Raw genomic sequence first — 257,136 nt, 5'->3', positions numbered from 1 at the left:
TGAGGGACACAGCCAATCTACAAACAAGAATAGATTATACTGTCAGATAACAGTAAGTGCTATACAGAAAAGTAAAGAAGGGTAAGGAGATGGAGAGGGGGAGAGACTTTAGGAAACCTAACCATGTCTGTTAACTTTATCTCCTAAGTCTCTACACCACATCCTTTCTTTTCCACTGCCAGAATCAAGACACTTCATCATCCCTTGTCTGGATTGTTCCACCTGTCTCACCACCTTTACTGGTCATGAATCACTAGATCTGTGTCTGATCACATTATATCCCGGCTCAAAGTACTTCAGTGGGCCCCTATCCCGACAGAGAATAAAACCTAGGCGCTTACAAACTCTCAGCTGATAACCTTTCTTCCTATTTCACTGAACAAATTGAAGCGATCAGAAGAGAATTTTCATTCTCCCGTTGCAACTACACACATGCCTGAGTTTGTGTCCATATGCTCTGCCTGTCCCTGCATTTCTATGTGTGAACTACCCTCACTCCAGTCTAAGGCCATTATTTCCACTTATACACTAGATCCCATCCTCTCAACCACTCAAGGGCATTGCTCTATCAATCTTCCTCTTTCTCTTCGACATCATCAGCTTCCCCCTCTTTACTAGACCATTCTCATCATAAACATATTATTTCTGGCACTATAAAAAACTCTGTTGAATCACATCTCCCCTGGTTACAGACCCATTTCTCTTTAAAGAAAAAGTACTTAAAGAGTTGTCTGTGTTCATGGTCACTAAATCTGCTCTTTCCATTCTTTCTTGAATCCATTCCAATCATGCTTTTGACCTCAAAACTGCTTTAGTGAAGGTTACCAATGACCTCTGCAGTGCTAACTCTAGAGGACCGTTCCCAGTCCTCATCTTCATTGATTCAGAAGCATAGTTTGACACAATTAATCAGACTCAACTCCTTGAAGGATTTTCTCTACTTGTTTCAAGACATTGCAAGGTTTCTGATTTTCCTCCTACCTCACTGCCTTCTCTTGCTCAATTTCCTTGTTTTTATCCCAAAGAAGATTGAGCGTCTAATGCACACTCAATCTTTTGTTGATAACATTCAGTCTCATAGCTTAAAAACCCATCCGCCAGGATATACTTACATCTGCTAACTTCCTAGCCCCAGCCCAGAACTCCCTCTTGAACTACAGACTTGTACATCTAGCTGCTTTCCCAAACCCCATCCTCTCTCCTTTATATCTTAGTAAATGACAATGCCATTCTTCCAGATGCTCCAACCAAAAACCTTGGAGTCAGGTTCTTTCTTTCATACCAAGCCTTCACAGTCTCCAAGTCTTTGCTCAAATGTCTTTTCTTTGAGTTCTTTCCAGACTACCGTATTTTAAATTGCAACCTCCTTCCTTGATTTATTCTCCATAGCACTCATCGCAATCTGACATGGAGTGTTCACTAATTTGTGCCATTTTCCTAGGAATGAGATACTGTTTTTGACTTAGAATCTTGGCTGGGATTGAAGGCAGGGCGCTTTTAGGGGCTTCTACTAGGCTTTCCCCACTAACATAGTTCTTACCTCCCAGGACGAGGGCCCAGTATGGGTTTTTGCCAAGTGTGTCTATTCCAGTGATACATTTGGGGACTAGGGAAATGGACATGGGGGTGGGTCTGCAGAGCCAGTGGACCCACTGTGAGTTGAACTTACTTCTTACTTCATCCCCATATGCCTCCCTCTGCAAGGGGATCCATTCTATTGCTTCAGGTCTCTGAGTATCAGTTTCAAATCAGACCCAATGCCCAATGGTTCTTAAAATATCTGGCTATTCCCTTTCCCTGGTGCACAGCTACTGGTTTCTTGGGCTGGGGGAATCTCTTCATGTTCCATGGTATTTCAGGACCCTTCCTCCTGTGGATCTGCCCTCTTTTTTTTAGGTTCTAAGTTGGAAAACTGGTTCAGGTTCAGAAACTTGGCAAAGAATTGTGACTTTTTATTGAGCTAACTATCCTCAGCCTCCTGTTTATCCATCTTTTATTTCTTTTTTTCCTTTTTAAATAGCTTTATTGAGATATAATCCACATAGCATACAATTTACCTGTTTAAAATGTACAACTCAGTGGTTTTTAGTGTATTCACAAATATGTGCAACCATCTCTGCAATTTTAGAGCATTTCCCTCACCTCAAAAAGAAATGCTGTGCCCTTTAGGGATCACCACCTTATCTCCACCCCCCACCCCACCCCTGGTCCTGAGCAATCACTAATCTACTTTCTATATCTATATATTTGCCTATTCTGGACATTTCTTGTAAACTAAATCATATAATATGTGGCCTTTTGTGACCAGCTTCTCTCACTGAACCACATGTTTTCAAGGTTCATTCATCTGTGTTGTAGCATGTATCAATGCCTCATTCTTTTTTATGGCCAAATAATATTCCATTGTATGGATATACCACATTTTGTTTATCCATTCACCAGTTGATGAACATTTGAATAGTACTGCTATAGACATTTGTGTGCAAGTTTTTATGTGGACATATATTTACATTTCCATCATTTCCATTGATTTCTTTTGATTATACAGAATAGTACCCATGTTGGCCACCCATCTATGAGGCTGTGTTCTATTAACTATCTCCATAATTCTTTGTGGATCAGGCTTCCCTGGCTGCCCCTTCAATCTTACCACTCATGACAATAATTGCATCCACCTGCCTCTTCCACCTGGCCTCAGTTGTTTTTCAGGGTCCTAACATTCCCATGGCTGTTAGTGATCCCTGTTATTCAATGACATCTCCCACCATCAGCCCTGGCCTAGAGAGAAGAACCACAATTGACCTTTTTAGTGATGCTAGAGCCCCTCTCTCCAGTGCATCCCTCAGTGCTTTGGTAAATGATGTATCCTTTGGCTTTTCTATGGAATGTAGTGCTCCAATGGGTTTACCAGCCTTACATGGTATATCCTCACATCATACCCACTTCTCCGAGCCTTTTAATCTCTTCTTCCACTTTTTAGCATGTTAATCTCACTCAGTGTGGGCTACTCTTTTTTCATGCATCTAGAAGCCATCTTAGTAGCATATCTGCAACACCTCCTGGGGTCTTTTCCAGGGTGTTAAACCCTATATTTTGATTCAAGCTGATAAACTCTAAACTCTTTTTTTTTATCCATCTTTATGTTTCAGTCTCCTTAATTCATTCTCAAGCCTAGTCTCCTGGCTCCTACAAGTACATGCTGGCCAAGACCTGCAGCTTCTTTGTAATAGTTCCTTTTCTTCCTCATCAGCATGGCCCCATCTTAACCTGTGACTTAACCTAGTTATTATCCTTGAAGTCAGAGGTTAGGTGGGTACAGATCTTGGGGAGGGGGTAAGGGAGAAAGGGAAGAGCACAAGTTGTCTTCAGTGGGGAGACCTCTGCATTATCCTCAAGGAAGTAGGGAGTATAGCTCCTAATTGGATAGGTGGGTATTTTCTGCAGGCTCAGATCTGAGGAATCTGGGGATTTTGGAGCCATCAACTCTGATGAATCTTATTCCATATGAGAGTTCTATCCTTTCCCAAGCAGAGCCCTGATCTCGGCATAGCAGACCTGCCTCTTTTGGAGCTCAGTTCTTTTCATGATTAAGTCCTGGGTCTGGTCTCAGCTTTCTCTGCTTTCCTACTGCAGACAATGAGAGCCTCTTTATGTACTACCAAGGAGGCCATATGGCTTTCACAGTAAGCTTTCAGCCACTCTTGGTTTTTTGTTTTCTTTTTCCAAAGCATCACTCCAGCCTAACAAGAGCTGCCCATAAGTTACTATTTCCCTCCATATTTCTCAAACACCTGATACATTACACCTAGTACTGGTGCATATCCATCTACAAAATACCATTCCACTTTATTATTGGTGCCAGTTTTAATAATAGCACTGTGATCTGTGCTGGGGCTACCTGTGCTCCAATGCCACCAGTGATGGGGGTCCTCATTTCCAAGTGGGTGGTGGGTGATCCAGCTCCGAAACCCCATCCCAGGTTTGTGGGTACTTCTGGTACCAACTGCTTTGAGTTGGGTTCCCCAGGATGCAGACTCTGAGATGGAGATTGGTATACAGTAAGTTGACTGGTAAACTGGGCATCAATTCCTATAGAAGACAAGAGAAGGGCAGGAGAGGAAGAAGGTTTGGGCAGAGGGAGAGGTTGAAGAGCAATGCAGTTTCAATGGAGTCCTCAGTCAAACCTGTGGGCAGCCCTGAAGTTGGAATGACTCTTCTGAATTGTCCTAAGTTGGGGTGAGGGTGCTGGGCCCCACTTTGATCAGCCATGCAGTGTGGGCTCCTCTGGGAATGAGGTGCGGCCTTCTTTGTTCAGGCAGTCCCTTTACGGGCCTGAAAGCTGAAGGCTTTCTGCTAAGAGCACTTCCAGAGCTGGGGAATAAAAGTCCTTCATTCATGAATAGAGAGCAAGGTGGCACACTTGTGCCACTATGGATTCCTATTTGCATTTCCAAGGTTTTGTCCAGTGACTAGAGCACAATAAATACTCAAAAAATAGTTTCTAAATTAATAAATGTTGCCATTTGAGCTGAGCTCTGCTATGCTTTGTGTTTGGCTCTCTTTAAATATGGTTTCTCTAACTTAATGCCCAGAGACTGCCAACTCTGTGTCTTCAGGGTGATGAAGCCTCACTCACTTCAGCAGTCAGTTACTATCTGCAAACCCCTTTCCCCACCCAGTTCTCATCATAAGGCAACTTCTCTCTCCTGGACTTTCTTCAGTTGCTGCCTCCTCCAAGGCCCTGGTCTACCATGGGGCCGTTATGGCATCCGTCTGAACTTGCCCAGCACCCTGACTGAAAGCCCAGAATGGGCCTGACTTGACTTCCAATGTTCTGGGATCTGCTTCTGCCACTTGTGCTTCGCTTTCTCTCCAAGTCTCGATTTTAGCCTTTTGGTTAAAACTTCATTTGGACTGCTTAGTTCTAAACCTCAGTTTCTGGATGTTGCCTTTCTGGTATTTCCTGGCTCTAAGCTCTGTAGCTGATGAGCAAAACCAACCAGCCCCATACTCAGTCTAGCTCCTGCTTGCCTTAAAAGATAAGCTTTGACAATAAAGGGCTGAAAGAGTCAGGAGAAGCTCTGGATTCTGGCAATCATCTTGTGGAACCCAGCCGTCATTATTTCCATCCAGAGCACGTGCCCATTTCCAGCATTCCCGGAGGATGGATAAATGTAGAGGAACCTGTTCCTTTTGCAGTAAAGCACCCTAAGTATAAATTACCATACAATTAAGCCAAGATCTATTTTCCAGAGAACACTGAAGGGTTTAACTATAAACATTGTATATAATTATAGTTCCTTCTTCTGAAACTGTTTCGTGCAGTGATGACACATATCTTTTTTTTTTTTTTTTTAACCTAAAGGGGATGGAAGGCATTTCCTTCAGATTGTTACTTCTATATTTACCTGTTTACACCTGATTTTCATTTTCCATATCATCATTTATTTGTTCTCACAGTACAAATGCTGTGATTTCCTGTCATCCTATACTTTTCATCATTTACTAGAAATGGATAGCTTCTGGACTTATTGGCAGGCAAAGAAAGCACTGTGAAAGTTGATCTCTGCTCCTATTAACTAGCAAATTGGTAGCAATCACTTAATAGAAGTGGAAAAGTACAAATTTTATTTGATGCAGCAAAGTGGTAATTTCTCCAGATACACAACAGTGCTTGTTTATCCTTATTGTGAAGTTAACTCAGACTGGCACTCGAGTGGCTTCAAGCCCTGGCCCCCCTACCACATCCCTCAGAGCAGCCAGTCCCGAGCTACACACGGGCTGTGTTCCAAAGCTGTGTCTGAAAGTCAGTTTAGGACTCAGATAACTTTTCCCATGGAAGCAGTGTAATAAGTGAAAGTTGACTCAAGGGGCCGTCCCCCCAAGTCCTCCAAACCCGCAATGTAGCTGAGATTGGGCGGGCAGTGGTTCTATTCTATTCCCCCTCCCCCCACCGCCTACACCCCTAATCCCATCTGCTCTGCACACAGCCATGGCGAGTGATCTCCCTCATTTTATGACTCAGCGCTTAAAACCCTACTTCTACCCCAGGACCCCATATCAAATCAAGGTTCAATTCTATCCCCTAAATCTTTCTCTAATCTTAATGGGGTTTTTTTCCATCCTCATTGCTATGATCTCAGTCTAGGCTGTGGTCTGTTGCTACCCAGACTATGAGAACGGTGTCTCAGCGGTTCTCCGTCTCCCGTTCCACGTGCCCGCCACTGCGGCCAAACCCTGGAGCGTGGCGCGTCGGGTCTTTCAGTCTTGGCGCAAGCCCCGTTGAAAAGCCTCATCTGCTGCCTCACCAAGTCACGTGCTTCTGCACGTGCTCTTTTCTTTACTTGGAATTCCTGAGACATTTCTGGTCAAAGCCCAACGTCAGCTCCTCCGGGGAGTGTTCCCCAACATCCAGAAAGAGAAAGTCACTCATTCCTCCGTGCTTCCAACCCACTTTTATTATTGCGCACCACGCATCACTCAGGACGGATAGTCAATGGGAAAGTGAAGATGACAAATTCCCACTCCTCATTCTTCAGAAGAAGAATGAGACAGAGACAGAGACAGAAATCAGTAAACACAAAACATTCACTTTACCTAAGTGTGCTGAGGGTGCTGTGGATTCAAGGACAAAGGAGTAACCAAATTTTCCTTCCCCGGGGGCCTGGAAGTAATTAAAGAGGAGGTGATATTTGAGTTGATACTTGAAGGATGACTAGAACTTCATGAAGTGCTTCAAGGGGGAAAGGGCATTACAAGTAGAGAGATGAGTGTTTGCAAAGGCATAAAAGCATGGGAAAGGTTAGAGTGTTTGGAGAATTGTAAAGAGTTTCATATGGTTCCAGGGCAAGGCGTGTAAGAGAGCAATGGAAACCAGGCAAAGTCAGATCAGGAAAGGCCTTAGCAGCCAAAGTAGAAAGTTTCCATTTTATTAGATACGACTGTCTATTACAGAGTTAAGGCTATGTGGTTATTTATCTTCGTATCACTTCTGGAAGCTGGCACCAGGTGGGCACATTTTAGGCCTTATATATATATATGTATTTCTGTAATGATTTTTAACATAGTTTTTTGTTATCTCTTCCAGTGATAAAGTCTGGAAAAATATAGGCAAAACGAAGAGTTAAATCTAATCCAATGTGCAAACAAACTTCTTATTTCTATACATTTGCTTCTATTATTTTAATACTAAAAGAAATCAAGATACACAAGAAAGCGGGTATTACTTTTTCCCTTTAACTGTATATGTTTCTGTATAGTTTAAACATTTAGAAAATCTGGTTCATATGCTTTTCTAATTCAAAAAAGAGTTTACATTTTGTTAATTAAAAAAAGCAAATAGAGGCCTAAATATTGAAGGTCGAAAAATGATTCCCTCATTAACTTACTTTCCCTTTGAGATTTATTGCACAGTAAATTAGTTAATTGCAAACCTTCCAGCAATGTTTTACTCCATTATAGATTACTTTGGAAAAACAAATTTGAGTTTTCCCTCTTGAACAATGAGTGGTTTATTTTAAAGTAGGTGAAAGGTAATGTGAAAGGAAAAAAAAACCCAGCTTCACAGATGTATGGTTTAAAGTTTGCCAAGTACTTAGAGAAGGGTTACACTAACTTCAAACGGTTGGAAAGTATAATGTAATGTGAGAACGCGAAGGTCTTGTTTCTTTTTCAGCTCTTACTTTCACTCAGTTCCCCGCAAACCATCAACATAAAGAGCAGAGAGTTATCAAAATCACATCCCCTAGTGGAGAGCAAATGAACGTAATGGGAAAGAGAAATGCAATGCAATGCATGTCCTCCATTACATTTGCAATTGGGTTACGCTGTCCTTTGATAAGAATTTTATGTTCTCTGGTGAGTCTGAGAGCATCTGTGTTCTAAATTATTATGTTGTTCAATTCAAGCAATGATCCAAAGCCAATGACAGTGTGCAGAGCTGCCACTTCTCGGTAGGTTGACTCATTTATATATTTTATGTACTTTATAAAAGGCAAAGTAAATATTGGCACTATAAAAGTTGATATTCCACATGAGTTGTCATTTGCTAGCCAAGCATCTCAAGCCTTTCCCTTTAGGTGATGGGGCTTAAAATCTCAGCAGGAAGTCCTTGGGTTTGAAGTCTCTCCCATAAGCATTCCAGTAAGACACTCTTTTTTTCTAAGATAGACCTCAGTGTATTGGTGTGAAGGGGAGCAGAATATGCCACCCCAAGATATGCTTCTGAACAATCTTTCTTCTGCCTCAAAGACATTTTCTGAATATGATTTGCAACCACTTTTTTTTTTCCTTTTGGTCAAGATACCAGCACTGTGACTTTAAGTAGTACGTTGTTAGCATGCATTTAAAAAAATGTACCAGTTAAGGAAAAATTACGAAAATAGTACATCTCACTAAAGCAAGGGTTGACAAAGTACAGTCAAATCCAGGCCCCTGCCTGTTTTTTGTATGGCCAGTGAGTTAAGAATGCTTTTCACATTCTAAAATAGTTTTTTAAAAAGTCAAAAGAAGAATAACATTTCATGACATGTAAAAATTGCATTAAATCCAAATTCCAGTCTCCATAAACAAAGTTTTATTAGAACACAGCCACACCCATCCATTTACGTGTTGTCTATGGCTGCTTTCTAGCCAAAATGGCACAATCAAATAGTTGCAACAGACCATTTGGCCCACAGAGCCTAAAATATTTACTATTTGGTCCTTTAGAGAAAAAGTTTGCAAGCCGCTAGTTCCCAAAGTGTGTTCTAAGGAATAGTCTCCCCAGATGCTCTGCATAAAAAAGGCTTCTGTGGTCAAATAAATTAGGTAGATACTACAACTCACTTTGAGATAATCGTGTCGACGTTGGCATATTAAAGGATCTGAGAAGTCTTGAAGTAACTAAATCCTGTTTAACTATTTTAAACCAGTTTCCAAAGCTTGTTTGACCTCAGAACACTCTCTCGCCACTCCCTTCTCTTTTACATTACACCTATAAACTTCCCGTGGGACTGAGAGAAATTCTAGCCTAGGAGATTTGCTTGGGGACCTCCTTACAGGTGGGAAGTATTTTCAAGCAAGGTTCCTGCTGGTCCTTTGATTTCATATGCTCCCACATACTCAGCAGATTTCTAAGGAAGGTTTAAGATGGTTTTGTCCAGTTGCCTCATTTTACAGATTGGACCGGGGAAGGGGGTCATGACCCTGTGGCTTGCTGTTTCTTTTGCCTGGAGAGCTCTTCCCCTGGTCATCCATGTATCTCCATCTTTTGCCTCTTCCAGGTGTTGGCTCAGATGTCACTCACCTTCCCAGTGGGGGCTTCCCTAACCACCCTAATGGAAAGTGAAACTCTCTTCCCGACCCACCTTGACTGTGTTATTTTGTTTCACAGCGTTTATCACTATCATACCCGACATCGGCGTATTTTTTTAAAAGTTATGTGTCACCCCTCCTTAACATATAAACTCCCAGGGGTTTTTGTCTGTTTTGCTGTATCCCAGGGCCTAGAATAGCATATGACTCATTTGTATTGTATTCAATATGCATTGTCGTATGCAGTAGGCACAAAACCAGGGCTTGTTCCCAGACCTCCTGCAGGAAAGCAAGTGGGCTAATAGTATGTTCAGTTTCAAATCTTAATTTTGGCATTAGGTAGTGGTGGCAATTTGGACTAATTTTCACCCAGATAGCAGTGAGATAAAAAGGCATCGTTTTATTTTTAGTATATTCCTGTGATAGAAGTCAGGGCTGATATGGCAGCTCCCCAGCCATCAGGGACCCAAGCTCCCTCCACCTATTTGCCTTACCCTCCTTAGAGTATGGTTTCCCTCCCTAGCACGCCCCCAACCCCCTCCCCTCCGGGAGCTCCAGTCAGGACACCCGCATTGCTGGCAGGAGGAAGAATTCCGTTTCCTCTAAAGAATCATTCCAGTGACTTCCGGTTTTCTCTCATGGACCGTCCCTGGGCTGGGAAATGGGCATGTTGTCAACCTCAACAAAGCTTTCCTCTGTTGGCAAAGAAAAAGGAGAGAATGGACACTGGTATAGGTAACTATTAGTCACTGACATAGTAGCTGTGTAACTTTCGGCAAATTACTAAGTGATATCTATCTTGTAGAGGGTGTTCCTTTCCTAGGGCTGCCTTAACAAAATACCACAAACTGAGTGGCTTAAAACAACAGAATTCATTTTCTCGCAGTTCAGGAGAATAGAAATCTGAAATCAAGGCGTCAGGAGGATTATCAAGTAGGGTTGATTCCTTGCTGGAGACTCTGAGAGAGAAACCACCCCACGCCTCTCTCCCAGCTTCTGGGGTTCTGGTGAGGGGAGGAAAAGCTTTCTTCAACTCTTGTAGTGTTTCTGGATGGGTCTGAAAATTAAACTGATAAAGATACACAGGAGGAAAGCATACACATGTATTTAATATAAGTTTTATGTGACACAGGAGCATTCATAGGGAAATGAAGGCCTGAAGAAAAGGTTAAGCTTGTGTACTTTTATGCCAGGTTTGATGAAAAGTGGAAAGATATAATAGGGCAAGGAATATGAGGTATGTACAATAAACTGGGGGAAGCTTGGCAAAGCCTGCTTATTTGGATTCTTGGTGTCCCTTGTCTTTGGAGATAAGGATGTTCCTTCCCTTTGAGTATAGGAAAGACATCTCTTACGTGAAAGTTTTATGATTTGCTTCAGGAGAGAAGGGCAGGGTGGTCGGGGGAGGTCAGCGTGACCTTCCTGTTTCTGCTGTTTGCTCAGACTCCTTTAGTTTATGCCCACGTGCCATATTTTGGAGTAGTGTGTCATGGACCCCCTCACAGGCAATCTTTGGCCTTCCTTGGCTTGCAGACCCATTCCTCCAATCTCTGCCTCATCTTTTCTTCTTCTGTATCTTCAGTGTGTTTTTCTCTGTGCCTTGTAAGGACACTCTCATTGGATTTAGGGCCCACCCTACTCCAGTATAATCTCATCTTGATCCTTACATCTGCAAAGATCCTACTTCCAAATAAAGTCATAGTCTGAGGTTCCAGGAGGACATGACTTTTTGGGAGAACACTATTCAATACAATATATAGAGTTGTTGTGATAATTAAAGATTATGAATATGAAGTGCTGGCACAGCTTATCATATCAGGAAAAGAAATCTTTTTTACTGAGATGTGAGTATGAAACTACATACACATCCCAAAACACTTTTTGGAAGTTATAGCATGAAAAGGAATCTCTTTCCTGCATTTCTTATGATTATTTATAGGTAGTTTCATGTACATATCAGAGGCCTTTAGTTCTATAATGTGATGTTTAGTTCTGTAATCCTGAGGATTAAACCTGGGGAAAATTAAGCTGTTGGACATGAGAAATACCATTCATCCATATCATGTGAAGGAGTTTAAGGAAATTAGTGGAAGTGCCCACGGCAGGCAGGTGCCTCTTGGGTAGATGCCCTGCTCAGAATCATTCTTCCCTTTCTAGGAACTGCCAGCAGCTGGGTCAGTACTACAGGACGGCCTCAAGGCCAGAGCTGATTGGTCTAAGGATGAACCCTGATCCTGGCCTACAAGATTCTTTTTTTAAAGTATCTGGAACTTTAAACTACAGATGTAAATGTGGAGTGAGTGGAGCTGAGCCCTGTTGCTGCAGCCTTCTGGTCTTGCTTCCTGCTTGCTCCAGGGGCAACCCCAGATCTTTGCAATTCATCTGTGCTTTGGGGTTGTTTGAAGCTGGTGCAGGTCATTTTCTGCAACCCAGAGGACCTTAACTGATAAAATACTGACGTCTCAGGATACTAGATTCAATATACAAAGGACAGTACACAAATTACAGATTGTATCTACTTTCATAAGTTTTCTGTTTAAATAACCATATCTATTTAATTTTTCTGATCTTGAAATCATTTTTTTAAAGATTTTTTTTGATGTGAACCATTTTTTAAAAAGTCTTTATTGGATTTGTTACAATATTGCTTCTGTTTTATGTTTTGGGGGTTTTTTTGGCCATGAGACATGTGGGATCTTAGCTCCCCGACCAGGGATCAAACCTGCACCCCCTACATTGGAAGGTGAAGTCTTAACCACTGGACCGCCAGGGAAGTCCCCCTGATCTTGAAATTATTGATAAAGAATATGAACTTGATTTTAAAGCAATCTTCATTTTATGGATAAACATCAGCACATTAAAACCCTTAAGAGTGTCACTGGACCTTTCAGTGTCAAGCCGTCTATTTTTCTGAATTCTGGGAGGTGGAGCTAGATGAGCCAGGCAGATGCAAAAGGAACTGGCACAGATGCTGGGATTTCTACCCAGATCTGCACGTTCCTTTAACTTTCTATTATTCGGCTTGAAACTCTGTGGCCCAGAACATAAAGACAAAATAGAAGGGGAGCTAAAATGGCCAAGTTTTATAGTAAAAATCTATACCAAAGTGATGGTTTAACATTTCCTCTGTTTGGAACCAAGATATTAAAGAAGAAAAGGCCACACAAGGTATTTACTTCCTTAACATATGTATGTATTTAAAAATATTTGCCACTGCATTTTGACTTACTCAAATCATTTAACATAATGATATTTGTTGGTTGTATTTTTAGTAAAATAGAAATAAAGGTAATTTTTGCTTTGGCAGCGTATTTCCTTCTGGTATCTCTGAGAGTGAGGGGAAGGAAAGATGTAAAGGATCTAAGAAAATTCTGGCGTGGGGAGAGATGAAGAAATGCGGGTTCTCTTTAGCCTATCAGTGTCCTTGACAAGGCACCTGCTGTAAGGAACACTTTTCAGGTTTACGTGTGGTAGTCGGGGTTACGTGTGGTCTCTCTAACTTTATTTCCTTTCCAGTCAAATGTTTGTATTTTTAAAAATGTTCTTGGGCTTCCCTGGTGGCGCAGTGGTTGAGAATCTGCCTGCCAATGGCCCTGGTCTGGGAAGATCCCACATGCCGCAGAGCAGCTGGGCCCGTGAGCCACAATTACTGAGCCTGCGCGTCTGGAGCCTGTGCTCCGCAACAAGAGAGGCCGCGATGATGAGAGGCCCGCGCACCGCGATGAAGAGTGGCCCCCGCTTGCCACAACTAGAGAAAGCCCTCGCACAGAAACGAAGACCCAACACAGCCATAAAAAAAAAAAAAAAAAAAAAAAAAATGTTCTTTAGGTAGTGAGGATAAAGGTCCAAGTCATTCTGTCAGAAGCACGTTACAATCTTTTTAAACCTCGGACCTCGGACTTCCCTTGTGGCGGAGCGGTTAAGAATCCTCCTGCCGATGCAGGGGTCACGGGTTTGAGCCCTGATCCGGGAATATCCCACATACTGCGGAACAACTAAGCCCGTGCGCCACAACTACTGAGCCTGCGCTCTAGAGCCCGCGAGCCACAAGTACTCAGCCCGTGTGCCGCAACTAGAGAAGCCACCACAATGAGAAGCCCGCACATCACAACGAAGGCCCAACGCAGCCAAAACAAATAAATTTTAAAAAACCCAAAAACCTGGTTACCTTAATACTTTTAATGGATGCTTTTATTTAGATTATAAAATATACTCTATAGATTATGCTCAGATTAGTAGCTAATTATAATCATATATAACATGCTTTCATATTTCAAAAAATAGGATTGTTGTGACCACCACATAGAGGTGGGATGGACCCTTCCCTCCCCACAAACTTAGTTTGGGTGTGGAGACTGTTTATTTCATACCTCCACCGAGAGGGTATGAAAAGGTTTTTTTATTTGTTTTTTATCACTAGGTAGCTTGTTATTTGTTATTATTATTATTATTATTTTCATTGAGGTATAATTGACATTATACCTCAGGTGTACAACATAATGACTCCATATTTGTATACATTGTGAAATGATCACCACAACTAGTCTAGTTAACCTCTGTCACCATACATAGTTACAAATATTTTTTTTCTTATGATGAGAACTTTCAAGATCTACTCTCTTAGCAACTTTCAGATATGCAGTACAGTATTATTAACTATAGTCACCATGCTGTACATTACATCCCCATGACATGTTTTATTTTATAACTGGAAGTTTGTACACTTTGACCTCCTTTACCTACTTCCCGCATGGCCCACCCTCTTCCTCTAGCAATCACCAATCTGTTCTCTGTATCTAAGGGTTCAGTTTTTTTAAAGATTATACATATAAATGAGATCATATGATATTTGTTTTTGTCTGACTTATTTCACTGCATGATGCCCCCACAGTCCATCCATGTTGTCACAAATGGCAAGATTTCCTTCTTTTATATGGCTGAATAATACTCCATTATACACGACATCTTCTTTATCTGTTCATCTGTTGATGGATACTTAGGCTGTTTCCATCCATATCTTGGCTATTGTAAGTAATGTTGCAACAAACATGAGGGGTGCATATATATCTTTTTTGAGTTAGTGTATTCTTTTTCTTCAGATAAATAACCAGAAGTGGTGCTGCTGGATCATATGGTAGTTCTATTTTTAATTTTTAAAGGAAACTCCAGACTGTTTCCCATGGTGGCTGCACCAATTTACATTTCCACCAACAGTGTACTAGGGCTCCCTTTTCTCCACAACCTTGCCAACGTTTATTTCTTGTCTTTTTGATTATAGCCATTCTGACAGGAGCAAGGTGATATCTCATTGTGGTTTTGATTTGCATTTCTCTGATCATTAGTGATGATGACCACTTTTTCATGTGCCCATTGGCCACCTGTATGTTTTCTTTGGAAAAAATGTGTATTCAGATCTTCTGCCCATTTTTAAATCAGATTGTTTGTTTGTTTTTGTTTTTTGTTATTTTACTATTGAGTTGTATGGGTTCTTTATATATTTGCATATTGACCCCTTATCAGATATAAGATTTACAAATATTTTCCCCATTCAGTAGGTTGTCTTTTCATTTTGTTGATGGTTTCTTTTGTTGTGCAGAAGTTTCTTAGTTTGACATAGTCCCACTTTTATTTTTGCTTTTGTTGCTTTAGCTTTTGGTGTCAGATTCAAAATATCATAGCCAAGACTGCTCTTAAGGAGCTTACTGCTTACCTTTTCTTCTAGGAGTTTTATGATTTTAGGTCTTATGTTTGAGTCTTTCATTCATTTTGAGTTAATTTTTGTGTGTGGTGTAAGATATGGTTCAGCTTTATTCTTTTGCATGTGGTGGTCCAGTTTTCCCAAAACCATTTGTTGAAAAGAATGTCCATCCCCATTGTATATTCTTGGCTCCTTTGTCATAGATTAATTGCCCAGATAAGTGTGTGTTTATTTCTGGGCTCTCTATTCTGTTCCATTGATCTATGTGTCTGTTTTTATGCCGGTATCATACTGTTTCAATAACTATAGCTTTGTAATATAGTTTAAAATCAAGGAGTGTGATGCCTCCAGCTTTGTTCTTCTTTCTCGAGATTGCTTGTAAAGGTTTATTCAGCACATAATGAGGCTTTCTGGGGAGAACAGTGTGGTTTCTGAGCAGGTCCAAGAATGGCTATCTTGAGAGAGCAGGGATAGGAGACTGACTCTGTTTTCACCGTGATCAAGAGGTGGGGTCCTCATGTGGGCCAGGGCTTGCATGCTTTGAACTTCCCTTCAGTGCCAAAGGAGGAAGCACCCGGGACTTCTTATAACTTGCCCAGATGTGGGGTAAAAGGAGGAGGAAGTGGTGAGGCTTGAAAGCTGTCAGCAAACATCAAAAATGGAGTCAGATTGTTTATTATAAGAATAAAAGACTTAAAGTCTCATGTTCATTAATAATAAAATATTTAATTTGTAGTGTATTATACTTTCCCACAATGTTCCATAATATAAGAAAAGCATTTAAGCACATTTAAAAATTAGTATATGGTTTTAGAAAATTTAAGTATTGAGGAAGAAGAAAGTACTTGAGGTGGTATAAAATAGTTAAAAAAATATCATGCAAAAGGAACTTTCAAGCTGGCTCATTCAGAAGTCGTTTTACCCAACTTGTAATGTGTCCATCTTTTCTCTATTAACAGAAAAGTTTCACTTAAAACAAAAAAGTGAGCAAGTAGCGTATTATCTTTATTTTGGGCTTCCAAGTTTGTGACATCTGAACTAAATCAATTGCTGAGGGCTACACTACCACTGTGAGCCTTGGGACTAGTCTGTCCCCTGTTAGAATGTAAGTCTCACTAGGCTGAGACTTCAGAGTCTCTTCTGTTCACCATTTACCATTACACCAGGGGTCCCCAACCCCCCAGCCGTGGACCGGTACCAGTCTGTGGCCTGTTAGGAACTGGGTCACACAGCAGGAGGTGAGCAGCGGGCGAGTGAGCGAAGCTTCATCTGCTGCTCCCCATCGCTTGCATTACTGCCTGAACCATCATATCCCAATCCCCCCACCCCGGTCCGTGGAAAAATTGTCTTCCACAAAACCGGTCCATGGTGCCAAAAATGTTGGGGACCGCTGCATTGCACAGTACCTGACACGTAGTAGATAAGTGAAAAATATTGGATGGACGGTTGGTAAGTTCAAATGAATTGCCACTAGGTGGCAATGTTTTCTCGGGCCTGTGCTGCAAATCTTCACAGCATTAAAGCCGTCGATACCTGGTGGCTATGCCCAGGATCACATCAGTCACACATGTCCAAACCTCTGTGATCCAGCCCCCTCGTGGCTGAAACGTCATCCCCCACCAGGCTTCTAAAATGTTAGGGGTTGGAGAATCACACAAGAATTTCTCATTGTAAGTCATCTTAGATATTATCTGTTCTATTTCAACTCCCTGATATTTCAAGCCAACAAAATGGGGACAGCCAAGCCCTAAGCCTCAGAGTGGCAGTGTAGCCTTCAACAATTGATTTAGTTCAGGTACATCAAGTTCAGGAGCTCAAAATAAAGATAATACACTGCACTACTATAGATACATGATATATGATATATATATGATTTAGTACAGTTACTGGCCCACAGTAGGTGCTCAATAAATACTACTTCCTTTCCCCTTCTCTGTAATAGAGGCATAAACAAAATGTTGTGGGGACACAGAGTGAGAAGCAGTAACTGTAAGAGTTTCCTGAAAACTTTTTTAAGAACGTGACACTGGAGATTGGAAGGATGAATGGGAATTTGGAGGTGCAGAAGGAAGAGAAAGTTCCAGGCAGAGGACAAAGCAAATAGAGAGGAGCGTCAGTGGGTCCTCTGGGAAGCAGAGGCTGAGGCAGAGTTAGGAGTGCACTGCCCCAGGCCTCTCTGCCTGCTGTCCCTTGGCTCAGCCCCGTTCCCTCCCAACATGTCTCACTCTGTTATTTCAGGTCTCAGCTCAAATGTCAGACATCCTCAGAGGGGCTTGCCTGACTATCTCTCTAGAATAATCACTGCAGTCTACCTCCCCTCCTGTTCTCTTTTCTTTCTGAGCACGTCAACTACCTGTTTATTTGTGCATTGTCTGTCTCCCCAACTACAGTGTAAGCTCACTGAGGGCAGGATTTTCTCTGTCTTTTCATGGTGGCATCACCAGTCCTTAAAATAGAGCCCTTTGTAAACACTGTTGAATGAATAGATGAATATATGAGTTCCAGGACACAGAGAAAGGTACACAATACCAGTTATAAAAGTGAGCAACCTTTGCACAGCAACGACTGTCCTCTCTATCAAAAGCTCCTTCCAGAAAGGCAGGGGCAGATTGTACAGTCTCCTCCCATACATGTAGCTGCCATGTTCTCTGCTGTGAAGAGCAGGTGTTGAGGCAACCATAGATGAACTTCTTATGTGTCCCACGGTACCTCTCACTGCCTCCCTGTGTCAAGAAGAATGAGAGAGGTTGCTTGATCTTCTGGTGGGGAGGAATGTGCTGGAAACAGAAAGGACACAGCCAGAGACAGTTACAATTTATCTCATACTCAAATCACTCATGGTCATTGTCCTGCTATAGTCTCAGATCCAGTTCTCAGAACAATAAAACCCTCTTATGACATTTTTAATGTCCTAAGTAACTAAGAAAAACTTAGGAAAATTTCCCATACGAGGGAAACGTTGGATTAATTATGTCCAGAGTTCTGAACCACGTCAAAAAGAAAATCTTCATAAATGGCACTTAAACTGTCTCACCATAATGCAAGGACAGACCTGGAGAGCTGTCCAGTGCAGGAAATGCTGTTGGGAGAAGCAGGAGAATTCTTCTTCAGTGCTTTTCAGTGTTAATAAGGACAGATTTTCTTTCTTTTGTTACTAAATGTGCAATGCCACATCTTCTATTATTGTTGCCAGATGGATGTGGTTTAGCACAATACTATCCCATCAGCATTTCTTTTCAAACATAAGTCAGTATAATGCTGAGCTGGAGGCAGTATAAAAGTAATTAACCACAAAGACAAATACAGTTTAAGTAGCTGTTCAAAAATCTGAGACATTATGAAAAGGTATCATTTAAAAAACAAAAACATCTAAAATTTCCTGAAACATCTTGACCTTTTATACCTAACCTACAATACATGATTTCACACTTATGATGAAATTATGCCCTGAATTGACTTCACAGTATATTAGTTTCTTTTTTTGGAGATTCACAGTCTTTGCCGTTATATGAAGAAAAGGAAAGAAAAGTAAAAATACCACGAACCTATAGATTATGTTTGTGTGTGTGTGTGTGTGTGTGTGTGTTTTTACATTAAAAATAACCCCAAACCGTCTTGGCCAGGTTTTGCTTTTTTACCACTAGAAGGTGCTAACATTACCATTAAAAAAAAGTTCACTGTTTAATGTTTCAAGTGTGACAAACTTGTGAAGAAGCCTGATGAGCCCACAGAGAAATGTATTATTGTGTTTATTTTTGAAGAATTAACTAACAATAGTTTGATTTGAAAAGACAACATATAAAGGTTTGTTTTCTGGGTTCTTTTTTTTCTCAAATGGGAAAACACTTAATCATAAATGTTGTTATTAGTGTTCAATCTAAAAAATAATATAAAGAAGGAACACATACAATAAATAAATAAAATCATCTCTTAGTCTTTCAAATAAAGTAAACTGAAATGTATTCTTGGTATGTTGAGAGGACTTAGTAACAATGCTTCTTGAATTTTGTATCAAGGTAAAATATCAGACCAAGTGAACAGAAAATGAATGAATAAGATGTTCATCTCAGAGCAGAAGCAAGAAGAACTACAATCCTGCAGCCTGCAGAATGAAAACCACAATCACAGAAAGATAGACAAAATGAAAAGGCAGAGGACTATTTCCCAGATGAAGGAACAAGATAAAACCCCAGAAAAACAACTAAATGAAGTAGAGATAGGCAACCTTCCAGAAAAAGAATTCAGAATAATGATAGTGAAGATGATCCAGCACCTCGGGAAAAGAATGGAGGCAGGGATCAAGAAGATGCAAGAAATGTTTAACAAAGACCTAGAAGAATTGAAGAACAAACAAACAGAGATGAACAATATAATAACTGAAATGAAAAATACACTGGAAGGAATCAATAGCAGAATAACTGAGGCAGAGGAACGGTAAGTGACCTAGAAGAGAGAATGGTGGAAATCACTGCTGCGGAACAGAATAAAGAAAACAAGAATGAAAAGGAATGAAGACAGCCTAAGAGACCTCTGGGACAACATTAAATGCACCAACATTCGAGTTATAAGGGTCCCAGAAGGAGAAGAGAGAAAGAAAGGACCTGAGGAAATATTTGAAGAGATTATAATCGAAAACTTCCCTAACGTGGGAAAGGAAATGGCCACCCAAATCAAGGAAGCACAGAGAGTCCCAGGCAGGAAAAACCCAAGGAGAAACAGGCCAAGACACATAGTAATCAAATTGACAAAAATTAAAGACAAAGAGAAATTATTAAAAGCAGCAAGGGAAAAATGACAAATAACATGCAAGGGAACTCCCAGAAGCTTAACAGCTGATTTCTCAGCAGAAACTCTGCGAGCCAGAAGGGAGTGGCACAATATGTTTAAAGTGATGAAAGGGAAGAAGGTACAACCAAGAATACTCTACCCAACAAGGATCTCATTCAGATTCGATGGAGAAATCAAAACCTTTACAGACAAGCAAAAGCTAAGAGAATTCAGCACCACCAAACCAGCTCTACAACAAATGCTAAAGGAACTTCTCTAAGTGGGAAACACAAGAGAAGAAAAGGACCTACAAAAACAACACCCCCAAAATTAAAAAAATGGTAATAGGAACATACATACCGATAATTACCTTAAATGTAAATGGATTAAATGCTCTAACCAAAAGACACAGGCTTGCTGAATGGATACAAAAACAAGACCTGTATATATGCTGTCTACAAGAGACCCACTTCAGACCTAGGGACACATACAGATAGAAAGTGAGGGGATGGAAAAAGATATTCTGTACAAATGGAAATCAAAAGAAAGCTGGAGTAGCAATACTCATATCAGATAAAATAGACTTTAAAATAAAGAATGTTACAAGAGACAAGGAAGGACACTACATATCGATGAAGGGATCAATCCAAGAAGATATAACAGTTATAAATATATATGCACCCAACATAGGAGCACCTCAATACATAAGGCAAATGCTAACAGCTATAAAAGAGGAAATTGACAGTAACACAATAATAGTGGGGGACTTTAACACCTCACTTACAACAATGGACAGATCAACCACACAGAAAATTAATAAGGAAACACAAGCTTTAAATGACACAATAGACCAGATAGATTTAATTGATATTTATAGGACTTTCCATCTGAAAACAGCAGATTACACTTTCTTCTCAAGTGCACACTGAACATTCTCCCAGATAGAACACATCTTGGGTCACAAATCGAGCCTTGGAAAATTTAAGAAAATTGAAATCATATCAAGCATATTTTCTGACCACAATGCTATGAGATTAGAAATAAATTACAGGAAAAAAAGCTGTAAAACACACAAGCACATTTAAGCTAAACAATACGTTACTAAATAACCAAGAGAACACTGAAGAAATCAAACAGGAAATCAAAAAATACCTGGAGACAAATGACAATGAAAACACGCCAATCCAAAACCTATGGGATGCAGCAAAAGCAGATCTAAGAGAGAAGTTTATAGCTATACAAGCCTACTTCAAGAAGCAAGAAAAATCTCAAAAAAACAATCTAACCCTACACCTAAAGGAACTAGAGAAAGAAGAACAAACAAAACCCAAAGTTAGTAGAAGGAAAGAAATCATAAAAGAGCAGAAAGAAATGAAATAGAAACAAAGAAAACAATAGCAAAGATCAATAAAACTAAAAGCTGGTTCTTTGAGAAGATAAACAAAACTGATAAACCTTTAGCCAGACTCAACAAGAAAAAGAGAGAGAGGACTCAAAACAATTAGAAATGAAAAAGGAGAAGTTACAATGGACACCACAGAAATACAGAGCATCATAAGAGACTATTACAAGCAACTCTATGCCAATAAAATGGACAACTTGGAAGAAATGGACAAATTCTTAGAAAGGTATAAACTTCCAAGACTGAACCAGGAAGAACTAGAAAATATGAACAGACCAATCACAAGTAATGAAATTGAAACTGTGATTAAAAATCTTCCAACAAACAAAGTCCAGGACCAGATGGCTTCACAGGTGAATTCTATCAAACATTTAAGGAAGACCTGACACCCATCCTTCTCAAACTCTTCTAAAAAATTGCAGAAGAAGGAACACTCCCAAACTCATTCTGCGAGGCCACCATCACCCTGATACCAAAACCAGACAAAGATCCCACAAAAAAAGAAAATTACAGACCAATATCACTGATGAATATAGATACAAAAATCCTCAAAAAATACTAGCAAACAGAATCCAACAACACATTAAAAGGATCATACACCATGATCAAGTGGGATTTATCCCAGGGATGCAAGGATTCTTCAATATAAGCAAATCAGTCAATGTGATACACCATATTAACAAATTGAAGAATAAAAACCATATGATTGGGACTTCTCTAGTGGTGCAGTGGTTAAGAATCCGCCTGCCAAGGCAGGGGACACGAGTTTGAGCCCTAGTCCTGGAAGATCCCACATGCCACGGATCAATGAAGCCCATGCACCACAACTACTGGGCTTGCACTCTAGAGCCTGTGAGCCACAACTACTGAGCCCACGTGCCACGACTACTGAAGCCCACGTGCCTAGAGCCCATGCTCCACAACAAGAGAAGCCACCGCAATGAGAGGCCCACGTGCTACAACAAAGAGTAGTCCCTGCTCGCCACAACTAGAGAAAGCCCACACGCAGCAACAAAGACCCAACGCAGCCACAAATACATAAATAAATAAATTTATTTTAAAAAATTTAAAATAACCCATTTGATCATCTCCATAGATGCAGAAAAATCTTTTAACAAAATTCAACACCTATTTATGATAAAAAACTCCCCAGAAAGTGGGCATGAGGGAACTTACCTCAACATAATAAAGGCCATATACGACAAATCCACAGCAAACATCATTCTCAATGGTGAAAAACTGAAAGCATTTCCTCTAAGATCAGGAAGAAGACAAGGATGTCCACTCTTGCCACTATTATTCAACATAGTTTTGGAAGTCCTAGTCATGGCAATCAGAGAAGAAAAAGAAATAAAAGGAATCCAAATTGGAAAAGAAGTAAAACTGTCACTGTTTGCAGATGACATGATACTACACATATAAAATCCTAACAATGCCACCAGAAAACTACTAGTGATAAGCAATGAATTTGGTAAAGTTGCAGGATACAAAATTAATGCATAGAAATCTCTTACATTCCTATACACTAACAAGGAAAGATCAGAAAGAGAAATTAAGGACATGATCCCATACACCATTGCAATAAAAAGAATAAAATACCTAGGAATAAACCCACCTAAGGAGGTAAAAGACCTGTACTCAGAAAACTATAAGACACTGATGAAAGAAATCAAAGATGACACAAACAGATGAAGAGATATACCACTTTCTTGGACTGGAAGAATCAATATTGTGAAAATGACTATACTACCCAAAGCAATCTACAGATTCAATGCAATCCCTATCAAATTACCAATGGTATTTTTTACAGAACTTGAACAAAAAATCTTAAAATTTGTATGGAGACACAAAAGATCCTGAATAGCCAAAGCAAACTTGAGAGAGAAAAAAAAAAAACAGAGCTGGAGAAATCAGACTCCCTGACTTCAGACTATACTACAAAGCTACAGTAATCAAGACAATATGGTACTGGCACAAAAACAGAAATATAGATTAATGGAACAGGATAGAAAGCCCAGAAATAAACCCACACACCAATGGTCAGCTAAGCTCTGACAAAGGAGGCAAGGATATACAATGGAGAAAAGACAGCCTCTTCAATAAGTGGTGCTGGGAAAACTGGACAGCTACATGTAAAAGAATGAAATTAGAACACTACTTAACACCATACACAAAAATAAACTCAGAATGGATTAAAGACCTAAATGCAAGACCGGACACTATAAAACTCTTAGAGGAAAACATAGGCAGAGCACTCTTTGACATAAATCACAGCAAGATCTTTTTTGACCCACTTCCTAGAGTAATGGAAATATAAACAAAAATAAACAAAGGGGACCTAATGAAACTTAAAAACTTTTGCACAGCAAAGGAAACTATAAACAAGATGAAAAGACAACCCTCAGAATGGGAGAAAATATTTGCAAACAAATCAACGGACAAATAATTAATCTCCAAAATATATAAACAACTCATGCAGCTCAATATGAAAAAAAAAACAACCCAATCTAAAAATGAGCGAAAGACCTAAATAGACATTTCTCTAAAGAAGACATACAGATGGCCAAGAGGCACATGAAAAGCTGCTGAACATCACTAATTATTAGAGAAATGCAAATCAAAACTACAATAAGGTATCACCTCACACCTTTCTAGAATGGGCATCATCAGAAAATCTAAAAACAATAAATGCTGGAGAGGGTGTGGAGAAAAGAGAACCCTCTTGCACTGTTGGTGGGAATGTAAATTGATACAGCCACTATGGAGAACAGTATGGAGCTTCCTTGAAAACCTAAAGATAGAATTACCATGTGACCCAGCAATCCCACTACTGGGCATATACCCAGAGAAAACCATAATTCAAAAAGACTCATGCACCCCAATGTTCATTGCAGCACTATTTTCAATTGCAAGGTCATGGAATCAACCTAAATGTCCATCAACAGACAACTGAATAAAGAAGATATGGTACATATATACAATGGAATATTACTCAGCCATAAAAGGGAATGAAATTGGGTCATTTGTAGAGATATGGATGGACCTAGAGACTGTCATACAGAGTGAAGTAAGTCAGAAAGAGAAAAACAAATATCGTATATTAATGCATATATGTGGAATCTAGAAAAATGGTACAGATGAACTGGTTTGCAAGGCAGAAATAGAGACACAGATGTAGAGAACAAACGTATGGACACCAAGGGGGGACAACAGGGTGGGGGTGGGATGAACTGGGATATTGGGATTGACATATATACACTAATATGTATAAAATAGATAACTGATAAGAACCTGCTGTATAGCACAGAGACCTCTACTTCACTTCGCTGTACAGTAGAAACTAACACAACACTGTAAAACAACTATACCCCAATAAAAAAAAATTAAAGAAAAAATAAATTAAAGAAAATTAAAAATTAAAATTATGAGTTGGACAATTGTTAGAAAAAAAAAGATGTTCATCTCAACATTGTTTAAAATACTGTATAATGGCTATTTTATGGTATCTTCACATAGTGGACCTGTGTAATCATAAAAGTGGTTTGGATGTTTATTGTCATGGAAAGCTACCATGCAATTTATTAAGTTAAAAATGCATGTTATCACTAATCATTAGAGAAATGCAAATCAAAACCACAATGAGGTATCAGCTCACACCAGTCAGAATGGTCATCATCAAAAAATCTACAAACAATAAATGCTGGAGAGGGTGTGGAGAAAAGGGAACCCTCTTGCACTGTTGGTGGGAATGTAAATTGATACAGCCACTATGGAGAACAGTATGGAGGTTCCTTAAAATGCTAAAAATAGAACTACCATATGACCCAGCAATCCCACTACTGGGCATATACCTTGAGAAAACCATAATTCAAAAAGAGTCATGTGCCACAATGTTCATTGCAGCTCTATTTACAATATCCAGGACATGGAAGCAACCTAAGTGCCCATCGACAGATGAATGGATAAAGAAGATGTGGCACATATATACAGTGGAATATTACTCAGCCATAAAAAAGCAAAATTGAGTTATTTGTAGTGAGGTGGATGGACCTATAGTCTGTCATACAGAGTGAAGTAAGTCAGAAAGAGAAAAACAAATACCGTATGCTAACACATATATATGGAATCTAAAAAAAAGATGGTTCTGAAGAACCTAGGGGCAGGATAGGAAGAGATAGAGAATGGACTTGAGGACACGGGGAGGGGGAAGTGTAAGCTGGGACGAAGTGAAAGAGTGGCATGGACATATATACACTACCAAATGTAAAATAGATAGCTAGTGGGAAGCAGCTGCATAGCACAGGGAGATCAGCTCAGTGCCCTGTGACCACCTAGAGCAGTGGGATAGGGAGGATGGGAGGGAGACACAAGAGGGAGGAGATATTGGGATATATGTATATGTATAGCTGATTCACTTTGTTATACAGCAGAAACTAACACACCATTGTAAAGCAATTGTACTCCAATAAAGATATTAAAATGCATGTTACAAAATAGTGATTCAGTATATCATTTAAAGAATTTAACGATAGAAAAAGCATGGAAAATATTCACCAAAATGATGATTGTATCTAGATGACATGATTAATTGTTATTATTTTTTGGTTGTGTGATCTTGAGAAACAAATGTAACCACTCTGTACCTCTCGGTTTCTTCAGTAACAAATGGAGGCAATGATACTTCATAATAATATATGTAAAGCACTTAGAAGAGTGTTGAGCACACAATAAGTACTCAAAATATGTTAGCTGTCATAATCATTATCCTAACTGTCTGCGTTTTATAATTTTGTGAGTGCATATGTGTTAATGTTATAATCAGGGAAGATACTAAATTTTTTAAAAAGACGATTCACATGGGGGAGGAGGGAATTGGGTTTGTTCCCCTCTATAACAATAGTAAATCAGTTTCCATTTACCAAAAAAATTCAATGGTCAGATCTTTTTAATGTTTAATTTTCTGACTATTCTAAACAAGAATTCACTTAGCATTTATGGTTTAAGTCCAGTAATAGGTTTCTTAGCGTCAATTCAGGTTAAAGTGTAAAAATTAAACATTATTAAGTCTGACATATAAGAGTTCAAAATATGTTGCAGGTGTAACAAAAGGCAATTAAAAAATCGTATTGACACTTTGCACCACAGCTTTTGGTAGGTAAGGGATTGTTTTTGTTTGGAACAAAGACACTTAGGTAAATGTTTGGGTAAATGGTGGATACTGAAGCTTGGAGCTTGGATGTCGATTGGATCAGTGTTTTACAGAGGAAAGGAATTTGGTGCTCTTCAGTGTGAGGGGAAAGATGGGAAAAGGGGAAAGTTGAGGGCAGGAGAAGAGAAGAGGGAAAGAGAGTGGAGGGGAGATTGAGGGCCGTGAGAAGAAGGGAGGGAAGAGGAGGGAAGAGGTAGAAGAAAGAGGCTGGTTGGAGGACTGGAGGAAGGGAGTCCGCACAGGACTTCACAGAAAGTCGTTATGGGCAGTCGGTGATAGGATGGACCCCGGTGATTCTGTAAAGTCTGTGTATTTTGGTTGGTGGAAAATGATGAAAAGGATAGAGTTCACGTCTATGTAGATGCTGGTTGGACAGAGACAACATGTGTAGATGCAGAATTTTGGGGTCATAGGGGGTCATGAGATGGCATAAATTTCCAGAAATTAACAGAAATCTTGGATAACCCTGGGCCATGAAACTTGGCCTCAAGGCAATCTAGATCTCAAGGGACAAGGGAGGGAGGGCTCCAGGTAGCAGCATCCAGATTACATAAAGATGTGTGTGTGTGTGAGAGAGAGAGAGAGAGAGCGCACCTGCAAGTGAGAGCAAGAGAGGGAGAGAAATTCACATATGGGAAGAGAATTGGGAAATGGAGAGAGAAATCAGTTGTGCTTATGAAAAACCCAACTACAGTTATATCTGTAATCCTGTAATAGTCACATTTCATGCAAATATAGACTCTCTTCTGGTTTCCTCCCTGCTTCCGATTAGTTGAATGTATTGCCCAATATCCCTGACAAGTAGTTACCTCAAGTCGTAGGAAACTCAGTGCTTTTTGGGGTAGTCCTTTCCATTTTGAAAAACGTCTGTGATTAGGAAGTTCTTCATATTAAACTGAAATGTTCATTCATTCATTCATCTAACTAACGTTTATTAAGTGTGTACTACGTGCCAGGCATTGTTCTGTTTACTGGGGAGGCAGAGGAACTGCGGGGACAGTGCCCGGGCAGGAGTGGTGGCAACTGCAGCAACCTGCACCCACCAGCAGGGGCAGAGGCCACAGGGCAGCAATGCCAGATCAGTGCCAGCTACTGAGGAGACTTTTAGTGGCCACTGGGAGAAAGGGAAACCACCCAGAAGCTGCCCAGGGGAAGGGATTTGCAAGGGTCTAGAGTTCCAGCAACTACAATAACCGGAGGCTGCTGTTATCATGTCCCACTTTTCAGAAGCTATACACACTCCTTACATCCCATCCTATGCTGGTATGGTCAGGTTAACACAGGTTACACTACAAACCACATCTCTGCAATTCTATTCTTGCGCTATTTTATGCCATGGTGGGTCAATTTACATTACAAATCTCAACTGTCAAGATCTGAAGTTCTAAGACTCTTATCGTTTGCTGGTGTCAGTCCTAGATTTCTGCCGCTTTTAAAAGTGATGAGCAGTATCTTCATCCAATCTATTTTTCATTATATTCACTAAAATATTGCAAAAGAAGAATTTGAGATCAGATCCCGAGACATCATCAACATGTGCAGGGAGAAAAAAGATCTTTTTGACAAAATTTGGATTGAACATCAGATACAAATCAACACCACATATGCCATCATCCAGCCAGTTTCTGTTCATTTGCCACAAAGATATCATGAGAGACGTTGCCAAGGGCTTTGATGAAATTCAGACATTTGCAGTATTACCACCAGTCTCCAAAGCTTATCAAAACAGGAAGTGGGCGTGTCGGGCCCAGATCTTTCCTTGTGATTGCAGACTATCTCATGGTGATCATGTCTTCATTTTCTAAAAGCTTACACACCACTCTTTGACTAATTCATAATAGAATTTTGCTTAAGATGGTTATTACATTTATTTACCCTGAACTGTCTGCAGAAGTTTCTTTCTTTTATGAAAATTAGAAGTGTTAGCTCATTTTCAGTTCTTCCAGTATTCTGTGTGATTTTCAAAAATAATTATGTCAATGGTTAAGTGATGTTCTGCAAGTTTTTTAACGTCATATATCTAAGACAAGAAATAAGAATTTAGAGTTGCTACTTGCTTTTTATAGCCTCCTCATTATCTTGGCCTCTGTTTTCTTCTTACTAATGTTCAGCACATCCTATTCCCACCCTCCTCCATGGGATTCAGGCTTGACTGGGAGAAACACTAACCAAGTAGTTGCTGCCAGAGGATGGGACCAAAAAGCTGAAGCGAAGGCTTGATTGTCTGATTTAGATGAGAGCAGTGAAGGACAGTGAGATGAGGGCAAGCTAATTAATGTCCATCAGGAAAGACAGAGCTAATGCATAGCAAATAGAAGGTCAAAGTTGGGGTTCAAAAGCAAGCCAGGCCTGGACTTCCCTGGCAGTCCAGTGGTTAGGATTCGGCACTTTCACTGCCGTGGGCCCCAGTTCAATCCCTGGTCGGGGAACTAAGATCCCACAAACCGCACAGCACGGTCCCCCTCAAAAAAGCAAGCCAGGACCAGGAAAGAATGGTGTAAGGCTATTCTGTCAAATTCAGTGGCCACTAATCACATGGGCTCCTGAGCACTTGAAATGTGGCTAGCACCACTGAGGAACTGAATTGTTAATTTCAGTTTAGTTTAAACTAATTTATTTTGAAATTTAATAATTGAACCAATGTAAAAATTTTTTCATTAAATACAACTCCACTGTTCTGAGAAGATTACATTGCACCTTAACCATCGAATCATGTAAATGTTACTGTAATGTTGTAGTGTGCACGGTGGGCCTGTGTCTTTTCTAGCATTACACATAGACACATCACCAATCTAGTTGGTGTCAACAAAATGATTTAAATGTTTTTTCCTACACATTGATGTAACATTGTAACACAATTATTTGGATGTTTATACAGAAAGCACCAGTTACAGTGATACCTATGTAAATTGTAATTGGTAATCAAATGGAAATACTTATTACTTCAATTAAAACATAGTTATATTATTGTTCTAATTTAAAAATTAAGTATGGACAAAATTTTAAGTTTAGAACTAGGGCATACTAGTGATGTAGAATCAAATGGAGATGCAGAAGCCAGTCCTACAACTAGAGCAATAAAGGAGAAAAAAGACTAGGGGAAGATGTGTCCCAAATTTCACAAGTCATGGCAATTGCAGCTTTTTGTGGCCAAGCAAAACGAAAAAGTGGTTTGCTTGATGTATAAGTGTTCTTTAAGATAATAAAGCAGACAATATTAAAGACATTATCAGAAAATACATGGTGTATTTGATAAGTTTCCTCTCAACAGTCAAAAAGATTTGAAAAGAATAGACTAAATTAGTTGCCAGAAGTCAGAAATGAATATCCAACAGCAATTTAAAAAATCATGTCTAACAGGGTTTGAGCTTGTAACTTTAGCTAGATAATAAATGACTTAGATTCTTGCACAAAAGAGAAAATCATTTTTAGATGGAAACATGGTAAAAGAAATTATTATTTCACTTATGGAAATATTATAAAATTATTAGGAAAAGAGTAAAAATCATATTTCATAAAAAATAAACTATCTTCAATGAAGTCATCGAACAATTGCCCATGGAATACAAGCCCTTCTTAAGAATATCAAAGATCGATTGATTCAGAACTGGAAAGACTGCAAGTACTTTTCTTTAACACATTCCAAGTGCTTAGGATGTCATGCCTAATTAATACTTTGGTTATGTTTAGTCTCAGAGGACTTCCAAACTTATGAAGAAGTGTTGTCAACTCATAGACTAAAAAGCAAAATTTGTGGCATAGATATATTTGAAATTTTTATGACTGTCAAAGAAAAATTTCAGCTAAATATGAAAAAAATTTGTTTATATCATGATGGAGGTGCTTCAGCTCTTACGTCAAAAATCTGGATTTATAGGAATTTAAAAATAAGAGACTGATGTTTCCCTTATTGCTTTCTTCCACAAAATGATACATATTGAAAATATTTGTGCTCAGTTTTCTGAATCAGACTCATGGAAAGTGTCATGGATACAGTTATTAAAATTGTTCCATATATACATGCCAATGCTATGAATCAGCACCAGTTTATGGCACTGTTGAAAGAAGTAGAAGACCCTGAATTTAATGATCTTGTGTTGTTTACCAATGCTCATTGGTTGAGTTGTAAAAGAATTTTACCAAGATTTACTATGCTGTTAACCCCAATTCAAGATTTTCTTGAAACAAAAGAATATTTGCCACATTTTCAATAATGGCAGACAAAACTTGGCAGTTATGATTTACGTTTTCTCAGTCATATCACGCTGCATGTGAACAGGCAAAACTTGAAGCTCCAAGGAATAGAACAGCTTATTTGTAATCTAGATCTATAGATATAAGAATTAATGTTGATATTGAAGTTTTTCATAATACTAGTTAATAATGATTTTACACATTTTTCTAATATGAATTAATAGGCAGAATATTTTAATTATAACCAAGAGTGTTATATAAATTGTCTGAAAAAAAATCCAAAAAAATTTGAAGAACATTTTGTTTGCTAATGATAAATTTAGGGTTTCTTTGCCTCCTCCCCCTCCAACTTTATTGAGATATAATTGACGTATAACATTGTGTAAGTTTAAGGTGTACAATGTGAGGATTATGCAATGATTACCACAATAAGGTTAGTTAGCACATCTATCACTTGACATAATTACCTTTTTTTTTCTTTTTGAGGAGGTGGTGTTGAGAACATTTAAGATCTAGTCTCTTAGCAACTTGCAAGTATACAATACAGTATTGTTAATGATAGTCACCACACTGTACATCAGATCCTCAGAACTTGTTCATTTTATAAGTGGAAGTTTTTACACTTTGACCAAAAGAGTTGCTTTCAATTTACGCAATACCCCCTTTGAATTTGAAGTTAACACTGAATTGTCTTGTTAGTGAACTTACTAACCTTTGACATAGTTTTGAAATTGATATGCTTTTAAGGATGTCAAACCTTAGAGTTTGTTTTATTGCGTGATGTTTGTGTAAGAAAAATTATTGAAAACTGTAAGACATCATCAATCAGCTAATTATTAACTGTACACTTAAACTAGGTGGACATATAATCTAAAATTTAAAAACTAGTTTCAAAAAGTAGACAAAAATTTAAGATCATGAGCTTTTCAATATGGCTTATATTTGTAGTTTCATATTGTTAAAAAGTGCTTCAAATGTACAGCTGGAAAGTTGCTCTTTATACTGTAAATATTGCTTGGGGTAATATCAGATTGTAAACTGTAAAAACTAATTATTTTTATGGAATGATAAAGTTAACATTGTGATAACCAGTTTTCAATTCTCACTCGAACTGTTGATATAATTTTAATAATCTAAATAATCTGTTTTATAACCAACAACATTCTACTGAATTCAAGTTATGAATGTTGCATGATCATATCTCTGAGTGGGCCTGAATGGTGAGACCTGGAACCGATTCAGGTTGGTGTTAATGACCTGTACCTGCAGAGGACGTGTTCTCGGTAACCTAGTCTTTTGAGCATACTGCACATGAGAACTTAAAGGTTGGCATTCAGCTCTTTCCTGTTGTCTGATCGTGTAAACCAAACATCTCTCGTAACCTCTCTTCACTGATGGCTTCAGGTCTGTTGATCTTATTCCCAAGAATCGGTATAGACACATTAGAAATGGTTTCAACTGTCATTAGTGAATCAAGTTCTTCTTTTGATTCTAACAGCCTTTTATGATCTGCACAATCCACCAGAAGTGTAATGCCATTGATAGCAGGAAGGTAGTTTTTCCACACTCTTTGAGCTTGAACATGTTCACCCAGATCAAAAGTTGCAAAGCTCATGCCAGTAATCATTAGTTCTTTTGAAAGGGGAGGTAACGTTAGGACATGTGTCCAAGTCTGTCATCTTTTAGCATATATAGCAATGTTGTTTTTCCCACATTATCCAATCCAAGAAATACCAATTTGCCAGTTCTCTTATATAATCCTAAAAACTGTAGCATTCTGCTGAAACCACTGTATATCCAACCAAATATGAAGGACCTATCCATACCTTAGAGTCTGCAACTGAAGACAATGCTATTCCTTGCTTGGCATTGGCCCTACAGCCTCTGAGACTGAACTGCAAATTGTGATGATTGCTTGATGTGCTTTTGCTTCAAAGTCAAATCAATTCCTCTTGGAAAAGATGAACAAGTTTTGTCAATGTGGATGCAAATATTAAAAGAAAAGAACTTTTCATATTCAATTTAGTTATTTGAAAAATTTTAAGTATGTTTGGAACAACTTGGGTATGTGATACTACTTTCTCAACTTTGAATTTTTAAAAATCTTAAAATTAAAAAAAATTTTAAAATCAACTCAAGTATTTTGATGTAAATTTACATCTGAATTGAGATGTGCTCTATGTGTAAAATACATATGGACATTGAAAATGTAGTACAAAAACAGTAAAATATTTTTATATTGACTCCATGTTGAAATGTTAATATTCTGGATATATTGAGTTATATAAAATAAGTGACAATTTCACTGCTTTTCACTTTTTAAAAAGTGAAAAATTTTAAATTACATATATGGCTCACATTATATTTCCACTGGACAGCATGAGTCTAAGGCTCTTATCACGAACAGTGTAGGAGTGTCAAGAACTCACATTTTCATACATACATGGGGATGTGAAGCTACTTCAAAGGACTAGAAGCAGAGTAGACAATTTTACACCTTTCCAGGTCTGTTGGATTGTCAGCTCAAAAGTGGGGTGCAGTACTGTGCTGGCACGTGTTTAACAATTGGTTCTCTGGGGTAAAAAAGTCCCTGTTTTTTACTATTATCTACTTTCCATGGTATAAATACTCCCACCATGGCCCATTTCAAGCTACCAAGTGGACATCGCTGGGAGTTTGGAAGAAATACTGATAATTGGCTCTTGCCAGCAGGTAGCAGCCAGCTTCAGTACACCACTAGCTGGGACTATCTATTACTCTTCATCGTTTCTGCAGTATCTCGCATAGAGATCAACAAAGAGTAAGCCCATTTTAAGTATTTGTTGAATGAACAAATGCTTCTGCTAGCTACAAATCTCCTGTTGTTTCAGTTTTCCCCTGATCTTTTAACTTTTCTGAAATGTACATTCCTAAAGTTGAGGGTAGACGTATGACTACAATAAGCATTCTCTTATTGAATGTGTTGTACTGTCCAGATCTCCCTTAGCTCTGAGTCATTCATTATCCCGGCTGTTGGGAGTATTATGTGCTGATGTTGTTCAGCTGAAACTCTCCGAAGGAATTCTACGGCTCTGAAAGAAGCTGCCTCCCCCATGGTTTCCCAGGCAGCTCTCTGCATCTAATGACTTGTTAATGTGGGAGTCCAGCTCTGGCCCCTTCAGTTAGAGACATTTTTGAAGAACCATCCAAGTTTGAAAGTTTCCTGTGAGACCTGCTGCGACCTCTGTTGCAACTATATTATGACTCAATTTATACATCTGCTCAGCCCTGCTTCTTTCATTCCTTTGTGCGGGTGGTCTCTGAAAGCACTGCCCCATACCCCACCTGCACACCGTCTCCAACTCAGGGTCTGTTTGTCAGAGAATGCAACCTACAACAGTCGTAACAAAAAACATCAAAGACAACTTTGCTCCTTTCACTCAGGGTCAGTGTGATTTTTAGTCAACCAGTTCTGCCATGTTGGTTACAATGAGGGCCAGATCTTACCACTTCCTCTGTCTTATAGAGATGAAATTTACAAGCAAGGTAAGTTAAGAAGTTCTATTTGAGAAGATTCCTAAGAATTTTCATTGTGGATGAATTTAAAAGCATGAGTTAGCAGTGGGGGGGGGGAACCTTCAAGATGGCAGAGGAGTAACACATGGAGATCACCTTCCTCCCCACAAATACATCAAAAATACATCTACATGTGGAGCAACTCCTACAGAACACCTACTGAATGCTGGCAGAAGACCTCAGACTTCCCAAAAGGCAAGAAACTCCCCACATACCTGGGTAGGGCAAAAGAAAAAGAAAAACAGAGACAAAAGAATAGGGACGGGACCTGCACCTCTGGGAGGGAGCTGTGAAGGAGGAAAAGTTTCCACACCCTAGGAAGCCTCTTCACTGGCAGAGATGGTGAGTGGGCGGGGGGAAGCTTTGGAGCCACGGAGGAGAGCTCAGCAACAGGGGTGCAGAGGGCAAAACGGAGAGATTCCCACACACAGGTTAGGTGCCAACCAGCACTCACCAGCCTGAGAGGCTTGTCTGCTCACCTGCCAGGGTAGGTGGGGGCTGGGAGCTGAGGCTCGGGTTTCAGAGTTCAGATCCCAGGGAGAGGACTGGGGTTGGCTGCATGAACACAGCCTGAGGGGGCTAGTGTGCCACAGCTAGCTGGGAGGTAGTCCGGGGAAAAGTCTGGAACTGTCTAAGAGGCAAGAGACCATTGTTTTGGGGTGCACAAGGAGAGGGGATTCCCTCCCTGTGTGCCCACAGAAGGCAGAACACCACCTAAGCAAGCTCCAGAGACGGGCGTGAGCCGCGGCTGTCAGCTCGGAGCCCAGAGACAGGCATGAAATGCTAACGCTGCTGCTGCTGCCACCAAGAAGCCTGTGTGCAAGCACAGGTCGCTATCCACACCTCCCCTCCCAGGAGCCTGTGCAGCCCACCACTGCCAGGGTCCTGTGATCCAGGGACAACTTCGCTGGGAGAACACAAGGCGTGCCTCAGGCTGTTGCAATGTCACGCTGGCCTCTGCCACTGCAGGCTCACCCCGCATTCCAATTATGACTACCGTACCCCTCCCTCCCCTGGCCTGAGTGAGCAAGAGTGCCCTAACCAGCCACTGCCTTAACTCCCTCCTTTCTGGGCGGGGAACAGATGCGTGAGGGTGACCTACATGCAGAGGTGGGGCCAAAACCAAAGCTGAACCACAGGACCTGTGTGAACAAAGAAAAGAAATGGAAATTTCTCCATGCAGCATCAGGAGCAGCAGATTAAATCCCCACAATCAACTTGATGAACCCTGCATCTGTGGAATACCTGAACAGAAAATGAATCATCCCAAAATTGAGGCGGTGGACTTTGGGAGCAAATGTAGACTTGGGGTTTGCTGTCTGTGACTGATTTGTTTCTGATTTTTCTGTTTATCTTAGTTTAGTTTTTAGCGCTTGTTATCATTGGTGGATTTCTTTATTGGTTTGGTTGCTCTCTTCTTTTTATTATTATTATTATTATTTAAATAATTTTTTTCCTTTCTTTTTTCTCCTTTTCCTTCTGAGCCGTGTGGCTGACAGGGGCTTGGCGCTCCAGCCTGCTGTCAGGCCTGACCCTCCGAGGTGGGAGAACGAGTTCAGGATATTGGACCACCAGAGACCTCCCAGCCCCACATAATATCAATCGGCGAGAGCTCTACCAGAGATCTCTGTCTCAACACTAAGACCCAGCTCCACCTGACAGCCAGCAAGCTCCAGTGCTGGACGCCCCATGACAAACAACTAGCAAGACAGGAACACAACCCCACCCATTAGCACAGAGGCTGCCTAAAATCACATTAACTTCACAGACACCCCAAAACACACCACTGGACGTGGCCCTGCCCACCAGAAAGACAAGATGCAGCCCCACCCACCAGAAAACAGGCAGCAGTCCCCTCTACCAGGAAGCCTACACAAGCCACTGCACCAACCTCACCCACTGGGGGCAGACACCAAAAACAATGGGAACTACGAACCTGCAGCTTGTGAAAGTAGACCCCAAACACAGTCAGTTAAATGACATGAGAAGACAGAGAAATATGCAGCAGATGAAGGAGCAAGTTTAAAACCCACAGATCAAACACATGAAGAGGATTTAGGCAGTCTACCTGAAAAAGAATTCAGAGTAATGATAGTAAACATCATCCAAAATCTTGGAAACAGAATGGAGAAAATACAAGAAACATTTAACAGGGACCTAGAAGAACGAAAGAGCAAACAAACAATGATGAACAACACAATATATGAAATTAAAAATTTTCTAGAAGGAATCAATAGCAGAATAACTGAGGCAGAAGAACAGATAAGTGACCTGGAAGATAAAATAGTAGCAATAACTACCACAGAGCAGAATAAAGAAAAAAGAATGAAAGGAATTGAGGACAGTCTCAGAGACGTCTGGGACAACATTAAACCCACCAACATTTGAATCATAGGGGTCCCAGAAGAAGAAGAGAAAAAGAAAGGGACTGAGAAAATATTTGAAGAGATGATTAGAGTTGAAAACTTCCCTAATATGGGAAAGGCAATAGTTAATCAAGTCCAGGAAGCACAGAGAGTCCCATACAGGATAAATCCAAGGAGAAACATGAAAAGACACTTATTATTCAAAGTATCAAAAATTAAATACAAAGAAAAAATATTAAAAGCAGCAAGGGAAAAGCAACAAATAACATACAAGGGAATCCCCATATGATTAACTTTTGATCTTTCAGCAGAAACTGCAAGCCAGAAAGAAGTGGCAGTACATATTCAAAGTGATGAAAGGGGAAAAGCTACAACCAAGATTACTCTACCCAGCAAGGATCTCATTCAGATTTGATGGAGAAATTAAAACCTTTACAGATAAGCAAAAGTTAAGAAAATTCAGCACCACCAAACCAGCTTTACAACAAATCCTAAAGGAACTTCTCTAGGCAGGAAACACAAGAGAAGGAAAAGACCTACAAAAACAAACCCAAAACAATTAAGGAAGTGGTAATAGGAACATACATGTTGATAATTACCTTAAATGTAAATGGATTAAATTCTCCAACCAAAAGACACAGACTGGCTGAATGGATACAAAAACAAGATCCATATATATGCTGTCCACAAGAGACCCACTTCAGATCTAGGGACACATACAGATAGAAAGTGAGGGGATGGAAAAAGATATTCTGTACAAATGGAGATCAAAAGAAAGCTGGAGTAGCAATTCTCATATCAGGCAAAATAGACTTTAATAAAGACTAAAAATAAAGAGACAAAGGAGGACACTACACAGTGATCAAGGGATCAATCCAAGAAGATATATCAGTTGTAAATATTTATGCACCCAACATAGGAGCACCCCAATACATAAGGCAAAGGCTAACAGCCATAAAAGGGGAAATTGACAGGAACAAAATAATAGTAGGGGACTTTAACACCACACTTTTACCAATGGGTCAGATCATCCAAAATGAAAGTAAATAAGGAAACACAGCTTTAAATGACACATTAGACAAGACGGACTTAATTGATATTTATAGGATGTTCCATCCAAAAACAACAGAATACACTTTCTTCTCAAGTGCTCATGGAACATTCTCCAGGAGAGATCATATCTTGGGTCACAAATCAAGCCTCAGTAAATTTAAGAAAATTGAAATCATATCAAGTATATTTTCTGACCACAACACTATGAGACTACATATAAATCACAGCAAAAAAACTGTAAAAAATACAAACACATAAAGCTAAACAATACGCTACTAAATAACCAAGAGACCACTGAAGAAATCAAAGAGGAAATCAAAAAATACTTAGAAACAAATGACACTGAAAACACAACCACCCAAAACCTATGGGATGTAGCAAAAGCAGTTCTAAGAGGGAAGTTTATAGCAATACAATCCTACCTCAGGAAACAAAAAAAATCTCAAATAAACATCATAACCATACAGCTAAAACAACTAGAGAAAGAAGAACAACAATTTAAAAAAAAACCCAGAGTTAGCAGAAGGAAAGAAATCATAAAGGTTAGATCAGAAATAAATGAAAAAGAAATGAGGAAACGATAGCAAAGATCAATAAAACTAAAAGCTGGTACTTTGAGAAGATAAACAAAATTGATAAGCCATTAGCCAGACTCATCAAGAAAAAAAGGGAGAAGACTCAAATCAACAGAATTAGAAATGAAAAAGGAGAAGTAACAACTGACACTGCAGAAATACAAAGGATCATGGGACATTACTACAAGTAACTATATGCCAGTACAATGGACAACCTGGAGGAAATGGACAAATTCTTACAAAAGCACAACGTTCCAAGACTGAACCAGTAAGAAATAGAAAATATAAACAGACCAATCACAAGCACTGAAATTGAAACTGTGATTAAAAATCTTCCAACAAACAAAAGCCCAGGACCAGATGGCTTCACAGGCAAATTCTATCAAACATTTAGAGAAGAGCTAACACCTACTCTTCTAAAACTTTCTAAAATATAAGAGAGGGAGGAACACTCCCAAACTCATTCTACAAGGCCACTATCACCCTGACACCAAAACCAGACAAAGATGTCACAAAAAAAGGAAACTACAGGCCAATATCACTGATGAATATAGATGCAAAAGTCCTCAACAAATTACTAGCAAACAGAATTCAGCAGCACATTAAAAGGATTATACACCATGATCAAGTGGGGTTTATTCCAGGAATGCAAGGATTCTTCAGTATATGCAAATCAATCAATGTGATACACCATATAAACAAACTGAAGGATAAAAACCATATGATCTTCTTAATAGATGCAGAAAAAGATTTTGACAGAATTCAACACCTATTTATGATAAAAACTCTCCAGAAAGTAGGCATACAGGGAACCTACCTCAACATAATAAAGGCCATATATGACAAACCCACAGCCAGCATCATTCTCAATGGTGAAAAACTGAAAGCATTTCCTCTAAGATCAGGAACAAGACAAGGTTGCCCACTCTCACCACTATTATTCAAAATAGTTTTGGAATTTTTAGCCACGGCAATCAGAGAAGCAAAAGAAATAAACAGAATACATATCAGAAAAGAAGAAGTAAAACTGTCAATGTTTGCCAACGACATGATACTATATATAGAGAATCCTAAAGATGCTGCCAGTAAACTACTAGAGTTAATCAATTAATTTGGTAAAGTTGCAGGATACAAAATTAATGCACAGAAATCTCTTGCATTCCTATACACTAACGACAAAAAATCTGAATGAGAAATTAAGGAAACAATCCCATTCACCATTGAACCAAAAAGAATAAAATATCTAGGAATAAACCTACCTAAGGAGACAAAAGACCTGTATGCAGAAAACTATAAGACACTGATGAAAGAAATTAAAGACAATACAAACAGATGGAGAGATATACCATGTTCTAGGATTGTAAGAATCAGCACTGTGAAAATGACTATACTACTGAAAGCAATCTACAGATTCAATGCAATTCCTGTCAAACTACCAATGGCATTTTTCACAGAAATAGAAGAAAAAATTTTACAATTTGTATGGAAACACAAAAGACCCTGAATAGCCAAAGCAATCTTGAGAAAGAGAAATGGAGCTGGAGGAATCAGGCTCCCTGGCTTCAGGCTATACTACAAAGCTACAGTAACAAGACAGTATGGTACTGGCACAAAAACAGAAATATAGGTCAATGGAACAGGATAGACAGCCCAGAGATAAACCCACGCACCTATGGTCTCCTTATCTTTGATAAAGGAGGCAATAATATACAATGGAGAAAAGACATCCTCTTCAATAAGTGGTGCTGGGAAAACTAGACAGCTACATGTAAAAGAATGAAATTAGAACACTCCCTAACACCATACACAAAAATAAACTCAAAATGGATTAAAGACCTAAATGTAAGGCCAGACACTATAAAACTCTTAGAGCAAAACATAGGCAGAACACTGTATGACATAAATCACAGCAAGATCCTTTTTGACCCACCTCCTAGAGAAATGGGACCTAATGAAACTTAAAAGCTTTTGCACACCAAAGGAAACCATAAACAAGACGAAAAGACAACCCTCAGAATGGGAGAAAATATTTGTAAATGAAGCAACTGACAAAGGATTAATCTCCAAAATATACAAGCAGCTCATGCAGCTCAATATTAAAAAAACAAACAACCCAATCCAAAAATGGGCAGAAGACCTAAATAGACATTTCTCCAAAGAAGATACACAGATTGCTAACAAACACATGAAGGATGCTCAACATCACTAATCATTAGAGAAATGCAAATCAAAACCACAATAAGGTATTGCCTCACACTGGTGAGAATGGCCATAATCAAAAAATCTACAAACAATAAATGTTGGAGAGGGTGTGGAGAAAAGGGAACCCTCTTGCACTGTTGGTGGGAATGTAAATTGATACAGCCACTATGGAGAACAGTATGGAGGTTCCTTAAGAAACTAAAAATAGAACTACCATATGACCCAGCAATCCCACTACTGGGCATACACCCTGAGAAAACCATAATTCAAAAAGAGTCATGTGCCACAATGTTCATTGCAGCTCTATTTACAATAGCCAGGACATGGAAGCAACCTAAGTGTCTATTGACAGATGAATGGATAAAGAAGACGTGGCACATATATACAATGGAATATTACTCAGCCATTAAAAGAAACGAAACTGAGTTATTTGTAGTGAGGTGGATGGACCTAGAATCTGTCATACAGAGTGAAGTAAGTCAGAAAGAGAAAAGCAAATACCGTATGTTTACACATATATATGGAATCTTAAAAAAAAATTGTTCTGATGAACCTAGGGACAGGATAGGAATAAGCACGCAGATGTAGAGAATGGAGTTGAGGACACGGGGTTGGGGGAAGGGTAAGCTGGGACGAAGTGAGAGAGTGGCATTGACATATATACATCATCAAATGTAAAATAGATAGCTAGTGGGAAGCAGCCGCATAGCACAGGGAGATCAGCTCGGTGCTTTGTGACCACCTAGAGGGGTGGGATAGGGAGGGTGGGAGGGAGACGCCAGAGGGAGGGGATATGGGGATATATGTATACGTATAGCTGATTCACTTTGTTATACTGTAGCAACTAACACACCATTGTAAAGCAGTTATACTCCAATAAAGATGTTAAAAAGAAAAATAAATAAATAAATATAAGCATGAGTTTGCTGTCTGAATAGTTAGAATCCTCATAACTAATATGTCTTAAAATTTTTGATTTACTACTTGGAATGTTGTGATTTTTACTATGTCATTGTAGGAAATACCAACTTACTGCGATGATTGACCTCAGCCCCATTCAGCATTTTTGCACCTATCAGAACAACAGGAATAATTGCCCAACGTTGAAGCACTCCTAATCATATAAGAGGGGGGCTATTTTCAAAACTCCTTTATTGATAAAACCTGACACCTCAAGTATTCTCAGTTTCTGAGCCAACATATTGTACTTTAATTTAATGCTTTTCATTTTATGAGAAAATGTTTCTCAATCTACCCAAAAAGCAAATTTATCTACTTTTGCCTTTCCAAATTCATGTTTTTTCAAGTATAAAAATAGAATAACATAAAGTCAGGTAGTTCTATTCAATTATTGAATAAAATTCTATAGACCATTTTAGAGAAGTCCATTGCATGAGTCAGAATTTTTTTTCTTTAACAATGCCTTTTGCCATATATTAGATTAAATTGTGTTTTCCTAATTTGATCTGCAGACTAAAACAAAAGCAAGTTATATGAAATGAAATAATAAGAATTTGCTTTATCTTGTAATTTCTGATCTTAATTAATCATAAATGAATATTACCTTCTAAACACTTAAAAATCATTTTGTCAACATATTTGCCAAACATCCAGAAGAGTAGTCTCTTATTTAAGGTTTTTTCCTATAGTACCTGATATGCAAATACAGTCTAGTAAAATATGTCAAAATGTTCTTCATAAACTCACTTTATCATCACAATAGCTCCACATCTAACATTTATTCTCATTGTCATAATATACTTCTAGAGAAATCAAAATTTTTATTGGTAGTTGTAAATGACTTTTCAAGTATGTCTAAGGGATAATCTGTTATTGAATAATCACTGATGATTCCTATTTGGTTATGGGCACCTTAAATTACTGAATCTGAGGCTAGGTGTCTTTCAACATTTCTGGAAAAGTCTCAGCCACTACCTCTCTATTGGATTTTCCTGTCTCTTTATTATCTCTTTCTGGACCTTGAATTAGACAAACACAAGACCTGTCCTCCATGTTTAACAACATTTTCATTTTTCCACTTCTTCATCTCTCTATGCTACAATCTAGTAGTTTCTACAGGCTGCTTATCCAGTTCACTAATTATTTCTTCATTAGCAGTTTGAGTATTTCATCAAGGTTTTAATTTCAATGATTATTTTTCAGCTTCTAGAAGTTCTATTTTGTTCTTTTACAAATCTTCCTGTTTGTTTTTTTATAATCTCTTGCTCCTTACCCATGTTTTCAATTCCCTCTTTTATTTCTTTAAACATCTTAGATGTACTTCTTTTATATTTGGTGATTCTAATATGTCTTGTGACTTTTACGTGTAAGCTCATATTCGTTGGGGCTCCATCAATGGTTTTGTGAGACCTAGTATGAGGATGCATTCCTCCAGAGAGAAACTGAGTTTGCTCCTGCTTTGCAATTTATTGTTTTTAAAATAGATATGTAATGTTTCATGGTCTTGACATATAATTTATTCATCACTTCTCTACTGGCAGAGATCATGGGGTGGGGCACAAAAGTACTGTGTATTTCTTCTTCTTAGTATGGATTACATTTTGAGGTTTTTTTTTTCCTCAGTTGAAGTGTTAGATAACTGTGAAACACTGATACAACCTAACACATTCCTGTGACTAATGATGTAAGATACTATCTTAGCCTGAGAAGCATCATTCCCCAAACAACTGTACTAATTACCCATTCTGAAAATGTAAAGAACTGTCATATCTGTATATCAGACAGCATCAACCTCTCATAAGAGCTAAACTTACTGACTCTATGTGTCAGAAACTTTTTGAAGTACCCATAAGTAACAAATCATTTAATCTTCACAACACTCTTAAAAAGTGTGTACTATTATCCCAATTTTACAGCTGAGTTGTAATGGGTAATTTGCTCTAGACACTACTGTGTTAGGCTTTCCGGAAGCAGAAGCTAGCACAGGGATTCAGGAACATAGTCTCCTGAGAGTGTACTTACCACTCTTCAAGAAAGCCTGCAGCAAATGCGGGCAGGGGGAATGAGCTGAGTCTAAGCCTGACCCACAGGCGAAGGGCAGGGGATGGTAATGGTAGCAGCTGTGGTAGTGGTCTCAGAGTCACGTCAACCAAGGGTAATTGTCTAAACTGGGACGCAGGTGTAAGCTGTTAGCAGCTCTGAACCATCTGGGGTTTAGGTGCAGAGGGACATAAGGGGGATCTGGGTTGAGTACCAGCAGTGTCTGCTGCAGTCACATAGCTGGGAAGGGGAAAGTGGGGTTTAAAGCCAGATCATCTGGCTCCAGTTTTGCACTATTGCCGCTACAGGGCCTCCTGAAAACTCTGCTTCTGCTGCCTTCAAACACCTCAGCACTGTCTACCAAGAAGCCCCTGACTTGCCAAGCCAAGCACTGCCTCCAATTTCCTAGACAGATAAGAGCTTTTTGACAGGAGAAAATTTTGTGCCCATTTAATTCAGAGGTTTCAAGACCAATTCAACAAGAACTGTCTTGTTTCCATTGCTCCCAATTCAGAAAGGCCTATTAAATGCACATTTTGCACTTGCCCAGGGCCAGGACTAGGGTACACAAACCTGAGAGGAGTGCCTCCTGAAATTTTGTGTCCTACGTGCCTCTCTTGGCTTGCCCCAGTGCCATTGAGAGAGGAGCTATGATCCTACACCCTCTCTTCAGACAACAAAGAGTCTACTTGACCCTAAGTATCCTGGTACTTCCCTATGTTCCCTTCCTATACTTTATCCGTGGGGAAAATGGTAGAATGAGGGAGGTAGGCATCCTGATCACTTCAGTTTTTAAAGCTTCTGGGACTTAGGAACGTACTCAAACTTACATATGTATGGAGTCAGCCATGGAAGGCTGGAAAGAGCTGAGAGTGGGGAAACAAGGCAACACCAGAGTCCTCCTATATTATCTCTCTTTGGATATTATCTCTCTCCTGCAACCTCTTCTGGTCTTCTTAGCCTGGTTCCTTTGCACTAAACAAGCTCCCCCAGGTCTGAGAGTGCTATTCCTAGCTACCATAGGGAACTGTCCGTCCCAACATTTTCACCCTCGGAGGGATCGTGCATTCAGCTGGTTTGGCTCCTGTAAAAATTGGTCAGGTCCTAGGGCAGACACCTAGTGGTTTTCAGCCTTTGATCATGAATTGGCCTGCTTTATCTCTCCATGCACCAAACCCCAAATGCTATGGGAGCTGCGAAGTGCTTTTATCTGTGACCTACTCCAGAGCTTGGCTGATGTGAGTCTGGGCCCACTACCACAGCTGCTATGGCTCTAAAACTCTGCTAGTAAGTAATATTTACTTCATGGGGTCAAATGTAATGAGTATATATTATCATGTGTTTCTCTTCATTCAGCTACACAGTAATTAAAATAAATTGTTGACTTTTAATTAGTTCTTATCTTCTCTACCAAATTTAAATATTTTGTTGTAGTTATAGCCTATGTTCTCTTGGTATCTCAATTATCTTATTTCCATTTTTTCCCCCTCATTGCTCTTCTTTTCCAGCCTCAACTCAAAAATCCTAAACAAAATACTAGGAAATTAAATCCAGGAATATATAATAAGGATATAACACCATGGTCAAGTGGAGTTTATCTCAGCAGGGTAAGGCTTATGTAATACTTATAAGTTAATGTATTTCTCCATATGAATGGAATAAAGGACAAAAATATATGGTCATATCTATAGATACAGCTTCCATTTATGATTTTAAAAGACTCCTAGTAAACTAAGAATAGAAAAATACTTATCTATGAGAAATCTATGGTTAACATCACTTTTTCCCTAAGATCAGGAATAAGGCAAGGAGGTTGACTCTAATCAAGCCTATTCTCCATTGTACTAGAGGTCTCAACTTGTACAATAAAGCAAGAAAAAATAAATAAAAGGAATGAAAATAGGAAAGGAAGAAATATGATTGTTTCTATAGATGACATTATAATTTACTGAAGAAAATATAGAAGAATCTAAGAAATGACTACAGTATGTGAATTAAGCAAGGTAGATCCTGATACTAAAATCAATTTTATTTCTCCATACTGACAACAAATAACTGAACATGGAATTTTAAAATATTATTAACAATTAAAAATCTAAATTTAAAAAATAGTATTTAAAATAACATCAAAAATATGAAACACTTAGGAATAAACAACAAAAGATGAGAAGGACCTTTGTACTGAAAACAAAACAAAACAAAAAATTAAAGAAGACCAGATGGAGGGATATACCATGCTCATGGATTAGAAGACTCAATAACATTAAAATGTCACTAATTCTCAAACTGATCTATAGATTAAATATAATGCTAATCAAATTCCCAGGAACTTTAAAAAAGATATTCACAAAATAATTCTAAAAATTATACGAAAATTTAAAGGACTTAGAATAGCCAAGACAATTTTGAAGAACAAAGTTAGAGGACTATTCTATCTGATATCAATGTTTACTATAAAGATACAGTAATCAATACAGTATGTTATTAGCATAAGGACAGATGGATTAATAGACCAGAATAGAGAGTCCAGAAAGAAACCTCCACATGTAAGTTCAATTGATTTTTGATAAAGACATTAAAGCAATTCAATGAGGAAAGGTGTCTTTTCAATAAATTGTGTTGGGACAATATTTAGAGGAAAAGAATGAAACTTGCCCTCAGCTCACACCACATGCAAAAACTAACTCGAGATAAATCATACTCCCAAGTGTAAAAGCTAGTATCACAAAGCTTCTAAAAGAAAACACAGAAGAAAATCTTTATGATCTTGGGGTAGGTAAAGATTTCTTAAATGGGATATAAAATGCACTATACATAAAAGAAAAAATGTTAAATTAGATTTCATCAGACTTAAAATAGTCTACTCATTAAAAGAAACTGGTAAAAAAATGGCAAAAAGCAAGCCACCAGCTTGGAGAAAATATGCACAATGCACATATCAAAGGACTCATATTCAGAATATATAAAGTACTCCTTTAAATCAATAATAAAGTCAATTGATTCAATTTAAAAATATACAGAAGATTTGAACAGGCATTTCACAGATGATGATGTCTAAATCATCAAAAACATATGAAAATATATTCAAAATCATTAATCACCAGGGAAATGAAAATTAAAAGTAGAGTGAGATACCGCTACATACACAAAGAAGAGGTCAAATTTAAAAGGTTGGCAATAGTAAGTCTTAGAAAGGATGTTCAGCAACTAGAATTTTTTTTTTTTAATTAATTAATTTATTTATTTGTGGCTGTGTTGGGTCTTCGTTTCTGTGCGAGGGCTTTCTCTAGTTGTGGCGAGCGGGGACCCCTCTTCATCGCGGTGTGCGGGCCTCTCACTATCGCGGCCTCTCTTGTTGCGGAGCACAGGCTCCAGACGCGCAAGCTCAGTAATTGTGGCTCACGGGCCCAGTTGCTCCGTGGCATGTGGGATCTTCCCAGACCAGGGCTCAAACCCGTGTCCCCTGCATTGGCAGGCAGATTCTCAACCACTGCGCCACCAGTGATGCCCCCTAGAATTCTTTTTTTTTTTTTTTTTTTTAGAATTCTTATATATTGCTGGTGGGAGTGTAAAATGGTGCAAACACTTTGTAGAAGTTTTTGGCAGTTTCTAATAAAAATAAATATATGCCTGCTCAATGGCAATTACACGTCCAGATATTTATGCAACAGAAATGAATCCACAGGTTCACAAAAAGACTTGAACTGAAATCTTCATAACTTCACTCTTCATAAGGAATCAAACCAGGAAATAACCCAAATGTTTATCAGCAGGACAATGGATAAACAAACTATAGTATATTCAGCCAGTGGAATACTACTTGGCAATAAAAAGAACAAATTACTGGTACACGCTACAATGTGGATGAAACTAAAAACAGGTAAGTAAGCCACCATTTAAAAAGGGGCAAAATTCATCACACTGAGAACAGGCCTGTCTATATTAAATGATATTTCATTGTAAATTTCTTCATCAGGACTTGTTCAAGGCTGATCTAATTGTATTTTATTTGCAAGATACGAAGTTGTCAACAGTCTAAGAAATTCCCAGAATTTACAATGACTCTCATATCTACTTTGGAATTAGAATGGCATGTTCCCTTTGTTAGATTTCACTTTTACTTTCAGTTCTAGGTTCCTGGTTAGAAGCTTTATGTATTTCTTTAATTAAAAATGTAAAAACTTACAATAGCAGTAGGCTGGAACTGAAGTTGTTACAACCATAGTATTACGTGGAATTCCTTCCAGAGAAAGAATGTTTTTTATCATGATTACCCTCAAGGAAAAAATACTTTAAAGTTGATTATTTAACAATAGGATATTGAGAACACACCACTGTTAAGAATTATAAAGTTCCAAACCAGGAATGGGATGGAAAACTCTTTCACACACTTCTCATACCTTGCTTGCACATTGCAAATAGAAGAAAACTGGCAGACAAGAGATAGTAATAGCCATATGTCTGTCTACCTTGTCACTTTCCTCAAATATTTCCTTGCTTATTTCTGTCTCTGAAGAGTATTTGGAGAGAAAATATATTTAGGAAACTTGGATGTTGGGAGGAAAAGGGGAGTTTTTACATAAAATATTTGGGATAGTCAAAGGGTTACAGGGAAAAAGTAAGATATTAAAAATTTGGGTGCAGGTTTAGGCTAGAGAAGCCCCAAGCAGCTAGACTGACTGCATTTTTGTCAGTCGGTCAACAAAGATTTATTGAGCACCTTCTGTTTGCAGGTTCCCCACTAGTGCTAGAATAATGCGGTTAATGAAATACATACAGTCCTTGATCATATGCAGCTCAGAATTACTACAGGAAAACAATTACTTTTAAAAAATCAGGGACTTCCCTGGTGGCGCAGTGGTTAAGAATCCGCCTGCCGATGCAGGGGACACGGGTTCAATCCCTCGTCCGTGAAGATCCCACACGCTGTGGAGCAACTAAGCCCGTGCCCCACAACTACTGAAGCCTGCGCGCCTAGAGCACGTGCTCCGCAACAAGAGAAGCCACAACAATGAGAAGCCAGTGCACCGCAACGAAGAGTAGCCCTCACTCACGGCAACTAGAGAAAGCCCGGGAGCAGCAATGAAAACCCAACGCAGCCAAAAAAAAAAAAAAAAAAAAAAAAATCAATAATTAAAGTTGTGCAAAATTTTGCAGAGGAGACATATTGATCCACTTTAGGCCCTGACAGGTCTGATCCCAACTTTTATTACTAGTTTGAAGAATGTGGGAATCCTAGTTAGTTCAGGGTTTCTTAGGCCATGGTCTTTAAATTGGGATAAGTGATCCCTTGGGCAAACTTACCAAGTATTTACAAAAATTTAGCATTGGGTAAGCGGGAACTCAAATAGTTTTAAGGGAATTAACAACCTGATCCTCAATTTCTACAATGTAGTTTTTCCTAAAACTGATCTGATTGAAAACAAGAGCTGTCACGGCTGCCAGGCTTGTTCTGTCTTCTCACCAACCTTTTCACAATGGTTCTTTCTTCTTAAAAAAGACAAGCTCACCCCTCACCCATCTTGGGTTTTCAAATGGTATAGTATTGACCATGGATATAAAATATTCCTGGACAATTAGAAATAACTGGTGTTAATGTTGAGAAAATGAATGACTCTAATATCTGGGTATAGAGTTATCAGATAAAATATAGGTCACCCAGTTAAATTTGAATTCTAGCTAATCAATGATTAATGTATTCAATGAATAATATATTACATGGAACATACTTATACTAAAAAATTATTTGTTGTTTATCTCAAATTTAAATTTAACTAGGTATCCTGTATTTTAATTGCTAACTCTGGCTACCCTATCTGGGTAAAATTCCTGTGGTCTCCAAGTCACTGATTTCAACAAAATTGAGTTGTCTACTGATAACTAATTACATTTTAGGATTAAAGATCACTAAAGAATTTTTGGGCTATAAAACAGATGTTAAAAAATTGTGAAAAAATCGATATAATAACATTTCTTCTGGGCCTATCTACTTATTTATGTGAAAAAGATTTTTCAACACTTACAATCTTTAGAAACTAAAAAAAAGGAAGAGAATCTATGCTGAACCCTATAATATTCTAGTAATAGGTAATATTCATGAACACACACTTGAACAAATTGTTCAAATATAAGCTGCCCCACTGAGATTGCATTTGTAAAAGAATTTTACTTTCTATCTTGAGTAATCATTAACATTTATATTTAGATTGTTTTGATCAACTGACTTTCAATATACGTACTGAAAGTAATATATGATAATGCAATCAAGGAGAAATTTTTCTTTAAGTTACAGCCTTATGATCACAGGAAAAAAGTTAAATTTCAATTTATACATATGTTTGTTTCAGAAATATGTGCCAGAGGGATCATAAAGATGTCCATTATAAACATATATTAAAATTCTGTGGGAGAAGTAGAATGTTCAAGGACAAAAAGCATTGATATAATATTTCCGATTATTAAAGATAAGCTGATATATAATGACAGGGGGTATCAAATGGCTATGGTATTTGTAGTCCATTGAATACATTTAAAAGACTGCTGATCAATTTTATTCTAAAACATCTATGTCTACATTTTGTAGTTCCTTAGCAACTACAACTTTTTTGTTTTAATCTTAAATTAAAAATATGCAGAGGAATATAGTTTTTCAAAATTATTTTGGTAGGTACATGATCATAAGTATATAAGGATCACAAAATTTTTTCCACCATCTCAAGGGTGAGTTGCAAATGGCTTATAAGGTTTTGAACTAAGCAGGCTCCAAAATGAATTGAAATCTCCACATAAGTAAACTTAACCTTTTTGATATATTTCCAACTGGAACTCTAATTGCTATGGGCAGCCAAATCCACCTAATCCAGAAGATACGCCAGCTCATCCTGACTGTACTGCATTCTTGTTTCCATAGGATGTTGAAGTACTGAGTAATTTTATGGGTTCTGCCTTTAGTGCTTGACATCTTTGATTTACTGGAAGGCAGGAAAATCAGGTGAGCTCTCCCAAGCCACCTGTTACCCTGGCATGTTACACTGTCTTTAGATAAACGTGCTTAAATTTACTGCTTAGGCAGGAAATGTTGAGGAAAATATGGCAGTGCAGTTAGACTCTGACTTCAGGTTTCTATGAGACTGTCATGGTCATTTAGACGTCTCCCCTGTGAGACAAAAGGCTGAAAGGCGGAATTTGTTTTATAGCCAACTCCACCCTGGTTATAAAGACAACCAACGAACCAAAAAAAAAAAAAAAAGATTTCAATATAGCAAACTAAGATGGTAATCTCAATCTTTTAAAACGCTAAAAATAAACTGAAAAGGAGAATCTTGTGATTTTTTTTTTTTTTTTACAAACCCCTACATTTCCATTCATGCTTTACAATTATAACAGAATTAGAACAAAAAGTAAAAATTATCAGAAAGAGTTCACAAAGTTTCGCGGTTTTTTTTTTTTTATTATGTGGGAGACGGACCTTTTCCAGTCAGGCTGACCAATGCTCATCTTCCCCCTCACAGATTATCAAGATTTCCTCTGACCCACGAACAAAGAAGCAAAGGTATTTCAGTAAATGCCACGCCGATACGCCCCGGTTAAGAAACAGTCACGCTTTTCGGGTCATGGAAATCCCCGAGTGGGTCTGCCAGGCCACTGATTAAGGGGAAGTGTGTGTGGTTATTACCGCTGGAGTTCCCCTAAGTCTTAAGAGGAAAGCACCAGCGCACAAGCAAACCGCTGGGAGGAGTGCGGGACAAATGGAGCGGGGTGGGGGTGGGGAAGGGGAGGAGCGGGGTGGGGGGGAGGGAGACGTTTAAAAGGCAGCGTGAGACTCCAGCCCGCACCGAACAGCGGGGCGACGGCTGTCACCCGCCAAGACTCGGCCGGCACAACCCGACTGCCGCGCACCGGCCGGGGGCGGCAGGCCGGCCGGTAGACCTGAGGTGAGTGAGCGAGCGTGCGCGTGCGCGCGACCGTTTGTGTCTGTGCGCGTGTCCGTGCGCGCGACCCCCAACGTCTCCGCACTGCGTCCCGCGCGGGCGGGGGCTACGTCTGTCCCTCGCCTAGGGGCGCACGGTAATCAGACCTGCTGCAGGGCTCAGAGGTCGGCTCCAGGCCGGCTCTCGAGCCGACCAGGGACGGGAAGAGAGTGGGAACCCGGGCGGCCCTTCCCGGCGCGGCCGCTCTGGTCCGGCCAGTCCTCGCCGCCGCCCAGACTTGCCCTCCAGCCCGTGGGGCCGCCGGGTCCGGCGCTGCCTCGCCGACACTCACTTAACGTCCGCCTTCCTGCCGGGTGTGCAGTTTCTGTTTTCCTTTTGCAGTGAGTCAGTGGAATGGGGAAGCTTTGACAGCTGGTTTAACTCGATTGCCAAGAGATATCACCGGGCCTTAGACGGTGCCAGATGAGCTTCAGCACAGAGCCTAAAGCAGAGCTTGGGCATAGTAAGGACTCAGTAAAATCTTTTTTTTAATGGACAGATGGAGGAGTGTTCCCAAGTGGTGGCAGAAAGAGCAGATTTTTAGTGGTTTTCCTGGTGATCAGCATGGAAACCCTGTAGTGCTCTTAATCTAGTTAGTAAAGTGCCGGAGGTATTTACCCGATCCTAAACTAACAGTAATATTAACTTTGTTTGCCATTATTTGTTGCTAACATTAGGTGTTTCTAATACCCGCTATATTCAACGACTCCCTTAGAAGACTTTACATGTGTTTTCAGGTTTAATTCTCACAGTCCTAAGAAGCACTTGCCCAGGATCACACCCCTGGTATGCGGAGACTGAATGATATTGGAAACTCAAGATGTCTGACTCCAAAGCCTGGTATTAAACCATCACTGAGCAGACTTTGTAGTCATTAATGTAAAATTGATGTCCTTAACACCATGCAAATGAGGGTGCTGCAGTCCTGGGGGGCTCAGTCAAGTTAGCAAAATTCACTTCTCAGCAAAAAGTCTTAGTGTCTACATTATATGCCAGGCTGAATGGACGGTAGGAGTGGGAGGGCTGGTACAGAGCTGAAACACGGTTCTGCTGTGAAGGAGCTCACAGACTAGGGGGAGGCAGAGAGAAAAGGCACCCAGAGGATAGACACACCCAACATCGCTGGCATCAGGGAGGTTGCCCACTAGAAATGAGTAAGAAGAGATGAGGTTGGGGACTTGAGCCAATATGAGAAGGAGCCACAAGAAAGGAAAGAGGAATCCCAATAGAGTGGTATCAGAAGCCAAGGGACTAGAACATTTCTTAGAGGAAGTGGACCCCAGTGTCAGGTGTGAAAAATTCCACTGGTTTTGGGAAAGAAAAGATTGGTGTTGCTCATACTGGGAGTGGTTTTCCACAGACGTAGAAAACAAACATGGTTACCAAAGGGAAAGGCAGGGGATGGATAAATTAGGAGGATGGGATTGACATATACACACTACTATATATAAAATAGATAAACAAGGACCTACTGTACAGCACAGGAACTATACTCACTATTTTATAATAACCTATAAGGGAAAATAATCTGAAAAAGAATATATATATATATATAATTGAATCATTGTGCTGTACGCCTGAAGCTAACACAACATTGTAAATCAACTATACTTCAAATAAATAAAAGAAGAAGAGAGAGTGGTTTTAAGTGGTGCTGGCTAAAGCCAGTTGTATTGGGAGACCTTCACCGTAGACAGTTGTTCATTTCATTTGGTTGTGAAGTGAAGGTGAGATACAGGGTAAGTTGCTAGAGTGAAAAGTAGGGTTGAAAGAGGGTTTTTTGGTTTTGTTTTCATTTGAAAGCTGAGACAGAATTAAGCATGCTTGTTCTATTGAAGGAAAAGACCCAGTAGAGAGAGTTGAAGAAATGAAGAGGATGGGGTTAAGAGCAAGGTTTCTGAGGCCAGTGGGGGAGGATGGGATTCTTTTAAGTGAGGCAGTAAGTGGGTTGTGAGCAAAAAGGGCATGGATTTGAGAATGTGAAAGGAGTACTAAGAGTCAATGATGTCTCTTTTCTTTGAGAAATCGAAGGCAAAACAATCTACTGAAAGTGAGATTGGGAGTTGTGGAGGAGAAATTTGAGGAAGGTATTGAAGGGTTAGAAGAGTTGCATAGGCCAGTGGGCTAGGCTTAAGAAGAATTGCTGAGAGATAGTGAAGGGCCAGCCAAGGTGGAGTCTGACGTCATGCCGGTCTCTGTCTACAAGGTTGTAGATCTTCCCCAGTAGCATTTATAATTCTAGGTGTCGGAAATGGTTAAGACAGAGTTTGAATGGATCCAGGGTTGGCATCTTGGCATATTTTTGTATATTTATTGTATAACTGTTGCCTAAATGTCCACAGACATGCCTTGTTTCCACATCAAAGCTTCTTTAGGGTAAGATCTGTGTAAGGGGTTTGAAATCTCAACTGCATAGGGGCCAGACAGGTGATATAAATGAACAAAACTAGGGGTGTCTTTTTTAAACAAAAGCACACTTTGCTTACATATTTAACATGTAGGAATAGTCTTCCTTTCCACAAAGAAATATGTCACTCTCATTTTTCTCAAAAAATGTCCCTCTTTGTTTACCTTTCATTTTTGTTACTTTTGATAGACACAGGTATTAGAACAATTCCATTTTTTTCATATTTCTACTGTGAGAAAAACAACAGTGCCAGCCCAGTGACAAAAAGCAGCTGACAGTCTCCGTATCAGAGTGCCAGAGGGGAGAGCGTGTGCCTTCCCTAAAGGGTGCAGCCGCTGCTCGGCACTAGCTGATTGTTGCCATGCAGGAATATATGCCCGCTGTAGCCAGATTTTCTGACTTTTCAGGATAAGGTTGGGCTCTAGAATGTCATGGGAAATCTCTTACTTTTTTTTTTTTTGGTCTCTCCATGTGTGGCATGTGGGATCTTAGTTCACTGTCCAGGGATTGAACCCTCGCCCCCTGCAGTGGAAGCACAGAGTCTTAACCACTGGACCACCAGGGAAGTCCAGAAATCTCTTATTTATTACTTTTTTTTAAACAGAAATCCCTTTTTAAAAAAATTTATTTATTTTATTTTTATTTATTTTTGGCTGCGTTGGGTCTTTGTTGCAGTGCGCGGGCTTCTCCTTGCAGTGACTTCTCTTGCTGCAGAGCACAGGCTCTAGGCGCGCGGGCTTCAGTAGTTGTGGCTCGTGAGCTCTAGAGCACAGGCTCAGTAGTTGTGGCGCACAGGCTTAGTTGCTCCGCGGCATGTGGGACCTTCCTGGACTAGGGCTCAAACCCTTGTCCCCTGCATTGGCAGGCGGATTCTTAACCATTGAGCCACCAGGGAAGCCCAGAAATCTCTTACTTTTAAATAATGTTGGTAAGGGACTTCCCTGGTGGCACAGGTGTTAAGAATCCGCCTGCCAGTGCAGGGGACATGGGTTCGATCCCTGGTCCGGGAAGATCCCACATGCCGCGGAGCAACTAAGCCTGTACGCCACAACTACTGAGCCTGCGCTCTAGAGCCCACGAGCCACAACTACTGAAGCCCGAGCACCTAAAGCCCAAGCTCCGCAACAAGAGAAACCACTGCAATGAGAAGCCCGCTCACCGCAACAAAGAGTAGCCCGGCTCGATGCAACTAGAGAAAGCCCGTGTGCAGCAACGAAGACCCAATGCAACCAAATAAATAAATAAATAAAAATAAAATAAATTTTAAAAAAATGTTGGTAATTAACTAAAACATTTAAACGTACTGTGGTATTTTTCCAAGAAAAATCTTACTTGGAAAACTGGTGAAATTCAAATAAGGCCTATAGATTAATTAACAGCATTGTATCAGTGTTACTTTCCTGGTTTCTATGGTTATACGTGGATATGTAAGTGCAGGATATGTGGGAACTCTTATTTTTATAAGTTTTCTCTATGTATAAATTAATTGCAAAATAAAAAGTTAAAAAAATTAGTGAAATGCTGGAGTCCAATTCTGTACAAGCCAAGCATAATACCTCTGCTGGCCACCAGTTTGAGCCTTCTGGTTTTCATGTGGGATTTCTTGGCCTCTGCAGTACCTAATACAGCACCTTGTATGTCACAGACATTCAGTAAATACTAGTGCTCTGCTTTGGAAAAAATGTTTAAAAAGAGATCATGGTGTTACATCTATGAATTATTTGACTTTTAAAACTGTCTTTTTTTTTTTTTAACAGGTTTTACAAAAGAGACGAACTGTTCTACTTCTTCTAGGTTTATTCCAGTTTTTTCTATAAGTCAAAACATCTCAAAATGGAGGCCTAAAACTCTTAAAAGGGACTTAGTCTAATCTCCGGGAGGTAGTTTTGTGCATGAATAAACAAAGTAGTTAACAGGAGTTTTTGGTATCCAAAGAATGTTAATTTTAAAAATATGATCTGGTTATAAGAGGTATAACTATAAAGTAATAATAAGTTTGATTCTGAATTTGATTTGCGGATATAAAGAAATGATTGTAGCTGGGACATATTGTTGAACTACTTTTTTCCAAGTTGGCCAGGCAGTCTCCCACTGGCTGCTGTGTAGAATAGAAAAAAGTGCCTGTGTTTGGTAAAGATTTAAAAATGAGTGACAGTTATCTAGAACAAAGAGTTAATATTCAACCCTCTGCTAAATTAGAGAAACATGCATATAAAACCTTTGGCATGTTAAAAGATTTCTGCGATGACGAAGAAATGTCAAGAACAAAACTTTTTGATAGGTGCAACAAATTTAGAGCAAGTATGAAAGATAAACATGATGATTGGTAAAGAAATTAACCATTTATAAGACTGTTGATATTTTGAAAGTCAAAACTTTAGTTTGTTCAAATGGGCTGTTATTTCTGAGAATAATTAGAATGAGAATGATGACTGGATGGTTACATTTTGGTAAATGAACAAACTTATTCCAAAAAAAAATTCACACAGAGACAGTAGTAACACCAAGAATGAAAGGAATACTGAAGTTAGACATAATAATTCACCTTTGAGGGCAATTTTCACTGGTATTTAGATATGTTTCTTCTCCCACCTGGAAATAAAGCATTGAGGTCTGCAGTAAAAAGCCCCAACGTATGTGGGACCCAGGAAGCATGCTTGCAAAACACTTCTAGAAAATAAAACCATGGTGACTTGTTTATTGGTTATTACTGACATTATTGACACAGAACCTACTTACTAAAAGCTACTTATAATTGAGAAATTCTGAATTTTGAGATCTCTGCTGTTCAAAAGAAGTGGATTGTGACAAAATAAATTTATCATTTTTTGTCATGATAAATTCTGGTTCAAGGTATGCTACCTGTGAAATAATTTCTAACGAAAGCCAGATTTTTTTATCCATCTTTTTTTTTTTTTTTGATTATTTATCTTAGCTTGCAGACTCAGCACTCTGACTTTTGACTGTTTTTAAAAGTAAATCCATTATCAGGAGATTTGATATTGGTTCTCAACAGCATGAAACTGAGTCTAAAAGACCAAGTGAGCAAATATATTCATCTCTGATAATTTATTTGAAATGCAATGTTTAATTTGCTAAGATCTAGTGGTATTGCTATGACTAAGCAATCAGGTACCTATCTATGGGAAGTAATTATTATTTAATAAATCTTGAAACCAGGTCTTGAGATGTATGAACCAATTCTGATACTACTTAAGCTCTTTATTTGGAAGAAAATTTTGAATTGTTTTGTTCTCCCTAATAAGATGGTTGTAGGAAGAAAAATTAATTTGAGCAAGATTTTGGATAGACTGTATTTCATTGAATCTAAGATGTCATCATTTGTAAAGCACACCATTATTTTATGTACCTCTAAGAAATAAAAATGCTGTTAATTAAAATGTGACATGCCATTCATTAATTGTAAGATACCTCTCCATAGCAGAGATATTAAAACATGCATCTTAGAATCACTGAAATATGATAGTCCATTCTTTCCCTCTTTTGAGGTAGGTCTTATGCTTTTATTTTTTCTGGATACCAAATTTCACAATTTAAAAAAAGCAAAATAAACATAGTTTGAATATTTTTGTGTGTATGGAACACTTACACAGCATAGCTTTCCACCAAAACAAACTAGGTATGTGAGACATTTTACCTTCAGGCTGACTGGATGTCACTGAAGCATACTAGTGGAGAGGGTGACCTACCTGTGGAGATACCTGACACTAAATGGCATCTTGATAACCTAAAGCACTCTACACTTTTATGAAGGGTTTTAATTTTCATCACAAGGTACTGTGTAGCATCATGTTTACATTGTATGCAAGAGTATACAAAGGTGCAGGTACTTAATTAGCCCTTAGAATGTATCAATATAGGATTTAGAATCTTGCCATTCTGTAACCCTAAATGCATAGAAGAAAAAAGAATGAAAGATTTCCTGTTCTTAGTGTTCAATCTAGTACTAAAATTAATAAAAATCAAAACCCATGCACAAAACTACCTCCCCAGAGAAAGGCTAGTCCCTTTTCCTCCCCATCCATTTCATTATGAACATAGTAGAAAATAGCATATTCTTATCAAATTTGATGAAAAGTGCCAACATGTTTGAATTGAAGTATGACTTTTCATGTGAGCTGTACCGAATGTCTACCTATTCGGCTTTCCCCGCCGGTGTTCCTGTCTCAGAAAGGAGTCTCGCTCGTGCTGGTTTTTATTATACTGGTGTGAATGACAAGGTCAAATGCTTCTGTTGCGGCCTGATGCTGGATAACTGGAAACAAGGAGATAATCCTATTGAAAAGCATAAAAAGTTGTATCCTAGCTGTAGCTTTGTTCAAAATCTGAATTCAGCTAACATCTCGGGAGCCACTTCTCAGCCTACTTTTCCTTCTTCAGTAACAAATTCCACGCACTCATTACTTCCAAGTTTGGAAAACAGTGGCTATTTCAGTGGCTCTTATTCAAGCTTTCCATCAAATCTTTTGAACTCTGGACCAAATCAAGATTTTTCTGCCTTGAGGATAAGTCCCTACCGTTGTGCAATGAATACCGAAAAAGCCAGATTACTTACTTTCCAGATGTGGCCATTGACTTTTCTGTCACCAACAGATCTGGCAAAAGCAGGCTTTTACTACATAGGACCTGGAGATAGAGTGGCCTGCTTTGCCTGTGGTGGAAAATTGAGCAACTGGGAACCGAAGGATGATGCTGTGTCAGAACACCTGAGACATTTCCCCAACTGCCCATTTTTAGGAAATCAGCTTCAAGGCACTTCAAGATACACTGTTTCTAATCTGAGCATGCAGACATATGCAGCCCGCTTCAAAACATTCTGTAACTGGCCCTCTAGTGTTCCAGTTCATCCTGAGCAGCTTGCAAGTGCAGGTTTTTATTATATGGGTAAGAAAATCTGATAATAAAAAACAAATATTCAACATGTGTTATCTCATACATTTTAGTTGTTAAATTATATGTATTCATAAGTTTTGGTCCAAAATTAATTTTAGGTCACAGTGATGATGTGAAATGCTTTTGCTGTGATGGTGGGCTGAGGTGTTGGGAATCTGGAGATGATCCATGGGTGGAACATGCCAAGTGGTTTCCAAGGTAATTGTTTTGAAATTTTCTTTTCAAGTGTGTGTGATTATTGTGAGAGGAGTTATATGTGTTTACCTTATAACTTATAATCAACTCTTACTTTATTCTGTCTTTGTTTCAAAAATACTTTTATGAATAAACTTAGGAGGGATTACTTAGAAAAATAATTACTTAAAAGGTTTCGATGGAAATTTAAGATAAAGAGGAAATAATTTAGGGTTTCTTTGTGTGTGTAATTAATATATATACATGTATATTAAAATAACATATGCTCATTATAAAACCAAAGTTACACATTGTAGGAAAGTACAGAGACAAAAAAAATTTAAATGTCCAGAAATCTCACCACCTAAAACTGACCACAGTCACCATTTTAGTGAACATCCCTCCAGAGACATCTCTTTATGCATATGTACATATATAGATAAATGTATACAATTTTACATGAATTAGATATATTTACTGTTTTGAAACTTTTTTCAGTCAACATGCTTTGAACGTATTTTCATTTATTCAACACTCAATAATATTAACTGATTACCTATTATCAGGCACTATTGTAGATGCTTAATATACTCAGTTGAACAAAACCAAGACTCCTGGTCTCATATGCTAAACTTACAGCAGGAGAGGACAGACAATGAATAAAAACTTAATAAATAAGTTATATAGCATGTTGGAAGATAATATGTGCTATGGATAAAAAGAAAAAAGGGAGCTCGCTAAGGGAGATCAGAGGCACCAGTCTGGTTACAATGTTAAGTAGGGTCATCAGAGTAAATATAGACCCATCTCATCTGTTTTGATCACTACATAGCATTTTGTTGTCAACACTTCTGATTATTCTATACTTGTTTACACTCTCCCTTTTTTACTAAAATCAGGTAGCCTATAATTATATTTTTCATGGTCAACACTTTTAGTATTTTTAGTGTTGATTACTAAACTTAGTATCCTAACATTTGCATTATATAATTTTTTGTATATACTATGTCTTCATTTATAGCAACTTTGCACTCCCCAAATATTTCAGAGTTCAAAAATTATGAAGATTAAAAAGAACACCTTACATAGACATTTTTAAAAAGTGCTGCTAGCTTTCAATTGTGGTAATTTTGTGAATATATACAAAGAACAGTAAATTTGCTTTGGTAATGTCATGAATTCATTTTGTACTTAAATTTGACCATGGATGTATATTACCTAGAAACTACCAAACTTGTGAATGTCTGACTTCTTAGAAAATGTGTTCAGCTTCCTCATTCTTTCTATGTATATTTTCAGCTTTTAAACATACAAAGCTTATGTATGAACAGTATCATTTATTAGGGAACTTTCTACCTGTCTCCTTGGCTCGTTATGAATGTTCAGAATGTTTTTAGGAATCTTAGAATAGTTGAAGAGAGCAGCAAGGACCTCGGAGTGGAGACAGCCTTACTTATCTCAGTAGACTGAGAGCCTCACAACCCTTATCCACATCAGCCTTGGCCGATTACCAGTTACAGCCTTCCTCTTGCTTACATCATCTTGCCTTTGAGTGCAGTATCTCTTATCACTGCCTATATGCTAAATGAATAGTCAAGTGGTTACAATTATGTTTACGTTCATTTGAAATATTTAGTAGTCTACAAATGACCAGATTAAAATAACCCCCCAGATTTAATTTCGCTTACATTTTAGGTGTGAGTACTTGATACGAATTAAAGGACAAGAGTTCATCAGTCGAGTTCAAGCCAGTTACCCTCATCTACTTGAACAGGTAGGGACAGTTTTTTTGTTTTTTAAATCATTCATTAAATTGATTTTCTGATAATTACAGAGAGTAGTATTTTAGTGAAAAGACAAGTCAATTTAAAAATACATTTTCTTTTTTCAACGCCCAGCATGATCTTAGAGAGTGCTATTCTTTGGATAACAGCAGATCCAGAATTAGAAACCTTCTGAAAAATAATATTTAAGTTATGTTTCTGAGTATTTCTTCAACTAAGTTGCAATAAATTAAATTATTTGAGGAAAAAAATTGACTGGATAGTAGCATTTAATAGTTTTACTATATAAATTTTTCTTAAAAGGATTTGAGGAAGATAATTGTATTGCTCTTTCTAATCTTCCCAGAAAAGCAAGTAAGAACTTAGAGAATAGTTTGAGGGTCAAACACTTCCTAGCCACAGTCAATGGAAATAAAGGGTCCAGCTTATCCCAAAGGAGCACCCAGAAAATGGAAGATCTTTGGGATGATAGGCAAACAGTGATTGTCTTACAGGTCACTGAAAAGGTGTAGCCCTTTTCCTGCCTTAATGAAAATGGATTTTATTTGTTAATACACACATACACACGCACACACGAAGAAACTCTATTGGTTTATGGCCTACAGAAATGCTGTTGAATGTAAATGAAATTCTGCTTTTGACATAAAAAATTATGTTGCCAGTAAACAAGTCAGTTTGCAATAAATTGAATAAATTAGGTCTCTTGATTAATTTTTGTTGCAATGAACAAGATTTACATTTTAATTTATATACATTTTTTTGTAGCTGTTATCTACTTCAGACAATCCAGAAGATGAAAATGCAGAGTCACCAAGTATGTATACTAATACTAATTACTACATTTAAATATTAGAACCATTTGATACTGTTAAGATTGAAAGTTGATAATTATAATAATGTACATTTATATTATGATTTATAATTTACAATGAATTTTCAAATACATTATTGGTATTTTTCAAATTTTAGTGCATATCATAATTGCCTGAGGAACTCTAAAAAATATTACAGATTTCTAGTCTCCACTTTAACCCTACTAAGTTGAATCATAGTATCTGAAGGTGGGGCTTGAGCATCTATAGTTTTAACAAGCTTCAGACATCCAGCCTAACCCTTGTTCTCAGACCAGTGTGGGAACGGGTGCACTATGACATTAGATTGCATACATATTCTTTCTATGAAACGGAGAGAGTAGAAAATAATATTCTCATTTTTCAGTAGGTACTCAAAGGCTCAGAGAGGTTAAGTGACTTGTCCACCACCTTAAACTTGAAAGGTGATAGAGCCAATATTTGAACAAGCTCTTTTCCCTTATCTAGTGTTAAATTCAATTCAATAAATATTTGTTGTGCTTCTACTATTCTGGGGAAAGAATAGAGAACAGGATAAACATAACACCTGCTCTCATGAGCTAGTGGTCTAAGGAATACAGGCAAATACACAGATAGGAGAACAGTATGGAAAGTAAAGTGTGCTCTGAGAGCACATGCGGGAAAATTAGCCCAGACTTGGAAGATCAGAAAAGGCTTTCCAGAGGAAGTATTTGTCTTAGCACAGAATCAAAGGGAAGAATAGTAGTTAACCAAATAACAACGGGAGGAAAAGAATATTCTTGGCAGAGAGAACAGCACATGAAAGACTTAAGTGACAAAAGAGAACAGGCACACTTGAAGAACTGAACAAAATTCTGTATGGCTAGAAGTAGGATTTGCGAACAGATAAATGAATGAAGCAGGCTAGCTTAAGAGTGGTCAGCACTGTAGGCAGAATTTGACCCAAGAGCCGTCAGTTTGTGGCTTCTGGGATAGAAGGCGAATGAGTAAGTGGCAAGAGATGAGGCTGAAGGGGTAAACAGGGTCCAGATTGCATAAGATATTGTAAGGCACAGTTGAATGTTATCCTAAAAGCAAAGGAATTGTTGTTGGAATTTAAGAAGGAATGTGACACATTCAGATTTGTGTTTTTAAAAAGTCATTCTGGTTACAATGTTGAGAATGAATTAGACAGGAGCAATATTTTAGGAGGCCATTGCAGTAATAGACATGAGTGATTACAATTGGCCTCTTTCAAAATTATGTTAAACATATTTAATTTAGAAAGCTCATTTGTTCATTCAACATGGGGAAAAAGGAATCTCAGTGCTGGTGGGGATGATCCCAACATTCTGTTTCTTTCTCCCACTCATATTTATGCCAGATAATGCATATTTTGAATCTGAATGCAATATTCCATATTCCTATTTTAGTGACTGAACATGTATATCATTATTTTAAATTTAAGAAAGGTAATACAAAATAGTACCTACACATTTTCTGGGCCTTATGTTTTTGATATTGTAATAACTTGCAATTTAGAAAATATACAGACTATCCCAATATGTTTTAAATTCTTTATTCCGTATAGTTATTCATTTTGGATCTGGAGAAAACCATTCAGAAGATGCAGTCATGATGAATACACCTGTTGTTAAAGCTGCTTTGGAAATGGGCTTTAGTAGAAGGCTGGTAAAGCAGACAGTTCAGAGTAAAATCCTAACAACTGGAGAGAATTACAAAACTGTCAGTGATCTTGTATTAGATTTACTTAATGCAGAAGATGAAATAAGGGAAGAGGAGAAAGAAAGAGCAACTGAGGAAAAAGAATCAGGTACACATATTTACTTACAGTCTCCATTTCCGTAAGGATGTCACTGTACATAAGTTATTGAAAATATAGTCAATCCAGTGGATTTTAAGTTCAATATTCTGCATTTGAATTCTGAAAACTTTTTTCACATTAAAATATATTTGAGTTGCTTATTAGTAAATTGAAAATATAAGTAAATATATTGAGTGAAAAAGCATTGTTTCCTGCTTTTTCTTAATTTCTATTTTTATTCTGGGTAATTGACTGTGTATGTAATTATTCATGGCACATTTTTGATCCCAGACTAGTTGCTCACTCCTCTTTGCTATAAATTGGGGTGGGATCAGGGACAATTACTAATTTTAATATTAGCGTAACAGTGTATCTCAGCCTGTGACTATAAATTAATGTACAAATTATGATTAAGTTTCCTATTTGCCCACACAAGAACCGAGTTCCCCTTTGGAGTGCCCCTCTGTTATTTAGGGGAGCTCTAAGACACTGTTTCCCATTCTCCCAAGACAAGTTATCCATGCCCTTCCATGCTAGCCTTGTCTGCTCCCTGTTGCCTCTACTGTGTTGAGGCTCATCCCCTCCTCTGGATGAGCATGTTCATTCTCATCTGGTTGCTCCACTGCCATCATCACTCTGGCCTGGACAAAGAGAAATGTTGATCTCTCCTTTGCCACTCCTTCCGAAGCATGGACCAGATCCAAGAGTCCTTTCAACACAGCTGAAAACAGACTACAACTTTTAACAAGCTCTTACTGGAGATTTAGGGATAACAGAAGGGCATTACATCACAGATGGCAGTTGACAGCTATAACTGTATGTGGCCTCTCTTGGTGCCCCTAAGCCCGTCCTCATGAGTCTCTTTGCCTAGCTCCTGATTCATCTCTCTAGCTCTGGCCAGTTTTAACAAATGACTAGGAAAGTCCCAAGCAAAGCTCAGGCCCCCCAAATATCCACAAAGCCCAGAATGAGAAAGGTTTGCCCCATATCCTTGTCCAAGGCCATCTGGGACCTCTTTCTTCCCAGAATGGTTGACGGTGAGATTGTCCACTCCATTCCCGGAAAAATCTACCCCTGGCCAACCCAGACAAACATATCAGATCATAGGAATACAGCATCCTCTATTTACCAAAGTGTGAATTATTCAGTTCTACATGTCACCAGTACAGCAGCAACGTAGTCCAAGTTCATCTTTGCCCAGCCAAGTTCTCCTTTTCATTGTGAAGTGAAGATAGGGCTGCATGTCCTTGCTGTAGTCCTCTCAGTCTTACCACTGGTTGTCAGTGAACACCTGCTCAAAGAAGAGAACACCCATTTCCACAATTGTTTATAGACCCTTAGAAGTCTAAAGCCATCCAGCTATAAAATACTTATTTTTCATCCAAAAAAAAAATCAACAGTTTCCAGAGATGACTCCAAGTCAACAGTATACAATAACTTGGACTATCAAAAATACCCGTTAGCTTCTCAGCTCACTGTTATATCCATACTACCTAGCACAGTATCTGTATATAGTCTGTGCTCAAGAAATATTTTTTTGAATGACAATGAAAATACTTACGTTTACGTTACTGATTATAGTTTCCCAGAACAGTAAGTGAGTGATTTCTTGACAGATGAGTAAATAAAGAGGCAACTTAGGATATTTTTTCCAGGATAAAAGAATAATATGCTTCAAAGGTTTATTCAAGTCTTCACCTCTTATAAACCAGAATACAGTCTATGACTTTGAAGTGAGACTATTTTCTGCAGCTACTAGCAATCCAATTTTAGAAATCTTAAGAATTTCAGAGAACTTCTTACATTAGTTCAAGTAAAATGTAACTAAAAAATTAAAAAAATTAATGTACTTTAACATCAAGTATAAATTATATTTTAATTTTCTAAAATATCACTACTTCTTAACCATAGATTACTTAACAATATGTTAAGTTCTAATTCTTCCATCCCTCTGGCTGTTATTTCTTTGTTCCTACTACTGTTTAAATTGCCAAGGCCTGATTCATTTGTTCAACAGGTATTTGTGGAACATTGACTTTGTGCCAGACACTGTTCTAGGTCCTGATCCTTTTCTCATTTATTCTCAGAGCTTCAATTCTCTTCAGAATGTATATCTCGAGGCTGGACTTTCTGACTAAGCACTGTTTTTTATTCCTTACTAAACAGTTCTATTTATATGTCCTATTATTTGACAAAGTGAGAGTTTCTAAAATCTAATGATCATCTCCCCTCAAATAATTCTTCTTTAGACAGCCCAACTTCTCTTTTTATTTTATAGAAAAGCTTTATGGATCATGGTAAAACTATATGATAGTTAATTAATAAACTTGGAATCATAAGTCATATTCCAAAGAGATAATAAAATTGCAGAGTTTCAAATGTAAAATATTTTACCACTAGATACAAAATCTAGATTTGGAAGAAGAATACAGAGATCGTATAGGACAGGAAGGTATTGACAAGTAGGATTTATTTTTCAAAATGCTGTTAGTGCCTTTCCCCCCTTACTATAAAACATTGAGGTAATAGCAATATCATGTCTAATTTTGGGAAATAATAATTAATTAATAATTTCATCTTAAAATAGAATTTTAAAGAAGTTTTATGGGTGACTGATAATTTAAGAAAAAAATGTTCTATCATTTTAATTCCCTTGATTTTGCCTTTCCCCACTTTGACTAGATTGGATTAAAATTTCAATTTTATTTGGTTCTAAGTTTTATTTGGTTAAAGGATTGGCAGTATTGCAGAATGGTAGAGAGCATAGATTATGAAACCAAATTGCCTCAGTTTGACTTTTACTAGTTGTGCATCCTTGAGCAATTTACTTGCCTCACTGTACCTCTATTTTCTTATCTGCTAAATAAGGGTACTAGTACCTACCTCAAAGGGCTGTTGTGAAGATGAAATGAGTTAATACATGGAAAGTGCCTACCACAGTGCTCAGTGTTAGTTCTTATTATAATTAGAGTTATTATCAAGCACGGGGCATCAGGTACCCCCAAAGCTAGCAATCAACTTCAGTGCCAACTGATTATGAATTATGGTTTTTTCATTCAGTTATATGTGTATATGTGGAAGGAAGTTTGTGGACAGAGTTTGAACATGATTGTGTTTGTGTTCTTTTCTATAAAGATGACCTATCATTAATCCGGAAGAATAGAATGGCACTTTTTCAACATTTGACTTGTGCGCTTCCAATCCTGGATAGTCTACTAACTGCCAGAGTGATTAGCGAGCAAGAACGTGATGTTATTAAACAAAAAACACAGACATCCTTACAAGCAAGAGAACTGATTGATACTATCTTAGTAAAAGGAAATTTTGCAGCCACCATATTCAAAAACTCTCTACAAGAAATTGACCCCATGTTATACCAACATTTATTTGGTGAGTGCTGGAAAATTACTTTTGGAACTTCCTAGGTCAATTGAAAATACGCTTTTATTAATGATTTGTGATTATTGAAAATAATTCAACCTAATTTATAAACTATTAATTGTACAAAAAGATTGAAGGCTTTCATTGCCTTGACATTATGAAAATTATCTATAGTATTTGGCCAGAGTCTAAACTGTTAGTTTAAAAATATATATTCTGTGACTAAATATTGTTAATCTTATTTGTCATAGTAATGCTTTTGCTTTTTCTCCCTTAGTGCAACAAGACATAAAATACATTCCCACAGAAAATGTTTCAGGTAAAATAGTATTAATAATTTAAATCAGTAGAAAACATTGTTTTTTATTTTCTTGGCTTTTCATTGGAGGAGAAGCAGCAAATTGCCTTTTATTAAAATTTTTTTTCTCTTCTTAGATTTACCAATGGAAGAACAATTGAGGAGACTACAAGAAGAAAGAACATGTAAAGTGTGTATGGACAAAGAAGTGTCCATAGTGTTTATTCCTTGCGGTCATCTAGTAGTTTGCAAAGATTGTGCCCCTTCTCTAAGAAAATGCCCTATTTGTAGAGGTACAATCAAGGGTACAGTTCGTACATTTCTTTCATGAAGAAGATCTAAAACTTTGTCTAAACTTTAGAATTAGTAGATTACATGTATTGTAATTTTAACTTTGATACTGATTTGGTTTCTTTAAGATTTCTTATTTATTTACAACAATTTTGTTTTATATAAATATTTATGTAAAACATGAACATACATATTTTATGTAGCAAGGGAATGATAGGCTTTTGTTTTTGTGAACAAAAAACAGGGATAGCACTATAAGCACGATACTAAATGAAAATTTCAGCACTATTGAAATTGTAAGTGAAGTAAAATTTAAGATTTTGAACTGAACTTTCAGAATTTTAAATATTTTGGAGCTGTATTAAGGATCAGGAACATGGATTCTCTTGCTTTTTCCATCAATGTCCTATACATAGAAGGTCTTGATGTTTGTTGAATGACTTTTTCAGGACATGATGTTTTTGTAAAGAATTCTGTGAGGAACATTTTAATAAAGCAATCAAAATTACGCTTGTTCTTAATACCTTCATTTCTATGATAATCGGATAGTTTACTGACTCCCAGCCTCCTTCCATCCCTCCCTAAGACCTCTTGAATATTGAACTACAGTTTAGATCCCTTTCTGTAAGATGCTTCTTCATTTATACTTGTACAGCACAGGGGTCAACCACACCTGGCTTTAATCTATAGGATTTTATAGGATGTCTGAGTTAAAATCAAATAATCTTCCCAGTAAATTTCTTTATTCATTTGTCTGTTGATTCATTCAAGGAAGTCTCATGCCTGCCCTACCCATTGGGAAAAGCCCCTAGTTTTATTCTCTCCACTTTGGTATTAATTCTGGGACTTGAAAAGTACACTGGTTAGCAGTGTTTGGAACAAACAGCTTGTTCTCATAAATCAATTTGTTCTGTACTACCAGTGCAGAAAAATTTCCTTCTTTGCATTACTTTTTGATACTCAACATGTCCAATTCATAATTCTCTATCCTTTGCTTCCTGTAGAGTTTTTAGGGCTTTAAAACCAGAAGTGACACTATAGTTGGGAATAGTCTGGAGAGACAAGCAAAGGCCAATCATCTAAACCAGTTCTAGATGTCTGCTGGAGTTCTACAGAAAGATTAGGAACCAAGCAAGAGGGGGAGATTCCATCTCTTCATTCTGATGCTGGGAGACTACTTAGGATGCAACTGATTTTGCCTCTTTGTTAGAAGATTCAGTTGGCTAGCCTCATGCTAACCACAGTGTCCTGCTGGGGTGCAAGGCTGAATCCATTGTATTATTGCTTAGGTGATTTGTAACTCAGCTTGAAGATAAATATTTAGATAGTATATACCCTTCTTGCAGCAGCTATTTTTTATCTGGTTCTTAGTTCATACTACATTTAATATTTGAACTTTGCCATCTCCACTGTGAAACTCTTGCTCATTTCTCATTTTGGTAATATATGTATAGCTAACATAACCAACTTATTTATCCAAATATTTTGTTATCTGCCTAAGTGTTAGTTAAATTGAAATTTTGTTTTGGAAAAAAAAAGTCACTGTAGATAATAATGGTAGCTTCACTTGCTGATGGCATGTTTTTAGGTGCTTGACATTAGGCATGCTTTTAGGTGCTTGACATGCATTCATTCATTTGATTCTCTCCCAACTTCACCCACCATCCAACCTGGACTTCAGTCCCCAGAATTGGGTAGATAATTCAAACCTCAATATACAATATATAATAAGCGTTATAATTCAGAACTTTGCAATGGGCTTAATTTCATACTTAGGTTATGCTCCTTATAACTTCCATCCATTCTTTTTATCCATTTCCTTATATTACTTGATACTCTTAGCCATTAGATTCCTTTGCGGTCACAGGCAATGTCATTCAACCATCTTTACCTCTTTTTGACGTCTTGCACATCATAGTAGACAGTGTGGATGTTACCATGTAAGTTCCAGTCAAAACTATCAGATGGGATGTTTAAGAGATTCACTATTTTAGAAGCAACACTAGTACCCTTGAAACAAAGAGTATTAGTAGGTCAGGATTACTCATTCTTTTAAAAACTGTGCCGACCCCCACCCTTCTAGTAAAGAAGAGATAGGCAAGGTCCAATCTCTGGAGTTTGTACCGTGCAAATACAATAATAGGTATTTTGCTCTTTATCAGGTTCTGACATGGCCCCTGTATAGTTTTCAACCTCATTTTCTACCACTTTCCTCTTGTTCACTATATCTCAGCTACCTTGGCTTTCTTCAGTGTCTAAATAAATATGGCAAGCTCTTTTGCTTCAGGGCCTTTGACTGGACTGTTCTTTCATTCACTCTTTCCCTGACAAATTTCGGCTCATTCTTCAGGTCTTACTTAGCTTAGATGTTACTTCTTCAGAGAGGCCTTCTTTGACTTCCTCCATCTAAATTATACCCCTTAGACCATCTTTCTGATGGCCTATTTGTTCTTTCTCTTCATGACATTTATCACAATTTGTATTTATACATTTACTTGTTTAATGTCATGTTCTATTGTCAAAATTTACATGAGAAAAGGAACCATGTGTTTTGTTCACCAGTACGTGTCTAGCATCTAGCTCAAAGCCTGACATAGAATAGGCCCTTACTGAAAAAAATGAGTGAATAAATGACTTTCTATGAGTGGGGGTGGGATGTGAGAGGGAATTTCTTCCTCCTTAATTACCACTGTTGTTAAAGTAATAAGGCATAATCATTGGTGGAGAATCATGGGCCAAATTCTGCACTTCTTTAGATATCAAAGGGAATTTCTGGCGAAGAGCGATCAACTTAGTTAAAAAAAGATATATGTAGGAGGTGGGACTTGGAATTATTTTCAGAATGATGAAGCAAGGCATTTCCAGTTAGGGAAGAGCATTTTAAAAAGGTACAAATATGGGCATTAGAATCTTAAAAATAACAATAATAAACTGACACTGAACTTGCATGTACTAAGTGTCTGTGTGTATTATCTCATTCGAGAATCACTGTAACTTAAAGACAGTATATAGCACGGGGATTAAAATTGCAGGTTTTGGGTTCAAATTACAGCTGAGTAATCTTGGACAAATTATTTAACATCTCTGTGCCTCTGAGTGCATCTGTGTGGAATGGGGATAATATAGCAACATCTCATGGGATTGCGGTGAGGATTTAAAGAGCTGATGCATGTAAGATGCCTAGAGTGCTCAACAAATATTAAGTAGATACTGTTCTTGTTTTTTAAAGATGAAAAAACAAAGGTTTAGAAAGGTTTAGTATATTGCCTAAGGTCTTACAGCTGGTAAGTAAGAGAGTTGGGAGAAGAACCCATATTAAATACTACCATCAACTGGAAGAGACCTTAGGAATTCTTTAACAATCATCTTGCTACCAGGGTATTTGAATCATATCTATAAGGAACCTCTCAAAAAGTGCTCATCTGTCAGCTTTATTGATGTTACTGTAATAGGGGTGGATACAATAGAACTTAGGTGATGCCTAAAAATAGTGATCTACATGTTTTGTCAGGCCAAAATCCAATTCAAATTAGCTTAAGCACATTATGTGATATCATACTATGATATGGGATGATATATAATACCATATCTTAGGGTACCATTTTTCAAACACATGTAGACACTGTTACACAAAATCAACATACATGGAAAAGCATTGTTAAATTTGCTCAAAAGAGCTTTTTCAATATGATTTATCAATTGATGGATATTAAAAGTGTCAAACTATAATGTGGATATCCTCAAAGTATTTTGAGAGGTCTTCATACTTTAAGATATTGGGAAATATTAGTTCAAAATAGATCTGTGTTAGCTGATATGTTAGTCCCATGTCAGGCCATTGAGCACTTGAAATGTGGCTTAGTTTGAATTGAGATGTGTGGTAAGTATAAAATACAAAATAAATTTAGAAAACCTAGAATAATATAAAATATCTCAATAATTTATATTGATTACATGTTGAAATGATAATATTTTAGATATTTAGGTATGTTGGGTTATATAAATATATTATTAAAATAAATTTCACTTGTTTCTTTTTACTCTCAATATGGTTACTAGAAAATTTTAAATTAATTATGTATATCACATTACACTTCTGTTGGACAGTACTGATCTAGATAATATAATTGCTCTTAATTTTATCATTTCAAGACATTAGAGACTCATCAGAAATTATTAAAAGGTAATATGTAACTATAAAAATATCTTCTCTAGAAAGCTACTCTCTCCATGCACCATCCACCCCCTTTCCTCTGGGCTGAGTTAAAAGTTTTCTTCATGCTCCATATTTTAAAATTTTTAATTTTATTGAAGTATAGTTGATTTTCCTTCATGATCGTTTATTGCCCCTGTACTTGACTTTATGCTAGTGCTTATCACATTGTACAGGGTTCATTTATTGGTCTCTTTTGCTAGTTTGTGAGCTCTTGGGAAGGGACTGTTTTTTATTTGCACTGTCCTTAGAATTTGTGCACATGGTATGTACTCCACGATTCTTTCTTTTTCCAGGTTTATTGAGATATAATTGACATACAGTACTATATAAGTTTAAGATATCCAGCATAATGATTTGCTTTACATACATCATGAAGTGACTATGACAACTTTAATAAACATCCATCATCTCCCATAGGTGCAAAATTAAAGAAATAGAAAAAAAATTTTCTTCTTGTGATGAGAACTCCAGGAATTTACTCTAACTTTCATATATAACATACAACAGTGTTGATTATATTTACCATGTTGTATGTTACATCCCTAGTACTTAGGTATAATACATTTAATACATTTAATACCATGACTCATTTATTTTGCAACTAGAAATTTGTATTTCTCAACTTCCCTCGCCTAGTTCTTTCCTCCCCCTGCCCTCCTCCCCTCTGGCATATACCTCCTTGTTCTCTGTACTATAACTCTGTTTATGTTTTGTTATGTTTGTTCATTTGTTTTGTGTTTTTAGATTACACAGATAAGTGAAATCATATGGTATTTGTCTTTGTCTGTCTAAATTTTTTCACTTAGCATAATACCCTGTAGGTCCATCCATGTCACAAATAACAAGATTTCCTTCTTTTTTATGGCTTAGTAGTATTCCACTGTATGTATATATAGTACATCTTCTTTATCCAGTCATCTCCTGATGGACACTTAGGTTGCTTCCATATCTCGACTACTGTAAGTAATGCTGCAATGAACATAGGAGTGCATATATACTCTAGTGTTTTTGTTTTCTTCGGATAAATGTCCAGAAGTGCTGTTGCTGGATCATATGGTAGTTCTAGTCTTAATTTTTTGAGGAATCTCCATACTGTTTTCTATAGTAGCTGTACCAATTTACATTGCCACCAACAGTGTACAGGATTCCTTTTTCTCCAAATTCTCACCAACATTTATTTGTGGGTTTTTTTTTTTTATAAATTTATTTTTATTTATTTATTTTCGGCTGCATTGGGTCTTTGTTGCTGTGCGCGGGCTCTTCTCTAGTTGTGGGGAGCGGGGGTTGCTCAGCAGTTGTGGCGCAGGGCTTAGCCGCTCCGCAGCATGTGGGATCCTCCCGGGCCAGGGCTTGAACCCGTGTCTCCCACATTGGCAGGCAGATTCTTAACCACTGTGCCACCAGGAAGTCCCTATTTGTGGTTATTTTGATGATAGCTATTCTGACAGGTGTGAGGTGATATTTCATTGTTATTTTGATTTACATTTCACTAATAATTGGCAATGTTGAACATTTTTTCATATGCTTGTTGGCCATCTGTATATCTTCCTTGGAAAAATGTTTATTCAGATCCTCTGTCCATTTTTAAATGGATTGTTTGTGGGTTTTTTTTTTTGATGTTTAGTTGTATGAGTTATTTTCATATTTTGCATAGTAACTCCTTATCAGTATATCATTTGCAAATATTTTCTCCCATTCAGTAAGTGGCCTTTTTGTTTTCTTGATTGTTTCCTTTGCTGTGCAAAGACTTTTTAATTTGATGTAGTGCCATTTGTTTAATTTTGCCTTTGTTTCTTTTGCCCAAGGAGACAGAGCCAAAAAATATTACAAAGACTGCTGTCAAAGAGTGTACTGCCTATGTTTTCTTCTAGAAGTTTTACGATTTCAAGTCTTACATTTAAGTCTTTAGTCCATTTTGAATTTATTTTTGTGCATAGAGTGAGAGAGTAGTCCAGTTTGATTCTTTTGCATGTAGCAGTCCAGTTTTCACAAATGTATTGAAGAGGCTGTCTTTTCCCCATTGTATATTCTTGCCTCCTTTGTCATACATTAATTGCCCATATAAGTTTGGGTTCATTTCTGAGCTCTCTATTTTGTTCCATTGATCTATGTGTCTGTTTTTGTGCTAGTGCCATACTGTTTTGATAACTGTAGCTTTGTAGTGTAGTTTGAAATCTGGGCGCTTGATACCTGTAGCTTTGTTCTTCTTTCTTAAGATTGTTTTAGCTATTCGAAGTCTTTTGTGTTTTCATACAAATTTTAGATTTATTTGTTATAGTTCTGTGAAAATGCCATTGGTATTTTGATAGTGATTGCATTGAATCTGTAGATTGCCTTGAATAGTACGGGCACTTTAACAATATTAATTCTTCCTATCCATGAACATAGTATATCTTTCCATTTGGTGTCATTTTCAATTTCTCTCATCAGAGTCTTATAGTTTTCCAAGCACAGGTCTTTTATTTCCTTAGTTAGATTAGTTAGACTTATGCCTAGGTATTTTATTCTTTTTAATGTGATGGTAAATGGGATTGTTTTCTTAATTCCTCTTGTTCATTGTTAGTGTAAAGAAATGCAACAGATTTCTATTTGTTGATTTTGTATCCTACAATTTCACCAAATTGTTGATGAGCTCAAGTAGTTTTTGGGGGGTGTCTTTAGAATTTTCTATGTATAGTATCATATCATCTGCAAACAGTGACAGTTTCACTTCTTCCTTTCAAATTGGACTCCTTTTATTTATTTTTCTTCTCTGATTGCTGTGGCTAGGACTTCTATTGATAATACTATGTTGAATAAAAGTGGTGAGAGTGGGCATCCTTGTCATGTTCCTGTTCTTAGAGGAAATGCTTTCAGCTTTTCACCATTGAGTATGATGTTAGCTGTCAGTTTGTTATATATGGCCTTTATTATGTTGAGGTATATTCCATCTATACCCACTTTCTGGAGAGTTTTTTTTGTAAATGGATGTAGAACTTTGTCAAAAGCTTTTTCTGCATCTATTGAGATGATAATATGATTTTTTATTCTTCAGTTTGTTAATGTGATCTGTCACATTGATTTGTGGATATTGAATCATCCTTGCATCTGTGGTATAAATCCCACTTGATAATGATCCTTTTAATGTATTGTTAGATTTGGTTTGCTAGTATTTTGTTGAGGATTTTTGCACCTATGTTCATCAGTGATATTGGCCTGTAATTTTCTTTTTTTGTAATATCTTTGTCTGGTTTGATATCAGGGTGATGCTGGCCTCATAAATTAGTTGGGAAGTGTCCCTGCCTCTGCAAGTTTTTGGAATAGTTTGAGAAGGATAGGTGCTAATTCTTCTTTAAACGTTTGGTAGAATTCACATATGAAGTCACCTGGTCCTGGACTTTTGTTTGTTGGGAGCTTTTTTTTTCTTTAATTACTGATTCAATTTCATTACTAGTAATTGGTCTGTCCTTATTTTCTACTTTTTCCTGATTCAGTCTTGGGAGATTGTGCGTTTCTAGGAATTTGTCCATTTCTTCTAGGTTGTCCATTTTATTGGTGTATAATTCTTCATAGTAATCTCTTACAATCTTTTGTGATTTCTGTGGTATTATTTGTAACATCTCTTTTTTTTCTGATTTTATTGATTTGGGTCCTCTGTTTCTTGCAAGTCTGGCTAACAGTTTATCAATTTTGTTTATCTTTTCAAGGAACCAACTCTTAGTTTTACTGATCTTTTCTATTGTTTTTTCCGTCTCTATTTACTTTATTTATGCTCTGATCTTTATGATTTCTTTCCTTATATTAACTTTGGATTTTGTTTGTTCTTCTTTTTCTAGTTCTTTTAGGTGTAAGGTTAGGTAGTTTATTAGATTTTTCTTGTTTCCTGAGGTAGGCTTTTATCGCTATAAACTTCCCTCTTAGAAATGTTTTTCCTACATGCCATAGATTTTGGATCATCATGTTTTTTTCATTTGTCTCCTGGTATTAAAAATTTTTTTTCTCTTATCCTTTTTTTGTTTAGTAGCATGCTGTTTAATCTCCACATATTTGTGGGTTTTTTGCAGTTTTTTGTCTTGTAGTTGATTTCTAGTCTTATAGCATTGTGGTTGGAAAAGATGCTTGATATAATTTCAGTTTTTTAAAATTTATTGAGACTTGTTTTGTGGCCTGGCATATGATCTATCCTGGAGAATGTCCCATCTGTACTTGAAAAGAATGTATATTCTGCCATTGTTGGCTAGAATGTTCTATATCTATCTATTAAGTCAATTTGGTCTAATGTGTCATTTAAGGCCAGTGTTTCCTTATTGATTTTGTGTCTGGATGATCTGTTGATTGATGTAAATGGGTTGTTAAAGTCCCTTACTAATATTGTGTTACTGTCAGTTTCTCTCTTTATGTCTGTTAATATTTTCTTTATGTATTTAGGTGCTCCTATGTTGGATACATATATATTTACAATTGTTATATCTTCTTCTTGTATTGGTCCCTTGAACATTATGTAATGTCCTTCTTTGTCTCTTGTTACACTCTTTATTTTAAAGCCCACTTTGTCTGACATAAATATTGCTACCCCAGCTTTCTTTTCATTTCCATTTGCATGGAATACCTTTTTCCATGCTCTCATTTTCAGTCTGTGTGTACCTTTACATCTGAAATGTGTCTCTTGTAGACCACATAAATATAGGTTTTGTTTTTGTGTCTATTCAGCCACTCTATGTCTTTTGATTGAAGTATTTAGTCCATTTACATTTAATGTAATTATTGATAGGTATGTACTTCTTGCCATTTTGTTAATTTTGGGGGGTTGTTTTTGTAGTTTTTGTTGTTGTTCTTTCTTCTTCTTTTGTTCTCTTTCTTTGTGATTTGATGACTATCTTTAGTGCTATGTTTGGATTCCTTTCTTTTGTGTGTGTGTATCTATTATAGATTTTTGGTTTGTGGTTACCATGAGGTTTATATGTAGCAATCTATCTATCTATCTATCATCTACCTATACATATGTATATATATATAATAATATATGTGATTATATTAAGTTGTGATCTCTTAATTTCAAACGCATTTTAACAACCCTGCATTATTACTCCTCTTTCCCCCATTTACTCTTTTTGACATCATATTTTATATATTTTTATTTTGTGTATCCCTTAACCACTTATTACAGATATAGATGACTTTACTACTTTTGTCTTTTAGCCTTCCTACTAGCTTTATACATGGTTGATTTCCTACATTTACTGTATATTTGCCTTTACCAATGAGATTTTTTCTTTCATAATTTTCACGTTTCTAGTTGTGGCCTTTTCTTTTTCACTTAGAGAAGTCCTTTTAACATTTCTCTTACAGCTGGTTTGGTGGTGCTGAACTCTTAGCTTTTGCTTGTCTGTAAAGATTTTGATCTCGCCATCAAATCTGAATGAGAGCCTTGAGGGGTAGAGTATTCTTGGTTGTAGGTTTCTCCCTTTCATCACTTTAAATATATCATGCCAGGGACTTCCCTGATGGTCCAGTGGTTAAGAATCCATGCTTCCAATGCAGGGGGCATGGGTTTGATCCCTGGTTGGGCAACTAAGATCACACAAGCTGTGCAGCACAACCAAATAAATAAATGAATGAATAAATAAATAAATCATGCCACTTCATTCTGGCCTGCAGGGTTTCTGCTGAAAAGTCAGCTGATAGCCTTAGGGGAATTCCTTTGTATTTGTTGCTCTTCCCTTGCTACTTTTAATATTCTTTCTTTAATTTTTGACATTTTAATTATGTCTTGGTGTGGTCCTCTTTGGGTTAATCCTCTTTGTGACTATCTGTGCTTCTTGGATCTGTGTGCCTGTTTCCTTTCCCAGGTTGGGGAATTTTTCAGCTATTATGTCTTCAAATATGTTTTCTGCCCCTTTCTCTCTCTTTTCCTTCTGGGACCCCTGTAATGTGAATATTAGTGCACTTGATGTTGTCTCAGAGATCTCTTAAACTGTCCTCATTTCTTTTTATTGTTTTCTTTTTTCTTTTCAGCATCAGTGATTTCCATTATTCTGTCTTCCAGCTCACTGATTTGTTCCTCTATTGCATCTAATCTACTCTTGATTCCTTCTACTATATTTTTCATTTCAGTTTTTGTATTCATCTCTGGTTCTTCTTTATATTTTCTAACTAATTCTTTGTTAAGAACGTCTAACATCTCACTCTGTCCATTCTATCTTCTCCTGAGTTCTTTGATCATCTTTATGTTCCTCTGTCACCTCATTTTGCCTAATTTGCTATTTTTATTTCTGTGTATCTGATAGGTTGGTTATGTTTCCTAACCTTGGAGAAGTGGCCTTTTGTAGGAGTCATCTTACACATCCCAGCAGCACACTCCTCTCTGGTCACGAGAGCTATACGCTCTAGGGGTGCCCCCAATGTGGGCTGCATTCATCCTCTGTTGTGGTGGGCTGACTACTTTGTGTGGTCTAGTAGGTGTGGCTGGCCCACAGTTTGGTTGGTTGCCAAGTTCTTCCCAGTGTGTAGACTGCTGGCCACTGGTTGGTGGGGCTGGGTCATGGGGCGGCTGGCTGCAGAGCCTCATGGGGTTCCCAGGGCTAGTACAGGCTCACTGGTGGGTAGAACCAGGTTACAGGGCCAGGGTTCCTAGATCTAGTGTCAGCCTGCTGGTGGGTGAGGCCAGTTTCTGACGTGGCTTGCTGCGAGCTCTGTGGGCTGCTGGCCCACCTGTGAGTGGGACTGGATCCCAGGGTGGCTGGCTGAGGGGTTCAAAGTCTCTTGGAGCTGGTGTTGGCCTGCTGGTGGGCAGAGCCTGGGCTCAGGATGTCCTGGGGTTTGTGCTGGTCACTCTTAGTCAGAGCCATGTCCTGGGTTCTCTGGGTGCAAAACGCTGGGGTCCTGAAACTAGTGTCAGCCCCCTGGTAGCGGGGGCCAGATCCTGGGCCCACTGGCTGATAGGCCCAAGGTTCCCAGATTGGTGTTGACCTAATGGTGGGCAGGGCCAGGGCACATGGGGTCCTGGGGCTGAGGCAGGTCTGCTGGTGGGTTGGCTGGGTGCTGACAAGACAGTATGCATGTTGTTGTGTTCCTTGGACTAGTGCCGGCCGACTGGTGGGCAGAGCAGTGTCCTGGGATTATTGGCTGTAGGACCCTAAGGGTTCTGGAGCTTGTTTGGTCTGCTGGTGGGTGGGTGCTGCCTGTGGGGTCTGGGGTGCCCTGAAGGCTTGTGTCAGCCCACTGGTGGATGGGGCCAGATCCTGGGGCAGCTGGCTAATTGGCCCAATGTGTCTCAGAGCTGGTGTTGGCTTGTTGGTGGATGGGCTGGGTCCTGCTACGGCAGGCTGTGGGGCTGCAGTGGTCCTGGGGCTTGTGCCCACCTACTCGTGGGTAAGGCCAAGGCCAAGGGGTTCCTGGGGCTGGTTCTGGCCTGGTAGATGGAGCTTGGTCCTGACATCTCTGGCTGCAGGGCACTGGGGTTCTGAAGTTGGTGTATTGACCCACTGATGGGTGGAGCCGGGTCCCAGGGGGTCCTAGGGCTGGTGTCTGCTCGCTGGTGGGTGAGGCTGGTCCCAAGGCTAGTACAGGCCCACTGGTGGGTGGAGCTGTGTCCTGCGGTCTCTAGCTGCAGGGTCCTGGGGTTCTCGGGGTTAGTGCTGGCTCACTGGTGTGTGGAGCCAGATCCTGGACCCTCTGTTGGCTATGACCATATCTCAGGATGTCTGTGGGCTCAGTGGGTCTTAAGGCAGCCTGCCTTATTAGTCCTGATGCTAAGAAGCTAGAGCGAGGATTCCAAAATGGCACTTGCCAGCACCAGTGTCCTAGGGGTAGAATGAGCTGCCAAAAGTGGTTGTCTGTGTCTCAAGGGTGAGCTCCATTTGCCTCCTGCCTCTCCAGGAGGCTCTCCAAGATCATCAGGTGGCTCTGACCCAGGCTCCTTTCAAATTACTGCTTCTGCCCTGGGTCCTGGAACATGTAAGATTTTGTATGTGCCTTTCGAGTGTGGAGTCTCTATTTCCCACAACCCTCTGGCTCTCCCCAAAGTAAGCCCCACTAGCCTTCAAAGCCAAATATTCTGGAGGTTCATCTTCCAGGTATAGGACCCCATGGGATGGGGAGCCCTATGTGGGGTTCAGGCCCCTTGTTCCTTGGGGAGAACCTCTGTAATTGTAATCATCCTCCCATTTGTGGATCACCCACCAGGGGGTATGGGTCATGACTATACTGTGTCTCCTCCCATCCTACCCATCTCACTGTGGTTCCTTCTTTATAGCTTTAGTTGTAGACAATCTTTTCTTCTAGATTCCAGTCTTTCTTATCAATAGTTGCTCTGTAAATAGTTGTAATTTTGGTTTGCCCGTGGGACGAGATGAGCTCAGGGTCTTCCTACTCTGTTATCTTGGCCACTCACCTCCATGATTCTTAATGAAAGAGTTAAATAATTTGTTCAAAGGCATGTAACTCAAGGAGAAACAGCAGAGATTAAAGCAAAATCTGTTTCACTGTAATGCCCAAGTTTTTGTGACATATTGCACATATTTCAAAGATTAAAATGATTTTGCACTGTCATCTATAAAAGGGTATGTTTTCACTAACATAGTTTACCTATGTTGTGAAGAGAGCTCAAATTTCTAAGTCACCTAAAGTTTTATTTATTTATCGCACTTTACTAAGGCTTTCAAATAATTCTACTACAGATTCAACTTCTCAGTTTCTCTCACATGATTATTTTCAGGAAAACCACAGGAAAAACTTTCCCTAGATCTGCATCAGCTTTTTGGATCTTAGAAGTCTTTTATCTTCTCCTCCCTTGACAGGAAATATGCATAGAAAGAACAAGGTCCTCTATGCCTTGTGTTTGCCAACATGACTTCTTGTGACTATTTTTTCTCCAATCGTTAAGGCTTTTCCTTTTGTTATGAGTTCGAGGATTTCGGGACTTTAATTAAAGAAAAGACCACCAGGTGGCAGTAGCACACAACAAGCTTTATTTTGGTGTGCTTGGCAGGTTCAGGCAAGGGGAAATCCCTCACAGCAGGCGACCTTCCAGAGTCAGGTGGGGGCCCACCACCAGAAGGGGAAGAGGACAAGGGAACTCCCAGGCAAGAGGGGAACCAGAGAGGAGGCTTACATAGCTAGGTGATGTTGCAGACAGCTTAGTCATGGATCTCGGAAGGGTAGCAGTGACTTGCGTTCTTAGGCTGAGGTTTGTCTTGCGGATGCTGGGCATGCAAAACAGGCAGGCTCTAAATGGCTTAAAATATGGTTATTTAGGATATAGTTAAAGCAATTAGATGTGTAAAAATTTGAGTTTGGCAGAGGCAAGCTTTTGAGCTAGTGGTCCCAATCTGCTATGAAGTAAACAATATAGGGCCAATATGCAGGGGCCATTTTTAATCCATTTATGTAAACCTTTATCATCCTAACTTTTAACTCATTGATTTTTTGCAATTAGAGCTGCTGAGATTCTACTTTATATTAAATAAAGTTCACTAATTAAGCTTTTAAATATTTCTGATATTTAAAAATTTTGACTTTTGCTACAGACAACAAAATTTTAAAGCTGTCATGATTAAGACAGATATATAGTGATTTTTTTTCAACAGATAGAAAGGTAATGCTTGGGATGTTTTAAGTAACTAGACGTTGGGGAAGAAAATTGTGATGTGGCCAAAATTTCCAAGTTCTTAATGTGTTGGGTTTTGTTTATTGAATTTTTAAAATAAAATACTTCAAAAATTCAGGAAAGTATACATTTCATTCATGTACTGAGGGGTAACAGAGTATGCCACCCCAAAATGTACTTTTGGCAAATGGATTATTTTGAGCTAAAGGGTATTGAGATCTATCATGAAAAGCTCTAAAGTAAATTTTCATTTGTAGAGGTGTCTCCCTCTTCAGTATCTGAAAGAGGAGTACTATTAAAACTCTTATCAAAGGAGAAGGCAAGGACTCAAATCTGCATAACAAACCTTACTAAACAGCTCCTTTACCACGCTTTTCTTGGTCACCTTCCTATAACTTGCCTCGCTCACCCAGAAGCTCCAAACCTCTTTTCCTTTGTTGGTATTAAAACCCAAGTTCTAACCCTCTCTTTAAGGTTACTCATCACTGAGGGTTCTTATTCGTACATGTGCAATGCACATGTTAATTAGCTTGTTTTTCTCTTGCTAATCTATTTTTGGCCAGTCTAGTTTACAGGACCCCAGCTGGAGAACCTAAGTTGGGCATAGGAAGAGATTTTTCCTTTCCTACGGTATATACTAATGTAGGGGAGAAAAAAATAATTTTCCTTCTACCTTTCTGAGTTCTTGGCTGACACCCCTATAATAAAAGACTGATTAACAAGGGAAACAAACAGAAGTTTCATGTATATACCTCATGTATACATGGGAGATACCCAGGGAAAAATGAGTACCTCCCTGAGGTGGACTAAGCCACAGGCTTAAATACCATTTTCAGCTCAAGACAAAAGAGAGAAAGAAGGGTGTGAGGAAGCCAGTTATGCGGAAGTTACCAGGAAAGGCATGGTAAACCAGGGTAAAGTTTGTTATGTAGATTTAAGTCAGTGCCTTCTCCATTTGTCACCCCCCACCCCATCTTTGGCCTGTCTAGCCCAGTCTTAGCAAGAATCCTGCTAAGTCAGGTTAGTGAGAATGCTCCCACCCTTGATATCTGAGTAAATTCTTTATCTTCCACTTTTGATGTATCAGCCCTTGGCCAGTCTTCAGCAGGAATCCACCTGCCCTGATGTCTCCACTAAGTAATTTTTCTTCCACTGACCCCTTCATTCCATTGTTTGGCTACAAATCCTCAGCTATCTTTGCTGTATTCAGAGTTGAGCCTGATCTCTCTCCCCCACTGCAATGCTCTTATTGCAATAGTCTTGAATAAAGTCTTCCTTACTTGTAGTTCCTTACTTGTTAATGTTTTAACAAGTGTCAGAATAATTTTTCTTTAATAATACCACATAATCAATCCTAACATTCCTTTATACTTTTAAAAAAATAAACCATTACATATGCAATTGATACACTAAAAAGATTATCGATCTTACTCATAACACAGCAATGAAATTAAAACCACACTGAGATTCTATTTAACAGACTGGCAAAAATCCAAAAGTTTGACAACATATTCCCCTGATGAAGCTGTGTAGAAAAAAGGAATTTACATACATTGCTGACTGGGTTGCAAAATGCCAACAGTTCAATGGAGGGGGAGGGGTATTTGATCATACTTAGCAAAATTACGTATGAATTTGCTATTTGACCTAAGAACCCAACTTCTGGAACATATCCTAAAACAAGATATCCATAACTATTCATTACAGCATTATTTGTAATAGCAAAAGACTGGAAACCACCCAGATGTCCATCAATAGGGAAGTAGTTGAATACATTATGGTATATGAAATAAAATTACATTTTATGGCAAGACAAGAAAAATTTAAACATAAAAAAATTTTCTCTGCTCTTTTGTCCCCTCTTCCCACCTCTACTGTGCATTGTGTATCTGCATTATGCATCGACCAAGCCTCTCCATTGGCAGGAATACCTGCTCAACAATAAAGAGCAACATTCTCCTAGCACCAAGCCAACTCCTTACAAGATAACAGTCCTTCTTAATCTTGTATGGGGCCACAATGACCCATGACCCACTACACGCTAGATTACATTAACTGTCAATAATACATCATTTAACATACAGCCCTCTGTCTCAAAAACATGTAACTGTGCTTTGACCTGTAAAAGGCAGAACCGTTCTTGGAGCTTTCTGAGAGACTGTTCCTGGGTTATAACCCTCAATTTGGCACAAGTGGGCTTCCCTGGTGGCGCAGTGGTTAAGAGTCTGCCTGCCAATGCAGGGGACACGGGTTCGAGCCCTGGTCTGGGAAGATCCCACATTCCACGGAGCAACTAAGCCCGTGCGCTGCAACTACTGAGCCTGTGCTCTAGTGTCCACGTGCCACAACTACTGAAGCCCGCGTGCCCAGAGCCCGTGCTCCGCAACGAGAAGCCACCACAATGAGAAGCCCGTGCACCACAACGAAGAGTAGCCCCCCCACCACTCACCACAACCAGAGAAAGCCTGCACACAGCAATGAAGACCCAGTGCAGCCAAAAATAAATAAATAAATTTATTAAAAAAAAATTTGGCTCAAGTAAAATTTCCATTTCTTTCTTCCATCAACTGATCTTTTCATCAACAGGGACTAGTTGAATATATTGTGCTACATCTACACTGTGCAGAGTAGCACTGTGCTACACTGGAGTACTGTGCAGAAATGAGTAATCTCTCTCTATATATACTAGTATTGAGTGATCTCCATAATTTATTAGTAAGTAAAAAAAAGGTGGAAAAAAGTATGCTACCAGTTATCTAAGAAAAAGGGAGATATGGATAAATGTACATAAACTATATATTTAGAATAAAAAAAATTAACAAAATGTTTAAATCATTGCCTACAGGGCAGGAAGGGAGTACAGGTGACAATAAGGATTTTTCAGTGTGAAGAAAGGGAGTTGTACAATCAATGAGGATAAATAAAATCTTGAATTCCTGAATTTGAATTGGAAGTTAGAGTTCATGATGCTTTTTATTAAAAAAACCAGAAGGCCGTATTTACCCAACTGTGTCCACAGAACAGGTTATAAAAACAATACAACTCAATAACAATTAGTACCACAAACATTCAGATTATGGTCTTTAAATACCATTTCCCACTAAAGGAACCAGAGCACTTTGAATAAATGGCTAATTACAGGTATTGGGTAAGAAATGTACAAAGCCAGCCTCCAAAGCAATCAAAGACTACTATGGCCATGTCAAAAGGACTCAGGAGCCAACGTGAATAAGCTCCCATTGGCCTACTGACAATAACTGCAATGGATTATAACTCAAAAAATATGTTTAAAACCCTGGATTCACAATCATAGCTGTTCACTTTTAGGGTTTTTATCCATCAGGAATTTTTTTTAACAGTTAGGTGATTATCTAATTTTATTTTTCATTAGAATAACCATTCATTCAGTATTACTTATTGACCAGTTAATCCTTTTCTCACTGATATGTAATACCAATGTCATGTATCAAATTCACATATACATATATATCTTTTCTGGGCTATTTATCTTGTTCCTTTATTTGTCCATCCTTGTGTTAATACAATACTATCTGAATTACTATGACTTTACTATATAACTCATTATCTAGTGGACAAGCCCCTTCAGTCTTATATTCCTCCTCAAATTGTCTTGGATCCTGTAAATATTTTTCTACATAAATGTGAAAAATATTAGTATAGCAACCTCAGCAGAAAAACACAACTTATTTTTAAAAATCACCAGCAATTCTACACTGGAAATATGAAAAAGATTAACTGAATAAGTGGGTAACTGAATACATTTAACACTCAACTACAAGGTTATATAGGATTAAAAGTTATAAAGTAGTATTTATTACACCTGAATGTTATTACGTGGGTTCTTGGGGAAAATATATAAGGACTTTGAGTTTTTTGTTTTTTGTTTTTAAATTCATTTATTTATTTTACTTATTTTTGGCTGTGTTGAGTCTTCGTTTCTGTGAGAGGGCTTTCTCTAGTTGTGGCAAGTGGGGGCCACTCTTCATCGTGGTGCGCGGGCCTCTCACTGTCGTGGCCTTTCTTGGTGCGGAGCACAGGCTCCAGACGCGCAGGCTCAGTAGTTGTGGCTCACGGGCCTAGTTGCCCGTGATGTGGGATCTTCCCAGACCAGGGCTCGAACCCATGTCCCCTGCATTGGCAGGCAGATTCTCAACCACTGCGCCACCAGGGAAGCCCCGGACTTTGAGTTTTTGAAATATGAATTTTCCCCTATACTTTTTTGGTCAGGACAAGAACTGAAAAAGAGAAATAATCTTGAATAATCTTGAATCCAGAATGAACAATTCTTGCTAATGTATATTTTCCCGCACATAAAAAGAAAGTCCTGTAACTTTCCCAGAAATCGTAACTTGAACTACATACTGAACTACTATCTAAATTCATGTGCATATTTGGAAGTTTTTAGTCATTGGGAGCCATGGCATTTCGTTTCTCTGTATCACAAACTGTTACAAATTCTTTTTACTATTAACACTGGAACAGAAGCCCTCCTATTCTGTGACTGATTGGCAAGCAGAAATGACAGGGACAGGAAATGGGAAATGGTTCAGGGTCTTGGAATTCCCCCGGCTGCCTAATTAAGTGGCTTGTTATTTGGAAGTTTTTGAAATATTTGCCCCCTGGAGTTCCCCTGAAAGAAGAAAACATCTGATTTCATTGACAAAGAGTGTCTTCACAGAACATAAACTAAAAACATTCTCTCGCTGCAATGCAGCAAATATTTACTGTGTTCACAGCACTGCTAGAGAGGGGGGAGAAAAACGTCCCTGACTAGGAAAACCAAGATTTTGTATTTACAATTTTTCTATCAGTTAACTATTTAAACATGTCATCGATACAGGGCTCCTCTGTGGTTCACGTATGATTTATATATACACACGTATATGAATGTATACACTCCATCCTAGTCACATTCAGGGAAAAAAACGGGGAGCGAAGCCTGGCCTGAAGCACCGTTCCCGTTGCTAGTGATGAGCTTCTGAAATTAGGACACTTTCGTCAGTGCATTCGCCTCCAGAACAGAAAAACAAAAGTTTAAAAATAAAAGATACAGTGGTTGATTATAAAATAGATATACTACCCAAAAGATTATAAAATCAAAGCTTCAAAATTAATCCTCTGATGCTGTTCTGCTTTCCAACACTCGTCTTTTTTCCATTTACACGGCCAGCTGTTTAAGGTTGACATCACAGAGCTGCTGAGGAAAACGGTTACAACTGTTCACTTAATCGAAGTCGAAACGCCGCCGGGTTGACTCCACCCCCGGACGCGGTCACCCACGCCGAGGGGAGGCCCCACTAGAGGAATCCGGCTGGGGCTAGACCCCAACCGGGTGACGCGGGGGAGACGCTCACCGCCCGCGCTGGGGCGTTTCCGCAGGGCTTCCCGCGATTCAAAATCTACGGCTCACGCTTCGCCACGTCCCCCTCAGGAGAATGTCAGGGACGGCGAGGGAAGGAAACGTCAAAAGTGCTCACGCGGCGAAATTAAAGGTTGGAACGCCGAGGGGACGCCCAGCCCCGCCGCCCCCGCGGGCTGACCGACTGCGCACGGCCTAGCGCGCGCTTCGGGCCGCTCTCCGCCCGCAGACTCCCCGGCGCCCTCGCGCGGCGTGACGTGATCCCGGCCGGCGCGCTGTCGTCACTGTGCGTCGGCGTGGGCCCTGCGCGGGCGGGGGGGCTTTGGGAGCACAGGAGCCGAGCAGCCCGGCTCCCTATTCTGTTGGCGTAGCAGCTCTCGGGGCTGTGGAGGATCCAGACTGCCGCGCCGTTTCCGCGTTTGCTCCACCGGCCCAGCGGTGAGTGCAGCTCCTTCCGGGCCCCGGCCGCGCGAGGCGGGTAGGGGCGCGCGGGCCGCGGGGGCCCGCTTCCCTGAGGCTGAAGCTGGGTGAGGGAAGACAGGGCCGGGGGCCGAGGCTGGGGGTCGCAGTGAGCTGTCTGCTCTCTACTCTTCACTCTCGCCGAGGCTGTTTAATTCGGAAGCTCCAGCTCCAAGACTTGCGGTCGAAAATAATTTTTTTTCAATTGATCTGTTTGCAAGTCATCTTTGGGCGCCGCCCACTTCTCCGGCCCTTGGACTCTGACCAAGATGTTGGTCAAGTTTTTGCAGGGTTTTAAACTTAACCCTCGGTGTTCCTTTGTTTAGTATGTTCAAACAGAGACAGTTGTGTGGCGGCGAGATTTCCTATATCAGATAGTTCCAACCGCGCTCTGCCACTTCAGTGGTCTGTTGTGTATTGTGAGAAATAGCTCCGGGAAATTAATGGGTAAATTCCATAGTTTCTCTTATCTTCCCTTGCAGTCTGTCTCCCGCCTTCAACCCCCAAAGCCACAGTTTGCCTAAAGAGGGCAAATCCACCGTACGGTGCTTGTAGGTAAAAATCTGTAAAGATAGGACACCAAGTTCTGGTGTAACGAAAGTATTCATGCAAGTCGTCACATTCCCAAGGCCAGTGTTTCACAAGCCATTGTACTGTATATTGTTTTAAAGTTGCTTTCTGTGGTTGTCGCTTTGGAATTGTGAGGGCATTGTAGAGTTGTAGGGTTTTTTTGGTGGGTTCCTGATGCATTTACTCTCACTGGTCAGTTTGCCTAGTCCTGGAGAGACTTGACATTAAAAAATAACGTTACAGTCTATTATGCCATCTAAATAACTGCTGCACTGTTGCTGATGGGTGCAGTCTCTTTTTCACCACTAGTCCCCCTTTGCCTCCAGCAAACTGCCAGAGATATTATCCTTAAACTATTAAAAGTTGTCACCAGAAGAGGGGAGGAGACCAAGGCCAAAATATGTTTCTATGTCCATCTGTCTTCAAAGTTGTGCATTAAAAAAAGTATTCTTAGTGCTACGGGGAGTATATTGTATTTATTTTGATTAAAAGCTTTTCTAATTAGTTTTGTTGACAAATAGCTGGAATGAAGATGTATTATCTAAAGAGTAAATCACTTTTAGAATTTACTGAATAAATTGAAAAGAATATAAATTGTATTCATCGTGAAAATACAGTTTTCTAAAATAGCGTTTGTTTTTTCTTTTCAGATTTACAGCCCTGAAGAGTCTACTTTTTCCCCCTCATTTTTCCCCCTGCAGTAATAAATCCCATTATGGAGACTCAGAAACTTTATAAAGGGATATAGTTTGAATTCTGTGGAGTGTAACTTTGTGTATGAATTATACTTTTAAGATATGAAGGGTTTTCAGAAAGAAGGCTAGTAGAGTTAATTACTGGTTTATTATGCATGAGTAGTAATTTTGTTGGTAATACAGTACCTTAGGCATTTGTGATAACACTAGAAAGGACAAGCTGTATCTTGATAAATTGATTTACCTTTAATTACAATATGAATGATATTATAGATGCATGATTCTTAAATGAAAGACAAGTTATTTAATATTTTTGTAAGAAGTTTCAGCTGTGGAAATTTTATGGTTAACTAGTTTATGAAGAAAATACCTTCATTTGATCAAGTATACTAAAGTGGTATACAAAGTTAGGAAGAAGGACAACATAATAATGATGCTGCAGGAAATGGAAACAAATACAGACAATATTTAACAAAGGCAGAAGAGTTAGCAGTTTGTGAGTTTTAAGCAAAATTCATTTCATTTGACATTGTACACAGTGTAACAGGTTTAGGTTCAACAACGCTTGTAGGTGTTGACATCTCCAAAAGTTGTTAGCTGAAGCTAGTTTAACCTTCTTAAGTAAATACTATGATGATAAACTTTGTGAAATTGGCCTTTAGATAATGTGACCATATGAAGACTTTAATTCTTTTTGTTTACTAGAATAAAAGAAGATTTTAAAAAAATATGTTAAAGTGCTCATAGGGAAAGAAGCCTGCATATAGTTTTTTCCTCTTGTAGCATAGTCGTTAATTGGCTTGATATCCCGGCTTTGTAGCTTGTAACTGAAAGCAAATTAAAGGCGTAATTTAGGTATTCTATCCTTGTTTAGAATTTTTGGAATATAAACCTCCTTGAAAAGTCAAGGAGTCTTAGCATATTTTTGGAAGTGTGTCAACTTCTTTCAGGCTATTAGGTCAGTATTACACCAAATAACGAACAAATAGCATTTGAGTTAATATAATCCCAGAGAGTATTAAATAGTATCTTGGTAATTTAGGAGAGCTATTCATCCTACCTGAGTATCAACTCAGGTATAAATCCAGTAAAGAAGGTGTAGTGAATTTTACATAAGTAGGGGCCTATCATTTGATTCTTTTTTATGGCAAAAATCTAATGTGAAAGGAAGAGAATTGCCTTGTGAAGGATTTTAGCAGTCAAAAAGTAAAATGACTCATGCACAAAACTACCTCCCAAAGACTTTTCCCAGATCTCTCGTATCAAAAAATTAAGAGTACGATGGAAGATAGCACGATCTTGTCAAATTGGACAATCGTCAACAAACAAAAAATGAAATATGACTTTTCATGTGAACTCTACAGAATGTCTACATATTCAACTTTCCCCGTTGGTGTTCCTGTCTCAGAAAGGAGTCTTGCTCGTGCTGGTTTTTATTACACTGGTGTGAATGACAAGGTCAAATGCTTTTGTTGTGGCCTGATGCTGGATAACTGGAAACAAGGAGACAATCCTATTGAAAAGCATAAACAACTATATCCTAGCTGTAGCTTTATTCAGAATCTAGTTTCTGTTACTAGTCTGGAATCCACCTCTAAGAATGTTTCTTCTCCAGTGAGAAACAGTTTTACACATTCATTATTACCTACTTTGGAACATAGTAGCTCATTCAGTGGTTCTTATTCCAACCTTTCACCAAACCCTGTTAATTCTAGAGCAGTTGAAGACTTTTCCCCAATGAGGACTAACCCCTACAGTTATGCCATGAGTACTGAAGAAGCGAGATTTCTTACTTACCAGATGTGGCCATTAACCTTTTTGTCACCATCAGAATTGGCAAGAGCTGGCTTTTATTATATAGGACCTGGAGATAGAGTAGCCTGCTTTGCCTGTGGTGGGACTCTAAGTAACTGGGAACCAAAGGATGATGCTATGTCAGAACACCGGAGACATTTCCCCAACTGTCCATTTTTGGAAAATTCTCTGGAAACGCTGAGGTTTAACATTTCAAATTTGAGCATGCAGACACATGCAGCTCGACTGAGAACATTTATGTGCTGGCCTTCAACTGTACCAGTTCAGCCTGAGCAGCTTGCAAGTGCTGGTTTCTATTATGTGGGTAAGAAAATGTATAGCTATACATTTTATCTAGTTCATTTTGATTTATATATTAGGACACGTATGTATTCAGTTTTATTATTGTGTTTACTTTAGGTCGCAGTGATGATGTCAAATGCTTTTGTTGTGATGGTGGCTTAAGGTGTTGGGAATCTGGAGATGACCCATGGGTTGAACACGCCAAGTGGTTTCCAAGGTAATTGTTTTGAAAGGTATTTCTACACAAATTCTGTGCTTAAAAGAAGTAGGCATGCTTGCATGATTAAGTTTACATTTCAGTATAACAAAGCTTCTTTATACCATTAGGGAATTAGCCTTTTAAAAACACCAAATTGTAACATTAATTGTTTCGGTACAAAATGTTGTAGAATGTTGTGTGATTTCTTCTTTTGTAAGCCATGTATTCAGGATGTAATTTAACTTATTCTTGATGGCTCACTTACAATTATGGCCATACGTTTCATTTATGTTTTCCACTTTGCTTTAAAGAAAACTTAAGTATTATAAAAATATGTAAAATAGAACAAAAAGGAGATAAGTAAGAAAAAGATAAAAAGGAAAAAGGAAAATAAGAAGGGACGTGAAATGATCTAGGAATAGGACAAATACAAAAATGCATATAATAAAAGCTGATTGTACAATCAGTATTAAGTCTGATTATAATTGTAAATTATTTTTTCTCTGTACAATTTTATCTTGTCATGATATGTCAGATATCTCCCTTTAGTCACTGTTTCTACCACTATGTCCTGTTTTTTACTATAGCCTAGAAAGAATTTAGAGGCAGTGCTGTTGATGGAAATAGAATTAGAAATTAATTCTCTCTTTGTTACTGAGTAGCTGTGTGAACTTGGACAAGTCATGTGACACCTTTGAGCCTTTCCTCATCTGTAAAATGAGGGAGTTGAAATAGATAGTATGGTCTTTTAAAAAAATTGTAAAATGTACCTAACATAAAATTTGCCATTTTAACCATTTTTAAGTATACAGTTCTGTGACATTAAGTACATTCACATTATTCCTCATTCATTACCACCATCTATTTCCAGAATTTTTTTTTAATCTTCCCAGACTGAATCTTGTACTCATTTCATTAATTCCTCATCCCTCCCTCCCCGCAGCCCCTAGCAACCACCATTCTGCTTTCTGTCTCTATGAATTCGACTATTCTAGGTACTTTATATAAAAGTGGAATCATATCATGTAGGTAATGTTTTGACTGGTGAGTGCCTTTCACAATAATGAGGAATCTCTTGAACCTCTTTAATATTCATAATGTATCAAGATAAATTGTTACTTTTTAATTCTCAAAAGTGATACATATTTTGTTTACTTTAAATTATTTTTGTAGGAAAAAAGCATGTTCCATTGTCAGAATTGTATTTTATTTTATAAAATACACCACACGGCTTGCGGGATCTTAGTTCCCCGACCAGGGTTGGAACCCAGGCCACAGCAGTGAAAGGGCCGAGTCCTAACCATTGGACCACCAGGGAATTCCTGATTTTCAGAATTTTAAATGATTTGATTGTGCTTGGCTCTCTGAGAGTATGTACATATAATTTGAAATTTAATACTGTATTAAAAAGACAGAAACAGTTTTCCAATTACAGTGTTTCAGTTGCTGCATTTTGTCCTTTATAAAACAAAACCAAACAAAATCTTGGTTTACTTCTGTAATTTATGTTTTGTTTTCGATGGTTAAGTAAGGGAAAAGGCCAGCAGTGCTTTTTGTAAGCAACAAATTTCAATTGTGGATAATCTTTAATCTCAGAAAATGAAAAACCAAAGTGGATAATCATTATCACTGTATTTTAACACAGTTTATTTATTCATTTATTAAATATTTGTATGCCTACTGGATACTGTTTTATTTTATTTTTTCCCTCTTAACATTTTTAGTAATAATCATTCAAAAGAAGAGATAATAGGGTTTACATTTCTATATACAAAAGGAATTTCCTATTTTCATCAGTATTGGTATTTACACGACAGTGTGGAATCAAATAAAAAATCAAGCCAAAGCAAAAGAAAGAAGAACCAAATTAAAGTGAAAGGCAAAAATTGTGGTACCATTACGTATGAGGTTGAAAATGAAATTAATAGGCAGACAAATGCAGATTTTGCAGCACACCAGGAAGAATACTGGGATTCATTTCGATTGAGCATGATAATTCATGACAGTAACAGCATTGTCTGAAGGCGAGAGTCCTAGAAATAAGTAGTTGTAAGTAGTGATGGGAAATCAAACATCATCATGAGGATCTTTTTTTCCCTTCTAATATCTTTTTTTTTAATTGAAATATGTGACATACAATATTATGTTAGATTCAGGTGTACTACATGGTGATTTGATATTTGCATACATTATGAAATTGTTACTATGATAAGCCTAGTAACCATCTGTCCCCATACAGAGTTATTGCAATGTTATGACCATATTCTTTATGCTGTATATTACATCCTCATGGCTTATTTATTTTATAACTCAAGTTTGTACCTGTTAATCCCTTTCACCTATTTCCCTATATCCCCCTGATAACTATTTTAGATGCTGGGAATATATCAGTGAATAAGACAGACAAAAGTCTCTGTCCTCATAGAATTTATTGGAGAAGGGGGAAATACGGGGCAGCCAATGTTCATTATACCTCCTGTCTTTAGTCGTTATGAATATAAGTTAGTCCCAGAATAAAAATAATTTAGAACTATATTAAGATCATGAACAATGACAAGCTGTGTTCTCTGCATGATGAACGTGAGTCTTGAGCATGCTTACATGATCTCTACTAAATCTACCCATTTACCAGTTGAAGGACATTTGGGTTGTTTCCAGTTTGGAGCAATAATGAATAAAGCCACTCTAAACATTAATAAACCTTTGTGAACATATGTTTTTGTTTTGCTTAGGTAAATGTTATACTTAGGAGTGGGATTAGTGGGTTGGATGGCAAGTTTTGTTTACTATTTTGACTTCAGAAGAAGCTGCCAAATCGTTTTCTGAAGTGGCTGTACCATTTTAAATTCCCACCAGGAATGTATGATACCTCTAAGAGTTCCAGATTCTTAATGACACATGGTATTGTCAGTCTTTTTGATTTTAACCTTTCTAATAGATGTGTAGTGGTATTTCACTGTGATTTTAATTAGCATTTCCTTAATGATTAATGATGGTGAGCTTCTTATTTGCCATCTGTATGTAGTTGTTCCTCAGTATCAGTGGGGGATTGGTTCTAGGACACTCCCAGGGATTCCCCTCAAGAAGCCAAAATTCGGGCTTCCCTGGTGGCGCAGTGGTTGGGAGTCTGCCTGCCAATGCAGGGGACATGGGTTCGAGCCCTGGTCTGGGAAGACCCCACATGCCGTGGAGCAACGAGTCCCGTGAGCCACAACTACTGAGCCTGCATGTCTGGAGCCTGTGCTCCGCAACAAGAGAGGCCGCGATAGTGAAGAGGCCCGCGCACCGCGATGAAGAGTGGCCCCCGCTTGACGCAACTGGAGAAAGCCCTCGCACAGAAACGAAGACCCAACACAGCCAAAAATAAAATAAATAAATAAATAAATAAAGAGTACTATAAAAATAAGCAGAAATTAAAAAAAAAAAAAAAAAAAAGAAACCAAAATTCATGGATGCTCAAGTCCCTCATATGACATAGTACAGTCAGCCCTCTGTATCTGTGGGTTCTTCATCCTTGGAACTGTATTTTCTTTGATGAAGTGTCTGTTTTAAATTTTTTTTTTTTGATTACTAAGTTCCGAGACTTCTCAATATATTCTGGATACAAGTCCTGTATTAGATGTGTTTTGCAGCATTTCAGTCTATGGCTTGTCTTTCCTTTTTTTTATTAGTGTATTTGATGAGCAGAAGTTTTAAATTTTGATGATGTCAGTTTATCAATTTTATCTTTTATTGATTGTGCTGTTGGTCTCTTAGCTAAGAAATCTTTACCTAAGCTAAGGACAAAAAGATTTTCTCCTAGAGTTTCCCTGGTGGTGCAGTGGATAAGAATCTGCCTGCCAGTGCAGGGAACATAGGTTCAATCCCTGGTCCGGGAAGATCCCACATGCACGAGCAGCTAAGCCTGTGCGCCACAACTACTGAGCCTGTGCTCTAGAGCCCGTGAGCCACAACTACTGAAGCCCTGTGCCTAGAGCCCGTGCTCCGCAACAAGAGAAGCCACCGCAATGAGAAGCTCGTGCACCGCAATGAAGAGGATCCCCTGCTCACTGCAACTAGAGAAAGCCCGTGTGCAGCAGCGAAGACCCAGCACAGCGAAAAATAAATAAAATAAAAATTTAAAAAATTTAAAAAAAAAGATTTTCTCCTGTGTCTTCTTCTAGAAGTTACATTGACAGGTTTTGTATTTAGGCATATGATTCATTTTTAGTTTGTTTTTGTGTATACTATGGACATAGATCAAGGCTTGTTTTTTGCATATTATATCGAGTTGTCTAGCACCGTTTGTTGAAAAAACAAAAGGGAAGAAACAGAAACGTTATATGAACTTCCTGGAACACCGTTGAGAAATTCTAGTAGTTTGAAAACAAGTATTTGGGAAACACTGTCACATTATGTATAGATGAAAATACTTGATTCTCTATTTTTTGGAGGGAGGGTTTGTGCTTTAAGTATAATGGTAGAGTGGACAATGGAGAAAGAGTAGCAGATATTTTGTGAAAGATCACATTTTAGGAATAGCAAATTACAGTTTCTGAAACTATGTTAAGTCCCCAAAGTAAATTGTCTAGAATAGCATTTTTCAAGCCTTAGCTTGTGCTCCTTTGAGGTCCAGACCTTTTTATTGTTGTGATTATATTAATGTAATCAAACAAAATATCACAGTGTATCAGTGCATAGTAAGAATTTGTAATATTGTATGAGAATTTTTGTTCCTGTTAGATGTGTATGTGTACTAGGTTGTGATGTAAAATGTTTGTACTCTGGGGTACAATCAAAGAATTTGAAAGCCACTTTTCTAGAATAATCAGATTATATTTTTGGTATAAAAGAATTTAAAAAATTTTCCTCTTATGTTTTAGGTGTGAGTTCTTGATACGCATGAAAGGGCAGGAGTTTGTTGATGAGATTCAAGCTAGGTATCCTCATCTTCTTGAACAGGTAAATATGTTTTTATAATTGGCAACATTGAATTCTCCTAAATAATAATTACAAAATATGATTAGAAGTGACAATTACATCTGTTTTCTCATTAATTATAGTTACATGTTTTGTGTCCATCTTAATGGACATGTTTGTTCAGGGGCTTTTAAAAAAAGAATGTTTTTTCCTTTTATTTGAAAAATCACTCAACCTGCCACTGTACAAATTTGTGGTGGAGTTGGAGAAGAGTCTTTAGTGTCTCCTCCATCTTTTTGAGAAAAACAAACAAAATAACTTGTTAGCAGTTTGGAATCTCTGAGAGTGATTCAGCTGAAATATGACTTTTTAAGTGGAATGAGAAACCATTAATACTTTTTCCTGTTTTCTTGAAACTAGAGAAATACTTGAATTCTAATTTGGAATTGGGTGATGTTTAAGGAAATGTTTTATGATGATTAAAGTAAAACATAGCAAATTGAAGTATGTTTTCAAAAGTGTGTGTACAGTGCTTAAGATAAACTTATCTTAATGTTGCTATGTTCAGGTTGTTTGAGATTTCTGGTTTTACCTATTATTTTTTTCTCCTGTTTCATAGCTATTGTCAACTTCAGATACTCCTGGAGATGAAAATGCTGATCCACCAAGTATGTATGAAAATATTCCAAATATAGAATAGGATTTTTTTGTAAGAATATTAAGAATGAAAGTATGTAAACAAAGGATTTCTGACATCATAGAAAAAAGTGCTAGAAAGTTAATAAATATTATATATCTACTAAGATTCATGACATTTTTAGAGGATTCTTGGAAGTATTCTAGTTTTTGTTCCTGAAGTGCTGACATTCTCACTGGAGAGACAAGACAAGTGCAAAAGAAAAACAACTTCAAGGAATACCAAATGAGAAGAGCAAATAATAAGCCCTCCAAAGAGGAGATGTTTGTATAAGCTAGCATGTTTGGAAAGGCCCAGTTCACATGATTTGAAAATTGGGCTAGATATTAGGTATCTGCCAGGTACGTAGTAGTTTAGTGCAAGGATAGGAAATATATCTTCTGGTTATAATTTAATTTTAGCCACATCTGGCATTTAGTGTATACTGTTATTCAGGTCTCCTTTTTCCTTATTAACTTTCTGTCTGGATGATCTAGCCAGTGTTGAAAGTGGGATATTGAAGTCCCCTACTATTATTGTATTGCTCTCTATTTCTTCCTTTAGTTATGTTAATATTTGCTTTAAATATTTAGATGCTTCAGTGTTTGTTGCATATAAATTTATAATTGTTTTATGTACTCTTAATGAGTTGACCCCTTCATCACTACATACAGTGATCTTCTTTGTCTCTTGTCACTGATTTTGACTGAGAGTCTATTTTATTTTATGTAAGTATAACCACTCCTCATTACTTTTGATTACCGTTTGCAAAGAACACCTTTTATATCTTTTCATTTTCAACCTTTCTGTGTCCTTAAAGCTGAAGTGATTCTTTTGTAGGCAGCATACCGTTGGATCTTGTGGGGGTTTTTTAATCCATTCAGCCATTCTGTGTCTTTTGATTGGAGAATTTAGTCCATTTACATTTAAAATAATTATTGGTATGGTAATTATTGATATATAAGGACTTTTTATTATGATTTAATTGATTGTTTTCTGACTGTTTTTTTAGTTCCTTCATTCATTTCTTCCTCTTTTGCTCTCTTCCTTTCTGATTTATTTTCTGTAGTAGTGTGCTTTAATTTCTCCATTATATTTTCTGTATGCACTATAGGTTTTTTCTTTGTGTTTACCATGAAGCTTATGTAAAATATCTTAGATACAATAGTCTATTTTAAGCTGATCACAACTTACCTTCAATCATTTACAAAAACTCTACAGTTTTACTTCTCCTCACCCCATGTTTTACACTATTGATGTCATACTTTTTATCTTTTTATATTCTGCATCCAGTAACAAGTTATTATAGTTAATAATATTGTTTTGTATTTTGTATTTTTATGTTTTCTTCTATAAATATTTCTTTTTTCTTTTAACTTTTATTGGAGTATAGTTGGTTTACAATGTTGTGTTAGTTTCAGGTGTACAGCATAGTGATTTAGTTATACATATACATATATTCATTCTTTTTCAGATTCTTTTCCCATATAGTTTATTGTAGAATATTGAGTAGAGTTCCCTCTGTAAGTCCTTGTTGGTTATCTATTTTATATATAGTAATGTGTGTATGTTAATCCCAAGTTCATAATTTACCCCTCCCCCCCCCCACATTTCCCTTTTGGAAACCATGTTTGTTTCTGAAATCTGTGAGTCTTTCCATTTTGTAAATAAGTTCATTAAATCATTTTTTAAAAAATTAGATTCCATATATGAGTGATATCATATGATATTTGTCTTTCTCTGACTTCTCTTAGTATGATAATCTCTAGGTCTATCCATGTTGCTGCAAATGGCATTATTTCATTCTTTTTTATGGCTAATATTTCATTGTATGTATGTACCACATCTTCTTTATCCATTCCTCTATCAGTGGACGTTTGGGTTGCTTCCATGTCTTGGCTATTGTAAACAGTGCTGCAGTGAACATTGGGGTGCATGTTTCTTTTCAAATTATGCTTTTCTCCAGATATATGCCCGGGAGTGGGATTGCTGGATCATATGGTAGTTCTGTTTTCTAGTTTTTTAAGGAACCTCCCTACTGTTCTCCATAGTGGTTATACCAATGTACATTCCCACCAACAGTGTAGGAGGGTCCCCTTTTCTCTGCACCCTCTCCAGCGTTTATTGTTTGTAGACTTTGATAATGGCCATTCTGACTGGTGTGAGGCGATAACCTCACTGTAGTTTTTATTTACATTTCTCTGATAATTAGTGATGATGAGCATCTTTTTATGTGCTTTTTGGCCATCTGTATGTCGTCTTTGGAGAAATGTCTATTTAGATCTTCTGCACATTTTTTGATTGAGTTGTTTGTTTTTTTGACATAGAGCTGCATGTGCTGTTTGTATATTTTGGGGATTAAGCTCTTGTCGGTCGCATCATTTGCAAATATTTTCTCCCATTCTGTGGGTTGTCTTTTCATTTAGTTTATGGTTTCTTTTGCTGTGCAAAATATATTGTTGTTTTTTAACTTATGCTAGAGATACAGTATAGGGTGTTATGAATTTGACTACATATTTACCTTTACCAGTAAGTAAGTTTTATTTCATGTTGTTACTTAGCGTCTCTTCATTTTAACTTGAAGAAATCACTTTAGCATTTCTTGTACGGCAGGTTTAGTGTTGATGAACTCCCTCAACTTTTGTTTGTCTGGAATGTTTTTATCTCTCCTTCATTTCTGAAGGACAGTTTTGCCAGTGTTCTTGGTTGGCATTTTTTTTTTCTTTTAACACTTTGATATATTAAGTCATTGTCTCCTGGCCTTCAAGGTTTCTGCAGAGAAATGTGCTGATAGCCTTAGGGGGTTCCTTTGTATGTGAGGAGTCATTTTTTTCTTGCTGCTTTCAAAATGCTTTCTTTGTCTTTTCGCTTTTAATATTTTGACTATAATGTGTCTTGGAGTAATCTTTGGGCTGATCTTGCTTGAGGTTCTTTGAGCTTACTGTTTGTGGATATCCATATCTCTCCCAAGATTTGGGAGCTGAAGTTTTCAGCTGTTATTTCTTTAAGCTTTCTTCCCTTTTTTCTGTCTTCTGGGATTCCCATGATTTGACTGTTCATTCGTTTGGTGGTGTTCTATAATTCATGTAGGCTTCCTTCACTCTTTCATTCTCTTTTCTTTTTGTTCCTATAACTGGCTAATTTCAAATCATCTCCATTTGAGTTCTCTGATTCTTTCTTCTGCATGAGCAAGTCTGTTGTTGAAGTTCTCTATTGATTTTTTTCAGTTCTGTCCTTGTATTCTTCAGCTCCAGGTTTTCTGTTTGATTCTTTTTTGTGGTTTCTATTTGTTGATTAAACTTCTGATTTTGTTCATGCATTGTTATCTTCATTTCATTTAGTTGTTTATCTTTGTTCTCTTGAGTTTTGTTGAGTTTTTTTAAGGTGACTCTATTGAGTTCATTGTCAGGCAAATCATAGATCTCCATTTCTTTGGGGTCAGTTCTGGATCTTTATTGGTTTCTTGTGATGGTGTCATATGTGCCTGATTTGTGTGATATTCTTATGTAGCCTTGCCTTGGTGTCTGTGCATTTGAGGGAGCAAACACTGCTTGCAGTCTTTATTGACTGGTTTTGGCAGGTAAAGACCTTCTCCTTTGAGTCTTGATGGATACGGAGCTGTTTTTGGGTTTGTAGCTGGGACCACGGTCAGGGATTCAGGTGCCTGGTACAGGCCAGTCTTCTCAAAATGGCTCTCCTTGGTCTTGAAATACACTGGGGTTTCATAATCTTATACCTAAATCCCAAAGCCTCCCACAAAGGCACTTCTGTCCTTGGATGGATTCCAAAATGTTGTTGAGTGGGGATACAAGTTGGGGGCATCTTAACCGGCAATCTTGCTATCATTAGTTTCCTGCATCCTTCTTAAGGTATGTTCCTCACTTGGCTTCCTGGACACCACATTCTTGGTTTTCCCCTATTTCCCTGGTTGGTCATGAACAATTTCCTTTGGTGGTTACTCTTTTTTCAAACCTCTAAATGATGGAGTACCTCTCAACATTCAACCCAAATGTATTTCTCCATTTCCTGAGCTGCAGACTAGCGTGTTCAACTACCTATTTAAATTTCTACTTGGTTATACTGGGTGTTTCAGAGTTAATATAACCAAAGCAAACATTTTCTCCCCATCCTTCATCCCTCAAATTTGCTCTTTCTCTGGTCTTCCCAACTCAGTTAATGGCACTCACTTCCTAAGGTCAAAAGTTGACTTAAGTTAGACATCATCCCTGATTCCTCCTTTTACTTTGTATATTTAATCTATTAGAAGTCATTTCATCTCTGCCTTTATAATATGTCCCAAATCTTATCACTTCTCTCCATCTCTACCACTATTAACCCGATTCAAGCTGCCATGAATGCCATAAAGTCATTTTATGACTTTTTGTCATAAAATCCCAACAGGTCTTCCTGATTCCATTTTACCTCATTAAAGTTTATCACAGAGCTGCCAGAATCATCTTTTGAAAAAACAAATCAGGTTTTATCAGTACCCTACTTAAAACCCTCCTAGAATATTGTAGCAAACTTAGAATAAAATATAAACTCCTGAAAAGGCTCTACATGATCTAGGTATCACCCTCGTCTCTGACTTTGTACCACCTTTCTGTTTCTTGAATATGTCAAGCTTTTCTCTTGACTTGAGGCTTTTATACTTGCTGTTGTCTTTGCCTGAAAGACTTCTTTTAGATATTCCCATAGCTCCTTATCTTTCAGGTGTTTGTTCTGGCGTGTTCTCTTTTCAGACAGTGTTTCCACATATGTTCGAGCAAGGGAGCACATACACATTGTGTATTTATTTTTATTATAAAACAGTTTTCCAGCAGATGGCAGTAAAGTGTCTTGAAGAATGATGTCATTTTGTAATTTTCACTGAAGTGCCATATTGGCTAGCATTGACCCTGTTCTCAGAAAATGCTTCTCTCATCACCCTATCCTAATTGTCCTTCTGCTTCCTAGTTTGTTTTAATCACCTTATACTGCTTTATTTTTTTCAGAACATCTGTCACTATCTGAAATCATATTACTTCTTTAATCACATTTGTTACCCATTTTTAGACATATTTTGTGTGAATTTAGTCTTCCACTTTACTGTTCTTCCCATCTTTGTTTATTTTATTCTCTGTTTCATCTATCCACCTCTCTAGGTCTTGTCCATCCTGTAAGTTCAAACTCTAATGCCATCTTTTCCATGAAGTTTTTGTTGATTTCCCCCACTTTTCTAGCTGAGTTGAGATAATTTTTCACTTTTAAATTTGTGTAGCATCTCAGTTTCCAAAATTGACTGTACATCAGAATCATTTGAGGAATATTTAGAATATTCCTATGCCCCATCCCTGAGAGTCTCTAATTAAGTAGGTCTAGGATGTGGGAAGTGGTATTTTTTAAAAGTACAGCCTATTACTACACTCTCATTTGATGCTTATCAGGTTCAAACGTTTGTTGGAGTTATAGGTAATTGGTGCATATAGCTCATCTCCCTTACCAGGATATAATCCGCACTAAAGACTGTATCATAGTCATTATTGTTCTCTGTATTTTTATATTTATGGAATTTATACAAATACATGTCTTTTAAACTAGTTGTTCATTTTGGACCTGGAGAAAATTCTTCAGATGATGCAGTCATGATGAATACACCTGTGGTTAAAGCTGCCTTGGAAATGGGCTTTAGTAGAAGCCTGGTAAAGCAGACAATTCAGAGTAAAATCCTAACAACTGGAGAGAATTACAGGACAGTTAATGATATTGTGTCAGCACTTCTTAATGCTGAAGATGAAAATAGAGAAGAAGAGAAGGAAAGACAAACTGAAGAAACAGCATCAGGTATTTGGGAATGTTAGTCACCTGCATTACTTCCTTTGAGGGCTCATAGGACTGTCTCACATGTTGCAGGACAGTGAGCATCCCCCTATGTCCACTAACTGCTGGTGGCAGCCACCAGTCATTTCCAACCTCACATCCCCTTCTCCACTGTGGGCAATGTATCACCCTAGTCGAGAAGCACTGACTACAGTTTTTTTTTTGCATGTTTATTTTCCAAGAAGATTGCGATTTATGCTAATCAGAGGATTTTAGCATAATTCCTTTCTTGAGCTATATTGCATTTCTTCCTCATACATTAACAAATTCAAACTATTTTGAAAAAGCAAGATTTTATAGTTGGGTGCCTGTCTTATTTCTACTTTTTTTTTTTTTTTTTATGTTCCTTCAAATCATATCCTTAACGTGGTATTTGACTGTCTAATCCTTGCTTAGTGATCCTTATACAAAAAATAGAACCCATGATGAAATCCTAGGCTTTGATGAGAAGCACCTGCCCAGTCCAAAGATAGTAGAGAACTGATTTTGGTATTCATCCAGATTATGTTAAGCCTCAGACTCCCAAAACAAATCTTTTGAGTAATCATTCCTTTAATAAATGTTAATTGAGGATGAGCACCTGTGCCAAATACTGTGCTATTCATGGTGCTTACTTTCAAGGAGCTTATAGACTAGCTGTGGAAACTAGTTTGCAGAAGATAGGGTTAAAGGGCCAGCAGAGGTGAAGGTTGCATTTATAGTGTAAATTGGGGCATTTGGGTTGGAAGACACTTTCTCGGTTTAAGCTTTTAAGTAACGATGGGAATAGTTTGAGAACCTCATTGTTTGGCCATGTAGCACAGTGTTTGAAGTCTGATTTCTAGTTGCGACAGGTTTGTGTTTAAACCCTGGCTCTGTCAGTTACCAGGTTGGCAATTAGTTTAACCAGACCTCAGTTTTTCTCCTCTGTAAAATGGGGATGATAACAGTACAAATTGCATGGGGCAGCTGTAGGAATTAAATGAGATGTTACAAGTAAAACAGTTTAGCACAATGCCTAAGACATCAAAAACAATTTTTAAGTAGATTTATTTGGGAAATGGGAAGGGCTTCGTGAAAGAAAGGGCCTGAGGAGAGTGAAAAGATTTAAAGATTGTTAACCAGTAATAAAACACGGGTTAAATGAAATCACTCTAATAAAACTGGTCACCATAGTTTTGTGACTTTCTTGTTCTTTGTAAGGTTCAATGAATAGTCTTGAATTATGGATTTTTTGTCATTGTTTGCTTTGTTTTGTTTTCGGCTGAGTGGCATGTGGGATCTTAGTTTCCTGACCAGGGATCGAACCACTCCCCCTGCAGTGGAACTGCAGAATCTTAACCACTGGACTGCCAGCGAAGTCCCTTGAATTACAGATTTGAAAATGTTTCTTAATAAGCAAACAAGTCAGAAAAGGAATAGGGAGGAAGAATTTAGGATGCTAATAAGAGAAGATCATTGAGACACCTGACTACATCTAGACTAGAATGGGAAGTAAGCAAAGCCAGGAGACAGCTCTTGTGTTAGTAGTTGGGAATGACATGGAGATTGAAGAACAACTGTTAGTAGTGAGGTGAATTATTAAGGTAGAAGGATCTAAGTTGTGGTCAGAGAAGGGAATTTCATAATTTTGAGATGAATAGAGCGTTTGACTTCTAGAAAGAAGTAAAAGGGGAAGGAAATGGTCTTTTTTTCCCCCACAACTCTACAACAGACTTTTTTATTTCTCATTAAACTTATAAATATAGAAATGTACTTTTTTTTTTTTTAAGGTTGAAAGCAGGCAATTAAATATTATGGTGATTGTGGGCATTGGAAGAGGAACTTTTTGAAAAATACTTTAGGAATTTATGCCCATATTCCATAAATGTAGGAAATTTAACAATGGATTTTGTGCTTTTTAAAAAAGATTAGGCTTGATTCATATGCAGTCTTTTTTCATTGCTATAAACCTAGACCTTTGTAAGACAATATTGGTAGCTAATTATGTGCCAGATATTGTGATAAATACTTCACATGTATCTCATTTAATCCTTACAACTCTTTGATCTACATTTTACAGATGAGGAAACTGAGGTGTATGGAGGTTAGGGCACATAGCTAGTAAGTGGCTAAGCCAGTGTGGGGCTCTAGGTCTGTCCTAACTCTACAGCTCAAACTCTTCAACACTGCTTTTACTGCTTCTTAAACATGGAGTTGAAGACATTAATCTAGGAGACCTGATTCTATAACTGATTCTTTCTGTGACCTTGGATAGGTCACAGTTAATGATATTGTGAGTCTTTCTTTCCCTATCTGAAAATGAGAAGCAGTCATACCTGCCTTGTTTAATTGATAGGATCTTTTTATCAAAGGAGACAATTCATATGAAAATGCTTATAAAAGTAAAGTGATATAATGCAAAGAGAGGTCAGTATTAATTCCATGGGGGCAAAGTACAGAGGTGGCAAATTTATACTGCCCTCTAAAATTCTTTGCTTATTTTCAGCAGGATAAAGCAGGGTTCTAAGACAGGTAAATATATAGACTTTAATACGTTACAAAAAACAGAGACCATGTGTGTACTTATATATAATATGCCTTAGCTAAATCTTCTGAAAGTTTTCCAAGTGACAGACATTAAACTGCAGAGGAGTAATTTTGTCCTTCTTTTTCCAGCTCCTATTTATTTAGTGTCTGAATTGTTCATAGGGTTGGTTGTTAGTATATGAGTGTAGCTGGAACAGTTTATAATCTAATGGATTTCTTTCTTTCTCTTTTTTTTAACATGAAGATGATTTGTCCTTGATTCGGAGGAATAGAATGGCTCTCTTTCAACAGTTGACGTGTGTGCTTCCTCTCCTGGATAATCTTTTAAAGGCCAATGTAATTAATAAACAGGAACATGATATTATTAAACAAAAAACACAGATACCTTTGCAAGCAAGAGAACTGATTGATACTGTTTTAGTTAAAGGAAATGGTGCTGCCAACATCTTCAAGAACTGTCTTAAAGAAATTGACTCTACATTATATAAGAACTTATTTGGTGAGTTTGTTGGTAAAGTTATTTTAGAAATTCTTGGGATTATGGTTATCTTTGTGTTTGACAAACAAAACGAATCCAATTAGCAAACTATGTACATTTAACTTGTTCTAAAAAAGTGAAGTCTTCTATTACCCAAGTAGCATGGCTAAATAATTTCTGATGATATATAGCTAGAATCTGTGTTGTTCAGGATATAGTACGTGAAAAATAATAGGTAGTAGACGAAGCAGTCTTGTATTTGGTAGAGTGATGCCTTAAAAAAATTTTTTTTTTAATTAAGGTGTAGTTGATTTACAATATTATATTAGTTCCAGGTGTACAGCACAGTGATTCAAAATTTTTGTAGATTATACTCTGTTTGTAGGCATTATAAAATATTGGCTGTATTCCCTGTGCTGTACCATAAATCCTTGTAGCTTGTTTATTTTATACATAGTAGTTTGTACCCCTTAGTCCCCCTATCCTTGTCTTCCCCTCAACTTCCCTCTCCCCACTGGTAACCACTAGTTTGTTCTTTATATCTTTGTCTTTATCTTTTTTGTTATATTCACTAGTTTTATTTTTTAGATTCCACATACAAGTGATAAAATAGAGTATATGTCTTTCTCCGACTTATTTCACTAAACACAATACACTCCAGGTCCATCCATGTTGTTGCACGTGACAAAATTTCATTTTTTTTTGAAAAAAAATTTTTTTTTAATGAGTTATTTAAGTGATGTTTTTTGTATGTTTTTCTTTCCTCAGTGGAAAAGAATATGAAGTATATTCCAACAGAAGATGTTTCAGGTAAAACAAAATTAAGACTTACGACCAACATGAAATATTACCCTTTCTTTTTTTTAATGGAAGTTTCTGTTGTTACTAGGTCTGTCACTGGAAGAACAATTGAGAAGGTTGCAAGAAGAAAGAACTTGTAAAGTGTGTATGGACAAAGAAGTTTCTATTGTATTCATTCCTTGTGGTCATCTGGTAGTATGCCAGGAATGTGCCCCTTCTCTAAGAAAATGCCCTATTTGCAGGGGTATAATTAAGGGTACTGTTCGTACATTTCTCTCATAAAAGAAAAATAGGCCAAATGTTGCCTATATATAAAAGTCTTTAAAATATTGTTTGAACATTTGAAGCTATCTGAAGTAAAAAAGTAATTATTGGTTCTTTAATTAGTAACATTTTTGTTCTACTCTGCTTTCTTTGGTACTAGTAATCTTGTTTCCAAAAGAATATCATATATAAGATTTAATCTTAACCTCTGTTTATATGAAAGGTAAGATTTATGTTTGAGCTATATTAGTGTACATGTATTAACACAGGAGGAGTTAAAGGAGCAATCTTAATGCTATTATGTATCATTTTAGGAGTGACTAGGTCTGGTATTCTTTCTGAAAGCTTTGAGTACTACTTTAGAGTGTAGTTGAAAGAAATGGAAACCAGGAGCTCTGGAGTTTATCACAGTTATATTGCCAAATTCTCATTGGTGTTTTTTCAGTTGTGTTGTAAAATAAGGATTTTTCTCTTACAGGTAAAAAAGCTTTTCCCTAATTTGTGAGAAACATCTTAATAAAGGTCTTTAAAAAGACTACCTCATCGATTTTTTTCTTCTGATTTAAAAAGTAATTTCCGTAAGCCTTCACAGGGTTATATAAGGATGAGATAATGTACATAAGCATAGTATCTGTCACATTGTAAGCACTTCAGTTGCTAGTTGTTAAGTTAAAAAATTGAATTCATGAAACAAATTACCAAGAAGTGTTTTTTTTAATAGTAATGGGATTTATGAGAATTTCCGTTAGATGGCAATATCTGTCTAGTTGCTTTGTATATTATAGATATTATTTGAATTAAAAATCCATATCAAAAATTATTAACAAGTAGAATTATGTAAATCTCCATTGGAATTTTAAAAAATAGTTTAATCATTTTGTTGTTGAATAGGTGTTGGTGGGATGAGGAGGTAGAATATAGGCAATGGTAAGTATCTTTTTTTGGGTCCAGTCATATTTGACCTTTCCCAGGTCTGGGTCTATGTCAGACTTCTGAGGCCAGGTGGAAAGGAGGTCTAATATTAAAAACTCTTCTTATCCCAAAACTCCTTTAGATCCCCTTAAATAGAGAATATAGTAGGAAGAAGGAAAATTTCTCTATCCTTTTTTTTTTTTTTTTTTTGCCACAGAGCGTAGGTGCTCTTTAATGATGGTTAAATAAAAATAGGCAGGAGTTCTGTAGAAAACAGTGTCCACAAGGCCCTGGCATGCATCCCAAGGGCCATGGGGGTGGGTCCTGTGCCACCCTGGCCACAGCATGGCCGCTTTCTTCCGTGACTTGTGGGACACTCACCACTTTTGGCCTGGGCCTGGGTCCCCAGAAAGCCTGAGTCCTCTGCTGGGCAGAGAGCTTCCCTGCAGGCTCCACGAAACTTCCATGGGCCCAGGCCTGGCCCTATAAGAAGTCTGAGGCTCTGTGTCTGTCAGGGAGTTGCAGCAAGTTTTTCATGATGCAGGAGAGGTCCTGACTGATGGTGTGTGTGTGGCAAAGCCAGGAGCAGGTGTGCTTGTGAGAGTCGGGGGCCCACCCGCCGGGCTCTTGCCTTTGTTTCCATCCTGATGTGTTGATGCATTTATTTAAGTCCAAATGCATATGTCTCAGTGCAAGACCTTATGTCAGTGAGAGAAAGTTTCTCCCTGCCATTATAGAGGGAATTAAATCATTTTTGACACTGGTCTTTAATAAAACTTATATATTGAGGATTCACCGTGTACCAGGCACAGGGCTACTAGATTCTTTTAATAATTAAGATGTGTTGTGAGCTGAATTGTGTCCCCCAAATTTGTATGTTAAAGTCCTAATCCCAAGTATCCCAAAATGTGACTGTATTTCAAGATTGGGCATTTAAAGAGGTTAATTAAGGTAAAATGAGACCATGTGAGCCCTAATCCAGTACTTTATGACTGGTATCCTTATAAGAAGAGATTAGGGCACAGACACACCCAGACAGTGGACCATGTGAAGATACCTGAGGAAGACCGTCATCAGCAAGCCAAGGTAAGGACTTCCCTGGTGGTGCAGTGGTTAAGAATCCACCTGCCAATGCAGGGGATATGGGTTCGATCCCTGGTCTGGGAAGATCCCACATGCTGCAGAGCAGGCAAGCCTGTGCACCACAACTACTGAGCCTGCAAGCCACAACTACTGAAGCCCACGCACCTGGAGCCGTCCGTGCTCTGCAATGAGAAGCCACCACAATGAGAAGCCCATGCACTGCATTGAAGAGTAGCCCCCGTTCACGGCAACTAGAGAAAGCCTGCATGCAGCAATGAAGACCCAACGTAGCCAAAAATAAAAATAAATAATTGATTAATTTTAAAAAAAATCTTGGGAAAAATAAAAAGCCAAGGTAAAAAAGCTTCAAAAGAAACCACATCTTCCAACAGCTTGATTTCGGACTTCCAGCCACCAGAACTGTGAAAAAATGAATTTCTGTCGTTTAAGCCACCCAAACTTGGTACTTTGTATGGCAGCCCTAGCAAACTAATACAAGGTGCTAAATAATTCAAAGCACGTTAGCTGTAATCCTTTTGTTTGGCTGTACCCTGCAGGCCTGCAAGCCCTGTAGTTGCCCCACCTGGAGACCAAGACTGAAGAAAGAGCCCAAAGTCAGTGACAGAGACATCAACGGTTTAATGCAGGGGTCCCCAACCCCCAGGCCACAGACTGGTACTGCTCTGTGGTCCGTTAGGAACTGGGCCGCACAGCAGGAGGTGAGCGGTGGGCAAGTGACTGAAGCTTCATCTGTACTTACAGCCGCTCCCCATCACTCACATTACCGCCTGAGCTCCACCTCCTGTCAGACCAGCGGCAGCACTAGATTCTCAGGAGCACAAACCCTACTGTGAACCGCGCATGCGAGGGATCTAGGTTGTGCGCTCCACATGAGGATCTAATGCCTGATGATCTGAGGTGGAGCTGAGGCGGTGATGCTAGCACTGGGGAGTGGCTGCAGGTACAGATTATCATAAGCAGAGGGGTTTGCACACAGACCATAATAAATCAGTTGCTTGCAGACTCATATCAAAACCCTATCAGTGAGTGGCAAGTGAGAACAAGCTCAGGGATCCCACTGATTCTGCATTATGGTGAGTTGTATAATTATTTCATTATATATTACAATATAATAATAATAGAAATAAAGTACACAATGTAATGTGCTTGAATCATCCTGAAACTGTCCCTCCCCCCACCCCCTGGTCCATGGAAAAATTGTCTTCCATCAAACGGGTCCCTGGTGCCAAAAAGTTTGGGGATCGCTGGTTTAATGGATAGGGGGATTTTACATGTCTGAAGTAAGGTCCCCCTGGAGTGACATTTTACTGTCTGGTAGAAGGGAGCAGGACATGGCATCAGGTACCAGTTATAAGGGGAATTGATGTCAGATTGGCTCTTCAGTTACCAGGGAAACCAGCAGAGGGCCATGCCCCTCACTGCCCCTTTGATAAGCTATCTTAGTGGAGATGTTCTGATCTAAAGTTAGAACAATCATTAGCTGGGGCATAGTGCAAAGAGGTAAGGTCAGTAAGGTGAGTAGGGTGTAGGTGAAGCAGGCACTGTTTGAGCCGGGGATGTACAGAGAGCAAGAGAACAGCCACCTTGAGGGCCGGACCATACACCTTTCAACAACTGCAAAGTAAAGTTTGATCACAGGTCTACTTGACTCCTTAGCTTGTGCTTTCTAGGCAAATTGTCCAACTAAGCTGTATTAATATTTTTGAAAATTTCATGTGCTACCATCCAGCATAAAAATTAACTTTCTATTTGAGTTGTGCTTGAGAGTTTATCTCATTTGGCTTTATTCAGCTAGTCAGTTTTAATGTATAAAAACATATTTTTGCATTCAGTAAAAATACTGCATAAAGTATAAGTAAATGGTAATGTAATTAATATGTTATCCACTTGCCGAATCCTCATATGTACCTAGATCAGAGAGTAGGATTTAACCTCTTGCTGGATAAGTCCCTTTTTGCCCTTCTAATGATAATAATCAGTGTCATAATAGGATTCATTATGTTGAACAAATAGATGAAATGTCAGATCTTTGTTAGGTTTATTTATTGCCTTATTTAATCCTTAATACCTTAAGAGACTCGTTATCCCTTTTTTTATAAATGTGGAAATTTAGGCTCAGTGAAATGATGCAGGTTGCCAGAGATATGTGTCTCAGCATGTTCCTCCTTGGGTTTATCTGTCTGGGACTCTCTGTGCTTCCTGGACTTGGGTAGCTATTTTCTTTCCCATGTTAGGGAAATTTTCGACTACAGTCTCTTCAAATATTTTTCTCAGGCCCTTTCTCTTTCTCTTCTTCTTCTGGGACCTCTATAATATGAATGTTGGTTTGTTTAATGCTGTCCTAGAGGTCTCTGAGACTGTCCTCATTTCATTCTTTTTTCTTTATTCTGTTCTGTGGCAGTGATTTCCACCACCCTGTTTTCCAGCTCACTTATTCATTCTTCTGCCTCAGTTATTCTGCTATTGATTCCTTCTAGTGTATTTTGTTTCAGTTATTGTGTTGTTCATCTCTGTTCTTTAAATCTTCTATCCCTTTGTTAAACATTTCTTATATCTTCTTGGTCCATGCCTCCATTTTTCCCCCAAGATTTTGAATCATCTTTACTATCATTACTCTGAATTCTTTTTCAGGTAGGTTGCTTATCTCTTCTTCATTTAGTTGTTCTTGTAAGTTTTTATCTTGCTCCTTCTCTGTTGTCTCATTTTGTCTAACTTACTGTGTTTGTGGTCTCCTTTCTGCAGGCTGCAGGATTGTAGTTCCTCTTGCTTCTGATGTCTGTCCCCTGGTGGGTGGGGTTTGTCCAGGGGCATGTGCAGGCTTCCTGGTGGGAGGGACTGGTGCCTGCCCTCTGGTGGGTGGAGCTGGATCTTGTCCCTCTGGTGGACAGGGCTGTGTCAAGGAGTGTGTTTTGGGGTGGCTGTGAGCTTAGTACAACTTTAGGCAGCCTGTCTGCTGATGGATGGGGCTGTGTTTCTGTCTTGCTGGTTGTTTGGCTTGAGGTGTTCCAGCACTGGAGCTTGTAGGCTGTTGGGTGGGGCTGGGTCTTGGTGCTGAAATGGGGACCTCTGGGAGAGCTCATGCCAATTAATATTCCCTGGGGCCTCTTCTACCAGTGTTCTTGACCCCACAGTGAGCTACAACCAACCCCCACCTCCCCAGGAGACCCTCCAAGACCTGTTGGTAGGTCTAGCCCAGGTTCCTATGGAGGACTGCTTTGTGCTGGGTCCCAGTGCATGTGAGACCTTGTGTGTGCCCTCCAAGAGTGGAGTCTCTGTTTCTCGCAGCCCTGTGGGGTTCCTGCACTCAAGTCCCACTGGCCTTCAAGGCTAGATGCTCTGGGGGTTCTTCCTCCCAATGCCAGACCCTCAGACTGTCTTGGAGGGCTATTTTTATGTGGAAATGCCCCTGTGTAGCCTGTGTGGGCGTTTTTTTTTTTTTAATTTAATTTAATTTAATTTTACTTTACTTTTTACTTCACTTCACTTCACTTTTTTACCCTCCTTCCTCAGTGTATGCTGGCCATTACCCCTTTGATAGGGGGTGTAAGTGATGTTGTGGTGACCAGAGCCTGCACTGGTTGTTGAGTGAGGCCTTCCCTTTGCTCTGTGGTTGTCACTGCCCTGTTTGGGGCGGGGCCTGCTCCCTAGTTGTTGGAGTAGAAGTCCCCAGATATGTTCCTTAGCTGAGCTGTGCAGGCAGCTCAGACTCTGGACTGGCCCAACCCCTGCATGTACATGCCTACAAAGCCCACAGCTGCTAAAGCCACACCAATCTCAGCTACGGGAGCACTTGTTGTCTGGGTGTTCTGCAGGCACTGAATTTATGAAGCCGTCAGCGGAGGTGTAACTCCTCAGTTTGCTCATCTGCGAGGAGAGATTTCAGCTCTTCTTCCTTAGTCACACAGACCCTGGGACTCAGCTGTGGTTTCAACCCCACCTCTGCAGCTGCTCCCAAGGCTGCCAGAGCATGCAAGTCCATCAGGTGGGAGGGTGCTGGGACAGCAATCGGAGGACGTGGGCAGCCCAGGTGGGGAGGGGGTAGAGGAGGTGATGGCCAGTGGTGTGTGAGCCTACTCCAGCAGGAGCCCTCCCTAGTGCCTGTGGAGGCAGGGGCTGGTGCATGGGGAGAAAGGCTGCAATGGCGGCCTCACCCTTTGCGCGTCACTCAACAATGGCACTTTGTTTCTGTGGTGCTCTGGGCTTCCTTCCATGAGCATTCCTGGTTGCGGAGCTCCTCACTCCCATTGTTACTGGGCCCAAGCTCGTTCTGCTCGCCACACGGCAGGCCAATAAATCAGGAGACAAGTTGTTGGAACAAGGAATAACGATTTTGATCGGAAAGCTAGCAGACTGAGAAGATGGCAGACTAGCATCTTCAAAAAACCATCTTACCTCAGGCTGAATTAGGGCTCCTTTAATACAGAAGAGGGGGAAGGGGAGGGCCCACTGTGGCATTGACCAATGGCTGAGCAGGACCACTAGTGGTTGCTCGTTGACAGTTGCTTGCTTGGGGGAGGGGCCCACTGTGGTGCCTATCAATGGCTGAGTGGGACCACTACTGGTGGCTCATTGATGGTCGCTCACTTTGGGGAGAGGCCCACCGTGGCACCAACCAATGGCTGAACAGGGCTGCTACTGCCCCACCAGTATTACTATTACCCACTGTCAATGTCCATTCCACAATCTTGTGGGAAAGGAGGCAATGAACTTTCTGGCTACTTACTGCTGAACAGGGGCAATGAGGGAGTGATTGTGAAATGGAACTGATCAGCTTTGGGTCGGGAATACTCCTTAAAATTTTTAGTAACCAATACAATTCTCTTTATCTACAACTATTTGAATCTGATGAAATTACTTCTACAATGAAATTTTCACCTCAATACTTCTTCTTTTTGAAGAACAACCTTAACCCTTCTAAGGGTTCACAAACCCATTGTTCTCTAGGACTCTCAGGAGTTATGTCATTTTCTGATGACAGTGGTGCTGCTTTAACCCAAGTGTGATGAATCCATGGCTTTACTCCAGCTAACTTGACAGATGAGTGTGTGGTAAGTAATGTCACATGTGGTCCTGTGCACCTTGCAGTCAGCTGGTGTTCAGGCCCTTGCTCTCTCCAGGTTATAAGGAGAACTCAGTCTCTAGGCCAGAAAGGATATAAGGCTACCTTAGTTGGATAGCCAGACCTGCTGGAAGCAAACTCACGAACAAAGGTTAGTATAGTGCCCAGAGTTTTAACATAATTGGCAACTGCTAGATCTTTCAGAGCATTTATATCAATAGATTCTCCCACCTGGGTAGACACCTGGAATGGCCTACCATACAATATTTCACAGGGGCTAAATTTAAGCCTCTTCTGGGAGCCACTCTGATCCATAGCCGGGCAACTGGCAAAGCCTTATCCCAAGTTAAATTAGACTCGACTTATTTTAGCAATGCTCCTTTTTAATGTATAATTCATTTTCTCAGCTTTTCCCATTGATTGTGGTCTCCAGGATGAATGTAGCTTCCAATTAATTTGCAGTGCTTTAGACACTTGTTAGGTTATGCTAGAGACAAAAGCAGGCCCATTATCGCTTTGAAGGGAGTTAGGCAGTCCAAATCGGGGGATAATTTCCTTAAGGAGGACTCAACTACTTCAGATGCTTTTTCTGTCCTGGTGGGATATGCCTCTACCCATCCTGAAAGTGTCCACAAATACTAGCAGGTGTCTGAAATTTCCTGTGGCTCGAGGCATTTGAGTAAAGTCTATTTGCCAGTCCTGAGTGAGGTAGGATCCTCTGTGTTGAGTCCCCATCTGGAGAAGTCTGATAGCAGTCTTTGGGTTATTTTTAGCACAGAGCATGCAATTTTGAGTGACTCACTGGATGGCCCTTTGTAAGTTAGGACCTATTATATATTTTTGAATCCATTATAAGGTGGCATCTCTCCCGTAATGGGTACTATTATGAATGTGCTGCAGCACAGTGTCCAAGAGTGCCTCAGGAATCAAAACAACTTGTGCACTACATTTCCAGCCAGATGAGTTGTGATCAAGAGGGAATCCCTACTCTTTGGCCCTCTCCTTGTCCTTTCCTGAAAACACTGGCTTGTATTTTGACAAGTCAATCTGCGGGAGAAGTGACCCTATCCTGACTTGATAATCCCCTTCCTTTGCTGCTTTCTTTGCAGCTTGGTTAGCTAACCAGTTGCCCTTTATTATATGAGTTTAGCCCTTTTGGTGGCCTGGGCAGTGCATTACGTCCACTTGTGAGGGCTTATAGACTGCTTATAATAGTGATAGGTTTTCAGAAGCATGTTTTATGTCCTTATGGTTTGAAGTGAGGAGTACCCTTTCTTTCCAGGTTGCCCTGTGAGCATGCACCATGGAGAATACATAGTGAGAGTCTGTGTATATATTTACTCACTTGCCTTCAGTGAGTAGTAAGGCTCTTGTCAGAGCAATGATTTCTGCCTTCTGAGCTGAACTCCCTGGGGGCAGAGCTTATGCTTCAACAGTCTTTCTAAGGGTTACCACCACATACCCAGCACGTCACCTACCTTGGTCCATGAAGCTGCTTTCATCAGTAAACAGTTCCATATCTGGCTCAGCCAAGGGTTGGTCCATTAAATCCGGTCTGCTAGAGTACACTAGCTCGATGACATGTAGGCAGTTGTGCTCTGGGGATTGTGCAGCATCAATTGGAAGCAATGTGGCTGGATTTAGGGTTGAAGAGACCTGGAGTCTTGCATTGGGATTGTCTAAGAGAATGGCTTGGTACTTTCCCATTCTCCCAGAAGTTAGCCAAATAACCCCCTTTTTGTTCCAGTAAAGAAAGGACATGGTGAGGGACATACACCGTGGTGGGTTGCCCCAAGGTAAACTTACCAGCTTCCAGAAGTATGTCACAATTAGCTGCTACAGCTCGAAGGCAAGTTGGCCATCCCTTAGCAGTCTGTTCTAGTTATTTTTGAGAAGTAGGCAAAGGGTCAAGGGATATTTCCCAGAGTTTGAAATTACACCCCAAGACTTATGCCTTGTCTCTCATAGACATACAGTTTGAAAGGTTTTTGTAAGTCTGGTAGTCCTAAAGCCAGGGCTGAGACTAACTTTGTTTTTATTGTTTCAAAGGCTGCTGTGCATTCCATAGTCCAAGTAAGGGGCTCAAAATCATGTCCCTTTAAAGCCTCATAGAGGGGCTTTACTATGAGCCCATAGTTTGGGATCCAGATCAGACAGAACCCTGCCATTCCCAGAAACCCCCTCAGTTGTCTGCAAGTCTTGGGTGTTCCAAAGCCTGCAATTGCCTGTTTTCTATCAGACAAAAGACCTCACTCTCCTTGGGAAATGACAAAACCCAGATACGTGACTTGTTGCTTACATACTTGGGCCTTTTTCTGGGAGACCTTATATCCACAATTGACCAAATAGTTCAGGGTTCTTATGGTATTTTGTAGACACTTATCATATGTAGGGCTTGCGATGAGCAAATTGTCCACATATTGGAGTAAGACTCTTTCATCCAATATTAAGTTTCTAAGGTCCCTAGCCAACATTTCCCCAAACAAGGTAGGGGAATTCTTAAATCCTTGAGGTAGGACTGTCCAATAATAACTGTTGGACTACCTGTGTTTCTGGGTCCTGCCATTCAAAAGCAAACAGCTGCTGTGATTCTTCTGCAATAGGAATGCAGAAAAAGCATCCTTCAAGTCCAAAACTGAGAGCCAGCTGTATTCTACTGGAATAGTTGTAAGCAGAGTGTATGGATTAGGTACCACAGGGTGCAAATCTTGGATTATTTCATTAATGGCCCTCAAGTCTTGGACAAAACGATACTCTGTTGAGTTTGGCTTTTTGACCAGGAGGATAGGGGTGTTATATGGGAACCTGCAAGGTTTAATCAGTCCTGTTTTCAAAAACTTTTCAAGAATTGGCTGAATTCCTTTTGGGCCTCTTGCCTCAGAGGGTATTGTTCTAGATTAGGTGTCCCAGCGTCCCCTTTTTAATGGGATTAGTATTGGCTTTCCCTGGGGTGCCATCAGCCCAACACTTCTGTCTTACCTTTTCATAGACCTCGGAGGGGAAAGGGCTGTGTCTCCTTTTCTGGGGTGTCCATGAGTGCCATCTGTAGGCTTACAGCATGCTCTGGCAGGACCCTGATGTCAAGCTGTCCTGGCTTAAAAGTTACTTGAGCATTTAATATACAAAGGAGATCTCAACCCAAAAGAGGGATTGGACACGCTGGAACATATAAGAAACTGTGTTTCAGGGTGAGGTCCCCTAATTGGCATTTTAGAGATTGTAAGAAAGAACGATTTTGTACTTCTCCAGAAACTCCCGTGACAGGGTTGGATTGAGATGTTTTCTGTTCCACCTTGGTGTTTACCACAGAATATGTTGCACCTGTATCTATCAGAAAGTCAATCAACTTGTTCCCCACTGTCAGAGTTACCTGGGGCTCCTGGGGAAATTGGAATTGGACGCCTCAAGTCGAAGGGAGCACCGGGCCTCTTCATCATCAGAGTGTTCCTCTCTTTCTACCATATGAGAGGCTCCCGTCTCTTTTATTGTCTTCTTTCTTATTCTTTAGCCCAGGGCAATCTTTTTTCCAATGCCCTTCCTCTTTACAGTAAGCACATTGTTCTCTCCCCAATGGTGGCTTACCTTGTTTCGGGTTACTTGCCTTCCGAGACTCCATTGCTGCTCTCAGAAAAGCTGTGTTCCGTCTTGCATTCTCTTCTGTCTCTGTTTCCTGTTGTTGAACGCTTTAAAAGCAACATCTACCAATTGAGAAGGGTTCATTCCAAATGCACCATCTAACTTTTGTAATTTTCTTCTATCTGGGGTAATTTGCCCAGTGAAGGTCATGTTTACCATTCTCATATTTTCGGGGACCTCAGGGTCTGCATCAGTTTACCACCTATAAGTTTGATAAATTCTTTCTAGAAACTCTGATGGGTTTTTGGTGTATCTCCTGAATTTTGGTTAAGCTCTTTTGCCTGGGTACTCCCTTTCGAAGACCCGCTAAGATAAACTTCCTATAATGTTTCCTATCATACACTTCCTATACTGGAGCAGCATACCTCCATTATTATGATCCCAGTCAGGCTCAGCCATAGGAACTGCCCTAAAATCTCTGTGCTCCATCTATTCATCCCTCCCTCTGCGCTAACCCTGGCAACCACTAATCTTTTTAATGTTCAGTAGTCTTTTTGTCTTCTCTTATATAAGATCCATTGGTGACTCTTGCATTTTGAATGGATCTTTTTCCATCATGTACCATCTTGTATTCATCATTTGGAAAATATTTGTTTACTGAATTATGTAGATCCCCAAATGTTGACACATTTCATTATTCAGTATTCAAATCACGTTTGAATTAGTCTCACCAGTACCACCAATATCAGGGCAAATCTAAGTATCGGGAAGCTCTCAAGCTCACAGAGGTAGATACAAATTTTCTAAAATTTTAATTTTTGCTTAAAAGCTTGATTTTTATCATTTAGCTACAACACTGTCAGCTGTTTTCTCAGATTCACTTCAAGAGAATGACTGTCAAATACTTAAGACTGTCAGTATTTTTTCAGTCATTCTTTTAAGTAAAAATGCTATTCCATGAAAAAAGCAACTAGTTCAGCTTGCAATTCAACCACACAAGTGCTTTTCCTTGAGACAATTGTACTTTTGTATGTAGCATGAGGACCTTGTGTTTTTCCATTTTGTCAGTATTGAAATGATGTCTGCTCGAGTCATACTTAACAAAAATAATTTTACTGCTTCATCGAAAATATTCTTACATGCAAGTTGGCAATTTTTTATACTGTGAATATGTGGCAGTAATAGACATGGCTGCTACTACCTCGATTCATGCTAAGGTCAACAGTTTTACCGCCATTGTATTTGTACCATCAGTGAAAATGGTAAATAACATCTTAGTATTGTTTTTGATTTTCCAGAGCCCCAAAGAGTTTCAGGAACCCTCAGAGATCCATGAACCACCCTTTAAGAACCAGTGGTGTGTGGTAACTATAAAGTCTTATTCTCTACAAAAATTAATCCAGAAAGAACTGTATTAAGGGAGAGCATTTAGTCTTCTTCTTTGAGGTTGCCTTTGGCATAGAAGGAGCTCTCTTTGCCCCTGCAATTACCTTCTTGGTGCCTTTTGGAGGGAAACTTGGGTATGCCTAGTGGCTCAATCTCATCTTCCCTCTTTTTTCTCTTTGGGATCCAGCCAGACTGCCTGCAGATTTTGTGATTTTTGGCATCACAGCGGCCTGCTTTGGTTTTTCGGTATTTCCAGTAACTGAGCAGTAAAGTTTCATTTTGGGATTCAGTATTAGGAAATCTAAACCTAAGTGTTGTCCTCAAAGTCTTTATCAGTAATAAAGATGCCATTTTAATCTATGTGAGATCATTTCTTTTTTCTAAATATTTATTTACTTATTTTTGGTTGCGTTGGGTCTTCGTTGCTGCGTGCGGGCTTTCTCTAGTTGCATCAAGCGGGGGCTACTCTTCGTTGTGGTGCGCGGGCTTCTCATTGTGGTGGCTTCTCTTGTTGTGGAGTACGGGCTCTAGGCATGTGGGCTTCAGTAGATGTGGCACTAGGCTCAGTAGTTGTGGCTCGTGGGCTCTGGAGCGCAGGCTTAGTGGTTTTGGCACACGGGCTTAGTTGCTCCACGGCATGTGGGATCTTCCCAGACCAGGGATCAAACCCGCGTCCCCTTTTGTTGTGGTCATCCATTTACAATGCTTGGTGTCAGTCTATTTATCTCTTGTAAAAATAAAATACAGTGTGTGTGTGTGAAAAAAAGAAAAAAAAAAGGAGAACGTTAGAATAGTAGTGAAAATTACCTGTGTTTTGTCAAATCTTGTTCTATTTGCATATTTTAAATAAATGTAAACTAGTAAATATTTGTACTTAAAAAAAAAAACAAAACAAAAAACCTGCGTCCCTTGCAATGGCAGTTGGATTCTTAACCACTGTGCCACCAGGGAAGTCCCATGTGTGTGATCATTTCTTTTACCCTTTATTGGTTCTGCACTCAGGTAAAAGAAGGGTGTATTATTTATTGGGCCCCACAAGCCCAAAACAGATTGTATTGCCTAGTTGATCTGTTGGGATATATGTGATTAGCTTAGTGGAAGCAGAAAAACCATGATAATATTTGATAATTATGCGAGGTCCTGTTACATTTCTGGTATAATGGTGTCCAGACAGGTTTTAACCAGTGAATTCTTGGCACTTTTAATCCCTTGCAGCTCTGGCAATAAAAGGTAGTGGATAATTATCTTGTAAGCCAAGTGACTGTGTATTGTGGTATTGTGAAAAGAGTCCAGAATTTCAAATCCAAAGACTTTGTCTCTAAGCTCAGTTCTACCATTTAATAAGGCTTTTAGCAAGCCCTTTATAACCCTCTTTGATCCTCGGCTTTTCTTTGCAGATCAATTTCTGCCTTACTTATTCCTCATAAGGTTATAGTGGGGTCTAATGTGGGACTGCACATAAGAATTTCTGTGTTCTCTGTTAGCGGGCAGTGCTGATGACAGTGTCATTGGTCTCATCCCCAAGTAGCAAGCATCTTCTTCGATGTCAGACCTGGATAAACTGAGTCACAGCATTGTGTTCCACTCAGTGTCTTTTTTGTTGTGCTTTGTTTTTTAAAGGCCAGGTAAAACTTGAATAGATACTTGTTGTAAAAGATTCGAAGTATTGATATATAAAGTAAACTGTTTAAGTCCTCCTTAATTTCTCCCCACTGCTACTTTCAGTCTCCTTCCCAGGGCTTAATCACCCAGGGCTAATCATTAAATTTGCTATGTATTTAATGTGTGTGATTGTGTATACATACATGTGCATAGAAAATATGAATGTTCTTGGGACTTCCCTGGTGGTGCAGTGATTAAGACTCCACACTCCCAATGCAGGGGGCCCGGGTTCAATCCCTGGTCAGAGAACTAGATCCCACATGCATGCCACAACTAAGAGTTCGCATGCCACAACTAAGGAGTTGGCAAGCTGCAACTAAGCAGCCCGCCTGCCACAACTAAGACCCAGTGCAACCAAATAAATAAATAAATATTAAAAGAAAATATGAATGTTCTTTAGGTTGCTTTTTCACTCAACAGTATGCCTTGAAGAACTTTACTTTTCCATGTCAGTAGGTAAATACCCCATGATTTTTCTATGAAAATAGAAATCGTAATCTTGGTTTCAAAGTTACAAGGAAACTCAAAATTTTTCTCTGTCCTTATCTGGTATATATAATCTCTATAGCATTTCAGATGATTACATTTCAGATGATTACATTTCAGATGATTGCATGTACAGTCTCCGTTTCCACCAGAATTCACTGTCTTTTGAGGAAGCGTATCCATTTTGAAGCTATTGTGATTGCTAAAGTAATTCATAGAACAATGTAATTTGGAATAATTAGGATATGCTTTACACATATCAAAGGTGAAAAAGCATGGGGGCAGGTATAGAGACTGGTGATAGGTTTGGCATGTGTAAAGGCACAGATGTGCAAAAGAATAAGATAGGGGTACTGAGGCTCTGAGAGACATATTTTAATTCAAAGTAGAAAATAATTGCTGTAAGAGAGGTCCAGATAAAGTGCTATGGGGATTTTTAAAAAGAATTTTAACTAAGGTAGTAATCAATTGGTTATTGAGGATTAAATAGGATTAGAGTATACAAAGTTGGAGAACAGAAGTATTGGGAAGTATTTTCCAGGCAGAGGGGAAAATATGGAGAAAGAGAAAAATGCATGAAGTACTTTTTGAAAAAAGTGAGTAGTTGTAGGGTCAATGAAAGTATTTAGGGAAACAAGGTTAGAAAGTTAGGATGGGAACCAGATTTAAAAGGACTACAGATTATGGGCTTTGCTGTCTAGACATCATTCTAAAGGTAAAGAAGAACTATTGGTTTTTTCAGTAGATGAGTTATATGATTGTAGCTGTTATACAGAATAATGTAGTGGCAGAATTGAATTTCTATATAAAAGGAGTTTGGGAAGGCTAGTTGGTTGGACTTGAAGTTCAATTCATAAACAAACACCATAAATAATACTGAAAAACATCATTTGTGCCAAAAAATGGAGAAAGGGATGTAGATTATGTGGATGACTAAAGCCAAAAGAGAATCCTGTACCCTTTAAGCAGTCAGTCCCCATGCCCTCTTCCCCATTGCCCCTGGCAAACAATTTGCTTTTTGTCTGTGGGTTTGTTTAATTTGGATATTTTATATAAATGGAGTCAAACAATATGTGGCTTTTTGTGTCTGGCTTTTTTCACTTAGCATAATGTTTTTGAGGTTCATCACATTGTAGCATGTATAAGTACTTCATTCCTTTTTATGGATGAGTAATATTCCATTGAATGTGTATACCGTTTTATTTATCCATTCATCCATTGGTGGACTTGTGTAGTTTCCACCTTTTGGCTACTGTGATTAGTGCTGCTATGAATGGTCTTCTACAAGTATTTGTTTGGGTACCTATTTTCAGTTCTTTTGGTTATATACCTGGAATGGGGTTATTTAGGAACTGCCAGACTGTTTTCAACAACAGCTGCACCATTCATTTTACATTCCCACCAGCAATCCACAAGGGATCCCATTTCTCCACATTCCCTGCAACACTTTGTATTTTCTTTTTTCTTGCTCTCTCTTTTTTATAGATGTCCTAGTGGATATGAAATTGTTTCTCATTATCATTTTCATTTGCATTTCCCTAATGGCTAATGATGTTGAGCATCTTTTCATGTGCTTTTTGACCATTTGCATATTTTTGGAGAAATGTCTATTCCAGCTCTTTGTCCACTTTTCAATTGGGTTGCTTGTCTTTTTGTTGTTGAGTTGTAGTAGTTCTTTATATATGCTGTATACTAGAACCTTTTTAGAAATATGATTGCAAATATTTTCTTGCATTCTATAGGTTATCTTTTTACTTTCTTGATAATGTCCTTGATGCAAAATTTGGTTTTTAATTTTGATGAAGTTTGATTTATCTAGTTTTTTTTGGTTGCTCATGATTTTGGTGTTATATTTAAGAATCTATTGCCAAATTCAGGGTCATGAAGATTTACCCCTGTTTTAAGAGTTTTATAGTTTGGCTTTTATATTTAAATTGTTGATCCATTTTGAATTAATTTTTCTACATGGTGTGAGGTGAGGGTCCAATTCCATTCTTTTGCATTTTTGAACAGGGACAACAGTATATTTGTTGAAGAGACTATTCTTTCCCCATTGAATGGCCTTGGAACCCTTGTCAAAAATCAATTGAACATTGAAGGAAAAACTTAAAGAAAAAAATAAATGAAAATATACCTTGTATACATGAATTGGAAGAATTAATATTGTAAAAATGTCCATACCAGCCAAAACAATATATAGATTCAATGCATCCCTATCAAAATTCCAGTGGCATTTTTCACAGAAATAGAAAAAAATTCTAAAATTTGTATGGCACTACATACACACACACAAAACCCCCAAACCTCTGACTTGCTAGAGCCATCTTGAGAAAGAAGAATAGAGTTGGGGGCATCACATTTCCTGGTTTCAAATTATATTTCAAAGCTATAGTAATCAAAAGAGTATGATACTGGCATTAAAACAGACACATAAACAAATGGAACAGAATAGAGGGCCTAGAAATAAACCCAAGCATATATGGTCAGCTAATTTTTGACAAGGGTGTGACGAATACACAATGGGAAAAGGATAGTCTCTTCAATAAAAGGTATAGGGAAAACGATATCCACATGCAAAAGAATAAAATTGGACCCATATCATACACCATACACAAAAATAACTCAAAATGGATCAAAGACTTAAACATATACCTGAAACTACAAAACTTCTGAAGGAAAAAAAATAGGGGAAAAGCTCCTTGACATTAGTCTTGGCTATAATTTTTTGTATATGACATCTAAAATTGAGACAACAAAAGCAAAAATAAACAAGTGGGACTGCATCAAACTAAAATGCTTCTGCACAGCAAAGGAAACAATCAACAAAATTAAAAGGGAAAAATATTTGCAAACCATATATCTGATAATGTCCAAAATATGTAAGCAACTTGTACAACTCAATAGCGGAAAAACAACTCAATTTAAAAAGTGGACAGAGGAACTGAATAGACATTTTCCCAAAGAAGACATACAAGTGGCCAATAGGTAGATGAAAAGGTTCTAATGTGACTAATCATAAGGGAAATGCAAATCAAAGCCACAATAAGATAGCAACAAACACCTGTTAGGATGGCTACTATCAAAAAGTTGAGATAAGTGCTTGTGAGAAAGTGGAGAAAAGGGAACCTTGTACACACCTGGCGGGATTGTAAATTGTATACTCACTATGGAGTTTCCTCAAAAAACTACAAATAAAACTATCATGACCCTGCAATACCTCTTCTGGGCATATAAACAAAGAAAATGAAATCAGTACCTTGAAGAGATATCTGCTCTCTCATGTTTACTGCGGCATTATTCACAACAGGCAAGATGTGGAAACAACCTAAGTGTCCATTCAACAAAGAATGGATTAAAAAATTGAGAGATTTTATATACATAATATATATATTTCAGCCTTGAAAAAGAAAGAGATCCTGCCATTTACAACAACATGAATGAACCTGGGTGACATTAGACTAAGTGAAATAAGCCAGACACAGAAAGAAATAAATGCATGATCTCACTTGTACGTGGAATCTAAAAAAGTCAAATTTAGAAGTAGAGAGTAGAACTGTGGATGCTGGGAAGAAGGAAGTGGGGGAAATGGGGAGATATTGGTCAAAGAGCACAAAATTGCAGTTATGTTGGATGAATAAATATAGAGATCTGATGTACAGCATAATGACTATAGTTATTATAGTTAATAATATTGTGCTGAATAATGTAAATTTGTTATGAGAATAGAATAAGGCGTTCTCATCACAAAAAAATCACATGGTAAATATATTATTTATTTAAAATATAAAATTAAAAAAAATGGGCACTTGCTCTCAAGTGTACAGCACACACACACATCTTAATTGGCCATAGATTATGGGTTTATTCCTGATGTTCAATTCAATTCCATTGGTCTATATGTCTATCCTGTGCTAGTACCACACTGTTTTAATTACTGTAGACTTGTAGTAACTTTTTAAATTGGGAAGTGTGATCCTCCAACATAGTTCTTATTTTTCAAGATTGTTTCGGCTATTTGGGGGCCCCTTGTAATTCCATATGAATTTGAGGAAAAAGCTGATGGAATTTCAATAGGGACTGCATTGAATCTGTGGATTGCCTTGGGTAGTAGTGCCATCTTTACAATATTAAATCTTCCCATCCATGAGCGTGGGGATTTTTTCCATTATTTAAGTCTTTAATATCAGCAATGTTTTGTAGTTTTCAGTGTACAAGACTTGCACTTTCTTGGTTAAATTTCCTCCTAGGTGTTTTAGTCTTTTGAATGTTGTTTTCTTAATGTCTTTTTGGACTGTTCATTGCTAGTGTATAGAGACAACTGATTTTTGTGTGTTGATCTTGTACCCTGCAACTTTGTGAATTTATTAGCTCTATATTCCTTGCTGTTTTATTGGGAATTTTTATGTCTAGAATCATGCCATCTACAAATAGAGATAGTTTTACTTCTTTTCCAGTTTTGAAGATTTTTCTCTCACCTAATTGCTTTGGCTAGAATTTTCAGCACAATGTTGAACATCAGTGATGTAAGTGGGCTTCCTTAGTGGGAAAGTTTTTAGTCTTTTACCATTGAGTACGTTAGCTGTTTTTGTTTTGTTTTTTAATAAATGCCATTTGTCAGGTTGATGAAGTCACTTCCATTTCTAGTTTTCTGAGCATTATCATGAAAAATGTTGGCTATTGTCAAATACTTTTTCTCCATTGAAATGATCACATGATTCCCCTCCACGTTTGTTTATTAATGTGGTATATTGCATTGATTGATTTTGTTGTGTTGAAACACCCTGCATTCCTGGGATAAATCCATTTGATCAGGGTGTATAATCTTTTTAATATGTTGTTGGATTCAGTTTGCTAATATTTTGTTGAGGATTTTTGCGTTTATATTCATAAGGGATATTGGTTTGTAGGTATCTTGTGGTGTGTTTGTCTGGCTTTGGTATCTGGGTAATGCTAGCTAGCTTCACAGAATGAGTTAGGAAGTGTTCCATCTCAGCTGATTTTTTTTTTTAATATCCTTTGGTGCAGAGCATTTGAAGTTCTTAGAAACTTCCTTCCTGATCCCACAGCAAAAGCAGCAGGACAGGACATGTTTTGAGAATCCTTTTGCTACATGCCCTCCTGTCAACACTTTGAAGCAGCAGCAATAACAGAAAACACAGAACAGAAGAAAAAGAGCAGGCTTGGGGGCATGGGAAAAGTTATACATAAAAGAGGTGGCACTTTAACTGGTTCTTAAGAAATTATTAAATAATGATTATAGTATTTTATTAATAAAACTAAGCAAGGCTTTTGAGTAGTCGGGAGGTGATAAAACTAGATATTTTGGGGCAGAAATCTATCTCTTCCTGAAATGGAATGGAAGAGGGTTAGGATGGATGGATGTGTGTAGGGGGAAGGTAGGTGTAGTGGTGCTGGTGCAGGAAAAGGGCAGGAAGCTGAGTACTTTCTATTCACAGTAGAAATTTTCTAGGACTTAATTACAGATCTCCAACTAGTTTTCTTCTTAGTTATCAGCTATTTATATCCAGAGATATGTATTAAATTGTGTTCTCCCCTTTACTACAAACTCACTAATGAATCTGTGAATCTGCAATCACACAACAGCAGAGTAGATATAAAATGTTCATACTTATCAAATGTTTCTTTTTATTATGCATTACTTCTTAGGAAATTGTCAGTCACTGCACTCTTACACAGAATACTTGCAGGGATAATAACAAACATTTCTTTTGCCAGAAACATATTTAATGAAAATATACCATATGCTATATAAATTACATTCTTAGTTCCTTGCATAGAACAAAAATTTAATTTTCCTATATTTATTAAATGTAAGCTATGGATTTGGAGAGATATATTTGTACACATATTACTGATGAAAACTTACATCAAGGATATATGGAAAATTACAAATCAACAAAAAGACAGAAAACCTATCAGAAAAATGGGCAAGAGATTCAAACAGGCACTTCCCAAGAGTATAGCCAAATGGCCAACAAACAAATGAAAAAGTGTGTAACCTTGTATCAAGAGTTATCAGAGAAATGCAAAGTACACCCACAGTGGGATACCACCACACATCTGCCAGAATGACTAAAATTCAGGACGGATAAATCAAGTGCAGATTAGGATATGAGACAACTAGAACTCTCAGGCTACCATGGGGGTGCAAACTGATTGAATCACTTTGAAAAACTGTTTAGCTTTTTTTTTTTAATGTTCTTTTTTAAAAACTTTTTAATTTAATTTTATTTTTTATACAGCAGGTTCTTATTGTTCAGCATTATCTCTGCAGCTATACTCACAAATTCTCTGACCCAGCAATTCCTGTGCTAGGTATATACCCAAAAGAAATGCTTACAGATTTGCATCAATGGCCATGTACAATTAGTTCATATGCATGTCATTTGTGTAAACCAAATTCTGGAGACCCAAATGTGCAGGAGATGAACAAATCGATATGCTCACAATGGAATACTAAACAGCAATGAATATAAATTAGTGACTGCTTACAATAATGTGAATGAATCTCCAGACGTTGACTGAAAAAACCTAGATGCAAAAGTAGCATGATTCCATCACATGAAATTCTAAAACAGGCAATACTAATCTATGACCTTAAAAGTCAAGCAGTTGTTAACCTCAGAGGAGAAGGAGAGAAGTGTGGTTGGGAGGGGGCATGAGAGGGACTTCTAAAGTGTTGGTTAGTCTTTGACCTGGGTGGGGGTTAAAGAGGTTTGTTCACTTTGTGATAATTCATTGTGCTGTATACTTATGATTTATGCATTTTTAATTTTATTGACATATAATTGACATTTGACACTGTATAAGTTTAAGGTTTACAGCACAATGATTTGACTTACATACACTGTGAAATGATTACCACAATAAGTTAACATCCACCATCTCATATAGATCAAAAGAAAAAATTTTTTTCCTTATAATGAAAATTCTTAGGATTTACTCTCTTGACTTTCTTACATATCATACAGCAGTGTTAACTGTTAGTCATCATGTTGTACGTTATATCCCCAGTATATATTTATCTTATAACTGGAGGTTTGTACATTTTGACCCCCTTTATCCAATTGCCCCCTCCCCCTACACCCCACTTCTGGGAAACAAATCTGCTATGAGTTTAGATTTTTGTTTGTTTTTTAGATTCTACATATAAGTGAGATATTCACTATTTGTCTTTCTCTGTCCACTTATTTCACTTAGCATAATGTCCTCAAAGTCCAGCTATGCTGTTAAAAATGGCAGGATTTCCTTTTTATGGCTGAATAATATTCCATTGTATATATATATGCACCACAACTTTTTTATCCATTCACCCATTAGTGGTCACTTAGGTTATTTCCATGTCTTGGCTACTGTAAATAATGCTGCTAATGAACATGGGGGTGCAGATATGTCTTCAACATAGTGTTTTTGTTTCCTTTGGTTACATTCCCAGAAGTGAAATTCCTCGGTCATATGATAGTTCTATTTTTAATTTTTTGAGGAACCTCCATACTGTTTTCAATAGTGGTTGTACCAGTCTACAATCCCACCAACAGTGCACAAGTGTTCCTTTTTCTCTACATCCTCACCAGCATCTGTTATATCTTGTTTTTTTTGATGATAGCCATTCTAACAGATGTGAGCTAATATTTCATTGTGGCTTTGATTTGCATTTCCTAATAATGAGTGATGTTGAGCATCTTTTCATATGCCTGTTTTCCATTTGTATATCTTCTTTGGAAAAATGTCTAAATGTCTATTCAGTTCCTTTCCCCCTTAACTTTTTTTTTCTTTTTTTTTCTACTGTTGCATGAGTTCATTATACACTTTGGATATTAACCCCTTATTAGATAGATATATGGTTTGCAAATATTTTTACTCTTTCCATAGGTTGTCTTTTCATTTTGTTGATCATTTCTTTTGCTATGCAGAAGCTTTTTAGTTTGATGTAGTCCCACTTGTTTATTTTTGATTTTGTTGCTTTTGCTTTGTGGCATATCCAAAAAACCATTGCCAAGACCCATGTCAAGGAGCCTTGTTCCTATGTTTTCTTCTAGGAGTTTTATGGTTTTTACATGTAAGTCTTTAATCCATTTGAGTTAATTTTTGTGAGGAGTGTAAGATAGGGGTCTAATTTCACTCTTTTACATGTGAATATCCAAATTTCCTAGCACCACTTATCAAAAAGACTTTTTCTCCATTGAGAATTTTTGGCTCCCTTGTCAAATATTACTTGACCATATATGCAGGGGTTTATTTTGGGGACCTGGATTCTGCTCCATTGTTCTATGTGTCTGTTTTTATGTGCCAGTAGCATACTGCCCTGATTACTATAGCTTTATAATATAGCTTGAAATCAGGAAGTATGATGCCTCCTGCTTTGTTCTTCTCTCTCAGGATTGCTTTGGCTCTTTGGGGTCTTTGTGGTTCCATATAAATTTTTGGATTTTTTTTCTACTTCTGTAAAAAAATGCCATTTGAATCTTGGTAGGGATTACATAGATGGCTTTTGGTAGTGTTGATATTTTAACAATATTAACTCTTCCAATCCAGGAACACAGGATACATTTCCATTTATTTGTGTCTTCTTCAATTTCTTTCATCAGTGTTTTATAATTTCAGAGTAGAGATCTTTCATCTCCTTGGTTAAGTTTATTCCTAAGTATTTTATTGTTTTTGATGCTATTGTAAATGGGACCATTTTCTTTATTTCTTTTTCAGATAATTCATTGTTAGTGTATAGAAATGCTACTGTTTTTGAATGTTAATTTTGTATACTGCAACTTTACTGAATTTGTTGAATAGATCTAAAGTTTTTTGGTGGCGTCTTTAGGATTTTTTTATATATAAAATCATGTCATCTGAAAATAGGGACTATTTTACTTCTTCCTTTCCAATTCTGATGCCTTTTCTTTTTCTTGCCTGATTGCTCTGGCTAGGACTTCCAGGACTATGTTGAATAGGAGTGTTGACTAGGAGTGGTGAGAGTGAACTCTTGTCTTGTTCTTGATCTTGCAGGATAAACTTTCAATGCTTTCACTAATGACTATGTTAGCTGTGGGCTTGTCATATATGACTTTTATTATGTTGAGGTACATTCCTTAATACCTAAAATGTTGTTTTTTATCATGAATGGATGTTGAATTTTTCAAATGCTTTTTGTGTCATTGAGATGATATTTCTTTCTTCATTCTATTAATGTGATGTATCACACTGACTTATTTGCATATGTTAAATCATCCTTGCATCACCGAGATAAAAATCCCAGTTGATCATGGCAAATGATCCTTTTGGTGTGTTACTAAATTCAGTTTGCTAATGTTCTATTGAGAATTTTTGCCTCCATATTCATCAGGGATATTGGCCTCTGGTTTTCTTTTCTGGTAGTGTCCTTTTCTGGCTTTGGTATTAGGGTAATGCTGGCCTCATAAAATGAGTTTGGGAGTGTTCCTTCCTCTTTGATTTTTTGGAAGCGTTTGAGAAGGATTGCCATTAATTCTTCTTTCAATGTTTTGTATAATTCTCCAGTGATGCTATCTGGTCCTGGTCTTTTTGTGTTCGAAAATTTTTGATTACTGATTCAGTCTCCTTATTAATAATTGGTCTGTGCAGATTTCTATTTCTTCTGAATTCAGTTAGGCAGTTTGTATGTTTCTATTTTTTCCATTTCAGCAGTGGACCAGGGTATGACTCAGCTTTCTGGGATTGGGGTAGACCAGGCTCCAGGGCTGCTAAGTCTCTTTGTTTGAGGACCCAAATCAGGCAGACCTGCACCCCACTGAGTTCCCTGGTTAGACTGTGCCACCAGCTTGATTCTGCCGGTGAGCCAAGCTGCTGGCTGGGACTACACCTGCATGCTGCAGGTTGGAACTCGATCTGCCACATTCTGAGTGTTGGTTATTGCAAGCCCTTCCCCTCGTCTCTGTCACAGATTCCTGGTGGTCAAGCCCCACAGACTTCCCTGCAATTCCCAAGGGGTGAGACTGGAGTGGGGGCTCCCAAGAAGTGACCCACAATGCTGGGGGAGCTAGATGTCCACTCTGGGCTCTTTTCCAAATGGGGTAAGCAGAGGCTCAAGGGAGACCTCTTGGCATGGTGTTGTGCCAGCCTGGGGGGAGTGGCAGTGCAGTCACCATGTAGCCACTCCTCTTACCTTTTTAATGCGGTCTCTCTTGGTTTCTGTGGTGCAAGGGGGTGTGCTTCACCCTCACTCCTGCGTTCCAGGATTCTCTCAGTGCATGAATAGTTATTAGCTGTGCTTCTGTTGCCATCTTGGTGAAGACAATCTGCATTTTTTTTTTTGTATGTATAACATACTTCTATAATTAGCTGAAACTTAAAAAGGTATTTTTTTCTGGACAGATGTGATGTTTATTATAGCTACACTCATACCATTGTTGACCTAAACAAGACACACATCCAAGCCTGAAGTTGCTAGGGGAGTAACTTTGCCCAGAGTAAAGCCAAAGTAATGATGGGGAGGGAGGAAGAATTGTGTACAAATATTGCTGTAGGAGTACTTTTTATTATATAAATTTTCTGAAGACTGCACCTTTTCCCCTTGGTTATCTTATAATAACATATAAGTCATCCTTAGATATAGTTAAATTATTTCCAGTTGTAAAGGAAAAGAAGTGTTGAAAATACCATACTATATGTTAATGCATTTGCAGCTGATTTACATAAGGAATGGTAATTTTTAAATTTCTACCACGAATATACCTGGTTTTTTGAAAAATAAATTTATTTATTTTATTTTATTTTTGGCTGCATTGGGTCTTCGTTGCTGTGCGCAGGCTTTCTCTAGTTGTGGCAAACGAGGGCTACTCTTCATTGTGGTGTGTGGGCTTCTCATTGCTGTGGCTTCTCTTGTTGCAGAGCACGGGCTCTAGGCACACAGGCTTCAGTAGTTGTGGCATGCGGGCTCAGTAGTTGTGGCTTGCGGGTTCTAGAGTGCAGGCTCAGTAGTTGTGACACACAGGCTTAGTTGTTCCACCAGCATGTGGGATCTTCCCGGACCAGGGCATGAACCTGTGTCCCCTGCATTGGCAAGCGGATTCTTAACCACTGTGCCACCAGGGAAGTCCTGAATATACCTGTATTAAAAGTTCTACCCAGAAGAACAAATAAATGGCTTCAAATGAAAATCCTTTGAGTAGTGCCTCTCACACTCTGGTGTTCATCAGAATAACCTGATAGGATTGCTAAAACACTGCTGGGCTCCACCCCAGAGTTTGTGATTCAGTAGGTTTGGGATGGGACTGAAGAATTTGCACTTTTAGCAAGTTTCCAGGTGATGTTCCCGCTGCTGCTGAACCAGGCAACCACACTTACAGTGTCAGTTTAGCCCCCACAGTCTGCCTTTTTACTCTGGGCATTTTCTATTTGTTAATTTCTCTTGAGTTTGATAAAATGAAGCAAAACCACATACTACTCTTAAAGAACAAAATTTTATTCTAAAAATAGATCTCAGTAACAACAAAATGCCAAAAGTTGGTCATTGTAATAAAAAGAAAAAAAAGTAACAGAAATTTGCTTTACATTTTTTTTCCTGAAAAATACAAAATTATCACTGTAATATACTGCCAGCTCTCATTATCTGTATTTGAATTATTCATTCTATGGATTATCCAAGGAAATTTTAAAATCACAGGTTGAATTCTACCTAATATTTATACATACATCTGAATTGCTTTTATCTTCAAGTAAATACATTCTCAAAGAATGCAAATAAAACTGAACATTTGCTGAAGTAAACATAATGAGGAAGATAAATTTACGCTTAGAAAATGTGCTCCAAAGGGAAATACTGGTTTATATAGCTGTTTCCCTCAATTTTTGCAGATAACCAAAAAACAAAAACAAAACAAAAAACCAAAAACCCCCAACACCTGATTGCATTGAAGTACTGATATTTGAAAGTAACAAATTATACAACTTATATACAGAAAAAAGACATAACTAAAATATTTCGAACCTAAAGCACAGGAAACTTTAAAGGCAAATAATGACATTTAGTACTTAAAAAGTGGTTTTATATTTTTCAAAGTGCTAAGAAACAAGTATTCAAGAAAAGCTCAGTCCTGTCTACAAAGTTCTGACTGACTTAAAGTACTGAAATATCAAGAATGCAGGAGACAAATTAAGTTTAGAAAGCCCCCATTACTATAAAACATATCTTTAGTATATTTTGCAAAGAAATGAAGCAGTGTTTAAAAGACCAGTTATGGCTAAGTTAGTAACATACAACTTATCAGCCCACATCTTTTTTCAAACTAATGCAAACACATGTGTTTCCTAATATTTCTTCCACATTCCACGTGTCACATCCATCCATCCTGTCATATCCATATTCTGGATAATTTTTATTATTCATTTTCATCACATCAATTGACCATAATGCACAGTGAGTAGAAATGATCCTTTTATATCAGAATTCTTGATTCTCTGCAAACCAAAAGCTGATCACAAAAGTTACATTTAATTCCTATTAAATGTAGGGACATATTTTTTAGGACTTCTTAGCTCATTTTTGGACTGTCAGACATTGGTGTGATTTACTGTGACCATCTAAGATAGAAGAAGCAATATCTTAGTACACAGTATGACTAAATACCTCTTTTGTCAAAACTTGACCCTGAGTTTTGAGTGCTGGAATATAAACTGTAAAGCTGAAAACACTCCAAAATATGCTGGCTGATAATGGTGTCCCTCAATATTGCGTGCTTCCTCTCCATCAACATGGTACATCTGAACGTGCCTCCTCTCGTCAGCACGGGAGGAAGAGGACCCAAATAAGGAAGCAGGAACTTTTCTGTCTTAAAAAATCCGCACGAATTTATTCCAAAGTACATTGGTGTCTTAGTATAAAAATGCTGTTTCCCCAAATCTTTGAGTAACATTGACAGTGCAAGAAAATGTGGCAATCTCATCCTGTAGGTTTAGTAGCCTGAGGGGAGCCCCACAATCCCTGGCCTGATAAACAGCATTCATCTATCATTTGGACTAAAGAGAGTTCTAAATGTTGCTTTGGAAATCATATGAGTCTTTTTTTTTTAAGGCTAGGTGTGTTTACATTACGTTAACCATTTCTAGACATTGAAAGCAGTTCTACATCTGTTAAAAATATTCACTAAATATAAGATTAACAGCTGAACATGAAGTAAAGCAATTTCCAGTGGTGACAGTATTCTCACAGTAGCAAATAATCTAACTTATCATTTAACACTAATAACTAAGTCTTTAAAACATTATGTTAAACATTGCAATTTACTGAAGTTACAGAGGGAAGAAAAGGCAATTACATCAACTGCCATTGAAAGCGCAAAAGAAGTTATTAAAAATACAGGCTCTCCAATGGTTCTCTAACAGGGATAAGCCCACGTATTGTTTCTAGTTTTATTTGACTTTTTTTTTTTTTTTTTGGTGGGGGAGGGCATGCGTTTTGTTTCTAAACCAAATAAGTGTCTGAAGAGACATTTTAACTAAAATTATGCTTAAGACTTGGCTTATTCATATAATTTCTGCTATGTGGCAATGGTAATTAGGATATATCCAGCTCTTAATAGCACTGAGGTTCTTTGTGTGACCAACAAAGACATCAAAATCCTGAGTGCCGAGACAAGCTCCTTATTTGTATGACCACATGGCATCATACCCTTCACTGATGATACTTTCCAATTACTGGCCCTATGCGACCAATGCCACAAAAAAATGGGACAAGACTTGTGTTACTATATATTTTCTAAAAGTGAATATTATAACCATTGCATTAACTGTATGCTACGTATGTTCATTTAAAAACCCAAATCAAACCCTTTTTACCTTTAGCAATCATGAGGAATCTTTACATATTTATATAATACATTGTATATTATATTCATGGCCTGTTTATGCTATTTTCAAGAAGAGAATACTGTTCTAAAGTAATAATAAATCAAAATTAATTGATAGGGTTGTATCAATCTTCTTTCCATTGATCCTTGGAGTCCCTTAAATGATGGCATCATGTTCATCGCTGTAATATATCAAAAGGTAAAATTACTTTATGTTTTGTATTTGTATCAAACTACTTATAGTTCATATTTTTAAGTAATAAATTTCAAGCTTCAGAATCAAAACTGTCATTGCTTTGTGTAAAGTTTCTTAAGAAAAAATACCTGGTATACTGTATTGGTTAAGGATTCAAGCAGTGTATTCAGGTTGTGAAATGGACTTACGCTCAAATCTCTGCAGTGGCTGTGTGACTTTTCATCAATTAGCTATTATAACCCTCTTTAAAAAAGAAAACAACCAAAACAACGATCATTTCTTAAGCATCTTCTATGTGCCAGGTGTTATGCTACAGACTTTACATCCATATCTCATTTAATCATCACGGTAGCCCTAAGCAGAGAGAGGGCACTTAAAATATATATATAAAATGTTATTTATTTAATCAATCAATTCCATTTCACAGAAGATCAGAAGCTAAGCAAGCATATGACCTCTCGTCTTGACCACTGTACACTGTGCTACATCATTTATATAAACATGGGTAGGCACCCTGCTAGTCAACAGTAGAACCAGAATCAAAATTAAGTCTGTCTGCCCCAAACCCCATCTCTTACCACTTCACTCCACTGTCTCTCCATGCAACTCTAAGAAACACAGGAGCTAACACTATAATCAGTGTTATTATCCAATAAATGAAAACTAGAAATGCTAATAATTACTAGATATAGAAGGTCTCAGGTTCCTTAATGGGACAAATATTAAGTCCTTACTTATGGAATGTCATTATTTATAACTTCAAAGGAACTACTGGCTTTAAAAGGCACTCTTTAAAAAATGTAGCACTAAGAAAAACATGGCCTATTAAACTACAACACAATGCTTTCTCATCCCATAGACTGTAAGATACATCCATTTCAGAGGTGTTAAAATGTGGAAATACACAAAAACAGAAATGTGTACTTAGACTCAACTAAATATGGTGTTTTCACCATCTACTGGTTCTGATATGAATAAGACTCCTGTTAGAGTCACACTGCCTTCCTTACATGCCACACAGATCTGTCCTTACACTTATGGGGATTCTGGACTCTGATGTCCTCCACAGGGCATGCAGCATTATGTGGTCATGTATACGTGAGGAAAAAGTCCATAAAGCTAAAATTATATACTTCGTAGTTAAGGCACTTTAAAATGAAAACAGCACATTTAAATTTAATTCCTTCAATATTTTACAGCCTCAAGTATATCAATAAATATTGATATTATAAAAAAGGAGTTGCATTAAATTTACTATAATCAAAATGTGCCTTCTGTTTAACTGGTGAAATTTACCAAGAAAACAGATGATAAGTATTTCTAGAAACACAGTGGTTTTAAAAAATATTTCAAATTTTAAAGAATTTTTAGAGTCAACTCTGTTTAGTCAGTTTCCTTCATGTATTTTTTTCTTTTACGGGTTGATCTAAAAGAGAAAAGAATGAATGTTTCTGAATGTGCTTGTAATCTGACAAAACACCACCTTGATGCGCTTTTAAGGTAAGTTCGATGTGATGGATACTGTATGTGGAAGGTAACTTCCAATTCAAATATACTTTTTTAAAGTCTGGTTTTCTTAGTTCAATGAAAAATTTGAGACATATTTTCATACTATATTTTCCTCCTAAAAATTCATAATGTACATCAACATATCAAAGGCTTACAGTATTCTTATAGTAAAGTAACCTATTCTATTTTATTTTGCTCAATTAGTATTTCCCAAGTGTTTCTGACATGGAAACTCTGTGTGGGACACATATGCATACGACAACTTAAACAAATTTTGGAAAATGGTCATCTATTCTATGGTATTTATTTTATATATACATTAACAATCAAAAGAATGGATTCACTCTTGTACATATAAGGCTCAAAAGAAAAAACCAAAAGGACTTTGTTGGAATAACAAAAATTGGGAGATGATACCTCCAAAAACCATCAGACCTATAGAATGACATAGTTTGTTGTTGGGGACTTGTTGATAAAGCTCACCTGAAAAGACAGTTTTACTATAGATTAACTGATAATGTATATTATACTAACAACTCAGTATCAGGGAAAATGAGGCTGTCAGAAGAATTTCTTTATTTTCTTTGTCACAGAAAGCAAAAATCACGTTTTTATCGAGGATGTTATTTTAGTGTGTCTTGTGTTTGTCAGTAACACTAGGTCAACAGCCTCAGGAGAACTGATAATGGTATTTCTTGCAATTAGAGGTATAAGCAAATGAAAAGGACTGACTAAACTTGGGTCTCTGGTTAAAAAAAAAAAAAAAAGTATGACACTAATAAAATACAATCATGTTTATAGGTATATCCATTTGCATTTGCAAATAATTATAATCACAAGCTTGTACATAAACAATTTGCTTTGGGCATAGAGGATTAATGGAAATATAACTCATAAATCTATAAATTATTAATCCCTGAGATGAACACTGGTTCTACTCTGATATTTTGTCCTGATATTTAAATACAGAAATACAGAATTAATAATAATAAAAAAGTCCTGGCCAATCAAAACTTACATGGTTCTATACCGAATGCCTCTTCTTGAATAATACATTTTGCATCCAATGTAAAGAAAAGATAAAACTCCCAGTGTTAATACAATACCACCAACAAAGCTGCCAGTATCAAATTTTGATCCTTTATTTTCCTTAGAAATAATAGTTGCTGTGACTAGAAGAAAACAAAAAAATAAGGCTTTAGTGCTTTTTAAACATATTGTAATAAGCTAAAACATTCTGAATTTCTATGTAAGAATGCTGATCTGGGGACAAGGGGGAATCTTAAGCACATCAAGGTGCTCTCCAGCTGATTTTGTGTCTAGTGACCGCCTGGTTCTAGTTTTCTTCACTTGATCCAACACATCCCTTAAACCCCCAGTGCCTATAAACCCAAGATCTTAAGGTGAGACTGGGCTTGGATAGTCTACCAAAACCTCAGAGGCAGCAAGATTTGGTTAATTCTTTTACGAATTTTCTTAAGAGTTCATGCCTTAAACAAAACAGGTCTGGGTAACAGCTGAAATCTTGAAACTGGATCCAATTTGAGTAAATGTTTCTAATTGAAATTTCTCCTTTTGAATAAATTGGGAATTTTAACTACTTTAATTTTATGGAGTCAAGAGCCCTTGAGACATTAAAGTTGATTTCAATACATACATTGTAGTAATAAAGAAAATAAACTATTTGGAATAGAAGTATATAAAAAACCCACAAAAGAAACCATGAAGTCTGTTATTTGTTCTGATAAATATAATCACTAGCTTTTAAACAGAACTTCAACTTTGGATAACTTAAAAGAGAATCTTAAGGTTTTTGAATTCATGGTTTCACAGGCATTATATTTTAAACAAATGCAAAAAAATAAAGAGTGCTGAGACTAATACTACATATGTGACTATACCTAATACCATTAAAAAATATCTTTATGGCACAAGTAAATTAAAACCAAAGTTCTACATGATTTAGGTTTAGAAATCATGGAGACTGAGCCTGCCTAATTCCTTTCTAGAATGAGGTTCAAAGAGTTAAAGGTATGACAAGTTTTCAAACCATGCAAAATAAAATCCCATTTTAGGATAAATTATTTATTTACAGATGGATCTCATACAGTCATTATTTGGCATGGGTAAGTTGGAAGCTAATTTTTTTAAAGGGACAAGATAGTTACTAAGTCAACTGACTCTTTTCCTGATCTCTACAACTAATTTATTTAGGAAATGAGAAATAATTGTCTAAATTTCTACATTTTTGCAGAATGGAATGATATAAATGTGGCATTTTAACAACTATTTTTTCAGCATAGGAAAAATAGGTCCATTTTTATACATACTTGTTACTGATGAAGAAACAGACGTCACTGAACTATTGTGGGTTGTGGTCATTGTGGGTGTTGATATCTGGGATGTATTTTGTGAAACACTTGTTATTTTGGGTGTAGACCTTAAGGTGGTGGAAGTCATATTTGTTGAGACCTCTGGTGTTATCATTTTAGACGTTGCTATGGGTTTTGAGGTGGTGGCTGTCCCACTATTTGAGCCTGAGGCAACTGCAGTTGTTGATGGTTTTGCTATGGGTTTCGAGGTGGTAGCTGTCATCTTTGAGACTGGGGAAACTGGAGTTTTTGATGATTTCACACTGAAGTTGGAAGATTCACTTGTCTGGTTGAAAAGCACCTGTGAGGCTGCAAGAATATGAAGAAACATTAAAGCCAGAGCTATGACTTAGATAATTAAGCTGCCACTTCACTGACTTTCGTGGTCATACATAAAGAAAAAGGTCTAACAAACACAGCATCATGAAAGATACTTAGTTTATTAATGCTTTGCACTACAGAGCAAGAAGCCATAAAATGTCTCAAAATAGTAAAATATTCAACAGGAACTAAGCCTGGATTTACGTAAAGTAAGAAATTTTTGTGAACGTATGGGAAAAAAAGAAACTCAACCCAGAAGACTGAGTTCTTTTGATACAGGGACAGTGTCTTAACCATCTCTGTGTCTGAATATTCCATGCTTCATGTCACAAATATTAGCTGAATGGATTATTAAACCAATGGATATAAAAAGGGTTTTTAAAGTTTAAGGTTTCTCTGCCACATTCTTCCAAAAAGCTTTGAGGACAAACAGTAGCTGCATGCTTCTAACCCCCGAGTAGGATGTGAGCATGAGTGAGATACTCTTCATAAGAGTAAAACCAGCTTCCCGTGGTGCATTAGGAAGTGAAACAACATCACAGAACGTGGCTAGTTGGAAATCTCATACTGGTGATAATTTTCTGTCATTGGGAAGGTATTTCTAAAATTATTTCTGAAAGTTTTAAAAATGCAAAAGCCAATTTTGTAAAGGAGAATCACTGGTATTAATTTAAAACAAACAATTGGAAATAAATAAATAAATAAGTGCTATGACCCAAGATAAATACTAAATATCTATATATGTACAAAATGCCCTATGACCAAAAGCAAACCTTTCTGTCTTAACAATATTCTTTCACACTCTATCTTCATTGTAACACCACAACCCAACTGATGTTTACAACTAAAGATACTTTAGTTATTATAATTTAGTATATACTATCTAAGGAATGAAAAATCTCTCTTTGTCCTATTAATAGGATGTAATTTATTTCTGTGTTTGTTTCCTAGTCTCAAAGTTTACTTGCAGGTTTAGTGGTTTGTTATGTTGCCTATATACTCCCATTTTACTCTTTATGGCCAAGAACTAAAGTGGAAAGAATTACCCACCGGGCTTGCCTTCTCCTTTCCCCCAGTGACAGCAGCACAAGGCCTTCAGGTTCTCTGTCCCACTGCTGCTGTCACACACCAAAAGTGATTACTTCATGCATTATCACCCTTTCACAATTATTCTGGACTTTTTATTCAAAGAATTCAAATATTTATTTTCAATTTTACAGGCTGGTTTTAATAGTGCTTATCTGCCCGTCTGCTCTTACTCTTTAAATTCCTATCACATTTTGTGAACTTTGGGTCTTTATTGTGTGATCTCTTCCACTGAGTATTACCTAATTTTTAAAAAAGACCAAAGGAATCAGTACTTTTGTATTATATAGGTGAATAAATCATAATTATTCAAGTAGAATGCTATGAACTTGAACTAATCTTTTATTATTCAATTCTGAATGCTCTATAGACATATAATATACTTTAGCATTGAAATAATCACCTATTATTTTAATGTAGAGAATGAATTCTATTATAATGAAATTAAATACAGCAAAGAACCATCATTTATATCATATCTTTAGAACAGAATGATCTTTGCAGAGTAAAACAATGAACACAATGCTGCTTTTGGATTCCACACACACACACACAGCCTACTCTCTTTTCCCTGCCATAATAAGATATTCTTCAGAGATACTGTATGAAGTCACATGAGCAAAAACAGGGAGCTGTGACAGGTTGGTTCTTCACTAAGAAAATCCAAATGTGTTACAGAAACCCCTAAGCAGCTAAAATTTTCTATAAATTGACAAAACAGGCCAATAAGTTTTATGTTAAGGTGTGTTTCATGATGTTTAAATGTGATAACTGCAATGCAAGGATGCTCTCTTCAAGGTCAGAACTCACATTCCGTGACTCAAACCCCTTGTCTGTATATAAGTATATATATAAGTAAACGGTCATTTGTGCTCCTCTGCAAATGAGACCATCCCACCATGGACGTCTGGGTGTCTTCCTTCTCCCTTAACTGTTCAGCTACTGACCAGTGCCCTCCAGGGCGTGGCTCAGTGAATGCCTGCAGAGATGTCAGAAGAACAGAGCCTCCATGCAGGGTTTGGAAAGGGTTTAGCCCTATCTGACTTTGCTGTTTTAGCCAGTCAGTCTCCCCCTGCCTCTGAGAAGCAGAAGTTGTAAAGGCGTGGAGGGTAGGTGACATGAGTGAAGGTGGTCAAAAGGTACAAACTTCTAGTTATAAAATAAATAAGTCATGGGGAGGTAATGTACAGCACATGGTGACTACAGTTAATAATACTGTATTGTATATTTGAAAGTTTTTAAGAGAATAGATCTTGAAAGTTCTCATCATAAGAAATAAAATTTTGTAACTAAATATGATGAAATAGATGTTCTATGTTATATACATTATTATATATTATGATAGATGTTACTTATTGTGGTGATCATTTTACAATATATAAATCATTATGTTGTACACCTAAAACTAATATAATGTTATATGTCAATTATATCTCAATCAAAAACAGTACAAAAACATCAAATCAAAACAAAACAAGTTATAAAGGCCCAAAGAGGGTATGTTGCTGGAGAGTGTCAAGTGTGCTCTGTGTCCCCCGCCACCTCTGCCCACAGAGGAAAAGAGGAGAACGCAACCCCTCAGCTCAAACTAAGCGGAGGGAATCACCTGAAGAAGCAGGCCCAGAATCTCCTGGACTTGAAGCGACAAAGACCAAGATTTGACTCAAGCCTGAAAAGTAACTCTAAAGGCGAGAGGCTATGGCTGAGCTGTCTCTACCTGTCAGCAGAGTTTAAAAGGCTGCGCTGGGGGCTTCCCTAGTGGCGCAGTGGTTGAGAATCTGCCTGCCAATGCAGGGGACACGGGTTTGAGCCCTGGTCTGGGAAGATCCCACATGCCACGGAGCGGCTGGGTCCGTGAGCCACAACTACTGGGCCTGCGCGTCTGGAGCCTGTGCTCCGCAATAAGAGAGGCCGCGACAGTGAGAGGCCCGCGCACCACGATGAAGAGTGGCCCCCGCTCGCCGCAACTGGAGAAAGCCCTCGCACAGAAACGAAGACCCAACACAGCCAAAAATAAATAAATAAATAAATTAATTAATTAAAAAAAAAAAAAGGCTGCGCTGGGAGTAGACTCTTATTTCCACTGACAGCAAAGGTGCGTGTTTCCCAAGGACCAAACCAGGCCCCATGGAACATAGCCAGCATGGGGCTGGCTGCCTTAAAAGATAGCCTCCCCAGAGAGTTCTGCGCAGAGGGATGAAGATAACCAGCAGAGAAGTGGAACACCAAAAGCTAGGGGCCAAGGGTGTGTAGTGAGAGGGTCAGCTGGAGGGGAGGCCCTACTGCATCAGGGGAACTGAAGGGGGAAGCCCCAGCTGTAGGGTCTCCCTGGAATCTACCAAAGAGAACCACATCCGCCACCCAGGGGGCGCCTTCGCCAGATGCAAACATCCCAGCTGGCTTTTCCCCTTAAGCCCCTTTAGGCCTGATCCTGGAAGGGTAAAAACCAGGAGAAGCGAGGGGGAGAAAGGCAGTGCAAGGAAGGAAGCTGACAGTGTCAAACTCCCCACTGTCGGTTCCAAACCCAAAGCAGTCCCAGGCTGGCAGAGGGAGAAATTCCAATCATTGTAGAGTTTTATTTATTTTGGTATTATTCTGAAAAGGAGAGACACCTTACTAAATACAACTCACTCAATAAACTGGACCTACGTACTATCGATAACACCTCAGCTAATGCAAGTGGAGCTGCGGGAAGGGGTGTATGTGGCACACAGTTGTTAACACTTATTTAGTGTTATGTGTCCCCCTAAAATTCATATGTTGAAGCCCTAACTCCCAGTAGTTTAGGCTGTGACCTTATTTGGAGACAGGATCTTTACAGAGGATTATAATGAAGTTAAAATGAGGTTATGAAGATGAGCCTTAAATACCTGGTGTCCTTATAAAATGGGAAATTTGGAGGCAGACAGACATATGGGAGGAGCACCATGTGAAGATGAAGGCAGAGATCACGGTGAGGCTTCCAACAGGCCAAGGAAAGCCAAAGATTGCCAGCAAAACAGCAGAAACGAGGCGAGAGGCACGGGACAGATCCTCTCTCAGGGGGCAGTAACCCTGTCGACAATCTGACGATACATCTCTGCTGTTTACACTACCTAGTTAGTGGTCCTTTGTGTGGCAGCCCTAGCAAACTAATGCGCTCAGGACCACAGGTCTTTCACTGCTAACAAAACGCGTCTTCAGGCAGCTGTGCCACGGCACTCGCCAGTGGCTGTGCTGAGCTTGTTCCTTTCACAGATCCTTGAAACTAATCACTGTGAGATGCATTAAGTCATTCAGTAATGGTCAAACCACTCTCAAAACTTCTTAAATGAAACCTAAGATCACCTACAGATTTCAGAGCTATAAAAATTTCTTGACCCTAACTCTTGGTTTCAGCTAACATAATCACAGGAAGACAAAGTGAAGGACTGTAGTAAGAGTACCCGTGCACCCTCCGTCCCAGCAACTGCCATGTTCAGGCACAAAAGGGACAAGACAGAGAAAGTACAAATGGGGATGAATTGATGTTTTGTCACTGCTGCAAAAATACTCAAGACAGTCCAATCAGCACTCCGTTCCTGTTCTGTAATAAGAGAACTATCCCTGGAGCACAATTTTTCTATGACAGAATTCGCACTTCCATGTACTGAGCTCTTCTCTTTACCAAGTGCTGGTGATATTTTTCAGGCATGGTGGGAAGGAGCTCAAGCTCTGGATCAGCTCAGCCATTTACTTGCTGGGTTACCTTAGACAAGTTACTTAACCTCTCTGAGATTCAGTCTCCTTCCTCATCTATAAAAAGGGATATCACAAGGGTTTGGGAGAAATAACTGACATAATTTGTATTGAGCACTTAGCACAGTGCCTCCTATGGAGGACCTGCTCAATGAATGGTTACTCTGTATCTCAGCATTTGTTTTACAGCATATACCTCTCCTACGGAGCTGCACTACACAGTTCCTTTATAGGAGGCTGAGGAGTAGTCAGTCAGATCTACTTCCATGATTATCACCACTGCCATCTGAATAACAGCACATCGAAGAGGATGCTCTTAAAGGTATTTTCAGTTCATTGATATAAATATCCAAGAAGAAAAAAGTGATGTTCCAGGCCTTTTTCTATTAACACCAGCCGGCCACCTTCTTATTACAGCAAGACCAAGGACACTATGAAGCAGCCTGTTTTTTCCTAGTACCAAGTAAAAGTACTCATCCTCTTCAAAGTCTGGATTTATTCCAAGTATCTTTGTATAACTATGTTGTGTTGAAATAACTTTCTTTACTCCTATAACCTTGAGCCCCAAACTAAGTGCCATTTTTGTCCTTTAACCTAAATATTTCAAAGTTAAGGGTGACGATTTGTTTTCTTTGGGGTATCAGATACACACTTAAACCAGAGTTGAAAATTCACATTCATTTAAAAAAAAATCTCAGTTATTTAAAAATGGGATAGTAGTAGCTTTTCATTTCCTATTATAGTTGTCAAAAATACAGAGCTATTTAAGATCATGGATCATAAATTTCTGGTGCCACAGACTCATTTTGAGGGTTCTATGATTCTAAGTACAGTCTGCAGCTAGTACTAGTCTTGTGTGTGTCTCTTGGAATATTTTTAAACACTGAGAACCTTGAGAACCTCTTTCCCATAGAGCAGTGGTCCCCAACCTTTTTGACACCAGGGACCGGTTTCATGGAAGACAACTTTTCCACGGATGGGGGTGGGGATGGTTTCGGGATGATTCAAGCACATTTCATTTATTGTGCACTTTATTTCTATTATTACGTTATAATATATAATGAAATAATTATACAACTCACCATAACGCAGAATCTGTGGGAGCCCTGAGCTTGTTTTCACTTGCCACTCACTGATAGGGCTTTTAAAAATTTTATTTATTTATTTATTTATTTATTTATTTATTTATTTATTTATTTATTTATTTATTGGCTGCATTGGGTCTTCATTGCTGTGCGTGGGCTTTCTCTAGCTGCGGCAAGCGGGGGCTACTTTTCGTTGTGGTACGTGGGCTTCTCATTGTGGTAGCTTCTCTTCGTTGCGGAGCACGGGCTCTAGGTGTGCGGGCTTCAGTAGTTGTGGTGCATGGGCTTAGTTGCTCCACGGCACGTGGGAACTTCCCGGACCAGGGATCAAACTCATGTCCCCTGCATTGGCAGGCAGATTCTTAACCACTGTGCCACCAGGGAAGTCTGCTGATAGGGTTTTGATATGAGTCTGCAAGCAAATGATTTATTATGATCTCTGTGCAGTCAAACCTCTCTGCTAATGATAATCTGTATCTGCAGCCACTCTCCAGTGCTAGCAACACCGCCTCAGCTCCATCTCAGATCATCAGGCATGAGATTCCCATAAGGAGTGCACAACCTAGATCTCTTGCATGCGCAGTTCACAGCAGGGTTCAAGCTCCTATGAGAATCTAATGCCGCCGCTGACCTGACAGGAGGCGGAGCTCAGGTGGTAATGCTAGCAATGGGGAGCGGTTGTAAATACAGATGAAGCTTTGGTCACTCGCGCGCTGCTCACCTCCTGCTGTGTGGCCCAGTTCCTAACAGGCCACGGACTGGTACTGGTCTGTGGCCTGGGGGTTGGGGACCCCTGCTATAGAGAATCTAAGTATCAGTGTAATCCCAGAAGTACTCATTATTTAGAAAGCAAAGGGGCCTTTCCTCATTGTACAAAGTCAGTAGATTCATTATGAAAATTCTCCTTGAATTCAAATTACCTGAGGACCAAAAATCCACAGAATTGAAAAATATAGATTAGAAAAAAAATCTTAAAAAGTTATCTTTTAAAAAAATCAAGAAAAATCTAGATTTAAAACAATCTAAGAGAAAATTGGGCTTTAAAAATATGTATCATCATAAAGAGCTGTCCATTTTCTGAAAATCAAATACACTTTCCTAAACTTCTAAATTCAAAAATTAAAATTCCAAAAAAGGAAAAAAAACTCTCTCTCTCTCTCTCTATATATATACATATGAACACAGAAAAATAACAACTGGGGTGTTTTAAATAAGTTATAGTATATCTGTAATAAATTCTGTTTCCACATTTTGTTACACTATCATCACTCTACCTAAATCTTTTAATATAAACTCTGGCAGGAGCTAAAAGAGGCATTTTCAGTCAAGGCAATTATCTGTCTTAAGGACAGTGAGAACTAAAAATTGAGACACAGTCCAGGCTTGTTTAAGGAAATTCATTCTGAAGGGCGACTCCGTGCATTCCCAGAGCTGTACGGAAAGCAGCTGAGCAAGAGGGGGTCAGAAAAGAAGCATGGCTTTTTAAGGCAGTCAGAACCCAACTCAGCCAAGGCTGAGCTGGCCGGGGCTGTGTAGACAATATCCAGGCTTTGTTATGGTATTGCCATAGGTCTTGCCCATTCTATTCCATTACCACAGACCCAGCACACAATTCGTAACCCTGGCTAATTAAAAAAAATAAATAAATAAGGCAAGAATCACATTCACAAGGGCATCAGGCAAGCTGACATTATTTTTCCTCTGTTCCTGCTCCAAAGCTTCCCAGCCTCTCATCCTGGCAATCTTCACTCTCCACAGAATAGAATTCACTCTATTTGCTATTCTTCCCCAACACATTCCAGTCAGCCTGGCTTCTCACTCCTCCCAGCACTTAGTATTGGGCTGGCCAAAAAGTTCATTCAGGTTTTCCCCTAAGATGTCACAGAAAAACTGGAATGAACCTTTTGGCCAACCCAATACCTTCTCAGTGCCAAGAACAACGCTAGGAGGCTCTGCAGACACAAGAAAGATGCAATCCTTCCCAGGTATCTCCTTTATTCTTAACTTTATTTTATTATTTATCTCCTTATTTTGCATTTTTCTGGACTCTTGTGTTATCTTACCTTTTTAATGGAATTATTTGGTTATTAATTGCAAGAACTACATCTTGTATTTTCATTTTACTCTACAGAAGTGCCAGGCACAGTTTTGGAAGAACTCGATCACTTCTAGCATGTGTTCCACACTATGCAAGGAGGGAAGGCCAAAAGCTATCTCTTCACCATGATGACAAGGCCACAGTCTCCTCTGCTGCCTAATCTTCTGCTACTATTTTCTGCCCCAGCAGATTTACTCAGCTTTCCCTATGCAGTTTATTTCTGTATTTCTGTTGCTTTGTTATATTACTTCCTCTGCCTGGGATGCTTCCCACCCATTCTTTACCTGGCGAAATCCTACTACTGTTCCTGGCGCAGCCCAGAAATTACATTGAAGTTATATTAAATGTACAAAACAGGCCACGTAAAAGACAAAGATTATCAACTGGATAGAAAAACTATGAACTGTTCATAAGCAATATATCTTAAAATTAAGATTCCAAAAAGCTGAAAAGTACTGAAAGTGAAGGTATGGGAAAGAAACATACTCTACAATTACTAATCAGCAAAAAGGGGACGAGTGGTTCTGGTTCACGACGGTGACATGGGAAGATCCTAAACTCACCTCTTCCCATAGACACACTGAATCTACAGCCAATTACACAACAATTTCCTCTGGGAAAAAAGACACCCCAAAACTGGCTGAGTGACTCCTACACATCGGGCAAATGAGAAAAAACCAACATTGAGGCAGGTAGGAGAGGCTGACACAATCTCGCCATAAACTCTGCAACCCGCTCCTGCCCCCAACCTGGTGCAGTGACACACAATCAGAAGGGAACTCAAAACCCGTGGCTTCTCCCTGAGGACTGAAAGGTTTGAACCCCACATCAGGCACCCGACTTTTAAGACTTGCACCTGAGAGGTGAGCCCTCTAAACACCTAGCTTTGAAAACCAATGGTGCCATGTCCATGAGACCCCCCACGGCCATAGCCAACTGAGAAATGGCTGTTAAAGGGCACGCATCTTCAGACTCACCCACCCCAAGGACCAGCTCAGAGGCAGTCAATTGAGAGGCACCCAGACTTTATGTGAAAGAGGCTCATTTGCTAATCTTGAAGTTTGGTATGAGCAGAAGGAATCTCATCTAACACATGTCTAAGGGCCTACTGGGGTACCCTGTAGGGACAGAGGCTGGCGGGCACCATCTTTGTGCTCTCCCTCACTCCAGCTCACCAGTATCTCCCAGAAAGGAGCCTATGCCCACCTCTGGTGCCCCAGTTTTTGTGGCTGCTGCCCGGGGATACCTTTAGAATGACTGGTTCTGGTGGCCAGCAGGGTATATGCTCATAAGTTCCATAGGCCTGTAACCAACAGAGAAAGAGCTCTCAACCAGCTACCACACCCCCAGGACACAGCAAGAGGCAACAGACCCAGGAGCTCAGCCTTTCTGTGAAAGAGACCTATTATCTTATCGTCTAGGCCTGAGGGGCAGGCTTCTAATTAAACACACATCTAAGGGCTGACCACAATGCTTTCCAGAGACCTGGGGGGTGGGTGCTATCTTCATGTTCTCCCTCTGCCACACTCCAGAGCACCAGTGTATTCTGGAGTGGACTTGTACATGTGTCTGGTGCCCTGTTTTCTGTGGCTGCGCCCCCACGCCCCCCACTGCCAGGGGATGCACTTGATTGCCTGGCTCTGGAGGCCAGGGGGGCTTGTGTTCCTAGGTCCCACGGGACTGTAACAAATGCAAAGGTAGTTCTTGCCTGGCTGCCATCCCAGAGAACTGTGCAGATAGCAGATCTTTCTGAGAGAGAGGCCTATTTGCTTGTCCAGGAGCTTTGGCCTGAGGGGCAGGCTTTGGGTTTGGCACACTTTTAGAGGCCTACAAAGGCGCTCTCAGGGAATGGAGGCCTGGGGACACCATCTTTGCACTCTCCCTTTGCCTCACTCCAGGTCTCTGGGATTTTCAGAAAAGGAGGCTGTACATTTTTTTGAGGCACCAATTTTGTGATGCTGCCCAGGGGGACACCTCCAGATCACCTGGCTCTAGCTGCCAGTGGGACTTATGTTTGTGGTCCCAGAGAACTGTATACATTTACATACTTTGAAAGCTGTTACCTGAGGGTTTAGCTTCCAATCAGGCTTAGTCTAGGTGCTGACTGAGATCCTCTCCTACACTGACAGGTCTTGGCATACCCTCAGCTACTAGCATCCATTAAAAACAAAATAGACTACCTAAAAATCAAAAAAGTTTGAGAGACAACCAAGAGCTAGGGCAGGATTGAACAATAAGGTTCATCTCCTACATGGACTCACTCCTTCAAGTCTGGGCAAGGTGGCTGTTTTATCTAATGCATAAAAACCAACATAGAGAATCAAGGAAAATGAAGAAACAGAGAAATATGTTCCACAGGAAAGAACAAGATAAAACGTCAGAAAAAGACTTTAATGAAACAAAAATAAGTAATTTACCTGATAAAGAGTTCAAAATAACTGTCATAAAGATTCTCACCGTATTTGGAAGAAGAATGAATGAATACAGTCAGAATTCAATAAAGGGAAAATATAAGAAAGTATCAAAAGAAGTCACAGAGCTGAAGAATACAATAACTGAAAAATACACTAAAGGGGCTCAACAGTAGACTAGATAAAGCAGGAGAAAGGATCAGTGAACTCAAGGACAGGACAGTGGAACTCTCCCAATCAAAGCAGCAAAAAGGAAACAGAGTGGAAAAAAAATTGAAGATACTTTGAGGGACTTATAGGACAACATCAAGCAGACCAACATTCGCATTATAAGGGTCCCAGGAAAATAAGAGAGAAAGGGGCAGAAAATTTATTGAAAGAAAATAATGGCTGAAAACTTCCCCAACCTGGGGAGGGACTGATATCCAGATCCAGGAAACCCAGAGAGTTCCAAATAAGATGAACCCAGAGAGACCCACACCAAGACACATTATAATTAATGTGTCAAAAGATAAAGACAAGGAGAAAATCTTAAAAGCAGCAAGAAAAAAAAAAAAAAGCAGCAAGAAAAAAACCCAACCTATTCCATATAAGGGAATCCTCATAAAACTAACAGATTTTTCAGCAGAAACTTTGCAGGTCAGAAGAGAGTGGTACAATATATTCAAAGTGCTTAGAGAAAAACTGTCAACCAAGAATACTCAATCTGGCAAAGTTAGCATTCAGAATTGAAGGAGAGATAAAGAGTTTTTCCAGAAAAGCAAAAGCTAAAGGAGTTCACCACTAAACTGGCCTTATAAGAAATGTTAAAGGGACTTCTTTAAGCTGAAACAAGAAGGTGCTAATCAGTAACAGAGAACATATTAAAGAATAAGTATCACTAGTAAAGGTAAAATTCAGAATAATCTAACATAAAGGTGGTAGATCAATCACTTATAGAGCTAGTATGGAGATTAAAACACAAAACTAATAAAAATAACTATAATTATAATAATTAGTTGAAGAATACACAAGATAAAAAGATGTAAATGTGACATCAAAAAAATAAAACGTGGGGGTGGGGAGAGCAAAACTGTAGAGCTTTAGAACCTATTTAAATTTAAGTTGTTACCAGCTTAACACAGACTGTTATAAATAAGTTCTTATATGTAAGCTTCATGGTAACCACAAAGAAAAACACCTATAGTAGATACACAAAACATAAAGGAATCTAAGCATACCACTAAAGTATGCCATCAGACCACAAAAGAAGAGAACAAGAGAAGAAGAAAGGAATACAGGACTTGCAAAACAGCCAGAAAACAATTAACAAAATGCAAGTAAGTCCATACCTATCAACAATTACTTTAAATGTCAATGGGCTAAATTTTCCCATTGAAAGATACAGAGTGGATTAAAAAAACCCACCCATCTATATGTTGCCTACAGGAGACTCACTTCAGATACAAGGACACAGAGACCGAAAGAGAGGGGATAGAGGAATATATTCCCTGCAAACGGAAACAAAGAAAGCTGGGGTAGCTATACTTACATCAGACAAAATACACTTTAAAACAAAGATATTAATAAGAGACAAAGAAGGGCATCACATAAAGGTGTGGAACAAATAAGAAAATATTTGTAAATATTTATGCACCCAACATAGGAGCACCTAAATATATAAAGCAAATATTAACAGACCTACAGGGAGAAAAAGACAGCAATACAATAACAATGAGGGACTTTAATACCCCACTTACATCAATGGATAGATCATCCAGACAGAAAATCAATAAGGAAACACTGGCCTTAAATGACATGTTAGAACATAGAGACTTAACAGATATATACAGAACATTTCAACCAAGAAGCAACAGAATGCACAATCTTCTCAAGTGCACATGGAATATTCTCCAGGACAGATCATATATTAGGCCAGAAAACAAGTCTTAACAAAGTTAAGAAGACTAAAATAATATCAAGCATCTTTTCCATCCACAATGGTAGGAAACTAGAATTCAATTACAAGAAGAAAACTGGAAAATGCACAAATATGTGGAAATTAAACAACATGTTACTGAACAACCAATGGGTCAAAGAAGAAATCAAAGAGGAAACAAAAAATACCTTAAGACTAATGAAAATGTAAATACAGCATACCAAAACTTATGAGATGCAGCAAAAGTAATTCTAACAGGGAAGTGCACAGCTATAAATGCCGACGTCAGGAAACAAGAAAAATCTCACATAAACAATCTAACCTTACACTAAGAAACTAGAAAAAAAACAAACGAAACTCAAAGTTAGTAGAAGAATTAAAATAACAAAGATCAGAGTAGAAAAATGAAATAGAGACTAAAACGACAATAGAAAAGATCAATGAAATCAAGAGCCACCTCGTTGAGAAGATAAACAAAAAATGGACAAACTTTCAGCTAAAGTCAGAATTGAAAGAGGTGACATCACAATAGATACTACAGAAATACAAAGAATTTTCAGAGACTACTATGAACAATTATATGCAAACAAATTGGACAACCTAGGGGAAACAGATAAATTCTTAGAAACATAAAACCTTCCAAGACTGAATCATGAAGAAACAGAAAATCTGAACAGACCAATAAGGAGGTTGAATCAGTAATCAAAACCTCCTACAGATAGCCTCATCCACCAGAGGGCAGACAGCAGAAGCAAGAACAACTACAATCCTGCAGCCTGTGGAACAAAAACCACATTCACAGAAAGACAGACAAGATGAAAAAGCAGAGTGTTATGTACCAGAGGAAGAAACAAGATAAAACCCCAGAAAAACAACTAAATGAAGTGGAGATAGGCAACCTTCCAGAAAAAGAATTCAGAATAATGATAGTGAAGATGATCCAGGACCTCAGAAAAAGAATGGAGGCAAAGATCAAGAAGATGCAAGAAATGTTTAACCAATACCGAGAAGAATAAAGAACAAACAAACAGAGATAAACAGTACAATAACTGAAATGAAAACTACACTAGAAGGAATCAATAGCAGAATAACTGAGGCAGAAGAATGGATAAGTGACCTGGAAGAAAGAATGGTGGAATTCACTGCTGTGGAACAGAATGAAGAAAAAAGAATGAAAAGAAATGAAGACAGCCTAAGGGACCTCTGGGACAACAGTAAACGCAAGAACATTCACATTATAGGGGTCCCAGAAGGAGAAGAGAGAGAGACAGGACCCGAGAAAATATTTGAAGAGATTATAGTCAAAAACTTCCCTAACATGGGAAAGAAAATAGCCACCCAAGTCAAGGAAGTGCAGCAAGTCCCATACAGGATAAATCCAAGGAGAAACACACCGAGACACATAGCAATCAAATTGGCAAAAATTAAAGACAAAGAAAAATTATTGAAAGTAGCAAGGGAAAAATGACAAATAACATACAAGGGAACTCCCATAAGGTTAACAGTTGATTTCTCAGCAGAAACGCTACAAGCCAGAAGGGAGTGGCATGATATACTTAAAGTGATGAAAGGGAAGAACCTACAACCAAGATTACTCTACCCGGCAAGAATCTCACTCAGATTCGAAGGAGAAATCAAAAGCTTTACAGACAAGCAAAAGCAAAAAGAATTCAGCACCACCAAACCAGCTCTACAACAAATGCTAAACGAACTTCTCTAAGTGGGAAACACAAGAGAAGAAAAGAACCTACAAAAACAAACCCAAAACAATTAAGAAAATGGTCATAGGAACATACATATTGATAATTACCTTAAACGTGAATGGATTAAATGCTCCAACCAAAAGACACAGACTAGCTGAATGGATGCAAAAATAAGACCCATATATATGCTGTCTACAAGAGACCCACTTCAGACCTAGGGACACATACAGACTGAAAGTAAGGGGATGGAAAAAGATATTCCATGTAAATGGAAATCAAAAGAGAGCTGGAGTAGCAATACTCATATCAGATAAAATAAACTTTAAAATAAAGAAGGTTACAAGAGACAATGAAGGACACTACATAATGATCAAGGGATCAATCCAAGAAGAAGATATAACAATTATAAATATATATGCACCCAACATAGGAGCACCTCAATACATAAGGCAAATGCTAACAGCTATAAAAGAGGAAATCAACAGTAACACAATAATAGTGGGGGACTTTAACACCTCACTTACACCAATGGACAGATCATCCAAAATGAAAATAAATAGGGAAACACAAGCTTTAAATGACACAACAGACCAGATAGATTTAATTGATATTTATAGGACATCCCATACAAAAAGAGCAGATTACACTTTCTTCTCAAGTGCACACGGAACATTCTCCAGGAGAGATCACATCTTGGGTCACAAATCAAGCCTCAGTAAATTTAAGAAAATTGAAATCATATCAAGCATCTTTTCTGACCACAATGCTGTGAGATTAGAAATGAATTACAGGGAAAAAAACATAGAAAACACAAACATATGGAGGCTAAACAATACGTTACTAAATAACCAAGAGATCACTGAAGAAATCAAAGAAGAAATCAAAAAATACCTAGAGACAAACGACAATGAAAACACGATGATCCAAATCCCATGGGATGCAGGAAAAGCAGTTCTAAGAGAGAAGTTTATAGCTGTACAAGCCTACCTCAAGAAACAAGAAAAATCTCAAATAAACAATCTAACCTTAAAGGAACCAGAGAAAGAAGAACAAACAAAACCCAAAGTTAGCAGAAGGAAAGAAATCATAAAGATCAGAGCAGAAATAAATGAAATAGAAACAAAGAAAACAATAGCAAAGATCAATAAAAGTAAAAGCTGGTTCTTTGAGAATATGATAAACAAAATTGATAAACCATTAGCCAGACTCATCAAGAAAAAGAAGAAGAGGACTCAAATCAATAAAATTAGATATGAAAAAGGAGAAGTTACAACAGACACTGCAGAAATACAGAGCATCCTAGAGACTACTACAAGTAATTCTAGGCCAATAAAATGGACAACCTGGAAGAAATGGACAAATTCTTAGAAAGGTATAACCTTCCAAGACTGAACCACGAAGAAATAGAAAATATGAACAGACTAATCACAAGTAATGAAATTGAAACTGTAATTAAAAATCTTCCAACAAACAAAAGTCCAGGACCAGATGGCTTTACAGGTGAAATCTATCAAACATTTAGAAAGGAGTTAACACCCATCTTTCTCAAATTCTTCCAAAAAACTGCAGAGGAAGAAACACTCCTAAACTCATTCTACAAGGTCATCATCACCCTGATATGAAAACCATATAAAGATCCTACAAAAAAAGAAAATTAGCAACCAATATCACCGATGAATATAAATGCAAAAATCCTCAACAAAATACTAGCAAACAGAATCCAACAACACATTAAAAGGATCATACACCATGGTCAAGTGGGATTTATCCCAGGGATGCAAGGATTCTTCAATATACGCAAATCAATCAATGTGATACAACATATTAACAAACTGAAGAATAAAAACCATATGATCATCTCAATAGATGTAGAAAAAGGTTTTGACAAAATTCAACACCCATTTATGATAAAAACTCTCCAGAAAGTGGGCGTAGAGGGAACCTACCTCAACATAATAAAGGCCATATATGACAAACCCACAGCAAACATCATTCTCAATGGTGAAAAACTGAAAGCATTTCCTCTAAGATCAGGAATGAGACAAGGATGTCCACTCTCATCACTATTATTGAACATAGTTTTGGAAGTCCTAGCCACAGCAATCAGAGAAGAAAAAGAAATAAAAGGAACACAAATTGGAAAAGAAGAAGTAAAACTGTCACTGTTTGCAGATGACATGATACTATACATAGAGAATCCTAAAACTGCCACCAGAAAACTACTAGAGCTAATCTATGAATTTGGTAAAGCTGCAGGATGTAAAATTAATGCCAAGAAATCTCTTGCATTCCCATACACTAATGATGAAAAATCTGAAAGAGAAATTAAGGAAACACTCCCATTTACCATTGCAACAAAAAGAATAAAATACCTAGGAATAAACCTACCTAGGGAGACAAAAGACCTGTATGCAGAAAACTATAAAACACTAATGAAAGAAATTAAAGATGATACCAACAGATAGAGAGATATACCATGTTCTTGGCATGGAAGAATCAATACTGTGAAAATGACTATACTACCCAAAGCAATCTACAGATTCAATGCAATCCCTATCAAATTATCAATGGCATTTTTTATGGAACTAGAACAAAAAAATCTTAAAATTTGTATGGAGTCACAAAAGACCCCGAATAGCCAAAGCAGTCGTGAGGGAAAAAAACGGAGCTGGAGAAATCAGACTCCCTGACTTCAAACTATACTACAAAGCTACAGTAATCAAGACAATAGGGTACTGGCACAAAAACAGAAACATAGATCAATGGAACAAGATAGAAAGCCCAGAGATAAACCCACACACCTATGGTCAAATAATCTATGACAAAGGAGGCAAGGATATACAATGGAGAAAAGATAGTCTCTTCAATAAGTGGTGCTGGGAAAACTGGACAGCTACATGTTAAAAGAATGAAATTAGAATACTCTGTAACACCATACACAAAAATAAACTCCAAATGGATTAGAGACCTAAATGTATGACCGGACACTATAAAACTCTTAGAGGAAAACATAGGAAGAACACTCTTTGACATAAATCACAGTAAGATCTTTTTTGATCCACCACCTAGAGTAATGGAAATAAAGACAAAAATAAACAAATGGGACCTAATGAAACTTCAAAGCTTTTGCACAGCAAAGGAAACCATAAACAAGACGAAAAGACAACCCTCAGAATGGGAGAAAATATTTGCAAACTAATCAACGGACAAAGGATTAATCGCCAAAATATATAAACAGCTCATGCAGCTCAATATTAAAGAAACAAACAACCCAATCCAAAAATGGGCAGAAGACGTAAATAGACATTTCTCCAAAGAAGACATACAGACGGCCACGAAGCACATGAAAAGATGCTCAACATCACTAATTATTAGAGAAATGCAAATCAAAACTACAATTAGGTATCACCTCACACCAGGTAGAATGGGCATCATCAGAAAATGTACAAACAACAAATGCTGGAAAGGGTGTGGAGAAAAGGGAACCCTCTTGCACTGCTGGTGGGAATGTAAATTGATACAGCCACTATGGAGAGCAATATGGAGGTTCCTTAAAAGAACTAAAAATAGAATTACCATATGATCCAGCAATTCCACTACTGGGCATATACCCAGAGAAAACCATAACTGAAAAAGACACATGCAACCCCAATGTTCATTGCAGCTCTATTTACAATAGCCAGGACATGAAAGCAACCTAAATGCCCATCTACAGACGAATGGATAAAGAAGATGTGGTACATATATACAATGGAATATTACTCAGCCATAGAAAGGAACGAAATTGAGTCCTTTGTTGAGACGTGGATGGATCTAGAGACTGTCATACAGAGTGAAGTAAGTCAGAAAGAGAAAAACAAATATTGTATATTAATGCATGTATGTGAAACCTAGAAAAATGGTACAGATGAACCAGTTTGCAGGGCAGAAGTTGAGACACAGATATAGAGAATAAATGTATGGACACCAAGGGGGGAAAGCCACTGGGGGCTGGGGATGGTGGTGTGCTGAATGGGTGATTGGGATTGACATGTATACACTGATGCGTATAAAACTGATGAGTAATAAGAACCTGCTGTATAAAAAAATAAATAAAACAAAATACAAAATTAAAAAAAAAAAACTAAAAAAACAAAAAACAAAACAAAACAAAAACCTCCTAGCAAACAAAAGTCCAGGACAGGACAGCTTCACTGGTGAATTCTGCCAAATACTCAAGAATTAATACCAATCCTTCTAAAACTCTTCCAAAAAAGCAGAAGAGATAAGACTTCAAAACTAATTTTAAGTGGTCTGCATTACCTTGATACCAAAATCAGACAAGGATGCCACAACAAAAGAAAATTACAGGCCAATACCCCTGATGAATATGGATGCAAAAATCCTTAACAAAATATTAGCAAACTAGATTCATCAATACATGAAAAGAATCATACACCACAATTCAGTGGGATTTATTCCAGTGATGCAAGGATGGTTCAACATCTGCAAATCAATGTTATATACCACGTTAACAAAATGAAGGATAAAAACCATCATTAGCTCATTAGATGCAGAAGAAGCATTTAAGAAAATTCAACATTTATGATAAAAATTCTCTGCAAAGTGGGTATAGAAGGAATGTACCTCAACATAACAGAGGCCATATATGACAAGCCCACAGGTAACATCATACTCAACAGTGAAAAGCTGAAAGCTTTTCCTGTAAAATCAGGAACAAGACAAGGATGCCCATTCTCACCACTTTTATTCAACACAGTATTGGAAGTCCTAGCCAGAGCAATTAGGCAAGAAAAAGAAATAAAAGGCATCCAAATTAGAGAAAAAGAAGTAAAATTGTCAGTATTTGCAAATAACATGGTGTTATAAATAGAAAACCCTAAAGACTCCACAAAGAAACTGTTAGAACTAATAAACAAATTCAATAAGGTTTCAGGATACAAAATCAACATACAAAAATCTACTGCATTTCTATACACTAATAACAAACTATCACAAAGAGAAATTAAGAAACCAATCCCATTTACAATTGCATGAAAGAGAATAAAATACCTAGGAAAAAATTTAACCGAGTAGGTAATGGACCTGTACACTGAAAACTATAAGACATTGATGTAAGGAATTAAAGAAGACACAAATAAACGGAAAAATATTCTTTGATCACAAATTAGAAGAACATTGTTAAAATATCCACACCATCTAAAGCAATCTACAGAGTCCATGCAATCTCTATAAAATTTCCAATGGTATTTTTCACAGAAATTGAACAAATGATCCTAAAATTTGTACGGAATCAGAAAAGTCCCTAAGTAGCCAAAGCAATCTTGAGAAATAAAAACAAAGCTGGAGGCATCACACTTTCTAAATTTAAACTATAATTACAAAGCTATAGTAATCAAAACAGTATGGTATTGGCATAAAAACAGACATATATATCAACAGAACAGAACACAGAGCCCAGAAACCACACATGTATGGTCAATTAATTTATGACAAAGAAGCCAAGAATATACAATGGGGGAAAGAACAATCTCTTCAATAAATGGAGATGGGAAAACCGGACAGCCATATGCAACAGAATAAAACTGAACTGCTATCTTACACCACACACAAAGCATTAATTCAAAATGGGGTAAAGACTTAATAGTACCTAATGTAAGACCTGAAACCATAAAACATCTAAAAAAAATAGGTGGTAAAGTCCTTGACATAAGTCTTGGCTATGATTTTTGGGATTGACACCAAAAGCAGAGACAACAAAAGCAAAAATAAACAAGTGGGACTACATCAAACTAAGATGCTTCTGCACAGCAAACGAAACCATCAACAAAATGAAAAGGCAACCTATTGAATGGGAGAAAATATCTGCAAATCATATATCTGTTAAGCAGTTAGTATCCAAATTATATAAAGAAGTCATATAACTCAATAGCAAGAAAACCAGTAATTTCATTTAAAAAATAGGCACAGAATCTGAATAGACATTTTCCCAAAGAAGACATACAACAGATATATGAAAAGTGTTCAACATCACTGATCATCAGGAAAATGCGAATCAGAGACACAATGAGATAACACCTCCTGTTAGAATGGCTATTATCAAAAAGACAAAAAATAACAAGTCTTGGGAAAGATATGAACAGAAGGGAACCCTTATGCTCTCTGGGTGAGAATGTAAATTGGTGCAGCCACTATGGAAAACAGTATGGAGGTTCCTCAAGATAGACCTACTGTATGATACAGCAATTCCACCCCTGGGTATTTATTCCACCCCCCCCCCAATGAAAACACTAAGTTGAAAAGATATATATATATGCACTGCCATGTTCAGTCCAGCATTATGTACAATAGCCATGATATGGAACCTAAGTGGCCTTTGATGAGTGAATGGATAAAGAAGATGTGACACTGAGACACACACACACACACACACACACACACACACACTGGAATATTGCTCAGTCATTAAAAAAAAAAATCTTGCCATTTGTGAGAACAGGAATGGACCTTGAGTGCATTATGCTAAGTGAAATAAGTCAGAGGAAGAAAAATACTGTACGATGTCACTTTTATGTGGAATCAAAAGAAAAAACTGAGCTCACAGATACAGAGAACAGATTGGCGATTGCCAACTGTGGAGAAGCTGGGGCGGGGCAGGGTGGGGCGGGTGTGGTGGGTGAAAAGGATGAAGAGGACAAAAGGTACAAACTTTCAGTTATACAATAAATAAGTCGGGGATGTAATGTACAGATTGGCGACTATAGTTAATACTGTACTACATATTTAAAAGTTACTTTATACAATAAATAAGTCAGGGGATGTAATGTACAGACTGGTGACTATAGTTAATCCTGTACTGCATACTTAAAAGTTACTAAGAGACCAGCCAACCCATCAGCAGCTGGCGGCGGTCTCGAGGGGCGGCGCTGTGCTGCTCCCTGCGAGCTGGTCCCGCGGCCAAGCGGGTAGCTGGCCCGAGGGCACGGCGCCATGAAGCTGTACAGCCTAAGGGTCCCGTACAAAGGCGATGCCAAGGCGGTGCTGCTCAAAGCCGCGTACGACGTGTCCTCCTTCAGCTTATTCCAGAGGTCCAGCGTTCAGGAATTCATGACCTTCACAAGTCAACTGATTGTGGAGCGCTCCTCAAAAGGCAGCAGAGCTTCTGTCAAAGAACAAGAATATCTGTGCCATGTCTAAGTGAGAAAGGACAGTCTGGTGGGAGCGGTCATTGCTGACAGTGAATACCCATCCCGGGTGGCGTTTACCTTGCTGGAAAAGGTACTAGACGAATTCTCCAAGCAGGTTGAAAGACAGACTGGCCAGTTGGATCCCCCGATACCATCCAGTACGCAGGCCTGGACGGTCACCTCAGTAGATACCAGAACCCCTGAGAAGCTGACCCGATGACTAAAGTGCAGGTTGAACTAGATGAGACCAAAATCATCCTGCACAATACCGTGGAGTCTTTGTTAGAGTGAGGCGAGAAGCTAGATGACCTGGTGTCCAAATCCGAAGTGCTGGGAATACAGTCTAAAGCCTTCTATAAAACGGCCTGGAAACAAAACTCGTGCCGTGCAATCATGTGACAGCAGCTGGCAGAGGCCCCTCAGCTGGAACGTCACCGTCATTCACATCGCAACTGCAGCCCCCAGGAAGCAGAGTCGCTGTGGAAAGACCCGAGTGGGACAGACTCAACTTTGGCTTTGGAGCTCCTGGGAGGAACTGAAGGGTGGAAGGCACCTGGCGGTGGGGAACGTTCAAATTCACATGTCTAGTAATTTGAGGCCCTCTAAAAGTGTATTTTGGGGCCAAATGAAACCATAAAGCTCAGTGACTCCCGTTTAAAAAAAAAAAAGTTACTAACAGAATAAATCTTAAAAGTTCTCATCACAAGAAAGAAAAATTTTGTAAGTATGTGTAGTGTTGGATGTTAACTAGCCTTATCATTTTGCCAGTATACACAATTATCAAATCATTATGCTGTATACCTGAAACTAATATAAAGTTTCACGTCAATTATATGTCAATAAATAAAAGGAATGACCTTTGCCTCTTTTAAAATTAAGTTTTTTTGTTTATTTATTTATTTATTTATTTTTGGCTGTGTTGGGTCTTTGTTTCTGTGCCAGGGCTTTCTCTAGTTGTGGCAAGCGGGGGTCACTCTTCATCGCGGTGCGCGGGCCTCTCACTATCGTGGCCTCTTTTGTTGCGGAGCACAGGCTCCAGACGCGCAGGCTCAGTAGTTGTGGCTCACGGGCCTAGTTGCTCTGCAGCATGTGGGATCTTCCCAGACCAGGGCTCGAACCCGTGTCCCCTGCATTAGCAGGCAGATTCTCAACCACTGCGCCGCCAGGGAAGCCCCTCTTTTTCTTTTTTAAAGCTATTTGCTTTTTTTCTTAATAGTAATCTTTATTTATTTATTTATTTTTATATTTATTTTTGGCTGTGTTGGGTCTTCGTTTCTGTGCGAATGCTTTCTCTAGTTGTGGTGAGCGGGGACCCCTCTTCATCGCGGTGCGCGGGCCTCTCACTATCGCGGCCTCTCTTGTTGTGGAGCACAGGCTCCAGACGCGCAGGCTCAGTAGTTATGGCTCACGGGCCCAGTTGCTCCGTGGCGTGTGGGATCTTCCCAGACCAGGGCTCAAACCCGTGTCCCCTGCATTGGCAGGCAGATTCTCAACCACTGCACCACCAGGGAAACCCTAAAATTAAGTTTCATACACTATGCTTATGTAATAAAACAGATTCCATAGTCCTTCTCCTACCAATTTTGTCACTTTAAAACATGCTCAAGATTATAAGATAATTCAGTAAAGAGATTTTTTTTGATGGGGGAGGTTTCTTGTAAATTCAAGTCAGGAAAAGCTACAAATGAGGGCAGAAATCAGTTGTGATAAATTAAAGGAATAACTAGTACCTACCTGCCATGAGTAAAAAGAAAAAAAACCCCAGAGATAAGACACTGATAACACAAGCCAAATTATGACCATAAATAAAGTTTTCCTGGCACAGAGCTACACTCATTCACTCAAATATTGTCTGTGTCTGCTGTGGTGCCAGGACAGAATTGATTATAGTTGCGATGGAGACCATATGGCCTCCAAAGCCACAAACATTTACCATGTGGCCCCTCACAGAAAAAGTTCACTGATTTCTGTCACAGGTTGTGGATTTGTTTAATAAATGTTAATGGTTTGTAAAGGCTCCTGTAAGAATCAAACACATAAAAATTACATACTAGCAGCAGACTCTTCCCTAACAGAAGAATGTGTGGTTTTTCACACCATTACTGAAATAACTGTATCCTAAGCAAACACTCACCTTGGCCATCAACTTTTTTCTCAGGAAAGTACCTACAGCACTTATAGCTTAGAGCAGTATAACTCCCCGGTATTCCTTTCAAGATAAACTAGTCGCAAAATATACTTCTGGCCACACATGTAGTCACTTAAAACACCATTTATAAGCTTCCAGTTGTGGAGGTCATAAGCACGAATGGACAGCTCAGCTGGGTCTCTGCTCAGGGTCTCATGAAGGCTGAAATCAAGGTGTGGCTACGTTTGGCTCTTATCTGGAGGCTCTGGGAGAAAAACCTGCTTCCAAGCTCATTTAGGCTGCTGATAGTATCCAGGTCCTTGCATGAGGTTCCCATTTTCTTACTGTCTATCAGCTGGGGCCACTCCATGCTCTTAAAGGCCACCTGTATTCATGTGGCCCCTCTGTCTTCAAAGTCAACAGCAGCATGTCCTTCTCACGCTTCAAATCTCTCCGACTTCCACTTCTGCCACCAGCCAGAGAAAACTCTTTGCTTTTAAAGGGCTCATATGATTATGCTAGGCCCACTCAATAGTTTATCTTAAGGTCAACTGATTACTAACCTTAAGTACATCTGCAAAAACCCCTTTGCCAGGTAAGATAACATAATCACAGGAATGATGTCTCATATTCACAGGTGAGGGAATTAGACAAAGGGTGAGGGTCACTGGGGGGGTCATCTTAGAATTCCACCTTCCACACAGTGTTTTGGGTAAAGTTGATCCTGATTTGCAAAGCTGGGAAAACTAAATTCCTACCTGTTGAATGGGAGAAAGTGTCAGCAACCTCTCATTAAATTCAAAGGTTCAAAAGTCAGGCAAACAAAATTGGCTCCCAACCATAGGCAGGCTGAAGTTCTCCTATGTGAATTGAATATATATTTTTTGGAGGGGGTAAGGTTACAAAAATGTGTTTCCTCATGTCCTGAATAATTACTTATTAGTTACCAACAACTAATTGTCAAACCAGGGTTAATCAGGTCCCTTGTGTACCTGAACACAGAATTAACCCAGTGCTGTGAGGCAAGTGAGCTTCCTTCTCAAGGCTCCAGGGAAGAAATTTAAAATGGTCCTCTAGCAACAAATCACCAAGAGAATTAAAGCCTGCTCATTCATCATCTCTCAGCTACCTCAACTCCCCAGGACAATGTGTGTCCAGTCTGTTAGACAATGGTTTCTTTTGAAGTGTTCTTTTAACCACTTTTCTTATTCAGAATATTCCATATCAGCTTTACCTCCCATTGAAGACATGAACACCAGAGTGAGCTCAATGGTGCTCTAGTAGAAGAAAAATGAAATAACTGATTTAGGCATAGATTTATTACTCTAAAAAGAGAATTCAATATATCTATTTATGAACAGAAATTATTGGTGCAGATTAGAAGCATATGGCATAAAGACTGGGGGATAGTTTTGCCAGCATTTCTACCTCGGAGGCAGTAGTATCAATTCTATCTATCAGCTCTTTAACATTTCCTACCATGCTTGGAATGGCTTTTCTGAATTAAGTGGAAAATGAACTATGTTCCTCCTTTGTTTAAGCCAGGAAGTAGTAATGCTGGAAATACACTTTAAGTGACTGTGAGACTTTTTCATTCCAGTTACATGCCGAGATCACATTTCTTTCTGTAGAAACTTAGAAAATATATTGGAAGATAATGGAAAATTTATATAGAGATATGCACATATCTACATATCATATGTGCACTATATATAAATATGCACTTTGTCTTAGAAACTGTGATGGATATTTTCTGTTTGTCCCTCTAGATCCCTCCCTACCCTTGTCCCACCAGCCCTCTGCCCTAAAAAATGACATAGGCTCCCTTAACCCTTAGGCTTCTGGTTTGGTTAAGCCAAAGGGAAGGCATCATTTGTTGATGCTTTATACTCCTCCTTATCCTTATTAGCTTGTATAACTAATCTGACTGAAAGGACAGCGTCTTTTACTGTTTGGGGACAGATCCAATCTGGGATGAGCCCACAGAGCTAAGCCCAGTCCTGTGTGCTCTATGCTCTACAGCTCTGTCGGCTATATTTATTTAATGTGTTTATTTAATGAATCTTTAAACAGTCCTCATTCTGAGCCAGACACTGCTCTAATATTTTGTAAATATTAGCAATTTTCATAATTACCCCGAGAGGCAGATGTTATGGTCATCCCCATTTTATAGATGAAACTGAAGTACAGAGATGTTCAGTGACTTGAGAACAAACTAGTAAGGGGAGGAGCCAGGACGTGAACTGAGCCTCTGCTCTCAAGCACTGTGTTCGGTTGCCAGTCACGAAAAGTAGTGCCACCAAAACAAAAAGCTTTGGTTGGGATGGGTGAGTGACTGTGTCATTGCCCCAATGTTGACCTTCAACATGTTGTTAGATAAGAATAAGCTAGAAAATAGATTTTAGGGAGAAAAAACGATAACATAAACATACTCAGAGTTACTCTAAGTATTTAACAAACCTCAGCTGGGTATGTACCGCATACTCTTGCTGTTCCATGTTCTACAATCCTACATATAGCAAATACTACCAGTCGGTCTCCATTGTAAAATACACAAAAAACAATAACAATAACTTCTCATATCCTGAAATATCATTTCATTGTCCCAGTAGCGCTAAAATGTATGAGAAAACAGGTCTGAAATATTTTGAAATAACATTATTAGAGCTATATCTGCAACATCAAAAGAATATGCAGGTGGTGTTGTCACTCAGTCACAGAAGATTTATGGTCTGAACATGGAGAATAAGCATGTGTAATGTGCAGCTGCCACATAAGAATTTGGTCGTTAACGAGCTCAAAGCAACACAACAAAGAGATATTCAGTCAGCAAAAAAACTGTCTGCTCAAATGTCAGCAAAAAGAAATCCCTAGAGATGACAACTGTACAGTTTAGAATCCACTATTAAATAATTTTAATTCATTGTATAAAGGCATTAGAAAACTTAATATTTAATACTGAACATTTTTTCTTACATTACAAAAGAAAAATGCAAACTTTACATAATTACCACAAATACATACTTGCTTAAATGCTAGACATGGTACCAGAATCATGATGGCAGTAATCTGTGGGAGTAGGAAGAAAATAATGAACATCTGCTGTGCCAGTAACTGGACTAGGTGCTTTTCATATTTTTAATTTTTAAAAAATTTCATGTGATCTGTATAATAGCACCGAGAAGTGGGTTTGCTCCCTGCAATTTACAGATGAGAAAACTGTGACTCAGGTTAACTAAATGCTCCAAATTGCTGTGAGACATGGTGGTGAACAGACCATAACACAGGTCGTTGGATTCCTCCAAGCCTGGTAATCTTTTCACTGATTTGCTCATTGTCTCCTGATGAAAATCCACCTGAATTCCAGAGCCTACTGTATTTACTTTAGGTATTAACTTTACCTAAAAATTAATTAATTTTTGACTATCTTCACTGCACTAAAATCACCATCAATAAACAAATGTATATACTTAATACCAAAAGTTGAAGCTAAAATAAGAGCTCAGAATTTAAAAATCAAGAGCCTCTCATAATTTTCATTGTGATAACTGTAGATGTACCAAAAAAGTACAAAGAATAATACCAACAGCTGTGTCCTCATTATTCTGATAAAGAAATAAAACTGCCAATTAAGAAACCCCCTAAAAGTGTGCACCTCCTCAACTGCAGTCCATTCCAAGTAACCACTACCCTGAATTTATCACAGATTTCTTTATATTTTTACTGTACACTATTTCTAAGCAACAAAATACTGTTTTCCACATTTAAATTTTATATAACTAGCATCATGCTATATATTTTTCTGTTCTTGTTTTTTGTACTCAACAATACATTAATAAATTTCACTCATGTTGACATCTATACCCCTAATTCACGCATTTCTCATAGTATAAATTTTTTTTTTAATACTGAGAATATTTTGAGATGTTTTCTGTTTGTATGAGTCTGATTACATGAAATGACTAACTCCAATATCTTTCTGAACCATCTAGACAGAACACAGCTGAAAGGCAAAACATGTCTGTATACATTCCAGCTCTTTAGTTTTAAGGGATCCATCCCCTTTGGCCCGCCTTCAGAACCCAACAACTACTTTTAGGTATCTGGTTAAATTCTAGCTCAAGTTGGTAAAGGCATATGTGTGTATTCACTGAAGCACTGTTTAGAAGAGTAACAGTATCTACTAATGGGGGCATGGTTAAGGAAATTATGGTACCTCCATACTATGGAATGTAACACAAACATGAAAATGAATGAGAGAGCTATACATACTCTGGTGGTTTAAAACATATCCACAAATTCTTTGATATGCCTCCCTTCAAAAGGTGAAGTCTAATTTCACTTCCCTTGTATGTGGACCTAACTTAGAAACTTGCTTCCAGCAAAGAATATGGCAAAATGATGTAACTTCAGAGGATAGGTCAGAAAAAGGATTGCTTCTACTTGGCTCTCTCTAGGATCTAGTGAATCTCTAAGATGGCTCATTCTTGGGGAAGCCTGTTACCATGTTGTGAAGATCCTCAAGCAACCCTATAGAGAGAGGAACTGAGGCCTCCTGCCAACAGCCTGTCTGTGAGTTTGTTCACCTTAGAAGTAAAGCCTTCAGCCCCACTCAAGCCTCCAGTACTGCAACCTCAAATCTACCTCCAGCTAAGTGCCCAGCTAAGCCGCTACTGAACTCCTGACTCACAGACACTGAGGTAATAAATATAGTCAAACCACTAAGTTCTGGGGTTCTGTTATGTAGCAATAACCAATAATGTACTGACACAAAAAGCTCAACGGTTTGGTCAAAAAAGCAAGTTGCAGACCATTATGTGCCTATCTCATATATTCATACCAGTAAATAGTGATTATTTCTAGGGAGTTGTTGAGAAGGAAAGGGAGGGTGGGATCAGATCTTTTTTTATTTTATACGCTTTTGCATTGTTTGAAAGATCAAGTGCATGCATTAGTAATTTCTAAAAATGCTTAAAAACTTACAAGATTTAAAAAATTAATATGAAATTTTAAGCCAATTGAGATTAAAAAAAAATTTCCTCTCACCCCTTGTTAAAGGGAAGAACAAAATTACTTTAATTTTAGACATACTGCCAGCAAGTTCTATTATGTGGTTTCCTAGTTGACTGCTGATTAAAAGCAAATTGAGAGAGGAGTGGGCTATTGGAGGGAAGCATAATGACAATACAAAGACATGACAGTTGAGTCTGTTACAAAAAAGGAGAAGCTAAAATAAGCCATCTGAAGCCACTCAAGTGTAGGAACAAAGACCCCTATGTATCCTCTGAGAATGTAACTGTTTCACAAGACTATGATTATAAAAACAATATTTATAAGGCAGTGAATAGTTTATGAAGTATTCCATGTACCAAATTTTATCTTATCCCACAATAAACCTTGAGGCATATAAAAGTATTTTTACTGCCATTTTATAGATCTGGAAACAAAGCCAGGAAGTGAATGGAGCCAAGGCACAGAGTCCCTGAATTCCATACTGAGTTCGAACTTGATTACACAGATAATGCTATTTATTTGATACTGAGAAGGGAGAGGGTCAAGCTTGTAGATGTGGGACCCCAAGTCACTACAGCCAGAACGAGTGCTCCCTCCTGACCATCCAACTCTGCACAGACTGCATGCTCACCAGCAACCTTTTCAGAAACAGTCTTGGGGAAAGACAAACCTTCTTATCAGGGGTTTCTGGGAAACGCTGGAGGCAGAAAATCTGTTTGCTGAAACTGTAGAAGTGGTAATGAAGAAAATTCTAATTTGTATCAATTAGTATTCTCAAGATGGTAGAATATGTGTTTAATTATCTGTCAATCAATCGCTTGAGATTTTGAAGAGGCAGCCAGGTATGTTAGAAAGAAACCCAGGCTTTTGCCATCAACCACTCCTGTGCTTAAATGGTTGTGCAGTTACTTTCTAAGTATACAACTTTTCCCTACCTCTGAAATAGGGAAAATAATACTTAGCTCATCTGGTTATCGTGTGGAATTCAGTAACAGGCGTGCAATACCTGCAAAATGCTTGGCAGCAGCATTATGTTCAAACAGTATCTACCATTTTTAGCACCACCACCCTCATTTTACAACAGGGAAGGTACAACTAAAGACAGCCTGGACCACCTTTCCAGCACAGACCCATTCCTTTCCCCACTCCTTTCCTCACATCGTGTCCTCCAATGACAAATCTGTTTCTTCCTCACTCCATCTCTGAATGTCACATCCACTCAGACCTAGTTCAAGTGCTATTTCCTTCAAGGTTTTCCTAACTGAAAGTAAATCTCTCCCTCTTCTGAGTGCACGTTTCTACTATACTTAGCATATTTTTTTATTATAGCTATTTTTGTTCTTATTTAAGTATCATGAGGGCAGTGTCTATATCCAGTTGGGCTCTATAGCTCTCACAAAACCTGTTACACTGCCCGACACATTAGGTTCAGAATGAACATTTGCTGAGTGGATATAACAAAAGAATACCAGAGGCTTATGTAGCAGAATTAACATTGAACTTTGATAGGAAGGTCAGCTAAATTTTTATAGCTTTGAGTCTAAGTTACTATAGCAACCTATTAGAATTCTGACTTCTCCACTCTTGAGCACTGTATTTGGATCGTTCTTAACAATAATAATAGTTAACATATACATAGTGTTTATTATGTGCCAGGCACTGTTCTAAGAGCCTTACATGTATTAACTCACTTAATCCTCACAACAACCCTATAAAGAAGTACTAGAAGAAAACTGAGGCACAGAGATTTTAAGGTCATATCATAATTCCTTTCCCTCTAACTGTGTAAGAAAAACAAAGGCCAATGAAAACTCAGATTGGTAAAAATAAGAGCCAACAATTTAAAAAAGCTATAATGGCCAAAGAGAATTTATTATGTATTGTAACACTCCTCAGTTTACCTCAGTCAATCTTCATAAAACCCCTGTGGGTTGGAATTAGTTCTATGCCTTATTTTCCATTCTTCCCCTATTCATATTTTAATGGATATTATTGATAATATTTATGTTCTCCTCAAGGTAAAATAAGTTTCTACTATCTAACATCCATAATCAATTTCCACTGATCTACCTAAACATTTATAGTTACTTCTAATTAAATAGTGTCAATGTCAAGCAAAATTGTCTCCCAATCTCTAGGCACTGGACTTCCCAAGGGACTTAACTTTGCCTGAGGTCAACTGCTTTGCAGCTAACTAGTAGATGGACAAAGCACGTATAAGAGATTTTAAAACAGAACAAAAATGTATTTAACCAAAACCCTGTCCTGAGTAGAAAATAATGCAGGATCAATTTCTTTATAATAATTTATCCCTACTTAAAGAGGTTGCTGTGTAAGTTTTAGCTATCTCAAGGAAGTTATAAATCTGTCTTTGACTTCATAATAATGTAAAACCCCAGAAAAGTTTACACCCAAAGGTATACAAGGATATTGGTATGCCTTTTGTTGCTGTTGTTTAACACTGAGCAAATTTACTTACTAGGATATGACAATAAAGACTGAATGAGCATGTGGCTTAATGTTTACAAAGGCTGTTTCATTTCCCACTTATTGATCAAAATACATGGCTGGCTAATACATTCACAATTAGAAAACTTCTATTTGGTTTAGGGATAGCCCAACTACCATAGAATAGCAAATAACTGAGGTATATGCCCATTCACAAAACTTTTTATTAACTGAACAGCAAGCTGTGGATAAAAAGTTTTGTGTCTGGGCATATGCATCAGTTACTTGATATTCTATAGTAGTCAGGATGTCACCAAGCCAAACAGAAGTTTTCTAATTGTGAATGTATTACTGTCTACTGTGGGACAATTTAAGTTGCAGAATTAAGTTGCAGGGTTTTGGTTTCTTGCAAGTTCTCTTTTCACAACCTTTAGTCTGTGGTTGGAACACACTACATGTATCTTATACACCCTCTATATCTAGCTAGTGTGCTGAAAAACACTAGTATTCAGTTGGCTTAATGTCCCAAACAGTATATGCTTTTCCCTGTAAAGGTTGGATTATGTACCTCAGGGAAGGAGGCTCAGTCCTTCTTGGCAGCTGTTTTCCTTAAGGCTGCTCAACTCCTCCCTCTTCCTCTAGGCACGGATGTGTGTCCCCACCCTTTTCCTCATGAACTTGAGGGCCCACTTGTCCTTGGAAACCTTGACAGTCCCATGTGTACACTACTCACACAGAGCGAAACCATATACCTCTGGGATTAGTCCAGCACAAACTGAGTGTGCTTGGCCACCTTGTGGTCCTTGCTGAGGTCTGTGACCATGGGGTAGCACAGAGTAATGACCACTGCTCTTCAATGGCTGCTGCAGCAGAAGGCTGAATTAAATTAACACATTTAAATTAATTCTTGTTCCCTGGGCTTTTTGATTGTATTTAGTTTCACGAAAGCCACCCCAGGTCCCTGCTGAAGTAGTACATGCCCAAGAACTATGAGGAACAAGCGGAAGGGTAGAAGTGGTAGAGAAGGAATAGGGTGGGTATAAGTTCTAAGGAAACAGACTTTAAATGTAAGCAATCTGTCAGTCCATTCAGGAAGACAAAGAATATTTTCTCTACGTTGAGATGTAGAAAAGAAGAATATACATATACCTTTTGAGAATTATCATGATAACTTTCTGGCAAGACATACTTCTAGTGTAAGAACTTGCTGGAAAAAAAAAAAGAAAAGCAAACAAGAAAAGTGGTTCTAGAATCTTTTTACTCCATATCAGAAATTCCTGGTCATCTGGACAATTTACAAAGCTAAATGAAAATGATACTCTGAAATTCATGGGAAATGGTCCCTCTCCACCAAAGTGGCATAATTTTTTTCCCACAGCTCACATATGAATACAAAGCTGACAAGAGATGTTTCTGAAGAGAAATACCAATAACTATTGGCCACTTACTCTGGTCGGGCAAAATCATTACTGCTGATTGTGGCTATGTGATGTAGTGAACATCTACTGTTTATTCCCTGTCCAGCTCCTGATCCTCATTTTTTGTAACAGTTTCCACTCTTCCTTAGAGACGCATCCCTCACATTCCATGTAGTTTGGAGGGACTGCCAATGGGTGGGCAAGTGATTCAAATTAGGCCAATCAGACTCTCCCAGGAATCTGAAACTCGAGCAGTGTACACTAGGATGGAAAACAGTTGACAGTCATTTTAATGGCAACTCCCTAAAGATATTTTCTGTTCACTCCTGCCCTTGAAATCCCTAGGACTAGCTCTAGTTGTTCAATTCTTTCTCTTTGATTTTGTGAGTGACCCCATTTGTGTCCAACAATTTCTTATTTGCCTAAGTTAGCTAGAGTTGGTTTCTGTTGCTTGCAACCAAATACTTTTAACAACATGAAAACTAAATCTGTGGCGATGTCTACTTTATTCTTCCTGTTCTTTCTCTTCATAAACAAGTTTATCATTTCTCTTCAGTTTTTTCTTTTTCCTTTCCAACAGAATGTACTTTTCAACTTGTGCCAGCAGGAAGATTACACAAGCTATTTATTGAAAGGCAAGCTCTGGTGTGTAAACTGCAAGCTTCTAAAATTAGACTTTTCTCTTTGAAATGGACTTTGACACCCCTCTATGAACCTTTGACTCTAAGCTAACAAACATGAAAACATGAATGCCTGTGTCTGTGTGCTATAATGCTACTATACTTATGCCAAGCCAACTAGACTATAAGTCTTGACTGTAAACTGTTATAATCATAGCATTCAACTAAGCAGAAGTTTTACATCTCATACATAGCACCTTTTACTGGTAAGCTAGTATGGATTTCAGATGCAGCTAGACTCACCGAATTTACAGGGACTTAGCATCATATAAAGCACTTAGTCTAAAGATTTTATTCTGGGTCAGTGTGATCTAGAGCCTAGTTATAAACAGAATCATTCTCAATCAAACCTAACATGAAGAGAGATTAACCTCTTTACAGAGATGGCAACACATACATTGTACATGTGATGCCAAGTCTCATCAATACAACTATGCAATACAATTAAGCATGTATTATCCTTGGTGTGTCAGAATTACTACGGATTGCTGAATCTCCAGGCTACTTTGTGAAACAGAAGCTTTGTGAATAAAAAGAAAGAAGTCATGGCAAAACTTGGATTATACAACAACTCTTACAAGAAAATTTAATACCTAGGACAATTAAACTCAATTGAAAAAATTAGAAACTGAACACTTTCTCCTCTCTGGTAAGTTTAGGCGTTCACTGAAGAACTATATAGTACTTTTTGGTTTATAATTTTCACATATAATTAAGCATTAGCATAGCTGCCAGAACAAATAGGTTAAATAAGCAAAAGAAAAAAAATCATACAACTAAGGGAAAGACAAGTGACGTTTCCTGCTGACATCTTCTAAATCCTATGGTTTCTCCATGATAAACCCCCGAGAAGTTGGATAGTTGACTTTCCTTCGGAGGGAGACCCCACAGAGACTTTCATTTTTCACCTCTGCCCTTGGACTTTCTGTTGCCTCAATCTGGAGTGTCCTGTTCTTCTCCTGGTGAGCTCCTATGGGTCTGGCAAAGCTGGTGACTTGTTCTTGTTTCCTCACTGGGTCTTGCGAACACACATCACATGGTGCTGGTCACTCTCGTTCATGACCACAGAGCATGATCTTGACAAGAGCAAGGATTCCCTTCTTTCACTGTTGTATCCTGAGTCTAGCAGTGTTCCTGGGACTTGGGAGCCACACATTAATTGTTTACTAGATGTAAAAAGACAGCTTCTCATCTATGAGGGGAAGCGGATCAATAAGATCCACATTTTGAAAATTTAAAAATTCACCCCTCCCTTTACTTAGAAGTATTTGTATTCTTCCTTTTCCTGAAATTCTAAAAGTAGTACATGTTGATGAAAAACAATTCAAACAGCAGTGACTGCATATTTGCATATACTAAGAAACTATTCAGAGTGACATCACCAAGATGGCAACATAGAACATTCCTGACTTCACTCCCCTTCACGAGAAGAACTAACGATGACTATTCACTGACAAGACACCACTGAGAATCCAAGAATACGAGGGTGAGGCTAAAGCACCCCCCCGCACCACAGAGACCAAGACAGACCGCATTAGAAGGGTACTGCCCCTCCCCTGGACAGCACAACACCATGCCAGGAGGTTCCCATGCGTCTACAGTTCCTTTAAGGGTAAAGGGAGCCCAGGGTGGACATCCAGCTCCCACATTTTGTGGGTAGCTTCTTGGGAGCCCCCAGTCTTGTCCCCTGGGGACTGCAGGAGAATCTGTGGGGCTTGACCACTGAGCACCTGATTGTGATGAAGAAGGGGGAAGGGGCTTGCAATAAGCGGCACTAGGATCTTGGTAGACCAAGTCCCTGCCTGCGCACCCAACTAGTAATCCCAACTAGCGGCTCTGCTCATCTGCAGAACCAAGTAGGGGCAGTCTGACTAGGGAACTCAGTGGAGTGCAGGTCTGCACGCCTCAGATGAAGAGATTTGCTGGCCCTGGAGCCTGGTCTCCATCCGCTCCCAGGCAGTGGGGCTGAATCATACTGGGTCTACAGCTGAGTGTAGCTCCTGGTCCCTCCAGACCAGAAAGCCTGACAGGGAAAACCTGCAGGTGCTTGCCCTCCCACCATACCCAGGCAAGAGAGCTGAGTCATAGTCCTGCCCACTGAAGCGTGAAGCTTCCAGCCCTACCCAGGAGCCTCTGACAAGAACGTCTGGAAATAGTTGAGCAGTCAGAGCTGGCAGTCAGAGCTGGTAGTCTGCAGAGCAAAGCAAGTGGCCCCGTTTGGCCAGGGAGCTTGGGAAACAGGTGGCTTGAGTCAAGACCACAAACAGCCTTACCAGCCTTGGAGCTGGTTCTCCCACACTGTGCCTGGGTAGGAAAACTAATTTGTAGCCCTGACTATTGCTGAATACAGCCTTCAGCCCATCTCACCAGAGCACATGGGAAGCTGCGTGGCCCATCCAACAGCCTTGCTTACTGTTACTTGTCATTTGCTTACAGTGACACCTGAATAAAGAGCACAGCCAGTTGCTCTATCTGGCCAGAGGATTCAGTGTACAGTCTTGCCTGATTCAGGTTCCTAAACAACAAGCTGTGTAGGCCCTGGGACCCATTTTGCTACCACATCAGGGGAGAGAAGCTAACTCATAGCCCCATCTACTTCTGAATGTAGTACCCAGTCTGGACTGTCTACTAGGACTGCCAGAGAATCCAGGCAATCGTGGAGCAGGGGACAAAGTCAGCAATCCTATCTACCTGTTCTTGGTTAGTGGTACCACCCCCTTACCCCTGACCTTAAAGCCCAGGCAGTGGCCTCACTCAAAATAGACCCTGATAGCAAGTCCCACCTGCCCAAGGATGTTACCAGCAGACATATGCACAAACCCAAACTGAGCTGACTAGTAAAGAACTGTCTCTGACAAACCAGACCTGTAAAGACTGGAAGCGGAGGCCACTTACTCAAATGTGCAGATACCGATATAAGGAATGAAGGATCACGAAAAATTTGTTGAGCGTGACACAACCAAAGGAAACTAATAAAGCTCCAAAAACTGAACCTAAAGAAATGGAGATCTATGAATTGTCAAAGAATTCAGAATAATTAAAGAATTTTAGTGAACTGCAGAAACACACAGACAACTACATGAAATTAGGAAAACAATGTATGATCAAAACAGAAAGTTCAACAAAGAAATATAAACAATAACCCCCCCCCCCGCCACAAATCCTAGAGCTAAAAAATACGATGACTGCACTGAAGAATTCAATAGACAAATTCAAAAGCAGACTTGACCATTCAGAAGAATCAGTGACCTATAAGACAGAATATTTGAAATTATCCAGTCGGAGGAACAAACAGAAGGAAGAAAAAAGAGTGAAGAAAGAAAGACTATGGGACTTATAGGACATAATCAAAACAAACAATATCTGCATTATGGGAATTCCAGAAGAAAACAGAAAGTATATTTAAAGCAATAATGCAATGTTCACAGCAGCACTATTTACAAGACATAGAAACAACCTAAATGTCTGTCGATAGATGAACAGATAAAGATGTGTGTATGTATACACAATGGAATATTACTCGGCCATGAAAAAGAATGAAATTATGCCGTTTGCAGCAACGTGGATGGACCTAGAGGTTATTATACTAAGTGAAGTCAGACAGAGAAAGACAAATATATGATATCACTTATATGTGCAATCTAAAAAAATGATACAATGAACTTATTTACAAAACAGAAATAGATTCACAGACATAGAAAACAAACTTATGGTTACCAAAGGGGAGAGCATGGTGAGGCGGGGAGAGATAAATCAGGAGTTTGGGATTAGCACATACATACTACTATATATTAAACACGTAAACAACAAGGACCTACTGTATAGCACAGGGAACTATACTCAGTATCTTTTAATAACCTATAAGGGAAAAGAATCTGAAAAAGAAAAAAAAATATATGTATAACTGAATCACTTTGCTGTACACTTGAAACTAACACAACATTGTAAATTAACTATACTTTAATAAAAGAAAAACAAAAGCAATAATGGCTGAAAACATGTGAAACTTGGGGAGAGAAATGGATTTCCAGATCCACAAGGACCAAAGGACCCCAAATAGGTTGAACCCAAATAGAATTACACTGAGATACACTATAATTAAATTGTCTAAAGTCAAAGACAAAGATTTTTTTGAAAATAACAAGAGAAAAGAGTACTTACATACAGTGAAACCCCATAAGACTACTGGTGGATTTCTAAATAGAAACATTTCAGGTCAGGAGAGAATGGAATTATATATTCAAAATCTTGAAAGAAAAAAGCTGTCAATCAAGAATTCTATACCTGGCAAAGGTGTCCTTCAGAAATAAAGAAGAGATAAAAATTTCCTGAAAAAACAAAAGCTGTGGGAGTTCAGCACTACTGGACCTGCCTTATAAGAAATGTTAAAGGGGGTTCCTTGAGTGGAATTAAAAGGACACTAATTAACATCATAAAAATATAAGAAGGTACTGTAAAACTCGATAATGTAAATATACACTCAAAGTTAGATTCTGTAATATGGTAATCGGGTTGCATAATTCACACAGAACTCTAAAAATTAAAAAACAAATGTAGTAAAAATAATCATAGCTAAAAACTTCTGTTATTAGTTATACAGTATGAAACATATGTAAACTGTAACAGCAATAACCTAACATGTGAAGGGGAGGAGAAATAAAAGTGCAAAGTTTAGGAAATCTACTGAAGTTGTTATAATTTTAAGATATTTTATGTTAGCCTCATGGTAACCACAAGAAAAAAACCTGCAGTAATGACACACACACAAAAAAACATGATAAAGAAGTCAAAACATACTGATACCAAAAAACATCACAGCACAAAAAAGAAATCAGGATATAAAACAAAGAACAATGGATCTACGAAACATCCAGGAAACAGTGAACAAAAAAGGCAAAAGTAAGTCTTTACCTATCAATAATTACTGTAAACATAAATGGATTAAATAGTCCATTCAAAAGACACAAACTGGCTGAATGGACTACAAAAACAAGATCCATGATATCCTGCCTATGAAAGACTCACTTTAGCCTTAAAAACACACATAGACTGAGAGTGAAAGGGTAGAAAAAAATATTTTAAGCAAATGGTATACAAAAAAAGCAGGGATAGCTATACTTTACCAGACAAAACAGACTTTAATTAAAAATGGTAAAAGGAGACAAAGAATGCCATTATTACGAAGCCAGTCCATCCAGATGATATAACATTGTAAATATTTATGCACCAAACATCAAAGCACCTAAATATATAAAGCAAAAACTAACAGGGCCAAAATAAGAAATGAACAGCAACATAATTATAGGTGGGGACTTTAATATGTCACTCAAATAATGGATAATTCATCCAGACAGAATCAATAAGGAAACAGCATATTTGAACAACACTATATACCAACAGATCTAATAGACATATATAAAACATTCAATCCAACAACAGCAGAAAATGAATTCTCAAATGCACATGGAACATTTTCTAGGACAGACCCTATGTTAGGCCATAAAACAAGTCTTAGCAAATTCAAGAAGACTAAAATCATACCAAGTATCTTCTCTGATCACAATGCTATGAAACTAGAAATGAATAACAAGAGTAAAAATGGCAAACTCATGAACACATGGAAATGAAACAATATTCTGAACAACCAATGGATCAAAGAAATTAAAGAGGAAATAAAAAAAGTATCTTGAGACAAATGAAAATGGAAACACAATATACCAAAACTTACGAGATTCAACAAAAACAGAGGGAAGTTCATAGCAACCAACGCCTATGTTAAGAAACAAGAAAGAACTCAAATAAGCCACCTAACACTACACCTTAAGAAATTAGTAAAAGAAGAACAAAATAAACCCACAGCTAGCAAAAGCAAGGAAAAAATAAAGATTAGAGCAGAAATAAATGTCATAGAGAACAGGAAAACAATAGAAAAGACTAAAAAAACTAAAAGTTGGTTCTTTCAAAAGATAAAAAAAATTTGACAAAACTTTAGCTAGACTAACCAAAGAAAAAATAAGAGAGAACTCAAATCAACAATATTATACAAGAAAAAGGAGATATTACAACAGATATCACAGAAATACAAAGGATCATCAGAGGTTGCTATGAATAATTATACACCAACAAACTGGACAACCTAGAAGAAATGGAAACATCTTAGAAACATACAGCCTACCAAGACTGAATCTAAAAGAAATAGTAAATATGAACAGATCAATTACTAGTAAGCAGGTTGAATTAGTAATCAAAACTCTCCAAACACAGAACAGACCAGGACCAGATGGCTTTACTGGTGAATTTTACAAAACATTTAAAGAAGAATTAATACCAATCCTTTTCAAACTCTTCCAAAAAAACCAAAGAGGAAGCAACACTCCCAAACTCATTTTATGTGGACAGTATTATCCTAATACCAAAGCCAGAAAAGGACACTATGAGAAAAGAAAACTACAGGCCAATATCCCTGATAAATGTAGATGCAAAAATTCTTAATAAAATAGTAGCAAACCAAATTCAGCACAACATTGAAATGATCATTCAGTATGAACAAGCAGGATTTATTCCAGGGAAGCAAGGATGGATCAATATCCACAAATCAATGAATGTGATACACCCCATGAACAAAATGAAAGTTAAAAATAATATGATCATCTCAATAGATGCACAAAAAGCATTTGACAAAATTCAACAATCATTTATAATAAAAATGCTCAACAAACTGGGTAGAGTGAACATACTTCAATGTAATTAAGGCCTTATATGACAAGCCCACAACTAACATCATACTCGATGGTGAAAGGCTGGAAGCTTTTCTGCTAAAATGAGGAACAACAAATGAGTACTCACTCTCACTATTCCTATTCAACACAGTACTAGAAGTCATAGCCAGAGCAACCAGGCAAGAAAAGGAAATAAAAGGCATCAGAATTAGAAAAACTATCTCTATTTGTAGATGATATGATTTTATATATACAAAATCCTAAAGACTCACCAAAAAAAACTGTTAGATCTAATCAATGAATTCTGTAAAGCTGCAGGATATAAAATTAATATACAAAAAGCAGTAGCATTTCTATACACTAAAAATGAATTATCTGAAAAAAAAGAAAATGGTCCCATTTACAAAAGCATCAAAAACAATAAAATATTTAGGACTAAATTTAAGCAAAGAAGTGAAAGATCTCACAATGAAAACTGTAAGATATTGATGAAAGAAATCGGATGACAAATAATTGGAAGGTATCCTGTGTTCATGGATTGGAAGAATTACTGTTAAAATATCCATACTACCCAAAGCCATCTATAGATTCAATGCAATCTGTATCAAGATTCCAATTTTTTACAGTAGTAGAAAAACAATACTAAAATTTACATAGACCCACAAAGAAGAGTCAGAGCAACCCTGAGAAAGAAGAACAAAGCAGAAAGCATGATACTTCCTAATTTTAAGCTATATTATAAAGCTGTAGTAATCAAAGCAGAATGGTTCTAGCATAAAAACATACACAAAGACCAATGGAGCAGAACTGAGAGCCCAGAAATAAACCCAGGCATATGTGGTCAAGTAATATTTGACAAGGAAGCCAAAAATACTCAATGGAGAAAAGACAGTCTCTTCACTAAAAGGTGCAGGGAAAAATGGATATTCACATGTAAAAGACTGAAATTAGACCCTTATCTTACACCATTCACATAAATTAACTCAAATGGATTAAAGACTTAAATGTAAGACCTGAGACCATAAAACTCTTAGAAGAAAACATATGGATCTTGGAAATGATTTCTTTGGATATGACACTTAAAGCACAAGCAACAAAACCAAAAATAAACAAATGGAACCACATCAAACTAAAAAAGCTTCTGCACAGCGAAAGAAATGATCAACAAAATGAAGACCACCTATAAAATGGGAAAAAATATTTGCACACCATACCTGTGATAGGTGGTTAACATCCAAAATATATAAAGAATGCATACAACAATAGAAAAAGCAAATTAAGCCAATTAAAAATTAAGCAAAGGATCTGAATACACATTTTTCTGAAGAAGACATAAAAATGGCAAACAGGTATATGAAAAGATACTCAATATCATTCATTATCAGGGAAATGCAAATCAAAACCTTGATGAGCATGACCTCATACCTATAAGAATGGATAGGATCAAAAGGACAAGAGATAAATGCTGGTGATGACATGGAGAAAAGGGACTTGGTGGTGGAATTGTAAATTGGTACAGCCACTTTGGAAAACAGCATGGAGGTTCCTCAAAAAATTAAAAATACTGTCACCATGATCAAGCAATTCCACTTCTGGGTATTTATCCAAAGAAAAAGAAAACACTATGTGTAAGAGATATGTGCACTCCCATGTTCATAGCAGCATTATTTACAATAGCCAAGACATGGAAAAACCTGAGTGTCCATGGACAGATGAATGGATAAAGAAGTGATATATTTTATACACACACACACACGGAATATTATTCAGCCATAAAAAGGAGGAAATCCTGCCATTTGCTACAACATGGGTGGACTTTGAAGGCATTACGCTAAGTGAAACAAGTCAGACAGAGAAAGACAAACACTTTATGATCTCACTTATTGTGGAATCTATCAATAAAATGAACAAGAAATAAACACCAAACTCATAGAGAAAGAGATCAGACTTGTGGTTATGGGGGTGGGATGGAAAGAGGAGGGGGAATTGGACAAAGGTGGTCAAAAGGTACGAATTTCCAGTTATAAGATAAATAAGTACTAGGCATGTACTACATAACACAATAACTACAGTTAACACTGCTATATGGTACATATGAAAATTGTTAAGAGAATAAATCTTAAGATCTGATCACAAGGGGAAAAATACATTTTTTCCTTTTCTGTTTTGTATCTATATGAGATGACGGATGTTAATTAAACTTACTGTGGTAATCATTTCACAATAGATGTACGTCAAATCACTATGCTTACACCTTAAATTTATACAGTGCTGCATGTCAATTATACCTCATTAAAACTGTAAAAAATGATTAATTTTATACGTAATATTGGTATTATGACTTGTAAAAAACAATTATGACTGTTTTTTATATGTGAAATACACAATCTCAATATGCACAGCTTTATGACAGAAGCTACTGAAGGACTCAAGACAATTTTTTAACCCAATTTTCTCTGGATAAAGGCATAAATGATTCACATTTCATTAGTTGTAAAATTACTGCTATTTGCTTTTTTCCTCTTTCTTTTTTGTCACATTGTGATGTAAAAAGAGTTAACAGGGATGAGTGAACTTGGTATGAGAGTTTTCTTCAATGTCTTAGGAAGCTTTAACAAATAATCCAAGAACTTAGAATACATGTATTAAGATGATGTAAGCAGAACAAAAAGTCTTATGAATGTACTTCTCAACTATTCTCTATAGATTTTCATGTAAATAAATCTTTCAGGTCTGACACTTGTCTCCAGGAAATTGTGAGTCCCCAGTCTTTCGTGACAGCTAATGGGCTTTTACTAAATTTAACAATGTTAATCACAATAACAAAGTTACGGTACTACTAACATAACTGCTACTAGTCTGTTCCTTTCTGTGTCCCACCAGCTCCCCCCAACAACAAAAAATCAGTCCACTGTATTACTGCAATGTCTTGTTTTGGGAGGCCTTTGTGGGATGTGGGATGAGGGGTGGGAAATACCCTAATATTTCTGCATATCCCCACCAATTAAGATTTTGTAATTCTTTATGGAAAAAAATTTTATTTTTAGAAAGCTGACCCTCATTGCAAAAGCAGCCGTGCATTCCACAGACTCACCAAAGGCTACTTGGGGAGAGTGGCCCCCTTCAGCCACTCTCTAAGTCAGTGATCCTCAACCTTAGTTATACATTAGAACCACCTGGGCATGTGTTTATGCTATCTTCCTCCCCACTCAGAATTAACTGGTTTTAAGTGGGACTCAGACAAGTAATTTTTAATGTTCCAAGTGATTCTAATGAGCTACTAAATTTGAGAAACACTGCTCTAAGGTTTCTTGCAGTTCTAAGGTTTGATAATTTAAAAAAATAAAATGGGACAATATAACTACTAAATGACAGTTTCTAAGATTTATCCTGCAAGAAACCCCTAATAACTGGCTCATGCAGGAAGTTAAAACTGCCTAATTTTTACATTGTAACCCCTACCTCCCATCTTTCTCAAAGGCAAGGAAGCATAATAAAGTGGGATTCTCTTCACTCTTCACTTTATGTAACCCCCCATTCTTTGTCCTTACTCTTTTCCTCTGTCTTTCATCATGAGGCTTTCCCTCTTTGGATACTGCCCACTCTTCCCCTCCAGCCTGCCATGATCCCTCAGCTGTTCTCATTCTTAACTTCTCCCCTGTAATAACCGCCCAGATACATGGTGGCCAGGTGTCTGGGTTTGACTGGGCCGATAAAACATTTGCGCTCAAACTCAAATACCCAGCCACCAGCCATCCCTTCCTCTTACCTGCCACACCCAATCCATCAGCAGAATCTATCTTCATCTCCACCACTAGCAACCCGGCCCATCATCCATATGAATTAATTTGTTTAAAATCCTGCAATGGCTTCCCACTGCATTATTATCAAATCCATACTCCCTAAGGAACTTCAACAACCCCTTCCCCTCCCTCAACATCAGTAAAGCCTCCCAACACCTCTTCCCTGAATCACCTTTATGACCCTCTTATGTCATGCAGAGCACAGATGTCTTGCCAGAAGGTCACCAAGGCTGAACAACCTGGGCATCTCCTACTCAGCAGGAAGACTGACCACAGCACAGCCCTGGTGAGCCTGGCAAGGTCCTCTCTGTCCTCTTGGATCTGAATGGCCCTGTCCCTCCCTTTCCCCACACCTCTCATTGCATCAGGGCCTGGTTGGAGGGGCTTTATGGGAACAAAAAGAAAGAAAAGAGTTGTCCAGGGACATAGTAATAGAATTTTGACAACTCTCCCATTAACATGCAAGCCTGTTCTTCCTAACTGTAAAGCGAAAAGCCTGGGTCTGGTTAAACGTCAGGCAGAGAGCAGGTGGTGATTTATTTTGACCAAGGAGCTCCCAAATAACCTTGCAGGTAAGCCTGGGGCAGCAAGCGCAAAAACTGGTTTCCTCCTCCCAGAGCATTCATTTATCCTTTGTTTCAACAAAAATGTGTCAGGTCTGAGCTGAGCACTGGCGATGTGGTGCTGAGTGAAATCAGCATTGTCCCTGAAGATGACTTTCTGGTCGGGAAGGCAGTCTTAGCTAAAGCGTCACACAAACATATATGGTCCTCTGAAGCCCTGTAACCACAGGTCTATTCCCTGAGGAACTGAAGCTGGAGCAGAGATCTGAAGGCTGAATGGGTGTTAACCAGGCAAAGGCAAAGATGGGAGGGAAGAGTTCTTTATGGAAACAGAACAGCATATGCAAAGGCTCTGTGGCAAAGAGAGCACAGATGGGAGGCATCAACAAAAGGGCTCATTCTCACAGGTACAGAGAATAAACGGGTGGTTGCCAAAGGGAAAGGGGTGGAGGAACAAGCGAAATAGGGTGATTAAGAGGTACAGACTTCTAGTTATTTATAAGTCTAAGTCATGAAAAGATAATGTACAGTATAGGGAATATGATCAATAATATTATAGAGACCTTGTATAGTGACAGATGGTAACTAGACTTATTGTGGCGAACATCTCTTAATGTTTAAGAATACCACATTACTGTGCTATACACCTGAAACTAATACACTATTTTAAGTTAATTATATTTCAATGAAAAAAAAAAGGACCATTGTGGTTGGAGAGCAAAGAGGAACACATTTATTTAGTTTTTAGTTTGTGCCAGGTGCTATTTTAAAGCCAGGTGCTTTACTTCTTATTTATCTCATGAGATAGCTATATTATCAGTTCTAGATTTTACAAAAGGAACTGAGGCACAGAGGGGTTAAGCAACTTGCCCAAGTTCACTTAACAGCAAAGCAATTATTTTTCTCTTTGTATCTTCCCCAAATTACAACAGGGCACACACACACTGGGTGAAAAACACTAAAACTAGTGAATCAAATTCACTGCAGAGTGAAAAAAGTTGTCAAACCAGTTCTCACTGAACAGTCAGGTAATAGACTAAAATTGTCACTTTTCAACTGGTTGTTTTCATGTCGTAATTTGTAACCATAATAAAATGTTTTGTAGAAGAGAACTAGTTTCCATTTTAAGAAACTGTGCCTATATATTCAGTTTTAAAAAAACCTAAAACCACTTGGTGGGAATACTTTGAATAATTAAAAAATACTTGCTGTAGTTTCCAAAATTTCGACAGGAACTATATACTATTTTATAATCAGAAAAAAATTAATAAAAAGACACAATCCACTCCCTCTTGTGAGAGCATCGGAATCACAACTAACTGCTGAACAGTCATTGACAGGAAGACACTGGAACTCACCAAAAAAAAGATACCCCACATCCAAAGACAAAGGAGAAGCCACAGTGAGATGGTAGGAGGGGCGCAACTGCAATAAAATCAAATCCCATAACTGTTGGGTGGGTGACTCACAAATGGGAGAACACTTATACCACAGAAGTCCACCCACTGGAGTGAACATCCTGAGCCACATGTCAGGCTTCCCAACCTGAGGGTCCAGCAATGGGAGGAGGAATTCTTAGAGAATCAAACTTTGAAGGCTGGTGAGATTTGATTGCAGGACTTTGACAGGACTCGGGGGAAACAGAGACTCCATTCTTGGAGGGCATACACAAAGTAATGTGTTCATCGGAATCCAGGGGAAGGAGCAGTGACCCCAAAGGAGACTGAACCAGACCTACCTGCTAGTGTTGGAGGGTGATCTGCAGAGGCTGGGGGTGGGTGTGGCTCACCGTGAGGACAAGGACACTGGCAGCAGAAGTTCTGGGAAGTACTCCTTGGTGTGAGCCCTCCTAGAGTCTGCCATTAGCCCCACAAAAAGCCTGGGTAGGCTCCAGTGTTGGGTCGCTTCAGGCCAAACAACCAACAGGGATGGAACCTAGCCCCACCAATCAGCAGACAAGCTGATTAAAGTTTTACTGAACTCTGCCCACCAGAGCAACAGCCAGCTCTACCCACCACCAGTCCCTTCCAACAGGAAACTGGCAGAAGCCTCTTAGATAGCGTCATCCACCAGGAGGCAGACAGCAGAAGCAAGAACAACTACAGTCCTGTAGCCTGTGAAACAAAAACCACATTCACAGAAAGATAGACAAGATGAAAAGGCAGAGGGCTATGTACCAGATGAAGGAACAAGATAAAACCCCAGAAAAACAACTAAATGAAGTGGAGATAGGCAACCTTCCAGAAAAAGAATTCAGAATAATGATAGTGAAGATGATTCAGGACCTCAGAAAAAGAATGGAGGCAAAGACTGAGAAGATGCAAGAAATGTTTAACAAACACCTAGAAGAATTAAAGAAAAAACAGAGATGAACAATACAATAACTGAAACGAAAAATACACTAGAAGGAATCAATAGCAGAATAACTGAGGCAGAAGAACAGATAAGTGACCTGGAAGACAGAATGGTGGAATTCACTACCGCAGAACAGAATAAACAAAAAAGAATGAAAAGAAATGAAGACAGCCTAAGAGACTTCTGGGACAACATTAAACATACCACCATTCGCATTATAGGGGTCCGAGAAGGAAAAGAGAGAGAGAAAGGACTCGAGAAAATATTTGAAGAGATTATAGTTGAAAACTTCCCTAAAATGGGAAAAGAAATGGCCATCCAAGTCCAGGAAGTGCAGAGAGTCCCATACAGGATAAACGCAAGGAGAAACACGCCGAGACACACAGTAATAAAATTGACAAAAATTAAAGACACAGAAAAATAACTGAAAGGAACAAGGGAAAAATGACAACACACAAGGGAACTCCTATAAGATTAATAGCTGATTTCTCAGCAGAAACTCTACAAGCCAGAAGGGAGTGGCATGATATACTTAAAGTGATGAAAGGGAAGAAGCTACAACCAAGATTACTCTACCCAGCAAGGATCTCATTCAGATTCAAAGGAGAAATCAAAAGCTTTACAGACAAGCAAAAGCTAAGAGAATTCAGCACCACCAAACTAGCTCTACAACAAATGCTAAAGGAACTTCTCTAAGTGGGAAACACAAGAGAAGAAAAGGACCTACAAAAACAAACCCAAAACAATTAAGAAAATGGTCATAGGAACATACATATAATTACCTTAAACGTGAATGGATTAAATGCTCCAACCGAAAGACAGAGGCTCATTGAATGGATACAAAAACAGGACCCGTATATATGCTCTCTACAAGAGACCCACTTCAGACCTAGGGACAAACAAAGACTGAAAGTGAGGGGATGGAAAAAGGTATTCCATGCAAATGGAAATTAAAAGAAAGCTGGAGTAGTAATACTTATATCAGATAAAATAGACTTTAAAATAAAGAAGGTTACAAGAGACAAGAACACTACATAATGATCAAGGGATCAATCCAAGAAAAAGAAATAACAATTATAAATATATATGCATCCAACACAGGAGCACCTCAATACATAAGGCAACTGCTAATAGCTATAAAAGAGGAAAACGACAGTAACACAATAATAGTGGGGGACTTTAACACCTCACTTACACCAATGGACATATCATCCAAACAGAAAATTAATAAGGAAACACAAGATTTAAATGACACAATAGATCAGATAGATTTAATTGATATACAACATTCCATCCAAAAACAGCAGATTACACTTTCTTCCCAACTGCGCACGGAACATACTCCAGGATAGATCATATCTTGGGTCACAAATCAAGCCTCAGTAAATTTAAGAAAATTGAAATCATATCAAGCATCTTTTCTGACCACAACACTATGAGACTAGATATGAATTACAGGAAAAAATCTGAAACAAATACAAACACATGGAGGCTAAACAGTACATTACTGACTAAACAAGAGATCACTGAAGAAATCAAAGGGGAAATAAAAAAATACCTAGAGGCAAATGACAATGAAAACATGATGATCCAAAACCTACGGGATGCAGCAAAAGCAGTTCTAAGAGGGAAGTTTATAGCAATACAAGCCTACCTCAAGAAAAAAGAAAAATTTCAAATAAACAATCTAACCTTACACCTAAAGGAACTAGAGAAAGAAGAACAAACAAACCCAAAGTTAGTAGAAGGAAAGAAATCTAAAGATCAGAGCAGAAATAAATGAAATAGAAACAAAGAAAACAATAGCAAAGATCAATAAAACTAAAAGCTGGTTCTTTGAGAAGATAAACAAAATTGATAAACCATTAGCCAGATTCATCAAGAAAAAGAGGGAGAGGACTCAAAGCAATAAAATTAGATATGAAAAAGGAGAAGTTACAACAGACACTGCAGAAATACAAAGCATCCTAAGAGACTACTACAAGCAACTCTATGCCAATAAAATGAACAACCTGGAAGAAATGGACAAATTCTTAGAAAGGTATAACCTTCCAAGATTGAACCAGGAAGAAACAGAAAATATGAACAGACCAATCACAAGTAATGAAATAGAAACTGTGATTAAAAATCTTCCAACAAACAAAAGTCCAGGACCAGATGGCTTCACAGGTGAATTCTATCAAATATTTAGGGAAGAGGTAACACCCATTCTTCTCAAACTCTTCCAAAAATTGCAGAGGAAGGAACACTCCCAAACTCATTCTATGAGGGCACCATCACCCTGATACCAAAACCAGACAAAGATACCACAAAAAAAGAAAATTACAGACCAATATCACTGATGAACATAGATGTAAAAATCCTCAACAAAATACTAGCAATTAGAAACCAACAACACATTAAAAGGATCATACACCATGATCAAGTGGGTTTTATGCCAGGGATGGAAGGATTCTTCAATATATGCAAATCAATCAATGTGATACATCATATTAACAAACTGAAGAATAAAAACCATATAGTCATCTCAATACATACAGAAAAGCTTTTGACAAAATTCAACACACACTTATGATAAAACCTCTCCAGAAAGTTGGCATAGAGGGATCCTACCTCAACATAATAAAGGCCATATATGACAAACCCACAGCAAACATCATTCTCAATGGTGAAAAACTGAAAGCATTTCCTCTAAGATCAGGAACAGGACAAGGATGTCTACTCACACCACTATTATTCAACATAGTTTTGGAAGTACTAGCCATGGCAATCAGAGAAGAAAAAGAAATAAAAGGAATACAAATTGGAAAAGAAGAAGTAAAACTGTCACTGTTTGCAGATGACATGACACTATACATAGAGAATCCTGAAAATGCCACCAGAAAACTACTAGAGCTGATCAATGAATTTGGTAAAGTTGCAGGATACAAAATTAATGCACAGAAATCTCTTGCATTCCTATACACTAATGATGAAAAATCTGAAAGAGAAATTAAGGAAACACTCCCATTTACCACTGCAACAAAAAGCATAAAATACCTAGGAATAAATCTACCTAGGGAGACCAAAGACATGTATGCAGAAAAGTATAAGACACTGATGAAAGAAATTAAGGATGATACCAACAGATGGAGAGATATACCATGTTCTTGGATTGGAAGAATCAACATTTTGAAAATGACTATACTACTCAAATCAATCTACAGATTCAATGCAATCTCTATCAAATTACCAATGGCATTTTTTACAGAACTAGAACAAAAAATCTTAAAATTTGTATGGAGACACAAAAGACCTCTAATAGCCAAAGCAGTCTTGAGGGAAAAAAGCGGAGCTGGAGGAATCAGGCTCCCTGACTTCAGACTATACTACAAAGCTACAGTAATCAAGACAATATGGTACTGGCACAAAAACAGAAATATAGCTCAATGGAACAGGAGAGAAAGCCCAGAGATAAACCCACGCACCTACGGTCAACTAATCTATGACAAAGGAGGCAAGGATATACAATGGAGAAAAGACAGTCTCTTCAATAAGTGCTGCTGGAAAACTGGACAGCTACATGTAAAAGAATGAAATTAGAACACTCCCTAACAGCATATACAAAAATAAACTCAAAATAGATTAGAGACCTAAATGTAAGGTCAGACACTATAAAACTCTTAGAGGAAAACATAGGAAGAACACTCTTTGACATAAATCACAGCAAGATCTTTTTTGATCCATCTCCTAGAGAAAATAAAAACAAAAATAAACAAATGGGACGTAATGAAAGTTAAAAGCTTTTGCACAGCAAAGGAAACCATAAACAGGACGAAAAGACAACCCTCAGAATGGGAGAAAATATTTGCAAACGAGTCAACGGACAAAGGATTAATCTCCAAAATATATAAACAGCTCATGTAGCTCAATATTAAAAAAAAAAACCAATGAAAAAATGGGCAGAAGACCTAAATAGACATTTTTCCAAAGAAGACATACAGATGGCCAAGAAGCACATGAAAAGATGCTCAACATCACTAATTATTAGAGAAATGCAAATCAAAACTACAATGAGATATCACCTCACAACAGTTAGAATGGGTATCATCAGAAAATCTACAAACAACAAATGCTGGAGAGGGTGTGGAGAAAAGGGAACCCTCTTTCACTGTTGGTGGGAATGTAAATTGATACAGCCACTATGGAGAACAGTATGGAGGTTCCTTAAAAAACTAAAAATAGAATTACCATATGATCCAGCAATCCCACTACTGGGCATATACCCAGAGAAAACCATAATTCAAAAAGACACATGCACCCCTATGTTCACTGCAGCACTATTTACAATAGCCAGGACATGGAAGCAACCTAAATGTCCGTCAGCAGATGAATGGATAAAGAAGATGTGGTATATATATACAATGGAATATTACTCAGCCATAAAAAGGAACGAAATTGGGTCATTTGTAGAGACGTGGATGCATCTAGAGAGTGTCATACTGAGTGAGGTAAGTCAGAAAGAGAAAAACAAATATCGTATATTAATGCATATATGTGGAACCTAGAAAAATTGTACAGATGAACCGGTTTGCAGGGCAGAAATAGAGACACAGATGTAGAGAACAAACATATGGACACCAAGGGGGGAAAGTGGCGGGGCGGTGGTGGGATGAATTCGGAGATTGGGATTGACATATATACACTAATATGTATAAAATGGATAACTAATAAGAAAAAAAAAGACACAAAAAAACAAATAACCTAATTTAAACATGGGCAAAATACTTAAATATTTTGGAGTGGGATGTTGGGGTTAGCAGATGTCAGCTTTTTATATACAGAACAGATAATCAACAAGGTTCTACTCTATAGCACAGAGAACTGTATTCATTATCCTACGATAAACCATAATGGAAAAGAATACAAAAAAATAATATATATATGTATAACTGAATCACTTTGCTGTACAGTAAACTAACAAACTAGTTAACACATTGTAAATCAACTATACTTCAATTAAAAAATACTTAAATAGCTATTTCTCAAAGCAAGATATGCAAATAACCAATAAATACATGAAAGATGCTCAACATCATTAGTCAACAAAGAAGTGCAAATCAATGAGATACTATTTCATACCCACTATGATGGCTAGAACCAAAAGTTTAAAAGTGCTGGAAAGGATGTGGAGAAATCAGAATCAGGATACACTGCTAGTGGGAATGTAAAATGGTACAGCCATTTTGGTAAACAACCTGTCAGTTCATTGTGCATGGTGTTACCACATGACCCAGCAATTATGCTCCTAAGAACATATATCCACACAAAAATGTGTACACAACTGTTTACAGCAGCATTATTCATAGTAGTCCAAAGGTGGAAACAACCTAAATGTCCATCAATGGATGAATGTAGAAACATTATATGGTATATCCATACAGTGGAATATTATTCAGCCATAAAAGGGCTACAACTTGGATGTATCTCGAACACATTATGTTAAGTGAAAGAAGCCAATCACAAAAGACCACATACTACAATGATTCCATTCATATGAAAGTCCAGAATAAGGAAATCTATAGAGGAAGTAGATTAGTGATTGCTTGGGGCTGGGGGTCGGGGTGAGATGGGGGATAAGGGGATGATGGTTAGAGGGCACAGAATTTCTTTTGTGAGGTGATGAAAATATTCTCAAATTAACTGTGATGATGGCTGCACTTATCTGAATATACTAAAAAGCACTTAATTATACACCTGAAATGGCTGAATTATATCTCAGTAAAGCCGTTTTTAAAAAAAGAACCAAAAAACCCCCCAAAACCAATATGAAAATATTCTAAACTTAAAGGATTGTAACTCCAAATGATAAGACTTTTTATTAATCACATATCAGACTGGCAAATATTAAAATGTTTGCTATTACCCAGTGCTGTCGAGGCGTGGAAAGCAGGCACCTTTTACTGTCAGTGGGAGTAAACTAGTGCAATTTTCTTGGAAGAAAATTTAGCAATATATCACCAATTAAAATACATGCATGATTTGACTCAGCAATCCCACCACTAGAAAAGAACACCACAGGTGCCCTAGCAGAGGTATACCAGCGTGGAATAGGAAGGATGCTCACTGCTTACAGAGACTGCAAACAACCTAAATATCCATCAGTGGGGGCCTGGGTGAATGACTTATGCTGCATCTGTACCGTGGAGTCCACGTAGCCATTAGGAAGGATGAGGATAAGTGAGACCAGCTGAGTAGAGAACAGTGTGCTTAGCAGTATTCATTTATGTTCATAAAAAACACATATGCTACATTTGCATTATGCTTAAATTGTGTTTTGGAATGATACATGTAAAACTGGTAACCATTTCTTGCTTTAGATATGAATGGTTGGTCCCTCAAGTGAGATACGGAATACAAGAGCAGATCTTTGGGTGGATAATGAATCTGGCTTTTGACTGTTGAAGTACATTTGGGAAAAGGACTGAGTGGGACTCCATAGAGAAAAGAAGACTGGTATTATGTATTTCATATTTTCAAGTACTGTTTGAACTTTTAAATTATGTACATGCATTACTCCTATTGTATAATAAGTTGTAAACAAAATTAAAATATGAAGGAAAAAAGAAGATACTGCAAGCAAAAAGATGAATGCCTGATACCAACTACTGCTTAACTCTATAATCAGTACATCAAAGTCTCTTCCTTGGAACATTATGCATCTGGGGAAGTTATTCTTGAGAAATCTCTATGTATTACTGCACATAATTGGGTAGGTAAGTCATTAATCTTAGTCTGAAAGAAGTCACGAGAGTCCAGAGCAAGCCTACTAGATTTCCATGAAAAAGAAAGATAAAAAAGAAGTGCTGTGTATTCAATCCCAGTTGAGTCCATTTTCCTATTCAAACTAGAATTCACATTCAACAAGGACCCATGGGGCACTCAATGTGTGGCAGCCCCTTCATGGGCATACTGAAAGACAACAGGAACCGAGGGTCTGATGGTTGGCTTTTCTGCCCTAAGCCTACTTTTGTGGGGAGAGAGGACCTATGTTTATCTTCTACACCACCTTTTGTTTTTCTGGCTTTTCAAAAGGAACAAAAGTATAAAAAAATTGCTCAAACTTTTCTCAGTGCATGTGCATCCCGCACTGTTTATCTCTCCTAACCTCCGTTCATCATGACCTTCCCCCCTCCCGCTGCCCCCACGAACTGAAGCTAACATTCACAATTTCCTGGGTTTTCCCAGAACTCATACAGCAGGCTGGTAACTCAGCCCCATTATCTCTAACCCTTAAAATGATTTAAACGTTAGATATTCCCTTAGATGTTCACATCATAATAAAGTGCAAGCAGCAGTTCTTGATCTGAATTGGAAGCATTTCATTTGGCTCCTAATTATAACTTCAGGATAGAGGCACGCTTCAGGAAAGAAAACACTAGAACAATTCCAATTTATTATTACACCTGCTGTCTTGAGAGTGCAGAGTATGAAGATGCATAGTGGTTTAGAATCACTGTAGCATTTTAATGTTTGAAGAAATAACACCCCCCTCCCACCAAAAAAAAAAAAAAGACCCAGAAAAATTAATGAAGTTGGCAGAATCCACATCCCTCGGCCTCCTCTTCTGGAGCCTGCTCTGTTTTTGACATTTCAAAATACAACTCTTACATCTTAAATACTGTATTTCCACTTCATAATTTCCTATATGTGATAACATAACTGCAGTGTACACCCGCGGCTGCATGCCAGCCACATGACCTGCCTGGGCTCCTTGGACAGAAGAGGCTCACTCCTGTTTCACACCTGCACTATTTATTCTTTCTGCCTGCAGCGCTCTCTCCCTGGTATATGCAGGGCTGGCTCCTCCCTGTGAGTCAGGGCTCAGCTCAGATGACCCCACCTCAGAGAGGTCCTCCCTGACCACCCAGTCTGAAGCAGCCCTTCCTCAGTCATTCTCTACCACATTACCCTGTTTATGTATTTACATATTTATATTACCTTGTTTATTTCTAAAAATCACGATCTGAAATCATCTTCTCTAGTTGTTTATCTCCTTATAGTCTGTCTCTCCCCACCTGATTATAAACTTTTTGAGAGCAGGGACTAATCTGTCTTATTTATCACTGTATGCCTTGTGCCTAAAACAGTGAATAGTAAAGTGGGCAGTCAAAACAAACATCTGTTCACTCTATAACTGAACATAATATTGCATGATTTCCCACTCTACATTCCTTGAGACAAAACCTGATGATGTTAAAAATTACCAGCAATTTTCAAATGCAATCTCAAAAACATGAGTTGAACACAATAAACAGTCTTTGAGGAGTTGAAGCAGTTCCTTAAGTACAAATTAATCCTTCAGAGTTGTCAGGGAAATTCTTTCCTACATCAACTCTCTAGTTAGAAACAAGTATCAATATCTATACCTTCATGTCTGTCTGTCTGTCTGTCTAACACCATTTGCATCTGAAGCAACCTGTCAGGCCAACTGGTTCCTGTCTTATAGCAGCTTACAACCTAACAGGAAGTTTCCATCTAATGTTTCTTTCACACATAAAACATTTTACCCAAAGTGAATAAAAGAAGGTAGTAAGGAATATGGGATTATATACCTGAAGTAAAATTCCTTCTACTTCAGTAAGACTTTTAGTGTTTCCACTGGGGGTAAAAATTGGAATAATTACTTGAGTAAGCTGTTCCCAAATTTCCGCTGCCCTCTTCTGCAGAAATCTAACCTCCAAATCAGGTCCATCTGTTCAAAATTGCTATGGTCCTGCCAGGTCTGTGGATAAAGCCAACCCTACTAGAGTAGCCCAAGTGACTGTACCAAGGATGGGTTACCAAGCCAAAGGTAATTGTGTATGGATAGAATGTTAGGGAAGATCAACTGCTTTGAATCTGGTTTTGTAAAATTATGCCCAAGAACAGAGCTTCAGACTGGACGGTGGTACCCTTAACCTCTGAGATTCCCCTTTTGGGGAAAGCATTGATGCTAACTGACTGAGGAGAAGGCAGTATCCTGAATGATACTGAGCTGTTGTTCTGAGACCTACTGTCCATTCTAGACCATGTTACATCTCCTTGTATCCTTGCCCAAACCCCTTTTATGAAAAATAATCTGGGCATGTGCCTTCCTTGCACCATGAAGAATAAACCCATCCATCCACAGACCCTAAATTATAAGCCCCTGACTGTACATGAAATGGAGGAAATTATTTTCTCTATAAGCTTATAAATCATCAAACAAGTCCCTGCACAAAAGAATGTCAAAAGTATGTCTGTCTTCAAATAATGATTAGAGCATATTAAAAAAATAGAACTGTTACATATAATTCGGTGGTACAGTTAGAAAGTAACCTTAATTCCTGTTTCTTTGACCTCAAGTATCTATCTTACTCTATAAACAAACAAACAAAAAATCCAGCTATGATAATGGGTAAGATTGGAGCATGGACCAGTCTTGTCTGAAAAACATATATAATGGTTCTTTGATAAGTTAAATCAGCAACTACAAAATATGTACTTGGTTCCACAATTCAGTTCAACCAACATGTGTGCATACCTACTATACGTACCAGGCATAGTGTTAGGTGCCAGGATGAATAAATCATAGATACCACTCATAGAACTTAGACAGAGACCAGAAAAACAAACAAAATAGAGAAAAACTGGATTTGTTGAATCCAATGTGGTGAGTCCTACAAAAGCAATAGGCACCGATGCTGTAGTATTGCTGGCTGTCTCCACTTTTCCCAACAGCACATTCCTGGAATACACATCATACAGGATTCCCCAAAGACGCTGTTTTCCTTTCGGGATTGGTGCCAAATAAACTGTGCTAAATTGCATCCAATAAATTGGCAAACGGTATGTCCAAAAGACAACCTTTCAACGATTAGAACTGTGTTACTACAAAAGAGAAAATAGAGGATATAAAAGGAATAAAACAGTTATGGAAAATGTTACACAATGAACAAAATATTTTTATAATAGCTGTATTATCTGGTCTCTTCAGAAAAATATTTTGAGGCAATGCTTTTTCTCCCCTCAGAATAAATTTCCCTGTGCTAGAAGGGGTATTTGAAATCATCTCACTGACTCTGAAGCTGTTCTCAAAGTACTGAATTGATCTTTAATGATCATTCAGAAAATTATTCAAGAAAAATATTATTCAAGAAAAGTAACTTAGTATGATCAGATTGTCATAATTAACCTAAATATGATTGTTACAAACAAGTAAATTAAATAGATGTACACAGAATAAAAAGTTTTTGGGTAAACTTTTAAAATAGTTTCCCTAAATCTTTTGGTAATCTGGAACCTTAAAGTTTCACTAAGTTCAGTTAAATAATGAGTTAAGTTAAATTCATTGAATACCTGAATCATTTCCAAATAAGATAAGACTCTGAAACACTAAATACTGAACCCAGGTTTATCCACTTTGGGCTTTCTTTTATAGAGTTACTAAAGATATTTAGTTCTCTTAGTAAATACTCTTCGTACCATGCTAAAAAACTGTACTATGAGAAAGCATATGTTTCTAGAAATTATGAAATGTATTCATAAACTGACCAATCTAAAGAATGCTGGTCTAACAGTTCAGTTCTTTTTCTTACTTTCACTAGAAATTAAGGTTACTTAGTGTTAAAAATTTTAATGCTTCAACATGATTAAAGCTACTAGAAATAATAAGGGAAACATCTCCATATGCAAGAAAACTAGGATGTGTGTTTTTGGTAAAAGAAGGTATGAGAGATGTGTTTTTGTTGAGAGAAAAGAAAGTAATTTGTCCTAAAGTGAGGCTTGTTATTTCAGAAAGGGAAAGAGGAAAAAACACAGAACAAAATCTGAAGGGATATTAAGAAAGTTGTAGGAGGTTTGTGGAAAGAGAATCTTGGAAAAGAAGTTTTATGTGTGATCAAGCTGGATAAGATTGAACAAATTTGTCCTAAGGGTTTAAAAAAATAACCTTTAATATCAATAGTGTACTTATGTAAAACTGGAACTTAATTTTCTTTCATCTACTAAAAGAACAAAGTTTGCTTGGACTATTGATCTGCTCCTGATAAGATTCTGTGAAAGGTTTATTCTTATCTTTTAAGTAACCTGCTTAGAAAGCAAAGATTTTGTGTTTTATCAAAATTATTTCCTGTGCTTCATGTTATCTTAATCAGGTCTTTGATTACTTGGGAAAACAGAGTCTTCTCAATTTTAAAAGAACTAAGTTTTGCTCAGAACTATGTAAGCTTTTTAGATAATAAAGTATTGCTTTATAATAATCTGTGATTTCATTTAGTCAAGTGTCAAAAACCTTTTGATAATTTTGACAAACTTTCCAAAAATCAAATTCTAAATAATGTCTTTTTGACCTGAAAGTAACCCTGGGCATTTCCAGAGCTCCTACAACATCTCAAAAGATTTGTTCTCTCTCTTTACAAAGAGATATTAAACTAATTAGGCTTATTTGGTATGTTAAATTACATGGGAAGCATTGTCAAATAAACTATAATAAACCTTTTTAAGTTATATTGCATGGGTGAATGTTATTAACATAAATGTTCTAGAAATTGTATAAAATTCTGATATGTCCTGGTATGATGTTATCAGTCATAATTCTAGTTAGTATCCTAAAATGTGTGTCACAAAAATAACCATACTTTAGTAGAGCAATCTTTTCATAGTGCACTCCTGGGAGATGAAGGCCTCAAACACCACACACTGCAGCCTGGAGATTTCATCTATTGGAAAAGACATCTCTAGAAAGACTCCTTTCAACCCCACTAGAAAGGCCTCTATCAGGCACTGTTAACCAACCCTTGTGTTGCCAAACTTCAAAAAAATAGACTCGGATTTAACACATCACATCTCAAGAAAGCATCAAACACTGACTGGACCGGTACACCAACTGGTGACCTGAAAATAAAGATTTACAGGAATTGAAGCAGATGACACCTGAAGGAGACAGCTCTTCCAAGATGACTGAACCAGGCCTGTACAGGTATACACCTTTTTCTCCCCTTCTTTCTTGAAAAGACAATTCTCTTATCTGCATTTCCCAATCTATTGCAAAAGAGGAAACCTCTCTGACTGCTGGATCTGTCACTAGATACTCCAAACTGTTCATGATGTTGGAAATCCATCGTTTTTACCTGAAACTAATTTCTCATTAGTCCCAAATGCCACTGTCAATTATACCTACAAGCTTACAGGTGTTACCTATTTGGTTAGGCTGTTACATGCAGGTGTTCCCATGCCTTGTTTCAATCTTTCTCCAACCATAACAATTGTACGACCAATTGTACGACCTTAACTCTCCCACACCCTTTTCCTTATTAAAATACCATCTGTTTTCCTACACCCAAGGGAAATACAAGTGGGCAAACTTCTCTTTGCAAGGTTTTTAGAAAAGACACCTTTAGGCTCGGATAGTACCTTACAGAATGTCATCCCAATTCCTCTGACCCTTGGCTTGAAAAGGTCAATCAGGAAATGCTAGCTAATGAAGAACCAGACCTTAGATGGAGTTCTCTTCTCCACCTGGTTTTATCTTTTTCTCTAGTGGATGACATTTCTCACGGGTATATGAATGTTTAGATAGATGGTGAACTGGAGGCCAATGCTTATTGGGACATTTAACTGTCAACATTTGTAACAAATCAGAAGCCTCCCATTGGTTCTCCCCATTAAACTTCCATGGCTGCCTTAAACAGGAACTTCCAGGAAGCACACATGACTCTGGGTTTGCCTCCATAGGGAGAGCCCTTCTCCCATGGGTTGGGGTAAGAACAAGGGAATGCATAATCAAAAATCTCTCCCTTACATTAGGAGAGCTAGCCAACTCCACAGCCAAGGCAGTAGCTGCCTAACAATAATCACATGACTCGTTGGCTAAGGTAGTTTTGGACAATCATATAGCCTTTGTTTGTCTACTTGCTGAACAAGGAGGCATTTGTGTAATAGCAAATACCCCCTGTCACATATGGATTAATGCCTCTGGGAAGACAGAAATTCAACTGCAGAAGATCAGGGAGCAAGTGTACTGGTTACAAGGAATTTCACCTGACTCTCTCCATGGTCCTTTGATTTGTTCAGCTGGCTACCTTCGGGTCTAGGGTTATGGTTTACAATCATCAAACAACTTGGATTTGTCCTGTTACTTTTTATTGTTTTGCATAATTATTTTTCAACTTTGTACTGGTTGCCTGTCAAATCTCTGCAGAGGTTTTGCATCAAATAGAGAAAATTCTAACTCAATACTCTGAGATGATCTCCAAATGCTATGACCTTGATAAGATATAAACTTTACATGAGAAGTGTCTAAGAGTTCTCCCTCCTACCTTTCCCTGTTACTCAAATGTAGCTTCAACAGTTTCCAACTTGTGCATTTTCCCTCCAATGTGGGATATGACAACCAGGAAAGGACCTTCCTCAAACCAAGGAACAGAATCACCAAAACCTGACTCTTGATCAGTGATGCTTCTGAGGAAAGATCTTGATCAACAGGGGGAAATGTGAAAATAAATAAAGAAACTCTCATTTAAAAATGAAGTTGAGAAGCCCTGAAGGGAGAGCTCTCATACACTACCTCTCACTGCCAGTTGCAGACCCAACAGGAAGAAGTTTACTTTACATGCCGCAGAAGAAGGAAGAAAGATTTTCTCCTTGCCCAGCAACAGCCCAGCCCATGAGAAACCACCACATCCAGCCAATGAGAAGCTGCTATCACCCTGCACTCCTGCTCTCCTCCAACGAACTTCTGTTTGAAGCAGGCCCTCCCAACTTCCTGCCTTCCTCTATAAAAGCATGCTTCTCTCCTTTGTTCTCCAGACTTGCCTATGATTCACCATATTTTGCTTGTCCTGAATTACAATTAGTCTGCTGTTCCCAAATGAACTCATTTTGCTGGTAAAATAACTGGCTATTTAGTTTTTAAGGTTGACACACCATACACAAAAATAAATTCAAAATGGTAAAGACTTGAACAAAAGACCTGAAAACATAAAACTCCTAGAACAAAACATAGGTGGTAAGCTCCTTGACAGTGATGTTGGCATGGTAATGACTTTTTTGAATCTGACACCAAAAGCAAAAGCAACAAAAGCAAAAATAAAGAAGTGGGACTGCATCAAACTAAAAAGCTTCTGCATAGCAAAGGAAACCATCAGCAAAATGAAAAGGCAATCTATTGAATGGGAGGAAATATTTGCAAATAATATATCCAATAAGGGGTTAATGTCCAAAATATATAAAGAGCCCATACAACTCAACATCAAAAAACAATCAAATTAAAAATGGGCAGAAGATCTAAATAAACATTTTCTCAAGGAAGACATAAAGATGGCCTACAGGTACATGGAAAGATACTCTACTTCATTAATCATCAGGGAAATGCAAATCACAACCATATGAGATATCACCTGTTAGAACGCCTATTATCAAAAAGACGAGAAATAACTACTGTTGTGAAGGATATGGACAAAAGGGAACCCTTATGCACTGTTGGTGGCAACATAAATTGATGCAACCACTATGGAAAACAGTATGGAGATTCCTCAAAAAATTAAAAATAGAACTATTGTATGTTCAGTTACCACTTCTCAGTATTTATCTGACATAAACAGAAACATTAACTCAAAAAGATATGCAAACCCCCATGTTCATTTCACATTACTTACAATAGCCAAGATATGAAACAATCTAAGTGTCTATTGATAGGTGAATGGATAAAGAAATTGTGGTATATATACACAATGGTCTATTATTCAGCCATATAAAAGAAGGAAATCTTGCCATTTGTGACAAATATGGATGGACTGTGAGGGCATAATGCTAAGTGAAATAAGTCAGACAGAGAAAGACAAATACTGTATAATATCGCTTATATGTGGAATTCAAAAAATAAACAAAACAAGCTCATAGATACAGAGAACAAATCAGTGGCTGCCAGAGGTTGAGGATGGGGGCATGAGAGTAAAGGGTGAACTGTGCTTTATTTTTAGTCTGTTTAAATAAATTGAAATTTTAAAAATGAAAAAAAAAGGCCAATAGGAAAAGACACCGAACAACTGAATAAAGTATTTAAAAACAAAAAACCACTCCCACAACTGCCCAATAATAATCACAAGTACATTTAGGGTAATCTATCTAGTCATTTTTTTCCAATTGAAAATTTTTCTGTAGAATTACTGTAACTAGAATAAAAGTATATTCTGACTATCTACAGCAGAAATAATAAAAACCAAGCCCAGAGGAAACTGAGAGTATGAACTACATGGAGCATTAGGAAACCCACAACAATAAAAATCCATGACAAATACAAGAAGAGGATTTTTACACTTGTCAACATATATGTACCTAAAATAGGAGCACCCAAATACATGAAACAAATACTAACAGACATAAAGGGAGAAAGAGATGGAAATACAATAATAGTAGGAGATTTTAACACCCTACTCACATAAATGGACAGATCTTCTAGACAGAAAATCAATGGCAACAAAGATCCAAAGGATACAATAGAACGGTTAGACTTAATTGATATTTTCAGGACATTACATCCAAAAAACCCAGAATACACATTGTTTTCAAGTGCACATGGAACATTCTCTAGGACTGACCACATACTAGGGTACCAAACAAACCCCAACAAATTTAAGAGTATAGAAATTATTTCAAGCATCTTCTCTGACCATGACATGAAACTAGAAATCAACCACAAGAAAAGATATATGAAAAAAACCTGATTATATGGAAACTAAACAAAATGCTACTAAGAAACCAATGGGTCAACATGGAAATCAAAAAGGAAATTTAAATATACCTTAAGAAAAGTGACAATGAAAACACAACCATACAGAATCTATGGGATGCAGCAAAAGCAGTTCATAGTGATACAGGCCTTCAAGAAACAAGAAAAAAATCTCAAAAAATAACCCAACCTATCACCTAAAAGAATCAAAAAAAGGAAGAACAAACAAAACCTAAAGTCAGCAGAAGGAAGGAAATAATAAAGCTCAGAGAGGAAATAAATAAAATTGAGATAAAAAACAATAGAAAAAATCAATAAAACCAAGACCTAGAAAAAAAGACAGAACCCAAATAAAATAAGAAATGAAAAAGGATAAATATCAACTGATACCACAGACATGCAAAAAACCATAAGAGAATACTATGAACAATTATATGACAACAAATTTGACAAACTAGAAGAAACGGACAACTTTCTAGAAGCATACAGCCCACCACAAATGAATCAAAAAGAAATAGATAATTTGAACAGAGCGACCACTAGAAGTGAAATAGAACCTGTAATAAAAAAAGAACTCCCTACAAACAAAAGTCCAGGACCAGATGGCTTCACAGGTGAATTCTACCAAACATACATAGAAGAAATTTTACTGATACTTCTCGAACTCTTCCAAAAGACTGTTGAGGCAACACCCCCAAAGACATTCTATGAAGCCAGCATCACACTGATACTAAAACCAGACAAAGATACCACCAAAAAAGAAAAGTACAGGCCAATATCTTTGACGAACGTAGATGCAAAAGTTCTCAACAAAATACTAGCAAACTGAATCCAACAACACATAAAAAAGATCATATACTATGACTAAGTGGGATTCATCCTAGGTTCACAAGGAAGGTTCAACACATGCAAATTTATCAATGTGATACACCATATCAACAAAAGAAAAGACAAAAACCACATGATAACCTCAATAGACACAGAAAAAGCATTTGACAAAATTCAACATTCATTCATGATAAAAACTCTACCAAAATGGGTATAGAGGGAACATATCTCAATATAATAAAAGCCATTTATGACAAACCCACAGCCAATATAATACTTAATGGTGAAAAGCTGAAAGCCCTGCTAAATTCTGGAACAAGACAAGGATGCCCACTCTCACCACTTCTATTCAAAATAGTACTAAAAGTTCTAGCCACAGCAATCAGACAAGAAAAAGAAATAAAAGATATCCAAATTGGAAGGGAAGAGGTAAAATTGTCACTATATACAGTTGACATGATACTATATATAGAAAACCCTGATGACGCCACACAAAAACTATTGGAACTGATAAATAAATTCAGCAAGGTAGCAGGATACAAGATTAACATACAGAAATCACTTGCATGTCTTTACACTAACAATGAAATAGCAGAAAGGGAATGTAAAAAAAATTACTTTTTAAAATCACACCAAAAAAAAAAAAAAACTTAGGAATAAACCTGACCAAGGAGCTGAAAGACTTATATGCTGAGAACTATAAAACATTAATAAAGGAAATTAAAGATGATTCAAAGAAATGGAAAGATACCCCATGCTCTACTACCCAAAGCAATCTACAGATTTAATGAGATCCCTATCAAATTACCCATGACATTTTTCACAGAACTAGAATAAATAATCCTAAAATTTATACAGAACATAAAAGACCCAGAATTGCCAAAGCAATCCTGAGGAAAAAGAAAAAAGCAGGAGGCACAACCCTCCCAGACAATACTACAAGGCTACAGTAATCAAAACAGCATGGTATTGGCACAAAAACAGACATAGGGATCAATGGAACAAAATAGAGAGCCCAGAAATAAATCCACACCCCTACAGTCAATTAATCTTCAACAAAGGAGGCAAGATTATAAAATGGGAAAAAGTCTTTTCAGCAAGTGTTGCTGGGAAAGTTGGACAGCTGCATGTAAATCAATGAAGTTAAAACACACCCTCACGCCATGCACAAAAGTAAACTCAAAATGGCTTAAAGACTTAGATATAAGACATGACACCATAAAACTCCTAGAAGAGATCATAGGCAAAACATTTCTGATATAAATCATACCAATGTTTTCTTAGGTCAGTCTCCCAAGGCAACAGAAATAAAAACAAAACCAAACAAATGGGACCAAATCAAATTTATAAGCTTTTTCACTGCAAAGGAAACCATAAAAAAATGAAAAAACAATATACAGAACGGGAGAAAATATTTGCAAAAGATGCGACCGACAAGGGCTTAGTTTCCAAAATATACAAACAGCTCATAAAACCCAACAACCAAAAAGCAGACAACCCAATCGAAGACCTAAAGAGGCGTTTCTCCAAAGAAGACATACAGATGGCCAACAGCACATGAAAAGATGCTCAACATCTCTAATTATTAGAAAAATGCAAATCAAAACTACAATGAGGTACCACCTCACACCAGTCAGAATGGCCATCATTAAACAGTCTACAAATAACAAATGCTGGAGAGGGTGTGGAGAAAAGGGAACCCTCCTACACTGTTGGTAGGAATGTAAGTTGGTGCAGCCACTATGGAAAACAGTATGGAGGTTCCTCAGAAAACTAAAAATAGAATTACCATGTGATCCAGCAATCCCACTCCTGGGCATATATCTTGACAAAAGTATAATTCAAAAAGACACATGCATCCCTATGTTCATAGCAGCACTATTCACAATAGCCAAGACATGGAAACAACCTAAATGTCATCGACAGATGAATGGATAAAGAAGATGTGGTATATATATACAATAAAACACTACTCAGCCATAAAAAAGATTGAAATAATGCCATTTGCAGCAACATGGATGCAACTAGAGACTATCACACTAAGTTTAGTAAGTCAGAAAGAAAGTCATTTGATGTCACTTATATGTGGAATCTAAAATATGGCACAAATAAACCTATCTATGAAACAGAAGCAGACTCATGGACATACAGAACAGACTTGTGGTTGCCAAGGGGGTGGGGGCTGTGGGGAAGGGATGGACTGGGAATTTGGGGTTAGTAGATGTAAACTATTACATACAGAATGGATAAGCAACAAGGCCCTACTACATAGCACAGGGAACTATATTCAATATTCTGTAATAAACCATAATGGAAAAGAATATAAAAAAGAATGTGTATATATGTATAACTGAATCACTTTGCTGTATAGCAGGAATTCACAGAACATTGTAAATCAACTATATTTCACCAAAAAAATTAATTAAAAAAAAACTCTATGACATTGCACAACAATATGAATGTACTTAATGCCACTGGGCTGTACACTTAAAAATGGTTAACATTGTGAATTTTATGTTATGTGTATTTTTCTACAATGACATAAAACAAAAAACAAACAAAAACTCCAAGAAGTAAGGGCTTGGTCCATTTTGTAATGTGTCCTTACATTAGGGCACTCAATAAATATTTGTTGAATAAAAGTAGAGAAAATGGGTCCAGTGATAGGATTTGCATGCCTTTTTCTAGTTTCTACCTCTGTCAACTCTTAATAACAAGGACAGGAAGAAGAAAAACTAAATACTGCTTACAAGAAACATGCCTTGATGGTTTACTATTTATAACATCAGCCTGGTTCCTATCTTTCCATGCTAATGAACTCAGAAAATCAAGAAAGAAATCCATTTGTCCCAAACTAAAAGCACAAGAAAAGTGCTTGAGCATCTTTTTGGGACTTTCCCGGTGGTTAAGAATCCACCTTCCAATGCAGGGAATGCGGGTTCGATCCCTGGCTGGGGAACTAAGATCCCACATGCCGTGGGGCAACCCACGTGCTGCAACTAGAGAGGAGCCTGCAAGGTGCAAAGAAGACCCAGTGCAGCCAAAAAATTAAAAAAGGGCCTCATCTATTGTTTCAATAGGGAAGCAAGAGGGTGGGTTGAAATCTAACTGATGGGTGAAATATAAGTAGGGTCTCCCTGGAGTCCACCAAGGCAAATTAAGGCTGCTGTGGCTGACTAGCTTAGCGTGACTTGTTCTACCGGCAAGATCAGCAGACTTACATATTCATAGTACATATCTATAGGCAGAGTGCAAAATGTCATACCTAAAAATGTGCTTCAGAACTCAGTAATAAATTCCAGTATGCTTTTAGTTTTAGAATTTATTCACATCTTTGCTAAACTGAGAAAGACTATTAATCCAGTGAACTATCATTTACTGATGCCCACTAAAGGGCAGCCCTTGATGGTAGGCTTTAGGGATTCATGAATGAACAAATCATGGTTAAGACAGGTCAGTGTACCAGCTTACATGTACTTGACTAGCTGATATTACTTTATGTATCCTAGACAGATAATCCGTTTCCTAACCTTTTTAAACTCACCTATTGGGTTATCATTGGAGTTTTCCACAGACATAGGATTCTTCTTACCTGGAGATCCTATAAAAACAAAGAAATATCCTGTGATGAAAGGACATTTAATATTTAACTAAGAACACTGGCAATATGTTTCTTTCTGTCTCTGGGGTGGGGGTGGTGTGGGGGAAGGGTAGATTATTCCACAGGAAGTTCTACTTTTGCCACTGTTGCTATGAAATATACCTTGAAACTGTAAATCTGGGACTGTATTATTGGATTTTTCAAGACAGAAAACACATGGCTAATGTAACACTTATATAGTACTTACTATGTGCCAGCCAATGATACAATAGTTTGCCAAAGTTCATTCACCCACATGAGGACACAGTGGTTGGTGAGGAATTTTTGCTACTGACAACTCTGCTCTTCTGAGTAGAGTGGACCATCCTGGGAGGGGCCCTTACTATTAATGGGTGCCCCTAGGTCTTGTTACCACCAACATGCCTAACTTCATACAATGGAGAGAAGATGAAGTGGGTTAGGATTTTCATTTAAAATTGCAAGTCTTCTCAGTATAATTCTTTGAATTTTTAGCTAGTACCTTAAATTTTGGAAAAAGTTTGGAAGAATTCTATGCCCCAGTTAAGCAACTTTTCAGAGTGGGTTATTCATCTTTGGTCTTTGTATAATGGAAGATTAACACATATACTACATGGGAGGCAAGTAAGTTTATTATTGTGTACTTTTCACAAAGATAGGTTTCCCCTACCCAAAAAACCTTCAAAGTACAAAGAAAGTAAGCAATAACAACTTTGAAGGAGCTATCTTTACTGTGCGTTTCTTCCTCTTGCTGGAACCATAATCCATTTATCACAAAAGGATATAGTGTGAAGATTAAACTTGAAAAAGATCAGGGTCAGTAGACTATACACATGTATTTAGCAGCAGGTAGCAAATAATTGCCAACATTATTAAGGGCTTACTACATGCCAGGCCTCATGGGGAGCATGTAACTTGCATTAGCTCATCTAACCCTCACAACAATTCTGTGACAGGAACACTGTCGTGCAGTGACAGAACTGAGACCCAAAGGAGGCCACCCAGCTAGTAAGTGGCAGAGTCTGGATTTGGACCAGGCTGTTTGATTCCAAAGCCTGTACTTGTGAGTGCCAAAATGGAACCATTGATTTTCTGCTATAAACCTGCTTCTGCCCCAGTGTCCCCAGTTGTTGCATTACCAGTTGTTCAACCCTAAAACCAAGAGGTCATCTTTTGATTCTTCCTTCTTCCTCACTCCACCATGCAATCTATTAGCAAATGATTTCAGTTCTACCCCCCAAAAAGATCTAGACTCTATCTACTTAACTCCATTACCACGTGCCTTCGTCTTTTGCCTAGACTGCTACGAGAGCCTCCTGTTTTTGTCTCCCTGCTGTTGTCACTCTTATGAGGGATGATTTCCTGACAACCCATTTTTTTTTTTTTTGCTTGAGGAAGAAGGCAGAAGCAGTGTTCTTTCTAAGCTCTTTCTAGCTTTAGGACCTTTTCTCCTCTTTTCAAAAAATACTTATGAAGTACCTACTATGGGCATGCACTGTTTCTGTGTCCTAAGAGATAAAGAATGTCATGGACAATCTAAGTACAAGGAGGCTGACGATTTACCTGACAAAATGACCAAGTATTAAAATAGAATATTGCACTAAATAGAAAAAAAGAAAGTTAAGTTCATGAAGTGGCATAGGCTCATTAAAGATTAATTTCATATCCTACCTGGCTACCCATTATGATGGCTTTTGAAGCCTGGGAATCACTTTAGAAAGTCCCTGTTATTTGGATTCCCCCTGCAGGCTAAGAACACTTTAACTAGGGCTTGCCTATGGTTTGATAGATGTAATCTAGAGAGTCGGAAATGGCCATCTCTTAGCAACCTATTTGAACTCTTGAATGCATCATTTCTGAAGCCACCTTAATCCTTGGACTTTTCCACTTAAGGGTCAATAAAGTCCTTCCTTTCCCCTAAGGCTGTTTAAGGTGGGTTTCTGTCACTTGCCACCAAGAGTCCTGATTAACAGCCTCCCCCACCCTTATGTCTTTCATTGCACTACCACAATCTATCCTGTTTGCTGGCTTGCTAACTTTTTCATAGTATCCCTCCTCCTTCAACTGAAGATATTTATGAAACTATGCAGCAGACTGTGAAGGATATTTTAAAAGAAGAATTTCAATAATGTTTTTATCTTCTCCCACAATATTCTGGGCAATGACAGCATTGTGGATAAAAGTATTATCTACTTGAAGAGCCAACATCACCTACTGTAGCTTAGTGGCAAAATGGTTAATTGAGAGTTTGGATTCTGGCCTCTGAAATCAAACATGTATTAGTTGTTTCACTTTGAATAAATTAGGTAACTTCTAAGCCTCAGTTTCCTCATTTATAAAATGGGGATAATACTGTGAGGATCCAATGGGATGAAGTATGGACCTCAGCATAGTGTGAGGAGCACAGGAAAAGAGTCTAGTAAAAATTAGCTATATAAGCTCTAGTACGACAAAAATCACTGTACTTCATAATGACACTTTATACAGATTACACACTGCATATAAAGACTAGGACAACGTTTACTTGCTCTTTTGAGACATCCTCTATAGAACCTTCCTTTACTCTAGTTTCAAGGTGACCTTATAGTCTGCAGAAATGGATTCCAGCTCACATTGGTTATACTAGTTCATGAAATCAAGGCTTTCATATAGTAGAACATGCCAAGTTTTCCAAATAGCATTAATGTCTAGTGAGACATCAAGTAACAAACAGAACAGTCAAACAGTGAGTATTAAAACAGGGCAAAAAAAATCTGTTATGAGGGCAAGAAAAGCAAGCACACTCAGTTTCTCTACTCAGTAATTCTTTAGACAGACAATAAGCAGGTATACTTTCACAAAGTAACAAATAAAAAAATGGAGACCAACTCACATAAATATTGGCATAAAATTAGCAGCAAAATATACTGTTTAATTCCAGATAGTTCACTTTTACAATAAAATACCTCATAATATTGAAAATATGACAGACATGATTTTACTGATCATTCTTTCCTGAAACGATCTCAAAATTAGCTCTACAAAGTCAGTCTGTCACATGTGCAATTCGGCAAACAAAAAAATTCAGCAAAACAAACGAAAACTGTTATTGTCTAAGTCACCCAGATTATTCTAGCAAAAGCAGGTGTTGTGCCTGAACCGTCTGGTTTTGCAAACTGCTGGATAAAACTAATGTAATACACAGTGGATAGAATTTAAAACCAGGAAAAACTTGGGTCATTTAAACTAACTTATTTAGTTTACTGACCATTAATCAGTGACCTGACTTCTATAAGAGTTGACAAAGAGAAAACAGAATTTACACAGCAAATCAGTTTTCACGACTTTACCCAAAAAGTTCCCAAAGGGCCAAGGGCCTAAAGGGACACCTCCACTTCCCCCAGAAGAGAAATGTCAAAATCATTTTGTTGTGATTTTACTGACGACGTCGTGGACTCCTAACAATAGTGCAGCTGTGATCTTAAGGCTGCACAGCTGATATGCGCCTCGGCCCGCCTCGGCCGGTGTTTACGGTACACAAGGGGCTGGTAGCGCCCATCCACAGAAGCACGAGCATCACCTGCGCCCGGGAGAGCTGTCCGCACTCCCCAAAAGCTCCCAACCAGCTACACTAGCCCCAAAGCGTCTGGGGTCCTTAAGACTATAAATAATTGGTTTGATAATACACAATTAGGCGATGAAACACCGGAAAACGCCTAAAAGGTTCCGCAACTAACTGGTAGACATGTTTGCTCAGGAATCGGTAGACATATTCTTCAATCCATCTAATCGTTTACAAAAGCAAGGCTTAGATAATCTCTAACCTCCCAGGAAAACATTAACTTCGGGGAAAGACTGTAACAACTAAGTTGAACCCCTGCTGAAGGCCCATCCTTCGGTAACTCAACAGGTTATACGCACTCCTCCAGGCCTGCGTCCGCTGCTTGCAGAAAAACTGAGGGGAAGGACCGGACCATTTCTTAAGCAGGCGGCCTTGGGGCAGCTGGGGGACTGGCCCAAGTCTCAGTTTTCCCCCTGATGGGGCCATCAGGTCACCTCCAGGTCTGCCCCGTGCGTTTGGCCTAAGAGTTGCAGAACTTTCTGCACAACCAGATCCAACTTGGAAACTCCCGATGGGCAGCGCAACTCCTCCCGGGGCCAGGGCTGGCGATCCCCGCAGCCACTTACCCTCCGGGTCTGTGCTGTCGGCGATGATCTTCAGCAGCGCTACCCCCACCACGACCCCCAGGGCCAGCACAGCCAAGATACCTCGCGAGCCGAGTCCCATTGTTCCGAGGCAGGACGCGGAGGCCTCGTGGGTTCCCGAGGAGGTGGCGGCTGCGCTGGTTAGAGCTGTGCCTTGGCGCACCCGAGCCCGCCCTGCGTCCCCTTCCGCCGCGCACGCTTCGCCTCCCACCGCCTGCCCCCCAAAGACCAAATAGGGCGCGAGAGCCTGGCCTGGAGAGGGCGTCGCGTGCCTGCCCCGGCGGCGGGACGGGGCGGGGCTGAGGCGGCGGGGCGGGGCGGGGTCGACACGCGGGGGCGGGGTTTGCGATTCGAAGCACCCGGACCCTCCTAGCTGCTGGACCCTCCTAGCCGCTTCCCCCTCTGACGCGCGCATGCGAGTCCCGGAACGGTCGAGCAGTTTTGTTTTTTTTCGGAAAGGGCAGTTTTGGTTTTTGGATAGAAGTGAGCACCTCTGCCTCTCCCGATACTGAGTACGCCGGGCTTTGCTGGGCCCGGAAGGAAGTCTTTGAAGAGTAGTTTTCAGGTGAGGCACGGAGGCTGCGGCTCGGAGTGAGAGGGAGAAGTCGCAGGCGAGGACAGCATAAAGGGAGGTACAGGAAAGAGGGTTTTTTTCCTCCGAGTGACCCAGCCTAAGATGGGGCGGGGGTGAGGGGCTCGACAAATTGATTAAGTGCATACGTAAAACATCCATGATCTCTATACCCCAAATAACCTCATCCTCTTCCACAGGTTCCCTGCTTCTCTGGCTAGCTAACGTGCCTAAAGAGATTATCCGAGTGGACGCGGGGGGATGGTGGCGGAGGGACTTGGAAGAATTGGTAGCTATTCATAGGCAAGAATAGCCAACAAGGCCGAGGTTGCACACGTCTAACCTAGTCCCTTCTCTCCTTGGGGTCTGCTATCCCAGTTAAGATGGATTAACCTGTTTTGAATAGTTTTTGGCTAAGTTCCTCTTGAGCCCTTGGAGCCAATTCTACTCACCTGTCTTGACTTGCAGTGCTCCTACAGATTGCATTTTGTTTTTGCTCAGAAACTCCGAAGTGACCTGTAGCAACCCGTGGCTGATGCAAGAGAACGACAAAGATTGAGTCCTGATTTGGGTGGGAAACCTTCGGTTGAAAAGGATCCAGGGCACTTAAAATCCTGGTGAATCCACCCCGCTTCCCAACACTCTAAATGTGGCAGATCTAAATGTTGTTGATTCTCTTGGTACCTGACCCAGATTTCATGACATAAGGGCCACGATATCATAGTTGTATTCCCAAAAATATGTTATGAGAGATAGTACTTTCTGATCTCAGGTAAGGCTATCCATATAGACATGACTAATCATAGGGATTAAGTGGGGAAGTCTGTCCTAAATTTGCAGACTCCCCATCTGTTGTTTCAACCAAACTTGCAAATACTCATTGACATCCACCATGGGCAAAAAGCAAGCACTGCACATTTAGCTTTTGGTTACTCCATTTGATTGGGGAATCTGGTTTAGGAATAAATTGTTCTGGTGACTGCCTATGCCTTTGTTCAAGCATTGCACAATCCAGGCTCAACCTGTCTTTCCAACCTTGGTTCAGCTGCCAATGAACAAGGGTGCTCTCTGGTTCTTTGACATTTGATAGGAGTAGCAGCAGAGGTGGCTGACTTTGTTGGCAGCACTGACGGCAACAGCAGTTTCTCAGTGGTTGCAAGACTGAGTTTCCGATGCAGAAGTGGCATGGGTGGGGAACTGCAATGGAGTCAGTTTCCTAACCGGACTAGTTCTGTAGTGATTTTGTGCATTATTCCTGGAGGCCTAGCATCTGCCATGATTCTCTTTACCCTCCAGTAATTCTGAGAGCCACCCAGTATCTTCAACATGCTCCTTTTCTGCTATATCAGCAAGAGTTAGCTCTTCTTTCTCAAAACTAAGAATCCTGACTTTATACGGTTCATTATGTCTTTTCCCCCTAGTAGGCTACAATTTCCATTGGTAAATTGGTAACAGCTGGTAAGGCATCTTTAAGCAGATACTTTACCAGCTATTTACTGAGTGCTTACTGTGTGATGGGCAATGTCCTAATAGAGCTTACAATATAGTGGCAAGACAGATACATTGACAGTTACAGTCTAGTAACTGAAACAGTGTGATTAGAGGCTATGATGTAGTCATGGAAAAGCACACATTGGATCCAGGGTCTGTATCTTTATATTTGTACCTGAGGGTATAACACACTTCCTGTCACATAGAAGGCATAGAAGGCATTCAGTTTCTATTCGTGGATTGAATTTTAGGTAGAGATAAAGCAGCAAAACTCTGGTAATCTTCTCCCTCAATTATGTCCTTTTTAAAAATCCATCCTGTATTTCCCGTATGTCTGTATCTTTGGCTTAAGGTCACCTAAGGGTGCACCAGAGATTGGAACCATCCTTTATTCATTAATCCAATCAGTCAATATCCAAAAATTTATTGCACACATGACATGTACCAGACACTATGCTAGGTGCTAGGAAATAGCAGTGAATAACACTGATCTACCTGATAGACCAAGTGAGTGGTTTCAAAGTGAGTTAATTTCTGGATAGGAATAGCAGAAACCGCTTCTGTTATGACTGTTCAAGAGATATTGAGATTTCATGTTATTCCACTGAAACTTACGTATATCCCACAGTAAGTTTTTATTTGTAAAAAGAAAGAGGTGATAGAGGAAGCCTCATCCGGTTTGATGTCCACAGATGATTATTACTTTCTAGCTATGTATAAATCAGTCTGTTGATAAATCCATATTTGCATGAGGAACAAATCAGAATCTACCTGGCTTTGAGACCGTGAGGTAGCTGCAAATAAGGCAAGGCAGTGGAAAGATTTAAGAGTATAAGTTGGCCTGTGGCCATTTCCCTGTTTCTGCCAATTTCCTGTCAACTTCCATTTTAGCAGATTGACAACATGTTATAAACTGTGATTAAGTCTTCACAATGAAAGCTGATTTTTTGGGTCCTTTCCCTCTTCTGCACCCCTGCTTCCTTTCCCTATATATTAGAGTCCCTGTTTTTCTCACACCTTCTTCTTCCCTCTCCTTTTAGTTTTTCCTTCTTTTTTTTGTCCCTGAGGGTACAAACTGCAGCCAGAGTGTGAATCTGTTCAATTAATCCAAAAAAAAAACCCCCCAAAAAACCTTACTGGGTATCTTGTGTTCAATGCTACATAGGATTCTAAGATTAAGACAAGAGCAAAAATAAAAATAAAACAAGCCAAAAAAAAAAACCACCAAGTAATGGTAAAGATAAACAAACAAAGAAAGACCAATGAGCTCCACAATTGGATTTTACTTTTGAAACAAGGAGATCAGAGAAGAGAGTTCTGGTGGACTAAAGTTTTAAGGAATGACTTCTCAAAAAGGAATTGGAGAGTTGTGTCTGAATCTGAAGGGTTTGGTTGTGAGAGAGGTGGTGATGGTGAGTTTTCAGTATGGATCTGGCAGGATTATGTTGTGCTATGAGGACAGTAGGAAGGTGAGATCTGAGTTCAGAGATTTCAGTGGCGGGCACTAGGAAGTCCCATGGGCCTTTCCGTTCTTAGTCCCAGGTTATTTATCAGCTCCTACTTCGACTCTTTTTGTTTCTTCTCTATAGGAGGCTATAGGGATTCAGCATACTTTCCTTTCCTGTTTGAAGTCACTGCCACCTACCCCATTCTTTGGTGTTCTTATTTCTTCAAGACTTCATATGGAGTTAGTTGCCAGTCCCCATGCCATTCTATAGTAAGAGCTAATCACGATGGAGAAAACTGACAGTAGATAAAATAGCTATTGTGAGGAAGTTAAAGAAAAATCTGAAATAAAGTTCTTAGACTTTTGATCCCTGCTCAGTATTTCCTATCTCCCATCTAGGAAATGGAAGAGTAAGGCTTACCATCCATTCAACAAAAGTTTGAGCAATTGAAAACATACATACACACAAGAAACAACTAGAAATGTGTCATGCTGATAAAACACAGCAATGTGATGGAGAACAACTGGGCGGTTACCTTACAATATATAGGTAAGTCCTCTCTAAGTAGGTAGAAGTTAAACTGAGTCCTTAAAAGGAGCCATGTGAAAACCAGGGGAAAGTACATTTTAACCAAGCTTGGTGTGTTGGGGAAACAGAAAGAAAGCAAGTGTGGCTGAAGCAGAGAAGTATAAAATGAGGTTTGGGGCTTTTCAGGTGAGTTGGGTATTAATTTAAGTATGATGAAAAGCCATTAAAGACTAGGCAGTGGCATTTTATGATTTATATTTTTATAAAAGATTACACCAGCTGCTATAGAGAGGAACAAGAGTAGAAACAGGAAGTGCAGTTAGAGGCTGATGCATGATAGGCTTGAACTAGGGTAGAAGTAGTGAAAATGGAAGAACTGAATGGATTTGGGATGTAGATTGAGTGTGGAGTCAATTGGATGTGGTGTTTGAGGGAAAGAGAAATTAAGGCAAAATCCTAAGTTTGTGGCTTGAGAACTGGATGAGTGGTAGCTCTACATCCCTTATCCTGGAATATTCAGTCACACTTTCTGAACTCCGTCCTACTGTCCTTCTGTCCTTCTGAGTCTCTGCATACAGGGATAGCCAGGGAGAATAAAAAGTTTCAGTGATTATCTGTTGGTACCTACTCGACGCATGTCAAGTAGTATTAAGTATTACTTAAGTCTGCTGTCACCTAGGAGTAGTGCACTTTGGGTATTACTGGACTGAGGGAAGAGATGAAATAAGTTATAATATAGTTAAACAGTTATAATAAGTTAAATAAGTTATAATATAGTTAAACAGATGTAACTGTTGTTTGGAGGACCATATCATAGTGTTGGGGAAAGAAAACAAAGACTCCAACAAAAGACCCCTCTGTACCAATATAGAAGAGAGAGAGAATGTAATTTTACTATTAGGTAAGCATTATCAGTGATAACATGCATATAAGATATCACAAAAGTGAATACAAAATTTGGAGAAATTTCCACACAGATTTATGCAGAAAGTAGAAGAGAGAAAAATGAAAACTTATCTCTGTGAGAGACAAGATGATGTACCTTGTAATTGTCTCATTATACCCATGAGAGACCTCTGAGCTAATTCCAGAGTAAATGTTTACAGTTTCAAGGGTCAGAAGGCCTGTGACTCTGCTTTGTACGATCAAAAGATCAGACCATTTTTATCAGGCCTATTATATGCCCTCAAGGTGACACCCCAAAGAGGAGAGGGTGGGTAGGCCGTGACCTCCGTCCTCAAAGAAAATTTCATCATTTTACCTTTATGACTTGTCACATTTTTTTCCAAAGAACTTTCATGTAGCCCACCCCAAATAAAAAATATATGAGAATTTCATTGCGTGATGAGAATAAAAGAAAGGACAGTACATTATAAGCATTTGTGATTTCTCCCACCTCCTCCCCCTTCTTCTCCCCCAGTCCTAACTCCTGGGTCTCCTTCCAAGAGAGGGGCTGAGTGTGCCCGCTCTATTCCTGAACTTTCCTGAAAAAGAATCAGAGACTGAGGAGAGAGGGGCTGAGCTGAAGAAGTAAGAATGAATGCCAAGGTGATACAAATGGCTGTAATTTTTTGGCTGAAAGGAAGAAGAAATAGAAGATAAAGGGGATGAAAAGCAAAACCAAGAACCACAAAGGATGAAGTTGAGAGAGAATTATTGGTGAAGATTTTGAGACTGGGCCTTAAAGTCAGCTGTGGACTTGAAATGTACTGAAGTGAAAAGAATGGGGCCAAGGAGGTTTTAAGAAGTGCTACTGTGGGTTACAAGTTGAATTACCTATAGTATTCAAGTAATGGAAGTAAAGATTAAAATGACTTTTAAATTATCTTTGATTATGGAACCAAATTCTGTGGAGTGTGAAGCCCTGCCAAGACTGGGTCCTGCAGGGCCTGCATTGGGTTACCCCTGATGGAGACTCTAAGGGGTGTTAACCTTGAAGATGGTACAAAATCAATAATAATCATTCAGAAGTTCTTTACTGAGTACCAACTGTATTTGTAGCACTCTATGAGGCACAGAGGGAGAAACAAAATAGTGCATCGTGTGGCCATGTCCTCGGAGCTTTTACATTTAGATAAATAACACATTTCCATGTGGACAGGTAAGTAAGAACATACCACCAAAAGGGATGTCATAAGACTGTGAGGGCTGAGACTTGGTAGGAAGGAGTGCTAACTCTATGTTGGGTGCTTTCCTAGACTTTAATATCTACTTTTCCTTATTCTGTTTTTTAAGCTTGCTCCCCAAATTGTAATAATTTTCTTAAGCCTTAAGATTCTATAATTTCGACCATTTATAGCAAACAAAAACACCATGTTTAGGACAACAAGCCTGGAAGAAAGTACTAAAAAGTGAATATTTTTCAGGTTGAGAGTTCTCTAGGTGACCCTTTCTTTTTCCTTTCCACTTTTCTGAATTTTCCAACTCCTCTAAAATAAGTTTTTATTGCATTTCAAGGAATTTTTTTAAAAAGCCCTTAGTTCAGAATGTTAAGACTAATAATGATACAATAATGTTTCTATGATTATTCTACAATTAGGTACTAGGCTAAAGACAAGTATGACTTAATCTTCTCTTAGAGAAGAGCTTAGACCTGAAGAAGAAAAACAAAATTCTCTCCATTATGGAGAGCAAAATCCAGAACTTAATTCAAATTCTTTCCTCCAATATATCAATTGATCTATTTCCAAAGACCCACTCTTTGTGTAGACAATACTGCCATTTGCCTAGTCTTCTGAATTAAATCCTAGTGGAGTTAACCTTTGAAAGGGGACTGTATTGGGAGTCAAGATACTTGGTTTCTGATGTCAGCTCTGCAGTTGACTTTCTGTGTATATGGTCAAGCTATCTAACAAGTTTCACCCTTGCTTTCTTCATCTTAAAAATGAGGGATTTACATGCATTGTTGGTAGGAATGTAAAATGGTGTGGCTGATGTAGAAGACAGGTTGTCAGTTCCTCAAAAAGTTAAATACAGAATTACCATATTACCCAGAAGTTCTACTCTTAGGTATATACCCAAAAGAATAAAAAATGGACTCAAACATATATTTTTATACAAATGTTCATAGCAGCATTATTCACAATATCCAAAAGGTACCCACGTGTCCATTAACAGAGGAATGGGTAAACAAAATGTGCTATATACATACAAATCATTCTGAAAACAGTTCCATAGTGGCAGCAGAGGGGCGTTTCCCAACAAACAATGCTTTCACACCAGTTAGGTATCCTGCAATTTAACTCAATTTTGATACTTCCTACCAGGAGACAACATCAGATTCCACAGGTCAGGGGCTCAGTTCTACAAGGCTACCCTGTGCTTCAGATGCCAATCAGAAGTCCAGGTTGTTACCTGTGCTTCTGACCAACTGGCTGTAAATCAGAGGTCCCCATGACCCCCTCTTTGGGTTCAATTTGCTAGAGTGGCTCACAGAACTCAGGAAACCCATTTATGTACTAGGTTATGGGTTTATTATAAAAGGATATAACCCAGGAACAACTAGACAGAAGAGCTGCATAGGGCAAGGTATGGGGAAAAGGTGCTGAGCTTTCATGCCCTCTCCAGGTGCACCACTCTCTCTCAAATCACATGTTCACCAAGCTGGAAACTCTTCAAACCGTGTCCTTTTGGGTTTTTACAGAGGCTTCCTTAAATACTCACAGTTGATTAAATCAATAGACATTGGTGATGATTCAGTGTCTAGCCCCTCTCCCCTCTCTGGAGGTCAGGGGGATGGAGCTGAAAGTTCCAAACCTCCAATCACAGGGTTGGTTCCCCTGGCAACCAGCATCCATTCTTAGGTGACCTAGGGGCATTCCAAAAATCACCTCATTGACATAACAAAAGAAGCCTTTATTTCTCACACCACTTAGAAAATTCCAAGTGTTTTAGAAACTCTTGTGCTAGTAATGGGAACAAAGACCAAATACATATTTCCTAATATGAATCACAATATACAATGAAATATTACTCACTTGTAAAAAGGAATGAAGTTCTGATACATGCTGTGCCATGGATGAACCTTAAAAGTATTTAGCTAAGTGAAATAAGGCAGACACAAAAGGACAAATATTATATGATTCCATTTATGTGAGGTACCCTGAATAGGTAAATTCATAGAGATAGAAAATAGATTAGAGGTTACCAGGGACTCGGGGAGGGTGGAGTGGGGAGTTATTGTTTAATGGGTACAGAGTTACTGTTTGGGATGATGAAAGAATTTTGGAAAGAGCTGGTGGTGATGGTAATGAAACTGTGCAACTCAGACTGGGACTTGAACCCATGTCCCAGGACTCGAACCCAGCCAAAACCCAGATTGAGACTTGAACCCACGTCTTTTAATTGAGATCACACACCTGGTCTCAGGACTTAATGAAGCTCAGGTTCTTGATGTCTCATTGCAAAAAGAATTCAGTGAGAGACAAAGTGATAGGTAAGAAGTGGATTTATTTAGAGAGAAAAATACTCCACAGACAGAGTGTGGGACATCTCAGAAGGCAGCAGGCCCCAAAATATGGCGTGGTTAGTTTTTATGGACTGGGTAATTTCATAGGCTAATGAATGGGAGGATTATTCCAATTATTTCAGAGAAGGGGCAGGAATTTCCAGGAATTGGGCCACCACTCACTTTTCTTATTTTTTTTGAAATTTTGGATTTTATTCATTTTTTTATACAGCAGGTTCTTATTAGCTATCTATTTTATACATATTAGTGTATATATATCAATGCCAATCTCCCACTGCTCACTTTTTGACCTTTTATGGTTGGCCTCAGAATTGTCATGGCACTGGTAGGTGTGTCATTTATCTTGTTAATGTATTACAATGAGCATATAATGAGGCTCAAGGTCTACTGGAAGTCGAATCTTCTGCCATCTTGGACCTAGTTGGTTCTAACCAGTTCTTGTCATGTCCTATGGCTATGTCATTCTTTTAAAGCTTGTGCCCTGCCCCCTTCCCTCCTGCTTCATTTGCACAGCATTGTGAATGTAATTAAGGTCACCAAACTGTACACATAAAAATGGCTAAAATGGCAAATTTTATGTTATATGTATTTTGCTACCATAAAAAATTGAGATTTTAATGAGATTTTTAAAAATATGTTTGAACTCTAATGTTCTATAATACCATGGCCAAAGTGCTAATGGAAGAAGAGGGAACTGATCTGGGTGATGAAGGATGTGTCTGTTAGAATTAGTCCACTAGATCTCTATGGAGACAGTGAAACCCAAAAATGGCAAATGGGAGGCTGCAGGCCACATCCAGCTAGGAGATGTGTTTTGTTGGGCTTGTGCAATGTTTACCAACATAGCATTTATTTATTTATTTTAAAAAATATTTATTTATTTGGTTGCACCAGGTCTTAGTTGCGGCATGTGGGCTCCTTAGTTTCGGCATGTGGGCTCCCTAGTTGTGGCAGGTGGTCTCCTTTGTTGCGGCTCACCAGCTCCTTAGTTGCAGCGTGTGAACTCTTAGTTGCAGCATGCACATGGGATCTAGTTTCCTGACCAGGGATCGAACCCAGGCCCCCTGCCTTGGGAGTGCAGGGTCTTATCCACTGTGCCACCAGGGAAGTCCTCCAACATGGCATTTAAGATTTTAAGAAATCGGTTGTTAAAATGTAAAACCTGGGTGTATTGCTATTAAAAATTCTGGTTTCTGAGTTCCTTTGAAATATTAAAAGATCTGATAACACCAGATCCATCTTCTCACTTAGCTGGAGTTTTGAAGTAGCTGCTCCCTTTAAGCAGTACACACTCTCCAAATAGTCCCTCTGGTCCTTGCTGCCTTATTTCCAGCTGGCCTCATTAATCTGTTACTTGCCAGTCTCCTGTGGCATTTGAATTTGTGGCCCCTAGCATAAATCAATGATCAGGTGAATTAGTTCTGAGAGCCCTCTGCTTGGTTTGTCAATTTCTTTAAAAAAAAGTGTTGTCAACTAAAAAAAAAAAAAATACACAACCTAAAAGTTGAAAATTATGTTTTATTCGGTGGACTTACTGAGGACTTAAGCCTGGGAAACACAGTCTCAGGTAGCTCTGAGGAGCTGTTCCAAAGAGGTACAGGAGTAGCCAGGATATATGAGTTTTTGCAAAATCCAGGTAGTTGGAACATCAAAAGATTACTGTTGATTAAAGAAAACCAGACATCTCAAGTTAATGAATTTAGCCCTTCTTTACATATGGGAAGGTGCAAGAGCCTGGGCTCATTAAAATCATTCCTTTGATATGCACCTTAACTGTTTAGAGCCAGTATCCTGTTCTTTCCCATCTTGAGTTCCCTCAGGGTGTACACTTGGAGGTGTCTGCAGTTGTTGGCTTGATGGCTGCAGCATCCTTTGTTTACTGATAACAGGTGACATTCTTCATACACAGTGTTAAAGAAATTTCTTTTTTCCGTTCTTACCTCTTCTAAAACATGGAATGACTGTTTTATGCTACCACATAAGGTTTCAGGTTTTGGTAACTGACACAAATACATGTGAATAATTTTGTGAGCATAGAGTTCTAAAGAATACTTAAAGAGATAATTCATGCGTGCAGTTCCTGAAAGTTTGATCACTGCTTTTGTGAATCTTCACATATTTTATAGCTACTTTAATTGGGTTTATTTTTTATTTCAGAAAAGTCAAAAGTATTACATTGATGTTGCAAGAAAATTTAAACAATGCATAGAAATACACAAAAGAAAAAGCCCTTCCTGCTTTACCTCCCCAGGGGTAACCGCAGTTAGCAGTTGGGTGTTTTTCTTTCCAGACCTTTGTTTTTGTTTGTATGTTTGTTTTTATTTTTGTTTTTGCACGTAGAGTTATGTAGAAATTTGTGTATTTATATGAACACAGAAACATGGAACATGTCTTTTTTCCCCACAAAAAAGAAATTATACTACATTTACTGCTTTGCAACTTGCTTTTTTTTGATAATGTATTGTGATCATTTTCCCATATCTACACATAGAGATATGGTTCATTCTTTGTGATGGCTATGTAGCATCAGAGTACGAATATAATTTACTTAAACATCTCACTTTTGACATATTTACGTTATCTCTGATTTCTACTAATATAAATTTAATGGCACTGTGAACTTTCTTCAGCCAATATCCTGGCAATATGGAAAAAGTTATTCTGAAGAGTAGATTCTTAGAAGTGGGCTTATTTAGTAAGGAATGTGTGTTTTCAAAATTTTGATCAGTATTGTAAAGTACCCTTTAAAATTTACATTCCCACCATTGCTGACACTGAATATTATCTATCTCTTTGCCTTTTGCCAGTATGGTAGGCAAATGATGGTGTCTCATTTTGTTCCACTTGCATTTCTCTCTTTATTAACTAAGATGGCACATCATTGTCTATTTCATTAGCCATTTGTATTTCCTTTTCTGTGAACTGTCTGTTTTTGTCCTTAGTTGCTTAACTCTTGTTTGATCTATGTACATGAAAGTATGTAATCGGGAAATCTGTATGTCTGCATACTAAGAGAGGTTTCAAACCCTGGCTTGCAGTGTATGTATGCTCTTGTTCCTTGCTAGTGTGTTAGCTTCCTCTTGTTGTGGCTTGCAGTTATACCTGAGTCAACCATCAGACAAGCAACATTTGTTTTTTGCCCAGAACAACTAGCTAGGTACAGTGTGTAACTTAAAGAGAAATAAAATAAAATAAATGGGTCTCTTACTGGCCTTTAGAAGATCATAATCAATGGATGTGAAATGTACATGGAGGCAAGTACAGCAATAAAAATGAAAATTCCTTGCCTTTGATCAGTGCTTTACAGTTTAGATTCTTTTGAGAAAGAAGACAAGAACATAAATAGTGAAAATATTAGATTAAAAAAGATAAGTACCATACATTGTAATAGCGGTTTGGGGGATATAGAGGTAGGTTGGGAGCATGGGGCTTGGGATTATGGAACAGCAGAGTATTCCAAGAAGGACAACGGACAAATGAAAGATGAGATGGAAAGGATTTTTATGGGTGGAAGAAAACCATGTGAAGAAACAGGACAAAAGGGTGAGAGTCTATCTTGGAAAGAAAGATCAGTTTCCTTTGGATTTGAGCATGGCATCTGGGATGCTTGGGAAGTGACCGTAGGAGTGAAGAATCCCCTACTAACTTTTTTCTTTGGGTATCATACTCTTGTTAACTCAATATCAAGATTATATCATAATTTTTTTTATCAGCCACATCTCACTGCTGGTTTATGTTGAGTGTGAGAGGAACTTAAATCGTCTGCTGTTTTCACGCAGACCTTGTCTGTGACCACAGAAGGAAGATGCCATAACTGAACCATCCCGTCCCTGACCTTCAGTCTCACTCACATCCGTTAACTCATTGACTCCTTCATTTGTCTAACCTTTACAACATTCCAAAGACAGGTATGGCCCACCTGCTAAGCATTAGGACCATGCTAGGTGCTGGGGAGACAAAGATGAACATGGCAAATTCTCTTCCCTGTGGAAGTTTCAGGCTGGAATAAGTGAAGCCCTTAAACACTTAGCTAGCTAGAACACCATGAGCATCCCAATCTCAGAGATAGCATGTCCAGACCTGAATCAATTTGAGGATCTCCTGATCTTCACTCTTGTAAATGAGGACTAACTTCGCTGGGAGGGGCTGCCAACTGGCCTGGTGGTACCTGAGACTCAAGGGACTAGTGAGATGAGCTGAGTCTGGGAGGTGGTCATTCCCATTCTCATTCAGGACAGCCTTAGTTTTATTTCTATTGTATTTTGCTATATCTGTTCACAGAAGATGAGTATGCTTCAGTGGAAGGAGGAAGTTTTACTGAGGCTTGAAACATTTTTTTCTTGCTAACCAGGTGGTTCACATGACCCTCTAGCATATTAGAAAGATGGTGTGGCTCTAATGATGGTGGCATTATAATCCAATCTAGTTAAACCTATTTCTCCTTTGAAGATACTTTTGTTCAAATTGCTTGGTTTTGTATTATTTGTTTTATTGTTTGTTTTATTAATATAGAAATCCAGCAAGTTCAAAACGTGTTCACCTAAATAAGTTTCTTATTGTTATATTTATAATTTACATATCAAATAACTCAGATGGTGTGAATTCAGATGGTGTGAATAAATAATACTTTGGCTTCAGGATTAAGGAAGTAAATGAATAAGTGTTAGAGTGTTGTGTTAGAAGACCTCATTTCTGCCACTTCTAATTGTGAAGCCCAAGTCACAAACTTATAGCCCCAATTTCCTGCTAGGTAAAATGGAGAGGAGTCATTTGACAAAGGAGTCTTTAATGTCCTATCCAGCTGCCAGAACAACAGCAACATGGAACCAAACCCATGAATTCAAAGGATGAAAGCGTGAGCTGACCCCAGAGATGTGCTGCCCACCTTCTTGGTTAAACATACTCACTGTGAGGTCTGACAGCCTGACTTTGAATCTGGGCCTCCCTCCATCACAAGCCTAAGTATGCTTATGCTGGGCTGCACCACGCAGGCCTGCAAGCACTGTACTTGCCCAGCCTCAAGACCGAAGGAAGAGACCAGAGTCAGCAACAGAGACATCAATGGTTTAATGGATGAGGGATCTTACATGTCTGAAATAAGGTCCTGGAGTGACACCCCACTGTGTGCAGCTGATGGTGGGCAGGACATGGCAGCAGTCTTCGCTTCAGGGGGGAGAAGGAGGTTACTGGTCAAAGGGGGAATTGACTTCAGGTGGGCTCACTGGTTACCAGGGAAACCAGCAGAGGAGCCCTCTCCTCATTGCTCCTTTGATAAGCTATCATAGTGGAGATGTTTTGATCTAAAGTTTTGAACTATCACTAGCTGGGACCAGGTGCAAGTATGTAGGCATTTACTGATTAGGATCTGTAATTAAGAGGGAAAGTCAGTTAGGTGGGTAGGGTGTAGGTGAAACAGGAACTGGTTGACCAGGGGGTGTACAGAAAGCAAGATACAGCCATCTTGGGTGGCCCAATCATATACTTTAGCTTCTCAGAACTTCCATTCCTTCAACTGTAATATGAGAATAATAATACTACCTATGTCACAGTGACATTAGAAAAAAATGAGATAATTCATAGAAAGTCCTTACTGTTATGCCTGGCACAGTAAGTGTTCAGTGTTAATTCTTTTATATAAAACACTTAGGTCTGGTTTCTCTAAGGTTCGTATGGGTATGGCTTTTATATGGTTTCTGCAGCCAATGAAGCACAGGCCTCTAGGATTATGTGAAAAAAAGTTACTAATTTATAAATGTTGTCACTGACAGGTGCCAGGTAATTACACTAATTTTAATAATTTAATCATATTACAGTTTTAATGGTATAAAAAATATAACACTATGTGGCAAGCTATGTTCTAAGAGCATTACATATATTAACTAATTCAGTCCCTAATGTTAAAAAATTCAGCCCAGTAAGTTTGAAGATCTAATTGGCCTTAATGAATGATTCATGAATCAGGCAGCATCCCATCTAGAAAACAGAAAGGCACTCTGAGGGGTTGTACTAAATGGTAGGTTTTTATAGGAAGAAGTGTGGGATGAGGAAGCTATTAGCAAAAGAAAAGAAAGGATATCTTTTTGGGGGGAGGGGAGAGAAGGGCAAGGGTTTTATCATGTAGCTTGCCTCTTATTCCTCTGGGGATGGGGGAGAATGGAGAGGGCCCACTGTGGCAGATTACCTCCTTGATACTGACCAGAACATTCCAGACTGGATGATTAAGATTACATTTCTGGGGAAGGTTGAAACTGCAATTGGGTTAGGTATTAAATCTACGTTTGGCATCATGGTCTTTAGCAGAAGTGATGCCATTTTGGGCCTGTGGTTTTCTCTTTAATACTAACAGGAGGGTACTATTATTATCACCTGCATTTTACACATAAGGAAGTTCAAGGTACAGGTCTCACAGCTAAGTGGCAATGAGTGTTTGAGCACAGGAAGTTTGGGTCCAGAACTCGTGCTCTTAACTACTCTGCTTTACTGATTATTTTATGAAAATTGTTCATACTCCTGACCACTTACTAGCTTTAGTCAAAGGTTAGAAAATTGTAAGACATCTGGGAAAACTTAGACAAATTAATCATGAAATATAAGAAGGAAAATCATATAGACTAAAACATTAAAATATTCTACAATAATAAAGGTAGAAGATGCTAAATTAAGGAAAGATTTTTGAATGAAAACAGTGGAAGTCCGTAAGACTAGTAAATAGAACTACCAGTCAGAGACTTGTGTTTCTGGCAAAATGGCAGTCTAGATATCTTGGTTGACTCTCACAATAAAAATGCTGGATAAAGGATAAAAGGACATTTGGAAAACAATAAATGGATGAGGAAGTTAGGAATTTTAGAGGCTAAAAAGTGAGTGAAAGCAGAAACACAAAAAGGTCAATGAATTGGCTTTAACTGTGGGAACATTTGCCAAACCAAGCTCTGGTTTTCAAGTGATTGATAGGGTTTAGGACATGCTATCCTAAAATATGACATCTTGGTATATTGAATATTTTAAGTTGAAGGAGTCCGAGAAAATGCCAGAAGCAGGAAGGTCTCTCTGACCTTCCCCTGGCCCTTCCCGCATTAAGCAGGTCATGAGACCCTCATGTGAGAGGGACATAACAAGAAAGGTAGACATATTTCCTGTCCTTCCAAAGCTTACAGTCTAACTCTAGGAGTGGGCTCTTTTTTTTTTTTTATCAATGAGAAATTTTTTTAAGTTTAATAAGATCATGTAATGGCCAGGATGTGGGGGAAAATGGCACTCACATACCACAATAAGGGGGGAAGTGAATTAATCCAGTTCCCCTCCACATGGACCTTTCCCTGGGTCTGCTTGAGTATCTTCATGGCATGGTGGATGGCTTCTCCTAGAAAGGCAGCAACTTAAGAGACCAAAGAGTAAGCTTCAGTGTCGTAATAGGGAAGAACCTTTGTATTCTATTACAAAGGGATGTTGCCTATAAGCTTAAATTATACATAATATAATGGCCCGTCTCTGGGAAACCTGCTTCCCAGGTGAAGAGCACTAAGCTAAAATATTCTACCTCTTTTTTTTTTTTTTAAACATCTTTATTGAAGTATAATTGCTTTACAATGGTGTGTTAGTTTCTGCTTTATAACAAAGTGAATCAGTTATACATATACATATGTTTCCATATCTCTTCCCTCTTGCGTCTCCCTGCCTCCCACCCTCCCTATCCCACCCCTCTAGGTGGTCACAAATCACCGAGCTGATCTCCCTGTGCTATGCGGCTGCTTCCCACTAGCTATCTATTTTACATTTGGTAGTGTATATATGTCCATGACACTAGGAGTGGGCTCTTTTTATTCCCAGATAGCAAACAAGGCAAATGAAGCTCAGAGAGGCTAATAGTCACATAATTATTAAGTGGAAAAACTATATTTGTCTCAATCTTTAGCCCTTTCTCTTTCTACCACACAGGCTACTTATTGAAGGTTTGTGTTAATGAAGGCTTTTGGGTTGCAAGTGACAGAAAAGGAACTCAAACTACCTTAAACCAAAAAGGAATTTTTTTGTTTTATGAAACCAAGCCTGAGACAGGGAAGAGAATGTGCTGGCTTCAGGGATGACCTGGCCCCAGGGAATCCCACAGTTTTGGGAGTCTCTCCTTTGCACTCTTGTTCTCATTCTTGTTCTATCTCTATGTCTCTCTGCATTTTGAATTTATTTTTTTCCCCATGCCAGATAGATTTTTCTCCATGTACTGGGGAATATGCTACTGGTAATCTGTACCATGTCCTAATGACTCACAACAAAGGAAAAAGGGCAACTTCCCTGCTACCTATAGTTAGAACAATTCTGGGGGAAACTGATTTATTCTACATGGGTAATGAACACACCACTGGATCCATCATTGAGGCCAGTAGGGTGAGGTGTTTTGATTGGCTCTTATGTTGCTTACCTACTTCTGTAGCCAAGGATGACAAAGCCTATTATCAAAAGAAGGGGAAGTGGCACAAATGTGGCTGCCAAAGGGACCATGAATGGTGCCAACATTTAGTAAGTACCTGTTAAATGTTAAGTGAAGAACAAATTCTCACAAGTGCCTAGTACAGCACCTTTGCATCAATATTTACTAATGACATTGCACTAGAGTTTTCAAATGCTATATTGATCAGGTTTGTTCTACTATGATGGCTTCTAAAAAATTAATTAGAAAGCCTGTCCTGTTTTATTCTTGTCTAAATAACATTTGATATATATGGTCCTTGAATTAAAAAAAAATCACCTAAAAGTCCTTGTACTTTTTGTGGAATAGGTTTTGAAATAGAATGCTAATATTTATTTAGAATTGTTTCCTGGGAATTGGGTGTATTTAAATGTGCACAATTAATAACATATGGTAGACACTCAAAATATGTTAGTTTCCTCTCTCTTCAACTGGAAAACAGAGGAGATCGTAATGTTGGAGATGCTTGAGAAAGAGCACAATATACTGAAAGCAGAATTTTCAGAAGATTAATGTGATAGCAGCATTGAAAAAGAAAAGTATTAGAGAAGTCCTATAGGATGATGCCTCTCAAACAATTTGTAATGGAGTATCAGCTTCTTTTTTCTTTTTTAAATCTATTGCAGATCATTTGTAAGATATAATTACAAATTACTAGAAAAATAAAATCTAAACAACTGGTATACAAAATACAAGCAATGTTCTATTTTTAGATTCAACAGACATAAAATTACTCTCTCAAATGGTTGTCAATGTTTCTAAACAACAAATGCTAATTTTTACCTTGCGTTGGACTGGGAACAAACTGTTCATGGAAGGGTACTTGTCCCCACTGACTAGGAGGTTGTGCAGTAATTCTTATGTCAATGCCGTCCAGTCAAAGACCACAGGAACACATCTGTTCCTGAGAAAGGTGGTTTTTACTCATTGTAGCAAGATGAGTTACACACCCTGCAACATCTTAGTAAGAACAGTCATCTCCCCCATCCTCGGGGGATACGATCCAAGACTCCCAGTGGATGCCTGAAACTGTGGATAGTACTAAACCCTATACATACTACATTTTTAAAAAAAATACATACCTATGATAAAGTTTAATTTATAAATTAGGCCCAGTAAGAGATTAACAACAGTAACTAATAATAAAATAGAATACTTATAACAATATACTATAATAAAAGTTATGTGAATGTGGTCTCTGTCTCAATATATCTTATTGTACAAATTTAAGATGCCTTTTCCATCTTAACTAAGCACTTATCATGCACTGTGGTTATAACTTCTTCAGTTTGAGGTGCAGCAGCAAAACTGGCATGAATTTCTTTTTCCTTTTTCAGAATTTCATGGATAGAAGACTTGTTCTTACTGTAGATCTTAGCAACCTCAGCATACTATTTATTTCTTATATCGAAAACTTTCACCTTTTCACTTAAAGGAAGCACTTTGCCTCTACTCTTGGGCAGATCTGAATGGCCAGCATCACTACTCTTGAACTTGAGGACCACTGTTAAGTAAGGGTAACTTGAATACAAACACTGTGATACCATGACCAGTCGATCTGATAACTAAGTTGGGTACTAAGTGACTAAGGGGCAGGATAGCTGGACAAAGGAAGGATTCACGTCGTGGGTGGGATGGAGCAGACAGTGTGAGATTTCATCATGCTACTCAGAACCACACACAATTTAAAACTTATGAATTGTTTATTTTTGAAATTTTCCATTTAATATTTTTAGACTGAGGTTGACCACAGGTAACTGAAACCACTAAAGTGAAACTGCAGATAAGTGGGGGCTTATGTAATTAGAAAGGACTTATTTTAGGATTTGGGCTTGTGTTAGGTAATATTGAGAGATGGGGCTTTGTCTGGGATTGGATGCTGTCAGGAAGTGGGGGCAATTCTGTGATTGGGTATCTTATAAATCTTATTGGAAAGGGACAGGAATGAAAAGAGCCTAAACTTTAATTGGCAAAGAGGCAGTGGCCGCTTATATTAGCTAGGATGGAAAATATTTTGGTTATTTTTGTGGTTTGGACATGTTCCTGTTTTTGTCTGTGTTCAGATATGATTACGGACTGGGTTTGTTTTTGTCTTGATCACAGAGTGGCCTGATCTGATGATGTTCTGTGAAATTGAATATGTTCTACACCAAGGCCTAAGCCGTGAGTGCCAGATCAGCTCCCAGATGTCAGTGACTACTTTTCTCTTTCTCACCTCTATAAGGTGACAAGGGCCTGTCTAAGGGTAAGAACATTGCATTTGAAAGGTAAAGGAACAGGATGTGGTGAACTGCTATTACGATACAGTGTCAATCCTCAAACTAACGTGCATCAGAATCCCCTGGCAGGCTAGTTAAGACACCGAATGTTGGGCCTCACCCCCCAGAATTTCTGATTCAGTAGGTCTGGGGTGGGACTTGAGAATTTGCATTTCTAACCAGTTCCCAGGTGTTGCTGATGCAGCCAGACCACACTTTGAAAACCACTGACGTAGATGGAAGTATCAAAGGTGAGGATGATTACAGGGAAAGAAAAGACCCCTATTGTAGTTAGCTGCAATTCCCAAGATAAAAATCTACCACTTTCTCCTGGTAATACTCTGATGCAATTTTGACACTGGACTACACTGCATTTTCCTGTTTTAAATTACAAATCTTTGAGGGGGAAGTTCACAGAGGAAAATTCTCTCCAAAATAATTTGTGCAAATTGTTGACTACTAAAGTTCGTACTTAACGTGAAAGTAAAATTTATGTGTTTATTATCCATTTTCCAGGAAGTTCCCAATTACAAATAGGCAGATCCATTTTAGAAAAATGGATTGGAAAACCAGCCCTTCATCTGGATTATCTGCAAATTGGCTTATTTGCAAATAGACGTTGTACCTACTAAATGCAAAGTAACCCTTACCATCCCTCTGTTAATTATTCTACTCCATCAATTTTGAGACAGAATTCCTTAAAAGGTATGTAACTGCCCATGCCTTTGAAATATTTAAATGTCTTTACTAAAAATTTGACTTTGTTTACTTAATTTTGTTCATTCTTTTCTGGGATAAGAAAAAGTGGTAAATAGAAAAGAGGAAGTGGTAAATCGGGGTGGGAATGGGTGATCCCTTCTTGTTCCAAAAAATTGGTTTTAATTTAATTTCCTCTACATTTGCCTGATATGGGGTAAAAGAAAAAACTGTGGCATGGACCTCTTGTGGTTCAGCTGGGTTGCCTCTGTCATATAATGTACATTGAGATTCAGTTAGTTCTTGAACTAAAAAATTTAAGTATCATGCAAAGAATCTGTGTAAGAACTTAATAAAATGATTTTTATAGCTCTTACAACAAGTTATAAACCATTTTATTAACTCTCTCTTTAAAAGGCTACCAAGAATCTGGTGATTCATGAAAAACAGCTCAAACAAGTGTAAATTATTGCTTATGGAATTAGGAAACTTGGCCTTCTTTTTAAAATAATTTCATCACATCTCTAGAGAGAATAGTCTGGCAGAGAGCTAGATTCTGCAAATCTAAGCTTTTTCAGTTTAGCATCCAACTAAGAATTCAAGTAGAATAAGATGATTAATCTTGGGGTTGAGATGGGTCTACGCCTGATTAGCTACTGGACCAGGAGCAGGTCGTGCTCTGATGAGTAATTTAACTTCAGTTTCTTCATTTGTGAAATGAGGAGCTTAAACTAGTTAACCCCTAGGGATTCTCTGAACTCTTTAATGTTCAAGTTGTTATACTAGGCCTAGGGCTGTGGGTTTTAATTACATTATACTCCTCTCTTTCACAGCTCCTCTTAATTATTTTTTGAGTATCAGAAGGATGTTGATGATAAGGGCATGGATGGAGATGGCAAAGGGACTGGGAACAGACTAGGAAGAGTTGAAGGAACTGAGGTTGTTGAGCTTGGAGAAGAGGAGGTTCACGGTGGGGGAGATATGAGATCTCCCTGAAAAATATGTGGAACTTGTCATATGAAGAAGGAAAACATATATTCCAAGTTCAAAGGGTGGAAATTACAAGGAGACAAATTTGGGTTCAGTGTCAGGAAAAACTTTTCAACTATTCATTCAAACATTACTAAATATTTGTTGAACATCTACTATGTGCCAGGCACTGATCTAGGTTCTGGGGATTTGCCAGTGAAAAAAACACAAAACCTCTTGTCCCAGTGAGGTGTACATTCTGTTAGGGTGGTCTTATGTGGCAGTCATTGGAGGTTTTCAAACAAAGATGGGCTGATCAGAGAGAATACAGTGGCTGGGATTCCTTCTTTGGACTGGATAACTTCCACAGTCTATAAAGTCTCTGTCTGTGTGAACATTAATCAGTCAACACACATTTATTAAACAACTTCTAAGTGTCAGTTGTAGCCCTGGGCACTGGAAATGCAAAAATGCATAGACAGATCTTGCCTTCAAGGAGCTCTCAATCTTGTTGGGGAGAAAGACATAAACAATGTGAAAGTTTGGTATGAGGAATAGGCAATGGAACAAGAGTACGCTAATGGGGAAGACAAACTCAGCTTGAAGGTGTTCTGAAAGAGGGGACACCTGAGGTAAGTGTTAAGTGTTGAGGACTTCACCAGACCTCAAAACAAGGTCATAGAGGCCATAAACATATGGTGCATGTAGAAAACTGCAGATAGTTATAGGATCCTAGTTTTTATTTTAATTCCCCATGGATAAAAATGGGATGGAGACCATAGTCACTTAGGATTATATAAGTATCTATGCCCTTTGAGGGTGAATCCCAAGATTTGGTAAGGTAAACTGATCATATATATTGATTTATTCATGCATTCTTTCAAAAATCATTGAGTACGTATTATGCATTAGATACTCCATTACACTGCTTGGGTTACAGAAAAAAATTAGACCAAGTCTTTGTCCTCAAGGAAGGTCCAGTCTACAGGAAGGAAACAGACATAGAAATGAGGTAGAATAAAGTGTCAGAAGTACTGCGGTAGACATTTGTATAGGGCATTGAGACCCTAAAAACTAAATGAGAAATGATGAGAGATGAGAGAGAGAGACTAGGAAAAGCTTCATTGAGGAGCTGACCTTGGAGCTGAGTCTTGAAATTGAGAGGATTCCACCAGGAGTATGGACAGCAAAAGGGAGGCAAGTCCATGGGAGCTTGGTAAAACAGGAGGGTGCACTAAGAGTCTGTCTTGTTAGTGCTTGTCTTGAGTGTGGAATGCAAGGGTACCACATCATGAAAAGTTTTCCTTATCACGCTAGGGAATTCTAAAAGTATCCTGAGCAGACCTAGGGAATTCTAAAATATCCTTATACTTGTGGGGCCCAGGCCAAAAACACAAGTACAGTTTCCTGGCTGGTCCCCTTCTCATCTTACCCTCTCTCCTGTAATTCTCCTCACACACATGTGTGAACAACCTAGCTTGCATGTCCAGGCTCTGTCCCATTTCCCTGAAAATATCTGCCTTTGGCCACCTCTAAGGCCTAAGAGTGAGCCCTAGCAGTGGGATCAGGCTGTTTGGGTTGGGAATTCCAGGACTGTTGTCTGGAAGGGAGAAGGACACAGGTTCTCAGTGAGACGACCCTTTGGATAGATGGGGACTCCTGGCCCTGAGTGGGGAGGGGAGTGGTTGGAGGAGGGCCAGAATGGAGTCCTTTAAACTTAAGAGGGGCAGTAAACTTTTTCTGTAAAGGCTAGATCATAATATGTTAGGCTTTGTAGGCCATATATGACAATTGTTGGGTATTCTTCTCTTTTTTTTTTTTTTTGGTTAAAACACTTAAAAATGTGAAATCCATTCTTATCTTGAGGGCTATACAAAAAGAGGGTACAGGCTGGATTTGGCCAGAGGCCGCAGTTTGTATGACATGGGACAGCAAAATAGTGAGGTACCACTGAAGGATGCTAAAAAGGGGAGTGACAGTCACTTTGTGTTTTGGAAATATCGATCTGGCTTTGTGGAAAGTATATTGGAGTTTGATGGGTTAGGAGGCTGTTGTAATAATCCAGGCAGGAGATGATGAAGTCCTGAATGAAATCAGAAGTAATAGGACCTGAGAAGATGGAGAATAAAGAACATTTAAAAAGAGTTGGTGACTTTGGGTTTCTGATTAAGGCAACTGGTTGGTGGTTCTAATTACTGAGATAGGGACATCTAAGGGCAGGGTGGCACAAGCTAATGAGTTCTAGTTTTAACATCTGGAACTTGAATGCTAGGTAGGGTACCAAGGGAATGTCACATATACGAACTGTTATTCTATAGTCAGGACAGGGCTGGAGATACAGACTTGAGAGTCACCAGGGGATAGATGGTGAACATTTGGAAAGTAAAATTGAGGAAGAGAAACTTCTTCATCCTACAAGTATCTCTTTCTTTAGATAAACCACATCAAGACAAGGTGGAAGAGAAGATACAGAAGGCTTGCCCTGGATACCTGGCAGGACTGAGGATGGATGCTGAGGCTGGTGAGCAGTGTCGTGCCAGAGGCTGAGGCGTGGTTGGTGTGGCAAAAATGAGTCTGGAAGGGTGACCAAGGAATGGTCAACAGAGATCTCTCCTCCTGGGGTTAGTCCCTCAGCTACTGCATTTACACCCTAAGTAGGAATCTACTATATTTTAACAGGTCTGAATCTAAGACCTTCTGGTGTGCAAGAAATATCACATTTCTTTGTGATCCCTGAATCAACCTAGTTTTGACTCCAAGGCACCACTCCACTGGGTTGGTAGGAAGGTGTACACAACTTATTCTAGCAGCTTTGCATTGCCACCTCAACTGTGCTCCCTCATTTCACCAAGGTTCTGGAGGCCTTTCTTACTCATGAGTCATCTCTCCCACCCAAGTTACTGCTGGTCTGCCCGTTGTCTCTGTCCGCACAATCCTGTCAGGTCGGGCAGCTTTTGGCAGTTTCCCTGACACATTTAGCATACTAGAATATTTGTCAAAGCTCTGAAACCCAGTGCCTAGGCCTCTGCTTCCCTAGGTAAACCACATACCTCCTTCTGGAGTCTTGCTGCTTCCCGGGGTAATGACTTGGAGCAGAGCCTGGCTTCCTACTGCTTCTAGACCTATGGACCTCTTCTCCCCACCATTGCCAAGTAATCTCTAGTATGGGTGGAAGTTCCTCCCTCTTGCTCCTTCACCATACACTTTAAGTTCATTAAATCTGTAACTTGAAAAACATGTTCTTCTTTGCTCCAGGGAAGGGAGGGCTTTCTTCACCAAAGATGAGGAAAAATCTTTGCATTTCACTTTCTAGTGCATCAAAGAAAAAGAAGAAAAACAAAACCAGATAAGATTATGCATTGGAACAGTGTGAGCATTTGTATCCTGGCACATATTGGTAGAGAGGAGATTGGCAAGTGCAAGGAAGAACCCAGGCCTCTAAAGGGCTGGATGAATGAGGCGGGACAGGAGATGGGGACGAGGAGTAGCTGAAGGTGACATCTTTGGACTTGGGCTTCCCTGATTTTTAGAATGGAGCATTGCAGGGAGCCTGCACTCAGGGGTCATAGATCAAACCTTGAATATCCCCAGTTACCTAGTAGACAGGGTTGCAGGTGGTGGTGGGGTGGGGAGGGGGGAGCACTGGGCACTGTTGGTTGTGTAGGAAAAATACCCAGTCTTCCTCCTTGACTTTTACATTGCCACACTAACAACACTTCTGACACCAGATGTGTGGAGATTTTCCCCAACAACGAGCAACACCAGGTGAATGTCCTATAATTTAACTCAATTCTGACACTGTCTACCTGGAGATAGCCTCAGATCCCAGGAGATCCCTCCTCCCCCAACCCACACACACACTTCAGATGCCAATCATGAGTAATAGGTCCTAGGTTACCCACAACTTCCTTCCAACTTGGCTGCAAATCGGAGGTTCCCAAGAACCCCCTTCTTAGAGTCAGTTATTTGCTAGAATGGCTCACAGAGCTCAAGGAAATATGTATGTTTGTTTACCAGTTTATTAAAGGATGTGATAAAGGATAATAAAGGATACAGATGAACAGCCTGAAAAAGAGATACATGGGGCAAGAAGTCTGGAGGGTCCTGAGCTTCTGTCCCCATGGAGTTGGGGTACACTAACATGGATGTGTTCACCAACTGGAAAGCTCTCCAAACCCCTTACTTTGGGGGTTTTTATGGAGACTTCATCACGTAGGCATAATTGATGATTAACTCATTCCTTCTCTCTCCTCAAGAGAATGGGGTGTGGTTGGGAAAGGGGCTGAAAATTCCAAGCTTCTAATCATGGTTTGGTTTTTCTGGTGACCAGCCCTCATCCAGGAGCCCACCCAGAATTGCCTTATGAGGACAAAAGTTTATATCACTTAGGAAATTACAAAGGGTTCAGGAATCCTGTGTAAGGAACTGGGGTCAAAGACCAAATATGAGAAAAAAATATGTTCTTGGTGCTGTTATCACTTTGGAAATCACAAGGGTTTTAGGAGCTCTGTGGCATGAAGTGGGGGCAGAGACCAATATATATTTTGTCTATTATTTCACAGTGGTATAGCCTCATACATACTTTCCTACCTCTAGTCAAGATGGCTTTGGAATTCTGTTGGGTTGTATCTGGGTGCCGGGATCATTGCTCTAATCTGTGGATTGCTGGGAATGGCTGGTGCTGGAATCAGCTAACTTTTGTTTAGAAGGTAAGCATTTACTTGCTTTATTCAATTCTCTCTTTAAACCACCCAGAGTGGTAAATTTTACAATTTCCATTCTGCTGATGGGAAACCTGAAGCTCAGAGAGGCCAGGTGAATTCACCACAGTAACACAGCTAATGTGTGGCCTAAACACTTGTCAGTTGTAGGTTCAACCTATGGATGATTTATTGCCCAACAGCAACATTTTGAGAATGAAAGGGGCTGCTCTTAATAATTATGCCAGGACACTAGGTGTACAGTGGAGCTCTCTTCAGCAGATTGGGATGTGTGGGAAACTGGTTATTTTTCTATTTTTATTAACTTTTTAAAAGAATGAATTGTAATTTTGGTAAGCACTTCTACTTTAAAAAATTCCCTACCTTACTGATTTGTAATAGTTTTATTATTTCCTTCCTTTAAGAAACATAGGATTGCCACATCCTTTTATAAAGCCAATTTAACCCTAACCTCAAAACTTAATAAAAGCTGTACAATAAACGTAGATTACAGTCCAGTCTCACTTGTGAACAAAGGTGCAAGAATCGTAATATGTAGTGACTAACTAAATTCAGTAATGATTAAACAAAGAAATATAGAAACTTACACAAGCCTCTTAGATAGCCTCATCCACCAGAGGGCAGACAGCAGAAGCAAGAAGAACTACAATCCTGCAGCCTGTGGGAAAAAAACCACATTCACAGAAAGATAGACAAGATGAAAAGGCAGAGGGCTATGTACCAGATGAAGGAACAAGATAAAACCCCAGAAAAACAACTAAATGAAGTGGAGATAGGCAACCTTCCAGAAAAAGAATTCAGAATAATGATAGTAAAGATGATCCAGGACCTCGGGAAAAGAATGGAGGCAAAGATCAAGAAGATGCAAAAAATGTTTAACAAAGACCTAGAAGAATTAAAGAACAAACAAACAGAGATGAACAATACAGTAACTGAAATGAAAACTACTCTAGAAGGAATCAGAAGAACGGATAAGTGACCTGTAAGACAGAATGGTGGAATTCACTGCTGCGGAACAGACTAAAGAAAAAAAAAATGAAAAGAAATGAAGACAGCCTAAGAGACCTCTGGGACAACATTAAATGCAACAACATTCACATTATAGGGGTCCCAGAAGGAGAAGAGAGAGAGAAAGGACCAGAGAAAATATTTGAAGAGATTATAGTCGAAAACTTCCCTAACATGGGAAAGGAAATAGCCACCCAAGTCCAGGAAGCACAGCGAGTCCCATACAGGATAAATCCAAGGAGAAACACACCGAGACACATAGTAATCAAAGTGGCAAAAATTAAAGTCAAAGAAAAATTATTGCAAGCAGCAAGGGAAAAATGACAAATAATATACAAGGGAACTCCCATAAGGTTAACAGCTGATTTCTCAGCAGAAACTCTACAAGCCAGAAGGCAGTGGCATGATATACTTAAACTGATGAAAGGGAAGAACGTACAACCAAGATTACTCTACCTCGCAAGGATCTCATTCAGATTCAAAGGAGAAATCAAAAGCTTTACAGACAAGCAAAAGCTAAGAGAATTCAGCACCACCAAACCAGCTCTACAACAAATGCTAAAGGAACTTCTCTAAGTGGGAAACACAAGAGAAGAAAAGAACCTACCAAAAACAAACCCAAAACAATTAAGAAAATGGTCATAGGAACATACATATCGATAATTACCTTAAATGTGAATGGATTAAATGTTCCAACCAAAAGACACAGGCTTGCTGAATGGATACAAAAACAAGACCCATATATATGCTGTCTACAAGAGACCCACTTCAGACCTAGAGACACATACAGACTGAAACTGAGGGGATGGAAAAAGATATTCTATGCAAATGGAAATCAAAAGAAAGCTGGAGTAGCTATACTCATGTCAGATAAAATAGACTTTAAAATAAAGAATGTTACAAGAGACAAGGAAGGACACTGCATAATGATCATGGGATCAATCCAAGAAGAAGATATAACAATTATAAATATCTATGCATCCAACATAGGAGCACCTCAATACATACGGCAACTGCTGACAGCTATAAAAGAGGAAATCGATGGTAACACAATAATAGTGGGGGACTTTAACACCTCACTTACACCAATGGACAGATCATCCAAAATGAAAATAAATAAGGAAAGAGAAGCTTTAAATGACACAATAGACCCGATAGATTTAATTGATATTTATAGGACATTCCATCCAAAAACAGCAGATTACACTTTCTTCTCAAGTGCGCATGGAACATTCTCCAGGTTAGATCACATCTTGGGTCACAAATTAAGCCTCAGTAAATTTAAGAAAATTGAAATCATATCAAGCATCTTTTCTGACCACAACGCTATGAGATTAGAAATGAATTACAGGGAAAAAATCGTAAAAAACAAACACATGGAGGCTAAACAATATGTTACTAAATAACCAAGAGATCACTGAAGAAATCAAAGAGGAAATCAAAAAATACCTAGAGACAAATGACAATGAAAATACGACAATCCAAAACCTATGGGATGCAGCAAAAGCAGTTCTAAGAGGGACGTTTATAGCTATACAAGCCTACCTCGAGAAACAAGAAAACATTTCAAATAAAATATCTAACCTTAAACCTAAGGAACTAGAGAAAGAAGAACAAACAAAACCCAAAGTTAGCAGAAGGAAAGAAATCATAAAGATCAGAGCAGAAATAAGTGAAATAGAAACAAAGAAAACAATAGCAAAGATCAATAAAACTAAAAGCTGGTTCTTTGAGAAGATGATAAACAAAATTGATAAACCATTAGCCAGACTCATCAAGAAAAAGAGGGAGAGGACTCAAATCAATACAATTAGAAATGAAAAAGGAGAAGTTACAACAGACACCGCAGAAATGCAAAGCATCCTAAGAGACTACTACAAGCAACTCTATGCCAATAAAATGGACAACCTGGAAGAAATGGACAAATTCTTAGAAAGGTATAATATTCCAAGACTGAACCATGAAGAAATAGAAAATATGAACAGACCAATCACAAGTAATGAAATTGAAACTGTGATTAAAAATCTTCCAACAAACAGAAGTCCAGGACCAGATGGCTTCACAGGTGAATTCTATCAAACATTTAGAGAAGAGCTAACACCCATCCTTCTCAAACTGTTCCAAAAAATTGCAGAGGAAGGAACACTCCCAAACTCATTCTATGAGGGCACCATCACCCTGATACCAAAACCACACAAAGATACTACAAAAAAAGAAAATTACAGACCAGTATCACTGGTGAATATAGATGCAAAAATCCTCAACAAAATACTAGCAAACAGAATCCAACAACACATTATAAGGATCATACACCACGGTCAAGTGGGATTTATCCCAGGGATGCAAGGATTCTTCAATATATGCAAATTAATCAATGTAATACACCATATTAATAAATTGAAGAATAAAAACCATATGATCATCTCAATAGATGCAGAAAAAGGTTTTGACAAAATTCAACACCCATTTATGTTAAAAACTCTCCAGAAAGTGGGCATAGAGGGAAGCTACCTCAGCATAATAAAGGCCATATACGACAAACCCACAGCAAACATCATTCTCAATGGTGAAAAACTGAAAGCATTTACTCTAAGATTAGGAACAAGACAAGGATGTCCACTCTGACCACTATTATTCAACATAGTTTTGGAAGTTCTAGGCACGGCAATCAGAGAAGAAAAAGAAATAAAAGAATACAAATTGGAAAGAAGAAGTTAAACTGTCACTGTTTGCAGATGACATGATACTATACATAGAGAATCCTAAAAATGCCACCAGAAAACTACTAGAGCTAATCAATGAATTTGGTAAAGTAGCAGGATACAAAATTAATGCACAGAAATCTCTTGCATTCCTATACACTAATGATGAAAAATCTGAAAGAGAAATTAAGGAAACACTCCCATTTATCATTGCAACAAAAAGCATAAAATAACTAGGAATAAACCTACCTAGAGAGACAAAAGACCTGTATGCAGAAAAGTATAAGACACTGATGAAAGAAATTAAGGATGATACCAAGAGATGGAGAGATATACCATGTTCTTGGATTGGAAGAATCAACATTTTGAAAATGACTATACTACTCAAAGCAATCTACAGATTCAATGCAATCTCTATCAAATTACCAATGGCATTTTCTATGGAACTAGAACAAAAAATCTTAAAATTTGTATGGAGACACAAAAGACCTCTAATAGCCAAAGCAGTCTTGAGGGAAAAAAGCGGAGCTGGAGGAATCAGACTACCTGACTTCAGACAATACTACAAAACTACAATAATCAAGACAATATGGTACTGGCACAAAAACAGAAACATAGATCAATGGAACAAGATAGAAAGCCCAGAGATAAACCCACGCACCCATTGTCAACTAATCTATGACAAAGGAGGCAAAGATATACAATGGAGCTACGGCAGTCTCTTCAATAAGTGGTGCTGGGAAAACTGGACAGCTACATGTAAAAGAATGAAATTAGAACACTCCCTAACACCATACACAAAAATAAACTCAAAATGGATTAGAGACCTAAATGTACGACCGGACACTATAAAACTCTTAGAGGAATACATAGGAAGAATACTCTTTGACATAAATCACAACAACATCTTTTTTGATCCACCTCCTAGAGTAATGGAAATAAAGACAAAAATAAACAAATGGGACCTAATGAAACTTCAGAGCTTTGGCACAGCAAAGGAAACCATAAACAAGATGAAAAGACAACCCTCAGAATGGGAGAAAAGATTTGTAAACGAACCAATGGACAGAGGATTAATTTCCAAAATATATAAACAGCTCATGCAGCTCAATATTAAAGAAACAAACACCCCAATCCAAAAATGGGCAAAAGACCTAAATAGACATTTCTCCAAAGAAGACATACAGATGGCCAAGAAGCACATGTAAAGCTGCTCAACATCACTAATTATTAGAGTAATGCAAATCAAAACTACAATGAGGTATCACCTCACACCATTTAGAATGGGCATCATCAGAAAATCTACAAACAACAAATGCTGGAGAGGGTGTGGAGAAAAGGGAACCCTCTTGCACTGTTGGTGGGAATGTAAATTGATAAAGCCACTATGGAGGACAGTATGGAGGTTCCTTAAAAATCTAAAAATAGAATTAGCATATGATCCAGCAATCCCACTACTGGGCATATACCCAGAGAAAACCATAATTGAAAAAGACACATGCAACCCCAATGTTCATTGCTGCACTATTTACAATAGCCAGGTCATGGAAGCAACCTAAATGCCCATTGGCAGATGACTGGATAAAGAAGATGTGGTACATATATACAATGGAATATTACTCAGCCATAAAAAGGAACGAAATTGAGTCCTTTGTTGAGACGTGATGGATCTAGAGACTGTCATACAGAGTGAAGTAAATCAGAAAGAGAAAAACAAATATCGTATATTAACGCATGTATGTGGAACCTAGAAAAATGGCATAGATGAACCGGTTTGCAGGGCAGAAGTTGAGACACAGTTGTAGAGAACAAATGTATGGATACCAAGGGGGGAAAATTCCGGGGGTTGGGGATGGTTATGTGCTGAATTAGGCGATTGGGATTGACATGTATACACTGATGTGTATAAAATTGATGACTAATAAGAACCTGCTGTATAAAAAATAAAATAAAATTCAAAAATTAAAAAAAAAACTATGTAATATATTGTGACCAATTATGGTTAATTCTTAGGAATGCAAGGAGAAAATTCTATGTGAAAAGAATCTATTAATATAATTTCCCATACTAACAAATTTAAGAAGGAAATACATTTCAGCAGATGCAGAAAAAGCATTCTTTAAAGTTTTATACTTATTTATGATTTAAACTAGAAATAGAAGGGAACTTCCTTAATGTGATAGAAAGATATTTATCTTTTTACCTGGAAAAACTTGAAAAGCATTTGCCTTAAGATTAGGAACAATGCAAGAATATATGCTATCACAATGTTCTGCATAATGCTGGACGTTCAGGCCAATGTTATAAGAGAGGAAATGACACTAAGAAATACAAGTTTGGATGGGAAGAGATAAAATTGTCATTTTCAAGTGTCATGATCATTTACATAGAAGACTAAAGAAAATCAACAGACTCTTAGAAGTAATAAGAGAGTTAAGTAAGTTTGCTGATTATAAGATCAGTATACCAAAATCAGTAGCTTTCCTCAATACCAGCAATATTAATATCAAGAAAATAGTAAGATATCATCCAAAACAACAACAAGAAAACTGGAAAATTTCAAGGACTTACTGGATAAAAACTCACAAGACCATTACAGAAGAACATTTAAAATCTCTGCAAAAGGGCCTAAAGAAAGAGTTGAATTAACAGTGAGGTGAATCATCTTCATGAATGAGAATGCAGTATTTAGACATAACAAGTTTCCCCAAATGTAATGCAGTTCCGAGCAAAGTCATAGCTACCTTTGGGGAGATGCTGCTCCTTTCATATTTTGAATGAACCATCAAAACTCGTGATGGAAGGCAGGACTCTACCTCCCTCTATGGAAGTAGAAGGGTCAGACACTCCTTCTCCCTCTATGGAAGTAGAAGAAGGGTCAGACACTCCTTCTCACTCTTTGGAAGCTAGCACATGAGTATGTGATCCCAGCTCGGACATAAAATTTTCCTTCCCAGGACTCTGAATCTTGAGTAAGTGTTACAGTGGTGCAGGGAGAGTTCAGAAGGCTTTTCATTATGGTGGCATGGTGGCATCTTAACCAGGTGTCCCCTGCATTGTAGCCTTGTCTGTCATGCTACTGCCAGGCCTCCCTTGGTTCTTGCCCATTTTTGAGGCTTCTTCTATAACCTTCCTGAGAACTTCTGTGAACTCACTGATATCTTCTCCAATAAATTTGTTTTGCATTAAACTAGACAGAACCAGTTTCTGTTGCTTGCAATCAAGAACTTGGAACTGGGAATCTTGCCAAAATGATTCTGTAATTTATGTAGAAGAATTCAAGTTAATGAGTAACCTAGACCAGGGGTTAACAAACTTTTTCTGTAAAAAAGCTAGATACTATAAATATCTTAGGCTTTGGTGGCAGGATGAAGCTACTCAACTCTGCTGTTGTAGTGCTCAAAAGCAGGCATAGATGGTATGTAAGCAAATGCATGTGGTTGTGTTCTAATAATGCTTTATTTACAAAAATAGTCAGCGGGCAGGGTTTGGCTCATGGGCTGCAGTTCCCTGATCCCTGATTAAGACAATCATGAAAAAGAAAAGCAGAGAAGAGACAGACTCATTCTACTAGATATTTAGACATATTACCCAGCCATCTAGGTAAACAATGTGGTACTGGTATAGAAACATACAAATGCACTGTGGAACAGAATAGAACTCAGAAAAATGCACATGGGAGTTTGGGTTATTTAAATATTTTGTAGGAAAATTTGGTTCGCTATATGAAAAAAATTAAAAGATTCCTACCTCAGGCAAAATATAAAAATAAACTCCAGAATATAAAAGTAAGTAAGATGCTAAATATGAAAGATTAAAATTGCTAGAAGAACATATCAACTATCTTTAGGACTTTGGGGTAGGGAAGAATTACGATTGTTAGGCCAGTATTAAACTACTTTGCATTCTCGGAGGACATGTCACCAGAGAAATTGATAGTGTTATTAGGGCAAGTTACCCTGGAGCTGAAATCTTCATGGTAAACTCAGGGGAGCATAGGCTCAATCAAAGAACCGAGGACTGGTGATGAACCATTTCTGGGTTGTGAAAAGAAAGGAATGCCAGGCTGAATAAAGAATGATTGTTTTTTTTTGGTCAACGACAATGATGGGAAAACCTGAAGGGGCAGACTTTGGAGGCAAAAAGCAATATGAGGCTCTGATTGATGATTCAATTGCAGGGACAAGAATAAAACAAGTGACCAAGTCCAGACACAGAATTAGATATACAGTAATTTTGTTTGTTTTTATTTTGTATGTATCCTTAGTGTTATCTTCTTGGAGAGGCAGTAAAAAAGGCTGGAAATATACAAACATAGCTTCAAATCCAAGTGCCATTATTGGCTGTGAGAATTTCCTCTTTTAAGAAATGGAGAAAATAATACCTACTTTTCAGGGTTGCTCTAATGATTAGAATGTAAGTATGTAGGGTGGATTGAAGATGGTTACACATTTTTTATTTGTGTTCTCCCATTGAGAAATGGAGTTTATTTTCCTTCACTTTGAATCTGGGCTGACTGGCACTGTGGCTGCTTTAACCAGTAGCACTTGGAAGAAATGATACTTCTACTTCTTCCTCCTTGGAAGCAGTAGGTCTGGGGATTCAGTCACTGCGTATAGCAGAGACCATTTGTGGGGAGAGAGGTCCCAGCTCTCCAGCCATCCTGCTAAGGCACCAGACATGTGAATGAAGCCATCTTGGGCATTCTAGCCCCGCCACCATCTGCTTGAAGACTTATGAGAGACCCTAAACAAAACTAGCAGAACTACCTAGTTAAGCCACAGAATTATGTGTTAGAAAATGGTTGTAGTAGTTTCAAGACACTAAGTTTGGGGTTTGTTTGCTATGTAGCAATAGACAACACAAAGAATATATTCAACAACCACCAGAATGCTTGGAACAGTATTCCAAGTAATTCTTCTAAGCATTTACATGTTAGCAATTATTATTCCAGTAAGCCCAGCACATGGAGAAATCATTCAGGAAAAAGTCAATTTCTAGCCAATGTTTTTCCAGGCCACTAATATATACATTCATTAATTCCTTCATTCAGAAAATATTGAATGGGTGCCCTACTCTTTGTCACATACTCATCTGGGTACTAACAAAGCAGCTAAATTCCCTGCCTGAAAGTAATTAAGATGATATCCTTTAGTCTTTGTTTGTGATATCGATATAACCAGAATATTAGGGTTTAGCTAAAAAGGACTAATTATCTGATATGAACATATAAGAAATGAGGTTCAAAGGAAATCTGTCCTAGGTAAGTTATAATTAACATCTTCTAAGTATTAATCCTTAATAAGCTGAATAGAAACCATTAAAGTATTTCAAATTTAAATTAGCCTCCACCTTACATATCATTCTTGATTTATACCATCATCTTTTGGAAGATGTCTAAAATGAAAATTTAAATTGAGCAAGTTAATTCAAATACTGTATTCATTCAATCATTCAACCATTCAACAAATAAATTTATCAGACAACCTTTATGTGCCAGTGATGGTGCTAATCCTTAGGCTTCTAATTCAGAACAATTAACTCATAGACTGCCTTTTCTGTCAAGAACTACACTTTTCTTATCAATGTCATGGGGGAGAAGAAGTTTTAAAATATATTAGATTAATCATGTTTTTATACCAGAATGATTCCTTAGATAGAGGTTGTAATCTACTTACTTTGAGGTAGATTCATCCCTGAATATGATCTAGTTATAGATAACCAAAAAAGTATATTAGGTATTAAGTTTGAATAGAAGTCCAATTCGTTATTTAAGGTTCCCAAACTTTTCTACATAGTTGCTTGTTTTTATTCAGGGCTAGGTGTATTTGCTAACTTGAGAAGCAAGAAAAAGAAGCCTGTCGAATGTATTTGCTCTGATGCTGAGGTAGTTCTCAAGGCTTCTTCCATGTGAATGTTTAGCCCATACACATACACATAAAACAAATGACAATCATTACTATTAAAGTCTAAGAGAGCAAGTCCACCCTTACTTGGGTACTTTATATCCAAGGAGAATCATTGGTTCTTGGCCCTAAAGTCTATAATCCTCAGGAAAATGCTTCAGCAAAAGAAATCAGGGATGAAAGACTGTGTTGTTCCTTAAAATTTAACCCATTATCCTTTGGTAATCACAACACCATGCTTCTTTCTCACCAATTAAAGTTGCAATAGTAGCTCACAGCTGTCCCTTAGTTGGAGTCAAGCCAAAGGGCAATTCACCATCCTCTTTATGCTTGCTAGTAATGGGAGTAACTCTTTCACACACTTAGCATGATCACTGAATAAGTGGGCAGGGGTCATGTTGCATGACAGCCTTCAATACATGCAGAAAGTAAAAAACTTACCCCCAAAGAAACAGTTGTGGTCACCAGGGTCATGGTCTACAGGTCTACACCTGAACAGTAAAGCACTCTGAATTCCCTTTTTGTTCATCGGGGTATTGACATCTGGGCTGTGATGGCAAACGAGAGTGCAAACTAAAACTTAATTCTGTTGATACATATAGCATTTTTATTGTAGCAAGTATACTTTCAGCTAGAATTAATCTCCCCTGGTTTAAATGATAGATGGTTTTGTAAGAGGAAGTGTGACCCCATGTGGCAGTTTTAAAACATGACTGCAAATTCTTTGGCACTTCTTGTATCAAAGTGGGAGGTGTTCCCCCTCATCTTTACTCTGGGTGGCCTGTGATTACTTTGACTAGTAGGGTATAGCAGAAGTGATGCTATGTGTCTAGAAGGCTCTACAGCTTCTCTTTGTTTGTGGGAACACTTGCTCGTGGAGCCCTGAGCCACATGTGTGAAGTCTGACCACCTTAAGTTCTCCATACTGGAGAGGCACATGTGGGCCATATGGTTGACAGTGCCAGCTGAGCCCAGATTTCTAGCCATCTATACCAAAGTGGCAGACATATGAGTGCACCCATCTTGGACCCTCCAAACCAGCCCATCTGCCTGATGGAACAAAAGAATTACCCCGTGGAGCCTTGCCCACATTCCTGACCCACAAAATCATGAGATTTAATAAAATAATTGTTGTTTTAAGTGACGATTTAGGGCAGTCTTAAATGCAATGATAGATAAACAGAACACCGCTTGTGTTACTTTGGGTCCTCCAAAGAGCAGATGCTAAGAGAGGATTAGACATGCAAGAGATTTTTTTTCTTTCAGTATTATTGACATATGATTGACATACAACATTGTATAAATTTAAGATGTACAGCATAATCACTTGACATACGTATATATTGTGAAATGATTACCACAATAAGTTGACGTCCATCACCTCATTTAGTTATGAAAAATTTTTTTCTTTGTGATGAGAACTTTAGGATCTACTCTGTTCACAACTTTCAAATATACCATACAGCATTGTTAACTATAGTCATCATGTTGTACATTACATCTCCAGCACTTATTTATTTTATAATTGGAAGTTTGTACCTTTTGACCACCTTCACCCAATTCCCTCACTCCCTACTCACTGCCTCTGGCAACCACAAATCTGATCTCTTTTTCTGTGAGTTTGGGGTTTTTTTTAGATTAGACATGCAAGAGATTTGTTCTTAGGTATCCTTCCTAGAGTTAGGAAGGATAAAAGGGGAGGGAGTGGAGTAGGTAGGGAGAGCCTTCAGACCATTATGCAGGTCTGGTATCTGTGAAGTCTTAGGACACATCACAGTTCTAAAAAAGTTATGATCAGGCTGGTGGGAAGTCCTAGGCCTATTTGAGAAGTCCTACTTATCTGGAATACTTTATGATCAAACTGGAGTTTTGGTCTTGCATGTTATCTGTGGTATGCTAGAATTTGTTGAATGTAGCTCAGAAATTCATTAAAATAACTCCTGGAATCTCAGTATTAGGACTTTCTCCCTCACACATTGTAAAATGCTCTATTATAACACTTAAAATGTTGTATTATAAATATTTCTTGAGTATGTGCTTTATTAATTAGACTGACTTTGAGATTTTTGAAGACAGGTTTTATGTATTTTTCACCTTTGTATACTTCTTTGACCCCCAAGTTCCTGACTCAATGAGGGTTTTTTGAATGGTTAACTGAGAATAATGGTCAAATCATGGTTTCTGTGTAGTTCTTAGAATAAGTTATAACTATCTGGTAAATACAGGGATTCACTGTTGATGAAATAGCCGAATGTTAATTACCTCTTTTAAAATGTGTTAAAAATAAATAGACTTCTAAATAATCTTGATGAAGAAAATCACATTTGACCTAGGAATACTTTTTTAAATTGTACTTTGCTATTCCTACCATGGTAAATATTTTTAACAGTCTTGCCAACTAGTACTGGTCTCCTGCCCTTTTTTGACGGGGTTATAGATAGGAGAGTTCATAATTCATAAGGCTGACATTTTAGTTGACATCTAGAAAACAAAGCTCATCTTGTGAGTTCCTTACTGAAAACCTCCCCTGTCTTTGTAGCCTGCTACAGTGATTTCCAGATTTTTGGATTTTATGGACTAGTATCATTTAAAAAATTAGGGGCACTGACATGTATTTATTTATTTATTTTTTTAACATCTTTATTGGAGTATACTTGCTGTACAGTGTTGTGTTAGTTCTGCTGTATAACAAAGTGAATCAGCTATATGCATACGTATGTCCCCATATCCCCTCCATCTTGCGTCTCCCTCCCACCCTCCTTATCCTACCCCTCTAGGTGGTCGCAAAGCACCGAGCTGATCTCCCTGTGCCATGCAGCTACTTCCCACTAGCTATCTGTTTTACATTTGGTAGTGTATATATGTCAATGCTACTCTCTCACTTCATCCCAGCTTACCCTTCCCTCTCCCTGTGTCCTCAAATCCATTCTCTGTGTCTTTATTTCTGTCCTGCCCCTAGGTTCATCAAAACCTTTTTTTTTTCTTTTTTTTTTAGATTCCATATATATGTGTTAGCATACGGTATTTGTTTTTCTCTTTCTGACTTACTTCACACTGTATGACAGACTCTGTGTCCATCCACCTCACTCCAAATAACTCAATTTCGTTTCGTTTTATCACTAAGTAATATTCCATTGTATATATGTGCCACATCTTCTTTATCCATTCATCTGATGATGGACACTTAGGTTGCTTCCATGTCCTGGCTATTGTAAATAGTGCTGCAATGAACACTGTGGTCCATGTCTCTTTTTGAATTATGGTTTTCTCAGGGTATATGCCCAGTAGTGGGATTGCTGGGTCATATGGTAATTCTATTTTGAGTTCTTTAAGGAACATCCATACTGTTCTCCATAGTGGCTGTATCAATTTACATTCCACCAACAATGCAAGAGGGTTCCCTTTTCTCCACACCCTCTCCAGCATTTATTGTTTGTAGATTTTTGATGATGGCCATTCTGACCAGTGTGAGGTGATACCTCTTTGTGGTTTTGATTTGCATTTCTCTAATGATTAGTGATGTTGAGCATATTTTCATGTGTTTGTTAGCAATCTGTATATCTTCTTTGGAGAAATGTCTATTTAGGTCTTCTGCCTATTTTTGTATTGGGTTGTTTGTTTTTTTGTTATTGAGCTGTATGTGCTGCTTGTATATTTGGAGATTAATCCTTTGTCAGTTGCTTTGTTGGCAAATATTTTCTCCCATTCTGAGGGTTGTCTTTTCGTCTTGTTTGTGGTTTCCTTTGGTGTGCAAAAGCTTTTAAGTTTCATTAGGTCCCATTTGTTTATTTTTGTTTTTACCTACATTACTCTAGGAGGTGGATCAAAGAAGATCTTGCTGTGATTTATATCAAAGAGTGTTCTGCCTATGTTTTCCTCTAAGAGTTTTATAGTGTCTGGCCTTACATTTAGGTCTTTAATCCATTTTGAGTGTTAGGGAGTGTTCTAATTTCATTCTTTTACATGTAGCTGTCCAGTTTTCCCAGCATCACTTATTGAAGAGACTGCCTTTTCTCCATTGTATATTCTTGCCTCCTTTATCAAAGATAAGGTGACCATAAGTGCGTGGGTTTATCTCTGGGCTTTCTATCCTGTTCCATTGATCTATATTTCTGTTTTTCTGCCAGTACCATACTGTCTTGATTACTATAGCTTTGTAGTATAGTCTGAAGTCAGGGAGCCTGATTCCTCCAGCTCCGTTTTTCTTTCTCAAGACTGCTTTAGCTATTTGGGGTCTTTTGTGTTTCCATACAAATTGTGAAAATTTTTGTTCTAGTTCTGTGAAAAATGCCGTTGGTAATTTGATAGGGATTGCATTGAATCTGTAGATTGCTTTGGGTAATATAGTCATTTTCACAATGTTGATTCTTCCAATACAAGAACATAGTATATCTCTCCATCTGTTTGTATCATCTTTAATTTCTTTCATTAGTGTCTTATAGTTTTCTTCATACAGGTCTTTTGTCTCCTTAGGTAGGTTTATTCCTAGGTATTTTATGCTTTTTGTTGCAATGGCAAATGGGAGTGTTTCCTTAATTTCTCTTTCAGATTTTTCATCATTAGTGTATAGGAATGCAAGAGATTTCTGTGCATTAATTTTGTCTCCTGCTACTCTACCAAGTTCTTTGATTAGCTCTAGTAGTTTTCTGGTAGCATGTTTAGGCTTCTCTATGAATAGTATCATGTCATCTGCAAACAGTGACAGTTTTACTTCTTCTTTTCTGATTTGGATTCCTTTTATTTCTTTTCCTTCTCTGATTGCTGTGGCTAAAAGGTCCAAAACTATGTTGAATAATAGTGGTGAGAGTGGGGAACCTTGTCTTGTTCCTGAGAACGATGTTGGCTGTGGGTTTGTCATATATGACCTTTATTATGTGGAGGTAGGTTCCCTCTATACCTACTTTCTGGAGAGTTTTTATCATAAATGGGTATTGAATTTTGTCTAAAGCTTTTCCTGCCTCTATTGAGATGATCATATGGTTTTTCTCCTTTAATTTGTTAATATGGTGTATCACATTGTTTGATTTGCATATATTGAAGAATCCTTGCATTCCTGGGATAAACGCCACTTGATCATGGTGTATGCTCCTTTTAATGTGCTGCTGGATTCTGTTTGCTAGTATTTTGTTGAGGATTTTTGCATCTATGTTCATCAGAGATATTGGCCTGTAGTTTTCTTTCTTTGTGACATCTTTGTCTGGTTTTGGTATCAGGGTGATGGTGGCCTCATAGAATAAGTTTGGGGAGTGTTCCCCCCTCTGCTATACTTTGGAATAGTTTGAGAAGGATAGGTGTTAGCTGTTCTATACATGTTTGATAGAATTCGCCTGTGAAGCCGTCTGGTCCTGGGCTTTTGTTTGTTGGAAGATTTTTAATCACAGTTTCAATTTCAGTGCTTGTGATTGGTCTGTTTATATTTTCTTTTTTTTATAAATTTATTTATTTATTTATTTATTTATTTATTTATTTATTTTTGGCTGTGTTGGGTCTTCGTTTCTGTGCGAGGGCTTTCTCCAGTTGCGGCAAGCGGGAGCCTATCTTCATCGTGGTGCGCAGGCCTCTCACTGTTGTGGCCTCTCCCGTTGCGGAGCACAAGCTCCAGACGCGCATGCTCAGTAGTTGTGGCTCATGGGCTTAGTTGCTCCGTGGCATGTGGGATCTTCCCAGACCAGGGCTCGAACCCGTGTCCCCTGCATTGGCAGGCAGATTCTTAACCACTGCGCCACCAGGGAAGCCCTGTTTATATTTTCTATTTCTTCCTGGTTCAGTCTCCAAAGGTTGTGCTTTTCTAAGAATTTGTCCATTTCTTCCAGGTTGTCCATTGTATTGGCATAGAGTTGCTTGTAGTAATCTCACATGGTCCTTTGTATTTCTGCAGTGTCAGTTGTTACTTCTCCTTTTCATTTCTAATTCTGTTGATTTGAGTCTTCTCTCTTTTTTTCTTGATGAGTCTGGCTCATGGTTTATCAATTTGGTTTATCTTCTCAAAGAACCAGCTTTTATTTTATTGATCCTTGCTATCATTTCCTTTATTTCTTTTTCATTTATTTCTGATCTGATCTTTATGATTTCTTCCTTCTGCTAACTTAGAGGTTTTTTTGGTTCTTCTCTCTCTAATTGCTTTAGGTGTAAGGTTAGGTCGTTGATTTGAGATGTTTCTTGTTTCTTGAGGTAGGATTCTATTGCTGTAAACTCCCCTCTTAGAACTGCTTTTGATGCATCCCATAGGTTTTGGGTCATTGTGTTTTCATTGTCATTTGCTTCTAGATATTTTTTGATTTCTTCAGTGATCTCTTGGTTATTTAGTAATGTATTGTTTAGCCTCCATGTGTTTGTATTTTTTACAGTTTTTACCCTGTAATCAATATCTAGTCTCATAGCATTGTGGTTGGAAAAGATACTTGATATGATTTCAATTTTCTTAAATTTACTGAAGCTTGATTTGTGACCCAAGATATGATCTCTCCTGGAGAATGTTCCATGAGCACTTGAGAAGAAAGTGTATTCTGTTTTTTTTGGATGGAATGTCCTATAAATATCAATTAAGTACATCTTGTTTAATGTATCATTGAAAGCTTGTGTTTCCTTATTTATTTTCATTTTGGATGATTTGTCCATTGGTGAAAGTGGGGTGTTAAAGTCCCCTACTATGATTGTGTTACTGTCGATTTCCCCTTTTATGGCTGTTAACATTTGCCTTATGTATTGTGGTGCTCCTAAGTTGGGTGCATAAATATTTACAATTGTTATATCTTCTTCTTGGATTGATCCCTTGATCATTATGTAGTATCCTTCTTTGTCTCTTGTAATAGTCTTTATTTTAAAGTCTATTTTTTCTGATATGAGGATTGCTACTCCAGCTTTCTTTTGATTTCCATTTGCATGGAATATCTTTTTACATCCCCTCACTTTCCGTCTGTATATGTCCCTAGGTCTGAAGTGGGTCTCTTGTAGACAGCATATATATGGGTATTGTTTTTATATCCATTCATCCAGTCTATGTCTTTTGGTTGGAGCATTTAATCCATTTATATTTAAGGTAATTGTCGATATGTATGTTCCTATTACCATTTTCTTAATTTTGGGGGGTTTGTTATTGTAGGTCTTTTCCTTCTCTTGTATTTCCTGCTTAGAGAACTTCCTTTAGCATTTGTTGTATTTCTGGTTTAGTGGTGCTGAGTTCTCTTAGCTTTTGTTTGTCTATAAAGGTTTTAATTTCTCCATTGAATCTGAATGAGATCCTTGCTGGGTAGAGTAATGTTGATTGTAGGCTTTTCCCTTTCATCACCTTAAATATGTTCTGCCACTCCCTTATGACTTGCAGAGTTTCTGCTGAAAGGTCAGCTGTTAACCTTATGGGGATTCCTTTGTATGTTATTTTTTGTTTTTCCCTTGCTGCTTTTAATATTTTTTCTTTTTATTTAATTTTTGATAGTTTGATTAATATGTGTCTTGGCATGTTTCTCCTTGGATTTATCCTGTATGGGACTCTCTGCACTTCCTGGACTTGACTGACTATTTCCTTTCCCATATTAGGGAAGTTTTCAACTATAATCCCTTCAAATATTTTCTCAGTCCCTTTCTTTTAGTCTTCTTCTTCTGGGACCCCTATAATTCGAATGTTGGTGTGTTTAATGTTGTCCCAGAGGTCTCTAAGACTGTCCTCAATTCTTTTCATTCTGTTTTCCTTATTCTGGTCTGTGGTAGTATTTCCACTATTTTATCTTCCAGGTCACTTATCTGTTCTTCTGCCTCAATTATTCTGCTATTGATTCCTTCTAGAGAATTTTAAATTTTATTTATTGTGTTGTTCATCATTGTTTGCTCTTTAGTTCTTCTAGGTCCTTGTTAAACGTTTCTTGTATTTTCTCCATTCTATTTCCAAGGTTTTGGATCATCTTTACTATCATTACTCTGAATTCTTTTTCAGGTAGACTGCCTATTTCCTCTTCATTTGTTTGGTCTGATGGGTTTTTACCTTGCTCCTTCATCTGCTGTGTGTTTCTCTGTCTTCTCATTTTACTTAACTTACTGTGTTTGGGGCCTCCTTATCGCAGGCAGCAGGTTTGCTCTTCCCATTGTTTTTGGTGTCTGCCCCCAGTGGCTAAGGTTGTTTCAGTAGGTTGTATAGGCTTCCTGGTAGAGGGGACTAGTGCCTGTGTTGTGGTTGATGAGGCTGTATATTGTATTTCTGGTCTTTCTGGGCAGGACTGCGTCTGGTGGTGTGTTTTGGGATGTCTGTGACCTTACTATGATTTTAGGCAGCCTCTCTGCTAATGGGTGGGGTTGTGTTCCTGTCTTGCTAGTTGTTTGGCATAGGGTGTCCAGCACTGTAGCTTGTTGTCTGTTGAGTGGAGCTGGGTGTTAGTGTTGAGATGGAGATCTCTGGGAGAGCTTTTGCCATTTGATAGTACCTGGAACTGGGAGGTCTCTGATGGGCCAATGTCCTAAGCTCGGCTCTCCCACCTCAGAGGCACAGGCCTGACACCCGGCTTGAGCACCTAGACCCTGTCAGCCACATGGCTTTTGGGAAGTCTGAGGTCTTCTGCCAGCATTCAGTAGGTGTTCTGTAGGAGTTGTTCCACATGTAGGTGTATTTCTTATATATTTGTGGGTAGGAAGGTGATCTCCACATCTTACTCCTCCACCATCTTGAAGGTCTCCCAGAAAGTTACTATTTTAATCATAGCTGTTTCACAAGCTAATGATTCAGGAGAAAGTTTAGATTGAATTAGGCCAAAGATACTTTACATTTATTTTCCAGAAGGGAAACATTTCAGTGAAATATTCCTATTTTATTTTTTAACTCCAAGTCAATGCCTTCGATTAAGGCAATTTATTGTTCTGGGTGCCAGTTTAGCTTGCACGGATATTTGTAAAATTAGCTTGTGGACAAAAATCACTACTTCCTTCTCAACCTCCTTCTATTATCATAAAACAGAATAAAAGATTAGAGCCATAGCCTTTTGGTAAGTCAGCTCTTTCCCCAGTGTGAAAGGTCTTCCTTGGTTTTGATTCCCTATTCAGGCAAAGGCAGCAGAGGTAGATTCTAATTCAGCTCCAATGCTATCTAGGTTTTTATCATAGCTGCTTTAAAATCCATGTTAGACACCTGTGTCATCTTGGTGTTGGTATCTATTGATTACCTTTTCTCAATCAAGTGGAGATCTTCCTGGTTCTTGGTATAAATTTTTTATTGAAACTAGGATATTTTGAGTATTATGTTATGAAATTCTGGATCTTATTTAAATCTTGTGTTTTAGCAGGTCTTTTCTGACACAGCTTTGGTAAAGGAAAGGGGGACATACATTACTCTGTCATTGCTAGGTGGGGATGGAAGTTTAGGTTCTCCTCTTGGCCTCAGTGGATACTGAAGGGTTACGGGGATGCCTGGCTCAGGTTTGCGGAAGCATTGACACCGGAGCGAGGTTCATTGCCTAAGGGAGGACCTGTTCCTGTTTCCACAGGAGACAGAAATGTGCTCACCACCCGCGGTTTTCAGGATGTTCCGCTGCCCCGAGGACAGCCCTTCAGGGAAACTTGCTCAGGCCTAGGTGACACCCGGGGTGGGAGGGAGGGGTGGGTACAGGTCCCCATGGGTGCGGGTCTCAGGGGTCTCACACCGTGGCTGGTGTGCATCTCTGTGGTACATATTTATTGAAAAAATCTTCATATAACTGTACATTCATATTTGTTGTACAACCATCGCCACAGTCCATCTCTAGAACTCTTTCATCTTGCAGAACTGAAGCTCTATACCCATTAAATAATAACTCCTCATTTCCTTCTCCTGCCAGCCCTTGGCAACCACTGTTCTATTCTGTCTCTGTGATTTTGACTACTCTAAGAACCTCATATAAGTGGACTCATACAGTATTTGTCTTTTTGTGATTGCCTTTTTTCATTTGGCATAATGGTCTCCACATTGTAGCATTTGTCAGAATTTCCTTCATTTGTAGGCTGAATAATATTCCATTGTGTGTATAGACCATATTTTCCTTATCTATTCATCCATCAATGGGCACTTGGGTTGTTTCCATGTTTTAGTTATTGTGAATAATGCTGCTATGAATATATGTATACAAATATCTCTTCAAGACTCTACTTTCTTTTGAACATATATCTAGAAGTGGAGTTGCTGGATCATATGGTAATTCCAATTTTAATTTTTTTTTTCCTCCTCCTCCTCCTTTTTTTAAGCTAAATTATATAACAGTTGTTTAATTGAAACAACCATTGGTAGTGGGCAATATTTTTTTTTTTTAATTTATTTTTTATTGTTTTATACAGCAGGTTCTTATTAGTCATCCATTTTATACACATCAGGGTATACATGTCAATCCCAATCGCCCAATTCATCACACCACCCCCTCCCACCCCCTGCTGCTTTCCCCCCTTGGTGTCCATACGTTTGTTCTCTACATCTGTGTCTCAATTTCTGTCCTGCAAACTGGTTCATCTGTACCATTTTTCTAGGTTTCACATATATGTGTTAATAAACGATATTTGTTTTTCTCTTTCTGACTTACTTCACTCTGTATGACAGTCTCTAGATCCATCCACGTCTCTACAAGTGACCCAAATTTCGTTCTTTTTATGGCTGAGTAACATTCCATTGTATATATGTACCACATCTTCTTTATCCATTCACCTATTGATGGGCATTTAGGTTGCTTCCATGACCTGGCTCTTGTAAATAGTGCTGCAGTGAACTTTGGGGTGCATGTGTCTTTTTGAATTACGGTTTTCTCTGGGTATATGTCCAATAGTCAGATTGGTGCATCGTATGGTAGTTCTAGTTTTAGTTTTTTAAGGAACATCCATACTGTTCTCCATAGAGGCTGTATCAATTTACATTCCCACCAACAGTGCAAGAGGGTTCCCTTTTCTTCACATCCTCACCAGCATTTGTTGTTTGTAGATTTTCTGATGACACCAATTCTAACTGTTGTGAGGTGATACCTCATTGTAGTTTTGATTTGCATTTCTCCAATAATGAGTGTTGTTGAGCAGCTTTTCATGTGCTTCTTGGCCATCTGTATGTCTTCTTTGGAGACATGTCTATTTAGGTCTTCTGCCCATTTTTGGACTGTGTTGTTTGTTTCTTTAATATTAGCTGCATGAGCTGTTTATATATTTTGGAGATTAATCCTTTGTCCATTGGTTCGTTTGCAAATATTTTCTCCCATTCTGAGGGTTGCTTTTTCATCTTGCTTATGGTTTCCTTTGCTGTGCAAAAGCTTTGAAGTTTCATTAGGTCCTATTTGTTTATTTTTGTTTTTATTTCCATTACTCTAGGAGGTGGATCAAAAAAGATCTTGCTGTCATTTATGTCAAAGAGTGTTCTTCCTATGTTTTCCTCTAAGAGTTTTATAGTGTCCAGTCTTACATTTAGGTCTCTAATCCATCTTGAGTTTATTTTTGTGTATGGTGTTAGGGAGTGTTCTAATTTCATTCTTTTACATGTAGCTGTCCAGTTTTCCCAGCAGCACTTATTGAAGACACTGTGTTTTCTCCATTCTATATCCTTGCCTCCATTGTCATAGATTAGTTGACCATAGGTGTGTGGGTTTATCTCTGGGCTTGTTATCTTGTTCCACTGATCTATATTTCTGTTTTTGTGCCAGTACCATACTGTCGTGATTACTGTAGCTTTGTAGTATAGTCTGAAGTCAGGAAGTCTGATTCCTCCAGCTCTGCTTTTTTCCCTCAAGACTGCTTTGGCTATTTGGGGTCTTTTGTGTCTCCATACAAATTTTAATATTTTTGTTCTAGTTCTGTAAAAAATGCCATTGGTAATTTGATAGGGATTGCATTGAATCTGTAGATTGCTTTGGGTAGTATAGTCATTTTCACAATATTCTTCCAATCCAAGAACATGGTATGTCTCTCCATCTGTTGGTATCATCTTTAATTTCTTTCATCAGTGTCTTATAGTTTTCTGCATACAGGTCTTTGGTCTCCCTAGGTAGGTTTATCCTTGGTATTTTATTCTTTTCATTGCAGTGGTAAATGGGAGTATTTCCCTAATTTCTCTTTCAGATTTTTCATCATTAGTATACAGGAATGCAAGAGATTTCTGTGCATTAATTTTGTATCCTGCAACTTTACCAAATTCATTGATTAGCTCTAGTAGTTTTCTGGTGGCATCTTTAGGATTCTCTATGTATGGTATCATGTCATCTGCAAACAGTGACAGTTTTACTTCTTCTTTTCCAATTTGTATTCCTTTTATTTCTTTTTCTTCTCTGATTGCCATGGCTAGGACTTCCAAAACTATGTTGAATAATAGTGGTGAGAGTGGACATCCTTGTGTTGTTCCTGATCTTAGAGGAAATGCTTTCAGTTTTTCACCTTTGAGAATGATGTTTGCTGTGCGTTAGTCGTATATGGCCTTTATTATGTTGAGATAGGTTCCCTCTATGCCCATTTTCTGGAGAGTTTTTATCATAAATGGGTGTTGAATTTTGTCATAAGCTTTTTCTGCATCTATTGAAATGATCATATGGGTTTTATTCTTCAATTTGTTAATATGGTGTATCACATTGATTGATTTGCGTATATTGAAGAATCCTTGCATCACTGGGATAAATCCCACCTGATCATGGTGTATGATCCTTTTAATGTGTTGTTGAATTCTGTTTGCTAGTATTTTGTTGAGGATTTTTGCATCTATGTTCATCAGTGATATTGATCTGTAATTTTCTTTTTTTGTGGTATCTTTGTCTGGTTTTGGTATCAGGGTGATGGTGGCCTCATAGAATGAGTTTTGGGTGTGTTCCTTTGCCTGCAATTTTTTGAAAGAGTTTGAGAAGGATGGGTGTTAACCCTTCTCTAAGTGTTTGAAAGAATTCTCCTGTGAAGCCATCTGGTACTGGGCTTTTGTTTGTTGGAAGATTTTTAATCAGTTTCAATTTCAGTACTTGTCAT

General features: G+C 38.2%; 3 protein-coding genes, 1 long non-coding RNA gene and 2 pseudogenes across 9 annotated transcripts; 3 read left to right on the top strand and 3 right to left on the bottom strand.

Annotated features, from left to right (window-relative positions):
• Nucleotides 1–28,859: 28,859 nt before the first annotated feature.
• Nucleotides 28,860–32,879, bottom strand: LOC309636676 (small COPII coat GTPase SAR1B pseudogene; annotated as a pseudogene). Its single transcript has one exon. The product of its transcript is annotated as a small COPII coat GTPase SAR1B pseudogene (transcript).
• A 17,878-nt stretch (nucleotides 32,880–50,757) lies between these two features.
• BIRC3 (baculoviral IAP repeat containing 3) lies at nucleotides 50,758–67,679 on the top strand. 2 transcript variants are annotated; one of them, XM_082409941.1, is made up of 10 exons: nucleotides 50,758–51,249; nucleotides 52,023–52,125; nucleotides 55,450–58,597; nucleotides 58,705–58,804; nucleotides 60,476–60,554; nucleotides 61,330–61,378; nucleotides 62,968–63,210; nucleotides 66,337–66,591; nucleotides 66,860–66,901; nucleotides 67,018–67,679. In XM_082409941.1, the coding sequence occupies exons 3-10, from the start codon at nucleotides 57,745–57,747 to the stop codon at nucleotides 67,209–67,211; spliced, it is 1,815 nt and encodes a 604-aa protein (XP_082266067.1). In that variant the 5' UTR covers nucleotides 50,758–51,249; nucleotides 52,023–52,125; nucleotides 55,450–57,744; the 3' UTR covers nucleotides 67,212–67,679. The 2 variants fall into 2 exon arrangements, with proteins under 2 accessions (XP_082266067.1, XP_082266066.1); XM_082409940.1 differs by lacking the exon at nucleotides 52,023–52,125.
• Nucleotides 67,680–72,560: 4,881 nt separating this feature from the next.
• Nucleotides 72,561–86,477, bottom strand: LOC309636710. Its single transcript, XR_014250164.1, has 2 exons — nucleotides 86,349–86,477; nucleotides 72,561–85,229 (listed from the first exon to the last, which is right to left on the bottom strand). It is a non-coding gene; the product is annotated as an uncharacterized lncRNA (long non-coding RNA).
• BIRC2 (baculoviral IAP repeat containing 2) lies at nucleotides 85,306–106,396 on the top strand. 3 transcript variants are annotated; one of them, XM_082409942.1, is made up of 9 exons: nucleotides 85,317–86,791; nucleotides 88,033–90,196; nucleotides 90,292–90,391; nucleotides 95,236–95,314; nucleotides 95,892–95,940; nucleotides 101,529–101,771; nucleotides 104,560–104,814; nucleotides 105,562–105,603; nucleotides 105,683–106,396. In XM_082409942.1, exons 2-9 carry the CDS (start codon nucleotides 89,296–89,298, stop codon nucleotides 105,874–105,876), a joined length of 1,863 nt encoding a protein of 620 aa, XP_082266068.1. In that variant the 5' UTR covers nucleotides 85,317–86,791; nucleotides 88,033–89,295; the 3' UTR covers nucleotides 105,877–106,396. The 3 variants fall into 3 exon arrangements, with proteins under 3 accessions (XP_082266070.1, XP_082266069.1, XP_082266068.1); XM_082409944.1 differs by lacking the exon at nucleotides 101,529–101,771 and having other exon boundaries at nucleotides 85,306–86,791; XM_082409943.1 differs by lacking the exon at nucleotides 105,562–105,603 and having other exon boundaries at nucleotides 85,315–86,791.
• A 25,080-nt stretch (nucleotides 106,397–131,476) lies between these two features.
• On the bottom strand, nucleotides 131,477–209,706 carry TMEM123 (transmembrane protein 123; the record flags this gene model as incomplete). Its single annotated transcript, XM_082409585.1, has 5 exons — nucleotides 131,477–134,063; nucleotides 136,605–136,758; nucleotides 137,917–138,267; nucleotides 204,714–204,770; nucleotides 208,956–209,706. The coding sequence occupies 5 exons, from the start codon at nucleotides 209,704–209,706 to the stop codon at nucleotides 134,039–134,041; spliced, it is 1,338 nt and encodes a 445-aa protein (XP_082265711.1). The 3' UTR covers nucleotides 131,477–134,038.
• On the top strand, nucleotides 154,986–164,630 carry LOC309636677 (synaptobrevin homolog YKT6 pseudogene; annotated as a pseudogene). Its single transcript has one exon. The product of its transcript is annotated as a synaptobrevin homolog YKT6 pseudogene (transcript).
• Nucleotides 209,707–257,136: the final 47,430 nt, after the last annotated feature.

Source organism: Balaenoptera physalus (assembly GCF_965194825.1).
Source record: "Balaenoptera physalus genome assembly, chromosome: 10".
NCBI lineage: Eukaryota > Metazoa > Chordata > Mammalia > Artiodactyla > Balaenopteridae > Balaenoptera > Balaenoptera physalus.
This window is presented reverse-complemented; position numbering and strand designations above follow the sequence as displayed.

Excerpts from the sequence above, each read along its gene's own strand:
- BIRC3 (XM_082409940.1), top strand. The coding sequence starts at position 57,745 with ATGAACATAGTAGAAAATAGCATATTCTTATCAAATTTGATGAAAAGT. Across the intron at positions 61,379-62,967 it reads TGAAAATGCAGAGTCACCAA|TTATTCATTTTGGATCTGGA; the intron begins GTATGTATACTA and ends TATTCCGTATAG. Across the intron at positions 66,592-66,859 it reads GTTATACCAACATTTATTTG|TGCAACAAGACATAAAATAC; the intron begins GTGAGTGCTGGA and ends TTTCTCCCTTAG.
- BIRC2 (XM_082409942.1), top strand. The coding sequence starts at position 89,296 with ATGCACAAAACTACCTCCCAAAGACTTTTCCCAGATCTCTCGTATCAA. Across the intron at positions 90,197-90,291 it reads TGCTGGTTTCTATTATGTGG|GTCGCAGTGATGATGTCAAA; the intron begins GTAAGAAAATGT and ends TGTTTACTTTAG. Across the intron at positions 104,815-105,561 it reads ATTATATAAGAACTTATTTG|TGGAAAAGAATATGAAGTAT; the intron begins GTGAGTTTGTTG and ends TTCTTTCCTCAG.